This window comes from Dromiciops gliroides, chromosome 4, assembly GCF_019393635.1.
Source record: "Dromiciops gliroides isolate mDroGli1 chromosome 4, mDroGli1.pri, whole genome shotgun sequence".
NCBI lineage: Eukaryota > Metazoa > Chordata > Mammalia > Microbiotheria > Microbiotheriidae > Dromiciops > Dromiciops gliroides.
The window spans coordinates 102735536-102984621 of NC_057864.1; the positions used below are offsets into that span (position 1 = coordinate 102735536).

Sequence of the window (249086 nt, forward strand, 5' to 3'; positions counted from 1 at the left end):
AAGAAGAAACTGAGGCTAAGAGACAGGAAATCGCTTAATCAAAGGCATCCAACTCATAGTCAGGCTCCCAATCAGACACCTGGTGATCCTTCTATTGCCACACCACATTACCTTCCCCACTGGTATAGGAAGAGTTGCAGAATTAGGGGGTGAGATGGTGTCTGAGTGTCCTTGTGTTTTCCGCTTTGGGTTCTTTGTCAATTTTGCACATGTAAGTATATTTCCACTCCTTTCTCTGAGTCTCGTTGGGGAGAGGGGCAAATTCAATGAAGACTGGGGAGTGTGTGACAGGGTTGGGGGGAATACTCAATAAACAGTTGTTGAATTTGAATCCTATGGGAAACCACCCAGATAACCTAGGAACTTCAGTATCTGGCATACTCATCCTCTCCACCACCATTTCCCCAGTCATTAGTTCCCCTTACAAGCATATAAGCTCACAAGGTTCAAATACAAATAGGTACACATAGAAATCAAGGGGGAAAAAGATGGGGGGGGGTAGAGGGAAAAAAGTAAAGTAAAAAGTGCACAGCAGACAACAAAAGAAAATCTAGAAGGAAGCAAAGAAAAGCTGGGCAGCTTTGAAAACAATGTATAGTGTTTATTATAGAGGTTTTCTTGACATGGAAATTTATTGTTTTATATTAAATCCTCTCTCATGTTCTACTGTGTACATGGAAATGTATTTTTTCTTTTCTCATTTTGTGCTTAAGCTTAAAATAAAATTTAAAATTTATCAAAAAATTTCTTAAAATGTTTTACCAAAAAAAAAAAAGATAATAGGACCATCACTTTAGAGATGGAAGGCTATCTAATCCAAATCTCTCATTCTGAAAATGAGAAAATTGAGGCCCAGGGACTCAACATTACCCAACAGTGAGCAACCTTCCCATCAAGGGTCTGAACAGCCTTGACCCCTTAGAATTCTGCTGGGTTTTCTCCACTGAGATGTGCCTGGAATTGCTCCTCCACTTTGGAATTGTTCCTCCCCATTGTCCCTTCATCTGTGAGTTTAACATAGCTTCTCTTGAAGTTCGTGGATGCATTAGCTCTCACGTGTGCCACTTTTTGCTGTTCTGTGTTCCAAACCCTTCTTCAGCTTTGTGATTGATACTGTGCCCTTATGTCCTGCAATGCTCCTTAGTTCCCAGAAGATGGCACCAGTGGTTGTTCCCATTTCTCTTCCTTTCACCATTTTCACTGTTACGTCTCAGTTTTCCTTTGCTCCCAGCAGATGGTAGTTATCCCTCTTCTCGGGGTACTGGTTCTCCACTTCCAAAATTCTTGGCTCATGAGTAATATAGCTCAGAGACATAATTCCATAGGCCTCTGTTTCTAAAGCCTTCTTTCATGGTTCTAGGCATCACACACACACACACACACACACACACACACACACACACACGATCTCACACTGATTAGTGGAAACCTCTCCCCTTGTACCCTATGAACAGGTCTTGTTATCTAGTTCCATGTTGGTTCATGATGACATCATAGTTTATGTCCTCATTCTCCTAGCTCCTGGGTTGAATGTCTGCCAAAAACACCAGCAGAAAGATAATAAAATACTTCATAGTTGTACTGATTAAATCAAAGGGTTAGATCATAGATCTTATTTATTAATAAATGCTTTTATTTTATTCTGAACTATGGACTCATTTGCAGATTTTCCCTGAAGACTTTTTTTTTTTTTTTTAGTGAGGCAATTGGGGTTAAGCGACTTGCCCAGGGTCACACAGCTAGTAAGTGTTAAGTGTCTGAGGCCGGATTTGAACTCAGGTCCTCCTGACTCCAGGGCCGGTGCTCTATCCACTGCGCCACCTAGCTGCCCCCCATCCCTGAAGACTTTAAGAGGAACCTATTTAAGCGGCTGAGAACATCTGCAAAGCATGCCAATTTACTTAATGATCAAAGGGCAGCTGACAAATGTGTGAAATGAAAATTGGATTGACACAGAAAAGTCCTTAACTCACCTCTAACTTGAAAAGGCAACTGAGGACTTTTCCACAAGAGCCAATGGAGCTGATGAATGTTCTTGAATTAAAAGTGTTGACCCTAATGAAATTAAGTTTTTCACAGCTTTTTCTAGAGCAGGCAGAGACTGACAGATCTAGAGCTCAGCAGTCTTTTCCTTTGTTGCCAATGATTTCCCACTGATGCTGCAGCCCACAAATGCTGTACATTTTGTATCTGGTGACAGAACTTTCACATAAGCCCCAATGCCAAAGTGTGGGCTTGTCATGCTCTATTGATACCAATTCTTTTATTTTTTTTAAATTTTTTCTTTTTTGTCAGGGCAATGAGGGCCAAGTAACTTGCCCAGGGTCACACAGCTAGTAAGTGTCAAGTGTCTGAGGCTGGATTTGAACTCAGGTCCTCCTGAATCCAGGGCCAGTGTTTTATCCACGGTGCCACCCAGCTGCCCTCTATTGATACCAATTCTGACTCATTTTGACCAGTCAGTATTGTTCTTCATGAAATCATACTCTAAAGACAGCATCTGAACTTGCTTCTCTATACAACCATTTGGAAACTGTGCACATCACATTCTTATTTCATGAATATCACAAGGCAGTATAGGTTTTTAAACCAATTAAACCAATCAATCGATAAGCATTTATTTAGTGCTTTCTATGTATCGGTCACTGTGCTAAGCACTGCAGATACAAAAAGAAGCAAAAGACAGTCCTTGCTCTCAAGGAGCTTACAATTTAATGAAGGTTACAACACATAAATAAATATATACAAAGCAAGCTATAGATAGGAAATAATTCACTAAGGGAAGGCACTAGAAATAAGAGGGATTGGGGAAGGCTTTGTTAAAGGTGGGATTTTAGTTAGAACTTAAAGGAAGCTGGGAGGTCAGGAGTCAGAGCAAAAGAGGGACAGCCAGAGGAAAATGCACTCTTGCCTTCAGGAAGAAAAAAGCCTTTCCCAATCCTCCTTAATGCTAGTGTTTTCTCTGTTCTAACTTATCCTGTCTCCATCTTGTCTGTACATAGTGTTTTGTATGTTGTCTTTCCCATTAGACTGTGTGCTCCTGGAGAGCAAGGACCATCTCTTTTACTTTTCTTTATATCCTTAGTGCTTAGCACAGTGCTTGGCACATAGTGGTGCTAAATAAATTCTTGTTGATTAACTTACTGATTTGGCAATCCAAACAGTATTTATTAAGTGCCTACTATATGCAAGGCATTTGTGCTAAGGATGTAAGATCACACACACACACACACACACACACACACACACACGCCCAGTTCCTTCTCTCAAGGTGCTTACATTCCACTGGGAAGGTACAACCTACAAATTAATATACATAGAATAGGAATGAGCAGAGTGTGGAAAGAACAAGATCAAGAAAGATTTCCCCTAAGTGGAAGAGCATGAGCTGAACCTTGAAGGAACCTGGGGATTTTAAGAGGCAGGAGCAGCAATGTGTTGATGAATGTTTAATAACTGTCTCTCTAAGAGAGGGGAAATGTACTCACAATACACTTTTTATTTTAATCTGCATTATTAACATGTTCTCCATCACTTTCTGAAGTCCAGACAATCATCAAAACAATGAATCAAGTCTCAATTTGTAGCATTTGCCAATTTGCAAGGTTCAAATGATCACACTGAAAATCAGCTCTCAGGAGTAGCTAGGTAGTGCAGTGGATAGAGCACTGGCCCTGGATTCAGGAGGACCTGAGTTCAAATCCTGACTCGGACACTTAACAATTACTAGCTGTGTGACCCTAAGCAAGTCACTTAACCCCAATTTCATCATCGAAAGAAAGAAAGAAAGAAAGAAAGAAAGAAAGAAAGAAAGAAAGAAAGAAAGAAAGAAAGAAAGAAAGAAAGAAAGAAAGAAAGTCAGCTCTCAAGAGCTGGTTAGAGCTGGCTCCAGCACACTCTGGTTAGAAGTTTCAGGCACTAGAAATAGAACAATCTCGTTGGATTCAAGGTGCACAATGTAGAAGTGGCTCTTGCATATTCTTATCATCAGCTATGTTCTTAACATTCGAAGTAATTTCTCCTATTCTGTGCAAGATAGCATTTGATTCCTTGCGAGAATTCTCTCCAAAATGGCTTCACCATTTATTTCATTGCTGGCAATACTATCTGTTTTTCAATCATTTGAAGTTTCTCTGTCTTGGCTATTAGAATATTCCAGCCTTATTCTACATTATTCCCCTTTGCATTCTCTCTGGTCCAGCCAAAATGGCCTTTTTGCTTTACCTTGCACATGACACACCCTATAGGCTTAGTTAGGTCTTGTTCAGCACTTATTATCTGCTAGGCATTGTGCTAAGTGCTAGGAATATAAGTGGATATAAGAAAGACATCCCCTGCTCACCACCACCACCACCACCCCACCACCCCCACCCCCCGCCCTCCTTCAAGGACTGGGTTGTTCAATATTTACCAGCACATCCCTGGGTATAGATTAGATTAGATGACCCAAAGGGCTGAGGTCCTTTCAAACTCTTAAAAATTCTGCAATTCTATCATTATCTCATGCAATCCACCTCCATCCTACCCACTATGAGCTCCTTACCCAGTTTTATAATTTCTATCTCTTATACACTCTGAAATCCTTGTTCTACCTTTAACAAATTTCTCTTATGGATATTTCTCTTATGCTACTTCCATCTTCTGGTACTCATAAAAACGTGATTCCTCCTCATATCCTCTTTCCACCCCCTCCACCACTACTAGATATAATGTGGCTCAGTGGAAAGGGCCCCAGGCCCAGAGCCAGGAAGATCTGAGTTCAAATTTGGTCTTATTTACCACCCATGTGACCCTGAGCAAGTTACTTATCTTCCATTTGCCTCAGTTTCCTCATCTGTAAATTAGGTGTAATAATAACACATACCTCCCAGAGTTGTTGTGAGGATCAAATAAAATAATATCATAATGGCCTTTTCATTGGTCTTCCTTTTTGTTTCCAGTCTTTCCCTTCTTCAATCTATCATCCTCACATAGCTGCCAAATTGATATTTCTAAAGAAGAGGTGTTAGCCATGTCACCCTCTCCTGCTCAAGAAATGACCCCCTATTGCCTCCAGGATGAAGTACAAACTCATGTTTAGCTTTTAAAGCCCTTTGTAATGTCTCTAATCTATTTTTCTGAAATGATTAATTTCCCCAACACACTCAACATTTCAGACAATCTGTCCTATTTGCTGTTCCCCAGACACAACGTTCCATCTTCCATCTTCATGTCTTTGCACAGGCTGTGGCCTCTGCCTGGAATGTACTCCCCCATCCCCCTTACCTCCATCACTTAGAATTCTGAGCTTCAAGGCTCAGCTTAAATTGTATGTTATACACAACTCCTGATCTCTCCAGTTGGTAGTGCTTTTCTTGTCCCCAAGTTACTTTGTATTTACTTTCTAGATATCTTTTTTTCTTTTTTGGCGGGGCAAGGAAGGTTAAGTGACTTGCCCAGGGTCACACAGCTAGCAAGTGTCAAGTGTCTGAGGCTGGATTTGAACTCAGTTCCTCCTGAATCCAGGGCCGGTTCTTTATCCACTGCACCACCTAGCTGCCCCCACTTTCTATATATCTTGTATTTACTTATTTGTTTATGTATTGTACCAGTCAACTATCATTATTAAGCACCTACCGTTTATTAAGTCTAACATTTATTAAGCACCTGCTAGGTGCTGCTAGGTGCTGTGCTAAGCACTGGGGATACAAAGAAAGGTAAAAGATAGTCCCCCTGCTCTCAAGGATCTTACAGCCTAAAGGGCTGTAAAACATAAATTCCTTAAGGAAAGGGTGGAGTTTCACTTTTGCCTTTCCATCTCCAGTGCCTAGCACAGTGTCTTGCACATAGTAGGCACATGCATGTTTGATGAAAGAATGGATAACTCCTAAATCTCTATTTCTAGCTCGAATATCTCTGTTGAACTCTAGTTCTACATTGAGAACTGCCTGCTTGAGGGGCTAATTATGAAATTAGGAAGATCTTCCCTGTTCATGATATAATGGATTCAGGCTTAAAGTTTTGATGGCCTATTCTATAAACAAGCCAGATCTTAAGGCCAAATGAAGGATTAATTACGCAATCAGGAAGATCTTCCCTTTTCATGAGAATATAGACTTGCCCTTTTGTTTTTTCGAATCAATCAGTATGATTGAGAGGTTTGTTTTCTTCCTTGAAAGCCTGGCCGGATTCCTTGAAACAAAACAGAACCTTTGCAGAAGTTCGGAAACAGATAAATGTATTCTGGTCAAAGCAGGATGTTCTTCCTATCTCACGGGCTTGGCCGGCCTTTGAGAAAGGAAGATAACGTCTCTGCCGGTCAAGCAAGCAGTTGACTTAATGTCTTCTTTGTTTAGAACTGTATATAAGGGGCAGCTAGATGGCGCAGTGGATAGAGCACCGGCCCTGGAGTCAGGAGGACCTGAGTTCAAATCCGGCCTCAGACACTTAACACTTAACTAGCTGTGTGACCCTGGGCAAGTCACTTAACCCCAATTGCCTCACTAAAAAAAAAAAAAATTAAAAAAAAAACTGTATATAAGTCTTCACTGGGAAAGTGGTCTTTGGAATCTCACCTGTGGAGGGAGAGGATGCTCTGCCTGGGACCTTTCCCAGTCGGGACTCTGGAAGCTGTGAACTGAGATTCCCCAGCTAGAAATCCAGATGTTGGTGCTTCCCTGATTTGGTGATGTATGTCCTTTATTACTGTAGTTGTGATTGGAATTGTTATTGTGTCTTTGTTTCTCTATTTCTATGCTTCTGAAACTTATTGTCCTTGTCTAACTCGCTATTCTATAATTAATAAAGTTCTCGTAACTTGCTTATCATACCTTGCAAATCTCAAAACTTTTACAATACACTGCTGGACATCTCCACTTATATATCCTAGAGGTATCTCAAATTCAACATACTGTATCTAAAGCCAGAATTCATCATTTCCCCTGCCCCCAAACTGACTCTTCCTCCAAATTTCCCTATTTCAGTTGAGGGCATCAGCACTTTTCCAGGCACCCAAGTTTGCCTCATAGGAGTCATCCTTGACTCTTCCCTCTCCTTCAACCCCCGAATTCACTCAGTTGCCTCCAAATTTTCTCTTGCATCTGTCCCCTTCTCTCCAATCACACAACCATTAGCTGGACTATTTCTATAGCCTTCTAATCAGTTTCCTTGATTTCTATCTCTCCCCTCTCCACACAACTTTCAACTCAGCATTCCTAAAACAGATCAGACCATGTCACTCTTCCTAGTCAAAAATCAGTAGACACAAAACATACTACCCATGTTACTTAATCTCCCTCAGTTTCTGGGGTTCAGAAACCCTCGGTTTCCTCATCTATAAAATGAGGGTGTTGGACAAGAGCATCTCTGTTCCGTTCCAGAGCACATCCTTTCCAGTTCTGTGATTTAACGAGCATATGAAATAACACTGGCTCAGAAGTCAGAGAACCTGGGTTCAAATCACACCCTGACACATCTTGTGTAACTTTGAGCAACTCACTCAACCTCCCTAGGTCTTAGGTTCCTCATCTGTGAAATGAGGGGTCCTAAATCATGTTTTATGGGGAAGATACAAAGCCTCCCAAGAACAAGTAGGGGGTAGAATCTTCAGATGTTCTCTGGGGTTCAAGAATGTCTTATGCTGGGGCAGCTAGGTGGTGTAGTGGATAAAGCACCGGCCCTTGATTCAGAAGGACCTGAATTCTAAGACTCTTGACACTTACTAGCTGTGTGACCCTGGGCAAGTCACTTAACCCTCATTGTCCTGTCCCCCCCAAAGAATGTCTTATGCTGGCTCTAAACCCATCATTGCTCCCACAGTCAGGAAAATTACACCCCCAAAGGTCTTCCTCTTCTCTATCATCCCACTACTTCTGATCCCCAGGTCTCACAAGCCTTTGTTCCCCTACTAGACTGTAAGTTCTATGAAGGCAGATGTCCTGTTTTATCTAAACTTTTATCTATCTTCCCCAATGCCTAAGCACTGTGCTCTGATGACCACAGATGCTTAACAAATCCTTGAATGAATGAATTGCCCTTGCCCTTTCCCCCGCACAGAATTGGAGACACACCATATGTACAAACCATCCATTTTATTTCCTGTTTTGGTTTTATACAAACTTATATTTATACAAATGCAGCTCCCCTTGAGAGCTGGGACTGTTCTAGTAGTTGCTACATCTAAAAAGAATGACTGCTGAAAGGAGGAAGCAAATGATCATCGATTCCAGGGAGACAGGATCTTCCCCTTCCTGGGCAAGAAAGATGCTATGGGGATGCTACAGCTTCTTGGAGGACACTCAACTTCAAATCATCTCCTAAGGTCACTTTGATATCAAATAAAGACACCAACATCATGGGTTTCCTCATTAGGTTTATTGTCTAAATCTAGCAAGATTAAATTGTCCCCAGAATGTGCATAAGTAGATATAGTTCTCTCCTGTGGAGTTTTCTTGGTTACAAGAGTGACCAGGTAGAAGGTGTTACAGAAGGACAAGGGAATCAATCCCATCTCAACCAACAGTCTTTCCTTGCTCCCTCCCCTTTCCCCCAACAAGACGAGGGCTCTGCATAAGCCCTGGACTAGGAGAGAGAGTCCATACAACTGGAATATAGTTAAAGTGACCTTTGCAATAGTACAGTCCCAGACACAAGTCATGGATGGAGGGAATTATTAACTTGGGGCAACCCTAGACTATTAATCATGTATTTCATCTGCATGGATAACACCACTGGGACTTCTTCCGGACCATAGCTATTTGAGATGGGAATGGGTGGGGGGCACTAAGTCCCCCAATCTCACTTGCTAGGAGATGAAGTTCATGCTGGGCTGGTTAAGTGGAGAAGCAAGCACCAAGGCGTCTCTTGAGATGCAAAGGTAAGCTCTAAACTTCTGCTGAGAATCATGTGCCATTCCACCCTATGGGTATAGGGCCTTGACACAAGACTATGGAGACCTCCTGATTGTCTATACCCTCTCCACAAAATTACTCCTTGCCTGCTTATCTCATCTCATGGCAAAAGAGCAGTTAGGATTGTTGCTTTGCTTTATTTGAGTACAGAGAATACATTTCAGTGGATGGGTTGGGTCTGAGTCCTCTTGGCAATGCTGAATGGGCTACATCATCCCTTGGAATCTTCCTTGGCACATGACCTTGTTTGGCAGCCTGGATGCCAGGCTGAGGGTACAATCCCAAGGGTGGTTTAAGAGATAGTCCCCCAAGAGAGGGAGGGAACACAGATGGAGATGCCTTATAGACACATGGGGCAGGGGGGATTTGATCAAACAAAAAACGGCAAGAAGATCCAAACAGCTCTCAGTTCTCTAAGAGGGGACCAGTTAGCATCAGTAATCACCAAGTCATTTTTGTTTGGTTTTGGAAGACGTTATATCATGGTCCTGCAGTAGATTTCCTTTCCTGGTTCTGTTTAGACCTGAATCTACATTTCCAGGCTGGGTGAGGAGAATTGGCTGAGACTTACAAATAAATTCATCTGCACTCAGATAATAGAAAATTGACCAGAATATCAAATTCTCTGAAGATCTTCAAGAGAAAATCCCATATCAAACAAAGATTTCTTTAATATCTTTTTGAATGGAGCTCTTGCCTCTTCTGGATTGGGAAATAGTTGGCAATCCATGAGCAGGGAGAGCTTTTCTTTTCCTTTTGTGAAGGGGGTGGTGGTGGTACTGAGCCTTTTACTCCCAATCACCCCATGAACTGGCAACTACATCAACTTGGACATTCTTCAATTTGAAAATAGATTTGCCTTTAACAAAAACAGAAAATAGATCTATCTTAAAAGTCCTTTTTTCACTTTTGAATAAAAAGGGGACTAGAAGATGGGGGTAGAGAGGTCCAGTTGTGGGCCATGACCTGAAACAGTATAGAGGGTTAGGGAAAGAGAACAATAGTTAAGGTCAGGGGCTCCAGAAACGGATAAGACATCCAAACAAATATATATTATATATAATATGTATAATTTCCATAAAACATATATTAAGGCATGTAGAGTAACATAAAGAGCCAGCTTTATGAAATAATAGGTGAGAAAGAGGTGGGAGAGGTGCAGATGTTATTTCCTGTTTTTTTACATGATTTTTTTTTTTGAAAATTACTCTTTTATAAAAAGGAGGGTAGGGGAGAGGAGAGACAGATAAAATCCAGGATGGGTTGACAGTCCCTGGAAATCAGTTCAAAGTGGGAGGAGACTGGCTTCTTCACAGGGAGTGAAATGGGGCAAGAGGAGCAAGATGCTAAAGAGAAAGCTCATTGGGTACCCTTCTTTCTCCTCACCCACCCTCTCCCCCAAACAGGAAGGACAGACTAGGGATGCTTCAACTGGGCATAGAACAGTATGCAGGGGTGAGATCAAAATACATGATGAAAATTGATATGAGTTGTCATTTTCTTTGAGCAATGAGGTGTGTAAGGAGGGCAGTGACTTGTTATTCTGGGAATTATATTTCTATAAGCATAGTAACTATCCTAGCCAGTAAGAAGGGGAAGGGACTGGGGCAAGGGTGAGAGAGTGCTAAACAGTTTCTATTTGCAGCTCTCCTTAGGTTTGAACTGCCAGGGTATTGGGGTGGGTGGGAGTGATCTACTATATTAGAGTGACCCGTAGGCTAGTAATTATGGCAAAAAGAAAACAGCATCCAGACACCACTCTTCTCCTTCTCTAGCTGCATCTCTCTTATGTTATTGAGTAGGAAAGAGTAAGGTGACTTGATGCTCATCTCTACACATCCTCCCCCTCTGCATTGGGAGGTGCCAGAAAGATGTCTCTAAAACCTAGTCCTGACTGGGAAGCTTCTGGAAGAATGGGGTATGGAGTAGGTGATGGACTGGGCCTTTGGGTTCTGTATTCTGTCTTCCAGAAACTAAAGGATGGGGACCAGGGAAATGTCACCAGGCTAGCTAAGGGATGTTTCCCCCATTTCAGCTTTACCAGCTGCCACTCCTAGGGGGCACACGCAGAGCCCAGGACATCCATCTATGCAGAACGACTTCCCAGGTTCTCATCAAAGAGCTCCCAATTAGAATAAAAAATCTGAGACTGAAGCAGCACCTGCCCTGGTGTGTCTTCCTCAGGCTAGTTCAGAGGGGTGGGAGTAATGAGATTCTCAGAAATGTCAATCTGGTATTGCTGTCATTACTGAGTGGTGGCTTCACTCTGAGAAAAATTTTGAGCTTCTTTTTCAGCTCCATCTTTATCCTTTTCCCCTTTTGTCCTCCTCCTAAACTTGCGAATGAATGTTGTTGGGGAAGCCTCCCCAACCCCTTTCTTCTGCCTCCCCAACCCTTCAACCTCCTCGACTTGTTCTTAGACACTACACAGACCTGCTGGTTCCCTTAACCACTGCACCCCACCCCTCGTACCACCACCATTGATTGAGAGCTGTGACTAACATTCAAATCCTTGCATCTTTCTCTTGAACCATTACACTTGTCTTTGGCACAGTCAAGATGACCAATCCCTCTTCTGTCCCCAGAGGGCGTCCACAAGCCAAGAGTTGTTAAAGCTGAGGGTTTAAATCGAGAGAGCTAATTGAGGAGAATAGCAGAGGGCGGCTGGAGATTCTTCCCTTGGTGGCAGGGTTATAGGTTAAGCAAGACTTCTCCAGGGCTGGGGGAGGAGATATGTCCATGGCTTCTACCTCCTGGCCCACATTCGCCCCTGCACAGCAGGTTCCGATGTATCCACTGTCACCAGCTGTGGGTGCTCCTATTCGTTCAGTGCCAGGTGGGGTGCATGTTGCACCTCATGCCGGTCCCTAGGGCCAGTCCAATGACCCTCACGGAGTGGAGCAACTAGACCATCTCTCCAGAATGGGGCCATGGTCCAAGAGGCCGTGGGGGTGCATGTGTCTTGAGGTATCTGTGCTCCTCTCAGCAGCCAAAGCCACCCCAGGCCTGGCTCCCCACAGCAGTCCTGTGGGGAGCATGATGGAGGTGAGACAGGGAGCCTGGACCCCAGGTGTGGCAGAAGAGGACTTCAGAAGGTGGCTCTGTGGAACTTCATAGCATTGACCTCAGCCAGGGCTTGCACTAGAGAGAGAGAGAGGACAGAGTGAGGCAGGCACGGGTACTTCTGGATCCACTGTGGGCCAGGGTCAAGTCAGAATAGCTTTCTCTAAAGAACATAAAAATTTTGCCTCTAGGGAGTGAATTTGCTGGGAGGTGGGAAAGGGGTCCCTAAGATGTCTGGGCAATAAGGACCCCTCCACACAGAAGGCAAGACATCAGATGAATAAAGGGCAGTGACAAGTTTTTCCCCTCACCTCACATTAAGGGCTAATAGTTCAGTAAGTAGACTTATGCCCTCAGCTAGAGGTGCGTGGTACCAGACTTATCCGTAACAGGGCTTGTGGCCTGGGAGTGTGACTTTTGAGAGCGCTGCCCAGGCTGATAATGCATCCCCTAAGCTAAGTTCACCTCCTCCATCTGACCTGAGATCCAGGCCCAGGGCCAGCCATTGCATTGAGATGCTTTTGGGAGGCTCGAGCAGATGGATGGACCAGAGCAGAGCAGCAAGGGAAGAGAGTCTGGGGGAGGGAAGCAATGTCTCAATGGAGGAAAGGAGGCTCTGCAGATGGGGCAGGGACTCTGTCTGGGGCAGATCAAACACAGTAGAAAAGATGCTTACGTCACAGCTCAGACCCGCATAGAATGGCTGTTGTCGGCGCCCCGCGGGGGATCAGACGAGAGGGGGTTGGCTGGTGGAGTCGGGGAAGCAGGGGAGGTGGGAGGGCTTGGGGTGGCACATTGAGCTGGAAACAGAAATGAACAAGCTTGTGAATGGGAGGGAGACTGGGGAAGGGTAGGGTAACTGAGGGCACCAGGAACAAGGCCTCTTCCGGAAAGGGAAGAGAAGGAGGGCATTGAGGCAAGCATGTAAAGCACAACTTTCAGCTGGTGAGCCAACCCAAGCACAGGCAAAGCGCCCCCCTCACTCCCAGGGGAGTGTGGCTGGTGTTGCTTGGTGCTTTGGTAGAGCCAATGAGGGCCTGGGAGTCAGGAGACCTAAGGTCCAGTTTGAGCTGCGGCAGCAGCTTGCTGTGTGACCTTGGGGAGGTCATTTGCTCTCTCCGTGCCATCATTCACTCATCTGTGAAATGAGGATGGGCGGACAAGGATAAGTCGTGATCCAGATGAATGGAGGGAATACTCCTCCCCCCATTAATAGGATCACAGATCCATTGGACTAATGGAGCAAAGGCTCTGCACCCCTGCCCCATAGAACTATTCTGAGGATACAGTGAGGCAGGGAATCTATGTGAGGGCTTTTCAATGGCACACTTTACAAATGAAAAGTCCAAATAATGATGATATTTTCAATTATTGCTATGTAATATTTGCAATTGCTATTATATTATTTTATAATATATAATATAGTGAAATTTCACTAGTTAGAACCTTTCTTTCTCCCCCACCACCGGGAATAGGACCTAGAGTGAGTCAACCTAAATTAATGGAAAAGTTGAACCAGACTATGTAATTTAAAAAATAATTTTCAAGTATATACTAATTTTCACTAGGTTAAAAAAATGTTTCCTAGCAGAGGTGCAATGGGTAACCTGCTTTAAGAGCTTATAGACTATAAACAGTTTTATCTAAATTCTGTATCTCACCAAGCTTATTAATAATAAATATTCATAGAATGCGATTTGTGCTTATATGCTATTAGTTTGCATATAAAAGACAAGGCAGCCTTTAAAGAGTTGGACTCATGAGCGATAAGGGTCTTTCCAACTTTTCCTGACTTTGTAATGTCATATAGCAAATTCTTTGTAAATATTTCTCTTACAGTCTTGTACGGTCAATTAATGAATCTGTTTCTGCCTCCTTTTCAGAAACTGTGTACACCCACACACAGAGAGTGAAACCTTCTTACTGAATGAATGAAGTCCAAATTAGTGAGGTTTCACAGCAGTGTTATTTGGCTAGAGCAGTAAACAGGAGAAGGCAGGCTGGGGTGGAATTTGGAGCCCCTATTCACCCTCATCGGACCAGGGTGATTCAGTAGGAAGTGAGAGACAGGTCTTCCCGTTTCACAGAGGTACAGAGAGAGTTAAGGTCTTTGCCAGGGTCACACAGGATATTAGCATCCAGAAGTGGAATTCCAGGTGTCTTGTTTCCTCCTTCCCCATTAGCCCTCACTGCCCCTTCCTGCTCTCTGTTCAGCAGTCAGGAAAGGCAGGTTTAAGGAAGGGTGAGCTCCAATCTTGTTTTTTGTGGCTGTTTATAGGTGTAACTATCACAGGAACGTGCTGTCAACATTTAGCACAGGTGCTGTGAGTACTGGGAAACCCACCCATCTTGTACAAACATGACGCTGAATCCCCAAGCAACAAAGCAAGCACCCTTCAAATGTACTCATGCATTCACTCCCTCTTGCCACTCACACTGCACACTGCACACATCCCCTGCACCTACACAGCACCTTCACCTAAGTGCATCCACAGCCACAGTAGTCATGCCTTTTAATGTTTTCTTCCCTTCCCTTCCGTACCCTCAACCTCCCTTCTCCTTGAAATTAATTTAGCTTGCTTTTTATTAACATAGTTGTAGGTATACCACAGCCTCCAGGTAAAAATATAAGCCCCTTGAGGGCAGGGATTGGTTACCTTTTGTTCTTATATCCAGAGAACCTTTCAAACAGTAAATGATGACTAGAAGTTTGCTTAATTGATTTGTATGATTTGGAGGTCATTTATCCAGTAACTTTGACTAACTGGGGTACGACTGAGAATAGAAGTAAACTAGAAAGATCTACGTCCAGCCAAGACTGATGCTAGGAAGGAAATCCGTGTTCTCAAGTTAATGCCCCCTATTCAGGGACCGATACAGGACCTTCCATAGAGTAGTCCTGGGATAAATGCTTGTTGAACTGGATTGACTTTACTGACAGAGCCTCATCTATGCTCACTTCTCACCCATACACAACTCCAACAAGTTTGCTGCAGTCTGAAAAAAATAGGTGACTAAATTAAATGCTGAAAATTTAGGGGGAAGATAGGCAAGCAAAGATGGGCTTCTTGCTAAAGCAGAAATGCTGAACCTCAAGAAGTCACAGCTAGAGGGGCAGCTAGGTGGTGCAGTAGACAAAGCACCAGCCCTGGATTCAGGAGGACCTGAGTTCAAATCTGACCTCAGATACTTGACACTAGCTGTGTGACCCTGGGCAAGTCACTTAATCTTCATTGCCCCGCAAAAAAAGGAGAGAAAAAAAAAGTCACAGCTGACAAGAGAATGGGGAAAAAACAATTAAAGGCAGGAAAGGGAATTAAAAATATGGTAGTAAAACATGTGTGTCCCAAGGGGCCTTTGGGGCAAACCTATGAAATCTCAAGGACTCATCAGGTCATCATTATGACCTAGTGAGTCTGAGTTAAGCAAAGCTTGTTGGTGTCCTCTGTTTAAGGAGACAGGGGAGTTTATATACAAATAAGTTGTGTCTCCCTGTTATGACTGCTGGCCCCTAAGAGTGTGTCCATCCCATCCGCACTCAGACATCTGAGGACTCCTTTGTGTCACCCGGGGGCACCTAGGTGACTCAGTGGATCAGTGAAGACTCAAGTTCAAATTCAGCCTCAAACACTACCAACCCTGAGAAGGTCTGCTACCCTTGGACCTTAAAATGGGGATCGTTACCTCACCTACCCTCCCGGGGTTATTGTAAGGATCAGAGGAGACATTTGTAAAAGTGCTCCGCACAGTGCCTGGAGCTTAGGGGGTGCTTAATAAATGCTTATTTCCTTCCCTTCTTCCCACAGTCAGGTGAAGATATTTGTCATCTCCATTGCCTAGCACTGTGCTAGGAGTAGGCTGGCAATAAGTAACTGTTGATGGATTGCTTTGAAGGATACGCTTCTGCCGTCTGGAAAACAGGCTTAAGTGGAACCAATGCTTCTCTGGTGACGCCAGGTAAATGAGGCCTCACTGGACAATGTCTTCACAGTCACCCACCCACTCTCACCCACACAGCACTCAACATTCTAGGGTCACGGGGTCACAGGATTTTGAGTAGCCCCCTCATTTTGGCATATAAAGATAATGAGATCTAGAGAGGGAAAGTCATTGGGCCTGAGGCTACAGTTAGTGGCGGGATTCAAATCCACATCTTCTGAGTTCACTTCTAGTGTTCTTTCTTCACACACATCCTGTATCATCACAAACTGCACACAGCAAACTCGTCCATGCACAGACTCCACCTCAGACACATGTGTCGCGTGTTTCCCATGGAATAGCTCCTGCCATCCCTTTGGGGCAGCCGAGGGGGTTTCTGGGCCCTTGAGCCCAGGAGCCAGAGCAGCAGGGCCAGTGAGCTGTGCCTGAGGTTTGGCAATGCCACAGCCATTCTTTAAATATTTGGGGTTTGGGTAGAGCCCAGGTGGCCGTTTGCTCCGAGTGCACGGGCTGAAACCTAAGCCTGTGTGTGTAGAGGAGGAATCCGATAGGCCGGTTCAGGTTCTGTTTTCCTGGAACCCCTGGCTGGAGGCCTGTGGCAGAGTAAGCAGGGGCCCTGAGGCCGGGCTGGGGAAGGGTTTTTCAGTAAAGGGTTTTGTTTTTATTCCTTTTGAAACAGGAAGTTGCCTTTTGCCCAGAGCATGGAATTTGACCTTTAGAGGTTCAAATTCAATTTTGTGAAGGAAATGTTGGCAAGTCCTTGGGGGCAGGGGTGGGGGTCGGTATTCGTGCCCAAGCCAGTTCAACAGTTCCATGCCCTGTAGTCCTGATGCTGGAAGCTGTCTTCTCCGCACCACTCCCCTACATGCCCCAGGTCTTTATCCCATCCATCCTCCTGCCTCCCAAATTCGTCCAGAGCCAATGGACAACTCTCCTCAGGGAAAATGATTCATTCTGTGGCATGAAAAGCATTCTATTGAGAGTCAGAAGACCTGGATTCAAATTTTAGCTCTAACACGTAGTGTGTGACCTTGGCCATGGAGCTGAAGCTCTCGGGCCCTTATTTCTCTCATCTACAAAATGGGGAGAATACTATTTGTGCTGCCTCCCAACTGCATCTTATAGTTGGGAAGTGTTACTTGGTATTATCGAGCTAATATTATTATTCCATAGCTGGAGCCTATTGTATTCATCACCTTCCATGCCACAAAGTTCTTCCCCAGGGCTGACTAAAATTTCTCTTACTGCAGCCTAAGAGTGAACCTTTGAGAAGAACCATGTTTATGATGATGAAGAAGGTTGAAAAGTACTTATTTCTAACCATATGTAATAATGGTGCTTATTTCCTATGGCCTGCTGAGGCTTTCCCTGACCCTATTCTGGGGCCAAATACCCAAAATCCCATGGGATGTGGCACAGTCGAAATATTTGTGCCACCAAACATGCTCCACAAGATGGCCGGTGGGTGTCATATATGTAAAACCATTATCAAATCCCACTGTCACAGGTGGTGTGTGTGTGTGTGTGTGTTTGCGCGCTCGCGCGCAGCCCTGTTTTCCTTAAGGGGAATTGGCTTCTTTCTTGTCTCTCTCAGAAAAGTCCCCAGGGCCAAGAACAATCTAGGTGTCACCAGTCTCTAGTCTAGTTGAGCCTCCCCTATTTCTAGGCTCAGACTGCCACAATCATCTGCTCAGATCATGTCTAACCCCCCTCCCCCCTTCCCTTCTTTCATTGGAGAACACAAAAACTGCCCATGCCCACATACATCATTGATCTCACCCCGAGTTAAATGAGTCTTTCAAGTGTTCCCTGTGTCCCTCCAGTGAACCTCCTTCCTCCCTTTTAATGACTTTCTTGCTTGCTTCTGATACATCTTGTCCCTTCCATCCATTAAAGTTTTACCTACCCTCAGCTCTCCCCACTCCCTAGACCTTCCTAGATAGAACTGTGCCCATTCACTGCGGAATTCAATCACAAACTAGTCTTCTGCCTCTACCTCCTTGCGTCTGTGTCCAATCAGCTCCCAATTATCCATATTCTTCCTGGAAAACAAGACATTTTTAAGCTCTCTCCGGTAAGGCTGTGGTGGCTTGGCTCTCCTTCCTTAGATAACATTGCCATGCTCTCTGCTTGCCCTTGCTGTGCTGGCCTGCTGCCTGTTGCCCAGCAGAAGCTGGAAGGGAAAGACTTTTGACATTCCCTCCCCACGTTCGGGGATCAGCTATCAGGAGCTGCCTTTTAAACTCAGCCAGTGAATTACTTCCCTTGACCCCAGACTGTGGGTTTAAAGAAGGATGAGAGGCATTGCCAAGAGATGCTGGTGTTCATGTCCAATGTGCAGGAAGGAATCGGGAGAGCAGCTCTGAAGTCCGAGGAATTCACAGATCAGACACTCCCATAGGAAAATGCACAAAGTAAACTATATCCCCCCAACAAATCAAAATACTTTCTGATGATCCTATTTTTGGATTTGGGGGTTGGACGATTATCTGTGCTGGGGTTCTCCCGCCTGATGAACATGAATAATGAGGAGCTGACAGGATCCACACACCTTCTATTAATGCATTTATGTGTAAGGAGGTCTATACTGGCATACCCACTGATAATACTGTTGCTGTTCTAGTCATTTCACTTGTATCCGACTGACCCTTTTGGGGGGTTTTCTTGGCAGAGATACTGCAGTGGTTGCCATTTCCTTCTCCAACTCATTTTACATATGAGGAAACTGAGGCAGAGTTAAGTGACTTGCCCAGGCTCACACAGCTAGTGAGTGTCTAAGGCTGGATTTAAACTCAGGTCTCCCTGACTCCAGGTGCAGTACTCTATCCACCGTGTTCTATCTACTAGCTGCCTACAGAGTTGTAACTACGAATGTGTGCACCTGAGTCAAGTTCCAAAAACCATCCATGTTTGGGCCACAAATTGTTTCTTTGGTTGTTTTTTTTTTTTTTGGCAGGGAGGGAGGTGAGTATTCAGATATCACTTCTTGGGGAAAAGGTTGGAGAGATTGCTGCCATAAGATAGGGCAAAGGAGGGTGAGGAAGGAGCTCACTCCATCCCACCATTGAGTAGCTTCCTATTTTAAAAACTTACTCTTATTAACTACCTGCTAAGCCCCTGAAGTACTATCCCTTCTAAACCTGGCTCTTTGGGCAAAGTGACCCCACCGTAGTGGGGGGCTCTCACTGCAGCACTCATGTGTGAATGAGCTCCCTGAGGGTAAAGACTGTGCATCTCCCATGAAGCTTAGGAGTTAGTTGCTCAAGGGCAGAGAGTACATTCCCTCCTTCTCCTGAATACATCCCATACCACGGATGCTCCACACCTCCTGTCAGGGGAGGATGGTGCTTGCCACCAAATGTACAAACTGTGTGGCCGTGGCAGGGCTGGTGGATGACTGGAGGCGATGATGGGAGATACAGAAACAGGAAGAGAACGTGGGAGCAGTCTCTAGCTCTCCTTGCTCCAACTTGTCTGCCACTGTCACTGCAGGCAGAGCCTGCTGGTCTGACTGTCCCTCATTTAGAGTCCAAGGGACCCACGTGTGTCACAAGCACGTGGGGAGGGGACCTATGTGCCTGGTCACCCACGTGGAAATTGGTGAGCATAAGGAGGAAGAGCTTCTTCCTTACATGCTCCGTGGATGAGTCCTACCCTGGAGTGTTGGCAGAGGTGGACAAATCGTTCACATTCACTCTAAGTTAGGGGCCACACCTCTCTGCCCAGGCCCAGCCCCAAGCCCCAGGGCCAGTCTGGGCAGCCAAGCTCGCTGGCAGAGCAGGGCCCACCCCCTCTCACCAGACAGCATGCGACCCCTTCGGGAGGCCTCAGTCGCCAGGGTGCAGGAGATTTCAATCCTCTTCTCCTGCTCCTGAAGCTGGCTCTCGGGGTCCTGTGGCGCATCCACCGAGTCGCCCTCGCCCATGGGCACCACGTTCTGCATGCTGGGGAAGCACAGACACATACCCACGGAGGGCCAGGGTGATGCAGGGGCCCTTCGGGTAGCTGTGTCGAGGCTTCTTTAGGCTACACTCTATGCGGTTTTAGCCTAGGATTCATACAATGATTACAGATGTTGTTTTGATCATTGTATCCTGATATATAATCAGTCTCCTTTGTCATCCTAAGAATTTCATGTTATGCATTTCAGAACGTTATCCTGAGCAGGGGTCCATGGGCTTCAGTGACTGCTAAAAGGGTCGGAGACACCAGAAAGGTTCCGCCCACCTGGGGCAGAGGGAGTTGGTGAATGTGCTTTCCACGGTAACAATCAAACAGCAAACCTTTCCCCAGCACCTGCTGGGCACCAGGGTAGAAGTACTAGATGGGAGCAGACCTTGTCTTCATTTCTACTGGAGGCAAGCTAGGCCTAGAGGCATATGCTGAGGGGGAAAACTAGCTGATGGGTTTCCCCAGCACTGTTATGAGTGAAACCAGGTTGCAACGAGCAAGGACCGTCTTAAGGAGAGAAGGGGCTCCCGGCAGGACAGTGGGAGGGAAGGGTGTGAGAGAAGGGGCCGGAGGCCTAGTCCGATGCTTTGTCCCTGACGGACACAGTGTGGGATGACTGCAGGCAGACAGCCCACATGTGAGCACCAGCTGACAGCAGCCACAGGCTCTTCTCCCAGCTCCCCAGCCCCAGAGCTGGGCAGCCATGGAGCCTATGGCACTTGCTGAGACCAGAGGCACTAGGTACAAGTGGGCCTGGACGGCGCGACCCCCCCTCCCCAGAGCCCCCTGGGGACGGAGGGGGAGGACGAGGAGAGAACAGGGGAGGCCGAGCTTAGTCACCTGGATTTGGCGATGAGAGTTTTGATCCTTTCCACCTTTTTCTGCTTCTCCTTCATCTCTTCTGGGCTCAGGGGCGTTTCTGGCTCCAGCTCAATGTACCGTTCAGGGATGAAGACTTTGTCGGGTGTGGAGAGCTACCGGAGTGAGGATGCGGTGATTACAGGGTGCTCCCTGCCCCTGGCCCCCAAGTGGGGAGGCAGGAGTTTCCTCTTACCTCCTTGGTGATATCCACATCATAGTGCTGGGGTTCTAGTTCCATCTTTCGAAGTCGGGCAATCTCTTCCTGGGGAGTCTCGTAAGCCTGCCCACCGGGCTCCTCTGCCCGAAGTGCTGCCTCCAAGTTGGAGATGTCCACCTCGTGGATACTGCGGTGACGGCGCACCTGGGAGCCAGCAAAGCCATGGCTGCTTGGGGCCTGTGTCCCCCTGGCCCCTCCGCCTCCCCTGTCATCCAGTCACCCTGGTAAGGACTTTCCCTCCTGGTTATTAAACTCTAAGCTCCACTTCTCTGCCCTCTTCCAAAGCCTTCCATGATTTGGCCCCATCCTACCCAATCTTCTCTCCCTTTTTTCCCCACTCCCTTTGGAATAGGCAGCTTGGCTTCTCATGGTCTCAAAAAGAGACCCTGCCTGAGACCTTGGGCACTTCATTTTACCACCACGGGCCCTGGTTTCCTCATCTGAAAAATGATGGGGCTGGACTAGATGCCCTTTGAGGTCTCTTCCAGCTCTGGAATTAGGTTCCTATGAGCCCCTCCTGTCTCTGAAAGCTCATTCGTGCCCCTTCCCCTAGCTAGAATGCGGTCTTCTCTTCTCCTGCCTATCTGAACCATAGACATCCGTTAAGGCCCCGCCCAAGTCCCATTTCCTCCAAGAAGCCTTCCCGAACAACTCTGGCCAACACTGACCTCCCTTCTTCCTCACTGTCCTCAGGACTCACCATATAATGTTGTTCCTTGGTGCTATCAAACTCTAAAGGTCTCATATGAGTGTCCTGTCTTCCCAAACAGATAGCAAGTTCCTGGAGTTAGGAACCATATCTCCTATTTCCTTCTCTAGTCTTTCTCCATAATGCCCTGCGTGGTGGTACCTCACATCTAGCAGGCCCCCTCACAAAGCCTTGTCGAATGGAACAAGTGGCCTCTCCCAGGCATCCCAGAGAGGAGCTTCCCACCCTTTCCCCAACAATGCCCACTGGCCGGGGCTGGCCGAGCCCCATGGCCCCCTATGCCCATGGGGTGGCTGGGGGAGTTTTACCACTTTGTAGGAGGGTCGGGCAGTGGGGTCAGGGGATGGGCCAGCTGGGAGTTGTAGGCTCCGCCTCTTCTCCTTCATGGAGCTGGTCTGATGCCGCCTCATGCGGTCGATCTGCTCCTCCACACTCATCTTGGCCTTCACCTCGTTGGGAAACACTGCACTCTTAGGACGCTCCTGCTGGGAGGGGGGTGGGGGCTGTGTGTGTGTGTGTGCAGGGGAGGGGGAGGTGCTGGATGTTTCCCTTAGTGCCCTCGCCCTCCCTCTCGGGCCATTCCCGGCTCCTGCCTCAGCTCAAAAGTCACTTCCTTCAGAGAGCCTACCTGGACGGATCCCACCAATCTCAACTTCCACCCTAGTGGTTTTATTTTGCATCTCTGAATATGTCTGCATTATGTTTACCTACACTTTGGAAAAATTCTCCATGAACTTTCCTACCTCTTTTTAGAATGTCAGAGTTGGTTATTAGCTGTGTGACCCTGGACAAGTCACTTAACCCTCACTGCCCCACACAAAAAAAATAATAATAATTATAATAATGGCAGAGTTGGAAGAGACCCCAGAGGCCACCAAGCCTTGCTGCAGGTGGATTCTCCTCAATATCCTCCCAGACAAGAAGCCCAGCCAGCCTCTGTTTAGACAACTCCGTTTCGTCACATGTATCTTTCCTGTCTCCCTCATCAGACTGGCAGCCTCCTCCCCTTTCCTAACAGGCTGTGAGCTCCCCAAGGAGGGAGACTAGAGCAATAGGTGGAAATGACAGAGGGGCAGACTCAGGCTTGCTATAAGGAGGAACTTGCTAACCATTAAATCTGTCCAAAAGTAGAAAGGGCTACCTCAGGAGGTAACAGGTTTTCCCTCCCTCTCCTGTCCTCCTCAAGAACAGATTTGGGGCAGGGGGCGGGGGAGGCAGCTAGGTGGCGCAGTGGATAGAGCACCGGCCCTGGAGTCAGGAGAACCTGAGTTCAAATCCCTCCTCAGACACTTACTAGTTGTGTGACCCTGGGCAAGTCACTTAACCCCATTGCCTCACTGAAATACACACAAGAACAGATTGGAAGATCATTTGCTGGGTGTGTGGCAGAGTGGAGCCGGTGTCAGTCAGACACGGGTTGTGCTACATGAGCTCTGAAGTCCCCTGCAACTCTGAGATTCTGGGACCATCTCCCCAGTCAGACTGGAAGCTCTGTGAAGGAAGTGACTCTGTTTCCCTTCTCTCATTCTCCTCCCCTTCCAGCACCTAGCATGCTGCAGGGAGGGAGTTCAATAGGTGTTGCTGTCACACAGCTCTTTGGTGTTAATTGGGCACTATGTAGTGTGGGACGGTGGAAAGGGTGCTGGTCAGAGGAACTGGGTTCGAATCCTAGCTCTGCCACTTAGGCTTGTCTGACCTCTGGCCTCTTTTAAACGAGGTAGTCGGACTCAACGACCTCCAAGATCCCTTCCAGCTCCGTATTCGTGATCTTATGGCTCCCCTTCCTCCACCCCTCTGTGTCTGCCAGGTTAGGCACTTACCCGGGAGAGGGGCCCATTGGGAATCCCACTGCCACTCCTCCTCACCACCGTTGATAGCACTACCTCCTCATCAGTGGGTGACTTTGTCCGAGGGGGCACAATGCCAACTGAAAGTAATTAAAAGGGGAGAGTGTTTGAAAAAGAAGGGTAGGGGCAGCTGGGTGGTGCGGTGGATAAAGCATGGGCCCTGGAGTCAGGAGGACCTGAGTTCAAATCCGTACTAGCTGTGTGACCCTGGGCAAGTCACTTAACCCCAACTGCCTCACTAAAAAAAAAGAAAGAAAGAAAAAGAAGGGTAGGGGCAGCGGGGTGGTGCAGTTGGATAAAGCACTGGCCCTGGATTCAGGAGGACCTCAGTTTAAATCCAACCTTAGACACCTGACACTTAGCTGTGTGACTCTGGGCAAATCACTTAATCCTCATTGCCCTGCCAAAAAACAACAAAAAGAAAAAGAAGGGTAGCTTGATGAGGAGTTGGGGGAGAACAGGATAGACTGAAGACAAAGAGAAGAAGGACTCATGGACATCTAGAGATCTTTTCACAGCCCCAGGAGCCAGACAAGAGGCAGGATAGGCCGGTGGTATCAAATTCAAATAGAAAGAGCTGCATGTTGACTAAGAAAACCACAAATTAACATTATTTATGTCGTATTTTTATTTATTTTGTTTAGTGTTTCCTGATTCCATTTGAATCTGCTTCCTCTACAAATGGCTATGGTTTGACACCTATGTAGCATATATCGTATTGGCTGGACCATACTATTTATTACAGCACACCAAACAATACCACAACAGAGGAGGAAAGTGAGTCCTTAAAAGATTAAAATCTGCCTAAAGTAAAGATTAAAATCCAGGAATCTCAACTTCCAAACCACCCTTCTAAACAAAATGTTTCCTAGTCTCAGTAAAGGGGCAGAGGTCCCAGGGAATGACGTAGATGGGACGTACCTTTATTGAGAGCTGCCTGCTTGTCAACCTCCAGTTCTTGTCTGGTGGGCATGAGGCTGATGTCTCTGGGGGTATCCAAGGGAGACGTCTGGTGGGGGTCCTTCTTGGCCTGTTCATAGCTTCCCTTTGGCTGTGGAGAGATGGCAGAAAGAGCTTAGGGGAGAGCAGGCTATTATTGCTAAGGTGAAGGTCCTGCATTTCATATCCAGTACCATTCTTCTCAGTGTCTCCTTTAGAGCCCATTGGGCATCCCACCTGTATCCAGGGAGAGGAATATGGGCCACTAGGATATCTTGGGATATAACGGGGGAACTCTGGCTTCTGAGGGGGGCTTCTCAGACAGGTACCTCAACCTGTCCAGTCGCCCTGAATAGTTGTGTAGAAAGATGGAGCTGACTCTCTTATTTATGGTATTACAGGGAGAGGCTGTCTGAGGAGGGGTCTGGTACCCAAAGATGGAAGGAAAGAACTTTCAGGATTCTATCTAGGACTTGAGTCAACAGGGGCCAATAGGGCATCCTTAACATGATCCTAGGAGGGCAGGATACCCTCAGCTTATGGGCACAGAACACAGGCTCACAGAGTTCCTTAAGGGGTCATAAGATTGCAGATTTAGATCTGGGCAAAGACCTCTGAGGTTACCTAGTCCCATTCCCTTATTTGACGATGAGGAAACTGAGGGCCCAGAGAAATGTAGTAATTTGCCCAAGGCCACACAGGGTAGTATTTTGTGAGGCTGAAACTACATTTTAGGTGTCCAGACCTCAAGTCCATTATACCATGCAGTATTATCTCTTCAAAGCCTTTTCAGATCCCTGGGAGGGGGGGTGGTTGGGGGTTCCAGGCAAGAAGTAAAAACTAGAAGGAGTGGTGGAAAAGATTACTTAAGTACTTATTGCCTGGAGAGAGAGTTTACATCTGGGAAGAGGCCAGGCAAGTCCTCATGAGGAATAATGAAAAGGAGACTGAGAGAGAGAGAGAGAGAGAGAGAGAGAGAGAGAGAGAGAGAGAGAGAGAGAGAGAGAGAGAGAGAGAGAGAGAGAGAAAGGCAAGAAATGGGAACCAAGGCTATTTAGGAATGAGCTAGGGCTAGGATGGTACCACAGAGAGGAGCTGGTATCCTTTCTCCACCGGCCATCTACCAGCCAGTAGTACAATACCACCATCCTTGGCTGTCCTTCAGCTTGGGGGGTGGGTGGGTTGGGGAGCCCATGTGCCATCTCGTCCAGAGAGAACAAAAGGGAAAGGGACCTGGGTAGTTATCTGTGCCATCTCTCTCCTTCCCCCAGAGAGGGCTACACACAGCTTCAGCTGGGCAGGGAGCCCAAGAGAAATGGAGCCGTTGGAAAGTTAGAACTGGAATAAAAAGAGGGGGAAAGGCGACTCCGTTCCCCATTGCCTTGTCCACCCTCACCCTGCTTCCTTTCCCCATTTGCACCCCTTTCCCTTTCCCCTACCCACCAGGGAGTGCAGAGAGTGGGTACCTGGCCCCTGACTGTCTCTCCACTTCGGTGCCAGGAGGGAGAGTTGGGGTGCGGCCAGAAGCGGCTCTCGCTAGGGAGCGGAGGGACTGTTGGAGGAGACTCCAGGGGGACATACGCTTTGGGGAGGGGAGGCCGAGGAGGGCCAGGTTCCTGAGGCAGAGAGGAAGCCAGAGTGTTATGAGCAAGAGCAGCAGCTGAGAAGAGGACAGAAGAGAGTGTTAGTGGAATCATGGAGCCATAGAATGTTAGATCTAAAAGGAACCTTGCCCCGATTGTGGTTCAACCATTGCTGACGACTCGTGGCAGAGATACTGGAGAGGCTTGCCATTTCCTTCTCCAACTCATTTGACAGATGAGGAAACTGAGGCAAACAGGGTCAGGTGACTTGCCCAGGGTCACACAGCTAGTAAGTGTCTGAGGCTGGATTTGAACTCAGAGAGATGAGTTTTCCTGACTAGCACTATATCCACTGAGCCACCTGGCTGTCCCCAAAGGAACCTTAGACACCATCAGTTCAACCTTCTTGTTTACTGATAAGGAAACTGAGGCCCAGAGAGGTTAAAGTCACAAAGTAACTTCGTGGCAGAGAGGCAACTAAGACTTGAGTGTCCTGACTCTCAGGCTTCTATTCACTTTCCACTGCCTCTCACTAGAGGACAGGGATGACGTCCTAGCAGAAGACCAGACCATCATCCCCTTGACAAGTCAACTTCACCTTTATCCTAGTATACTAACAAAGTATCCAGTCTAAAATCCCTTTTCTGGCCTTCAAAGCCTTCTCCTATCTGCCCCCACCCTCCCCATCAAGCCTTCTCTCTCACGAGTCCTCAACAAAATCTTAATAATGGCCAATGTTTATATAGCACTTTATGGTCTACAGAGACTTTCCCATAAGAGAGATCATTGCGGCCCCTAGAGTGACTCAGTGAGACACAGGGGTCCACCATTTTACTCAGAGTGTAAGTGGCCTGGCCCCAATCACACAGCTGCTAAGCAGCAGAGGTGAACAGAACTGAGCCGCCAAGCCCAACACCTGTTCCCTGAGTGCCATGTCATGCCATCTCAGACCTGTGCTGCCCATGTGAAAGGCCCTTCCTTTGCCCCTCTGCCTTTCCAAGTCCTTCCTGGCTCCCATCTCCTCTGACACCTCCTATCCAGACACATTTTTCTCCTCTTCTCCTCCCCAGCATGCACAAGCAGTGTCGCATGTAATTACAACCAGCTTTGTACTGTTCTCTGATTGCTTCTTGTGTTTTCATTTCTTTGTAACCCTCCAGTGACTTAGCAGAGCATCAAGGAAGGCAATGGGTGCTGACTGACCACATCGCAGTCTTCTAGACCTTCTCACCCATAGAGACTCTGCCCCTCAATTCTGCTCAAGGTACCAGCATGCTTTGCTTTTCAGTTTGGTGCTCAGGAGTATCACAGAGCTCAGAGACATCAGGAAAGGGCTCTCCTTAGGAAAGGATCTGAGTGACAGGTGAGGGATGAAGAAAGGAAAGGTGAAATACAGAGGAACAAACACTGGAGGGCTGGGCGAGGGGAGTGTGGAAAGGAGAAACGGCTTCAAAGATTGAAAAGAATGAGTCTTAAAAAAAAAAAAGAAAAAGGAATAAGTCTAAATGCTTAAGAGGAGTAAGACTAGATGGGAATGTATACCACTAGAAGATTTCCTCCTCTATACCCCTCCCCAGATGTTGGGATTCCATTTTTTTTTTCTTACCTCGTGGGGCCCCGGCTTAGTGGGAGACCCCTGGGAGCCAGACACCATGGAGAACGGGCTCAGGGGGCTGGTGAGGCTGGCTGAGCTGAGGGGGCTTGCAGGACTGTTGGAACTGAAGGTGGCTGAAGGGCCAAGCCCTCCTTGGGAGAAGAGAGGAGAGAGGTGAGAGTCAGAGCAGGTGGGACTGGGTGCTCTTGCCAAAAGGCTGGACATTTGGGCCCAAAGCTGGTGCTTGGAATATTTAACAGGAGAGGTTTGCCCATCTTTCCTAAAGAATAATTTGAGAAAACTGGGAAGGGGCAATACAGTGAGCTAGGGTTACAGAGAGTACACTGCTGTGCCAGGGATGACTTAAAAGAGTAAGTGGCCCAGGGTTCCACTGGGATAGGGTAAGGAATGAACCAGAGGGGGAGTCTTGCACTTTTTGCATTTTTTCAGGCTTGAGTCCTTAGATATCCTGCTTAGGGCGTCTGGCCATCTGGGAGTATCCCTCGCCTGTTTGGGGGAGGTGGTTCAACTTGAGGGAATAGGACTCCAGGGCCCTTTGAAAGCACTGGTCCCAAATGCATCACGAATGGCCAAAGAACCAGGAGGACCCAGGCCAGGGCAGGAAGTTGAGGGCACCGTGAAGACAATGCTCGAGCTGGGGGATGCCAAGGGACAGGATCAGGGTCAGGCCCATCATCCATGGGGCATCAGAGGTTTAAGAAACCAGAGGGGCAAGGCCTGGCAGCAGAGGGGATGAGCTCCCACCTCGGTGCTTGGCGGTGTCTGTGCCCCGGGATGGGTTGTTCTTCCGCAGACCCTCCATCACATCCTGGATCCTCCAGATCTCCTTTTGGATTTGCCGGTTAAGGACCTCATTCTGAAACAGGCCCCGGCGGGAGTAAGCTGTGAGTCTCCATCCTCCAACTTCCTCTCTCCCTCCTGAGCCCTTGAACCCCATCCTCCCTAGCCTATGATCCCTTTATCATCCCAGCAGGTAGCAGGCAGGAACCTTCTGGCTCTCCAGGATCAAATACAAAATCTGTGATTTGACATTTCTTCATAATTTCCAGTTTTCTTCTCCTTTGCTCCTCTCCACACACTTGCAGTCCAACTTCACTTGACACACAGCGTTCTGTCCTTTGACTTCACATCTTTGCACTGACTATCCCCCATGCCTGGCTATTCCCACAATGTCTCCTCACCTTTAAGACCCAGCTCAAACCCCTCTTCTGCAGGAAAACTTTCCTAGTATACCAACCTGCCCAATAGCTAGCAGAGATTTCCTTCTATTTGTTGTTGTTGTTTGGTCATGTCTGACTCTTTGTGACCCTATTTGGGGTTTTCTTGGAAGAGTTTGCCATTTCCTTCTCCAGCTCATTTTGCAGATGAGGAAATTGAGGCAAACAGGGTTAAGTGACTTGCCCACGGTCACACAGATAGTACGTGTCTGAGGCTGGATTGAAGTCAGGTCCTCCTGACTCCAGGCCCAGCACTCTATCCACTGGGCCACCCAGCTACCTTGCATATATTGTGCCTACATAGTTATTTACATGTCATCTCTCCTGTATTAGCATGAAAGCACCTTAAGGGTGGAGTCTATTTATGACTTTGTTTCTACAGCTCTTAGCACAATGCCTAAAGTTGCTTTGGACAAAGCAATGGAAGAATAGCAGCTCAGATCAAGGACATTCCTCTGAGCAGACTTAGGGCTGTGCTATTTAGCCCTGGAATCTAACTTGAGGATTCCATAGTCTGACTCTACCATAACTAAGATTAGGAAATTGAGATAGGAAGAAATGAAATGACTTACTCAAGGTCACCTAGCTTAATAAGTGACAGATCCTAGATTCGAACCCAGGTTTTCTGATGCCAAAATCCAGTGCCATTTCCCTAATACCACCCTGTCTCTAAGCTAGTGAGTTCCACAGGGACAATGGTCAGAACTCTGCCTCCAGTTTAATGCATTTGCCCACATTCTCCTCTTGTAATAATAGCAGATCACATTTCCCTAGTCCTACCTTTACAATAATCCTGGGAAATTACATATATTCTATTTTTTAGTATTCATAAGAATAGCTAAAATTTACATTGTGCTTAAGGGTTTGTCAAATGCTTTACAAATATCTCATTTTGATCCTCACAGCCCTGGGAGGTGGCTATGTTTAGCAACCTTATTTTACAGATGGGGAAACCGAGGTAGTGAGAAGTTAAGTGACTTACCCAAGGTCACACAACTAGAAAGCATCTGAAGCCAGATTTGAACTTGGGTCTTCCTGATGAGGTTCAACACTCTCTCCACTAGTTGCCTCTAATCTAGTTTAATGGTTTACAAAGGACTTTTCTCACAACAACCCTATGAGGCAGGTAGCGCCAGTGTGATTATGGCCAGTTGAAGAAACTGGGATGAAACATCTCATTCTCAGGGTGACATAGATCCTCAGCCTCGAAAGCAGGGGTTAATCACAGGCCCTCCTCACTCCAAGTTGAGGGCCCTTCCCCCTCTATCACATTGCCTTCCTACAGAAGAGTTACACGCAGACTACAGGGCTCGTGGCCAAGGCAATGGCCACTGCGTGTTTAAATATCTCATGGATTAGATGCAGTGGTGGTTTGTGGGATGGTGTTTTTTTTTCTTTTCAGTATTTACAGCGTACCACACTACAGCACTCTAGGCCTGCTCTTCTGGGGAGGTCATGACTCACTGCTTCTATAATGAATCAGCTCCATAGTCAGGTTGGAGATTAAGAGCAGGGGAACCACAGGTAAGCAGAGAGAGGGAGGGACAGGGGGCAGAGTTTGTTAGAGGGTGAGAGATGTGGTTTGCCAAGCTAGCTAAGGAAAAGGTAGGCCTTCGTGCAAGACAGACAGAACTATAAAGTAACCAGATGCCAGAGATCACCATATTCACCTTCCTGCCTCCAGGTCATCCAACAAAGAACCGAACACCCAAATGTCTCTCCTGTTCTTAAAGTCTTTAAGAAAGGAGGTTACACAGTTCCTTCTATTACCTTCCTGTGTTTTAAAACCCTTGTAGTCAGGAAGTTTTCCCTACAACATGAACTCCCTGCCTTTCATCCTCTACTCTCTCCATTGAGATGGAGATCTGGTCATCTTTAAGGGCCAAGCAGGCTTGAAGCCTTTCTTTGCCTCAAAAAGCTTCCTCTTCCTTTAACCTCCTGGGCTTTCAGGCACAGGAGAAAGCTGACAAAGCCCCTTTTGCCCTAGGTCTAAGGGGCTCTGGCCAGACCTCCCTCCCTCCTCCCCCCCTCCTCCCCCTATCTATCCTGGGCCCTGCTCACCTGGATGTCCAAGTTGAGCTGCTCCCACAGGTCATCATGCAGGGCAGAGACCTCCCCCTCTAGAGTTTCATACTCTATCGTGCTGTTAGTCAAAGCCTGTAGCAAGTGGGGAGGGGAGGAGAGCTGAGAAAGCCTTGTCACCAAGAAGTGCCCCCCCAGCCCCAGTCCTGGGACACAGGAGCCAAGTGATCCAGAAGTGGAGGCCAAGATGAGGAGCTGGGGGATAGGGGGTGGGGTTCCCGGTTTGGTGCTGGGGTGCCCGTGTTGGGGCACAAGGAGAGCATAAAGGAAAAGGGCCCAGCAAGCAAAAACCCCAGTGTTGGTTAAATCATGGTGGGAGGTAAGAAGGTCCCTTCTCCTTTCCCTGCCCCCCCCCATATATACATCCTCCAGCACAGAACCAACCCAGAAACCACCCCTCCCTCACTGGAGGGTGTTAGTTGAAAACAAGAGCTTAAAAAATAAAAAGAAATTAAAACTCTCTTTCAGCCTAAGCATGTGGGTGGATAGGAAGAGGTTAATTCTGTGCCCTCTCCCAGCCCAAGCTGGATCATTCCAGTTGGCTAGAAAGCAAAGAAACCCAGGCAGGGAGAGGGGTACAAAGAGGAAGGCCTGTTAGTAAATTGTGCCCCAGCCAGGAGGAGGCTTCATTCCCTGGAGTCATGGGATCATCCAGTGTAGGGGAGGGGGGGAGTAACCTCAACACTCATCTAGCCCAACCCCCTTGGGGGGAATTGAGGCTGAGAGAGGTTAGGTCATTTATCCAAGATTCCACTAGCAGTAAGTGACAGAGCCAGGAGTACATGACTCCTTACGACAGGGGATGCTGGGCTCTTAGAGAATTTTCCCTCTGTTTCTCACTGGAGATGGGCCACCTTGCCCACTCAGCAAGACCAACAGAGTTTCAGTTTCTCTCCTGTCTATACTCTGGTTTCCACGGGACAGGGATGGGTATTGGCGATAGAGACGTTAAGACAGCCGGGGAAATAATGTCCTCTTAGTCCCCTTACTCCCCACCCCACCTCAGGATGGGTCCTAATGTCTCCCTGGTTAGTGGGAAAGGGGATGATTTCTTCTACTTTACTGACCATAAGCTCATATGTCTGTTATTTATTTACAGTTTACACAGGCCAGACTTGGATACCCTCTTCATCACTCCCCTGCAGGGACAGGTGGATTTCCTAAAAGGTCAAATTTCAGGGAGCTGATAGGGAGAAACATCCCCCCATCCCCCAGTTACCGTGGTGGCCTGGGACAACTCAACACGAATGTTGATGAGCTGGTTCTGCAAGGATTCCTTTTTATGCAGCAACTTCTCAGGATAGGTGGGCTGGCTCCCAAACATCTCCATCTCCTGGTGGGTACCCATCAAAGCGCTCTCCAGGCTCTCCTAAGGATGGGGGGAGGAAGGGGGATGAGAAGTGCGTCCCAGGGGCCTTCAACATCTGGTTCTGTGGGGATTTGACCAGCTTACTCAAGGAAACCTGCCCTGATTTCCCCAGACCATTGAGTAGATGAGAGCTCAGTTAAAGGAGTAATAGAAATATTCATTCCTCTGTTACATATGGATAGAGATGGCAGCCCAGATCCCCTCTGAGTTAGCCTTTGTCCAACCACCTCTCTGGCCCATCCACCCACTGATCTTGGGATACCTTCAGGACCCTCACCTTTTCTGCCCGGAGCTGCTGCACAAGCCGGTCCTGTTCTCGCACCACCTTGTTCTGCTCACAGAGTTTGCCCAGAAGCTTCTGAGGTCCAGAGGAAAAGGGAGAAAGAAGAAAAGAGGAATATGAACAACTTAAATCATGGGTCCGAGGAGCTCAGTTGACTGGGCTCATTCGCCAGATACTTCCACCCTGCTGAGATCCACCATGTCCCACAATGGCCTGGGTTTTCTATAACTCTATGAACTCTATAATCACCCAGGCCACAGAGAGAAGGATGGGTCCTTCATTTTGGAAGGGACACTGGCCAAAATCCCATTGGGAAGTGGGGCATCTACATGTTTCTTGAGTGGGTCAACTAATAACCAAGGGACCAAGAATTTATTGTGCCCAGCAATCCCTTCTACTTTTCCTTGGTGCTCAATTCAGTGACTAGCATAGTAGAAAGAGTACTGGAACTGGAATAAGAAGACTTGGTTTTGAGGCCCTGTTCTGTCTTGTATAGGCTATGGGATCCTGAGTAACTTACATAACTTCTCTGATCCTCAGTTTCTTCACATGTAAAATGGGAATAATATTTGCAGTAGAGGGGTAGCATAGTGGAAAAGATAAAGGGCTAGCCTGGGAATCAAGAAGGCCCTGAGTTCAGGTCCTGTCTCAGCCATACATTACCTGTGTGACCAAGAACACATCCCCTACATTCTCAATGCCTCCACACAGTAACTCTTGTTACTGATAAATTGCAAATTTCTATTGGCAGAAAGGGGTTTCCACTCCAAGAATTACCCTCTAATTAATAAATGGATAGGTCCAGATTTCACCACCTCCCTCATATGATTGCAATCAAATGATTACATTTGGTAAGCCGAAGATAATACAATTCCTGAGACTTGTCCAGGATCACACAGCTAGTAAGTGCCTGAAGCTGGATTAGAACTCAAATCTTCCTGACTCCAGGTCTGACACTCTATCCATCACATCACTAGCTGCCTCATATTAGAGGCTAATTTATCTTTCTCGGTATGCAGTATTGTCTTCTCAGCTAGGATCAGAGGATATGGTTCTAGAGCTACACAGAACTTTGGAGGCCATACAGGCCAAACCTCTTATTTCTCTCTAGTCTACTACTCTCAGTTTATAAATGAGGAAACTGAGGTCCTGCAAAGCTAACTGACTCATCATCTAAGGTCACACAGGGAGTGAGCATCAAAGGTTTAAAATCAGGTCCTCTGGCTCCAGAGTCAGCACTCTTGCCACTGAATCATACTGCCTTCCTTGAAGACTAGAAGCTCTTTGAAAGAAGGAACTTTCAGAGTAAGTGGCCAATAAATCCTGGCTGGTTGATTGCTCCTCTCTCCCTCCCCTCAATAAATCCCATGTCCCACAATGAGGGAAGAGCCATAGAGCTGAGGACAACCCACTTTTCCACCTGTGTAAGACTCAGTGATGGGATCCAAGTCAGAGAGAGATGTACACACAAAGAAGAATAGGAAGCCGGTAAGAACAAGGGAGCAGTTGGGCTGGAGGAGATGAGAGAAGTTGGGCAGGCTGTCTCTGTGGGAAAGGATGTGAGTCAAATGGATGGAAAACCAATGGGAAGAGAGATGGATGGGGCGAGAACCTCCGTGGAGGAGAGGGCAGATGAGGGATGGCAGCAGCAAGAGCCAGGACTTGGACAGAGGAAGCAGGGAGGGCTGCTCTTACATCGGTATCTTGCTCGTTTAACTTGTAGGTGTGGAGACCATCCCGGAACACCTCTGGGTAAGAAGGAACCTGTTGGAGAGAAAGCTGGTTACCATGGCAGAGATAAGAACTCTGGAGGTGGTGGGAATTCTGACCTCCCAGCTTTCATCCGGCTGTTGTTCAAGGCCAACTTTCAGCAGTATCTTCAGCTATGAAATCTGGGCTAGAGCCTTGCTCTGTTCTACTGGTTTAAGGACTTGGGATATCTCAGTCTGTGCCTCAGTCCCCATCACTGAGATGGAGAAACCCCTACCTCTTGTCCTCTGAAGGCAGGTGGATTTTAGGGATGACTTGGAGGTGCTAGTCACACTCGCCTCCTGGCTCATCCCACTGTAATCCCTGCCCCCTACCTTTTGAGGTCTGCCATGGTGCTGAGATGGAGGGAAATCAAAGTGGTGTGACTTTGACTCCCTTGGGTGGCAGCAAAGACTATAAACTGACTGTTTGGGAAGGGGGTGCTTCTGTTGCAGTGAATAATGGTAGCAATGTAGGATGAAAATGTTCGAGAGCCAACTCTACCAGACAGAGAATCAGACAGAGCTCAGCCTATACCCCAAAATGACAAGAACTCAAAGAGATACTATGGCTAGGATAGCCCATCTGGTGAGAAGGCCATATCATTCCCCTAGGTTCCTGTCATTGGGATGGCTCAGAATAGTCCAATCCAAACCCTTAAGCCCAACCTACTCCTGTCAAAAAGGGAGCAGATTTTTCAAAGCAGGAGTTCTGGGCCATGGAAGACAAGGCCTACCCACCCCCAGTGGAGTGATGATCCCAGGGCAGCATGAGATGTTGGCATTAGCCACGTGCTGCATGGATGGTGTTGATGGATGGTAAATGGGCTTTGATGTTCCCCATGGAAGTGAAAAGCGCCAGAGCCATGATGATGTTGAGAAAGGGTAGCCAGGCCAAGCGCATTTCAATGGAGATGACTCTTGGTAGATGGGAGCACAGGGCAGATGAAGCCCTTGCTCCTGGATGGGTTGGTTCTACCATGCACAAGCAGCTGAAATGACATTAGCAGTGGATGCTGCTAGGCAGGGGTCTTACTTGCATGAATAGCTGGGCCCTGGGGGAAGAATTTTCCACCATTCGGTTCACCATACTGATGAGAGTCTCACTCTCATTCATCTGCAGCAAAGGGAGGAAGGGACAGTTCAGACAGACAAGCATACGAGCACACACACACACACACACACACACACACACACACAACTTCCTTCTTGTTGCCAGGTTTCCCAACCTGTGCCACTTGATGTGACCTTAGGATTAGTTAAGCAAGAGGGGAAAGTGGCAAGCTGTCAGCTTTCTCTCTGGGCATCTAGACACCCCCTGATGGGGTTCATCTATGTTTCTCATCTCTTTGTGTTTCCTCTTCCTGAAATTTGCCTTAGAAGATTCAGTAGAGCGACTCTACATCAGGGGTTATGAGAAGGGGCAGTAGGCTACCGTGCCTCTGTAGACAAGGTTCAAACAAACAGATAACAACAACAAAAATAACAAAAAGCCCGGCCCACAAACCTCTTTGCCAGTCTGCCACTCTTCAGGGGTCCCAAGGAGATTAAGTAAAGCCACGCTCCCTTCCCTGTTCCTGTCTCCCTAGCTGGCCGAGCTTGGGTCAAAGAATACAAGTAGGCACATTGTGCCAGGTAACAGAGCAGAGAGGCCTGATCTGGCTAAATCCCTTCAGGTTCGCTGCCTCAGTGGCTGCTCTTCCTGAGACTTTGAGGTACACTGAAGAGGGGAAAGCCAGAAGCCCCACAAACCCCTGTTGGACAGGTGGAGCTTCCACAAACAGGTGTTGTGGCCTTCTTTCCCGATCCTCCCACCCCACCCCCTCTGGCTCGACAGTAAAATGAGATTGCTAAACGCAGTTTCCAGAGCTGGGCTGTTACTGTTGCATCCGGGGAGAGCTTGGATGAAGCTGCAGCGCAAACAAGGAGGCTGAACCAAGCAAGCTATGTTAAAGGGACAACAGAGGCTGATGGGAAGACAGCTCTGGGCCGTGCAGGGTCATTCAATGCGGCCTGCCACGTCACGGCCAAGCGTGAGGAGACATAACCCGGGACACCAGGGGGAAAAGAGTCTGCGATTAAATGGCATTCTTGTGGTTAGGCAGAAACCAGAGGCAGGACTCCTCTGATTTCTTACCTGCTGGGTCTCTAAATTTCGAAGGCTATTAGGGACACAAAAGGGAAAAACTTGCCAAATTCTTTTTTTGATGGTAAGGAAAAGCACATGGATGTCCTCTGCATGTTTTCAGAGTAGGACCATCAGAGGGCAAATGGATTGGGAAATGTCCTTGACTGTGTCCCTTTAACTCAATCATTCCAAAGGATAAGAGAGCAAAAGACAGAGGAGTTTGATAGGGAGGTTCAAGGGGCTGGTGGGGAAGAGGAGATCAGGTCTGGGAGACAGCTAGGAGGTAGACAGGTTAGGAGAAGCAGATGAAGAGATTTTCCCAAGGTCACACAACTCATTTGTGGCCAAGCCGGGCTCCGAGCCCAGGTCCTGACTCCAAATACAGTGTTCTTTCCATGGAATCACACAGCCGAGGCTGCTGGTGGGGCTGTAGTCATGGAGAATCCTAGAGATTTATGCCTCCCCTTCACACACCCTTCATCTCTACCAAACACACATGTGGTCCTTAGTCCCCATTCCAGAGTCTGGAGGAGTCCTATCTGTCTTGCCGTTGAACAGGCAGAAATGTGGAGACAAATGTTTGCACTAGTCTTAAAAACCACTGGCCCTGGAGCTTCCTTCTCTTCTCTAAGACTACAAATGGCCACACTAACTTACCTCCTACAAGGCCTTTCATTCAACCCTGCCCCCCTAACCTCATGGAAATCTGGGGGAAGTGAGGGTGACAGTGTTGTTCAACATTTTTCAGTTGTATCTGACGATTCGTAATCCCATTTGGAGTTTTCTTGGCAAAGATCATACAGCGGTTTGCCATTTCCTTCTGCAACTCATTTTACAGATGAGGAAACTGAGGCAAACTGGCTTAAATGATTTGCCCAGGGTCGCCCAACTGGTAAGTGTCTGAGGCCAGAGTTGAACTTAGGAAGATGAGTCTTCCTATCTCAAGGCCTGGCACTCTATCCACTGTGCCACCTAGCTGCCCCTCCTGTCAATTCCTCAATCCAATTGAGATAAAGATTTTCTTATCCTTTTCTCCCAGCTAGATCAAGTAATAAACCAACAGACTTTTATCAGGCACCTACAACGTGCCAGATACTGTGTGTACGCATATGGATAGGTATACAAAGGAAAAATGGAGAGGGGAAGGAAGAGAGGAAGCTGCCATCTCCTCTCAGTGGCACTAAGTGCCTTCAGAGACACCCAGTGTGTTTGCTTCCAGGCAGCTGGCATCTCACTTCTACTTCCGACTGACCTGGGGTGGGGGTAGGGGGGAGTTGGAGCTAAAGGAAAGATACTGATATTGAACTGGGTGTTAAGAGACTGAGGAGTTCTGGCCCAGACTCGCTGTGCATGATATTAGACAACTCCCAGACTCCTTGGATCTGTTTCCCCCTCCTAAGGGGGATCCTCTTTGGCTCTCCCTGTCTCCTAGGGATGATGTAAGGGGCAAATGAGGCAAGAGAAGAGATCATGAGATATAGAGCTGGAAGAAACATTAGACATCATCTGGTTCCAAACTCCTTATTTTACAAATGAGGAAACTGAGGCCCATAAAGGTTAAGTGACTTTCCCAGTGACAGAGCTGGGATTGGAGTACAAGTTTTCTAATCCGATTCAGTACCTCCACCATTACATCTCTGCTAAAAGATCCTAGCTAACACAGCACCTTGTAAATATAGTAGGTATTACATACTTGTTGACTGATGGCATTTGGGAAATAGAAGTGAAGGCAAGGCATTATTCTAAGTGATTATCTCATCTGCAGGGCAGCCATGTGAAGTCAGCTTCTGAGAAGCATCCATGTTGATGGAGCAGCTTTTGTCCTAGGGCAAGAAGTGCTACAGGAAGGGGCATAACTCTCCTCTCATTGGGTTCTGAAAGGACAGGGCCAGAGTAGAGAGAAGCCCAGGTGTCCATGTTAGAAAGACCTGGGGTCAGGAGTGGGGCTAATGCTCCCTCCTCCCTTCTTGCAGAATCCCATGCAGGTTTGGCATCCTGGGGCTGGGATCAAAGATTGCAAACTGGGGGACTCAAAGATTTAGAACTGGGAAAGTACTTAGAGAAATCGCCTATCTAGTCTAGTTGCAATCAACATCAGTGCCTTCTCTCTGAGATGATCTCTAAATTCATCCTGTCTATATCTTGTTTGTACATAGTTGTTTTCAAGTTGTCCACCCCATTAGAATGTAAGCTCTTTGAGGGAAGGCACTGTTTTCATCTTTCTTTCCATTTCTAGTGCTTAGCCAAGCAATGCTAGGCTCATTGTAGGCAAATAAATACTTATTGACTTGACAAGCCCTTTTTCAACTTTGTAAGAGCTACTAGGTGGTGCAGTAGATGGAGTGCTGTGACTATAGTCAAGAAGACTCCTCTTCCTGAGTTCAAATCCAGCTTCAAATACTTACTAGGTGTGTGTCCCTGGGCACGTCAATTAACCCTGTTTGCCTCAGTTTCCCCATCTGTCAAAAGCTCTGGAGAAGGAAATGGTCAACCACTCCAGTACCTTTGCTGAGAAAACTCCAAATGGGGTCATGAAGAGTTGAACATGACTGAAACGACTGAACGGCAGAATCAGTTTCAAGTCTATAGGAAGTTTTCTTGAGTTGCCGCCCCTTCCAGGGATGCTCTGAACTTAAGCCTGTCTTTGGAGCACAGATAGGCAATGCTGATCCAGTACTGAGGTCCAGAGAGGTTAAACAAATTCAACTATCTCCGGAAGGACCTATCAGGGCTTGCCTGCCTCTGCCATAGGCTTCCAGAAAAGAAGTCTATCTCCAAACCGGGAAGGACATCAGAGGAGTCCTTGGCTGGATAAGATGTTCCATCGACACTTGTTAAATTGAGCTGAAGACAAGAAGAGTGGGTCTTATGACCTTCTCAGCCACAAGAGGCAGGGAGGCACCTTGGGAGTCAGAATCCTTGAGTCCCAAACCTACTTCTCTCAAACTTGGCCTAAAACAAGATTCTTAATTTTGCTGGGCCTCAGTTGACATATTATAGAGTTCACCCTTCCTGGGATATTTTAAAGACCCCAGATTTAAGTCAGGGTGGTCACACCCTCCGCCAATACAGACCAAAATTCCACAAACATTAGGAGATGGCCTTTGAGAGTTGTGACAGTCAAAGGCATTCATTGTCTAGTGGCCAGTATTGTGCAATGAACTTAGCCAGGCTGGTCTCCTTACTCTAGACCTTTCTAGTTTGGTAAGACCAGCTAGTGTTTATGCTTTTTGAAAACTAGCTGAGGCATCACAGGAGGGACATAGCAGAACTGACCCTCTCTGGACAACAGGGAGGGGAAATCTGCTATCACTGCTATTCTGCCTTGCCCATAGTGCTAGACAGGGAGGGACGTGCATCCCTAGGGCAGGCTGGGCACATGCCTTGCTCTAAGGCTGTCTCTGTAAAGGCTTAGGCCACAGCTGCTCCCTCCTCTACTCCTGGAAAAATACAAATTCCCATCTGCCTTCTGGGTCTAGTCTTGGGCTGGATGTTGTAAAACAGGAGGTGGCATTCATTATTCATGTTATCCTTTATGGTTCTTTCTCTTCCTCACCACCCCCTGCCCTAAAGGGCTGTGAAGAGGAAGGGCGTAGGAGCAAACCAAAAAAAAAAAAAAAAAGACAAGCCACTTTGTGGTATCCTGGGCATGCCAACAAAGATTATAAAATGGAGGGTGGGGGATGGGGTTGTGGGTGGGTGGGGAAGAGGACAGCGCTAGGGTGAGGAGGGGCCAGGAGAGGAAACAGGAGGGAGCAGAATGGAGAGGGACGCACCAGCTCTGGCCTACCTGCTGATCCAAATACTCTAGGTTTCTTTGCAAGTGAAGATCTAAAAGTTCGTCCTACCAAGAGGCCAAGAGGCCCCCCAACAGCAACACAAACAAACAGGAACAGGACAAAAGAAAACAACAGAAAAGAAGAAGCAAAGCAGTTAGGTGTTAGCTGGGCAAGGACAATGAGCAGCCTCTCTGGGTGACCTGAGCAAGTCCAGAAAGGAGACTGACTGCCGGGGCGAGGAAAAGATGACAATGTTTAGAGGCAGTTTGGGTCTTTTTTTTTTCCATCAGGTCTCCATAGGACACTCCCCTCTAGAAGGCTGGCTGTCTCTCGAACAATGGCCTCCTGCTCATCTTCCCCAAATCAGGACCACCCACACTGCCCTTCACCTGGGGGATGCCCAGGCTGCTCATACTCTGAGGAAACATCCCCTCCCGACTACTCCTGTGGTCTTCTGGGTCTCAGTTGGGAGTGGAGGGGAGCTGAGATGGGGAGCAGGGACAGGAGGAGGATCCTGGAATAATGAAGGCAGTCCGGGGTAGGATGGGATAGGAGTAGGAAGCAGCAGGACAAAGAACCAACTGGCCCCTGTGCTGTGGGTTCTGCTGCCATCTATGATCTTCCTGGGCTCTTCTTGTAAGGAGCAGGCTCCAAGCTGGGCTCCTGTGAGATCTGGGGAAAGGATTCTTTCTGACCTCCCAAGGGATGCTGGAGCTTAAAGCTAAGGGAGAAACCCAAAGACTGCAACCTTGTCATTTCCCAGATGAGGACACAGAAGTCCACAGGGGTGAAGAGACTCGATAAAGGTCACACAGCTGTCACACGGTGGCAAAGCTGTTTCCTGGGGTAAAACATCTGTTCTAATGGATGGGCAACTGGAAGTGTCAGGAGAAAAAAATCCAGGGACAGACAGAAGTGGGATGAGGAGAGGAGAACAAAGAGATGGGGCGGGGGGGGGGGGGGAGATGTACATGGGGGAGGGCCCCCATCAGCTACGCCCCTGGAGCTCCTCCCTTGGTTAACGTCCCCTAGAAAGGCACTAGAGCACAGCAGACCTTTCTGGAGCAGATAAATCCTAGGGATGCACTTCAGAGAGGAGCTGAGGGGAGAGCTGCAATCTTGACAGGGCATCCCTTTGCCCAGGGCCAGCCTAGCCTTGGTCCTGGGAATGATCTCCTCATCATCAGTGTCCCCAGTCTATGTTCCCCTCTTCCGTATTCCTATCAGTCAGGGTAAGATGTGTAGAGTTCAAAATCCCTTTGGACTTTTCCCTTGCTCATTCATCCCAGGGTCCAGAGAAGGGCAGGTTGTAGAGGGGCAGAGTGGGACCTCGGTGCCAACTGATGCCAGGCTCAGAGGAGGCCATGAGCAAAGACGATGTCTCATGCTTGCTTCCTAAGAGCCAAGTGAGTCCAGCATCAGGCCCAAGGCAGGTCTGACCACTGTCCCAACTCATCCTTCGAGGCTGGGGGCAGGTAGGAGGGAAGAAGGGAGATGGATCCTGAGAAGGGTGTGGTGGGAGGGAGGAACGTACCATTTTATCGTGGACGGTGGGGGATGGTGGATAGTTGTAAGGGAATATTCCTGCAGGGACAGGCCTCCGGTCACCCAGGTAATCATACTGGAAGGCAAAGGAGATGAGGCGGTAAGGTGGTGGCCACAGGGACTCCCTCGGCATCCCTCCAAGAGCAGAGCCCAGGCAGAAGTGGCCACCAGCTGCTCCCTCCCTGACAAGTGGGGATCAAGTCCCGAAAGAATAAGCAGCTCCTTCTCTCTCTTCCCATATGTGCAGACAGAAGAGAATGTGGCTTCTAGCACAGTAAATGGGCAGCCACAAAGAGCAAAGTCCCTGCCAATGAACAATCAATCAGTAAACACTTATTAAACACCTACTATGTACCAGGCACTGGACTAAGGGTTGGGGATACAAAAAGAGGCAAAGGACAGTCCCTGCCCTCCAGGAGCTGCTGATTTAACTAGAAGGACTGAGGTAGAGGGGATGGCAAAACACCATTTTCCCAGTTATCCTGGTTTAGTGTCCCATAGAAAAACTGGACAAGATCATGGAGAGGATCTGGTCCGATCCCCTTATTTGGTGACTGAGAAGGGTAAGGCCTAGAGAAATGAAGTGACAGGCCCAGAGCCAGAAGGTTAATGAAAACAAGAGCTGGTATGAAAACTCAAGCCTTCTGACTCCTTCACCATGCAGTCCTATCTTCACAGATGGGTCAAAGGTCAGGACTGGAGTTGAAGAGGCTCACCTTGGGGGAGCTGACAGATCTCCTCATCACATAGGCAGCAGGGTCAGCGTAGATATCCTCACTTCGGGGTGGCAGTCGCTCAAAGCGGGCACTCGGTGACCGAGCAGGGGAGTAGACTCGAGCCCGGCTGTAAGATCCTTGACTGGGTGACCGGGGGACGGAGTGGGAACGGGGCTGCAGGGAGAGGCGGCGAAGCGAGCCTGAGGTGGCGTCCAGTTCATCATAGTAGACAGGCTGCCGAGCCGGGCTGGGGATCCAGACAGTGCCATCCTGCCGCCCATAGCCAGGGGGTTCCTTCCACTCCCGGAGCTGGTAGGTGGTGCTGCCCCCATTTCGGAAGGAGTGGCGCTTCTCCTCCAAGGCCCAGGATGGGCTGATGCGGTCATAGGCTGGCATTGAGCAGATACTGTCTGGGCGCACCCCTGGCGGGTAGTACTGGTAATCGTCTGGGTACTGGGGGGAGTAGGGGCCATAGTACTCAGGGACTCGTCGGGACACAGGGTAGAACCTGGAGGGGCTGAGGAAAAAAAGAGAAGGGAGAGAATCACCAATCCATAGATTAGGGAACATCCAATCCAGGGACTTCCAACCAGTGAGCCAGTGAGTCCAAGAGTCCACCTAGTTACTCTGAGTCAGGGGTCTGCAAAGCCACAAATAAGCAAAGATCTCCTTTATGGAATGGATTCATGTCCCCACGTATGCCTATGGTTACATACTTGTAGATTAAGAGTGATAGGGTGGGGGCAGCTAGGTGGTGCAGTGGATAGAGCACCAGCCCTGGATTCAGGAGGACCTGAGTTCAAATCCAGCCTCAGACACTTAACACTTACTAGCTGTGTGACCCTGGGCGAGTCACTTAACCCTAATTGCCCCACCAAAAAAAAAAAAAAGAGTGATAGGGTAGAAAGTTGGCTGGGCTTAGAGTAAAGAGAGACCTGGGTTCAAGTCCCGGATCTGGCATGAGTTGTATAACCCAGGGGGTCTCAATTTCCTCAGTTGGAAAATGAGGATAATACCACTTGTACTACCTCTCAGCCATGCAGAAGTACTGTAAGAAAAGGACTATGCTAACAGGGAAGCACCATTTACATTTTCTTTTGTACTGAACCTAGGATTTCATCTGTTTAGGGAATTCCTCTCCCAATGAGGACCCTCTCTCCCTCAATGTAATAAGCACCTGCTCTGCAACCTCCAGTCAGAGGTGCCTGGGTCACTGAAACAGTAACTAATTTGCCCAGTATCTCATAGCTAATGTGTATCAAAAGTGGGGTAAGGAATATCTACACCTTGTTGTTTTTCCTTTGTTCCTGAAGAGGACCATGACATTGGGGGGATGTCATGACTTGCACTGAATTGGATTTAAGTGAGGGAGGGCTGTGCAGTCACCAGCCTCAATTTCTTCTCCAGAGCCATCTGGGTCCAGTGGCAAGATATACATCAGGACAACTGAAGATGGCCCTGGATGTTTAAGGCAATTGGGGTTAAGTGACTTCCCCAGGGTTACACAGCTAGTAAGTATCTGAGGTGAGATTTGAACTCAGATCCTCCCAACTTCAGGGCCAGTGTTCTATCGACTACACCACCTAGCTGCCCCAGATATTCCTGACTCCAAGGCCAACTTTCTATCCCCTACACAACACCTGTTATAGCTGAGTCATTTTCAGTCGTGTCTAACTCTTTGTGACCCCATTTGGGATTTTCTTGGCAAAGATACTAGAGCAGTTTGCCATTTCTTTCTCCAGCTCATTTTACGGATCAGGAAACTGAGGCAAACAGGGTTAAGTGACTTGCCCAGAGTCACACAGTTAAGTGTCTGAAGCCAGATTTTAACTCAAAGAGATGAGCACTTTATCCACTGTACCACCTGGCCACTATAGCTACCTTCTTACAAAACTAGTACAGGGGAACAGCTAGGTGGCGCAGTGGATAAAGCGCCGGCCCTGGATTCAGGAGGTCCTAAGTTCAAAGCCAGCCTCAGACATTTGATACTTACTAGATGTGTGACCCTGGGCAAGTCACTTAACCCTCATTGCCCCGTCCCCCCCAAAAAAAACCCTAGTATAAATGAGCTATTCTTCTACTGCTTTCCCAGGGACTTAACTCTAGTGTTTATTCATCAGCTTCTTAGCCAGAAGTTTCTCTCCTCCGGCTAACTAAAACTTCTGCTTTGGCAGAAGCCAGTGGTTTTTGAGAAAATGGACATGCTTTAGAAAGGTGACTTTGACAACTTGGTGGAAAGTGGATTGCAGAGGGGATACTGGGAGGCAGGAGACCAATTTATAGGAAGCTACTGTAATAGTCCAGGTGAGGGGCAGCTAGGTGGCACAATGGATAGAGCACCGGTCCTGGAGTCAGGAGGACTTGAGTTCAAATCCGGAATCAGACACTTAACACTTACTAGGCAAGTCACTTAACCCCAACTGCCTCACCAAAAAAAAAAAAAAAAAAGTCCAGGTGAGAGGTGACAAGGCCCAAGCTAAGCTGCTAGTCCTGAGTCTTGAGAAGAGGCCAAGAGATGCTACGGCTATAAGGCTGACAAGATGTTGATTAGATGTGGGAGTGGTGGTGAGGAGACTCGAGGTTAGCTCTTGATTTACAAACCTAGGTGACTGGAAGAACAGTGATGCTCTCAAGTGAAACAGGAAAAGTTTGGAAGATGGATGGGTTGGGGGCAGAGGGAGATTATAAGTTCAGTTAAACTTGATATATTTATGGGACATCGGGGTGATGATGGGTGAGTGGACTTCAGGAGACAGATTAAGGTTAAATATATAATTTGGGGAATCATCAGTATTCATCCAAAACCTGTAATCACCAGGCCCCAGAGTGCAGCGCCTACCAACTCCATCCATGTATCCACAAATCAGCAGGGATGGTGGGGAACTCCTTTCCCAATGCTCCATCCCTGCCTCCAGCTTAGATCCCACCAGTATCTCCTCTTTCCAATGGTTGTGGCCCTAGGTCCCACCAGGCTTCTGACTGGGGGAAGACATGGCTACTCACACGGCTTCAATAGCAGGGAGTGACACACTACCATTCTTCTGCTAAGATGGGGGTCCCCTGGTACCCTCTACCTAGCTACTATGCCCTCCAACCCCTTGTGCCATTGTCATCTGCCCTCCTGCTGCTCCCAACAGAAGCCAGAGCCTTTCCATCTGCTCTGCAGCGGCCCCCTCCTACAGAAGCAGTCTCCTCCAATTAGAATGTGAGCTCTGTCAGCAGAGAGACAATCTCAATTTTCTGTTTACATCCCCAGCACACAGCGCTTGATGCTTAGCAAGCATGTAATGCTTTTGCCTCCTATAGTCGTTGAAGAGATGATAATTGAGCCAGGGAGATCAGTAAGAAGGAGGGTAACTAACTAACTGGTCTCTGAGGCATTCTTCAACTCGAAAGCCGTAATCTCACGAACTCTCTGATCTGGCCTAACCTCCTCACTTTACAGATGAGGTAACTGAGGCTGGAAGAGTTCAAATGATTCCTTCAGGGTCACAGAGATACTAAGTGATGGTTCTGGGTCTGGAAATCCAAGTCCTCTAGCCCTGGGCCAGCTGTCTTTCCATGACATCACACTGCCGGGCATCTCTCCACCTCTACCACTGCTCCTCTTTCCATTCCATAGCCTCTAAGAACAGGAAACAGGAATGACACCAACAATAATAACAATAGCTAGCATTTATATAGCCCTTTGAAATTTGTGAGCCATTTTTAAGACAATTTCTCATTTGATCCACACCACAACCCTGATGGGGTAGGGTGAGGTAGGGTGGTGCTGGGACGTGCTAGTATTATCCCCATTTTACAGATGGGGGAACCGGGGCAGACAGAAGTTCAGTGACTTGCCCAGGGTCTCACAGCTAGTAAGTGTCTTAGTCTGGATTTGAACTCAGTTCTTTGTGACTCCAAGTCTGGCACTCTGTCTACTACACTACCTAGTTGCCCTTATATCAGAACACTCAACAGCAGGGAATGAATGGCTACCTGGTGCTAGCTTTACGCACGGGTGGATTAGTGGCATGTAGTATATGGCAAAGAACATGGGATCTGGAGTCAAGCTCTGAGTTTAAACTACAGCTCTGCTATTTACTATCAATGTAGGCCTCAGTCTCCTTATCTGTAAAATGAGGGGATACAAGTGGAAAGCCACTAAGGTTCCTTTTAGCTTCAAATCTATGATCCTATTTCAGAAGCCAGGAAAGGGCCTTCTCCCACACAGAATACCAAAACATCCCTCAGTCTCAACCAGCTCGTTGCTGCCTCAATTCCTGCTCAAGTTACATCTTTTTAGCTTCTTTTTATTTTTTTATTTTTATCTATTCATTTGTCTGTGTATGTGTTTGTTTATTTTATTTTATTTTATTTTGTTGCAGGGCAATGAGGGTTAAGTGACTTACCCAGGGTCACACAGCTAATAAATGTCAAGCGTCTGAGGCTGGATTTGAACTCAGGTCCTCCTGAATCCAGGGTCGGTGCTTTATCCACTGTGCCACCTAGCTGCCCCCTTAGCTTCGAGCCCAGGACTCATACTAGAGTGGAAGTGTCTCTAGGCAGGGTCTTGGGTCTCCTCTGAGATGGCCATCCAGACCGTCAGGAGTCCAGACCAAGGGCCAAACAGCCAGCTGCTCAGTTTGCTTGCTTTCTCTTAGAACTGCCCAGGGCAATGGTCCCAAGTAGGGTCAGAGGAGCAAAGACTTGGAGCTAGAAGAATTTCAGAGATCTCTCATTTTACAGATGAGGAAACTGAGGCCAGGAGGAATGACTTGGCTTGCTCAGGGTCATAACAAGTTGTAGTATAGAATCAGAGAATCCCAGATTTAGAGTCGGAAGGGGAACTCGTATAACTTAGAAGTTACATGTGCAGAATAATCCCCCCCCCCCGCCCCCGCTTTTTGGAAACAAAGAAACTGAGTTTCAGAGAAAGTCACATAGGTAATAAGTTTGGCAGAGCCAGATCACTCCCAGAGAAATGACCTAGAATTCAGTGCCCCTTCAGAAGACAGGGAAGTAAGGAAGAGACCACTAGGGAAAGGATTGAAAACTTCAAAGATAGGGAGTTGAGAGGATGGAATAGGTCTGGGCTAAGCTGGTGGGATCCTTGAACCTATTTTAGTCAATGACATGGCTCCATTCCCAATAAGACACTAGTGGGCACCCTGCCAACCCTCCTCCCAAGCCTCCCCACTCCAGCCAGGCCTCACCTCCTAAGATCATCGGGCGGAGGTGCTCCCCGGCGGAGGTTCACCCACTGCTGCAGCTGGTTCATGGAACTCTTGCGCTGAGCAATCTTGTCTGGGTTGGTTCGGGGTGGGAAGCTCCGACGGTGCCCGATGCCCTCCCCATCCTGGGGTGGAAAAGCGGTGCTGCCTGGCCTGCTAGGCGAACTATACTGCCAGCCATTGGGTTGGTTCCCTCGCTCCCCACCGGCCGGCACTCGTGGGACTTCTGGGTAGGGGCTGCCCGGCTCTCCTGCTGGTTCTGGGCCAGCTGGGACACCGTTGGCCTTCACCAGTGGTTCATTCTTGACTTCTGGTTGTTCCAACTTCCGTTCTGTCTTTTCACAACCTCGGCCATCGCCTTCTCCCCGTGTCTTGGACTCTGGCTCTGGTTTGGGGATGCTGTTTCGGGGCTGATGGTGATGATGGTGGTGTTTGCTGGGTGGGATATTCTCCGAGTCAGGCTTCTCAAGGCTGCGGGAGGCCGAAGGAGTCCCTGTCAGTAGATCCAGCCCCTTCCCGGCGCTGAAGCGGGGTTAGGAAAGGAAAGAAGGGTGGGGAAGGAAAGACAGGGAAGAAACAGAGAGGGCCAAAGTAGTAGCATTTAGGCTTCCTGGAGTCCATCCCACTCATTCTTTGCTCCAGCCACCCCGGCTGATATAAACAGGAGTCCTTGCCAAGCTCTCTCTATTCTGGGGTTCTTAACCTCTTTAATGTATATCACAGACCCCTTTGGCAGTCTAAAGAAGCCTAGGGGCCCTTCTCAGATGAATGTTCTTAAACAATTGAAGGAAATGCTAAATATCAGCTAGAGGTCTGTGAAAGTAAAGATAATTTTTTTCCCCTTCATCTGAGGATCCTTTGAAATCTGTCTATGGATCTCAGGTTAAGGACTCCCGCTCTAGCATAGAGCACAGTCATCCACATAGATCTCCTCCTCTCCTCTCTTTTCCTCTCCTCTTCTCTCTTTTCCTTTCCTCTTCTCTCCTTTCTTCTCTTCTCCTTTCCTTTTTTTCTCTTCTCTCCTCCCCTGTCCTCTGCTTTCATCTCTCCTTTCTTCTCTTCTCCTCCTCTCCTCTCTGCCAACCCACATTCCTCCTGCCCTTTAAAATATAGCTAAAAAAAATCCCTCTGCCTCCACATTATACAAAATTGCATAACACTGCTTGTCATATTGGACAAGGCTCTAGGCTATGGGCATTTTTCTTTGGAAGTATACTCCTTCAGAAGTCACCCCAAGTCTCTTAGTCTTTCAGACAGGAAACTCCCTGAGGGTGATGGCTAGATCTCCCCCACTGATACCAGAAGAAACTAACTTTTCCCATCAGGCTGGGAGTTCTCCAAACCACAGGGTTTCCTCTATCCGACTAGGAACTCCCTGAGGCCAATAATGTTCATCTGCCTGTCAGGGAAGTCTGTGTAGCTCCTATCAGATCAGGGGAGACATTATCTCCTCTAGTCCACCCTAATTTTATTTTTTAATTTTTAATTTTTTTTTGCAGGTCAATGAGCATTAAGTGACTTGTCCAGGGTCACACAGGTAGTAAGTGTCCGATGCTGGATTTGAACTCAGGTCCTCCTGAATCCAGGGCCGGTGCTTTATCCATTTTGCCACCTAGCTGGCCCCCCTAATTTTATGAGTATGGAAGCACTTTGAAGACATGAACTGACTTTTTCAATTGCATCCCCAGCACTTAGCAGGAGGCCTGGAACACAGTAAGCACTTAAATATTCATTCATTCATTCACTCATTCACTCATTCACTCATTCATTCCTTCCCCAGCTCCCAGAGTACAGTGGCTGTCTCTTCCATCAGACCAGGAGCTACCTCCAGATCAAGACCTTACTCTCTTCCTCAAGATCCATATCCAGGGACCAGTCCAGGCAGGGCTCTGCCCAGAGGCTGGGTTCAACAGAGAGGATCGACGCCACCTTTCCACAGACCACTGGCCAGGCCCTGTTAGGCCTGTGGTTCAGTCCCAGATTCCACCAACTTTGGAGAGATGAGAAGTTGGAAAAGACAGCAAAGGTCCTAAATGTTGGGATTAGTGGATATGGAAGGGGGAGGGAATGTGACAGTAGGCGCTCACTTTGTGAAATGGAGAGGGATGAACATCTCTATTGAATCAGAGGGTATATGGCTGCATGGTAGTAACAAAAGAAATAAATACATAAATGAAAATAACACAAATAAAATGACCAGATGAACTTCCTGAATGTCAGGTTTGTAGGACTTTAGACAATGTTTAAGAAACTCATTCCTCACATCTGTAATATTTAAATCCCTCCTCTTTCTCTCTGCTTATACAAAGGCTGCTCTTGTAAAGGTCCTCAACACCTCTTGCTAGGACTATCAATCAATCAATATTTATTAAGTGCCTACTATGTGCCAGGCACTGTGCCAAGTTCCAGAGAAACAAAAAGAAGCAAAAGACTGTCCCTGCCCTCAAAGAGCTCATAACTAATAAAAGAGACAACAAATGAACAAATATACATACATGCATATATACATCATATACACACATACACATTTATGCATGCACACATACATGCAAACACAAAACACACACACACACACACATATATATATATAAAATGATGCAGGATAAATAGAAAATAACAAAGAGAAGGTACTAGAATTAAGAAGTAGTAAGGAAGGTTTCCTGTATAAGATGGAATTTTATTTGGGAATTAAAGGAAACCAGGGAGGTCAGTTGGTCTCCCTGCCTCACGTCTCTCCCCATTTCAATCCATCCCACCATTTACTGCTGAAGAGATACTCCTAAAGTGTAGGTCTGACCACGTCACTCCTCTGCTCAGTAAGTTCAAGTGGCTCCCTCTTACCTCTAAGATCAGACATAAATTCTTCTGTTTGGCTTTTAAAGCTCTTTAGGATGCGGTCTCTTCTTACTTTTCCAGTAAGCACATCTTAAATCTAACTCTTTTCCACAAGCTGTATGATCTAGCTTTACTAGCCTCTTACAGAAACCTGAACGTGACACCATTTCCAGTTTAATTCATATCTATCTTGTATGCACATAAATGTGTGTGTGTGTGTGTGTGTGTGTGTGTGTGTGTGTGTGTGTGTGTGGTGTCCCCCATCAGGATATAAGCTTCCTTAAGGCAGAAACTGTTCCTGATTTTTCTTGGCATCTCCAACACTTAGCACAGTGCCTAGGACATTCATTGTAAGTCCCTAATAGATGCTTGTTGACTGAGCATCTCTTGAGAAGTAGGTTCTCCCCTGTCAATACTAGCTCAAAAGTAGTGAAGGTAAACAGGTAAAATGACCTTTAGAGACCTCACTGGCAGTAGTATTGGGGAGTCCAGGGGGATGAGAATGAGGAAGATCCTGACTGTCTTTCTTCCTTAACACCTTCCCACCATCCCTCTCTCCTTCCCCGCCCAGGGTTTAGTTCAATAGTGCTTACCTGTGGCGAACAGCTTGAGGGGCTGACCTCTGAGCAGGGGGAATCTGTACCCGGGCTGCTTCACCCATAGCCTGGATCCAGGACTCCTGTTCCTCAGGGCTCTCAGCACTGAAGAAATAGGTGCGGACCCCGGCATGCTCAGCCTGCAGGGAGAGGCAGTTCGCATCATCAGCCCTGGCCTCTCCTGCCCAGCACACCGTCACCTGCAAAGAGAAGAAATCAAAGCCCACCATGCAGGCAGGCAAGGGGATCATTCCCTGGCCACTCTCTTCCTATTTGGTGCTCAGAGCCAAGATCGGGGCTGGGGGGTGGGGGAGAAACACCCAGAACTATCCCAGATACTCCAACTAAGGTCCAGGTGCTCACATCACAGGCAGGACAATTAAGCATACCCATTTCTCCCATTTTCCATTTGATTTTGGATTTTACTCTGAGGACAATCATCCTGGGTTTGAGGGAGATTCTATTGCCTGGCACCTGCCCGGCTTTCCCTTGGCTTTCCCCCTAAAAAGCTGGCATAATTTCTCCAGTTGGGGTGGGGAAGATAACCAAGCCTCTATCTGCACAGGCATGCAAGGGGGCGTGCACTGTTATGTGGACGAGACATACTACCTAGTCGGTGGCCACGGGCGGGCACAGCGGGCGGGAACCCGGAGGAGAGCTCCTGTCCAGAGGAGAGGGATCCTCACGCGATGAGAAGGAGGAGAGATAGACAACAGGTCAACCAACCACCAGAGGGGAGGGGAAGAGAACGAATAAAAAGGTGGATATAGAGGAGCAAGGAGCAGGGAAGGGGAAGGGGGCAGAAGGGTGGTCAACCAACCATCAGAGGGGAGAAGAAGAGAAACCATAAAGAGGAGGAGATAGAAAAGGAGCAAGGAGTAGGGCAGGGAAGGGGGCAGAAGGGCAGAGGGGGTAGTCAGCCACTACCTTATTTTCTTTTAGGGTTGCACAAATCTCTTAGAGGCTTTACTCATTAGCGCCTATCAGCAGGTTTGCTGGATGGAGGAGCTGGCATTAAGGGTGTTGAGACGGTAATTACAGCATAGAACAGGCAGGCAGAACTCTTGGGCTAGCTCTGCCTACACTAGCCCTTCATTAATGGGCAGACTTTAGCTTACAGGACTTAGCACAGTGCCGGGCGCCTAGTAGGCACTAAATAAATGCTTCTTGAGTTGAATTATTGAATCAGACAAGGAACTCTCTGAGGGCTGAGACTGCATCCCTCCCATCAGACTATGGGAGTTCCCCAAGGGCTAGGACAGGGTCTTTCCCCATCTTTTTGAGACTGACTCTCAAAAATAAAGAGTTGCTGTGAGACAATCAGTCCAGCCAAGAAGATAACCCTACATGGGTACCATAGAGGCCCCTGGGGTAGAAGATACTGAAAGGGAGTGTGGTTAGGGAAGGAGCAAAAATGGGAAAATGTTTGGAGTTTGGGGGGAGGAAAGACAAAAGGAGTTATTCAACAAACTTTTATGAAGCACCTCTTAGGTGTGGAGCTCTCTTGGGAGACACAAAAGGAGGAAAAGAGGGGTCTGCACCACTGTGGGACTAGGCCAGTCGAGCTAGAGTTAGAATGTGTCTATGTGAAACAAGTAGAGGATGCCTTCAAAGTAAAAAGAGGAAAGGAGTGGGTACTGTGGAAAAACACTGGTCTTGGAGTGTAAAGACTCATGGTTGAACCCCAGTTCTACCACTTTGCCCACTCATAAAATCTCTAAGCTAGGAGGAACATCAGAAAGCATCTCATCAAATCCATTTTCTACCTTTGTGATTTTGGGTGGTAAGTCACTTCTATATCATTCAAATCAAATATTTATTAGGCACCTGCCAAGGGTGGGTACTTTTCCTCTCTGAGCCCCAGTTTCTTTATCTGCAAAATGAGGTGATTAGACTGGATAATCTCCAATATACTTTCTTTCTTTTTTCTTTTTTTTTAGTGAGGCAATTGGGGTTAAGTGACTTGCCCAGGGTCACACAGCTAGTAAGTGTTAAGTGTCTGAGGCTGGATTTGAACTCAGGTACTCCCGACTCCAGGGCCGGTACTCTATCCACTAAGCCACCTAGTTGCCCCTCCAATATACTTTCTAAGCTTTAATATTTTATGCTTCATATTGCTTGCCTTCTCAGCAGATGGGGGAAGGATGGGAGAAGAGGGAATTTATGTGTTAAATCATTATTAAATTATTTGTTAAAAATAAATAATAGTTTTTTAAAAATAATTTTATGACCCAGAGTAGAGTCTGGGAAGAAAAAGGACAGGAGATCAGGGTTTGGGATAGGGGTTCTTTACTTGGGGTCTGTGAACTTGTTAAAAAAAAACCTTTCAATAACTAGATATTAATATGATTGGTTTCCTTTGTAATACTCTATATTTTATTTTCTACATTTAAAAACATTTTTCAGAGAAGGGGTCCATAAGTTTCATTAGACCATCAAAGGGGTCCATACCCCACCCCCAAAAAAACCCCAGAAAAGATACCTTATCTAGAGAGATGCTGAAGACTGGAGGGGTCTGGGGGAAAAGGTTAGGGAATATGTTTGAAAAAAACTCCCCAAATGGAGAGTGATTCCATAAAAGTCCAAAGACCATCTCAACTCCCTCGAGTTTGCTCCATTGGCCAAGAAGAGGTTAACACACTTGGCACTGGACTGGGCAAGAGTAGACCCTGGCTCTGCATTATTAAGGCTCCAAGAGTTCCCTTGGTGGCCACTGCTGGACAAGCCTCCCCTCTGTCTCTGTTCCCCTCGCCTCTCTGGGGGACGGTCACTGAATAGGCAGGCACAAACAGGACCCTTTGTGGGCCAATGAGCAGAGCTCTTCTGAGTTGGGTTTTCAAGAGGCACGGTGCCAGTCGGGGGGAAGGGAAGAAAAGAGATGAAAGAATCTGGGACTTATGTCATCAGCCTGTCAGTCAATCAATATTTCTCAAATGCCTGCTGTCTCCCACCAACTCCACTAGTCCTATATGTGGGTGTGCATACCCGAACAGGTCTGTGAGGGAGGGTAAGACAGTCTGCTCGAGTGTGTATACAAGTGTGCATGTGTGTATGGGGGGGGGGTGTCTGTGTATATCAGGACTGTTTGTTTTTAGTTAAACAGCACGTTCCCATTTCCCCAGCCAGATCCAGGGCTCCCTGGAGGCAGGGTCCTATTAATTGTTGCCTCTGTTCACACCCCCGACACACACACACACACACACACACACACACAACCCCAGGAGACTAGAAACTAATTATGTGCTATTAAATAATCCCCCCCCCCCCCCGCCGAGAGTACATGCCCACCCAGCCCCCATTCCTTTCTACAACAAAGTGGTCACTAATTCAAGGGCAGAATGGGTCAAGAATTTTAACATTTTGGAGAGTCCAGGCACTAGGTATCTCTTCCTGGGGCCTGCTACCATCTCCATGGAAGGTCCTGGTTGTCCAAAGGTTAGCGTTATAGCTTTGGCTATTTTGTAGCTTTCTATGGAAAGCCAATGATCAGGGAGGTCGAATAGCTCAATCAGGGATACCTGGGAGGCAAGGGAAGAAGGTGCAGAGTACCTCGGGTGAACAATCCTTGTTCAACTAAAATCTGTCATAATGAAATTCGCCTCCCACTTTTACCCCAAAATGGACACTGAGGCCCTTGGGATTGAGGGACCCAGGGACTACCTTGTGACCTCAGGCAAGTGTCTTTACCGCTCTGGGCCTCAGTTTCCTCAAATGTAAAATATGGCATTTAGACTAGAATCCGCTCTAAGGTCCCTTCCAGTGCCAGCCTTCTGTGAATATCTGAAACAAGGGATTGTTCCCTTTCTGCTTGGCCCCGGAGGGTAGAGCTAGGAGCCGTAGATGGAAGTTACAAAGGAACAGATTACAATTCATCAAACTTCCTCTTGGAGTTCCCTATCAATGGAATAGGCTGCCTCAGGAGGGTAGTGGGCTCCTTATCATTGGAGTCTTCAAGTGAAGGCTGCATGACTAATAGGCAGAGAGGAGAAACCTTTCTAGATATGGGCTGGACTGGGGGCCCCTAATGTTCATTCCAGCTCTGTGATTCTGGAGACTGAGGTGGGGGATTTTTAAAGGGGAACTCAAGGCACCATCTCCTAGTAACGCACAGCACAAATGCTGGAAGAGAAGCCTTAGGCACTAGGGGTTGGAAAGTGAGATGTTGACCATGCCAGGTTGGGTCCCATCACTATTCTGGCACCAAAGTGTACTTCTCTTGGGTTGTTCATCCCAATGCCTGGTACACAGCTGGGGTCTGAGAGCCTAGTCTTAGAATCCCACATAAACATCACCAAGAAAACTGGGAAGTACGTAATTAATTACATGCCAGGAAGAAAGGGGCACAGGGTGGGGTGACTTCACATAGCAGGGTTGGAAAATCTCCATGGAAGACCTGTCCCTGGGGTCACTCGATGGGGCTGGGGGAATAGAGGGCGGGCTGATAGCACTCCCTCCTCTCATTTACCACCTCTGGGAAATCTGAAGGTTTGCTGATGTATCTGTACCTCAAAGGATGCTGGGAAGAGTGCTGCCAAGAGGACAGCCTTTCTGGAGAAGGGGGAGCCTCTGCCACAATATCATCCCAAACCTGAAATGCCTTTCACAGTGCTCTGGGTCAGTGCTTTGAAGATGACCAGGAAAGTAAAGCCATCTTGCTCCTTCTCAGATCCAACAATGTATAAATACCAAAAGCACTGGTTTTGGAGTCAGAGGACCTGGGCTGAAATCCCAGCTCTGCTGTTCACTAACTGCATGATAAGTTTCCTTGTCTAAGAAATGAGGGGGTGGGGCTAGCAGGTGTCCAGGTGACTTTTCAGCTCTAAATTCAATGATCCCATACGTAAATGGAGAGTTGATTTCGCCTGAGTGTGACCCTCACCACTCCCCACCATCTCTGAGAAGACCTGAGAGCTGAGGAAGAAAAAGGGCAGGAGGTAGGTAGGGTGGCCTCTGTCCAGCTAGGGTGGCCCACTGACCTTAAAGGTATGTTTTCTGCTGATGTTGTCCGAGGGCTGCACGGCCCCTACCCGGAAGCTCAGGAGTGGGATACTTCCCAGGATGCTCTCCTCCTTCTCATCTGTAGGAGAAAGAATGATTGGGAAAGAGAGGTGAGGCAGGGTTAGGGAGAAGGGACCCCTGGCAGGGGCCTCATCTACTTTGTATGCCCTCAGGCCCCTGGCTAATAGTCCGGAGTCTCGCTCCAATTAGCTCCCCTGCATTGCCTCCCACCTCCCAGCTTTCAGCCCCGCCTCTTGGCTCTTTCTCTCATCCTATTGGGGATCCAGTTCACAATGCCCACTGTTGAATTATTCATCCTGGCTCACAGAGGAGCTCTTTGGATTAGCCAGTCCAGACCCCAGCTGCCAGCCAGAGGTAAGGCTGGATAAGCCAAAAGGGGGCAGGGTAAGGGAAAGGCAGGGCTAGGCCCACTGTGGTAAAGACAATCAGCTTAACTCTTCCCCAGCGCTGAGACGAAGCATGTGTATGTAGCACCTGCTTAGTTTTTTAAAATTGGGTCCTTTTTTATGCTATTAGCGACTAGTCAAAAGGCTCTGAGCCTATACTATATAAAAATAGATCTATCACAAAATAAACATCATTAGGCTGTTTGGAACGAGGAATTTTCTTAGATTAAAAATGCATACAATGATAAAAGGCCATATTAAAACAAAAGCTACCCCCTGTGTAAGCCTCTGCCTACCGTGCCCTACTCTGTAGCTCAGTTGGCCTCTCCTAAATCAGCTAGGCCCTTTCTCATCCTACCACTTTCCCTTTTTATCCTCTGGGTTGGAAACACTTCCTGCCAATTTTAATTTCAGGCTCCAGGGGGAGAAAACAAAACACCTTTTAAGGGTTTGTGCTGCCTCCAGCCCAGGGGCTCATCCTTTTTTCATTCCTATCCTTTACCTCACAAAGCAATTGGTCTTAACTCTCCCTCCCCCCCCCCCTCTCTGCACCTCCCTTTTCTCATCAGTGAGAAGAACAGGTCTCTAAGTACCTTCTAGCTCTAGCACCCTAGGTTCTGTTTTGGCTGTGGCCATACTAGCTATAACCTCAGGCACTAGTTATCAGGAGCGAGGTTAGCTGCGCCTTTTACAGAATGCTCTCTGGAGTCTCCAATTTTAGTCTCCTCTGGAAGTGTGGATTGGGGTGTTCTCAGAGCATTCCCTAAGAGAAGGATTCTACCAAGTAGCTCAGTTTCCCTTCCCTTTTAGAGACTTTCTTGGGTTCCCCATTGCCTGCCAGCTGCACACTGTTCCCATCCTAAACCCTGTACCTCCCCAGGACAAATCCCATCTACCACCCCCACCCCCACCCTCACCCCCACTGAGCTGAAGCCATAGTAGCCTGGGGTGTCAGGATAGCTGGAAGGGGGTGGGGGGAGGCACCGGGTACAGAGTTTGTTTGCCAAGGTTAATGATTCACTGGGCAGCTCCCAGGAGAACCCAGGAAAAACAGAAAGACAGATGTCTGGCATCCCCTGAGGCCAGGGGACGGGAGGAATAATGGCTTTACTCTGAGTCTATCTCATGTCTATGCCTTATTCCCCTGAATGTCAGCATCCAGAGGCTGCTAGGCTTTCATTTTGCTCCCTTCTTTGGGGGGAGTACATAATGAAAGTAAAAAACCAGCCAGTCACTGCTGGTGAGACATCCCAAAGAACGAGAGCAATCCGGGCAAAGGTGACTCTGGTCACTTGGGAAAGGGGGCAGGTCTCAAGCCCAGCTCTCTAACAGACCTCCTGCCCAAGGTCGCTGGACACAGATCCCAGGTAAAGCTGGGCTCCTCAAGGCTCTGCACTCTTACTGAGCATTAAATTACGCATTGAAAAAGAAAGTGTGCTTGGTATTATTTTATACAAAAGTATATTTATTAATATATAATATATATTCATAATATATTTGTAACACAAAATAAAACAATATGCATTTTGCATATTCATTTTGTTCTGAATGACCACTTCCTAAACAAAATATCCATAGAGTCTATTGAAATGGCACTAATCATAATTAATATAAGATCTGATTGAAGGCAAGACTTGAGTCTTTAGATTTTCATTTTCCCTGCCCAGTTAACTTAACATGTGTTTATTCTAGTTTAGGAAAGGGGTCAGAATTCCATGGATCCCAGGAAAGAAAAATTACTTTCTATATTTAAGGCACATTTGTTCTTCCACTCCTCCTTCCCTTCCCTTCCCTTCCCTTCCCTTCCCTTCCCTTCCCTTCCCTTCCCTTCCCTTCCCTTCCCTTCCCTTCCCTTCCCTTCTCCCTGCCATTTCCCACTTGTAAATTTAAAATTTGAAAATTTGCCATGATTGCATTATATTTCTCTAAATACCTTCCCATTTGGGGACAGAATATCCCTCCTTGAGAGGAACTAAAAATTAAAGCAAATTCTAATAAGAGTAACTTCCCTCCATGGATCTGTACATAGTGATTTACAGGGAGTCTCCCCTATTAATTAGACTGTGAGCTACTCAGGGGCAGAGATTGGTTGGGGGCTTTCTTCTGCCTTTCTTTATAGCCCAAGTGCTTAGCATAGCGCCTGGCACAAAGCAGATGCTTAATAAACACTTGATGGCCGACTCCAGTTGTTAGTGATTCTCACCCACATTCCAATTTGTATATATTACTAGCTATAACCTTAGGTTGGTAAGGCAATTGAGGTTAAGTGACTTGCCCAGAGTCACACAGCTAGTAAGTGTTAAGTGTCTAAGGCTGGATTTGAACTCAGGTCCTCCTGAATCTAGGGCCGGTGCTCTATCCACTGTACCACCTAGCTGCCCCAAATTTGTATAATTTTTTGCAAAATATTTTGTCAACCTGTATGCGAGTTGCCTACCCCACCTCAAATGTAAGCTTCCTGGAGACAAGAACTGCCTCATCTTGGGTTTGATGTCCACAGCCCCCTGGCACAGAGCCTTGCCCCATAATAGGCTCTTAAATAAATGTTGGTGGAATTAAATTGAATGGTGTTGCTGGGGGCGGGGTAGGGGGGGGGTTGATAACTAACTGCCTAGTCCCTGGAACTGGCAAGATGCTGTACTTTGTCTGGAAGGAAGTGAAAAGGAGGGTAATGCCTCCTGTAAATCTTCACCTGGGGTCTCTTCAGCTCTGCTCAGAAGGCTTTGGCAATGGAACCTCCCATCTTTCTTCCTCTGCACCCCACCTAGAGTCTTCTTCCAATGTGGTCCTCACCTCCCAGGGCTGCCCTACGTCTCCCCTGAACCAGTCAACAAGCATTTGTTAAGTGCCTACTATGTGCAAGGCGCAGTATTTCTATTGTTTGTCCTTCACTTTGGAAGAGAGTCAGTGACATCATGGGGTGATGTCTTCCCTTGTGAGTGAATGGCGTTAAGTAAGGCAGAATCATACACAGTCTTGGGCCTCACTCTTTCTTCCTTAATCATCAAAGTCCAATGGCAGCCCTCAGACACTTGACACTTACTAGCTGTGTGACCCTGGGCAAGTCACTTATCCCTCATTGCCCTACCAAAAAAAAAAAAAAGTTCAATGGCAGAACAAAAGTCAAGATGACTGGCAATGGCCTGGGATGCAGTAGATGACCTTGGTGTCTTTAAGGACTGAACCAGACTGTGCATGTGTGTGTGTGTGTGTGTGTGTGTGTGTGTGTGTGCACGTGTGCGCGTTCAGAAGGTGAGGCTGGGCAGAGAAAGTGTGGGAGATCAACTGGGGCTGTCCCTGCTCTGGAGCTGCAGGAGGTGGGGGGAGGAGACAAGCTCACCTTTGTAGTAGAAGAGGCATCGATCCACCAGGACAAACCAGCGTTTATTCCACTGTTTTACCCCAGAGCTGGCCTGAAGGATACATGGAGAAAGAGATGGCTGTCAGAAAGGGACATTGAGGAAGGAGACACAAGGCCTAGGTTCTCGTCTCTATTTTGATGCCACCATGCTCTGGGACCTTTGTGGGAAATCACAACCTCTCAGATCACTCAGAGGATAAATGAGAAATCAGATAGCTAGCCAGTCAGTCAATGAACTGCCTACTTTGCGGACACAAATAAAGGCTCTCAAACAGCTCATAGTCTAATGGAGGAGACAACAAGCAAACATCTGTGTCCGAACAAATTGTACACAGGATCAATTCTCAACAGAGGGAAAGCACTCAAGTGAAAGGGGATCTTCCTGTAGAAGGTTTGACTTCTACTTTAGCTGGGACTGAAATGAAGCTAGGAAAGCCAGGAGGCCCAGGTGAGGAGGGAGAGAACTCCAGGCATGGGGCAAATTCCTGGAGGCCAGAGATGAAAAGCCTTGTTAGAGGAACATCAAGGAGGTTGGTGTCCCTGTCTGTGGAAGGTAATAAGAACACTGAGTGAAGCAGTATAGACGGAGAAGCAGATAGGGCCCCAAACAGAGCCCTGGGGGACACCCACAGTCTCTTCAGAGGAACAAGGAGGACAGAATGGAGCCCCAGGGAGCATTAAGGAAAGGTACCTGTTTGAAGAGCCAGCCACTCTTTGTGACGGCAGCGTTGGGGTTTCGCTTCATGGAGTTGGAACGTTTGCCAAAGGCTATGGCTTTGCGGGAAGTTCGGGGTGCCTGGGGAAGAAGAAACGGAGAAGGCTTCACCTTTGCTCACCACATCCCTTACCTCCTTGTCACGTCTTCCAGGATGGCTGTCTCTGGTTAGAAGTGCTAATCCTTTACTTTTGGTCTCTCTCTCTCTCTCTCTCTCTCTCTCTCTCTCTCTCTCTCTCTCTCTCTCTCTCTCTCCCTCCCTCCTTCCCCATCCTCTACCCTGGGAACCCTCACAGCATTCAGAGCCTAAGACCCTAGTTTTAGTCAGGAGATCTGGGTTCCGGTTTCAGCTCTACCACTAAACAGCTGTGAGATTTTAGACAACTCCCTTAGCCCATTTCCTTAAAAGCCCAGGAAAGTTCTCTCTTGTACTCTTTAGGGGTGATCTGTATTTCAGCTTTACTTATTTTGGTTGTTGAAGTCATAGGAACTGTCTGTACCTGTTTCATAGTTCCTTCTTAGTGGGAGGAAAACACCTTAGATAGCAAATGATTTGCATAGTAATATGGGCAGAACACTAACCTCCACCACACACACACACACACACACACACACACACACCATGCCATCAGAAGAGTTTCCAATTGGTTGAATAAGCCTGGAGAATGAGCTCAATCCAGGGGGCCCTGGTGGATGAATCCGTCCCTCTACACCCCCTCCCCACCCCCATCCCCCTCCTGTCATCCCCCACCCCCAAATAAGCCTGGGGGCATTCGGTAAGGAAAGATACCATTCTTGTCTCTGGGCCAGGAAGGAGCAGATGCTCAAGGCAGAGAGAATCCTAATGAGCCATGCTCCGCCAGGAACTGAATATGTAGCTAGACAGAATCGCTAAAGAATGGAGGATCCACCTGGGCTACGACCAGAGAGACTTTTCAAATCCGCATTTCCAATGACCTTATCCTAGAATACTATTTCTGAATTTGTAAATGTTCTTCTTGGTAAAGAGGCCATAGAAAATGTCCTCTGGTGAGTGTGTGGAGAATGTAGCAGTTGGTGTAAAGAGGAGAGGGAGTACCCGCCTGAGGCAGGCATTAAGAGATGGGGGCAATGGCAAAAGGGCATGGGTTACAGTAGGTAGGACCCAAGAATCTGCAAAGGATCAAGATCAAGAAGGGTCCAGGAAGTCTGGTATCTAAGGTTGGCATTAGAGATCAAGACAGATTTTTGAAATCACAAAAGGGAGGCTCCCAGGGAGTGAACTCAAAGGTTCCGTGCACTGAGTGAAAAGGGCACTAAACTTGGGGATACCAAACTTGAAGTCGCAGGACCTGAATTTGAATCCGAGTTTTGCCACGGTGGCTTCAATAAGTCACTTAACCTCCCGGGCCTCAGTTTCCTCATCTGTAAAGTGAGAGAGTTGTACTAGATGCCCTCCAAAGTCTCATTCAGTTCTGGATTGCTCTGATCCTTTAAGATACCAGGATCCTGAGAAGCTCTGGATTGAAAACTTTATCAGACCTAAGTTTTCTCACCTTTTAAACGGGGATACAAATAAATACTTGCAAATACTTACCTCACAGGGTTATTATGAGAATGAAAAGAAGTAATAGAAAGAAGTGCTTTTAAAAATTGTTTTTCTTCTTAAATAACACAAAATTCCAAACTTTTAGAGATTTTGGAACACTGGAAGGAGCTCTCAGGTGAAGGAGGTGGAAGAGAGGGCTATTTGGATTCTTCTGATAGCTCAGGACTGGCATTAACTGTCTGGTTACGTTGACTGGTTTCCTAGGTTTAACTCTGGTCTCCCCAGACTCTGACTGGGCCTCTCAGGGGGAAGACTTACCCGGACATTGGGCCGCTCTGGGGGAACCTCGGACACCATGTTGTTGTTGGCTGTGTCACTGGGGGTGGTCGTGGAGCGCTTGCCACCAGTTTTACTGGACATGTCCGAGGCAGATCTGAACCCCAAGTTAGACAGGAAGAGGGAAACATGTTATGGTTAAGAAGCAATCACTGTCCTTCCTTCCTCCTTTTCCCATATCCTTGTCTTCTCCTAATTCCTGACCCTTTGCCAGCATCAGTAGAAAATTGGTACTTTGAACCCCCCCCCCTCCACCACCACACACACATTTCTTTGCAGAGGTAGGGAATTATGGGTATAGAACATTGTCTGTAATGTCCCATAAAATTGTATGTGTTGCTTAGCTTTGCTGAACTATTCCCCCCTCCTTTTTTTTTTTACACTAGACTCACTTATAAGGTAATGAATGTACTCAGGGAGGGAGAGAGAATGTTGGGAAATAAGGTTGAATAAAAACAAAAGATATCAACAAAATGTTATCTTTTTACAAATGAAACTAAAACCAGTGCTTCCTAGGGATCAAGAAATCATCTAATTCTGGAGAATACTACATTCCAACTATACCCAGAATTCTGTTCTCTCCCCCTTTTCTGAAAAATTAGCAGCAGCCCCTATTGGCTGAGCCCCTACAAGGTGCTTCAGGGTATGTAAAGAGATCACAAAAGCTCCCCCTCCTTTCTCCCCTCTAGTCTAAAAGTTAGAGTGGATGATGAGAACTGGTTGTTTTAATTGTCTGTGATTTCTACCTGATTTTCCTGTTCGGGTTCTTAGTTTGGGGAGTCAAAGTCAAAGGTGGAAGGAAATAATGAGGACTGGGTCCTCAATACCAGGATGATGGCATTCCAGAATAGCTCCCCGTCCACTCCATGCCTGATCTTAGCCTTGATCACTTAGTCAAGAAGTGATCCCTCTCTGATAACACATTGAACCCCTTTCCGGTTACCCAAGACCCACATCGTACCTCCCTCTCAGCCCACACCATCAGAACTAAATGCAGTAGAGACATTCAACAACATTCTACTGAACAGACATTAAATGCCTAGCATCTGTGGATCTCTGTGTTGGGCACTGAGGGGGATGCCATGATAAGTAAGGCATGGCTCCTGCCCCTGTGGGGCTTACACTCTAGTAAACTGCCTGGTCTTTGGAAGTTCTGGGAAAAGTGGTTGAAGGTGTCACGCTAGAGACATTCCCCCAACACTTCTGTATTTAGGAACACTCCAGACGCCTCTCTTCCCTTCCCCCTCTGATGGACATTAACAGAAGTAGGCACAGATGTGGCCAAAAGCCTGGCAGGCAGCAGAAGAGAGGGCAAGCTTACTTTCTCAAGTCAAATCTTTTGTTTTCTTCAGGGATCTGGCCGGTCACTGGGTGCAGGAACGTGTTCCGTCTTTCATTGTGGCTGTAGGAGTAAGAGAGATAGGCATACGGAGGTGAGAGGAATAGGAAGAAAGGGCAAGCAAATAGAGATGATGGAACCCAAGTCTGGGGACCAATTGGCAGGCCAAGAGCTTCCTCCTTTCCTCAATTGAGAGGCAGTATGGTGCAATGGAGAGATCCCTGGATCTGCAGTCAGGAAGACTTAGGCTCGAATCCTCAAATACAGAACTTGCTTTGTGAACCTGGGCAAGTCATTTAAACTATGCCTCAATTTCCTCATCCAAAATAAAAAGGTTGGACTCCGTGGCTTCTAAGGCCTTTTTCCAACTCTAAAACTGATCCTATAAACTCCTGATGGAGTGAGCAGGTGAATCAGGGTCTGAATGAGAGCCTAAATCCCTCCAGGGCTAGCAACTCTTCCTGAATCCCCAGAACTCAAGGAAGTTTCCCTATGTCACTGTCAGCCTTTGAAAACCACCCCTAATGGGACTGAAACAGCCATCTTTGACCCCTTCACCATTATGCAGAAAATGTAGTGGGGAAGAGAACAGAATTGTTTCCAAAGCCAACCCAATACAAAGTTGGGCTACAGATGGACCTGCATTTCAGGATACCAGACTTCTGTTTTCAGGGACAATTCCTGGCAATATGGTGCCTTGAATTCAGGGGACACTCAAAAGGCATTTGATGAATGAATAAACAAACTCCCCAACTTGTGCTCTCAGCCCCCCCACCATGCCTCAGTCTCCCCTCTTTAAATGGGGTATGGGATTATCTAATTCGCTTTTTGGTACTGAGCAAGGACTCACTCATACTCCAAATCTAAAGCTCATTACAACAAAAAAAAAAAAAAAGGAAAAAAAAATCTCCCTGACCAAGGACTGCTCAATGAGGCCTGAAAGCCTGGGAATTGTCAAGCCCTGGGGTAGAGTGATGGCATAACAGACAGATCTAATTAAGGGATGCTGTGGATGGGGAGGCAATAGGGGTGTTGGGGGGAGAGGCTGCCAGGAAGGAGACAGGAGAGGTGATTAACTCAGCGCTGGGTCTTTGCAGAGACAGATGGGATGGCAACATCACAGTTGCTATTCTGGGAGGCCCCTGTCTGGGCTCCCCTGACCAAGTGAATGTCACAAACAGATCTGCCGGTAACTTCTGGAGGGACTGCTGGGTAGCAGGTAAAGGTAGAGGGTAGAAGGGTAAGGACATTCATTCAGAGAGGAGAGCTTGGGCCATCCTGGGTAATATATGACTCTGAGCAGCCCAGACAGGCAGGGCAGGATCCACTGTACTTTGGCACAGGGAGATGGTCTGACTTTGCTGCTCAGTGCATTCTTGGTCCCAACTCCCCTCCTATTATTCCTTTCAACCTATACCCACAGAAAGGTACCCACTGCTTTATTTAACAAGCTCTGATGGGGCAGCTGGGTGGCACAGTGGATAAAGCACTGGCCCTGGATTCAGGAGGACCTGAGTTCAAATCTGGCCTCAGACACTTGACACTTACTAGCAGTGTGACCCTGGGCAAGTCACTTAACCCTCATTGCCCCCCAGAAAAACAAAAACAAAAAAACAAGAAGCTCTGGAGTATAGCTAAGCAAAATGTGGTATATAAACCTGATGTGGTACTACTGTGCTATAAGAAATAATGAATATTATAATATAGAGGATGATGGGAAGAGATATGAGCTCATGTAAAGTGAAGTCAGCAGAACCAGGAAAACCATGTACACAAAGGCCATTCTGCTATTCAGTCATGTCCCACTCTCCATGACCCAACTTGAGTTTTCTTGGTAAAAATATTGAAGTGGTTTGCCATTTCTTTCTCCAGCTCATTTGACAGATGAGGAAACTGAGGCAAACAGGGTGAAGTGACTTGCCCAGAGTCACATAGCTAGCTATTAAGTGTCTGAGGCCGGATTTGAACTCAGGAAGATGAGTATTCCTGACTCCAGGCCCAGCACTCTATCCACTGTGCCACCTGGCTGCCCATATACAAAGGCTACAACATGTAAATGGAAGAACAGTAACAAAACCAAACTGAACACTGTGAAATTATAAAGATCAGGCTTTGGTGCCAAAGAAAACAGATGCAAAGGCACCTGCAGTGGGATTCTTTGAAGAGGTGGAGGACAATGGGCATGGAACACTGCATTTTTATTGCTAAGGGTTGACTCTGAGAGGAGGAAGGGATACATTTGGAAATGTAGGTAAAAACAAAAACTATTAATAAAAGTTATTATTTTCAAACAAGCGATGTGCTCATTAGCTCCAGAAAAGAGCATGGGTTTAGGAACACAGATCTGTAGTTCAAAGGGACCTCAAAGGCCAAGTACCAAGTAGTCCAAGCCCCTTTTCACAGATGAGAAAACTGAGCCCTAGGGAGGTTAAGACTCAAGGTCACCCAGGTAGTATGCATTAGAGACATTAAACTTGAGTCCTCTGACTAAAGTACTTTCAACTTTCGTGTGTGTCTCTCCCCAGGGAAAGTGACATACCCAAAGGTGTCCAAGAATGGTACACTAACTCCACCAAGATCCCACCCATCCCATCCCAACCTCACAGACCTCAGTTTAGCTGGCAAACTAAACTGATGGGTGGGGTAATATAAATTAGCTGAGTTCTGGAGGCCCTCAATGGGTTCTGGATCATCTGTTATCCTTACTTCAATTTACCTCTCTTTAAGGAGCCAAAGCTAGGTCCAACTTCAAAAACAAAAAGATGAGTAAGGTGGAAGGGGGGGTGGTGTTGATAAAAATCAAAGAATTTAGAAAAAAATATAGCAACTCACTGAGGTGATAACCATAGCCAGCCTGGCCTCATTGGTCTAGAGACCTGATCAATAAGGAAACCTAATTGACTTCCCAGTCCAAACTGGGAAACTTGCCAATCAAGAGGCCAGACCTGGCCAACACCTACTGCAATGGATACAGGGTGTGGTCTGGTGGTCCATAATCCATTTTGGGAGTCCCCTGTTCCTCAATAGGACCCCCCTGTAACCAGCAATTGGTCTGTCCCAAACTCTATCAACATGGGGTACCCTATAGTCTAAGCAATCTAAGCATCTTCAGGTATTCTCCATACCAAGAACCCCCCCTCATGAAGGACTTCTTTTTGTTCCCCCTCCCCAAAAAAGGGAAGTCCATGATAGTAGCAGCTCTCAGGAAGCCAAGCTCTATATCATTTGCAGCACAAAGGAGCAACTCAGTGTCCTCTGTCCCCAAACTATCCCCCAGCCCCTCCTGCTCTGCATATTCCCTATGGGAATGCAAACACACACACACACACACACACACACACACACACACACACTCTCTCTCTCTCTCTCTCTCTCTCTCTCTCTCTCTCTCTCTCTCTCTCTCTCTCTCTCTCTCTCTCTCTCTCTCCTCCACTCTTGCTGAGCAGTTCAAGGAAGGACAATTCTCTTCCTACCCTCACTTTCCCACCCACCAACTTTCCCAAGTAATGTCCTCTCCCTTGTCCCAGCTACACTGATTCTAGATGAAGTTTCTCCTTCACAAACACTGCAATGCAGCAACCATTGACCTAACTGTTCTTCCCTTCCCTGCTTCGTCCCATACAGGCCCCCCACCCCCCTTTCCTAGTACCCAAATGAGCTGGGTTGCCACCTGGGTCAGCCCAGCCCCCTTCAGTTCTCCTGAGCTCTGGCTCTTCCTCACACAAAGTGCAGGGAGGGGGAGAGGGCAAGCCCTACCTGACTCTTCGATCAGCCCGAAACTTCAACATCTTCCTGGGCAGCTCTGTACCCAAGCCGGCAATCTTAATTTCACTGGCCCCCTGAGTCTAACATCCCTCCGGGAGGTAAGTGCTCTGGCCACACTCCCTGGTCCACGATCGCATCCCAGAGCCACGGCAGGGCCACATGGATCCTGCTGATTGTACCCCACCTTCCCAGCTCCCACCTCTTGTTGGGGAGCAGGGTGGGGTGCTTTTGCTGGGTGGAGAAGAAGGGTGCCCAGGGATGTTTTATTGGGCCTGCTGCTCTTTCAGCATTCTGCTCAGATGCCTGAAGGTTGGAGGCATGCAGGAGGCACACCAAGAGAAAAGAGGAAATAACCATCCCAGTTCAGGTCCCCAAGGAAAAAACGCTGAAGTAGACACACACACACACACACACACACACACACACACACACACACACAGCAGGTGTACAACTTCCAGGCGGCTGGACCTCGATGAGCTAATGACACTGAGAGAGGCAGAAGGGCGGTGGGGATGGAGGCTGCATTCCCGTCTGCATGGCAGAAACTCATGCCAGCTCCTTAACTGCAAGAAAGAGACGTCCTCTCCACCTCTTCCACCTTGGCTGGGACCGTGGTGCCCCATTAGGCAGGAAAACCAAGTACGCTGCTCTGATGCCTGGGAGGATCCTGGAGCCACAGGGGTTAAAAGAACTCTGGGTTCATTTGCCGACGCTGCTCTTGTTGCTGCACCCGCCCAGGGAGATGGGATTGATTGAATAAGTCTCCCCCCTCTCCCCCTTAGCCTGCCTGGCCCCTCTATGGCAACAGGGGTTTAATTAATGAAGACGCAGCTGTAATCATCTCCTCGATGACAAGCTCCCTTTGGAAACTATACCAGGTTGCTCTTCCCAAGACTTGATGATTAGAGAACTAATGAGAGGCGATACCACCAGGCTTCCGGTCCAGGAATAGAGATGGTGGAGGTTAGGAGTTGGTGGAGGGGACCCTGGCCCTGGCTTCAGGGAAAATGGAACAGAAGATTCCTCCGGGAGCTTCTGGGGGAAGAGGGTAGCAAAAGGGAGATGGGAGGGAGATGGGCCTAGTATTTGTTCATTCCTGAAAATCTTCCCAGATGCAAGATGATAAATTCCAGCCGATGACTGAAATCTACACAGAAGCAGGCAAGTTCATCCAAAGTCCTTTATTCCCCTGAATTCTCAATAGTCTGAGAATGGTTCTATGTCCACCTCGTTTGTTTGGTGTCTCCCACGTCCCCTGCCTCCAGATAGGACTAAGGCTCCCTACCCCACTGCCAAGTATCTCCCTGGTCCTTCATGATCACAGATGGGGCTCATAATGTCAGCAAGTTCTTGCCAATACCCAATTTAAATCCAGCTTGATTCAATGTCAGCCCATCCTGCTTCTCAGGGGTGATGGACAATAGCGACTCCCTCTAGTTCTTTTTTTTTTCCTCCTTTCTTTTCAACAGCACCAGCATTCTTTTGACATCACAAGCAGTTGGCAAGGTAAAATTTGTGATGTCATAGCAAGGGGGAGTCGCTAATATTATTCTTTGAAGATAGAAGCTGGCTCAGAGAACTTCATGATCAAGGCAGCAAACACAAAGCAAAAGCCTGATTTCTCCCTTACCCAGGGATGAGGTCGCCTGGTCTGATTTCAACTGAGCTCAGCCTTCAGTAGCATTTAAATAATAGCCAGTTAAATAACTCCAACAAGCTAGTCAACTCATTGAACTGTTGGGAGGGTGGGGCAGGAGTTTTGCATTTTATAACTGGTTTTTATAAACATTTTATAATGGCTTTCCATGGTATAACTCTCTCATCTTGAGAAGAAACAGTATCATCTATGTGTTTTATGTGAGAGGCTGAGCTGAACCTAATTTCTGCCCTACTTCTTCCCAGTTGTCCTAGCAGTTTTTGTAAAATAGAGAGTCCTTAACCCAGTGGTTTCTGGTTTGGGTTTACTGGACACTATGTTAATGTGTTTGATTGCTTCTGCATATGGGAATTCATAATTAATAACAATAATATCGATCATTTGTATAGAAGCAATCATGTGCCAGGCACAGTGCTAAGTGCTTTACAAATTGACAACAAGGGCTTAATGAAATGAAGAGGTGATCTTTATAACAAACATGTGAAGAGAGGCTGGATTAAAACTCAGGTCTTTCTGGCTCTAGTCCCAACACCCTAACCACTACACCACCTAGTCTGAAAGAGTATTGTTCTTCTTAAAAAGGAACAAAGAACCAGGTTGGAGTTCAGACAGGAAGAACGGGTAGAAAAAGGAAGAGGCAGTTCCAATGCTGCCTTGGTTTACTTTTTTTTTTAATTATAAAAATATTCTATTATTTTCTTGGTTTACCATTTTTAAATGGTCACAAACTACCTATTGACCTGGAGCATCTAGTGGCTCAACAAGGCTCTGCCACATTCTATCTGTGTGACATTGAGTAAGTCCTTCAATTTCCTGGGCCTTAGTTTCCACATATGTAAAATGAGGGATTTGGGCTTCTGAGGATCCTATCCAAATCTTTGATCCAAAGATAATCCTTTGATTTTTCCCTGTAATGTTCTTCATTCAGCTAATGCTTGGGGGAGAGAAGGGAGGAAATGACACTGGCTGATAGAAGGGCCAGTGTCTCCCTTAAAACCCCCCCCCCTGGAGCAGCTAGGTGGCGCAGTGGATAGAGCACTGGCCCTGGAGTCAGGAGGACCTGAGTTCAAATGTGGCCTCAGACACTGAACACTTACTGGGTGTGTGACCCCGGGCAAGTCACTTAACCCCAACTGCCTCACTAAAAAAAAAAATCCCCCCCTTCACTTTCCACAAATACCTTATTAATGTGGGGTTGCAGAGGGTGCCCTTGAGGCCTGGGTCTCCCAACATTGACTCCTTGACCTCTGTACTCAGAACCAGGCATCATCTAACAGGAGACGTGCCTTTTCTTTGCTTTCCTTACTTACTCAAAAAAGTAATTGCTTCCTCTCTATAAGAGCAACTCTGTTTCTGCCATGTCACCCCCACACAAAGCATCCTTGCCTGGTTCCCCCCTGAATATACAACTTGGCTTTGCTCCATTTTCATTAGGAAGGGAAGAAAATTAAACTCATCTTCACAGAAGGAGGAGGAGCTGGGGGTGACACATGAGGAAAATGATTTCTCTTCCCCTGAAAGGAAAAAATATCCTCTTTTCAAGGCCATGGGGCCTCCCACAGCCGTTGGTTAAGGTATAAAAGTTAAATTACCTCTTCAATGGCCCAGAATAGGTACAGTGAGGAAAAAGGAAAAGAATCTCAGGGGTCTCCCTTCCTAGTTATCTTCTCTCATTTGGGCCCAGGAGCCCCACAATTAAATCATCAGTCATGATGGCTTATCCAGAACTATCTGCAATTTAATTCAACAGAAATCTGTTAAATAATAGCTAGTGTTTATATAATGATACCTGGCATTTATAGAGAGAGCTTTAAGATTTGCAATGAATTTTACAAATATTACCTCATTTTTATCCTCACAACAACCTTGGGAAGTAGAAGCTATTATTAGCCCCATTTTATAGATGAGAAAATTGAGGATGGCAGAAGTTAACAGACTTGCCCAGATCTAGTGCTCTATCTACGTGCCAACTAGCTGCAGCTAGATGCATACTGTATACGGGCCCTGTGCTGGGCAGGAACCTATTACTGTCCTTCTGGTCACATGGGAAAACCATGGAGAGGAGTAGGTTGGAGGTGGGGGTGGGGAGGTGTTGGTGTAGTGCGAAATAGGTTCTGGTGATGTTTGTACCATTACTCTCAGACAAGGTTCTAGCTTCTCTTTCTCTGGCTGTTATAGAAATGGGCAGGGGTACTTGACTACAGAGAACTATGGGAGTTTAATATATCTTGAGGACTATTCTTCCCCTCCCTCCCCCCACCCCACGGGGCAATGAGGGTTAAGTGATTTGCCCAGGGTCACACAGCTAGTGTCAAGTGTCTGAGGTCAGATTTGAACTCAGGTCCTCCTGAATCCAGGGCTGGTGCTTTATCCATTGCTCCACCTAGCTGCCAGAGTTTAATATATCTTAAGGTGGCAACATTGTCCTTTCCAAATCTTCCATCTCTCCTAAAGAGTCAAGTGCAAGGATAAGGCACTGGGCCTAGAGTTAGGAAGACCTGAGTTCAAATCCAGTCTCAGATACTTACTAACTGTGTGACCCTGGGCAAATCAATTAACCTCTTTTTGCCTTAGAGGAAACTCAAGTGTACAATGAAGATGCTCATAGTACCTACCTCACAGAATTGTTGTGAAGATCAGATGAAATAATATTTGTAAAGCAAATGGCACAATACCTGGCATATAGTAGGTCTATGTAATTATTATTGAAATTGTTATTATTATTATTATTATGAAGAATTTACATACATAGAAGCAATCAAATATAGTAGCATAGTGTTCAATAAACCCAACCCAGAAACTACCGCATTAAAGATTCCTTATTTGGCAAAAACTGCTGGGACAACTAGAGAGAAGTCTGGCAGAAATTAGATTTAGCACAACGTCTCACGTATAATACATGTACCACCAGAAGCTCCAGATAGAGCAGTTAAGTCAACAAGTATTAAGTAACCACAGTGTGCCAGGCACTGTGCTAAGCATTGAAGATACAAAGAAAGACAAAAAAACTCAGGCCCTGCCCTTAAGGAGCTCACATTCCAGTGGGGTAGACATTCCCCCACTGAAAAGGGGGAAACTATGTACAAACAAGGGTAAATTCTGTAAAAAAGAAAATTATAGAATTTTCTAACTACAGGGTAAATTTGGCATAATCTCAGGGTGTGCACTAGCATTGGGAGATATGGCATTTTTTCAAAAGGCAGGATTTGAGCTGACCTTTGAAGGATACCAGGGTAAAATAGGAGTAAAGATGAAGAGAGAGGACATTCCAAGGGCTAGAGATAATAAAAGAAGATAAAATGGTCAATTTTTGTTACAAGAGTGCCTGGGGAAATGGAGAATTAGACATGGGGAACTGCCCAGTGAGGTGATACTAAAACAGGCAAACAAGGGTGGGGGTGGGATCAGCTCAGTTACCGCTCCTTCCACCTCTCCTCTCTACAGGGCTCCAAAGGGTCTTCATGCCATGGCATGCATAAATGCATCCTTCCACATCTAAAGATGGCATTAGGGTGAACTTTAGGTCAAATGGTAAAAACAAGTGGGAATCTCTCTTTGGGGCCTCCCACCTGGCTTTTAAGAAGCCTCATCATCTCTTCTCCTGCTTTCTTAAATCCCAGCCTTCCAACTCTTATCTGTGTCCCATTTCCTCTATTCCAATGAGCCTTACTAGTAGTAAGTATTATCCCTCGCAGGGATATTTGCATTTCCATAGACTCTCTGCTAGCATAAATGGACAGGAGAGACCACCTAGCCCAGAAAGTATACAAAAAGGAATCCCCTTTATGATATCCCTAACAAGTAATCATCTTTCTCTTATCTGGGGCAGCTAGGCTGCACAGTAGAGAGTGCTGGGAATGGACAGAATCAGGAAGATCTGAATTCAAATCTGGCCTTAGACAATTATTTAGCTGTATAACCCTAGCCACAGGATTTAATCTCTGCCTCAATTTCTTCATTTGTAAAGTGGGGATAATAATAGTACCTATCTTCCAGGGTTGTTGTGAGAATCAAACAAGATAATAATTGTAAAGCATTTAGCAGAGGACCTGGCACATAGTAAGTTTTCTCTCCCAGGAGAGAGACAGACAGACAGACAGAGACAGAGACAGAAAGATATGTTAGCTATTCCTCCTCCTCCTCCTACCATCAGAAATTTCCAGTACTGAGAAAGGCAGTACTGCCTCCCAAGGCAGCCCATCCCACTTTTGTGCACATCTAATTGTTTAGGAAGTTTTTCTTTATATCAAAACAAAATCTTGCTCCCATCAATATCTACCCATAATACTTAGTTCTGCCTTGTTGGGTCAAGTAGAACAAACCTAATTCCACTTCTACCAGTACTGAAGATGGTAGTCACATGGCATGGCCTCCAATGCTCATTGACCATTTCTGAATGTGATCCCGTTCTTCAACTCACTTCTTAAAACATGTCATTCCACTTACAACTTGACAGAGATGTGGTCCTGATAGGGCAGAGTACAGTGAGAGAATCCATTTATTTTCATTGTGGATGCAGTAATTCTCTTCATGGTTACATTTTCACATGGGGGCTCTTGAATAAGGAAAAGCCTTATTTAAGCCCTAAGAAAATAACTCTCTCATTTCAGGAGCTGTGACAAGAAGTAGAGATTTATCCTTCCCTTCGGCCTGACTTCTAACTTATAAGATTGGCTCTAGACGGCAGCCCACTCCACTTAAAGATACCTGTAATTCTTAGCAAGGTTTTCCTTACACTAAAATCAACCTCTCTGAAACATCTACCTGGTTCTGCCTTCTTGGGTCAAGCAGAGTAAATCTGTCCTCTTACAAATGACCAAACACAGCAATCTTGTCCTTCCCACCCCCTCCCCCTGCTAATTCTTTTTCCTGTGCTAAATACCCTCGATTTCTTCCAATCATCCTCAGTTGGCATGGTTTCCATCCCAGTCACCCTCCCTCTGGAGGAGATCCAGAGTATCAATATTTTTCCTAATATATGGGACCCAGAACTCAGTACAGTTCGAATTCATCCTCTATCATCTGCCAAAGCAATATTCCTACAGCACACGCTTGGCTGCGTCAACCCACCTGTGAATCCCTATTTATCTCAGGTCAAATACAGACTTCTCTGGTTGGCATTTAAAGCCCTTCAGCACTTGGCTCCAACCCACCTTTCCAGATGTATGATATAGTGCTGCCCTTCACATGTTCTACAGTCTGGCCAAGCCAGCCCCCTTGCTGTTCCTCCCACACAGTAGCATTCTCTCTTCCATTGACTTGCTTTTGCAAGGGCTAGCTGCAATGCCCACAATGGATTCTTGACTCACCTCTGCCTCTTAAAATCACTGGTTTCCTTCAAGGTTCAACTGCAACACCACCTTCTATGTGAGGCCTTTGCTGATAGCCCTCCCCCCAGCTGTTAGTGTAACCAGTGTAGTTATTTTGTATAACCAGGCAGCTAGGAGGCCGAGAGGGGCCTGATGTTAGGAAGATCTCAGTTCAAATCCAACATCAGACCCTTATTAGCTATGTGACTGTGGGCAAGTCACTAAGCTTCTGCCTGCCTTGGGTTCCTTACTGTAAAACAGTACTTACCACCCAGAACTGTTGTGAGGGTAAAATGATAGAATTTTTGCAAAGCACTTGGCACTAGGCCTAAAACAGGGTAGGCACTAAATAAATGTTTCCTTTTCTCCCTTCCTTCTTTCATTCCTTCCTTCCTTCCTCTCTTCCTCCTTTCCTCTCTCCCTCCTTCCCTTCTTTCTTTCTCCCTCTCTCCTCTCTCTCCCTCTCTTCCTCATTCTTTTACTTCCTTCCTCTCTTCCTCCTTTTTCTTCCTTCCCTTCTCCCCCTTTCCTTATTTATTTCCTTCCTCCTTCTCTTCCTCCTTTTTTCTTCCCTCCTTCCTTCTTTCCTTCCTCCCTCTCTTTCTTCTTTTTTCCTTCCTTCTTTCCTTCCTTTCTATATTTTTACATATTTTTACACATGCATATCTTATTTCCCCTGGTAAAATGAAAGCTCTTTATGGTCAGGAACTGTTATATTTTGGTTTTTGAAAACCCAGTTCCTAGCACAATGCCTGTCACATAGGAGGTGCTTAATAAAGGCCTGTTGATTGACTGATGGAAGTTCTGGGTGGGAGGAAGTTTGGACAGGAGCAATCTCCCAAGTCCTTAAAATAGCTAACTCAGAACAGGTCTTTCCCTTTTCTTTTAACTTCCCAAGTTCAGACAAATGTCTCCTTTTCTGGTTTCAACCTCTACAGTTTAAGATCACAGATGCTGGAAGTCCCTTGGTCAGTGACAGTACTCATTACTGAAATAAAAACTACTGAGATAAGAAACACACACACACACACACACACACACACACACACACACACACACACACACGATTGGCTCCAGTCTTTCCAGGAACTTGTCTCTACCTAGGATTTCTGGTACCAGACACAAGGTCAAAAGTGTCAAAGAATGATAGAATTTCAGAGGAAAAAGGCACCTCAGTAATCATCTAGTTTAATTGATACTTGGAAAAGAATCCTCTCTCAATATACCCAACAATTGGTCACGTAGCCTTTGCTAGAAAACTTCAAGTGATGAAGAGCTCACTCTCTACCACCTGAGGCCATTCTGGTTTGCTTCCAATTATTGGAAATTTTTTCCTCAAATAAAGCCTCAATTTGTCTCTTTGCAAGTGCCTCCAATCGCTCATAGTTCTGCCCTCTGGAGCCAGTTAACCTCTCTTCCACAGGAGAGCCCTTTCAGTACTTTCAGCCAGCTAATATTCCCTATTTCCAACTTCACTACAATTCTTCTACTCTCCTGGTTAAATATCCCCAATTTCTTAAACCAATATGACAAGAATAAGAAGCTGTTCGCCATCCTGCTTGCCCTCCTGGAGATGCTTTCCAACTTAGCTATGCCTTTCTCAAAATGTGATGCCCAGAATTGAACACAATATTCCCACTGTAGACTGACCAAGGCAGAGGACAATGGGACTATCACTCCTTTGAGAGGTAGTATGGTGTAGTGGTGTACTAGGAAACAGCTAAGTGGTGCAGTGGATAGAACTCTGTGCTTGGAATCAGTAAGATTCATCTTCCTGAGTTCAAATCCAATCTCAGACACTTACTAGCTGTGACCCTGGGTAAGTCACTTAACTGTTTGCCTCATTTTTCTCATCTGTAAAATGAACTAGAGAAGGAAATGGCAAACCACTCCAGTATCTCTACCAAGAGAACCATACATAGGATCATGAAGAGTCAGACATGACTGAAGCAATCTTACAACAAATGACATGGTGGAAAAAGAGCCAGTCTAAAAGTCTAGAAGAGCCACATTCAAGTCCCATCTCTGACTATGAATTGAAAATCTACATTGGTAACAGAGAAAGAAGAAGGGAGAAGGAGGAAGAGGAGAATTAGAATGAAGTATTAGGAAGGAGGAGGAGGAGAAGGCTTCTCTTTTGTGGCCAAAGACCCCATTTGCTTTCTTGGCTGCTTTAACACATTGTTGGCTTTGTTTAAGATTTCAGTTCACTAAAACCCCTAACTCTTTTTCAAGCAACTATTTAGCCATGCTTCTATCATCTTGTACTTGTGAAGTTAAGTTTTTTAACTTAAGTGCAAGCCTTTACATCTTGGGTCCAGAGCTGTGATTTCATGGTTATAGTGAACTCCCAGTAGTGGAACTCCTTCTAATAATACAGCTACAAAGTTCTGTCCCTTTAAGATTTGTTGCTTAATTAAGTCTGCTCAGAGTTCTAAGTTACAATCACTCTGAAATGTAGTTACTTTCTGACTGAGTTCTGAGACAGTTGTTAAGCACACTTTTGATTTCAACAAGAGAGATACAGACACCAGAACTGTTGTATGATTGTGGAACAAATAGAATTTATCTGATTACAAACAAAATATGAGGACATGATTACTAATCATAAACTAAGGTGGGGTTATTTGCAGAGAGGATCTAGAATCTAAACCAAGGAAGATAAGAGAATAGAGGTGAAAGGTCAAATTTCAGAACTGCATCCTCTAAGTTTGAAACTAAAAGTGATAGACACTACAGTTATTGCTAAGTCTCACTGAGTAGAGTAAAAGATTGGAAGCAGAAAACCAGAGTAGTCACTCATTTCTAAGGTTTTGGGGTTTGTTTTTTCAGGCATCAGTAGTTTATTGTATGTTTAGTCAAAACACATTAAAACTGGAACACATTCATTCCCAGTGACATGTTGAGCAACTACAGTGTGGATCAACTTATGTTAGCAGTAAAAGTATCTATTCAACAAATATATCTACTTTATTAAGGTAATTTTATGGTCAGTTCTAGAAAGCGGACAACAAAGATCAGAGTTTCAGTCATGAATTGCTCTGAGCACATAGGTTTTTGTCACTCATATTTCCTTGGAAAGTTTCTGTAGGTATGTGCCCCCTTCCTCCCACAGAGACAGAAATTGTGTTATAATTTATAATTTATTCATTTGCTGTAGTATATATATATATATATATATATATATATATATATATATACTTGTGATAGTATCACACCTTATTACTTTAGCCTAGTTGTTAAATAGTTATATTTAAGATCTAAAAGTGTATTATTGTCATTCTTTGATCGTGTAAACAAATGCATCAATGGGTGCTCAAAAACTAGAGTAAGGAGAAGTATTATTTCCTCCTAACAGGTTTATTCCTAGGACTCTGAGAGAATTTAAGTATAACTACATAGTTATAAATACATGGTGATGATCCTTCTTCAGGAACCCAGACTTGCCAATGTGAGAGGAGTTTGGAGTGACCGAACCAAGTTAAAGAATAAGAAGGTGTCCACATCCTCCTGTGAGAGATGTGAGGGACTATACAGCATGAGCAAAAAACATAGTGGTCTAGGGCAGCTAGATGGAGCAGTGGATAAAGCACTGGCCTTAGATTCAAGAGGACCTGAGTTCAAATCCAGCCTCAGACACTTGACACTTAACTAGCTATGTGACCCTGAGCAAGTCACTTAACCTTCATCACCCTGCCCCCCCCTACAAAAAGACACACTAATCTTTATGGGGCACACATAGGGCATGTATGCACTTATTAGACAGGTCCAGAAATTTATCTGTAACATAGTCAGAGTTGCCATGGGGTACTAAGAAGTTAAGAGATCAGGGTCACAAAGCGAGTGTGACTCACAGACAAGTCATAAGGCCAAATATTCTGCTGAAAATAAGATATCTATGCCATGGGTTCCTATTAATGATGCCTTCCCGAGCACAAACCAGTCCAGGAGGAATCATGCCCAACTGGAATACTTGAGTTTGCACTTCTTTATCACTAACTCCATTATTATGAGCTGATTTAAAAATATTTCAATTTGTAAGACTGCCATGAGGGGTGGGCCAAATATTCTGGACTCCAAGGCTGGATCTCTACCCTCTATGCCATGCTACCTCTCACTTTGCATTCATGCATTTTATATTTCATATTGTTTCACCTTAGGCTCAGTGTTCTAACTAATCAAGATCTTTCTGAGGTCTAATTTTGTCATGGAGGATGTTAGATATTTCTGCCTTCTTTGTGTCATCTGTAAATTTAATAAGTATAACATCTCCACTTTTATCCAAGGCATTGATAAAACTTAGCAAAGTACCAAGCAGAGCTTTCTAAGGCACTCCACTAGAGACCCCCTTCCAAACTGGCATTGAACCATTTAAAAACTACTCTTTGGATCCAGACATTTAACTGTGCTGTGGTCAATGGACTTGATCTCTAAGGTCCCTTCCAGTTCTAATTCTATGATCCTATGATTATCTATTTTGACCCTGTATACATGTAATCATACATGTATACACACACACACACACATACACAAACATAAATGCTCTGGACCAAACATCTACCAACAGTTAGTTTTGTGCTTTGCTTTGTCTAGATCCCATGAATAGATGGTGAATAATCCTTTGGAGATAAGTACAAAAAAAAAATCATAATTCAGTTGGAGAAGAAAAACTTTCACTCCCCTAACAGCCTGACCCTCTATCCCCATTCTTAACCTTGGGGGCCTGATTTATCCCCAGCTGTTTCCTCTCTATAGTTACTGAGAAATTTGCTGATGAAGAATTTAACTCTCTTCTGGCCTCTTGGATCTAAGGATAGCTTTGGCTTACTGAGATCACAGTTCATTATGTCTGGACAGGAGTCAGAAGTGGGTGGGGACAAGGGCGACATGGTCTACCCCCACTTCCTCTTATTTGTCACTGGCAAATTCCAACCATGAACCCTATCTATTCCCCCAAAAGGATTAATGTTGGTGAGGGAGTGGAACTGTTAGAGGGAAAAGGGGGAGATACAGATCCCTGCTCCTCTCCTGTTTGCGCACATCATTATGTTCCATGTTTCAGCAATCTTATCTGCCCCTACATTCCCTCCCAATTAAAAACCAATTCCGTTTATATTTCTCCATCCAACATCCTGAGCAGACTGACTCCTGAAGCTCCTCCGGTCACTCCAAGCAGAAAACCCACTTCCCTAGCCAACCTCCCACTCTCCAAAAGTCCTTCTGTTCTTCCAGCTGCTATTTCCACACCCCACAAGTTGTTGCATGAGGGGCAATCACTACATGTGTTGTCCCAAACACTCTGGGTGCCTGGATGCTTGAGAGAGGGAGCAGAAAGGAGTCCCTTGGGATGGGATGATCTTCTCTTCCCTATGTGCCACCTAAAAGCCTAAATAAGGGGCTAGAAGAGGAGGCCCCAGCCCACATCCTGCCCAAGGACATTTGTGTGGCTTCCACCCGGTCTTGTTCTTGGCTCCCTCCTCTTCTCTCTGCTTCCTTTCCTTTCCTCCTTCACTCCACCCCGCTCTATCTCCACCTCCTAAGCCAAGAGTTATTTCTAGCACAGTTAGTGTGGAACAACTTCTACCAAAGAGGCTGGACATACATCCCCAAGACCAAGCTGAATGGCTGGCTAAGTTTCCAAAGGTATTAGGCCGCCACTATCTCCTTGTCATCCCTCAATGGTGGGAAGAGGGGTAGAACAAAAAAGTCTGGCTTTCCCCACTGACTCCTAGCCATGTCTGGGGGGCCGTTAGGCAACAGTCCCACCCTGAGCTCATTCGCTCCCCTCTTCCTTTTACAGTAGAAAAAGCCCTTGCTGACCATGGCTCAGGTCAAGGAGAGGTGAGATTCAAGTGATTTGTTCCATTCTCTCTCCAACCTCCTTCCCCATCTCCTCCCTGGAGTTCACAGACAGGGAACACGGCTGGTGCTTCAGAGGGCACAGAGGAGAACGGGACTGCCCAGGGAGCTCTAAGGAGAGTGGAGGCCTGGATTAGCTCTCAGCATCATCTAACTTCCCTCCCCATTGTTCTCTGCATCTTCTAGGTCCTTGAACTATGACTCACATCTGCTTGACTCCCCATGATCTAACGTCCCCAGGAATAGAAGTTGTAGGCTAGCCTTATAAGGCCTTTTATAGCTCGAAATCTATAAATCTATAATCACAGGGAAGCAAGCTGATCTGGGAGAGGACTCTCTCACCACATCATGGACTGACACACCTGGATCCTGATAGGTTGGTTTGTCCTATCCATTAGAAGGGGGATAATTAAATTTCACTGGCCTCCAGTCAAAGGACCCAAACCAGATATATGACATCTTGAGGTCCCTTGCAGCTCTAAGCTCCAAGTTTCTATGAACTGAGAGGAAGCAACAGGACAGGCAGAGTTTACATTCTTGACCTTCACTCTGGCCCAAGAGATAGACCTCCTTACGCTAGTTTCTCTTACTCTGTTCCTTACTCTGGGGACAGGAGAGGAAACAGTCTTAGCCTCTAGCTATAACTTCCTGCTGACATCTTCCAAGCCATCTCCTGCCGGAGAGTTAGTTCCAGCTTCTTGCCATCCTCTATCATTCCAGTTTTCTTCTCCTGATGATCATAGACATGAACAGGGTCCCTCAGCTAAAAGGAGGCAATGGTAGCATGACCCACCTTGATTATCCAGTTCTGGTCTGGAGGCTAAATCTTGCCTCTTCAGAGAATGAGGCAACCCAGCTCTCAACTTCCAGACTTTGTGAAAGACCATTAAAACAAACTCTTTCCACTCCTTTAGTCAACAGATTTGATACTTGTGTCCTAGAGACAGAAGCAACCCCACCCTATCCAGGGAAAAGGAATTCTGCAGAATAAGTGTTTGGAACATAACAAAGCCAGAGTTGGCTGACCTTCCTTCTTTCTCTTCTCCAAGAAACTAGCAAAGCTCCTGGTTCCCAATCCTCCTCCTCCCCAGGTACAAGCTGTTCTCTACCTCAATTTCCCCACATGAATAGATTTCGAATAACATTCTCTTTTGCACCTCTTGACTATAATATATAATATGGCACAAGAAGTGAGTGCTTTATCTGGGTTGGGGCCTTATTCCGCCTGCTACACTAGAATCTCCTTGAGCCAAGGACTATGTCTTAGCTAAATTCTGTATCTCACCCTAAACCTAGGACAGTACTCTGCACGGTGTAGACACTTAATACATTTTTGTTGTTTGCATGTAAATGAAGGGACCAACAATAACCACTGTGGTACCAGTGGTAACAATGGTGCTAAATAAACGGCACCTTGCTTAAGCAGAGGACACAATGCCCTTGCCCATCTGTTCAAACAGCCATGTGGAGAAGGGAAAGGAGAGGGTATGTTCTCAAGAAGCCTAGAGCAAAGGGAAGAAAGGGAGGGAGGGAGGGAGGGGAAAGTAACACAGTAGAGACACACAGCCCTAGTAGAGGAGAAAGAATGCAAGATTTAAAATCAGAGCACTAGGTTCAAATCCAGCTTCTGCCTCTTACTATTGTACAATGCCTCTCTGAAGTTTCCCCAAACGTAAAATGAGGGGGCTGGGCTGAGATTCCCTGTTAGGTCCCTTCTCATTCTAGATCTATGATCCTATCATTTTTGGCCCCTGCACTAGAAAAGGCAACCAATGCCCATTTCACAGATAAGGAAGCTGAAATCTTAAACCACTAGGGTCGGAGACAGTCAGTCAGTCAGTCAACAAGAATGTACTTTATTTGGCACACAAGGGAATCAGTAAGAAGTGCAAGCTCTCACTGCTTCCTTCAGACCTCTGATGCTTGTCTAACCTGAGCTCCCTATCTCCTTGAAGGAAAAGAGTTAATGATTGGGGATCTTTTAAGTCCCTCTCCAGATAGAACATCTAGGGGCAGCTAGATGGCGCAGTGGATAGAGAACCAGCCCTGGAGTCAGGAGTACCTGAGTTCAAATCCGGCCTCAGACACTTAACACTTACTAGCTGTGTGACCCTGGGCAAGTCACTTAACCCCAGTTGCCTCACTAAAAAAAAAAACAACAGATAGAACATCTAGAAAACCCCCTCCTGCAGGAGTATCTGGAGTGGTGGAATGTTCACAGTGATCGAGAAGATGATCCCAGGGCAGTGTGATGGGACAAAGTGTATGGGGTCCCCGCTCCATGCACTGGACAGGTACCTGCTGTGTCATTTGGGCAGCCCCTCCGCTTTTAGACTTCCTTGTAGCACTCGAAGCCCACAGCCTTGTAGCATTCGGTAGATGCTTAATACATATTTGTGGATTGATGGCTTGTGAGAGATAGAAGGGGTGGAGAGGCTCTTGCCTTATATGGCCCATGCGCTTGCATTCAAGGGAGGGCTGTGTGCTCCCCTAGCTTCCCAGGCATCTCACTGAGAGATTGGACGGGCAGTTTCCATGGCCTCTGAGCCCCTCCTCTCCCCATCCCCCGCCCAGCCAGGCAGCCACGACCCTGATAAGACACTACAAAGGGGAGGCTTTGTCTGGGGAAGAGAAGGCCTCTGCTTCTCTGCAGTAGCCCAGCAGGGGGGTGGGGGGAGGGGGAAAGTAAGGTGTCAGACAAAGCTCTTATTCTAGAGATCCCACCCTCCCAGGCCTCTGCAAAAGGTCTGAGGGAAGGGAGAAGCAGACAGGGAGGCCTGGATACCTGTGGCCACCCCCCCATCTCTGTCCCAGGACAAACATTTTTAACTCTTTCACCTACTGCCCATATGACCTTGGGCAAGTCATTTGGCTTAGTCTCCGGGCCTCCATTTCTTCCTTTATAAAATGAGGGGTTTGGATTAGACAACCTCTAAGTTTCCTTCCCACTCTATAAATGTGATCCTACGGTACTTTCCCTATCCCACCTGGAAAAGGGCCTGCCTTACGGGCTGGGAACAGGGGAGATGGGTTGATCACAGATTCAACAGCGGGAAATTTTAAATCTTTCCTAACAAGAAAGAAGTTCCTGGAGCTTCCCATGTAGTCAAGGGGGGCTTGTCTGCCAAGGGCTTAAAACGGCAGGAAACCCCCCCCCATTTCAGTGACAAGGAGGCCCCTTTGGGGCCAGAGAAAGGATGGGGCCAGAAACACCCTGCCTGTGGGTGGGATCCAGGCTGAGGAGCCTGACAGAAAGAGCCCCAGTGTGCCCTGTTTTAGCTCTTCATTCTTCCATTGGTAAAGTGGGAACACACTTCTTCTGGTCCCACTGCAACTGCCAGGGATAGAAAATGAGGTCCAAAAAGAAAGGGGAGATTTTGGAAAGGGAGCTGCAATAGGATTATAGGCAACTCTCCGGAAACAGGCCGTTCTGGGCGGCTTCCTTGTCCGCTGTAACTGATCAGGAATGATGGAATTTAGAGTCCAGAGGGCCCTGGGAGAGTTTGTCCAATCCCCTGAAAGTCCAAGGAAAGGTAACTTGGCTTAGTCACTCTCGTAGTAAATGACAGAGACAGGACTCCAATCCAGAAGCTCTTTCCTCCTCACCATCCTGGACTTCAAACTACTTTTTATTGTCAGCCCAATAAGAAAAACAACAAAAGGAGGGAAATCTTTTGCCATGGAAGGCCTAATTGAAATTATTTTGCATAACCCACAGTCTGGGACTATTATTCCACTATCTGGTTGTCATTATCAATTGCTCAAAAGAAAGCAGGTCCAGGGCAGGCCTGGAGGAAAGTAATACAGAGGCAAATAAATGGGAGGAAGCTCAGGATGGATGGTGAGTAGAAGAGAGGAGGAAGTGAGCAGAAGCCGTTCAGAGACATGGGAGACAAGTTCTTCCCTCCTCTCACTGGGTTACTATTGAATTCGAGGTCAAGTGGGGAGGGCAGCTAGAGGCTCACTTGATAAGAGTGCTAGACCTGAAGTCAGGAAGACTCATCACCTGAGTTCAAATCCAGCCTCAGATACTTCCTAGCTGTGTGGCTCTGGACAAGTCACGTCACCTCTATTTGCCTCAGTTTCCATAATTGTAAAATGGGGATAGTAATAGCACCTACCTCCAAGGGTTGTTTTGAGGATCAAAGGAGATAATCATTGTAAAGCATTTAGTACAATGCCCACCTGGCACATGTTAAATGTCATATAAATGTTTGTTGTTATTTTATTCTTATTGTTATTATGAAGTGGCTTTTGAACTGAGCCTTGAAGGATTTTAAGTGGAGCTTATGCATTCCAAGCATGGGGAACTACCTGAGAAGACAGTGCAAGAAGTATCAATGCTGCCCCCACCTCCAGGGACAACAGGGGTCACTGCTCCCTTCTTCACCAGCCCCTCCTCCCCTCAGTTGATCACGAGAAACCAGCCTGGCCCCAAACAAACAGCATGTGACCCAAGAGGGCACAAGGCTGCCCAGAATGCCCATGGGTGATTCTGGCCAATGGGAGCAAGAGAAGAAAAAAGAAGAAAAAGAGGAAATCACCCATGTTGGAGGTTTAGGCAAGAAGACGATGTTTGTGGAACAAAAGCAACACATCCCCAGGCACCCAGGGCCAGAAAGAGAGCAGTCTAATGGACCTTGCCCCAGCCCCAAGAGACCCAGATGGAGCAGGGGATGTGGTGCTCCTAGTGTGGCTGGCCCAGGTGGGCCTGTTCCCACAGATCCTGCTATGCAGTAGCCAGGGATGACCAGACTATATGCCCCAACCAGCAACAGCCTAGCTGACAGGTGAGTCAGCTTCCAGCTGCTGCAGTCGCTGCCCATCTCAGAGTGGCTGTGGTCTGACTGCCCCTATCATCCCAGCGTGGGGAAGAACAGTCCTGTTGGCAAGGTTTGAGGGAGGTGCCAACTATCACAGTGGGGTTCAGGCCAGACGCTCCCCCAAAATGTTTGAGAGCCTGTTCCCACCTCAGAGCCAGCCTCCTCATGGCATAAGCTCCCAACCAAGATCATCCCTGACACAATGACCTCTTAAGAGAGTAGGAGAGAAGGGTGCTTAGGCAAGGAGACAGGACAATCATCGAGGAGATGGGATGGGTGATAGCAATATTCTCTCCTTCTCGCAAAGTTCAGAGAAAGGCTCTCATCTTCACATTATCCCATCATTCATTCTACTTCCTTCCCCAAGGAGGGACAGAGGGGCAAACAGGATTGAAGCCAAGAGAGGAACAAGTCAATGGTTCTGTCCTCCACACTGTTCAGTATTGTTTCACACATGCGACCTTCTGCTGAGTGAAGCAGCTCATAAAACTCCTAACAAAGAATGAAGCTGCTCCCATCCTCCCCTGGGCTGCTTAGGCCAGTATATATGTCTTAGTAGAAAGATCCTGGGGTATAGGCAGGGATCTCTTTCTCTGTCTCTGTCTGTCTGTCTGTCTGTCTGTCTGTCTCTGTCTCTCTGTTTCTCTCTGTCTCTCTTCTTGATCTCACTCTCTCACTAACACTCATTCATTTTCTCTCTCTCTCTCTCTCTCTCTCTCTCTCTCTCTCTCTCTCTCTCTCTCTCTCTCTCTCTCTCTCTCTCCATGTTCAGTCAGGTCTCTCCATGGTAAGTTATCGGGCTCTCTTTCTTTTGGCTGGGCTCACCCTACTAATTCACACCTGTCCCACAAAGGGAAAAGGGAGCAGAGGAGACAGTAGCTTTCCTAACTTCCCTTGTACTGCCCCCCATCAAAAACCTTTTAGCCACATGAGAGGCTTAATTCCTGCTAATTCCCTCCCATCTGGGGGCCAATGCCCCCATCACCCAGCAAGGTGCCCCTCTATCTAACCCTATCCCAAGCCTACCCTCTCCCTCTCTGTAGACAATGGCTGAGAAGGGGGTAAGGAAGGTGGCTCCAGCTTCGTATGCAGTGTAGCCACTCAGACCATTGTCTCTGTTTTAGGACAGATATGTGGGGCTCCATCCACCCCTCTGCCTAAAATACATGTGGGCAATGACATCTCTTAACTTTATCTTAAAATTAAAAAACAGAAAGGGCTGAGGATTTGCGCCCTGTCACAATAAAAGAAAAGGCTCATCAAGCATTGTCACATCCCGCATCCCCTCCCTGTACTCCTGTAGAGCACACACAAGCGAACGGCAGCAGACACAGAGACATTCACTCACCCACCGGCTCTCGAGAGTCCCCTCTCTGCATCTTCTAGTCCTGACTTCTTCCACTCCGGGAACAGAGAAAAGGCTTTCCTTTTAATACTGGCCAGGTCCCTGATGGGTAGCAATCATTAACAGCCACACATGCTGGCAGACAGGCCTTAATGCTTTAACCCCTTGAATGCTGCTGGGATGGCTTGGTTTCTGCCACTGAGCAGCCCTTTGCTCTCAGGAGCTCCAGAGATAGGTAGCTCCCACCTTGATGCCGTCTACCTGAGTAATTCTGCAACCTCCCATGTGGAGAGGGAGAGTCTCCTAGTCCCACCCAGGTCTCCCCACAGGATTGGGTGAAGAGATACAACCTGAGGCAGCCGGCCCTGGCGTTGTGCCCAATTGGGTGAGCCCACATTATGAAATATTTGCCCAGAGGGCCAATGAAAGAGAAGAGATCTGGGGAGTGGATATTTTTATTTATGGCAGGGGGAGGCAGATATGGTCACAGCATCACTGAGTCTGGTTAGATCAGGGAGCAGAGGGGAAGAATGGCCAGGGAGATGAGCATACACCTTCTTTTTCACCTTCACCTTTACCCCTCTCCCTACCCTCTTTCCTGGGCTGGCATAGTAATCCCTTCCTTCTAGACTTCCCCACTGACTAGCTCAGATTACTTCTGCCAGCCACAGCATCAAAAAGCCTGGCTGAATCTCCTCATCTGGGATCTCCCTGTCCCAGCCAGGAGTCTGAAGAACACAACCTGCCGCGATGGAAATCAGAAAAGGGGTGGCCACTCATGCACACGTTATGTGCTTCTGCATAAGGAATCAGACCCCAGGTATGCTTTATTATGTGTCAAAGGAGACATCACTTTGAAATCTTTTAGAAAGAGACAGATGGAGGGTGGGCAAGCACTGGACAGAGTCAAACACCCCCTCTATTTCTTTAAAAATAGGCAATGGATTTTTGGGAAGTCTAAATGAAGACAAGGACTATCTACAGGCATGATGAATGCAAATATATTTAGATTTATTCAAATGAACTGAGCAAGGTTTTCCCGGAGCCTGTCATTTCCATTAAGATTTAAGGGACAACCAAAGCTCCAGTGTTGAATCAGAACATCTTCCCATGAGTTAAAGATAGCAATCCTTCCTCTCCCCATCTCTGGGACTATAGTCTATATCACCCTTCATTATCAGTTCTCCTTCTACAGCCAAACCTGTTTCAACACAATACTGCCTGATGAAGTACAGAGCCCACAGAGTAAGTCCCCTCATGGCCCCTGGGTCCTATTCATCCACCAACAGTTTTAACCAGAGGGACCAGAGCTGAACTCTCCTCAGGTGAGGTGGCTTTATCTTATCTCTGCCTGGGTCCTTTCCCAAACCTCAAACTAACTCTGGTCTCTTAAAAGGACTGCACCCAATTCCCCCCTGCTCATTCAGCCCCCCAGGCATCTTAGAGAACTGGGGGGTGGGAGGAGAGATGACTCTTTTTTTATAAAGTAGAGAAGGGTGGAAGGATCTGGATGATGATCCTCCTCTGTTCCTCCTTACTAATAACTCACAACTAGGGCCTGGTATCACTCTATTACAAAAAGAAAAAGAGAAAAGAGATTCTACATGCTCCTTTTCAATGAGTCCCATTCATTATGTGAAAATGCATAGCGATTCTTTTCCTTGACTCATCTCTGCCACCAAAGTCTTGGTTCCTTTCTTCAAAATGCTTCTAGCGGGGTAGCTAGGTGGCAAGGTGGATAAACACCAGCCCTGGATTCAGGAGGACCTGAGTTCAAATCTGGCTTCAGACACTTGACACTTACTAGCTGTGTGACCCTGGGCAAGTCACTTAACCCCCATTGCCCTAAAATAAAAATAAAAAAGTATACTCTTAAAAAAAAAGAAAGAAAAGAAACAAAATGCTTCTAGCACCCATACTGTATTGATTTGGGTTAAAGAAAATGACTAGTTGGGCTCCACCTAGAGGCCTGGCTTAGACAGCAGCCATGTCTCACCCATGATAGGAGAGTGGAAAAAGGACCTGTTGGATTCACTGGACTGGAGCACAAGCCTTTCCCAGGGGGCAAACATGTTGTTATTTAGTCATTTTCAGTGGTGTTTGACTCTTTGTGACCCCATTTTTCTTTTTTTTTTTTTTTGGTGAGGCAATTGGGGTTAAGTGACTTGCCCGGGGTCACACAGCTAGTAAGTGTGTAAAGTGTCTGAGGCCGGATTTGAACTCAGGTCCTCCTGAATCCAGGGCCGGTGCTCTATCCACTGCGCCACCTAGCTGCCCCTCGTGACCCCATTTTTCTTGGCAAAGATACTGGAGTGGTTTGCCATTTCCTTTTACAGCTCATTTTACACATGAGGAAACTGAGGCCAACAGGATTAATTGATTTGCCCAGGTTTCCACAGCTAGTTAAGTGTCAGATTGAATCTGAACTCAGGTCTTCCTGACTCCAGGCCCAGTGCCCTATCCACTGAGCACCTAACTGGCCCTGGCAAACTTGAGGATAACCAAAGTGATGATGACCAATGTGAGGTTTCAGATGCTCTACTGCCTTTTATTTCAGAGGCCATGGAAATAATGCTTATAGAGTCCAAGGACCTAGATTCAAATCCCATTTATGATGCTTACAAACTGTGTGACTTTAGACAGATCCCTTGACCTCTCTGGGTCTCAGAGCTCCCTTCTAGCTCTAACCTCTGATCCTAATATCTGCATGGGCTATAAATAAGTTTATGCTTAACTTGTGAGTTTAGATCAGATAACATAACTCTTTCAGTATGATCCCTGCTTGGTGCTATTTCCTTCTGTTGCTCAAGCCCTTCCCCATAACTGTATTCTGGCTCCTCTTCTAAGGCCAGTGGATGCTGTGCTGGTGACTAGCACACTAGGCTGAGACTTCTGGACTAGAACCATCAGCAGAGCCAAGAAAGAGTAGGGGGTGGGAGGAAGGGAAATAGAGGAAAAGATTGATGAACAAAGGGGAGGATCTAAGGTTGGAGAAATATCAACCAAAAGAATGACAGTGGAAAGATAGTGGCAGAGCTATTGAGGAAAAGGGCTTCCAAAAACCTAATTAGGTCCTTCACTTTGAAGGAAGCACACATTCAGAAGAAAAAATCCCCAAACCCCAATCCCAAGGCAGGAAGTCTGGTGGGTGCGGTAGCAGCTGGATGCTGTTAGTGAGCTCCTGAATGTGGACCCAACTCAGTCTGACCCGCCTTACCCTACCCCCTTCTTCTCTCCCCCATCCCCACTGCAAGAGTAGCATATGGCTGGGAGCCCAGCCACATTCACCCGGGTCTGCAGGACAAGGAAGGGGCAGAAAGGGAACCCGCCCTAGAGGGTGGGGAAAACTTTGGAGATGATCAAAGAAGAGGCAGAGGGAGACAGAGAGACACAGAGAGATAGAAAGAGAAAGAAAGAAAGAGAAGAAAGGAGAGAAAAGGGGAGAAAGAAGGAGAGAGAAAGGGAGAAAAAGAGAGACATTAAGCCTGATCTGTCTCCCTCCAGTCTAGCACCATGCCACTCCCCGATACCCCCACCCCCTCCCTGGCAGCCCAAAAAGGCAGGCTTCTAAAGTATTACCCCGGGGGTAAAGTGTTAGCCTGCTAAGTGGGGTTTCCCCCACAAAAGCAAGAACATACCCAAAACTCTCCAAGTTTTTCCTCACGCTCCTTCAGGAAACCTTCTCTGACTCCATGGAAGATGCATGACCATTTCTCTACATAGACAATCCACGTGATTTGTCTCTGTCTCTTCCCTCCCCACCCCCCCTTCAAAGTGCTCTATAATCAGTTCCTAGGATCACAGATATAGGCCTCAGAGGGTTCTCAGAGGCCACCTAGCCCAACCCTTTCATTTTACTGGGGCTCCAGGGAAGTTAAGCATTATGGTTACCAGAATTCATTTACAGGGTATTTGTTTGCATTCAACTTTGGGTGCAAACCCCAAAGAAGCAGAGGTCAAGTCTACTGCCTTGGCACAGCCACCGGCAGAATGGAGAACCACATAAAGATAAGTCCTCATATATAAGGGTGATGTTGAGGAATTCAGATCTCCAAAACGTAGAATGTGGCCTCTAACCACCTGCCTAAGGTCAGTCTCCATTTTAAGGAAATGCCTTGGAGCTGTCTCCTGTGTAAGTAGCATAATGCACTCTCTGGGAAGTTAAGCCAGGGTGAGGGTTGCAGGTAAGAGAGAATCCTTCCATGGACTGAGTAGAGAAGAGTCTTTTCTGTCTCTTCTCACCTCACATTTAAAGTCAAAGCCCAAGTAAGGCACCCAAGCCCTTATCAAGCCCTGGGCCTAGGGGAACTGAGTTCTCCAGACACGGTTCCTGTCATGTAGCAAGAGATGGTGTGGCTCAGTTACATGAGGACTGGACTTGTCATCAAGAGACGTGGGTTAAAATCCAGACTCTGCAACTCTGCAGACTCTGCATTTACTAAGCAACCTTGGGTAAGTCTACTGTGATCTGGATCCAAGTTTCCTCATCTGTACTATGCGGGCAACCATCTTTGCATTGGAGGAAAGCACTTTAAAGCTCTACGGAAATGTGAGTTACCGTCATCATTAACCAACGGCTAAAACGAATGAAGTATGGGGCATGTCTAATTACAAATCTGGAGAGGTCAGGAAAGGCTTTGTAGAAGAGCTCACACTTCAGTTGGGCTTTAAAGGGTGAATGGAAAGAAGGTGAGGATAGGGAAGGCAGAAGGTAGAGAGGGGGTTTAGCCTACTGCATAGAAAATGCTGTGACCAAAGGCTTAGAGAAATGGTCTATGTCTGTCTTAGAACCATGCTTCTTAAAGTGCGGGTCAGTGGGTAACTGAATGCAGGGGTTGAGAAAAATCTGGCAACAGTAAAAGATTATGCATACCTATTTTATATAACTATGTACCCAGGATAGAGTAAAAATTTCTCAGGCTAAAAGGGGTTGAGTAGAAAAAGTTTAAGACGACCTGACTCAGAAGAAGGCAAAAACAAAATAATCCCTGCCCTTAGGAAGCTTGCATTCCAAAGAATCAGAAAGTGAGTTGGGCTCTGGGTTTAATACCATGGGGAAAAGTCCAGTTTGGAGCATAGCACATGGACAGGGGAGAGATAGGAGATCAGGGAGAAAAAGGAAGGTTGGTGCTAGACTGTGAAAGACCATGAATGCTAGACTAAGGAGTCTCAACTTACTCCCAAGTATGTAGAATATTGGGTTTGGAACAGAGAAGGGAGTAACATGATTAAATCTATGCATAAGAAGGCAGTTAAGTAGTACAGTAGAGAGGTGCCAAACACCCAACAGCCCCAAAATTCCTGGTGCTGGAATCAAATTAAAATATAATGGGGGCAGCTAGGTGGCACAGTGGATAGAGCATTGGCCCTGGAGTCAGGAGGACCTGAATTCAAATCCAGCATCAGATACTTGACACTTACTAGCTGTGTGACCCTGGGCAAGTCACTTAACCTCAACTGCCTCATTAAAAAAAAAAAAATATATATATATATATATATATATATATATAATGGGGGTAGGCAGCTAGGTAGCGAAATGGATAAAGCACCAGCCCTGGATTCAGGAGGACCTGAGTTCAAATCTGACCTCAGACACTTGACCGTTACAAGCTATGTGACCCCGGGCAAGTCACTTAACCCTCATTGCCCCGCAAAAAAAACCCAAAAACACCCCAAAAACAACAAAAACAACAAAAACCAAAACAATCTCTCTCTCTCTCTCTCTCTCTCTCTCTATATATATATATATATATATATATATATATAAATTGGGAAATATTTAAAAATACAATAGAATGTAGATAATGCTAATATGTGGTTTTCTAATTCAATATGAAGCCCATAGGGATCCTTATGTAGGGTTTAATGACCCCCATTTCTATTTAATTTTGATAGCACCAGTGTAGTAAAGAAGACCATGGACTTGAAAGTAGGAAGACTTGAATTCAAATCCTGTCTCCGACACTTATTAGCTCTGTGACCCTGGACAAGTCACTTAATGTGAATTTCCCTCAGTTTCCTCATCTATAAAATGGAAATAATAACACCTACCCTCCCAAGGTGGTAGACTAAGAATCAAATATATGCAACATGAAATGTTAGCTTTTATTAGTTATTAGAAACTCTGGCTTAGAGAGAAAAGAGTAGGAGCAGCAAGTCCTCTTAGGAGGCAATTGCAATAAATCTACAAGAATTGGTAACAGAAAGTCACTATATATAAAATCAGATCTGTCATCTAGATGTCTCCACCCTATGTTCTAAGGCTCAGGGAAGGCCCACACCCATGAAAAAGAAAACAAACCAACGAAGGGAATCCAGAGGGGCGAAGAAAGATCAGGGTGGGTGCCAGGATAAATAGAAATTGGGAGTAAGGATGATTTCCCACTCCTCAGGCAACCAGCCACTGGACAGACCACCCTGCCTAGACTTCAGTCCTTCTTGGTCAAAGGCAGAAAGGCAAATCTACAGGTCCGGTCAAGGCAATTTTATGCCTATAAGTAGAAAGTCTAAAAGCTGACAATTTCGCGCGCGCGTGTGCATGCACGCGCATGTGTGTGTGTGTGTGTGTGTATGAATGAGGATGTACATAGTATAGAGTGAGTGTATCTGAATGTGTGTGCGTGTGAGTGTATGTAAATAATGGAGGAATAGAATGTGGTCACACAGTGTGGGTTTGGAGGGGCAGGGAGGGAAGGAAGCAGAGAGATTGTACTGAAATGCAGTGGGAAGGGACAATTAGGTGGCACAGTGGATGGAGCACAGGCCCTGGAGTCAGGAGGACCTGAATTCAAATTCGCCCTCAGACACTTAACACTTACTAGCTGTGTGACCCTGGGCAAGCCAATTGCCTCACCAAAAAGAGAAAAAAGGGGGAAAAAAAAGAAATTCCGTGGGAAAGTATATATGATGGTAGACAAGTGTATGGTTATACGCCTCTGCTTGTTGGTAAACTCATGGATGTACATGTGTGCACTGTCATATGTGTGAGCACCCGCATGCTGACCTCAGCACCATTTCTCCTTCTCTGATCCCTGCACTCTTGGCTAAGAGAGTTATTTTCTAGAGGGAGGAAGAGTTCAGATCTCTTCTCCTCTCAGGGCAGTGGCTCCACTGCCTGTTCCCTTGGAAGGAACTGCTGAGTTTCAGCCCCACCTTGTCCCATCAAACAGCCAGAAAGGGGTACGAAAATTCACTCACTCACTCCACACACACACACACACACACACACACACACACACACACACACACACCCCTGGCTCCCTGGTTCCTTGCATTCCAGCCCTACAACCAGAATTTGACCTTCTCCAGAGTATAGCTACAGATGTGTGTGCTGTTACAGGAATAGACAAAATTCAAGGTCTGTCTGAGATTTCTCTTCCTGACACTCTCCACCCCCACCCCCACCATACACACACACACACACACACACACACACACACACACAGAGGCTATGAGATTGGAAGGAAGCTCTCTCTGGAGGCTTGATCTTGCACCCATCTCCCCAGGTACACCTCTACAAACCTTCCCCTCCCCTACCTCCCACCCCACCCAGAGTCAGACTGTACCTACTTCCTGTTTTCCTCCCACCCCCAGTGGCATAACTAGCCCTATTCTTCCTAGGAATATGCTTATGGCTCTATTGAGGGGGAGGACTGAATGGAGGGAAAGGCTTGGAGGGAAGAGAGTAGAGAGAAAGATTTGGTAGATGAGGGAGAGACAAAGATAAATAATAGAAAGTCAGAAAGATGTTCCAAGCTCCCTAAAATATTCAACAGGCCCAGCAGGGGCGCATGCTATCTAAGGACCCTTCACCTCCTGATTGGCTCGATGTAAGAACATATCTTGCCTATGTGAATGCTGAATATATATCTTGCCCATCAAATATTCTCAGTGCTGTGACAGGAGGAAATTTCAATTATTCAACAAACATTTATAGGATGCCTCCCACAAGCTGAACACTGTGCTAGGTACCATGGGGGATGCAGAAAAGATAGTTGCTCACTTCCACCTACTGACTTCCCCTACTTCCTTTAAGACTCAGTTCAAATCCCATGTTTTGTAAGAGGCCTTTCCAGATCAAGCCTGTCCTTCTCCCACCCCACCCCAGTGTCCTCCCTCTGAGAAAAGCTTCCATCCACTCTGAATATAGCTTGAATAGACCTAGTTGTTCTCTCGTGTTTTCTCCGCCATTAGAATGAGCTCCTTGTGAGCAGGGACCAACCATGCTGTTGCCTTTTTTGTATCACCAGCACTTAGAATAATGCCTGGCACATAGTAAGCATTTAATTAATGCATGTTGACTGACTGACTGTCCCCAAGGAGCTAATAATGGGAGGTGGCAATGGGAAAGGAAGGTGTTTTTTGCCCATTTCTCTAGATTCACCTGGGATACAACTGTTCTGTTCTGAAACCAGGGGGGATAAGGGAAGCAAGACAATCTAAGCTCTCCCTTTTGGTGCTTAGTTATCCAGCAGTTTGTAGACTATGTGGGCCCTTTAGCTCCTCCCCAATGCTGCCCATGGGTGGGCCAAGATAATAAGAAGCCCTGAACCCCAAGCCCCTCTGTTTGACCAAGCACAAACCACCCTGGCCAAAGGTTTGGTGCCAAAGATGATTAAGTGAGGCTAAGGGATTGATTCTTTCCGGTCTTCTTTTGTCCAGGCTTTCCCAGGGTCCATCCGCTGGGGCAATAAAGAGATGGCCCTAGATTTGACTAGCACAATTGTTACTGGTACACTTCAGCCCCGCCCAGTGGAGATGGATAGAGGGCATGGAGGGCCAGGTCCTCCTTTAACCCAACCCCATCCCCCAGTCTCCAAGTTTTCTTGAGCCATCTACCTTTGCTCACAGGCAGGTCAGGGATAACCCTAGTCAGGCAAAGTTTGCTATGAAGAAAGACCAGTCTGAAGGGCTGGTCTAGTTAGCATCACTTCAGGCAGGCAAGGGCACTGCTCCTCTTTGAAGTTTACTTGGGTGGAAGTGAAGTTGAGGACAGCAATTGATCCCAGTGGCTCCCAGTCAAAGATTTTTGATGCTGGTTGAAAATGAAGGAATAAGAAAAATTTCTTAGCTATCAGGCATTGGACACTAGAATGAGAGAAGGATGGAGGGAGGGAGGGGAGGGGGGAGGGGGAGAGGGAGAAGGAGAGGGAGGGAGGGAGGGGAGAGAGAGAGAGAGAGAGAGAGAGAGAGAGAGAGAGAGAGAGAGAGAGAGAGAGAGAGAGAGAGAGAGAAATTGAGAGATTAAAGTATACCTTCTTCTAGAGAGCATTGAATGCAAGAGGAACTCCTGACATGAATTAGGGGCATTATTTCCTTGAAGCAGAGGGAAAAATGAGATGACCTCCAGAGTTCTCAATCCTATATCTAAACTTAGAAGGGATGTGGGATCTGGAGTTATGGGATGTCAGTTCAAATCTTGGCTTCTATATAACTGTATGATCTAGGACAAATTACTTGACCTCTCTTAAGCATCAGTTCCTTCACTGTACAGTTCAGGGATTCTTCCCCTGGAGTCCGTGAACTTTTAAAAAAGTGTTTTGATCATTCTATTTCAATAACACTGGTTTCCTTTGTAATTCTATGTATTTTATGCATTTGAAAACATTATTGTGAAGCAGGGTCCACAGGCTTCACCAGACCCCCAAAGGGGACCACAATATAAAAATGTTTTAAAATAGTTTAAAGTCTTTTCTGGCCCTAAGATTCTATTTACCAGCTAAACCAGAGATAAGGAGGAAGTCTGCCAAAGGAAGGTAGTGAAAGATACTGAATAGAGTTGTTCTAGTTTGGACACAGCTAAGTGGTACTCCTGAATCAGGAGTCAGGAAGACCCAAGTTCAAATTTGACTAGTTGTATGACCCTGGGTAAGTCACTTCACTTCTGTCTGCCTTAATTTCCTCATCTGTAAAGTGGGCTTAATGACCTCACCAACTTCCCAGGCTTGTTGTGATGATAAAATCAGATATTTGTAAGTCATTCTGCAAACTCTAAAGCACAATAGAAATATTGGCTGGTATTATTATGATCAGTTTAGAAGCCAGACCCTCAAAGAGGATATGTTTGAATGAATAGAATCCTTACAGAAAGTCAGGAACAAGAGCAAAATTAAGCCACCGACCACTTTAGGGGAAAGTGTGGCATGTCTGAGGGAGGTGGAGAGGAAGACAAGGGAGAGAACAGACAGGGGAAAGCCAGGAATCTGGAAGAGAGTGCTGGTGAGGGGATGAATTTGCAAATCCTCAAGGGAAAGCTGGATGAGAGAGGCTAATAGCTGAAGGAGCTCTAGGAAATGCACCCAGGAATGGAGATGGGGCAGAAAAGCTTCCTTTCTCTGAATTATTCAAAGTAAACGCTATCCCTCACTATCTGAGTACCTCCCTGGGGCCGAGGAGTCCCATCCCCATCTCTAGTCCCATTTAGGAAAGTACACCCTCCCCAGCCCAGTCCCTTTCAGAGGATGCCTGTTAGCCCCATCTGTTCTCTCTCATTGGCTAAAGCAGATGCTTTTTGTTTCTATGACAACAGCCCTTCAGCCCAGATCCCTTTTTTGATGGGTAATCTCCTCAGTGAAGGATAAAGCCTTGTCTTGGCCTTTCTTCCTCAATGTGGTTGGCACTGGCCTTAGACAGCACTGCCTGGAGCTTTCCTCTCACCCTCAAGGGACCTTCAGGGAAAACAGCGATTCTTTTCAGCCCATTGCCTGGAGGTTAGGGTTCAAATCCTGTTTGACCTCAAGATGACCCTGAATTGACATCATGTGAAATCGCTGCAAACTAGAGGAAAGCAAGGTCCCTCCATCACTGCCCAAACAATGGACCAGCATCCATCTCCCCTGTGCACCATTAACAGCGTATCACGTGTCTCTGGAAGATTGAATTAACACCTCATTTCCAGGCCATCCGGTGAAGAGCAGCAGAGACCCCTAATAGGATTTCCTTATATCAGACCATAAATTTTCATCCTTACATGGGGCCGTAATCCTGCCAGACGGCACTTGTTTCCTCTGACGTGGCTCGTGCCCACCCTGGCCACTAGTGCATCCCGACAGCACAGAAGAGAAGGTCCAAACCCAAACCCCAGAAGATGCAAAAGGAACTACCTATGTCCCAGCCATACTAAACAGTCGCTATTCCGACAGCAGCTAGAGATGATGCTTCATCAATAAGCCCAACTTGACCCACATTATTTCTCAGGCCTCCTGGTCCCACATCGAAGCAGCTGGAGGGTTTCTCTTAAACCATGCGCTTCAACAGTCCTCCTGAGTCGAGCTGGTTGGGATTGCAGAAGCGATTTAAAAAACACTCCCAAGTGGAATGAAAACTCTCTTTCCAGTTTCTTGGGCAGGGGAAAGGCCAAGAAATCATTCTCATGGGGCAGCTCAAATCCATCTTTCCTAAAAGATTCTTCCACCTCCTCCCCACTAACACTTTTTTTTTTAAGTACAGAGCAAAAAAGGCTGAAGCTAGGAAAATCAGATGCCTACTCTCCTTTGTTTCTTTCTCAGTTTGCATCGACTCCAATGCCCCCCATCCCAGGAGGCAAAGTTAATGATGTCATCAGATCTTTCAAGAAGCTTACCTCATCCCTGGGCTGGAGGGAAAGTCCCTGGGGGAAATATAACCCTGAACTGCCTTCCCCAGAGGAAGGCCCGTTTGACGAGGATGAAAATGGTCCGAGTGCCAGTCATCATCATCATAAATGTTGCCTGCTTTTCTGTGCTTGGCTGTGTGGCCTGAGCCAGCAACTGGGCTGTAGTGGTTAGTTGGTGGGAAGGGTTCTGGTATAGACATGCCCTCTGGATTCCACACATGCCTCCCTCCCCTTTCTCTTTTCCCACTTTTCCTTACTGGGCCACTGCCTAGCCCTCCCCTCACTACTCCACATCTTCCTCCAGCCCAAAACTTTAGTGGGTACCGCCCAGATTCCTGTGAGTGACTGCCACTGCTGGTCTAAGTCGCCACAGGGCTAGTAGCAGACCCCTGGGGAGGAGGAAAGGAGACTTAAGGAGACGATGTGGAACAGCTGGTGTGCCCAAGAATGTATGAAGATAGAATATTCTGAGGCAAGACCTAAGCATGTCTAAGCTGCATGTCAAGGTTTGGTATGTTTCTTGTGGTACCATTTCATGGCCCCAGGAGACTTAAAATATGTAAACTCAGCCCTGGTCACAAGCACTGAGGTCAAATGTTTGTACCTTGCAGTCTATCTTTAGATGTACCTGGGACTCTTCCATGGTGCCTCTGACACCTGAGGCCTTTCTTCACTGACCCTGAGGAATCTTCACCCTGTCACCTTAACCCAAGGACAGTCTTCGAGCCCTTGCATCTGTGGATCTGCCCTCTTCCTGAAAGCTCCATCCAGATTCCAGGCATTTAACTGAAATTATCCAATAAAGTATTTTTCTCTGGAAGTCTGTAGGTGTGGTCCCTTCCAGATGTCAGAGTGGCAGATACAGAGAACTCTGGGGGGTTGCTTTAACTAATAGAATCATAGCTCAAACTTTGTTTTCCAGGGGCAGCTAGGTGGTGCAGTGCATAAAGCACCGGCCCTGGATTCAGGAGGACCTGAGTTCAAATCCAGTCTCAGACACTTGACACTTACTAGCTCTGTGACCCTCATTACCTCCCCACCCCAAAAAAGTCATTCCATCTCCATGGACCTCAGTTACCTCATCCGTAAGGTCAGGGGAATCCGACTAGATGATCTCTAAGGCCCCTTCCCAATCTGAATCCCATGTCCTATGGAATCCTATATCACCTATGGACCTAGTGACCTAAAAACTCTTTGCAAACTTTAAAACAGTTATACATAAATATGTGAATGAATTGCTTTGGGTTTGTTTGTTTTTGTTTTTTTGGCAGGAGGCTGGACCTCCAATTTCATTTGTGTGGAAAAATCTCAGTAAAGAAAACTCTATCAAAGCAAATGGGAAACTGCTCTATGATTTACCATCTTAGATATAATGATATCGACTGCATAGCTAACTTCCTGCAACATTGAAAGGTTAAGTAACCTGCCAAGGGGTCACCCAAGCATTAGGTGTCAGGAGCAGGAGCAAAACTTACTGTCTTGGGGACAGCTAGGTGGCACAGTGGATAAAGCACCGGCCCTGGATTCAGGAGGACCTGAGTTCAAATCCAGCCTCAGACACTTGACATTTACTGGCTGTGTGACCCTCATTGCCCCCCCCCAAAAAAAAACAACTTACTGTCTTAACTTCTGGCTTCTGATTCCTTATAGCCTGCTGCCCCTTTTTATTCTTCCCTAGTTCCCCAAGATGATAATAATCTCTCCCATTTCAGATTTCTCATAAAACTTCACCCAAACGTTTCAATTTCTCTCTCTCTTTTTTTTTTATCAGAGTTATTTGGATCCTTGTCTCTCCCCTTTAGACTATATGTTCCTTGAGAACAGAGACAGTGTTGTATCTCTCTTTGTCTGCTAAGGGCCAAGCACAGTGTCACACACAGGGAATAGGGACTGGACCCTGTGATACCACTGATATAGGGGACTCCCAGAAGAAGAAACCCCTTCTACCAATGTAGTTTGGCACCTTGTCTGTAGGCATTTTGCTGAATGAATGACTTAAATGCCTCAGCAGAAATCTACCAAACAAGACCACTTCTTGGCACACCAAGTTTCCACCAAGCTCCCATCACTTTTTGTATTCAGGCCCTTCATCATCTTCACATCAGGGAAGCAGGCTTCGTGTTTGACACCTCTTCCCTAGACCACATCTCTCCATCTTACCCACAACAATAACATGTGATACTTTACTAGGTCACATGAAGTTGGGGAAAAGAAAGGAATATCAATGAGATAGAAGCAAACACAAATTAAATCAATTATGAATTATTGCCAGGAATGCACTCATATCTTGATACTAAACCAAACCTAGGTTGAGACAATGAGAGGAGGACTGGAAGCAACAGAACATGCTCTGAGCATGAGCAGAAATATCGAGAGAGGACTTAGTCTGGCTTTGTCCTGTTCTTGCCTATAGAGAGGAAAGGAGTTTGAGCAGTTCCAGCTCAAATTAAGTACTGTCTGGAGTTTTATGCAAAGATTGTATCGTGAATAACAATTCCAGCCCCACCTCTGCCTCTTAGTGCCAATATAAAGCAGGTCTTTTACATGTGCTACAATCAATCCAAACTGGACTCATTTCTATCCTGTATTCTTGTTCTGCCTGCCTCCCATATTCAAGCCTTTGGTCCATCATACTTGAAATGTGGTGCTAAAACCCAGATTTCCAGCCAATCCTTGAGCATTTCTCATGAGATTCTTGTAACTGGTGGAAAGAATGCTGACTGACAAAACTCTGCATGACTGAAGTGAGGGGAGAGGAGGGAGGAGTGGAGTTGATGTTCTAGCTTTGAGGAGGCATTCTTCCTGCTTCTTAACAAGAGAAACATACGTGGTTCCAGATTCTTTTTTAAATTGTTCTCTTGGGAAATGACTCAAGATAGGAGAAAGACTGCAACAGTTATTTAGGAGAAGCTGGTTCTTCCAACCAATCCCTGATTCCCAGCTTACCTCCTTAAAGACTTAAATGAGATCAGGGCCACTCTCTTGGTTGAGCAAAATCTCATCTTACTTGAAACTAAAGAGCTCATTTACTTTGTATAGTTTCTGTTACATTTTCATCTTTATAACTTGATCCTTTTTTGATTGCTATTTGTTTGGATAAATTCACTATTTGTAAATAAATTCACTACTCATAATTCAGTATTTGTGATAGTCTTTTGTGTAACTAGCATTTGATGGAAAGGAGTTAAGCTTGTGGATTTAAACTTGGGGCAATCATCTTCCCCTTAAGAGAGAGTGACCAGGAAAATATTCCCTAGACCAGCAATATTTAGGGGAACAGGATAATTCTAATGTGATGCCTGTCTTTCAAAGAAGAAAAGAGCAGCTAGCCTTGTGGTACTTTCTCTAGCTATCCTCAAGGCAAGAATAACAGGTGCCCTTGGAGAGAAATGGGCAAGATTCCAGGAATACCTATCACTATAAATTCAGACAACTCACATGGACAAACAAATCCGACATGGACAGTGAATACCTTACAAATTGAAAAGAACACTGGTTCTGGAGTCAAAGGAGATTCAAATTCTGTTTCTGGCATCTACTCTCTGAGTAACCTTGGGTAGGTCATTTAATTTTCCCAGGTGGTTTCCTCATCTATAAACCTCCTCATTATTCCTGTTTCCCTCCACCTGCTGATAAAGTGATCTTTCCCTCCTGAAATTCCTCATAGCTCTTCTCCTTTATGTCACTTGTGAACATGTTTGTAAGACTGGAAGGTCCTGAGGATGGGGCTTGTGTCGTGTCCTTTGTATCCCCAGAACTGGTCATAGGGTTGAACACTCTTTCTTTACTTTGGATCCATGATATCATTGGTGCAGGGACTTAGATTGTCGTCTGTTCTGCAATTTACAAACTTAGAAAGTTGACTGGGTCACACAGCTAGTAGATGTCAGATGGCAGGAAGAACAACAATACAGGTCTTTCTGATTCTGAGACCAGCTTTCTATTCTCTACACCAATCTGCTTCTTGCCTTACACAAAGCAGGCACTTGATGTTTGTTGAATCAGAGAATGAATGGATAGGAACATATTGATCAATATCATATAAGCCAGGGGCAGCTAGGTGGTGCAGTGGGTAAAGCACCAGCCCTGGATTCAGGAGGATCTGTGTTCAAATCCAGCCTCAGACACTTGACACTTACTAGCTGTGTGACCCTGGGCAAGTCACTTAACCCTCATTACCCCACAAAAAATTTTTTAAATATCATATAAGACAAAGAGGCCCTTTACCTGGAGTTAGAAAATCCTGAGTTCAAATCTAGCCTCTTGCTAGCTTGTGTGACTTTGAGCAAGTCACTTAATCTATCTGCCTCTGTTTCCTCATCTGTAAAAAGTGGATAACTATATCACCTACACTCCCCCAGGTTTGCTGTGAGGACAATATAATAAATCTTAAAGCAATTTATAAATGATAGCTTATAAATTATATCCTTATCACCAAGAGGGTGCATTCTCACTTACAGATGGGAAAACCAAGAACCAGAGTGGTTTGCTGACCTGCCCCAAAGTCACACAGGAAATGACTGGTAGAGTAAGTACTAGAATCCAGGTATCCTAATGCCCATCACAGAATTCTCTAACAGTCTCAACCCCTAGTGACTTGTTTTTAAAATGCCAGCTTTATACAGAGAATTCATTCCACCCAGCTACCCACATCTCCTTTCTTACGAGTTCCTAAAACATTGATCAATTAAATCATATTGAAGACACAAGCTGTGTCCTCTCTTCCTAGGTTCATCCTACCTCCTCTCTCCTCTGGGAGACGGTATCTACAGACTCAACAAAACGCCATCAGGTTCAGTTTCCACCAGGAGAATTGTGTGTATGTCAGTTTCCTCCTCCCTTTCAAATCTAATTTGCCTACTAAGATTGCCTGGAAACCAGATGGTGTTATAATGAGCTAGTAGAGGTCACCTCCCCCGGAGCAGAGGAGGAAGAGCAAACCCTGAAGAGACAGCAACCATGAATCCAATATGGTTCAGTTGGTCAGTCCTCCCACAGCTCCTGGCAAAGTCAATGTGGAATGACCCATTCATATCATTGGGCCACTCTTTCAGCCGGTCCAGCATCCTTCCCCTAGAGAAGAAGAGAGGTCCCAGGTTCTAAGAAGTGACAGGCTCTTAAAGTGGAAAAGAGAAACTGTATATAGACCACAGAGTCAGGAAGGAAGGTTTAAGCATAAAAAACATCATGCTAAAGTTCATGACTGACTATTCTTCATGTTCACCCTTGTTGCTATGTGGTCATTTTTCAGTCATGCCTGACTCTTCATGACCCCATTTGGGGTTTTCTTGGCAGAGATCCTGGAGTAGTTTGCCATTTCCTTCTCCAGTTCATTTTACAGATTAGGAGCTGAGACAAAGAGGGTTAAGTGACTTGCCCAAGATCACACAGCCAGTAAGTATCTGAGGCCAGATTTGAACTTAGGTCTTCTTGATTCCAGACCCAGCACCCTATCCACTGTACCACCTAGATGCCCATGTTCTCCCTCAGAACTAAATAAAATGGTATGGAGCAGGAAGGACTGAAATTAGACATGAGGATGATATTTGTAGCAGAGTGACTGGTACATAGTAAGTGCTAACTAATAATGCTAGTTATTATTAGTGTAAAGAATAAAGGATTTGACCTTAGAGAACCTGTATTCAAAGTCTGGCTTTGCTACTTCTTAGCTACATAACTTTGGGCAAATTAACTGCCCTTTCTGAGCCTCAGTTTCCTCATCTGTAAAATGAGAGGGTTGAACTAGATAAACTCTAAGGTCACCTCCCCCTCAAACAGCCTATGAGTCTAGTCTGTAATCAATTCAACAAACATTTATTAGGTACTTGCTATATACAAGGCCCTGTGGTTACAGTACCCTGAAAGAAGGAAAAAAAAAAAGAAAGAAGGAGGGAAGGAAGGAGGGAGGGAGGGAGGGAGGGAAGGAGGAAGAAAGGAAAGGAAAGGAAAGGAAAGAAGGAAGGAAGGAAGGAAGGAAGGAAGGAAGGAAGGAAGGAAGGAAGGAAGGAAGGAAGGAAGGAAGGAAGGAAGGAAGGAAGGAAGGAGGAAGGAAGAAAGAAAACCTGTCCTCACAGAGCTTACAATCTAACAAGGGTGGGTAGGAATTCAATACTTTAATATTTTAATGGATCTCTAATGTCATCAATGTGATTATCCCCTCTCCCCCCCACCGAAATAGGTACATATTACAATTCATTCCTGCTTTCTCATCCTTGTCCATGGCATCTCATAGACCCTCCACAAAGTATCTATCTCAGATTTTCTTATAGGTTTTCACCCCATTTTGTGAGCACTGGTGCAACACTGATTTGATACATGATGCCAGACAAAGGAGAGTGCCCAAGTACCCTAGCACAATTTGATGAGAGATTACTTTTGATTGGAGAATAAGAGAAGGCAGAAGCTGAGCTGGGCCTTGAAAGAAGAGAAGGATTGAAAAGATCAGAAAGGCATCTGTTTAACTGTATTATCTATCAAAGGTCTGTGTAATTGTCTCATTAGTATGAATCATTCACATGGTATGCTTCCAGAAGGCAGGGCCCAGGCACCTAGGTGCCCAGGTAGCACAGTGGAGAGAGCACTGGGTCTGGAATCAGAAAGACCTGGGTTTAAATCTGGCCTTGGATACTTACTGGTTCTGTGACTCTGGGTAAATTGCTTAGCTTCAGTTTGCCTCAGTTTCCTCAACTGTAAAATGGGGGTCACAATAGCACCTACCTCACTAGATGATTATGAGGATCAAATGAGATCCTATCTCTAAAGCACTTAGCACAGTACCTGACACACAGTAGATGATTAATGAATGTTTATTCCCTTATTCCTCTCCCTTCTCTTTCCTGCTTTGAATGCTCTATCAGGTATTAGACCACAGCAAGATAAGGTTTTAACAGTGAGCTCTAAGAAAATAAAAGCTGGGCACATTTTTAAAGTTTAATCTGGGGCCAGACAATTAACAAAACAATAAATCAAGGCCCAACCTGTAGCATTTGCCAATTTCTGAGATGTAAATGTTCACCCTGAAAATTTAACAATCAGCCCTCAGTTTGCACTGGCCCTAGCACACCTTCCCCAGCCCTTATGGCCTGAGGATACTTACTGAGCTGAATTCCTAGTCAGAATACAGCCATGGGATCATGGTATTTACAACTGGAAGGTGCCCTAAGAAATCACCTCATCCAACCCTGTCATTTTAAAAGAAGTTAACTGTTTAAATGGCATGCCCAATGATAGCAGGGAAATCCAAACCCATATCTTCTGACTTCAGATCCAATGTTCTTCACACTCCACCAAGGTACCCCTTTTTACTTCCTACCAGATCATAATGGGGGCAGGTAGATGGTGCAGTGGATAAAGCATGAGGAGTCATGAGGATATGAGTTCAAATCTCACCTCAGACATTTATTAGCTGTGTGACCCTGTGCAAGTCACTTAACCCCAATTGCCTTAAAATTTGGGGCCATCTCCAGTTGTCCTGATGTATATCTTGCCACTGGACCCAGATGGCTCTGGAGGAGAGAGTGAGGTTGGTGACCTTGCACAGCCCTCCCTCACTTAAATCCAATTTACTCCAAGTCATGACATCTGTCACAGCCCTCTTTGGGAATGAAGGACAAACAACAACAACTGGATCATGATTGCAACTAAGTGCTTTGAGATCATTGGCTGCCAGGAGTTTGGACAAGTGGGTAACCTGTGTCAGGTTTTAAGAATTACACTCTGCCCCACTCTCTCCCCTTTCCTCCTTGATCCTCACAAGAGATCATGACCACCCCCTCCCCCGCAAAAAAATATGCTTTCTGAAAGCCATCTCCAGCCTCTTGCTGAACCCAATCCAAGCCAGTCAATGTACCATTCCTGGTCTGATCCAGCCCCACAGCACATGCAGTCCACAAAGCCTGTGCTTTCCCAATGAGATCTCTGCAGTTGGGCTGGGACATCCACCCACCCACACTGGCATCGGATCTGGCATGATCGATGTACAATATGGCTCACCTGCAGGGCCTCAGACCCTTGCTCCCTGACACGGGGTACCACCCCCACACAATCCCTGACAGGAACACACCAAACACAGCCAGCCCTCCCCACCCACTCTCTCTGCCCAAATCAATCTCTTTGGGGCCTTAGAAAAGGCTGACTTTTTTGCCTCCATCCCATTCAACTTAAAGCAGAGGAGCCCCTCAGACTTTGTCTCTCAGAATTTCGGTTCTTTCAGGTAGTTTAAGACCAGTACTATATCCAAACATTTACACAAGGAATGTTTATTGACTGACAAATGGAACCCCCCTTCCAAAAAAACCTCTACATATCACAACAGCAAAGCAAACACCCAAGACTTCCCCCCCATAAAAAAAAAATCTTAAAGGCATTCCTAAGCTTCTCCCCAGAACAGACGATGCTCTAGGGCACTTAACCTCTGGATGCCTATCTCCAGCACAGGTCACCTATCTTCAAAGCTTCCTGCTTCATTCTCGCCCCCCTCCCCCCCAGCATTTTGGGTTAGCTGGAGTCAAGACTGCATTATAAAGGTCAGACACTTACCCCTTCATGAGTTGGGAAGGATGAGGAGAAGGGGAGGGAGTAAAGTACTGAGAAGAGTAGAGAATGGGCATAGGGAGGGGTATTGATATCTACTAGGAGGGAAGGAGATGAAAATGTCCTGGAAGAAGATTGCTTTCCCTTCTCCTCCCCTGGAAAGAAAGGATGTAAGAGTGCATTGACCCCTACCCACAAATCAATGGGGTACCCCCACTGTCCCTTCCTTCTCTTTGCATAACACAAGACACACGCTTTCATGTGTTTCTCCGTCCCCCTAAGAAACCTCCTCCCCCCAATCATGGACCAACGTAAGTCCCATGGGAACCAAGCACCTGGATTTTACCTTTACATCAGCAGAGCACCCAGGAGACAGCAGGAAGAGATGCTAGTGAGGAAAGGAGCAGAGGAGGAGGCAGTGATCCAAATCTGAATAAACTGCTGCTGTTGGGGGAGAGAGCCCAGCAGCGTCCATGGAAGGAGGGAAGGAAGGGAAGAACCCAGGAATCCACAGCTTCACTGCCTCCCAGGGAAGTGCCTGGGAAGCCTCTCTCCCTTCCCCCAGCGCCAACTGACAGAGCAGGGAAAAGACTGCCTGATAAGCTGGGTCTGAAATCTGAAACTGCAGGTTGGCTGAGCCCTATATAAACACACTCACACCCCCAGCTCCGCATGGCTCCCCAGCCTAGCCCAGCCCAGCCCAGCCCCAGCACATTCGCCTCCTCTCTCCACCCCACCCTGCTCCCTTGGTAACATCAGACAGCCCTCTAGCTGCTGCTCTTGCAGGAACTCAATGGATTGAAGAGCTTTGAGAGACCAGCCAGGAGCCCACCCACCCACCTCCCCTAGCCCCTGACAGCTCCTTTTTAGTGATGAGGACTAAAAGAATGGGGGAGGGGTGGAGGGGGGGGATCAAAATTCAGCTTTTCCAGAAACCCTCCTCTGGCTGGTCCCAGCATCCAGCAGCAAGTATTTTTTAAGGGCCTGCTACATCTGAATGAATATAACAATCTCAACTGGAAAGAAGTTCCCATTCTAAGGGGGATCATTAGATTTCCACATGGAAGGGAACTTAGAGGCTAGTTGGCACAACCCTCTCATTTTATACATGAAGAAGGTGTGGCCCAGACAAGTTAATTAAGCCATTTTCCCAAAGTCACACATAGTAAGTGGTGGAGATGGGATTTGAAGCCAGGTCCTTTGATTCACAAGCCAGTATGCTTTCCTTGATAACATACTTTCCTACCCCACCCTCCACCTCTAGTCCAAGGAATGGGACTCGTATTGGTCCTGATCCCAGGAAGACAGTGCTAAGGAGTAACACACTTCCGTGAGGAACTGCCCCTCTCCATTGGCAAATGCATTTGACTATTTGGGATGGGACTGAAGGAACAATCTACAAATCACTTCTTAGTGGGATGGATTGCCTCTCCTCTTTCTGCATCTAGCTATGGGATAACAATGGGAATCATCCAGAAGTGGCTGCAGTGGAGTGCCAAGAGCCACTGGCCTGGAAGTCAGCAGACTTGAATTCGGGTCCTGGCTTGACCAATTTACTAATTGTGTGACCGTAGGTAAGTGACTGTGGGTTGTAAAGCCCATAGAAACTGACCACTTGCATTATCCATCCTCACAGGGTTGTTATAAGGAGTGGATATGTGTATATGCGTATGAGTATATGTAAACATATATACACACATGAACGTGTATATATAATATGTGTATGTGTATTTGTTGTTGTACAGACATTTCATTTGTGTCTGATTCTTGGTTGACCCCATTTAGGATTTTCTTGGCAAAAATGCTAGAGTAGTTTCACATTTCCTCCTCTAGCTCATTTGCAAATGAGGAAAGCAAGGCAAACAGGGTTAAGTGACTTGCCCAACATCACATAGCCAGTAAGTGTCTGAGGCAGGATTTGACTCCAGGCCCAGTGTTCTATCTACTGTATTATCTATCTATCTATCTATCTATCTATCTATCTATCTATCTATCTATCTATCTATCTCTGTGTATATGGATGCATATACATATATATTATATGTCTATCTATAAACACTGTATGAATGTAAACTATTATTATCTTGTCCAACCCTATCATTTGACAGATAAGAAAATTGAGGGCCAGAGGATGAAATAATTTGCTCAAGGAACAGCTGGTTAGTGGAAAAGCCCAGGCTCGATCCCAGGTCAGTCTGCTCTCAGAGCATTGTTTTTCCCATTATAGCTCATACATTTACTCCTGATCTGAATACAGTATCAGTATGCTATTATGCATCAGAATGTTACACTGTGAGACAGTATAAATCAATGTTTCTGTTCTGTTACTGTGTTTACATGTCTTAGGCTGTAGACACTAAGAAAGTAGACATCATTCTGTCGCTCACCTTTCACATACTTGCTACATTCACTTCTAGGATGAAAAGCATTTTATGTCATAGGTTAAGGTCAATAATTAACAATGCATACTCATGGCTTCAACTATTATGGTTACGAAGACTGGACCCCAAATCTATATGCCCACACTGGTCTTCTTGCCCAAGTCCCAGTCCTAAATGTCTAGTTATTTGGTTTATTTGCTCTTCCTAATACACAACAATCCATATCCCACCTCCACACCTCTGCATTGATTGTCCCCTGTGCCAAAAAATGCTATCCCTGGCTTCTTTCCAGCCTCAGATCAAACATCACCTTCTACAGGAGCCCTTTCCCAGCCCTCACTCTCATGAGGCTAGTGTCTCCCTGTCTAAGGTTACCTTGTATATACTGTACCTATTTATGTATATGTTGTGTCCCATTAGAATGCAAACTCCCTGAAGAAAGGGGCTGTCTTTTCCTTTCTTTGAATCCCCAGTGATTAATTGGACACACACTTGGATGCCAAACTATCACCTTAAACTCAACATAACTAAATCCCAAATCCTCATCTTCCCTTCTCTACCCCAATCCTACCAAGGTAACTGACTCCCCCTTTGACTTCCCTCTTTCTGTGAAAGTCACCTTCATTCTTCCAGTTACCCAAGTTTGAGCCCTGAATCAGTTTTGACATTTTCCTCTCTTTCTTTTACCCCTCTTCAAGGACTGTGTCCCTTCTGGTCTTTTACAAAGGAATATCTGTTCATTTCTACTGCCACTCCCTTAGTTTATGCTTTATCACCTCACATCTAGATTGTTAGCCACTAACTAGTCTATACCTGCCCCAATCAGTATCCCACCTCTGAATTAATATTTCTAAAATACTATTATTATGTCACATACACACAAGCTAAAAAACCTTCAGTGGATCACTACTGGCAACTGGAGCAAAGTTCAATCTTGTACTGAAAAGGTAGGTTGCTGCTATACTGTAGAAGACCTGTAATATCAGGCAAATCTTCAATGCAATGATCCAATATGACTCTGAAGGACTTATGAAAATTTCAATTCATCTACAGAGAAAGAGCTGATGGATTCTGAAAACAGATTGAAGCATAATTTTTTTTTATAGTTCCTTAATCTGAAGTTTTGTTTTTGTCTATTTTCTTTTACAACCTGGCTAATGTGGAGATGTTTGCATGACTTCTCGTGTATAACTTATATTGAATTGCTTGAGTTCTTGGGGGGTGGGATGGGGGTGGGAAGGAGGGACGAAGAGAAGTTGGAACACAAGGGTTTAAAAAATTGATGTCAAAATTTGTTTTTTACATGTAATTTGGTAAATAAAATTCTAAACAGAAAAAAAAAATATATATATCAGGCAAATCTTCTACTACCCTTCCTCACTTTCCACTCCCAACTCCCAACCACAAGGAAACCAGGCTCATCTTATTGTTCCTTACCTACCCTATTTTCTTTCCCAGCCTCTGCAGCTTTGCTCACATCATATCCTGGGCCTGGAATACTCTCCCTGATCTCCTCTATCTAAATTCCTTTAAAAAGGAATTCTTTAAAAGAATTTAAGGGGCAGCTAGGTGGTGCAGTGGATAGAGCACCGGCCCCTGGAGTACCTGAGTTCAAATCCGGCCTCAGACACTTAACACTTATTAGCTGTGTGACCCTGGGCAAGTCACTTAACCCCAATTGCCTTACTAAAAAAAAAAAAAAAGAATTTAAATCAGGGAGAGCTAGGTGGCACAGTGGATAAAGCACTGGCCCTGGATTCAGGAGGACCTGAGTTCAAATCCAGCCTCAGACACTTGACACCTACTAGCTGTGTGACCCTGGGCAAGTCACTTAACTCTAATTGCCCTACAAAAAAAATTTAAAAGCAGCTTCTCAATGAAATCTTTCCTGATCAGACCAGCCCACAATGAGTTGTAAAAAAAAAAAAAAAAGCAAATTTCAGCTTCACATGAGGGAAAGAATAATAAATAGTAATAATAATATCATTTATAAACAAGGTTAAGGTTTGCAAAAGTATTTTACAAATATAGGGTGTCTCAAAGTCTCAGTGCAATTTTAAGTTATTAAAGCCTATCTCAGACTTAGCTCTTCTCAGCAATACAATGATACAAAATGATTCCAGAAGATTTATGATAGAAAATGTTCTCCGCATCCAGAAAAAAGAACTGTGGAATCTGAAGGCAGATTGAACCATACAGTTTCTACTTGGTTTTTTGTTTGTTTGTTTTTTGAGGTTTTTCCCTTTTGTTCTGATTCTTCTTTCACAACATGACTAATGCAGAAATATGTTAATGTGATTGTACATATAAAAAATATCAGATTGCTTTCTGTCTTGGGGAGGGGAGAGGGAAGGGAAGGAGGGAGAAAAATTTGGAACTAGGAATCTTATGAAAATAAATGTTGAAAACTATCTCTACATGTAACTGAAAAATAATAAAATACTTTTATGATTTTTAAAAAATTAAAAGCTGGGGCACCTAGGTGGCACAAGTAGATAAAGCACTGGCCCTGGATTCAGGAGGACCTGAGTTCAAATCTGGCCTCAGACACTTGGCACTTACTAGCTGTGTGACCCTGGGCAAGCCACTTAATCCTCATTGCCCTGGGATGGGGGGAAAGGAAAAAAATTAAAGCCTATCCCATTCTATCCTTATAATCCTGGGAAGTAGTTGCTATTATTATTCCTATTTACAGATGAAGAAACTGAGGCAGGCAGAGGTAAGTGACTTGCCTAGGATCACATAGATAGTTGTGGCTGCATTTGAACTCAATTCTTCCTAACTCCAGGTTCAGTTCTCTACCCACTGAACCACCTAGATGTCTAGGGAAAAGTTCCTAACAATTAAAGTTGGCCAAAAGTAGAATGGGCGGGGCAGCTAGGTGGCACAGTGGACAGAGCACTCGCCCTGGAGTCAGGAGTACCTGAGTTCAAATCCGGCCTCAGACACTTAACACTTACTAGCTGTGTGACCCTGGGCAAGTCACTTAACCCCAATTGCCCTCACTAAAAAAAAAAAAAACAACACAAAAACAAAAGTAGAATGGGCTGCCCCAGAAGGCAGTAGATAATAGGGGAGTAAGGTTGACCCTCCTCACCTGAAGTCTTTAAACAAAAGCTGGATGCCATTGAGAGTATATTATAAGGAAATTCATGTTTAAAAATGGGTTGAAGTGGCCACTGAGGTCTCTTCCAATTCTGATATTCGGTAATCAATTCATAACTCCTTTAGAGTGATTCTAGAATGTGGGAAAGTAGAAAAATCACTGATTCTGGAGTCAGAGGCCTGGGTTCAAATCCCACTTCAAATCTAACACTTTCTACCTATATGCCCTTGGCAAGTCATTTTACTTTCCTGGACCTCAGTTTCCTCATGGGTAAAATGAGGAGGTTGTACCACATGACCTCGAGTTCCTTACAGGCTTAGGTCTATGGCCCTGTGGTGTTTTGGCTATACCAGTGATTCATCCACATAGTTAACTGTGTGTTTAAGTTTGTCTTCCTGGGAAGAATGGAAGCTCTTTACATGGATAAGGCCTGGACCTCTGATTTAATTGACATAGCTCCCTCCCAAGTGAGGAAACTCTCTCTACAAGCACAGGTCAGCGCCTTTTCTGAATCTTACAGTTTTAGAGATTTGCCTAGAGCCCTAGGAGGTTAAGTGATTTGGCTGGAGCCAGTCTGGGTCAGACAAGGGATTTAGGGCTTCCTGACTCCAAGTCTACCTCAACATCCATGATGCCATATTGTCTTCTTGATGGTAGGTAATGTATGTTGCATTTTAAGTAGTGCCCTCAATAACAACAACTCACATTTATATAGTGATTTAAAGCTTGTAAAGTGCTTTCTCACAACATGGGAAAAAGGTAGTACAAGTATTATTATGCCCATTCTACAGATGAGGTAACTTGGCTCTGAAAGACTAAGTGTTTGACCAAGGTCAACAGCTAGTAAGTGTCAAGGCTAGCATCTAAATCCAGATATCCTTCCATAAAGCCCAGAATTCTTTCCACCACATCTTGCTGCCTTTTGTACCTAGCATAGAGTTTTTTACACATAGGATCAATAGCTGCTAACTACACACCAGTATCTTGCCAAGAAAACCCCCAATGGGATCATGAAGAGTCAGATGTGACTGAAACGACTAAACAATTTGCTAAACATCTACCTGTGCTGGGTACTAGATAGAGCAAGTGAAACAGACACAGGAGGCAGCTAAGTGGCAAAGTGGATAGAGTGTCGGCTCTGGAGGTCAGGAGGATCTGAATTTAAATATGGCTTCACAAACTTACTAGCCATGTGATCCTGGGCAAGTCTCTTAATCCTGATGGAAGAAAGGAAGGAAGGGAGGGAGGGAGGGAGGGAAGAAGGAAGGAAGGAAGGAGGGAGGGAGGGAGGGATAGATATACATCCTCCTCATGGGGATCTTACAACTTACAACAAAGATTCTCTATACAAACAAGCAACTAGCTTGCTTTCAGTAATATTTCATTATATTCATGGACTAAGATTTGTTTAGCTATTCCCTGTCATCCATAGGTGTCTATTTGTTTACAACTCTTAGCAATCACCACAAGTCTTTTTTATAAAGATTTGGAGAATATAGGAAATAGGAAGCTAGAGAACTCCAAGAAATTCTTGACCCAGTTCCAACTTCACATTTACTCCCTCTATCCATCAAATACCCCATCCTTAGCTATGGGGTGTCAGTGGTCACAGACTCATAGAGTTGGAAGGGATCTTAGAAGTCAGTGAGTTGGGGGACAGCTAGGTGGTGCAATGGATAAAGCACCGGCCCTGGATTCAGGACAACCTGAGTTCAAATCTGGCCTCAGACACTTGACACATACTAGTTTGTGACCTTGGGCAAGTCACTTAACCCTCACTGCTGGGGCAGCTAGGTGACTTACTAGCTGTGTGACCCTGGGCAAGCCACTTAACCCCAATTGCCTCACCAAACCCCCACCCCCCAAAAAAAACCAACCCTCACTGCCCCACAAAAAGAAGAAGAAGAAGAAGTAGTCATGAATCTAACTGTACAAAGCAGAAGTCCTTCACTAATCCATCCCTGCCAGGGTGGTCCTCCAGTCTTTGCTTGAACACATCCAGTGATGGTGAATTTGCTGCTTCCTAAGACTTTCCATTTCATCATCTGCCAGCCCTGACCTCTATCGGGCCAAAATCTGATTCTCTGTGGCTTCAACCTGTCAAGCCTGGTTCTGCCTTTGGAGCAATGTAAATGTTGTTTGAATAAGCAAGAGAGGTAAAAACAATTGTCGAACATAATAAAGAAAATGCTGCTAAGTCCTCCTCTGATGCCTGGTCATGAGGTAGAGATGACCCTAGATTCTCCAAAGCTATGCAAGAGGGCTACACAATCTGCCAAGATATCAAGCTGAGAAGGCTTCAAGTAGGAGGCCCATGACAGACTACACTTCTGTCACACACACAGACCAGCCTCACTAAATGTAGAGACACATCTCTAAAAGTCTGGCCACCGAGCAATGATTTTTTTCTTTTTTAGCCATAGCAGCTCATGCTAAAAGACAGAGAGAATAATAGAAGTATTTATAGTCAATTCAATTCAAAAAAACATTTACTCAATCAATAATAATAACAATAGCTAACAATTATATAGCACTTACTATATGCCAGGTACTACAGTAAGTGCTTATAATTATTATCTCATTTGATCCGTACAATAACTCTGGAAGGTAGGTACTATTATTATCCTAGTTTTACAGATGAGGAAACTGAGGCAAACAGACATTGTGACTTGACCAGGGTCACATAGATAAGAAGTGTCTGAAGCTGGATTTGAACTCTGGTCTTCCTGACTCCAGGCTAAGCATTCTATCCATTTTGACACCTAGCTTCCTCACACTGTCACTGAGCACTTATTAGGTGCCAAAGCTCGTGATAAGCAATAGGAATGCAAAGAAGAGTCCCTGCCCTCAAGAGCTCCTACTCTAATAGGGCGGATGACATATCTAAATCAGAACTTACAAACACATAAAAAGTAGAAGGAAGGAACCTTAGACAGGCAGCCATAACAGCTGTGGACACCTAGGAAGGCCTCCTGGAAGAGGCAGAGCTTGAGCTGAGAAAGCCAGGACTTGAGAAAGCCAAGGATTCTAAAAGTTGGTGGGAGGTTAGGAGGGAAAGAAATGCAGGCAGGAGGAACACAGTTCAAAGACAGGGGATGGAGGTCCTCTGAGGCTAGATCATTGGATACAAGTACAATGAATGAAATAATCCCTCCTCACATCAGAGTGCAGAAGGGAGTAGAATATAAAAAGAACGGAAACGGGGGTGTGTGGGGGCGGGGGGTGGGGGAGAGAAGGATTTTCTATTTGACTCTGGAGGTAACAGGGAACTGGAGCCTACTGAGCAGGAGGCTAGCGTGTTTATCTCAAGTACAGAGGTATGTATGTATATTTTTCCACCAGTCACCACTGATTTCCCACAGAGTTCCCAGCCCCAGTTAGTTTCTCAACATGGGGGTGGGGTTGTGGGAGCTAGGGGAGGGGGAGTTAGTTCAGAGACCTGGAAAACAAACAATTGATTGGACTCCACCTAGGGAGCTTAAATACTGCCCTAGAAATTATTTGCATTCCTGATCTCATTCGCTTCCACTGACCCCTCTCAGCAGTAGAAATGATTCCCATATAGCCACATTTCACAAGTGAGGAAACTGAGGACTAAGAAAGTTAAATGACTTCCCTAAGTAGTTCACAGAAAGTTGGTAGTGGAGATGGGAACAGAACCCAGGCTTTAGTGTCTCACTACTGAGTCCCTTGGGAGGAAATAATGCTGGTCCTTTTTAAAACTCTGATCTGGGGAAACATGCATGGCTTAATCTTCGTGACAAGCACATGCAATTGACATAATCAATGAGGCAAAATCCCTGGTAGCCCTAGAGGGAAGAATCTGCCATATACCATTGGCTCAGGCCTGGAGAGGCCTGAGCCCCAAGGCAGCTTGACTTACTGGCTAGAAAGTCAGCCTCAAAGCCAAGATCTGGGTTCAAATACTGCCTCTGCTACACACTTAATGTCCTGCCAGTCACTTAAACCTCTTGGTGCTCTAAGGAACTCTACGACCATAAATTGTGGAAAAGCTACTGACCTGTAGTGGTAGGAGTTTCCTCACCTGGAAGTTCCCTATACCAAGAAAAAAACAAAACCAAAACCACAGGTCCAGTCCCTCTCCTTATCCCTGGAGAAACAGGACAAGAGAAGCCACCTGTCCCCCTCAATCTCATATATCTGATTCAAACACATTCTCTTCTCCCTCAGCAAATGAGATATCATTTGTTTCTTACTGGATTCTGGGTTTAAGTAAGCCACTGCCCAAGCAGTTGTCCTCCAGGCTTTCATCAATGAGTGATCTGAATCTATTCCCCCCCACCCCTCACCCCTTTATTCTGCCATCTGCCCAGTTGATGTGGTCATTAGCAGAGAGCACCATGTAGGTGCCTAATTAATCGGACACTAGCGACATAGAAACCTGTCAAGCAACCGACACATCTCATCCACCCAGGGATCCTCTTACAGGCAATTCCCTCCCCCGCCAGCTCCTGGAAAGGTCCCTATGTTTGCTGAGGAACAGAGAGAAGTGCCCGCTTCGGCCTCCTCCTTACTCCTGGCGCTCACTCTCCTAGGCCTGCCAGTGGGGATCAGGAAGTTGGGATGAGAGTGTTGGGGTTCCAGAAGGAAAAGGGCTCTAAAGGGGCAGGGGTCCTCTTACCTGGACTCCCTAGGGAAGCAAGGATTATGTTCTGGTGCCGTGGCATTCTGGGTCAGTGCAGTGGGAGAAAAGCACCCACCATTCGGCTAACAAGAAGACCAGCAAAGTGGGGGCACAGGCAACGAAGTGGGCTCATCAATGTTCTCCCTGACTCTATGGTCTCTCATTCCTCTTTCCTAGCACTGTTCACCTCACCTGTTTTGTTTCACCCTTTAAATAGAATGGTCCACTCCAGTCTCAGAAGTCGGGGGTGGGAAGAATTCGCAGCTCTGCATAACCAGGCTTTGGGAATGTTGGAATCTCTGGGATCTTTCCAGGCACTCTTGTCTATGTCAGATAGAAGGTAATGGACCAAATAGGGTGCAGGGGACAGTCTCTTGAGGGACAAGAAAAGTGCTTATTGATGATCGCTCCCCCCTCTTACCTGAAGAAGAGCCTGCTTAGAATGGAGGGAGGGGAGGAACAACCATAGTCTGTGTAGCTCACCTGTCATGCCATGCTCTCTGGTATCAGAGGCAGAGGCCAGACCCAGCCTAGGGATGAGAAACAGCTGAAGCCCCCTCCAACTACTCCTCCTAATTATATATTATTCTTTCTCAGTCCAGTACCTCTGCTCTCACAAGCTCTGAATGGTTGGTTTTGTTTGTTTGTTTGTTCGTTTGTTTTACCTACTGGGCAACTGATAGATGGGAATGGGAAGAGATTGAAGAGATGCTGCCTATTTTGCAAAGGGATAAACCCCAGTGGGGAGGGGAGACAACATTTTAGGGACAAAGACAAGAGTCTTGACTGTGCGCCTGTCATTGGCACTTCTCACCAATGTGACCCAAACCTTTCCTAAAACACACACCCATGGGACTGGACAGGTGATATCAGGCAGGCAGCTGATACCAGTGCTGGACTTTTCCCCATCATGTGCCTGGAGGTCCTGCCAGCCTGGCATCGTACATTGGCACATACTCTTTCTTTCCACCAACATCAACACAGATCTCTGGGTGCTTATGGGCAGGAATGAGAGACTGATTTCTCCCTCCAGATGTTAAGCACCGTCCAGTCCTGTACCCACTGGGACTAAGATCGGATGGAAACAGATTGCGATTACAGCAGTACACCATTAGATTATATACCAGGAAGTACTTAGAATGGATGATAAAAAGAGATTCTGGAATCGCCTTTGGGTTTAAAAAAAAAAAAATTCTATTCCATCAGAAACAGTAGAGGACAGGGTTTCCAATCTGTGGTCCACTGAGCCCCAGTATTCCCTGCAGCATGAAGAAGGGTTCCCTGAGAAAATGTCAATGTTAATGATCTTTTCCCCTCTAAAATACTGAATATGAAGTTATGTATGTATCCACAATGCATTTTACATGGGGTTTTTTGGTTTGTTTGTTAGTTTTTTTATAAAAGGAGGCTTGATTTTGTACCAGTATTTCCTTGACTTCCCTCATCCCTTGCTTTATTCCTAGGGGTTCCATAGATCAAATTTAGAGCTAGAAGGGACCTGAAAGGGCTATCAAGTTTAATGTTCTTATTTTTTAAATGAGGAACTGAGGCACAGATAAATTAAAGAAACTTGCTGAGGATTATTACAACTAGGAGTATCTGAAGCAGAATCTGAACCAAGTTCTTCTTGTTTCCAGGTCTAGTGTCATATCCACTACACCACAGTGCCTCTCCATATCCATGCTTCCTTGAACCAATATTTTATGGATTCCATCAATATATTTCAAGCTTGAAGTGTCCCATGGCTAAAGTGATTTGAGAAACACCTGACTTCAATGTAGTCCTACTGGATCCTGTTTGATTACATCACTCTCTAGCTCAAAAATCTTCCCACTGCCTAAGGATAGTTTCAACGTCTTAGCCCAGCATTAAAGGACCTCTAATTTGACCCCAACTCACCTTCCCAATTTTACCTCCCATTATTTGGACCCTCTGCTTCAAGCAGATTGATCTATAGAAACAGCATGGCATAAGGAAAAGTGTGCAGAGCGGCCCCAGGGTCACATAGGTAGAGTCTGAACTCTTATTAGAACTGGGGCCTTCTGACTCTAAGGCATCACCTGCCTCCCCTTCCCAGTCTCCTTCAGAACTTGTCCCTCTGATCATTCAATCTCCCTCTTGTCTTCCATCTCCTTCTCTGCAGGTTCTTATAGGCTGCCACAAATATGCCCCCCCATTCTTAAATAATTCCTCCTCCTTTCAAAGTCAGACTCCAAGAAACAAAGCCATCTGCATTAGTGGCCTCTACTTCCTTAACTTCCCACTCACTTCTCTACCCCTTGCCATCTGGCCTCTCAGTTTACAATTCAAATGAAACTCTTTTCTGCAAGGGTACCTTCTAAATCTGATGGCCTAATCTTGGTCTGCAAATAAGGAGGAAATGCACCACCCTCCTTTAGTTAGGGGAATGGGGGATGATGGGTGTGGAATATTGCATAAACCATGAAATGTGGCCAACGTGTAGGTTGGTTTTGCTGAACTGTTTTATTTTGGTTTTTTTCCTTATCATAAGGAAAGGCTCCCTGTGGGGGAGGAAAAAGAGGAGGAGTATATTCGGAAATGCCAGATATAAAAACAAAACAGCAATAATGTCTATGGTCTCTTCTCAGTCTTCATTCACTCTGACTTCTTCAGCTTGACACATATAGAAGATCCCTCCCTTGGCTTCCTTGACATTGCTCTTTCCTGGTTCTCTTCCTACCTATCTGGTTATACTCTTCTTCAGTGTCCTTTGCTCCATTATCATCCATCACCTGCTCTCTAACCTTGAGTGATTGGAAGGGCTTTTTCCTGGGCCTTCTCTCTTTGTATTTTCTTGGTGACCTCATCAGTTCTCATGGGTTCAATAACCTCAAAGATGGCTCCCAAACCTATATACCCAGCTCTAATCACTCCTAAGCCACCATCCTGCACCACCAACTATGATGGTGGACATTTCCACCTGAGTGTCCTATAGGTATCTTAATTCAACATATGCAATGGAACTCGTTTATCTTTCCCTTAAATCCAAGGATCCTTCAAATGTTCCTGTTTCTCCTGAACAAGCATGATCCTTCTTCCTGTCACCTGGATTATTAGCCTGGAAATTCATCCTTGGCTCTTCTTTCTCCCCTCACCTCCAATATCCAATAATTGCCAAGTCATGGCCACTATACCCTCCAAAATGTCTCAAGCTTAGCTCTATCTCTCCACCCACAACAAACACTACCTTATATCAGGCCCTCAGAGCTAACTCTACTGTTCTGTTTATTGTGAATAGCCTCCTAAACTGATGCCCCTGCCCTCTCATCTCCTTTTCTCCAATACATCTTCCATACAGCACCAAAATAATCTTCCATATCCATTCCTCTTCAAAGATCTTCACAGCTCTCTGTTTGCCTGGAGGATAAAAAGTGAAGTCTTTTGCCTAGTACTTAAAAAGTCTCCAAATCTGTTTGCCAGCCAACTTTTACAGACTAATTTATACTCTTCTCTGTTCCCACCAAACTGGCCTATTTGCTATTGCCTACTTTGTCATGCCACAATCCTTCTTAATGTCTTTGGACAAGCTGTTCCCCCAGGTCTAGAACGTATGCCCTCATTCGCTTCACCTCATAGAAGACTCAGAGTCCCAGGTGCCACCTCCTATGGGAAACCTGCGGGATCCCCTTCCTTGTTAGTGATTTCTCCCTTCCTCAAATTATCCTGTACTTGCTTTATCCATTTACATGTTGTATCTCTCAGGAGAACGGAAGCCCCTTTAGAACAGGGCCTGTTTTCATTTGGTTTTTGTTATCCCCAGTGACTTGCCCAATACTTGGCCCATGGCAGATGCTCAATAAAAGTTAGATTCAAAGAATTTAGAATTGTTAGAGCTGAATGGGCCCTTAGAAATCATTTAGTCCAACTCCATTTTACAGAATAGGAAAATGAGTTCCAAAGAGGTCTCTTCCCTCAAGAAGATTACCAGCTAATAGGGAAGATAAGATAGGTATGCAATTTACCTACCATGGAAGCACCTTGTAAAAGTGGAAAGAACAGAAAACATGGATTCATATCCCACCTCTGACATCTACTACCTATGTGACCTTGATGAAAACACTTATCATTCCTGAGCCTCAATTTCCTCCTCTGTAAAACGGGAACAACCCACAGGGTTGTTGTGAGGATCAAGTGAGTTACATAAAGAACTTTGAAAGTCTTAAAAGGTTAGGGGTAGCTAAGTTGGCGCAGTGAATAAAGCACTAGCCTGGACTCAGGAGGACCTGAGTTCAAATCTGGCCTCAGACATTGACACTTACTAGCTGTGTTACCTTGGGCAAGTCACTTAATCGTCATTGCCCTGCTCCCCCCCCCAAATTTTTTTAAAGGTTCTATAAATGTAAGCCATTTTATAAGAGAGAAACTAACCATAGATGGGCCCTCTTCTCGTTCTCACTCTGTGTTATTCTCCTAGTGATCTCATCAGCTCCCATGGATTCAATTATTATCTCTGTGCAGATGATTCTCAGGTCTATTTGACTAGCCCAAACCTCTTTGTCTCACATTTCCAAGTGCCGAAAGAACATTGCAAACTGTATTTCCTTAGACGTCTTACACTGAACATATCCAGAGCTGAACTTACTATCTTTTCCTCCAGACCTTCCCATCTTCCTAACTTCCCTCTCACCATCTCCATCATCCTTCCAGAAACCCAGGTTTGAAACCTAAGTGTCACCCTTAACTCCTCACTCTCTCAAACTCCATATCCAATCAGTTACTGAGTCGTGTTAATTCTACCTTCAACACATCTGTCCTGGGGCAGCTCAGCCAGGGATTGCAATAGCTCAGTCATGAGGTTAGGAGTGCCTGAATCACGGCAGTGTCAAAGGAGAGAGGACAGATGGGTTTTTTGTTTTTGTTTTCGTTTTTGGTGGGGGGTTTTTTTGGTGGGGCAATGAGGGTTAATTGACTTGCCCAGGGTCACACAGCTAGAAAGTGCCAAGTATCCTGAGGCTGATTTGAACTCAGGTCCTCCTGAATCCAGGGCTGGTGCTTTACTATCCACTGTGCCATCTAGCTGCCCCCGAGATTCACTTATTCTAAAAGGATTTGGTTTGTCCCATCATAGATCTGCCCTTCCTAAGAGGAATTGGGGACTGTAAAAAGGATTTCACTGAGGATAGAGAATGTAAAATGAACACTGGTTCAGATTCTGAAAACTTGGAGTACTGAGTTCCTACTTACTGGCTGCATAATAGTGGGAAAGTCATTTTACCTCTGGATTCAATTTCCTCATCTACAAAATAAGATAATACTTCCACAAGCTGCTCGTGCCTCCTCCCACTCTGAGATTACTTCCATTTAGTCTATATACATCTCATATGCACCTTAATATGTTTTACATGTTGTCTCCTCTGTGTTTATATTTGTCTTGTTCCATTAGAATGTAAGCTCCGAGAAAGTAGGAACCATGCTTTTGCCTTCCTTTGTATTCCCACAGTGCCAGGCACATCATAAGAAATTATTGGTTCACTTGAGTTAATTTGATATAAAGAAATATGAGGGGACAGCTAGATGGTGCAGTGGATAAAGCACCAGCCCTGGATTCAGGAGGACCTGAGTTCAAATCCAGCCTCAGAACACTTGACACTTATTTAGCTGTGTGACCTTGAGCAAGTCACTTAACCCTCACTGCCCTGCTAAAAAAAGAGAAAGAAATATGAGTTATCATTATTCCTTATGACCTACAGCATAGTGACTTACACACAATAGGTGTTCAATAAATATTTTTTGATTGACTGATTGATGGCAAAAATGAAATTTCAAGGCCTTCCTTCCAGCTCAGTCTATGATCCTTTGGGAGTTTGCATCTTTCTTACTTTCTAGAATAGTAAAGGAAGTTTTTGCAAGGACTCCAAAGGGCAGGCCTTGCCTGGCTCACTAAAAGATTGGTTTTCCTGATACAGGATGTGAAGAGCAACAGTTGTTATGTTCAGAGGCAAGGCAATAATTGTTCCGTCCCTGAAAGAAACCTGAGCCAGGTTTGAGGGGATAGCTGTCCCCCACCCCTGTCTCTGGGGCAACACTCACACAGGACCGGGATCTGGGAACTATGTTGTTGATGAAGAGGAGCTAGTTGTACCCAGCCAGCCCCATGCTTCCAAATGCCAGGATAGGACAGCCGGGACTCAGGAGAAAGTGGATTCCATTTCTGAAGTCGCCCCAGCCAAGCCCCTGCCCTCCAGGCAGAACTGTACCGTACCTAACCCAAGTCAGACAGATGGGGGAGTTTCTCCTATTCAGAGAGATTCCCTAACCTCCCTTAGTCCACACTTTCCCATTCCAGTGTCTCCCAGTGAGTCCAGTTGCAAACGCTATCAGCTGTGTGAACTCAATCCCTCCCATTGTGATCCTTAACCACTTCCTCTAGTTCTGTCCTTGACAGAGAACCGGGCATGAAAAAGCAAATCCAGAGGAAAAAGAATGAGACATGAGGTAAGTGCAAAAGATACTGTCTCTGTTTCCCCCTCCTTCCCTCCCCGTGCCCCTCCCACACCCTTTCAATTCAACTCAACAGACATTTAGTAAGTCCTTGACTATTTGTAGGGCACTGAGCTAGGTGCTGGAGGAGGTTTGGCAAACACAGCAAGGTCCAGTGACAGGTCTTAGCTTGCAAGGCAGCCTTAGCACCCCAGCTGCCTCCATGAGCTCTGTTGCTGAGATGGAATCACAAAAGGCACCAAATGATACAGGATGGGGAGGCTGGGTTCTAGCTGTGGCATGAGGCAGGGCTGGAGTCTGGACCTCTGTTTTCCCATCTATGAAATGGGCAAAGTAATACTTGAATTGAATAGAAACAGAAGGGAGCAGCTAGGTGATACAATGGATAAGGTACTGACCCTGGAGTCAGGAGGACTTGAGTTCAAATCCAGCCTCAGACACTTGACACTAGCTGTTGTGACCCTGGGCAAGTCACTTAAGCCTCATTGCCCCCCACCCCCCACTCCAAAAAAAAGAAACAGAAGATTTTTTTTTATTGTTGTGTGTTTGTTGTGAATGCCCCCTTCACCTTGAGGTGCCTACATCCCTGGGTCTGCTCTTTAATTCTGTGAGTCCTTAGTCCAGATGCCACTTCATGAGTCATCCCAGCCAAGATTACCTCACTCCCAATTCAACTCCTTCTCCTGACTTTTTCCATTCTCTCACATCAGCCCGGTTTTCCCCCTTCAACCCTTTGTGTATTCCCTTCCTCCATTAGAATGTAAGTTCCCTGAGGGCAGAACTTTCTTTCTGCTAAATTTATATCCCTAGTATTTGGAACAGTGCCAGGTATATAGTAGGTGCTTAATCACTGCTTTATTTAACATTATTTAAAAGTAGGGAAAGAGTTTAGAAAAATAAGAGGCATGATATAAACATTAGTAACTATACACATAACACCCAATGGACAGTAATATAAAAAAAAAAATTAGGGCTTACCTCACCTCTAGACCAAGTGCCTTATTGGAATATCCTTCCTGTGGTTGAGTTTGGGAAGGGCTAAAATAAGGACTGGCAGGGACAGCTAGGTGTCGCAGTAGATAAAGCACCAGCCCTGGATTCAGGAGGACCTGAGTTCAAATTCGGTCTCAGACACTTAACACTTACCAGCTGTGTGACCCTGGGCAAGTCACTTAACCCTCATTGCCCCACCAAAAAAAAACAAAAACAAACAAATAAAAAAAGAACTGGCAGGGTCCCACATCAAGCCTCCTCCCTCCTGGAGGTTATCAGCAGAAACTACCCCAAGATCAGAAGCTACTAGTCCAGGTCCTAACCCTTGAACCCATGGGGTAGCCTTTGTCCCCCTCCATTGAGCCAAAGAACTCTAGCACTGGGAGCGACTATGAGAATACAGTATATCAGTGGACTGTCCTATGGACAGGAATGTGCTGGTAAATTATCAATTATCAGCTCTCTGAAAAAAAAAATGTACATAAGGATATATTTTTCAGCTTATTTTGCATTGTCCACATTTTCTCCGTTGCTTTTGTAAGTCTAGAAGATCAACAAAATAAGTCAAGCCCTGATTTAGTTTGCTGAATTCTGGGGTGTAAATGCTTAACTGTGAGTCTGCCAGTACCTGCCTACCTGCCTATCAATCAACTCAACATCCCCATGACTCCCCAGACTCAGGAAAAATTCTTTTCATGACTCCCATTCTCCTTTATTCATCATCTCCACTTTTGTGAATGTATGCTCCTTGAGGGTAAAGACTGTCTCCCTTTAGTGTTTGTATTCCCAGCTCTTAGCAGTGCCCAGCACAGAGGAAGCACTTAATAAATGTTTTTTAAATTAATTAATTAATTCATTCATTCATTCATCTTAGCTCTGAGTCAATAGGGAATGCTGAGAATGGTCTTCCTTTGCAAAGATCACTTGAGGTGGGTTTCAAGTAAACCCATGTGCAGACTGTTTGCACATATAGCTGTAGAAAAAAATGCATCAGCGTGGGTGAGAGACTATAAAAGGGTGGAAGGTAAGGCAAAGGATCAGCTGCTGCTCCAGTTTCCCTTCAAAACTACCCTTCTTCTGCAGAGGAGAGCTGGAGTTATGGGTGCGGGGCGGGCCTCGCCACTAATAACAATTCAGTCTCAAGCTGGAGTAAGTTTCATTGCACCAGCAGGGTGTTGTAAGAAATGATAGTAGATTTCCATCCCGGAATTGATTGTTATAATCTCTTTTCACAATGCTTTAGTGACAAGATTAATCAGAACAATTAAAACAGTAATAATGAATAGAGGACATTGAGTTTATTTATACCTTTCCTCCTAAAAGCTCCAAGTCCTTCCATGTTTATTACCAAAATTAATCTTTACGCTAGATCAGAAGGCTTCAGCAGGAACATGGGGAATTCTTCCCAGTATCCCAGGTGGGGATGCTGAAGCTCAAAAAGGTTTTATGATATGCCTTAAGTCCACAAAGTGCTGTGGGATCACCAAGCTAAGCGGAAGGGGAAGAAGATCTTCAGAGGAGTGGGGAAAAAAGGAGGTAAAGTCTGAGCCCTGCATCCTTATGTATGCAAGAGAATCCCCACTCCCAATTTTTCCCTGACTTTGAGCACTCCTTCTATTCCTAAACCCAACAGCTGACTGTTTCCGCATAAGAGTAGGCTTTTAATTCACACTCAGAGCAAACCAAACCCAGCTGGTGACTGTCTTGACAGGAAGAGAGGGAGGAAAAAAAAGTAAACAATGGAATAGACAGATGCAACTGTTCATTCTTGCAGCCACCCACAGTCCCCATCAAGCTACAGAAGATTTCACAACAGAAAGCAAGAATAGGATCTGATCAAATGGGTGAATGCTGTCACATACACGCATGGCTAATATTGGACAAAGTTTTTGTGTCCCTTGCCCTGTGACAGGTCTTGAATGAACCCATTTTACACATTGGAAATTGGCATCCAGAAGTACTAATTCCTTACAGTCACAAAGCATATCAGAATGAGAATTTTTAGTCCTGCTTCCCTAATCTACCCCATTGGGTCCTAGCCCCCTCCTGAGTCTAGTGAGATATTTTCCCACATGCAGTTGCCTCAAAGAGCATAAAATAGAGGAGAGGATGAGGAAGACGGCAACCAGAAGAACTCCTCAAAAGGGGTGGAAACTAGGGAATGGTTGGAGTCATCCCTGTAGGACAAATAAATGCTTACTGACTATGGACGAGTTCACAGTAATGTACTCAATCTTTATGGTTGAGCTAGCCAAGGCAAATGAACCTCCCTCCACGTTTGGCCCTAAATGGGACAGGTGGAACCTGGCAAGCCCTGGAGGGCCTCTTCTGGGACATAAATAGACTTGTGGCAGAGTGGAGTTACCTCCATCAAACCAGCTGGACAGATCCATAAAAAGTCCTGGTCTCTGTCTGATTTGGAAGGATTCAGGCCCCTGCTCCCATACTTTCCTCTTCTTGCCTCAAAAGTATACACAGAGCAAGTTCTTCCCCAAATCTCTTGAGAATATGTTCTATTTTCCCTATGGGTATCCAGACCCAGAATGTGGAGTTACCCTTAGAATAATGACAATCCTGAACCACTGCTTCTATCATGAACTGAAATAGCCAGGCAGATTCCTCCCTTCTACCTTTTACCACCAGAGTTATAAAAGGCAAGCTCAAGACAGAATAAGTAAGGCATGGTAGGGTGAGTCAATATATAAAAAATTACAATGCTACCTAAATTAATTTACTCATTCATTGCCATACCCATCAAACTACCTAAGAATTACCTTACAGAACTAGAAAATATAATAAGAAAATTCATCCGGAGGAACAAAATATCAAGAACATCAAGGGGGTCAGTAAAAATAAATGGGAAGGGGGGACAGCTAGGTGGCTTAGTGGATAGAGTACCAGCCCTGGAGTCAGGAGTACCTGTGTTCAAATCCGGCCTCAGACACTTAACACTTACTAGCTGTGTGACCCTCGGCAAGTCACTTAACCCCAATTGCCTCACTAAAAAAAAAATAATAAAAATAAATGGGAAGGAGGGGCAACTAGGTGGCACAATAGGTAAAGTACCAGCCCGGAGTCCAGGAGGACCTGAGTTCAAATGTGACCTCAGACACTTGACACTTACTACCTGTGTGACCCTGGGCAAGTCACTTAACCCCAATTGCCTCACCCTCCAAAAAATTAATTAAATAAATGAACAAAATAAATAAATAAACAACAAACAAATAAATGAATGAATGAATGAATGAATGAATAAATGAATAAATAAATAAATAAATGAATAGATGAATAGACAAATAGATAAATGGATAAATAAACAAACAAACAAACAAATAAATGAATAAATAAATAAATAAATAAATAAATGAATGAATAAATAAATAAATGAATGAATAAATAAATAAATGGGAAGGGAGGGGACCTAGCAGTCCCAGATCTCAAACTATACTACAAAGCTGTAATTGTCAAAACCATTTGTTACTGGATAAGAAATAGGTGGATTTGTAGAACAGATCAGGTACACAATCTACAGAAGCAAATGAACACAGTAACCTAGTGTTTGATAAACCCAAAGATTCCAGCTACTCGGGCAAGACCTCACTATTCAACATAAAATGTTTGCAGTACTGGAAAGAAGCCCTGATAAAACTAGGTATAGACAAATATTTCACTCTGTATACCAAGATAAGCTCAAAATGGGTACATGATTTAGACATAAAGCATGACATCATGAGCAAATTAGTGGAGCATGAAGGAAATTTCATATCAGATCTACAGATAAAGGAAGATTTATAACCCCAAAAAAAGATATAGAAAGATCCGCCGGAGGTAAAATGAATAATTTTGATTACAAGAATTAATTTTGCATAAAGAAAACCAATGCAGCTAAAAGTAGAAGAAAAGTAGGAAAATGGGAGGGGGAGATTCCTTTGCAACAAGTTTCTTTGATTAAGGGTCTCATTTCTGATATATAGGGAACTGAGTCAAATTTACAAGAATGAGAGCCATTTGCCAATTGATAAATGTTCAGAGGATATGATTAAGCAATTTTCAGGAGAAAATTAAGCTATATATTTAAAAGGTTTCTAAATAGCTAATAAAATAGAAATGCAAATTAAAACAATTCTAAGATACCACCTCACACCCATCAGATTGGCTAAGATGACAAAACAAGAAAATTACAAATGTTAAAGGGGCATATGGGAAAACATGTACCCTAATACACTGTTAGCGGAGCTGTGAACTAGTCCAACCATTTTTGGAAAGCAATTGGAAACAAAGCCCCCAAAAGCTATTAAATTATGCATATCCTTTGACCCAGCAATACCACTACTAGGTCTATGCCTCCGAAGAGATCAAAGAAAGAAAGAAAAGGACCCATATGTACAAAAATATTTATAGCAGCTCTTTTGTGATGGCAAAGAACTGGAAACCGAGAGGGTTCCCATCAATGGAGAATGGCTGAACATGGTTATGGTATATATGAATGTGATGGAATACTAGTGCATTTTAAGAAATTATGAAGGAGGGGCAGCTAAGTGGCACAGTGGATAGAGCATAGGCCCTGGATTCAGGAGGACCTGAGTTCAAATCCAGCCTCAGACACTTAACAATTACTAGCTGTGTGACCCTGGGCAAGTCACTTAAGCCCAACTGCCTCACCAAAAATTAAAAAAAAAAAAAAAGAAAAGAAATGATGAGGGAGATGATTTTTATTTATTTTTATTTTATTTTATTTTATTTTTGCAGAGCAATGGGGGAAACCTAGGAAGAATTATATGAATGAATTATGAGTGAGGCAAGAACTGGGTAAGAACTAGAACTAGGATAATGGTTTATACAATATTACAAAAACAATCAACTCTGAAAGACTTAGTAACTGACTGACACAATGACCAACCACAGTTCCAAGAGACTCTTGATGAAACATGCTATCCACCTCCAGATAGAGAGCTGGTGGACTCAGATTGCAGATTTTTTTTCGGAGGTGGGGGGGGAATGGGGGTCAAGCAACTTACCCAGGGTCATACAGCTAGTGTCAAGTGTCTGAGGCTGGATTTGAACTCAGGTCCTCCTGAATCCAGGGCTGGTGCTTTATCCACTGCACCACCTAGCTGCCCCAGATTGCAGATTTAAGTATATTCTTTTCTCTTTCTCTTTCTCTTTCTCCTCCTCCTCCTTTTTCTTCATCTTCTTCACATAGCTAATATAGGAATTTGCTCTGTATGACTATGCATATTTGTAACAGGTTTTATTTTTCTTGCCTTCTCAATGAATCAATAACAGAAAATAAAATAAAATGTATACTTTTTTAATGATAAAATGAGCAGTTGTGTGACCTTGGGCAAGTCACTTAACCCTCTTGCCCCCCCCAAAAAACAAAATAAAATAAGTGAAACACAAAACAAAAAAAAATGTAATCTAAATAATAAAATAAGCAAAGGAAGAAATGATTACTTCCCCACCCAGGCCCCTGTTGTTTGCTCCTCTGTTGGGATCAGACCAGAGGGTTCCCTCCTGTCTGTGTGGGAGGAGCACATAACCTTTAAGGCTTCATTGTCTATAGGAAGGAAAGGAGAAATATAGAATCATATAAAGAAAGGAAGCTGCTTTATGAATTTTATGGGGTTTCTTTCTAGTCCTAGTTTCTCTTTGAGCTCCAGTCCAAATGCCTGTTGAACATCTCAGATTGGCTGTCTCTTAATGCCTTCCTTCTGTGATTATGTCCAATTTATCTCGGTCTACATTTTGTTTATACATAGTTGTTTGCTTGGTGTCTCCTCCATGACATGGTGAGATCCTTCTGGGCAGGGAATATTTTTGTGATTTTTGCCTTTCTTGGTATCTCTGGTGTTTAGCCCAGTTCCTGGTACACAGCAGTCACTTAATAAATGCTTTTTGACTTGATTTGTTGGATTTGTAGGCATCTCAAACTCAACATGCCACAAATGGGATTCATTATTATCCCCTCAACTCTCACCAAGTGACCCCAGCCCTATTAGTGTCCAGGGCATGACAATCTTCCAAAGTCACCCAAGTTCACAGCCTCAGTATCATCCTCAGCTCCACTCTCTCCCTTACCCCACATAGCCAACCACTTGCCAGATCTTGTAACCTCCCTTCAACATCTCTCACGTGCCTTTCCTTCTCTTCCCCACACAGCCACCCCTCTAGTTCAGGCTCTCACCACTTTCTGCACTGCTGCAATAGCCCTGGGTCCCCCTGCCTCAACTTTCTCCCTACCCCAACTCATCCTGCACACAGCTGCCAGTTATTGTCCCCAAAGCCCAGATCTGGCCATTCCACCAACTCAATATATTTCAGTAACTCCCTCTTGCCTCTAGGAATGGAGGGGGTCCTACTTAGTCATGATTATATAGGAAGGTGCAGACAGAAAACAAAAAGATCTGCCATCAGCCAAGAAGCTTTCAAAGTGAGCCTGGGCTTTGTAGAAGAAATGAATGAGCTCTGTCCGAAGTGATTCTGTCTGGGTCTGGTTTAGGGGTGAGTGGGCGTTCTCAATTTGGGCCCAGGCAGGAGCAACATCCTGGAGTGTCCAGTTCTAGCCCTAAGGAATATGGCAGATGGCGCTTTATCTGGAGAATAAAATAGTTTAGCAAGTTTAGGGGACACCCTGCCAGGGCTGGCAGTTTAATTTTACATGCATGCTTTTAATTACCTGCAATCCTATTCTTACTATTTGAGTAACTATTCTTCTCCCTTATAAAGAAGACAGTTAGAAAAAGATATCCTGAGCCTTGGTGGTGCACATAGAGGAAAAACACTGAGCTTGAAGTCAGGAGAAACCTAGATTCATGCATGGTCCTGGCTCTGACACTTAGTAGTTCTGTGACCTTCAACAAGTCACTTTAGTTATCTGGGCTTTAATTTCCTCATCTGTAAAACGGGAATGGTAACAATTACACTGCCTATCATATGAGGTTGTTGTGAATAAAATACTTTGTGCCCCTTAAGGCTCAATAGAAATGTGAATTATGAGTTGGCAGAGAAAGAGATGGGGAAGAAGGGATGACTGATAGAATGAGGACAGCCGCATTGGTGACAGAGCAGAAGAAAAAGGCCGTAATCAGTAATTATAGATGTACAAAGGATTTTAGAACAAAATGACCTTGTCTAATGCTGTCATTTTACAGGAAAAGAAACTGAGGCCCTTAGAGGTGATGCCATTTGCCTAAACCTATATAAGTTTCAAATGTGTTGGAGAGGCAGAGGGGCTCAGAGACCAAAAAGGTTAAGCCTGGGGTCAGAGGTCACCAAGGCATTTTTATTGTTGTGTTCAGTCATTTTTCAGTCATATCTGATTCTTTGTGAATCTATTTTTTCTTGGTAAAGATACTGGAGAGGTTTGTCATTTCCTTCACCAGCTCATTTTAAGATGAGGAAACAAGGGGGCAGCTAGGTGGTGCAGTGGATAAAGCACCAGCCCTGGATTCAGGAGGACCTGAGTTCAAATCTGACCTCAGACACTTGACACTTACTAGCTATGTCACCCTGGACAAGTCACTTAACCCTCGTTGCCCCTCAAAAAGAAAAAGAAAAATTTGGGGGGCAGGTAGGTGGCACAGTAGATAAAGCACCAGCCCTGAATTCAGAAGGACCTGAGTTCAAATCTGGCCTCAGACATTTGACACTTAACTAACTGTGTGACCCTGGGCAAGGCACTTAACCCTCATTGCCCCATGGGGGTGAGGGGGGGAAGATGAGGAAACAAGGCAAATGGAGTTAAGTGACTTGCCCAAGGTCACACAGTCAGTAAGTGTCTGAGGTCATATTTGAACTCAAGTCTTCCTGATTTCAGGCCTGGCACTCTAATTATTGTGCCAAATTAAGGCATAGAAATTTTTAAAGGAAGGGGTCTGAGACCAAAGAGAAGGGGTCTCCTCACTCCCCCCTCCCTTATCTCCTTGGGAATGGAAGTGGAGAAAGAACTTGATGAAGTTTAAAGCTTATAAATGTTATTATCACATTGTTCACCATTTCTAAAACAGAGTTGAGGCCTGAACACAGTCAGTGGGGCCCACAGCCCAGCCCAGATGCTTTACAGTACTACTGGACAGGCCTGACTTGGAGTGGCCTTGCTGTTCACAAAGAAAATGAGATGTCTGAAATACTGGCTATGAGCCCTTGGAGAAGTTGGAAGGCTCCTTGCCGGCATTCATCCAGGAAGCCAATCAGCAATCCCTCAACTTGGCCTTTCCTCTGGAATTTTCCCAAGGCAGGGGCTTTTGGTGTTTATACCAAGGATGGGATGACCTCCCCAGAGCAATCTGGGAACATCCCCAAAAGTCCAGGCCACTCCCTCCCTGGAGAGGGGCAATCAGGGCAGGCCCCCTCCCCCCTCTACATATCCATGGATCACTTCCCATGGAATGAGTCGATTAGTATTCATTAAGCAAGGCCCTGCCTATAGTGATTGTCCCTTAGAACCTGGGATAAGAGAGAAAAACATGTTCCATTAAAACTTTGGGACTATGCAGTTTGCCCAGAGCACCCAGAATGATGACTTTACACTCTGTAAATCCTGTCTGATCTCCTCTGAAAAGAAACACCAGGCTTGGCACATGCCAGGCAGCTGGAGGGGAGGCACTCAGCAATGGGCAGGAAGCAATTTTAATAGCTCCTAAGGCTTGGAGGAGGGAAGCCCAGAGCCCAGTCACTTCGGGTCCTGAGTGGGCAAGAATATGGTGACAAAGCAGAGAAAGGACAGTGTTGGTCAGGGGCTAAGGTTATACCTCTGGTCACTGGAAACACCCACAATGGAAGGAGCCAGGTAGTGAATGAGAGGATAGCCCCATGGCTAGAGCACCAGATCAGCAAGGCACCTAATTACCCTGCGCCTCAGCTTTCTCAACTGTACTGACATTTATAAAGTGAACTGAGGCTTGCAAAGCACTGTACAGACAGAGGCTCCTATCTGGTCCCCTGTTCTGGCTCTCCAAACTTCTTTCTCCACCATACTCCAGCAGCTTTCTTATCCTGCAAAGTCCCTCCACCCCTGCAGCTTCCTCACTCTAGCATATCCCTCCACCCCTGCGGCCCCTCCATTTTACAGAAGGACCCCTAGGCGATCCATGTTCATTCCTTCATTCCTCTCTGGGTCCCCATCCCTGACTCCCCCCGCCTTTTCAGCTTCCTTTCTGTGCTGTCTTCTCCCATTAAAGTGTAAGCTCCTTGAGGGAAGTAACTGTCGCTCTTTTTTCTTCTATGTGTGTCCATAATAAATAAGTGCTTCACTCCTCCAGATTTCTCCACCATTACCCCAACCAGGACCTTCTTCCTTTGTGCCCCTTGAGAGCAGGGGCTCCCTTTCTTTTTGCTTATATCTTTATCTGCAGGACCACCACCAGTCATCTTGACTTACGTCGTGCCACTGGACTCCAAGGACTCTGGAGGAGAGAGTGAGATTGATGGCTTTGCACAGCCCTGCCTCACTAGCAGATCGTGGTTCCACAGGCTAGACCTGGTTCCTGCTCCCTCCCAAGAGCACAGCTGGGGTTAGGAGGGGGAGAGGAAGGAAGCAAAACCTTCAGAGAGCAAATGATGTAAGCTAGCTAGCCAGACGCGCTGAGCCTCAGTGCCTCAACCAGCCATCTCTTTTTGGTGGCAGCAAAGGGGGATAGGATGGGAAGTGTCCTTGACTCAGAATCAGGAGACCTCAATTCGTATCATGGTTCAGGTGCCACTGGGCAGGGCACTTTGCCTCAGAACTCTGTTTCATCCTTCACACGCACGGAGGAAAGCGCTTTAGATGGTCTGATGCTGTTCAGAAATCGTCAGGGGGAGGAAGCACAGCGATGGGTGGCAGACCGGAGGCAATGCTGATTTTAGGATCCACCCCACCTCAGCCTCTCCCCTCACTCGCCCTCGCTGCTCACCATTGCCAAAATAACCTTTAGCATCTGCCATGAGGTTTTGCCCAGTAGATCTTTGTTCAACTGAATTAAGCAATATGGAAAGACTTCTATAAAGTGATGGAAAAAAGGAAGGAAACAAGCATTTATTAAGTGCCAGGCACTGGGCTAAGCACTTTACAAATATTAACTCATTTGATCCTCACCACAGCCCTGGGAGATAGCTTCTGTGATTATCCCCATTGGACAGTTGAGAAAACTAAGGCAAACAGTTAAGTGACTTGCCAGGGGTCACACAGCCAGTAAGTATCCAAGCTCAGATTTGAACTCAGGTCTTCCTGTCTCCAGGTCCAGCTCTCTATCCACTGTGCTCTCTAGCTGCCTCTAAGCAGAACTGTTATTATATACTTTTACCACAATTATATACATATATGTATATATAAATATATGTATATGCATATATACATGCATGCATGTGTGTGGACATATGTGTATATCGTATATATAGCATTATGTATATACACATATACATGCATATGTATATATTATATAATCTTGTGTGTGTGTGTCTGAAGAGAGAGAGAGAGAGAGAGAGAGAGAGAGAGATTATATAATCTCTGGGGATTGGGAGTAGGCTCACTTTGTAAGCTTGGTTCTAGAGGTACAAGATGACATGGAATGGAGGGGCCCAGTTCTCCACTTCAGACGTGCCCATTCAGGCAGGCTAACGAGCGTCCCTGCTGCCAACCTGCCAGTGAGGCTTGTGAGCTAGCCTCTTAGAACTGATGACGATCATTTGATGATTCTTAATTGCTTAGCGTTCCCTTTCTGTGTGGGATAAAAACTGCCTATTCCATACATGAATCATTGATGTTCTTGGGTTACCTTTTTTTGTTTGCTCAAATGGCAACCCCTCCCTCAACCCTCCCTGCTGGGGAGGACCCTTAGAATAGAGCCCCAAACAGAACTTGGCCTCAGGACTCTAAGTGTGGGGAGAACTGGAGCCTGGAGCCTGGAGCTCTCCTGTTGAGGAGAAAGGCAATCTCAGAACAATGAATCCTGGTTAAACCAAGAAGGCAGGTAAGGGAAGGGGACTGGCAAGGTCACCAGTCCCTGTGACTTCAGTCTAGTGGTGCCTGGCCAACGCTGTTGGAATGCCCAATGTACACTTGCCTAAAAGACTGTTTTATGGAAAACTCATGCAAGGCAAGTGCTGACATGGAGGTCAGAAGAAGCGGGGCAAGGACAAGACCTTGGTCTCTCTGAAGAACTCTGAAATAGATTGTGAGACATGGGAGACACCGGGACAGGACCGCCCAACATGGCGTGCCGCATCAAAGAAGGCGCTGTGCTCTATGAGTGAAGCAGAATTGCAGCAGCTCAAAAGAAACATTAGATGCACAAATTTTGAGACATCGCCACTCCAAATGCTCATATGGACCATTTGTGCCTGACCCGTGGGAGAGAGCCATCTGAGTCTGTATTGGTCTGATCAGACACAACCGGACACACTCTATGGTCACCCCAACATAGTGAAGGACAACAACCGCATATAGAGGGCTCTGAATCCCAGCCATCTCTTAATTTGTGACCTGGCACTCTGCTTGGTTTTGACTCCACCATCCTCATCATCACCATTCCCCCTTCCTGCCTGGGTAGTACCCTCTGGCAACCCCTCCTTTCAGTTTCCTTTTTTATCCTGTCTTCCCTCATTAGACTGTAAGCCCCTTGAGGGCAGGGGCTGTCTTTCTTTTGTTTATGTGTATCCCCAGTTCTTAATATAGTGCTTGGCCCATAATAAGCATTTGTGAGAAAATTATTAATAATAGGGTGTTTTGGGGATACACACACACACACACACACACACACACACACACACACACACACAAACACACACACACAGGAACTCTGGCTAGTTTTACAGAGCCAGCCCAGAGTCAGGAGAATTTCAAAGGAAATGTTGATGGACCTTCCTGATTAACTAAAGGAAGTTAACAAACCTAAGACCACCCTCAAGTCACCCTCAAGTCACATCAATCAATGGACTTGAATGTTAAGGGCCAATTGGCTTGGATTAAGGTGGAGTGACAGGTAGAGGTCTCTCACTCTCTTGGCATGCTCTTCCCTCTCCTATGCTGCTCTCTCTCTCCTCTATCCTACGTATGTAGGGCTTCTGATATTTCGGAGTCATGTGCTCTCTCTTTACTAATATTTAATATGCTTTAATAAATGCTTAATGCCTAAAACTGGTGCAGTAGCCTCTAATTTCTAAGTAACAAATATATTATAAACCCCAGCTAAGTTCCCTAAAACTTGGGACATAGATAGGGCACCCCATAAATTTTTAATCACCACACATTGAAGAAATGTTTGTTTTATCACATCCCCTTCTCTCTGCTATTGCATGTCTATTTCTTTCTTCAAAATCCACATCTGAATATCTCACCTCTGGGAAGCTTCCTTGATGAACCCTACCCAATCAACTCTGATCTTTACTTCCCTTCACATCCCCATTGCTTCTGCTACAATTAAATTTAATTCATTTAAATGTTATCTTTTTTTTTTCCCTCAGGGCTATGGGGGTTAAATGACTTGCCTAGGGTCACACAGCTAGTCAAGTGTCTGAGGCCAGATTTGAACTCAGGTACTCCTGAATCCAGGGCCAGTGCTTTATTCACTGTGCTACCTAGCTGCCCCCATTTAAATGTTATCTTATAAAATGACTTAAGTTGTTTTCACGTGTTTGTTCTGATTCATCCATTAGATGGGGAACTTCTCCATGGACTCTCTCTTCCTTCTTCAGCCCTAACATCCTCATTAATCATCAAAGCACCTGACACTTGGATGGATTTTTAACCTTTAAAAGCATCCATTATTTCTTTCAATGCCTACAACATCCCTTTGAGATAAGCAAGACTAGTATTGTTATTCCATGTGGCAGATCAGTACCCTGGTGCCCAGAAAGGTTATTTATCTTGTCCAGAATAGTAGATGCCTATTATCAAATGACCCTTGTAACTCAGAATGGCAAAGAAACATCATACTGAATTAGAACTCTGAACCACAACATCAAACACCACACCAAATAAACAAGACTCATAGTGTGTTAGAGTTGGAAGAGATATAAGAGATCATCTAAGTCCAAGTCTTTTGTTTTACAAAGGAGGAAACTGAGGCACACAGAAGTTAAATCACTTGCCCAAAAAAAATCATAACTGGAACCAATGCCCCACAGCTCTTGGTCCAGGATTATCTATACTGTAATTATCAAACTAATCAGTATCATAGAATTTTAAAGATGAAGGAATCTTAGAAAGAATCTAGTGACAAGAGGTGATATGGTATAGTAGAAAGGGCATAGAATTTTTGAGTCACAAGACCTGGGTTCCAGTCCCAGATTCAAACTATTCAAGAACTAGTGTTCAACCAACATTACTGACCTCAATTTTCCTCACCTATAAAATGGGCATAATGACAGTATGCCTACCTCACAAGATTTTTGTGAAGATCAACTGTATTTAAAGAACTTTGTGAACCTTAAAGTGCTATATAAACATTAGCTATTATTATTATTGTTATATCACTGAACTGGAGTTCTCTCATAAGTAAAATGGGAATAACAATACTTATACTACTGGCCTGGTGATGTTAATATAAAGAAAACATTTTGTGAGCTGTCACACTATGATTTCATTACCTTAGAGAACTCCCAGCACAGGAACTCATTCCACCAGTGCAGATCACAACCCATCTATAGTCAGTAAGTCCTAGAAAGTAGTTGGAAGCATTCAGAGGTTAAATCACTTGCCCAGGGTCACACAGCTGTTTGAGGCTAGATTTAAACGCAGGTCTTTCTGAATCCCAGTCCAACGCACTGCGAATTATAAAGTACTGCATAAATAAATATGAATTACCACTGTGCAACTTGAAATTTTAATAGCTTTCCATAGAAGGGCAGAATTAGCCAAGTCCAGTTCAAATGTCTAAGTACCGTGATCTATCCAAGTGCTCTGAGGACTATTGGGTGAGTTATTAAGTCACTGGCATGGCCCAGTCTTGAAGTTCCCCCAAGGACTGAGGTTTGGATGAGTCAACAGCAGTCATACCGGGCTCAATGAGCCAGTCAGTGGGCATGTATCCCAGTAATGAAAAGGTTTTAGCCTCTTACTTCCCCTCCCCCCATCCTACTATCTACTCTATGGGGGTGTTCCCCAAAAGTGTCCTCGTTGGTTCTGATGTCAGGGTAGGGTTCTTTGGAGCAGGAAATGGGAGATATCTCCCCACTACCCCTGACCAAGGCCATGGCTTGGGAATTGGTAGCAGGGTAACAAAGAAAATGTTTATTATTAGGGATAAAGACAAGATGGAAAGGAACTCAGATTGAGGGAGTACAGCCTTTATGGAGTTAGGGTGGGGTGGGGAGAGGCCAGTAGAGAGTTTCTTAATCTCTAACTATTTGTTTTAGCCTTTATCACAGGAAGAGAAATCCAGTGGGAAGGGGGGAAAAGAGGAAGAGAGAGGCAAAAGGAGAATAGGAACGTTTCTCCCTGGGGCTCAACAAGGGCTATAGGGAGGGACACACCCATGTTACTGTGGAAATAATATTGCCTCTGAAGTCATAAGGCCTAGGTTCAAATCCTGTCTCTGATATTTATATCCTGTGTGACCTTGGCTAAGTCACTTATATTCCATGGGTCTGTTTTCTCAACTGGAAAATGAGGTTAGAATAAATGTCCTATGAGATTCCATCTAGGTTTAGAGCAACAACACTGTGATCTATTCCCTGGGCTTGAAAGGGAGCTAGAAAAAAGCAATGAGGGAGCGCAGTGGATAAAGCACTGGCCCTGGATTCAGGAGAACCTGAGTTCAAATCCAGCTTCAGACACTTGACACTTACTATCTGTGTGACCTTGGACAAGTCACTTAACCTTCATTGCCAAACACACACACACACACACACACTAGGGGGGGGGGGGTTAAGGGAAAAAAAAATGAGGGCTAGTGGATGGTGTCAGAATTACAGAGACTGGGTGTTATGTGGCTAGTTATTCGTCAAATGGGAATCTATCTCGTCAAATGGGAATCTATCAAATCTGTCAAATGGGAATAATAGCTTTTCCAATATCTCTCCCGCCTGGGATCTGTGTGGAGTCAAAAAATGAAAAGCTGCTTTAAGTTAAGTGGAAGAAGGTTACCAAATTCAAAGTCTAATTAGTGCTCTCCTCAACAAGCAGGCATCTCCCGCACACTATTCCTCAGTTGCCCCATCCTCTGGTCAGAAGCCCCAGCCCTTCTAATGGGAAGAGAAAGGGAGACTCAACTACTTAGACAGTCTCTGATCTCCTCTTGGGTGGGTGGAGAGGTGCCCTGGGGGGATTTGACCAGATTGTATTCTCTGCCTCCTGGCTGTTCAGCTCCTCAGCTGGCAGCGGATCTCTGAGGGCTTCCCACCCACCCCCACCCCCACCCCCAGAGAAAGTGAATGGCAGAGAGAAACCTTCACTTGATTTTATGTAACAGAAAAGCAAACTGGGTTTGAAGGGCAGGCAGAGAGAAAGTTGCCCCCAGGGACTCACAAATCACAGGGGCTCTGCTTTGCCAAAGAACCTGACTAGTACAGAATGAGATCGGTCTGGAATGGGGAAAACCTCAGGGAGCAGGGTCAGAAACGTAACAAAGGAGAGCCAAGCCTCTGGGCCGCTCCTGACATGGTGGGTGGGGGACCTTAAGTGTGGCCCTTAGATGCTCTAGGCCTTGGTTTGGATCTCTGTACAATGAGGATTCGTTTCCTTTCTCTCCCTAATCAAGCCCTTTTGAACACCAGGATGAAATGACAAATCCTTAACTCAGTATCTGACTCGGCTTAAGACCCCGCTCTTGGGCAGGGACGTTGGCTTCCTCGGCCTCCAGGTGAAGGGATCTTTTATTTAAACAGTCTCATTCGCCTGCTCCAAGTGCACAAGGAAGAAACCAAACAGTCCCTCGGGTTCCTGGCTCTCCCCAGAGGTCAATTCATTCTGAACATAGTTCTCTTTAAAGCAGGGCAATAATATTGGTCTTTTCCCCAAGTCACCAAAGCCAACTGGGGCCCTGAACAGCTTTCAAACAGGGCTGAGCATAAAAGAAGGCAGAGCCCCCATTCCCATTGAAAAGAGTAAATCACCTGACCCAGCACGCCTCCCCATCCGGGAACCCTGCACAGCCCCCTCCCTAGTGATCCAGCGCAGCCAGCTATGCTTCCCCTGGCTTGAATCCACTTAATTTTCTCCTAAGCTGCTTTGCCCAATAAGCTGCTGAGTTCCCAACGTGTCCAGTCCTGCTGTGGCCGACTTTTTCCAGGGCCCTGAGGAGCATAAGTCTATGGCTCTCTGCTCTCCCAGAATCCAATCTTGACCCATGTCCTTGAGCCTGGAAGACTGGAGTATAGAGACTCTCCACATCTCAGAGCCAGAGGGAAAGAATGGAGCCCAAGAAAAAGCTCAAGATTGGGGAAATCACCCCCTCTTGGTCTGCCAAGGGAAATGCTTACATTCATTCATTTATACATTCATTTAACAAATATTGATTAAGGACTACTGGGCAAAGGCCTAACCTAGGCCCTGTGGAAGATACAAAGAGAAGGAGGTCTTGATCTCTGATCTCATGGATTCTATTCTGGTGGCTTATAGTCTAGTACTTAACTATAATATTGAATGGTCAAAGGCCGAAAGACAGGCACGAACCATGTATGTTAGGCTTCCAAGTGTGAGAATCAGAGTGCCCCCAGCCCCTCGCTGAGAAAGACACTTTAAAAAAGCAAATATGTACTGAGTGACCACTAAGTACAAGGTTCTAGGAAGGATCCATAGGTAATAATAACCGTTTGCATTTCTAGTCTTGCTATTTTCAAAGCACTTTCAAGGATCACAGTAGGTCCTCACAATAACTCTGTAAGGGGAGCTGAGCAGGTACTAAGATTTACAAGAGATGGTCAACACCCCCTAAGGACTGAAAGTCAGGAAACATGCAGAAGAAACAAAATGCACAGATAAGTCCCAAATCTAATTTTAACCCAAAATGGCCTCCTCTCCTCTCTCCTTTAACTGCCCAGGGGAAAACACAAATGAGTTGTGAGAAGAGGAGTTGGACAAGATGCCACAGGCCTAGATAATCCAGCAGAGCAGAGGCTCTTCCCCGACAATGGATAATTGAGAGTTGGTTCTACTTCTACCCAAAGTCACAGCAAACCATCTTGGTGGTCTCTGTCCAGAGTCCTGCCCTCAGGGTCCAAAGACTCTGAGTCTCACAAGGCTTCACCCCCCAGCAAAAGAGGAAGTTTGGGGCAGCTAGGTGGTGCAGTAGATAAAGTACTGGCCTTGGATTGAGGAGGACCTGAGTTCAAATCCAGCCTCAGACACTTGACACTAGCTATGGGACCCTGGGCAAGTCACTTAACCCTCACTGCCCTGGGGCGGGGGGGGGGGGAGAGGCAGTTCAAGGGCAGGCAGGACCAGTAGCGGATGAATGAATACAAGAGTAATACTCCATCACACCTCTCCCTCTCTGATGACTCCTCAACAGGTAAGGCAGACCAAATCTCCCTGGCTCCCTATGTCTTTAACAACAAACCCTGTTATCCTCTGTGTTTCTAATTCTGGATTTCCCTTTATCAGTCAGCCAACAAGGTCCCTGGCCCTTGCAAAGCTCAGATTCTAATGGGGGGACAGCAATGCAAATAACCATTCATACAAGATGAGGCCTCAGGTTATGTCTGGTTGGGCAACAATACTCCCCATGTGGGAAATTATAGCTAGAAGGGAGGGTTAGAGATTCATACAGGGCCCTTGCCAACCTCTCTCCTTTCTCCATGGGCTTCTCTCCTCCACTGCAGGGGTTCCTAACCTGTCACCTGGGAATCTGAATGGGGGAAAAAAATCGCCTTTATTTTCCACTAACCTCTAACTGAAATTTAGCATTTCCTCCAATGGTTTAATAACAGTATTGTGAGAAGGGTTATTATTCTGAATAGGCTTTGCCAGGCTGCCAAATGAATCTGTAGCACCCACCCCCCAAAAAAAGAAGGTAAAGAATCTCTGTTCTTAGCTTTCATTCTGCCCTTGAAATCCCAGACTCCATTTAGCAGACCTGAGATGAAGCATTTCCTGAATAGAATGCTTTAATGTCCCATGCTTTACAGGCAGGTCCTGAGCAGGCCCCCCATCTCCGAGGCAGCAGGTTGTTAGGCCTAATTGCCTAACTGCAGATTCCCATCTCTGATCTTCAGGGACAGATGGGGCCAGCAGCTGGGACAGGCCCCAAGACACCTTAGGCTCCCCAGGACCAGAGTCCACCTGGCTCTCTGGACCTGAGACTTCATAGGGCTTCCTCATGGGCGCAGGCTGTCTAGAGCATCCAGGATGGAAAAATACAAGAAAAATAACTCAAAGCCAATTTGAGCCCGATTCTTAAGAAAACCAACACTGGTTTAGGGGAAAGACAAGATGTCAAAAAATCAGGACAACCCAGTGCCTTGTCCTATTTTCCTCTTCTTTGATAGGCCTGAAACCCCCACTATAACCTTAAACAAGTCCTTTCTGGACAAAACGTCACCATCTATAAAAGGTCCCAGGGCAGGGGTGAGAAGGAAGGAGATCAGGAATGAGGTCTGCTGCAGGGACCCCTTTATTGACTAAGGCTCACAGAAACAATGCCATTATCTTCGGCCACAAGCAGACTTTTGCCCTTGTAGCACCCACCTGGGTGTGGGTGGGTCCCCAACGGCAGCAGAGTAAACCTTGAGTAGGCGAGGGCTGGCTTGTTGGGAGCTAGTCTGGCTAACTGCAGATGCACTCTGAAGGACACTACTAGTCTCTGCCATATATATTTTACAACCCAACCAAACTGGCCTGGTCTTTGCCTCCCCAATAAATAGTATAATTTCTTACCCCTAAATCTTTGCAAAGACTTATATTCTTTCTGCCTAGAATGTTCTGCCTCCCTTACTCCCCTCTGCCTGTTGAATTATTGTTGATTGCTGTTGTTTAGTCGTTTCGGTTGTGTCTGATTCTTGGTGACCCCATTTGGGGTTTTCTTAGCAAAGATATAGGATCAGTTTCCCATTTCCTTCTCCAGACTGTGAAAACTCAACTCAAATGCCACCTCCTCCATGAAGTCTTCCCTGATCATATTCTAGCTTCTGTCCCCCAGGTCTCATAGCCTTGTTGATTTCCTTCAAGGCCCAGCCTGGGTGTCACCTCCTTAAAAGGGTCTATCTTGAATCCCCAGCCCAGTTGCCAGTAGCCTATTTAATTTCTATTTAAATTTCTATTTCTATTTAATTTCTATTTAATTTTCCATGTATATATTATTTTCCTCCAATAAAATGGAAGGTCCTCAAGCAGATATTATTTAATTTTTTGGTGCACCTAGAACAGGACACAGAACACACCCTTGTTGAATGAATGAATGAATAACCCCAACTAGGTATTGTTTTGTCCCACTAACTTCATATGGTACATCATGTGTACTTATCTTGAAATAGCTACTTGAGCACATTTTAAAAAATATTAGTCATCTGTATGTGTCCTAATCCTTGGTCATGCTAGAAGGTCCATGAGGTCAGGGACTCTCCTATCTAAACTTTTATTTTAATTTCCTCTAGGGCTCAACACAGTGCTCTGTACACTTAAAACAAATATGAATTGGATTGACTCTCTAAAAGTAAGTATAAAGAGATTATCTGTGTATTGGGAGGAGGAGGAGGAAAAAGGAGACAGAACAGCTGCATCTGTGATTTCACCAGGGCAGGGAACTCCCATTGTGGAGACGGCCTCCATCAGTGCAGATAAGGCAGTCATGTAGTTAGATTTCACCTAGTTGATTGTAGGTTGTCTTTCCCATTAGACTTTGAGCTCCCTTGGAGCAGGGCCTAGCTTTTTATCCTTCTTTATCTCCCCCCCCCCCCCCCCCCCCCCCGTGCTTAGCACAATGTCTGGTACATAGTAGGCTCTTAATGTTTATTGACCCACTGACTGTCAGTTCATCTCGGAATGTTTGCCCACCATTAACACAGATAATTAAGAATGGACCAGACAGATATTCGGTAAATTCCTTCCAACAGGCTACACAAAGCTATTGTAACCGGCTCAAGGAGCAGGTCCAGAAAGGAAAGTGACTGGAATAAAAATGTGTGAACTCTATTACTTGGTGGGCACAGAAACACCAACAATGGGGGTGGGGTGGGGGGTGGCAGTGAGAACCCACCCAGAGCAAACAGCTCTTCCACAGTCATAAGGCTCATTGACTCCAGGATGAAAGGAACAGGGTCCCAATTATATCGAGTTGTAATTGGACAATTAGAGCCTGGTAATTATAAGATATGAGGAGGAGGGGAAGAGGGAAATGACTTCACCAGGGCAGGCCAGGCAAATAGTCAGGAACACGAATATTAAACTGTAGTGTAGTGGAAAGAACATTGGATTTAAATTTTCAGTAAAAGTAAAAATGGAACCTGAGGCCAGTCACTTCTCTTGTCTAGGTCTCAGTTTCTATAAAACTGAGTATCTATAGAATGGGTGGGTGGGTGGAGGTTAATATTCTAAATTAGGGGGTTTTAACTTTTCTTTGTATCAAGGTCCCTTTGCCAACTGGGTCAAGCCTATAGACTCCTCATTTTTCGCTGCGTAAAATACAATACATGGGCCTAGAAAGGAAACCAAAATATTAGTGAAAATAAAGATAGGATTTTTTTTAATGTCCTATCCAAGTTCACAGACCTCCAGAAATCTATCCCAGGTTAAAACCCCCTACACTAGATCCTCTAAATCCTCTGTTCCTACACTATGGCAATTACCCATTGGGCCTGTGCTTATCTAAGAGTAAGTGAGCAGGGGCAGCTAGGTGGCACAGTGGATAGAGCACCGGCCCTGGATTCAGAACCTGAGTTCAAATCTGGCCTCAGACACTTAACACTTACTAGCTGTGTGACCCTAGGCAAGTCACTTAACCCCAATTGCCTAACCAAAAAAACAAACAAACAAAAAAAGAAGTTGGAAGAGTAAGTGAGCAGCTATTTAGATGGTGATTCAGTTGGAGGGCATGGTAAGAACAGCCCACATTGACCAGGAGGCCTCCTGGTTGGCTGAGGTCGAGCCTTTAATTTTTCCGATGCCTGATGGATGGTGAGTATCCTGGGAAGAAAATTGCCATTCTCAATCAAACAGGGAAAGATGTCCTGGAGCCCTGATATAAAGCTTTTCCCTTGTTTTAAAAAATCCCCAGGAGAATCCCATTTGTGGTCTAGAGTGTACAGTGAAGGATAAAGGAGGAAAAGAGGAATTGAATATCAGTGCCCTAGTATCCAGACAGGACGGCTATGAAAAAAATGCAATTCATCTACAGAGAAAGAACTGATGGTATCTGAATACAGATGGAAGTATATTTTGTTGTTGTTGTTGTTGTTAGTTCCTATTTCTAAAGTTTTTTTTTTTAGTCTGATATGTTTTGCACAACTGCACATGTATAGCTTATATTAAATTGCTTGAGTTCTTAAAGTGGGGTAGGGAGAAAGGAAGGGAATTTGGAGCACAAAGTTATAAAAATTGATGTTACAATTTGTTTTTACACGTAAGGTGGGGAAAATTTCGAATGAATGAATGAATGAATGAACAAATGAATAAATGAATAAGTAAATAGAGATAAATAGATGGATAAATGAATGAAGAGATAAATAAATAGATGGATGGATGAATGAATAGACAGATGATAAATGATGGATGGATGGATAAATGAAAGAAAGAAAGAAAGAAAGAAAGAAAGAAAGAAAGAAAGAAAGAAAGAAAGAAAGAAAGGGAGGGAGAGAGGGAGGGAGGGAGGAAGGAAGGAAGGAAGGAAGGAAGGAAGGAAGGAAGGAAGGAAGGAAGGAAGGAAGGAAGGAAGGAAGGAAGGAAGGAAGGAAGGAAGGAAGGAAGGAAGGAAGGAATAGGCAGGAGGGCACCATCATCATGATAGTTGAATGTGCAGTTTAGGTGCATCAGGCCAGAGAAAGCAGTTTTCATGGGCCTGATTTAAAGATTTCAGGGTAGAGGAATCTCCAAGCCCAAGGCAAGGTTCCCCTGGGTCAGTTCAGAGAAGGAGCTGGTTCCCTCCCCTTCCAGGCCTCAGGCTAAGGCAGTCCCTTACAGAACCACACAGAGTTTCTAGTATCTGACTATCCACCAGATGAAAAGGAACAGGGATGAAATGTATTAAATTTACCCGGAATAAAAATGAAAATATATAGTGCTTTAAGATTTGCAAATATAATCCTGGGCAAGTCACTTAACCCCAATTGCCGCCCCACCTCAAAAAAGATTTTCATATATACACATACACATCTAATGTGTGTATAAATATATACACACTATGTGTGAATACATGTATATACATATATATTACACATCAAAATAAAATTTATATATATATATATATAAAATCTCATTTAATTCTCACAATGAACCCCCATCTTACAGATGAGAAACTGAGGCAAAGAGTGGTCAAATGACTTGCCCAAGGTCACATCGGTAGTAAGTGTCTGAAGCAGGAACCAAACTCTGGTTTTCTTGACTCCAAATCCAGCACTCTTTCTATCTACTACAAAGTACCCATATTGATGAGGGAGTTGGAGTTTGTGGGGCTGAGATGATTTGCTTCTTCATTTGATTATACCCAAGGCTGCCTAACCCTGGAACAATAAACTGACATAACATTCACTCCAGTGCAATCTGTCTCTCATACGTTCATCTCTATATTATCTGTGTGAGGTAGGCTGAGCAAATATTAAAGTATTCTCATTTGACAGATAAGAAAACTCAAGTAAAAAGAGGTCAAATAGTTTGGCACAGGGGCAAGAGCACTGAGCATAAAGTCAGGAGGACCTGAGTTCAAATGTGACTTCAGATACTTACCAGCTGTGTGACCTTAGACAGGTCACTTCACCTCTTCACTTCCTCACCTGTAAAATCAGGATACTAATAGCACCTTCCCTCCCAGGGCTGTTATGAGGATCAAATTAGATAATAATTGCAAAGCACTTAGTGCAAAAATGTTAGCTATCATTACTGTTATCAGGCAGATAATTATTTGCAAATCCAGTTTAGAACCCAGGTCTCAAGCCTCAGTCCCTTGTTCTTTCCATGACAACATCCTCCTTCCCAGTAAAAGCTGCCCACCAGTCAGACAGATATTGGACCTGATGTTTGACACATCAGGGATGTGGGAAAGAGCAGCTAATTCCGAAGAAGCAATCTCTGGGACCCTAGAAAACCCTTGGCTTTCCTGACCCATTAGGCAAAGAGACGATGAAGCAAGGCCACTACTACAGCAGCATGGAGGTCTCTTACAAACGCCTCGGTCCCTGCCCAGGGACTCACACAGAATCCAGCTCCACCTTGGGCAAACATCGCAGTCCCTCTGGCACCCTCCCTGAACAGTCTTCGCCCTAGTGGCTTCCTGGTGCTCCCCCAAGCCTCATGGGGAGAGGAGGGGAGGCCAGGCAAAGTGCCAGGGGAAAGAGAGGGGCTCTGAAGGAGGAGATGAGGTTCAGTGGGCTAAGGAAAAAAGAAACAAAGAATCTGAGAAGGGTTGATGGGGAGACAATTGTCGAGGGAGGAGCCAGAAGAAAAGGAGCAAAGAGAGGGGGAGAGACTGTGGGGAAGGAAGAGAAAGGGGGGGGGAGAGGAGAGAGAGAGAGAAGAAGAAAAAACTGGGAGGAGAACTCAAAGGGAGAGAAGTGGAAAGGGAGAAGAGACAGAACTCAAGGAGGGAAAGAAAAATCAAAGAGGAAGAGGATAAGAATCAAGGAAAGTCAGAAATTAAAGAGGAAGCGACAGAAATCAAAGCGGAGAAGACAGAAATCAAGGGAGGGAAAGAAGTTGAGGGAGTTGGGAAAGGAAGTGTGCCCACAAGGCTTGGGGCATGGAAAGACCAGTAAACACACAAGTGGCATCAATTCATCAATCAACAAGTTCTCCTCTCCTCCCTCCCCCCCTCCACCCCCCACAAACCCAGAAACTGTCCCCCAGCCTCCAGGGACCCCCCAGACAGTTCAGAACCCAGCCAGTTTCCAGAGCGCTGTCCTTACCTGCAGTGTTGGAGTACACCACAGGTAGTTTGGCAGACACACCTGACATTCGACTTAATCCCCTCCCCTCAGCCCTGCAGCCTGCTCCAGGAAAAGAGACAAGTGTAATAATCCACCTGGCTGCTGAGGGACGGCGTGCCCGGGAGCAGGCAGGGCGGGGCTCAACTTTGGCACCAAACAACCAATCAGAGAAGCCAAGAGTATTCCCGGCCCCGGGCCCTCTTGAGCGTATGAGGTAGGAGAAAGGGTTAATGCTCTGTTAAAAAGTCCTAAGAGCTTGTTCCATATTCATGTCCATGCTGGGCAGTCACAAGGACAGTAGAAGCTCGAGCCCTAGCCTGCTTCTGCTCCCTAGGACCAATGGCACTCAAGTGACGCTCAGGTCATCCGTTCCTACAATTGGGACAATACTCATATCACCTATCTCGCAGGACCGGTGCAGAGGAAACGCCTTATAAACTTTAAAGTGTTACATAAATGTCGGTACAGCAGACGGGCTGTTGGGTCTGGAGACCCAGGAGCTGGGTTCAAACCCCGACTCTGCTACTTTCTATGTGTATGACTTCGACAAACAACTTCCTCTCCCTGGGCCTCAGGTCCCTAATCTGTAAATGAAGGGGTCAACTCGATGACCTCTGAGATCCCTTCAGGGTGCTCCTCTAATCCTAAATTGTTATCTGTCAAGAGTGGGATTGGATCCAGATCATGTGACATCCCATCAAGCTCTAGAGTCTATAAGAAAATTAGGAGCTGAGTTGAATGTGAAATGGGGGCTCCCTGAGAGCAAGGTAGGGAGTGCTGTGGTCATAGGGTTACCCTCAGCAGTCCGTAAATCTGGGGTATCCTCAGTTTAAAAGTGTGCCACATAGAGAACCCTTCCTCTGAAGTCAAGGCACCTGGGTTCAAATCCTCCCACCCCCAAAGCTTACTTCCTTTCTGATTTGGGGCTAGTTTTTTAACTTCTCTGGGCCTCAGTTTCTCATCTATAAAATGAAAGGATGATGAGAATCTACTGATCAGAATGGCTTCTGGGATCTCTGCAAGCTTACCACAATAAAATAAATAGAAACGATCCAACTATCCCTCTCTACCTCCCCAAGATGATGGCCCTTCTATGGAAGTATAAGGCTTTGGAGTTCTCTGGGGAAAAAAAAAAAGCACCACCCCCCCATAAAACCAGAGATGTCATTTATAGTAAATAGGGCTACAGGCCACACCTAGGAGAGGTTTCTGTTAAGCTCTGAAGTGCAGGGGATATGTGAGCCCACACCAACTCAAAGATGAACCACATGAAGCCCCCAGGACCTGGGCACCACGCCCAGGACAGCCAGAGGTCTCCCGCTATTTCCTCCCCCTCAATCATCTAATCGCTGGGAAAAATTCAAAACCGGCTGCATAAACAAAGCAGGCTCAGGGTCAAAGAGGGGCCTGTGGGAAGGGAGGTCTGCTCTGGGACCAGGAATGTGTGTCTCTACTCTAGTTTACACCAACCCCTCAGGCTCAACAAGGCTCGGGAGATACAAGGGCTGCAGTGCCTACATTCCCCACCTCCCACCTCGGCCTTGCAGCCCTCAACTCCGCTGCTGCTGCTGCTGCTGCTGCTGCTCCTGCTCTTCCTCTTCTTTCCTTTTCTTTCCTTTCCTTTATCCCATGAAGAAAATGCATAGAAGGGGGGTCCTAGGATTTCAAGTGGGAAGTCAGCTTGGAGACACCGGACCCAATTATGTTAAAGAAGGGGAAGCCAAGGCCCCCAGAGACATGGAGTGATTTGCTCAAGGTCACAAAGGTAGGAAGGAGCAGAGATTGTGTTGTTGAACCCAGGGCTTCTCAATTATCCATTCCACTATACCATGGCCACTCTTTTATGGTTTCTCCACGGAATGAGGGACTAGAACTGAGGGAACCATCCTGGAGCCTCTGCCTCCGACCAGGTGGCCCTTAATCTATTACTAATAATACCCTTACCATTTGCTAAAGCCCTTTATAGTTTTACGGTCTCATTTGGGCCTAAAGGCAGTCAGGTTGGTACATCGGATAGGACGATGTGCTTGAGTCAAGAACACAAGTCCAAATCTGAGCCTCAGAACACCGGACTAGCTGAGTGGCCTGCTTACTTAACGTCTGCCTCAGTTTTCTCGAATGTGAAGTGAGGATAATAATAGCACCAACTCCCAGGGCAGTTGTGAGGATTGTCAACAGCCATCACAATGCTGTGAGACTTTTCCTTAACAGGATCAAAGGAGAGAATATTTGTAAAATGCTTAGCACAGTGCCTGACACAAAGGAGTATCTCAATAAATGCCTGCTTCCTTCCTTCTTTCGCTTCCTCCCTCTTTCCTCCCTTCTTCCTTCCCTCCCTTCCTTCTTTCTTTCCTCTCTCCCCTTCCTCTCTTCCTCTCTCCCTCCCTCTCCCTTCCTTCCTTCCTTCCTTCCTTCCTTTCCTTCCTTCCTTCCTTCCTTCCTTCCTTCCTTCCTTCTTCCTTCCTTCCTTCCTTTCCTCCCTCTGTTCTTCCTCCCTATCTCCTTCCTTTCTTCTTCCCTGCTTCCTTCCAAAAACAAAAACAAAACAAAAAAACCTTGAGTAAAAAACAACCCCCTGGGGCAGCTAGGTGGCACAGTGGATAGAACACCGGCCCTGGATTCCGGAGTACCTGAGTTCAAATCTGGCCTCAGACACTTAATACTTACTAGCTGTGTGACCCTGGGCAAGTCACTTAACCCCAATTGCCTCACTAAAAAAAAAAATAATAAAAAACAACCCCCTGGGCTAGAGTAGTATATATTGCTGCTCCATCCAGTCCCAAGACCATGCCCTGGTGACTTCATCACCTCTCATCTTGGAACCACTGTTCCCAAGGCTTGGATGTGCCTTCCAGATCTGTGGAATCAGTCAGCTCAAATGCACAGCACTCACTATATGATAGCTGTCCCAGGCCCCAGGACCATGCTTCACATTTTACCCCCATTGGCCACTCTCTTGGTCATCCACCCCACTACCACACCAGTACCTTCTATCCGTGGTTTCTACCTCATGCTCTGGGAAATGGTCACCACAGCCGAGTTTAGAAATGAGTATATCCCAAGGCAACTGCCTGACCTCCCTAAACCCAAACATCCTTCCTTGGCTTTTCTATTTGTGTCTCTAGTGCTTAGTGCATAAAGATGGAAACTGGACTGTGAAGAGAATTCCCAGGTGTAGGAAACTCCTCTAACAAAGCAGGTTGGCACCTCCTCTTCAACTTATCATCTAGAAGGTGCCTTGGGCCCTGAGAGGCTAGTGAGCCATAGAGCCAGGTTGGGTCAAAAGTAAGACTGGAACCAAGACCAGCCCCCCATCCACTACACCACTGCTGCCTCTCTTGGTATGTGATTGGTACCTAATAAGTGTTTTTTCCTTAGTCGCTCTCCATTTTACAGATCAGGAAACTGAGACTCAGTGAATGCAAAGATTAGATAAGACTTCCGTATTAATTACATATTGGGATATGAGAGGAGAGTAAGATTAAAGAGAAAGAAAACTCAAGATGGCACTGAGATTTCTAACCCTGGAGACCTGGTAGAATTGGGCGTCACCAATAGAAACAGAGAAATTGGGAACGATATAGCAAATGGTGCGAAGGAATTTCAGTTTGAAATGGTTTGATTGTTAGTGAGACATCCTGGAGAAGATGACCAGCAAGCAGGTAGGAAATCTGGACTTTAAACTTCAATGGAGAAATTGGACTAGATATATGGATTGGGAGCAGCTAGGTGATAGAGGTGGACTAGATACTGGGCTTAGGAGTCAGGAAGACTCAATTTCCTGAGTTCAAATCTGGCCTAGCCGTGTGCCCCTAGGCAAGTCACTTAACCCTGTGTTGCCTCATTTTCCTCCTCTGTAAAATTCGCTGGAGAAGGAAATGGCAAACCACTCCAGTGTCGTTTAACCAGAAAACCCCAAATGCGGTCATAGAGAGTCAGCATGGACTGGAAAAATGACTCAACAACAATAGCAACAAAAGTATTGGATTAGTAGTATAAGGACCCCATTAAGAGCCAGCAGGATGTTTATATACATACAAACATCATACATACAACATATACACGCATGCATGGTGTTATATACAATTTATTTTACCCCATTATGTGTAAAAACATTTTAACGTTCCTTTTCCTTAAAAAAAATTTGAGTTCCAAATCTGCTCTTCTCTTCCTCTCCCCTGCCTGAGATGGTATGCAATGTGATATAGGTTATACATGTGTAATCATGGAAAACATATTTCCATATTAGTCAGGGTTGTGAAAGATAGACACAGACCACAAAAAAAAAAACATGACAAAATAAAGTGATAAATAGTATGCTTCAATCTGCCATCAGATTCCATCAGTTATTTCTTTGGATATGGATAGCATTTTTTCACGATGAGTCCTTTGGAACTGTCTTGAATCACTGTATGCTGAGTATAGCTAAGTCATTCACAATTGATCATCATACAATATTGCAGTTACTGTGTACAATGTTCTCCTGATTCTGCTCATTTCACTTTTCTTTCTTTCTTTCTTTCTTTCTTTCTTTCTTTCTTTCTTTCTTTCTTTCTTTCTTTCTTTCTTTCTTTCTTTCTTTCTTTTTTTTTTGGTGAGGCAACCCAGAAATTCCACTATTAGGGCTCTATCCCAAGGAACTTATTAACAGCAAAAAGACCCATATGGACAAAAATGTTCATAGCAACATCATTTATGATAACAAAACACTGGAAACAAACCCTACACCCAATGACTAGGGAATTGGTTAAAGAAATTATGGCACATTCATGCAATGGAATATTACTGCTCCTTAAAGAATAACAAATATGAAGAATTCAGAGAAACGTGGAAAGACTTGGGTGAAACGCTACTGAGTGAATAAAACAGAGCCAAAAGGACAATATGCACAGTGACAGTACAATGTAAACAGAAACCACCCAACTCTTCATATGCCAAGGTCGATGTTAGAAGCATCTGTCTGTCTAGGTTAAAGTAGACATCCATCCTTTCTGTGTACAATGGACTAGACAGTTGTTTTTCTCCCCTTCAGGGAATGCTTAGAATGTTGAAAAAGATTGCCTTCCCTTATGGCTATGTTTGGAGCTTTTAAGGGGGGGTTGTCTGAAAGTGTCTGTTACGCCCTAACAAAATCCAATATATATGTATAGTATTTTTAAATCATTAGTCCTATGGTATTTTGATCCTCTGAACCAGTGAAGGCAGCTGAGAGAAGACCATCAAAAGGGCAAGAGGCAAGAGTTGTGGCCCTCCAGGCAAAGAATGGGAATATCAAGAGCTTCAAGGGGATGGCCACGAGGTGGTTTAATAATATTACCTATTTATTTGCAAATTAAGCTTTAGAAGAAAGAGAGAGTGGTGCATAGGGGAAAGAGTCATGAAGCCCTCTGTTCACGTCTTGCCGTACCCACATACTGGTATGTGACAGGGCAAGTCACTTAACCTCTCTTGGCTTCAGTATCCCCTCCTGTAAAATGAGGGGGGTTAGACTAGATCCCTCTCATTCCTAGATCTTTGCTTCTATGGTCCTGAGACAATTCTCGAAGACTGTAAGCTGCAGAGCAAATGCCAACTTGATATATTAGCAAAAGGGAATTTCTTTTACCTTATGCCAACAAATTGGGCAGTGAGGAGGCTACAGTAGCCTGAGCATGGGGACTCAAGTCAGGAAGATCTAAAATTCAAATGCAGCATCAGACCTTACCAGCTGTGTGACCCCGGACAGGACACTTCACCCTATTTGCCTCAGTTTCCTCATCTGTAAAAATGATGAGTTGGAGAAGAAATGGCAAACCCTCCAGTATCCAGGGTCATGGAGAGTCAGACATGATTGAAAGACTCCACAGTAACAAGAAGATTCTCTTTTCTAACCCTACTCATCACTCTATCCCCACTCCCACCAACTCCCTCCAGAAACCACCTGAAAAATAAGTGCAATCAAAACTATCGATTAATCAGTGATTCGTTTATTAAGGTCCTACGTACTAGGCACTGATGTTGTCAAGACAAAGGCCCCCAACAAATTTACGTTCTTTTTTTAAAACCGTTTCACACTTTAAAAAATTAATTTCTTTTCAATTAACAAAACTTGATCTCTCTCCCACCCGCCCCACCATTGAAAAACAAAAACAAAACCTTTACCACAAATGCAGTCAAGCAAAACGTATTTCTGCATTGGCAATGTCCAAAAAAATTGAAAAGATTGCCTCCCTTATGGCTATGGTTTGGAGCTTTTTGAGTACAAAGATTACATTCTCTACAAGGTAAACAATTCCACACATCTCTAAGTATGTAACATATATAAAAAGTAATTGGGGTGAGGGTGCCAGCCGTTTAGGAGATCAGGAAAGGCTTCCTGGAGAAGTTGGTTCTTGAATTGAGTTTCAGAGGAGAGAACGGATTCTAAGAAATGGAGGTGAGCAGGGAGGGCATTCCAAACATGGAGAACATCCCATGTAAAGGTGCAGAGGCAGGTGAAGTATCATATTGTGGAGGAGAGATAGAGGATGATAGCTTGAGGGGGTGATAGAGTATAGGGAAGGGTGTTTTGGTGTTTTTTAAGGAATAAGAGGAGACTTGGGGGTGAAAGAGGCTGTAAATTATAGAGGGATGCTTTAGAAAGAAAGAACAGGGCACGTGGTTACCGCTGACCCCTGGCATCCCCAAACCACAGACAGCCTGGGGAAGGAGCAATGCAAGCCAGGAGCCGGACTTCCCGCTGATTTGTCACCACTGAGAATGGACCCATAAGAGGACAGCCTTGACAAGATTGGTCTCTCTGGAAACAGACCACTTTACTCTGTTCTATTTCTCATTTCTCAGCTTCCCTGAGGTTAATCATCCTGTCTCTGTAATATTCAATTCCAAGCCAGGCTGAGAAGGAATAGGAGACAGGGAGGCCCAGGAAGAGAATGTTTAGTTTGGGACTTGGCCCATCTGGATGGTCAAACTCCCTAAATCTTCAGCTGCTCAGGACAGGTCCCCTGAACTGAGTGTCCTGCTCTCTTCCCCAGAAGTGGGTGGATCTGGAGAAAGCCCCTCTTAAAAGGGCTCGGGCATAGGGGATGGATATTCTAGAGAACCTGAAGAACTTCCCCCCTCCCCACTTCAACCAAGCTCAGATGGGCGAGGTCACGCCAGGCAGCTGGTTCCCTGCCTTGGACTTCCTGCTATTTTCCAAGGCAACTGGATGGAGTGAATTGGAGATGCCTGGGGAAAGCCAGGCAGCTCCCTGCTCCGGGGCTCCAGGTGCCAGAGCCAGGACGCCAGCCTTTCCCAGCAGAGACAAAGGTGACCCTGGGAGAAGGCGGATACACAAAGAGACATGTCATTGCCATCTACCCTTCTCATTGCACGATGACAGACTGAGTTCCCTGGAATGCAGACTGGACGCCAGATGATCAAGGACGGGACAAAGAGTGGGGCAGGAACAGGAGAGGGACATAAATAAATCAATTTCTCTGGCTTTAAAATTGTAGAAAATCAGAACTTGAAGGAGCTTTAGAGATCACTTAGTCCCACCCCCTCATTTTAGAGATGAAGAAGCCAAGGCCCAGGGAAGTAAATCAACTACAGCAAAGTCTACTCAGCTAACTTAGTGGCCATGCCAGGAGTAGAACTCTGGCTCCTGACTCCCCAGAGTTCAGGCTCCTTCCACGACACCACATGGCCTTTTTCTTCCTCCGATATATCCTAGATTTGTTGTTGTTGTTCAGTCATTTCAGTTGTGTCCCGACTCTTCGTGATGACGTTTGGGGTTTTCTCGCAAAGATACTGAATGGTTTGCCATTTGCTTCTCCAGCTCATTTTACAGATGGGGAAACTGAGGCAGAATGAAGTGACTTGCCCAGGGTCACACAGCTAGTAAGTGTCTCAGGCCAGATCTGAATCACGTCCTCCTGGCGCTCTAAACTGTGCCACCTAGCTTGCCCTGGTGCAGTGGATAGAATCTGGCACTGAAGTCAGGAAGACCTGAGTTCAATTGTGGCCTCAGACGTTTACTAGTTGTGTGACTCTGGGCAAGTCACTTAACCTCCATCTGCCTTTTTTTTTTTCTTTCTTTCTTTCTTTTTGCTGGGCAATGAGGGTTAAGTGACTTGCCCAGGGTCACACAGCTAGTAAGTGTCAAGTGTCTGAGGCGGGATTTGAACTCAGGTCCTCCTGATTCCAGGACCAGTGCTTTATCCACTGCGCCACCTAGCGGCCCCTTTCTGCCTTTTTTTTTTCCTTTGTGGAAGTCATTTAATTTTCGGGGCTCTAAACCAGTAGACTCAAACTCAATAGAAAAAGGGTCCACTGATCTGTACATAAGGATACCTTATAGTTTACATATTGGCTTAGTTTTAAAATGTTATCTTTGTTTTATTAATTTTGTTTACTATTTCCCAATTTCATTTTTGTGGGGTTTTTTTTGTTTGGTTGGTTGGTTTTTTTGGTGAGGTAATTGGGGTTAAGTGACTTGCCCAAGGTCATACAGCTAGTAAGTATTAAGTGTCTGAGGCCAGATTTTAACTCAGGTCCTCCTGAATCCAGGGCCAGTGCTCTATGCACTGCGCCACCTAGCTGCCCCTCCAAATTTCATTTTAATCTGGTTCTGGTACATGCCCGGTATGTTTGACATCTCTACTCTAGACAAGTCGCTAAGACTAGGTAAGTTGCACAGAAGGTGCTAATCTCTATTTGTAGAGAGAATTTCGTCACCCTGGAGTTCCCTAGATCAATAAAACCATATGTCCAGTCCCCTATCATATTGTTAAAAGCCCAGGAAACAACACAGTAATTGGCAGGACTAGAACCCGAGTGTCTTTCTTTAGTATGTATCCCCTATCACTGGGTTTGTATGCTGGGGTGCATACATATCTGTGCCATGGATATGTGTGTGTCGTTCATGGGGGGGGGGGAATGACATGCCTTTCTCCCCATCCTAGAGAACTTGACAAAAAGCAGGCATCTCAGTCCATGCCCAGGAACAAGATGACAAACACTAGCCATCGTCTGAGATGAAAAAACAAAACAAAACAAAACCTAAAAACAAAAAAAACCCTTGTCGCAGCAGGCACCGTACTGGGGCGACAGATGAGAGCTGGGCTATACTGAGCTCCCTTTAAGACCCTTTGACAAAGCCGGCCTGGTGGGAGGCTCCTGTTTTACATGCCGGTGACCCCCAGTCCTCTTCTGCAGTATAGGAAAAGTGAGGAGAAGGAGGGGAGGAGAAAGGCGGGGAGGAGACCAGTGGGTCCAAAGGATTTAGAAGCGGCTCATCTCTCTTTGGCCTCTCAAGCTTTTCATTCTGGAGAAAGGGAAGCATTAATGAGCATTCCTAAGTCCTTTGAAGTTGGCAGCTCAGCCCCACAGATCGGTAGCCAGGCAAGGACGTAAGCTTCCCATGGGTGGGGGGAAGGGAGGGGACTTCATGCAAAACCAGCACTGGGAAGATGCTAGAAATAAGGGAACCAGAGATCTAGACCCAACTTTGGGACTCTGGGCTTCCCCAAGCAGGTCAAGAAAGCTACAATGTGTTGGGGCAGAAAGGAAGGGTTCAGGGAGGAGGAAGGGAAGGCATAAGGAAGAAAGCTAATCAGCTATCAGAATTACTTTACAAAGAAATACACAAGAGTGTTTAACGTGGGAAGCTGGAATCTCCTGGCCCATTCGCTAGGAAGAGACCTGTGTGTCTGGAGAGCCACCTGGCTGAAATCAGACTGGAGAGGAAGATGAGAGGGTCTCTCTGCTGGTGCCCAGGATAAGACCGACTGGCTTAGCACACAGTAGCCGGCCCATAGTAAATGCTTAATAAATGCTATTGACTAAGTAAGTAATGACTTTTTGTTGTTGTTGAGTCTTTCAGTCCTGTCCAACTCTCTGTGACTCCATTTGGGGTTTCTGTGGTAGAGCGATTTGCCATTTCCTTCTCCAGCTTATTTGACAGATGAGGAAAGAGGCCAACAGGGTTAAGTGACTTGCCCAGGGTCACACAGCTAGTAAGTGTCTGAGGCTGGATTTGAACTCAGGAAGATGGGTCTTCCTGACACCAAGCCCGGCGCTCCATCCACTGTATCACCTAGCTCTCTTAGGCTCTTGGTGTTGTTGTTGTTGTTGTTATTATTATTATTTCAAACATTTATTAAGTACATTGAATATACTAGAAATCCTGCTAAGCCTTGGAGAGATACAGAATGATAGAATCTCAGTTGGAAAGGATTACAAAGGTATTTTCTGGTGGGCAGCTAGGTGGTGCTGTGGATAAAGCACCGGCCCTAGATTCAGGATGGACCTGAGTTCAAATCCAGCCTCTGACCCTTGATACTTACTAGCTGTGTGACCTTGGGCAAATCACTTAACCCTCATTGTCCCTGCCTTTAAAAAATGTTTTTTAAACCCCAAAGGTATTTTCTAATCCCTTATAGAAAGCTTCTCTCACCTACAGTAAACCCAAAAAGTAGGGATCTAAACTCTCTTTATGGGGCAGCTAGGTGGCTCGGTGAATATAATTCTGGACCTGGAGTTAGGAGGAACTGAGTTCAAATATGAACTTTGTTGTTTCCTCATCGGTAAAATGAGCTGGAGAGGGGCAGCTAGGTGGCGCAGTGGATAAAGCACCAGCCCTGGAGTCAGGAGGACCTGAGTTCAAATCCAACCTCAGACACTTGACACTTACTAGCTATGTGACCCTGGGCAAGTCACTTAACTCCAATTGCCTTACAAAAAGAAAGAAAGAAAGAAAGAAAGAAAGAAAGAAAGAAAGAAAGAAAGAAAGAAAGAAAGAAAGAAAGAAAGAAAGAAAGAAAGAAAGGAAAATGAGCTGGAGAAGGAAATGACAAACCATTCCAGTATCTGCCAAGAAAACCCCCAATGGGGTCAAGAAGAGTGGGACATGACTGAACAACACCAAAAGGCTCTATGTAAACCGCCCCGCCTCTGCAGGATCAGGGAACTGACTATCTTCAGAGGCAGGGGCAGCCCATCCCACTCTGGGATCACATCGATTGGTAGAAAATTCTTCCTGACATCAAGCTAACATGCGATTCTTTGTGGTTTCCATCCATGGGTCTTAATTTTGCCCTCTGAGAGTCAAATAGATTAAGTATAATCCCTCTTTTGTCTAATAGCTCTTCAAATACTTGAATACAATTCGCATCTTCCTCCCCCCTCCCCAACATATACCCCAACTTTTCATCCAAGTCTGCTCTTCTTAGAACATAGCATCACCAGCTCCTTTCATTATTCATCCCGTGACAGGATTTCAGGTTCCTTCCCCATCCTCGTTGCCTGGCTCTGGCTGGTCAATATCCCTCCTAAAATGCTATTCCCAGAACTGGCCACAACAGTCCCAAAGTGTTCACACCAAGACAAAGAGAAGCAGGACCTCCTTTGTTCTGAACACTATGCTCCTGTAAAGGCAGCTTAAGGTTGAATTCATGTTCAATACGAAGATTAAGAGTGGAACACTAGGGGCAGCTAGGTGGCGCAGTGGATAAAGCACTAGCCTTGGATTCAGGAGGACCTGAGTTCAAATCCGACCCCAGACACTTGACACTTACTAGCTGTGTAACTCTGGGTAAGTCACTTAACCCCCATTGCCCGGCCCAAAAAAAAAAAAAAAGAGAGTGGAACACTGCCTATTGACTTAGGAGGGGAAATACGATAAATACACAGAAAATTTTAAGACAAAGAGGAATATATTTGGTATTACCAGAAAGTGATGCCAAAGAATTGCATGCTTCTATGCGAATTTAGAGAGCAGAGAACCAAGGAAGACTTCAAGGAGGAGGTGGTACCTGAGCTGGGCTTTGAGGCATGGGCAGACAGAAATGGGTATAGTAGGAACTAGGGTCCCTGCCACGTAGGCTGGGTTAGCTTTTCCCTAAAAAGACAGGGAAGCTGTCCTTGAGCCTCAACTGGTACCAAGGACTAGGATTCACACTGTAGAAACAGCTGCCCAGGGATTCAGCCTATAAGAAGCCAGCCTACAAGGGGTGAGTGCCCCCTCGGACTTTCCAGCTATCCCATTACTGAGTGGGTCAACATACCCTGCTCTCCATCCGCAGCCAAGGAAGATTGCGGCTACCTGAAACCAGCTGCATCCTTTCCATGCTATTATTGAGTAAACTTCATTTATGGTCTGGAATGGTCTATGCATGTCTCATTTTGTTCCAGTCCCTAGCCTGACCCTCCACATAGGTCTAAAACATTGGGTAATAGGCTTTTGCCAATCTCCTCCCCAACCTGGAGAGTGCCAAAGGTATGTGCCTGAGCTGGGGGTGGGAGGTGGGGAGGGGACAAGAAAGCAAGATTATCAGTTAAAGTCGCCCAGTCTTCCAACCTCCATCCGCTCTCTCCCCACCCAACAGGACACGGGGTCAAAGTAGCCTAGACTGGATTGTTAGCACAAGGAAATGACCGACCAAAGTAAAAAAGCCAATTTACACAGCTATGCCTGTAGCAAGCCGGGTGACTCACAAGACTGAAAAGCTGGAAATCATCCAAATGTCCAACGGTAGAGAAATAGCTAAACAATACATAGCACATCAACAATTTTCCATACCAAATATCTGTGGAAAATGACAACTACATGGACTAGTCTTAGTAAATGTTTCTCTTATTGCACTGCTAGGCAGAATGGGATTGGGCACCAGAAACAACCCAGTTTAAGAAAAAAAAAGAAAGGAAAGGAAAGGAAAAAAAAAAACCCAGATCAGACAGCATGGACACACTCGCTGCAACTGTGTAAAAACGTTTCTGCGACGTCTGGAGCAAAAAAAAAAAAAGATGGCGAGAAATATGGAGTCAGAAAAAGAACTGGTCTCCTTTTAATTGACTTCTCTGTAGGCAAAGATGATTAGGCATGAAATTAAAACAATAATGACCCAGACACCCCCTTGAACCCACAATAGTCCTGAACTCGAGGGGACTGGAGGGAGGCAGCATCCCCCAGGATTCTAACATAATCTATTGTCCCCTAGGGAATGCAGGCAAGATCCCAAGCGAGGGCAGGAAGGATGAAAGAGTTCCCTGCTGGGGGGGGAAAGGGACTGGGCTAAAGGATGGGGGGAAAGGAGGGAGGGGGGAGCAGCATCTACCCAGCAGGGAGAAGGATGTTAGGAAACAAACCCACAGTGTTTGCTGACATGGTGGGGGGAGATAGACTAACACAAAAGCCGCCCATTATCCTGTAATTATTGTCTCTCTTCTGCCTGCAATTAACGCCTGTCTGAGAGGCGGCTGTTGGGGTAAATAATGTTCGCAGGCATTAGAGTCAATCACCCAGCTGAAGCGCCAATAAATGTGCCCACTGCAGAGAGGCTCTTTGGGGCTCAGCTGGCAACTTGGAAGGAGGGCCTGGGCAGACGCAGCTCCAGAACAGAGGCCGGTGGTGTCCCAAAGACCGACCAAGCTCCCTCCTTTATCAGACCAACAGTCATGTCCAGAATAAGAGGAACTGGGAAGAGAGCAGGGGGACAAGGGATATGGGAACTAGCTGTTTCTCTTTCCAGTGCCAAAGCAGAGTTGGGTGTTTAATATATGTATATGTATGTATGTATGGTGTGTATGTATGGTATGTATGTATGTATGGTATGTATGTATATACAGACACATCCTATATATCTCTATATCCTATATATATACCCTATATTTGTTCTATATAATATGTATATATCTATGTGTGTGTCTATATAGAGACAATCCTATATAATCTATATGTCCTGTATCTAGATGTATACCCTCTATATAGCTATATATCCTATATTTGTTCTATATAATTATATGTCATATCTATCTCAAAGCTATATATGTGCTTGTGTTTATATGTAGACACACTATCTATCTATCTATCTATATCCTATTTGTAGATATATACCCTATATCTGTTCTATATCATATCTTCATCCTATCTAGAGAGAGTGGGAAGGGGAAAATTCCTTGGGATCATGGGTGAGGGCAGCCCTGTGCCTCTATGGGGGATTAAGAGATGGGAAGTGAGTGGGAGGAGGGATGTCTTCAGAACCCTGCCACCTTTAGAGATGTGGGAAGAGAGAAACAGCAGGATGCAGAAGGGTGGGAAGTGAACATGAGCAAGAGGAACATCAAGGAGGAATAGAAACAGCAACAGCAAGGGCTGGTCAGGCTGCGGGATTGACTGTTTTTTCTCCAGCAGCAGATCACAGCTCTGGGAGAGGAGCCAGCACCAGAGATAACAAAAATAACTGTCCCCCCACAAAAGGAAGAAAGGCTGGCAAACAGCCAATAGGAGCCACCCAAGCCCTGGTGACTGGCATGGAAGTCAAGCAGGCTCTGTACCTCCTGGCCCAAGACTGCAGAAAGGGAAACCTAGATTGCATAGCAAGTAATTCAGGAAAAGTCTGTGATGGAAGGGAGCCATGGATGGGAGAGAGAATTTCACATCAGGAACATCAAATCATAATTTTTATTTTTTTTTTTTAGTGAGGCAATTGGGATTAAGTGACTTGCCCATGGTCACACAGCTAGTAAGTGTTAAGTATCTGAGGCCAGATTTGAACTCAGGTACTCCTGACTCCAGGGCTGGTGCTCTATTCACCAAATCATAATATTTTAAAGCTAGAAAACATATCTGAGAGTTTGGGGTTATTGTATTTAAAAACAAAAAGAAAAAGAAAACATTTTACAGATGAGAAAAATGGGGCCCAAAGAGATAAAGTGACTTGCCCCCAAGATCACCCTTGGCCGATATTCATCACAGAACCTAGACTAGACCCTAGATCTCCTGTCTCTACAACTTTCCACTTTACCGTGTTATTGTTATTTCTAATTTTATTGGTGTACTTTGGTTTTACGTCGTCCACCTTTATTTCTGAATATAGCCCTCCCCCTTCTCACACCTGGCAAGTCATCCCATCTACCCAAAAAAAAAAAACAAAAACCCAACCCAAAGAGAAAAGAAAGCAATCCTACTGACTTCCCTGGCCTGCTTCGGGTCTCCGCTAAAATCCCAATTTCTACAGGAAGCATTTCCCCAAACCCTCTTAACTCTATTGCCTTCCCTCTGTTTATTATTTCCCATTTATCCTGCATATACCTTACTTTGTATATACTTGTTTGCTGTTGTCTCCTCCATTAGATCGTAAGTTCCTTGAGGGCAGGAACTGTCTTTTGCCTTTCTTTAAAATTCTCAGCACTGAGCACAGTGCCTGGAACATAGGAGTTGCTTAATTAATGTTTATTGATTGAATGATATATATTATATATGGTAAGTATGTATGTATGCCTGTGTGTGTGTGTGTGTGTGTGTGTGTGTGTGTGTGTGTGTGTACATAATGAAGCCAAGAAAACAACTTTAAAAAAGAAAAAAACCAATTCCACAAAACTCACCAACACATTAACTGACTTTGGCAGTATATGCAGTGCTCTGTAGCCACAGTCCCCCACCTCTGCACAGAAGTAGGAAAGGTTTCTGGGTATATTTCCTCATCCCTTCTCAAGGGCAAGCCTCAGTCAGTGCAATTTAACAACGTTTGGTTTCATTTTTTTGTTCTTTCTATCCAAATCATAGTGGTCATTTTTAGATCACACTCTTCTTATTAGGTCGCCCTACTATGGAACAACTGACCAAGATAAGATTGAACCCCAACATAAAAGGAACCCTGGGAACAGAGCTAAGTAATGATCAAAAGCTGGTGTTCTCTTCCTCAGATCAATATGGCTTATCTTTAAAGGTCCTCAGGGGCAGTCTTCCTTTTATCTTTGTGTCCCAAGCACTTGGCACCCAGTAGGTATCTAATAAATGTTTGAGGCAGCTAGGTGGTGCAGTAGATAGAGCACTGAGCTTGGAATCAAGAAGACTTATCTTCCTGAGTTCAAATCTAGCTGTGTGACCCTGGACAAGTCACTTAACCCTGTTGCCTCAGTTTCCTCATCTGTAAAATGAGGTGGAGAAGAAAAGGGCAAACCACTCCAGAATCTTTGCCAAGAAAACCCCAAATGGGGCCACATAAGAGTCAGATACTACCTAAAAATGACTAAACACCAACAACAAATATGAGCTAAGAAGGTGAAGTGGTGGCTAAAAAAAAAGCGCAAATTAAATTTAGGATTATAATGTCCAGACTAAAGGAGGTGGTAGCCCCACTGTCATGTATACTAATACTAATAGATCATATCTGGAATGTAGTGTTCAATTTTGAGCATTATATTTTAACATTTTATCATTAACAAACTGACGTGTACCCAGAGAAAGGAGACCAAGCTGAGGGATCTGAAAACCCAGCATGTAAGGAAAACCTGAAGAAATTGAAGACATTTGTTCAGCCTGAGAAAGAGAAGAGTTAAGTGGAGGTGCGGAAAGTGCCTTTAAATATCTGAAGGACTGAGACATGAAAATGCGATCCCACTCATTCTGTGGAGCTCCAGAGAGCAGTGAAACAGAGTTTAGCTCAGTAGAGGAAAGAACCAATAGATACATCTAGTTATAAATAGGCTGGGCTATTACAAATTAATGAGCTCTTTCTACATTACTGGAAGTGTTGGAGTAGAAGCCAAATGACCAAGTAGAGGTGGGCAAGTCAACAATGCACCAGGCACTGTACTCAATGCTGGGGGTACAAAGAAAGGCAAAACCAGCTCCTGCCCTCAATGAGCTCACAGTTTGATGATTATACGTAGAGAGGAGATTTTGCTTTTGGGGTAATGGGGGAGGCCCTAATCACTGAAGGGGAGATTGACTTGATATTTTCTAAAGTTTCACCCAAGTCTGAGTCTATGAGTCTAAGTCCCTTCTGTCTCGTTCTCTCTGGAAAACACATGGAGCAGAATGTTTACAATGAGCCAAGTTTGGCCTAGACTTGCCTGCTGATCCTGGGCGTGGGTGGTGGGGAGAAAGTGACATCGATGCCCAGACAAAAACTTGGCTGTCACTGCTCTGAACTGAGCCAAAAAAGGAATTGTGGGGAATATGCAAATTAATTCTATCACCACCTTCCCCCTCCCCTCCCCTCCCCATCTTCATTGACCTAGTACTTTCCCAAGACCTTATACTTAATGAGTTTCTGATAGTCAGAGTAGAACCTCCTCTGCTTGCTTCAGATGGATATTTCCGCCCATTAAATAAATATTAAAAATGTATAGGCGAGAACCACAGAAAGACGACAGAGCAAAGGAGAGGATCTGATCCATTCTCCTGCTTCAGGGGAGAATGGCAAATGAGCCATCTCAATCTTCATTCAAAGGGAGAAGACTGAGCCCTGGAAGGGCAGCTCTCCCTAACAACAGAGCCCCTGCCTAGTGGGTTACCCCGACTTCAGCATGGTGTCCTTGGGAACCAGACACAGATAGCTCACCAAGCAAGGAGGAACAAGCCTCTATCTAGTCCCTGTGCCAGACACTAGGAATGACAGAGCCACAAAAGGTGTGGTCCCTGCTCTTAAAAGGCCGATCCATCGTCCAGGTGGAAAGACAAGGCAGACATATGTGAAAATTTGGGAGGGCGATTTCTCTTTCTAGCTCCTTACCTGGGGGATATGCAGGAAACAGCAGGAAGGAGCATATACCCTATAATGGGTCCCTACAATATCAGGTGAGATCTAGTCTAACCTGGTGTCAGTTCTCCTGAGATCCTATCTGGTGACCCTCAGAGGATAAAAGCCCTAGGATTAAATGAGGTACTCCACATGGAATTTCAACAGGATCACATATTTAGAGCTGGAAGGAATCTTGGTTTGGGGTCTCATGCTCTATGAAAACAACATAAAATTACATTAACTTTTTTGGTAGCCACATCATCTTGTCGGGCCAATTCCATCTTCTTCCAAGGTTCTTTTTTTTAAATGTTTGATAGATGACTTTTATCTTTATAACATAGTCATATCTTTGGGGGTAGATACAAAAATCTGCTCCCAACCTACAGATTGAACATGAAACTAAGAAAAAAATTAAGCCAAAAGATCCCTGATATCATGGCTGTATATCTTCTGCTGTAAGAAAAGTATGCTTTATTATCTGTACTCCAGGAATATCACTGGCTTTTCAGTCACTCTCATTTTAGTAATCATTTCATTTATATTCTTATAGGCATTGTACTACATGTATATTAGTCTTTTTTATCCCATGTCAGTTCATATGAATCTTCCCATGTTTTTCTGAATTCTTTGTATCCATTATCTCATACTTCCATTACATCCATGAGCAACCGTTTCTTCATTCATTCCCCAATCTGGGGGCACCCGCTTTATTTCTGGTTCTTTGCTATCTCAGAATACTTCGTTCTCCCCACCCACCCACAGGAATTATTGGGTTTTGTTTTTTTTTTGGTTTTTGCAGGGCAATGAGGGTTAAGTGACTTGCCCAGGGTCACACAGCTAGTAAGTATCAAGTGTCTGAGGCTGGATTTGAACTCAGGTACTCCTGAATCCAGGGCTGGTGCTTTACCACTGCGCCATCTAGCTGCCCAGGAATTATTGTTAAACCAGATTTTCCCCATCCTGTGTCATAGGTCTACACTCTGGCTCCTTCAGTTGGTCTTCCTAAATCATGTGACAAAAGACCCCTAACTGGTGTTAGGACTTTCAGGAAAGTTGTAAACACCTGATCTCTACATCTTAGCTCAGGCCTCTCTTCTTGGCTTCAATCCTCCTCCACACCACTGAGGACCATCCCTCCCTGCCCCCTCAAGCCAAGGAGGGGCAAGTCCAATAGAATCCTGCATAGATTATGGAGATCTGATCTGGGGTCAATGGCTCCTCCCTTTCCTCTCTTCTGCCCTCCATATGCCCACTGGCCACAGATCCCCCACCAAGCCTAAAGCCCTATCCCAGCAAGTCACAGTATACAGAGGGACCATGGTCATCAATCAATAGGTATTTATTAAGTGCTTATGAAGAGCCAGACAATGAGCTAGGCCAGAACAATACAAGTCCTGAGAAAGAGACATCAGAAAAGGTGGTCTCACTGACATCCTCTCCCCTTCTGACTTTCCACAAACCACAGGCACAAGGAAGTGCCTACAATTTCTTGGTAAGAAATAGATGACCACTGAAGGGTATTTCTCTTGAGGACCAGAGTGTTCAGATGGCCTCTGAGATCTCTTCCAGCTCTGAAATTCTGAGACTGTGGGTAGAAGAATGGAGAAGAGATAGGATAGGGTTAATCTCACCCTCCTGACTACATCCAGAGGTTAGCCAATGAATGAATGAATGAATGAATGAATGAAAGAAAACATTTATTATGCATTCACTCTGCCCAAGCACTGTGCTAAATTCTGCAGATACAAATCCAAAAGCAAGAAAGTGCCTCTGTCCCCTAGGAACTTTTTTTTTTGGGGGGGGGCGGGCAATGAGGGTTAAGTGACTTGCCCAAGGTCACACAGCTAGTAAATGTCAAGTGTCTGAGTCTGGATTTGAACTCAGATCTTCCTGAATCCAGGGCCAGCGCTTTATCCACACTGCCACCTAGCTTCCCCCAAACGAATTGATTTTCTAGACTAACAGGATTTATGCTGCAAAGTTAGATCCCAACTCCTGCGGAGGCTTCTTCTTTTTTTTTTTTTTTGGCGGGGCAATGGGGGTTAAGTGACTTGCCCAGGGGTCACACAGCTAGTAAGTATCAGTGTCTGAGGCCGGATTTGAACTCAGGTACTCCTGAATCCAGGGCCGGTGCTTTATCCACTGTGCCACCTAGCTGCCCTCCTGCAGAGGCTTCTTGACCCCCTCCCCATCCCTACATGCCCTTCTATACTACCGTAGGTCATTAGTGGGCATGTGGATACAAACTTAGGTGCAAGCATAGGCATGCTATTCACACTCCTATTTTCTCTCCCCCACGCCCACCCCCTTCTCTCAGCTCCTCAGAGAAGGGGCCTGTCTTTCTGCACCATCTGGAGGCTTCTCCAGGTTGGCCCTGGAAGCAGTGGGCAGTATCTCTTCTATCCCCACTCCCCAACAGATCCTGCAGGGGAAGGAGGCATCTACCACCTGCCTGGAACCCAAGATCTAGTGACTCAGGAATAGGGGACCAGCTGGGCAACACTTGGCCCCTTTGAATGAGCCATAACTACGTGGAGTCCCTTTCATAAAGGAAGTCAAATGAATAATGTCTTCCCTTCCCCCTTCTCTCCCTTTCTCCCTCTCTTCTTCTTCTTTCTCCATTCTGCCCCCTCCTCATATACACACATCCCAACAAGGTGGTGCTGGGGGGGGGGGATTGAGAGGAGGGGGATAAGAGGATTATGGTCAGAAATAAGGCAACTTAATTTGTATGTGAGATCACAACCTACTGTGTGACCTTATGCAAACAGATCAGCCTCTCTGGGTCAGTTGTTTACAAAAAGAAAAGCACCCTAAAAAAAAAGTCATGTAGAGTTGAGACCTGGATCCCAGTCCCAACTCTGAATCCCTTAACTAGCTGTGTGTCCAAGGACAAATCACTTGAGCTTCTGAACCACCATTTCTTTACTGTAAAATGGAGATAATAAAGTTGTCTTTCATTGGGTTGTTGCCAGGAAAGATATTTGTAAATCTTAGGGTGCTGGTTGAATGGGATGGGCCTAAATGCAGAAGAGTCAATGATCTACAATTTATAGTCTGGAAGAGTCACCTGGAGGAACTAAGAAGTTAGGTGACTCAGTCACACAACCAGCATGTGTCAAAGGTTTGACTTGAACCCAGGTCTTCCTAACTCTAAAGCCAGCTCTCTCTTTTCCTTATGCCATAATATTATTATTAGGGAGATAATTTTATGGGCCCAATCTTACCTCCTTTCCTCACCTCCTTTTCTCACTTCTTAAATTGGCCTCATCTGCCCTCAGTTCTCACTCATTACTTCCCTTCTTTCCAACACCAACCTTCCCTAAAGGAAATATACTCTGCTCTCATGGAAAGGCTTGGTGATGCCATGGAGCACTGAACTAATAGCTAGAGGTCCTTAATTCAAATCCTGGATCTGCCACTTAATACCTATGTAGCCTTAGGCAAGTCATTTAACTCCCTATACCTCATCCATTAAAATGAAGGGTCGGGGTGATGGTCTCCCTTCCAGCCCTAAATCTATGACATTATCATAAAAATGTACGCAATAATACTTGGATCAGACCACTGTCTCAGTACATCCAGGTATACTACGCAATGAAATGATCTTTTCCTTGTCATTGGTGGGGGGGTTATTCCTTCATACATACATATGTCTATATGTCTATACATACACACATGTGTTCTATATGGAGGGATATGCACATGTAATATATACATTATACACATGTGTATGTATCATATACATACATCTATTTTATATGTATATATCATGTGCTTACATAATACATACATGGGTATTATATAATATGCCTATATGATATTACATAAACATTTGTGTGTAGTGTACATAATATACAAATGCTTCTATAGATATAGAAATAATATATATTATTATGTAGTGAGATAGATTTTTTTTTAAGCCGTTCAGGTGGGCTTTGTGTAAATCACTTCCCTGAGGGAAGCTGACTCATTTCCTCACAGCTAGGACAGGTGTGAAATATTTAATTGGACCCCAAGGGTTTTGATTCACCCAGGCCTGCCAATGGGCAGAGAGCCAGAGGCACGCTGAAGCTAGAAGCTCGGGACAAGCGGGTGAGGCTGTCAGTCCTGAAGCAGAGCAGAGAGGGAGTGGGCTTGGGGGCACAAGGGAGGGCAGTTATGGATCCTCTCAAGTTAACAGGTCACCTCCACAAGCAGAGTCGAGTGGGATCCTGGATCAAGAACCAGCCTCGGAGTCAGGAAGACTTGGGTTTACCTCTACTACATCCTGCCTGTGTAAGCCTGGGCAAGTGATTTAACCTCTCAGTGCCCCCCCTAAAGGAAGGAAGAAAACAAGCATTTATTAAGCACTTAATGTATGCCAGATGGGGTGCTCAGGAGTGGGGAGGGGAGGACAAATACAAGAAAAAGAAAGCCAGTTCCTGCTCTCAAGGAGCTCACATTTCAATGGGGGAAGACAACATGCAACAAAGAACTGAAAATGGGTAGAGGGGAGAATGGGTCAAGGGCATAGTTTTGAATGCCATTAGATCAGGGGTCATCTGGCCTGGGGACCCTTCACAAAATGGAGCCTCCAAGAGGAATTCACCAATGGGAGAAAGAGGGGCAGGCCTTACATAAGGCTGCACCAGGGTGAGTAGGCCACAGAGGTGGCTGCCCATTCCAGCAAGGAGGCCCCATGCACTGAGGGGAAGTTCCAGGAGAAGCCCCAGTAAAGGCGGCCTGGTTGTGAAGTCCAGAAAGTAAGGAATGAATTCAGGAAAAAGAATGCCCACATACATAAGACTATACATTACAAAATGGCGGCAATCTGCATTGGGAGAGGGAATTTGTCCATTGGAGAGCTTCCCGTGCCAATAGAATCTCAGGTCTGGTCCAAACAAATGCGCAAAGCTTTATGTTCCCATGATATAGGTTTGCTGCAGCTTAGATGGGAATATGAGTCACCTTGGCCCCATCTGATTTTCATTAATGCTTTCCGCTAGATCATAAGTTCCTTGAGGGTAGGGACTGTCTTTTGCTTCTTTTTGTATCCCCTGCACTTAGCACAGGGCCTGACAGATAGTACGAGCTTGACAGGTGCTTACTGATTTGCTGACTGACGGATTACCGTTCTGTGAGGTAGGCAAGGCAGGTATTATGGTCCCATTTTACAGATAAAGAAATTGAGGTGTAGGTTTTCATAAGGTCATAGATTTAGAGCTGGGAGGGTATTAGAATCCAACCCTCCTCATTGGATAGAAAAAGACACCGACACCAAGAAAGATTAAGTGATTTGGTCAGGATCACAGTACTTACTGTAGAATAAGTACCAGAAGTTAGTGACTTGCCCATATTCACACTCCTAAAATGTGCCAAGGCTCAGATTCAGATTCAGATTTTCCAGAATTTAAGTCTGGCACCCTTTCCAGTTTACTGTCTACTTTTCTAATAAAGTCCACTTGCAAATAAAAGTCGACCTTGATCTTGAAATTGAGAAAAGGGGTCATGGTGGGAGAAAAGCACTGAACTTTGGCATGGGGGAGGAGGGAGTTAAAGTCCCAGCTGCCCCCACTCAATAGCTGGTTGCCACTGGGAAAGTCACTTGATGCCCCTGTACCTCAGTTTCCCCACCTATATAACAGAAATAATATTTCTTGCCCTACTTTATTATTCTTCCTTCTCTAAGAGGACCAATAACATCACAAGGGTGATGTCTCCTCATCTCTATAATGGGGATTTATTTCAAATTCAGAACTTAGTACTATCTACCTCATTATTTTGTTTTGAGGAAATTGATTTGCAAACCTTCCAGTACTATCTGAATATCAGTTTCTATTATTAATTTAACTCATCCTTCCAACTCACTGTCCCAAGAAAGATACGGTAAGAGCCTGTGATGTGCTGGAGTGGAAGATAACAATAGGGTATCTCCTTTATCTGACCATAAGCTTTTATCATTTATCTTTCCCTAAACCTTATGACCCTTAACCCCTTTCTTTTTTTTTTTAATGTATGAGGTATTTTATTTTTTCCGTTACATGTGAAGATAGTTCTCAACTTTTGTTTATACATGCTTTACAATTTCAGATTTTTCTCCCTCCCTCCCCTCCCTCCCCCCTCCCCTAGACAGCAAGTAATCTGATATAGGTTATATCTATATATCTCTATACATATACATATAGATATATATATATACACACACACACATATATATACACATAATAACATTAATCCTATTTCTGCATTAATCCTGTTACAAGAGAAAGAATCAGAGCAGTGATGCAAAACCTCAAAATAGAAAAAAAAAACAACAGCACCCAAAACAAAAGAAATAATATGGTTCAATCAGCATCTATACTCCACAGTTCTTTCTTTCTTTTTTTTTTTTTTCTTGGATTTGGAGATCCTCTTCTATCATGAGTTCCCTGGAACTCTTCTGTACCATTGAATTGGTGAGAAGAATATAGTCCATCACAGTAGGTCAACACTCAATGTTGATGATACTGTGTACAATGTTCTTCTGGTTCTGCTCATCTCACTCATCATCAGCTCACGTAAGACCCTCCAGGTTTCTCTGAACCCTTAACCCCTTTCTTGACCTCTAATCCTATCCTTCATCCTCACCATAAGTACCATTTCCACATCACCACCTCTATACTGGCTAAGCTCTCCTCCCTTCTCTATCTCAGTCCCTTGGTGAATCAACTCTACACTCTCCTCTCTCCTCCGGTCCTTTGCCCCACTGTGCTATTATCACTAAAGCCAACTTGGCAAAGCTACCACTCTGCCTCCTTCACTCATATTCAGGTGCTGCTCAATGGATCTGAAGTCACCTCATTGGCTGGGTCTACTACAAATTTGCCATTCGTAGCAGATTCGTCTCTAATCTCAATTGGGCTGTTGACTGCATCAGGAAATCATTCTACCCCTCTCCAGTCAATTCACTATCCCAGTCTCCAGTTGTCTTTCCAAAGCTTTCCATGCTCTTTAAGTCTCCCTCAACACACCACACACACTCCCACCCAGCTGAGGACCTCATTTCAAACTTCAAAAACACCTAAGCCCATTTACCAAGAGCTCCCTCTTCTTCCATTCTCCTAATCTCACATCACCTGGAAATCTTCCTCCACAGTCTCTTCCTTCACCCTTGTCTCACACCTAGATTTAATCACTGAATGGGTATTTCCTCAGGCAAACTGAGACTGGGGAAAGGTTTTAGATTAAAAATACCAGTCTAGGGGGCAGCTAGGTGGTGCAGTGGATAAAGCACTGGCCCTGGATTCAGGAAGAACTGAGTTCAAATCCAGCCACAGACACTTGACACTTCCTAGCTGTGTAACCCTGGGCAAGGCCCTGCAAAAAAAATAAATAAATACCAGTCTCCTACTGCAACCTGATGTATATCATGCCACTGGACCCAGATAGCTCTGGAGGACAGAGGGTGGTTAGCGACCTTGCACAGCCCTCCCTCACTTAAATCCAATTCCCTGCAAGTCATGACATCACCTCCTGAAGTCATGAACAAAGGACAAACAACAACAACATGAACAGGTAACCGTCGTTTTAGTCAAAGCCAATCTCCCTCTATGCACACTTGATTCAATTCCAGAAGATTCCTCACTCTGTTATCTTCATTCTCTAATCTTCAATCTCACTCTGTGCTACTGGATCCTAACACATCCATGTCTCCCCCATCCTCAAAACAAAACAAGAACAACGACCCCTTACTTGTTCCAACTATTCCTGCTCCTACTATTTTATATCTCTCCTCTTCTTCTTCTTCTTTTTTGGGGGGGGGGGCGGGGTGGGGCAATGAGGGTTAAATGTCTTGCCCAGGGTCACACAGCTAGTAAGTGTCAAGTGTGTGAGGCTGGATTTGAACTCAGGTCCTCCTGAATCCAGGGCTGGTGCTTTATCCACTGCGCCACCTAGCTGCCCCCTCTCCTCCTCCTCTGGGCTAAACTCTTTGAGAAGGTTGTCTAAATGAGGTACCTTCCCTTCTGCTCTCACTCAATCCGGCTTTTAACTCCATCTTTAAACAGAAACTGCCCTCTCCAGTGTCACTAACCATCTCTTAACTGCCTGATCTAATGGCCCTTTCCCATTGCCCATCCTTCATGACTTCTCTGCAGCCTTTGATACTGTCAATCACCATCTTTAAGTGGAGACTCTCTTCTCTCAAGGCTTTCATGACCCTGCTCTCTCCTAGTTCTCCTCTTACCTGTCTGACTGACCCTTCTCAGTGTCCTTTGCTGGAACTGCATCCTGGTCACACCTATTAACCAAGTGTGTCCTCCCAGGTTCCGGGGGGGACCTAGGCCCTCTTTTTTACTCCCTCTATAGTATTTCTCTTGGTAATCTCATCAGCTCCCAATAATCATTTCTTTACAAATCATTCCCAGATCATGATATCCAACCAATTGCCCTTTTGATCTAAAATCCACATCAATAACCACCTTTTGGATATCTTGAACTGGGTGTCCCATGGCCATCTCAAACCCTACATGTCCAAAACAGAACTTATTATCTTACCCCCAAATTATCTCCTCTTCCCAAATTTTCCCCTTCCCATCCTCCAAGTGTCCCAGACCCACAAGCTCAGTGTCATCCCTGACTCTGCACTCAAACTCATCTCACCTATCTAATTTACCATCAAGTTTAGCCCTCTCCTTCTTCTCTCCACATTATTTTGCCTCCACCATAATACAGGCCCTCATCACCTCATACCTCAGCTATTGCAATTTTTCCCTTAGTCTCCCTTCCTCAAATCTCTCTCCACTCCAATCTATCTTCCACTCAACTGTCAAAGAGATTTTTCCTAAAGAGTAAATTCTTAGTGGCTCCCTATGACCTCCAAGATCAAATATAGAATCTTATTTGGCATGATTTTATTTTATTTTTTATGGCTGAGCTCATCTCATTCACATTCACAGTTATCATCACTGTGTATTTCACTCTATTCTATTTTCTTCTGTTTATCCTTCTCCCTCTCTTTTTATCCCATTCCTCCTCAAAAGTCTGTTTTGCAGGGCAGCTAGGTGGCGAAGTGGATAGAGCACTGGCCCTGGAATCAGGAGGACCTGAGTTCAAATCTTACCTCAGACACTTAACACTAGCTGTGTGACCCTGGGCAAGTCACAACCGCAATTGCTTCACCAAAAAAAAAAAAGTCTGTTTTGCCCCTGACCACTGCCTCCCTTTGATCATTTGCCTTTCTCTTATCCCCTCAGTTGGGTAAGATTTCTTTCTATACCCATTTCGAGTGTGAACATATATTTTTCCCTCTTTGAACCAACTTAGATGAGAACGAGGTTCAAGCAACTGCCCAGCCCGCCATCATTTTCTCCTCCACTGTTAAAGTTCTTCCTTCCATGTGTTTGGCATTATTTTAAAGATTTGGCCCCAGACTGGCTCCTCCCTATGCTTCTAGCCTTCCTCTACCTTATTCCCTTCTGTGAACTCTAGTACACTGAGCCAATCTGCTGCTCTCCAAACATGCCACTTGCATGCCCATGTCCTGTGTCCACGCCTTTTCACCAATTTTCCCCCATGCCTGGAATGTTCTTCAGAAGACCCAGCTCAAATGGCATCTTCTGCAAAAGGCCTTTCCCAGCCCCCACCCACCCACTCCTAGTGCCTTCCCTCTGGGATTAGCTAGATATTCCTTAGCCTACAGAAGGAAAAAGGTATGTTCATTATCTGGCTCCCACCATCAGTAGGGCATCCATCTTCTCTGTCTCAAGTGTTCAGCAGTAACGAGCACTTTTAGATTAGTCACCGTTCTACTCCCGCAAAGGGAATGACCAGGCATGGTCCTGATTGTCACCCCCATGACAATATTCATATAGTCAAGTATTGCCTGCACTGGGGACTAGGATTTAAGGTTTCTAAAATTGGAGCTTCTCCCATTTTGCGTGATGCCCTCAGGCAAGGCCTGAGGGTCTCTAGATGTAATCTACAGTGAGTGCCAACTCCTGCTTTCCTTTCTCCATCCCCCACCCCCAAACAACCAGAAAAACCTGTTCTGATGGGTGAGCCAAGACAGCCAACCTCATACACACACACACACACACACACACACACACACACACACATACTCTCTCCCTCCTCTCCCTTAGTCTCTCTCACACACACCTCACACACACATGATAAATACACATACTCTCACACATACACACTCTCTCCCTTCTTTCTCTCTCCCCCTCTGCCTTTCTCACACACACACATATGATGAATACACACACTCTCACAGACATTCACTCATATACTCTCACACACTCTCTCCCTTCTTTCTCTCTCCCCCCTCTCCCTTTCTCTCTCTCACACACTCACACATATATTCCACATACATACACTCACACACACTCACAACATGCTCTCACACACATATACTCACACACATACACTCTCTCACACACACACACACTGAATACACTTAATACTTAAGTTCCCATTCTAGCAACTACCCTTCTCCCCCAAGCCTGCTAATCAACTCTTAGGGCTGTCAGGAGAGCTGGGTTGGGCATTCAAGTCTGTCCCCAACCATGTGGCTTTATGTGGCTTTGGACAAATCACTCAGCATCTGGGACTTCAAACCTTCCCCTCTTAATATAAGGACAATCTGATCCGCCTTTCCCTCTGATGAAGATAAGCCTCATGAATACATTAATTCATCTTTCACTCAGCATGTAATTATTCAGAGCTTACCGTTTGCGTAACATCTATTGGATGCCGTTTGGACACAAAACAGCAGAGCAAAGTATAAAGAAGGCAGTGTGGTAGCATAAAAAAAAAAATGGTGGGTTTGGTAGGAAAGGACCTGAGTTCAAATCTCAGTTCACCTGCTAGCTGGCTGTGTGGCCTTAGCTGAGATACTTCTCTGCCCCTTCTACTGCCTTCCAGGCCTCGGTTGCCTTGTCTGTAAAATTGAAGTGGTTAGACCACATGATGGCTAAGATCCCTTTCAGCACTAAATCAATAAGCATTAATTAAACACCTGCTGTATGCCAGCCACTATGCAAGGTGCTGAGCATGCAAAGACAAAAGGGAAACAGTCCCTGCCCTTGAGGAGTTTTCATTCTATCAGGGACAATCTTATGTTTATTTCTACGATTGTCATCCTTGACTTTAAGGAGCTTAAAGTCTAGTAGGGGAAAGATGGGAGATAGACATGGGAGCTGCTTATGAGCTCAACTGTCCCCTATTCCTGGCTAATAGGATCAGAGCTTTAGAACCGGAAGGGCCCTTAGGGACCATCGACTTCAACTCTTCCTTTTACAGATGAAGAGACTGAGGCACAGTGAGGTTAAGTGACTTGCCCAGAGTCACACAGCTAGCAAGTGTCTGATGTGGGTGGGATTTGAACCCAGGTCTTCCCAAACTTCAGGTCTGTTGCCCTATCCACTACACCATGCTGGCTATTGCTTTGTAAACCCCCTTAGCAACTGGATTAAAATGGCAAACTCCCTGCAGGCAGTGGGCAGCTCTCTCCTCTTGAATGTGTCTTCTTTCTGTTCCACTTGCCTTCTACCACCTAAGACTGTGCACAATGTGGGCCAGGGTTGCAGTTGCCTGAAAAGAAACCACCTAAAGAATGGACAATAAGTGTTGTTGTTCTTATTGTGTCTGAGATGCTCCATCCTGGACTGTGTTCCCAGCCCCCAGCCAGCCCCCTTTGACCAGAAATGCTCTTACCAGGAGGAACCCCAAAGTGAACTCTTCCCCACCTGTCTCCCTGGGGGCTCTCCTCATCCCTGAAGAGGAAGGGGAAGGCAGGGGAGACAGGGGGTGCTCAGAACATCAGGGGCTTCTCTGTCTTCCCCTTCCCCACCAACCATCTCTTCCCCCTCCTTAATCTCTCGTGGGTTCTTTTAATTCTAAGGCTGATTCCCCCAGCTGACCCCCCCTCCAGATCTTCTCTTTGGTTACCATGGCAACCCAGCTGGGTGGCTGCCAGTTACTATGGCAACCCAGCATGGCCGCCAGGCTGCCTTGCTTAAGGAAGGTCAGGGGACCAGCCGGGCTACTGAGCAGCTGGGAAGTTGCCGGCAGGATTGACCCAGGCTGGGGGTCTTACATGAATGAGAGAACTAAATTCCCTGCTGTCAGCAGACCACCTCTTAAGATGCTAGTCTCCTGTGAGACAGACCTTCCAAGCCTGGCCTAGAGAAAAGAGGAGAAAGAGCCGACTCTTCCCACTTCTCTCTGCCCATCCTGGTCTCTCAATATTTTCCAATACTGCTCCAAACATCTGTCCTCTAGGAAGCCTTTCTGGACAAAGTAACATCCAAACTCTACAATCACGAATCCTTCTGTACCTCTTCACTCTCCTCCTACTTCCCTCCTAAGAGTCTGTGTTTTGTTTTACTTAAAGAAAAAAAAAGTGCATCTTATACTGGACTTGTTTCAAAGAACTGAGTCCAAATCCCTTCTCTGGCACTTAACTACCTGGGTGATCACTAGAAGCCTCAGTTTCCTCATCTGGAAAATGGGGATAATAGTACCTCTAGCATCTTACCTCAAAGACCTGTTAGGAGGATCACAGGATACTACATATAGTCTTAGAGGTCACCCATCCCAAACCCCTCATTTTATAGATGATCAAAGATATTTGTCCATTGTCACACAGGTAGTCTGTGTCAGAGGCTGGATTTGAACCCTGATCTTTTCAAATAAAATCATATATACAAATTACATAAATAATTACATATATTGCTTTGTAAACTTCAAAGCAAAATTTAAATAGCTATTATTACATTCATGCATGCCTAATCCATGTATCTGAATAAGGATAAATACACTTAACAGAATCGCAGAATGTTAGAACTGGAAAGGACTTTAAGGCTGTCTAGTCAATCAATCAGTAAACATTTATTAAGTACCTACTATGTGCCAGGCACAGTGCTAAGCACTAGGGATACCAAAATGCCAAAAGACAGTCCCTGCCCTCAAGGAGCTTACAATCTAATGGGGGAGAAAACATACAAGATAACCAACCAAGGAACTAATAAATATTTATTAAGCATCTACTATGTGCTAAGCACAGGGAATACAAAGAAGGCAAGAGACAATATTTGCCCTCAGAGAGCTAACAGTCTAATGAAGGAGCTTACAATCAAATAGTATGGAAACTTCACTTTTTTTTTTTTTTTTTGCAGGGCAATGAGGGTTAAGTGACTTGCCCAGGGTCACACAGCTAGTAAGTGTCAAGTGTCTGAGGCCCGATTTGAACTCGTGTCCTCCTGAATCCAGGGCTGGTGCTCTATCCACTACACCACCTAGCTGTCCCTGAAAACTTCATTTTACAAAGGAAGACACTGAGATCCAAAGAAACTGAGGAACTCATCCATGTAACTCAGCCTGCTCAGGCATATGCAGACCCATTCCTCCTGAACCCTTTCCCTACTTTGCAACTTATCTCTGGTCATGTTTTCACCTGGGCCACCTTCCCTAGGTCATAGGACCACAGAATTTTAGAGGTAGGGGAGAACTTAGAGATCAAATCCAGCCTTCTCATTGTGCCAAAGAGGAAATTGAGACCTAGGCCGCACCAGAATTCTGACTCCACAACCAATTTGCTTCCCATTAGCCAATCACCACACTCTGACAGAGGACTCATGGACATGTCATCTTAATAGTCACTTAATCAAAACATGATATTAAAGATCTCCATTCTGTAATGTGTCCCAATGCCAAACAGAGGTGACTTTTGAAATATTTGCTGCTTTGTGGAGCCTGGATGCTAGAGGTTTAACTATGTGTATTCCAGACGGCCTTTAAGTAATGTGAATCTCATCTTTCCATTCAGACTATGACCTCCTGAGGATCAAAACTAGATCTTTATGCTCTATGCCAGGGAGATAGTCTGTCCTAGTCTCCGCAAATCCTTCTTAGGGTTGGAAGGAAGCAGTAGGGAAACAGATTTTGACCCAATGCAGAGAAAATTAAACTTTTAATCATTAGGGTTGTCCACAAAGAGGCAGTCAGAGAGAAAAACATCACTTGCATGGGATATTAGAGAGGAAATTCTTAGGGCAATTAGTGGCACAGTGGATAGAGCACCTGGCCTGGGCTCAGGAAGCCCTGAGTTCAAATCCAGCCTCAGACACTTACTAGCTGTGTGATCCTGGTCAAGTCACTTAACCCTGTTGGCCTTAGTTTCCCCACCTGTCAAATGAGCTGGAGAAGGAAATGGCAAACCACTCCAGTATCTTTGCTAAGAAAACCCCAAATGCCGTCACAAAGAGTCAGACAGGACTGAACGACAACGGTTTGGATAAGATGACCTTTGAGATCCCTGCCAACTCTCAGAGGTTATGATTCTGTGATCCTTGAACTGTCCTATCGGCCTCTCCCCTTAGCCAGCTTCCCCAAACCAAATTCCCCATCTCTATCTCTATAATTCATATCAGGTCACCTCTGGCTATCCCCTATGCCTAGAATACGCACCCTTCTAATTTCCAACTCTTAGAATCCCTGGTTTCTGTCAAAGCTCAGCTCCAGAAACATCTAAATAAGGCTTTTCCTGATCCCCCAGGGGTTGCTGCCTTCCTCCAAAAAAATTAATAACCTTAATTATTTTGCAAATATCTCACAATTATGTACATGTGTGTATATATGCATATACATATACACACATCTATATGTGTATATCCATAAATACATATGTTGGAATATGTTTGCATATATAGAGGAGAGAGTCTTCCCTATAAAATGTTAGCCCCATGGGGGCAGAGACCCCTTGGTTTGGGTCTTTGTTCCCCCTAGCACCCAGCAGAGTGCCCAGCACACTCCAGTTACTTAATAAATATTTGCTGATGGCTTGGTTGTTTGATGGATTCCTCCTGCTTAGAGCCTCATGAGCTGAGAGTGAGACTGAAGCAGAGGAAGACAGTTCCCCTGAGGTTTTATCTCAGCTTTATCACATTGGCAGAGTTGGCTGATCCCCCCAGGGCTGGTGTCTCCCCTTCCTGAGTTTGCCTAGTCCCTGCCTACGTTACTCTCTACCTCTCTCCTCTGCCTCTTGTACCCCTCTTCCCCTCTTCCCTCCCATTTAGCCCTCATTATAAACAAGGGCTCAGGAGAAGTTCTCAGGAGGCTGAGGTGAGGAAGGAGAACATTCTAAGCAAGGATGGGGAGTCAGTTAAAGGGTGGCATCCAGAGATGGTACCTTGGGTGGGAGAAGCAATTCAATGGCCAGTGTTGCTGGATAGTAGGGTACATAGAGAAAAGTAAAGTATAAAAAGCCTGGAAAAATAGGAAAGGGTCAGGATGCCAAACAAGATTTTATATTTGGGGGGCAGCTAAGTGGTGCAGTGGATAGAGCACTGACCCTGGATTCAGGAGGACCTGAGTTCAAATCCAGCCTCAGACACTTGACACTTACTAGCTGTGTGACCCTGGGCAAGTCACTTAACCCCCTTGCCCTGCAAAAAAAAAAAAAGAAAAGAAAAAGAAAAAAAAAAGATTTTATATTTGATCTTGGAGGTAAAAGGGAGCTACTGAGGTTTACTGCATTGGCCTGACACTCCACTTTCCAAAGAGTTTTCACTTACAGGATAAAAATCAATTAACTAATCAACAAGCATTTATTAGGCACCAAGGCAACCAGGTGGCAAAGTGAAGAGAGTATTAGACATGGAGTCAGAGAAACCTTAGTTTAAATTCAGCCTCAGATACTTAATAGTTGGGTGACTAGCTGGGCAAGTCACTTAATCTTTGCCTGGCTCTGTTTCATCTGTAAAATGGGAATGATCATAATAGCACAAGGCGGTTGTGAGGATAAAATGAAATATTTGTTTTGTGAAGCCTTAAAGCTTTTATAAATTATAGTTATTGTCAGTATTGCTGTGTGTAGGCACTGGGCATACAAATACAGAGAATGAAATAATTTCTTGTCATAAGGAGGATACATTTTGTTTTTGTTTTTTTTTAGTGAGGCAGTTGGGGTTAAGTGACTTGCCCAGGGTCACACAGCTAGTAAGTGTTAAGTGTCTGAGGCCGGATTTGAACTCAGGTACTCCTGACTCCAGGGCCGGTGCTCTAGCCACTGCGCCATCTAGCTGCCCCAGGAGGATACATTTTAATGGGAGAGAAAACAAGTCCATCGGGGCAGCTAGGTGGCATAGTGGAGAGAGCACTGGCCCTGGATTCAGGAGGACCTGAGTTCAAATCCGGCCTCATACACTTAAAACTTACTAGCTGTGTGACCCTGGGCAAATCACGTAACCTCAATTTCCTAACTAAAAAAAAAAAAAAGAAATAAAGAAAAAGAAAAGAAAAGAAAACAAGTCCATCAATAAACATATACAGAATAAATACAAAGAAAATAAATGCAAAACAGTTCAGTCTAAGGTAGTCTGTGAGAGAGCCCAGTGACTGATGGGGATCAGGGAAGGCTGCATGTGATTCAAACTGTGTCCTGAAGGAGAATGAGGCAGAGGTGAAGAGGAGGTATATATCAGGCCTGGGGCACAACCGGTACAAAGGTGAAGAGATGGGAGATGGGGTGTCACATCTGAGAGACAGACAGGGGCTGGTTTAGTTGGATCACACAAGGCAGCAGTCACATTAACAAATGCCATGAAAATGAAAATATATTTTAGGACCAGGTTGTATTTGTCTGTAAAAGCTAAACATGAGAGTTTATATTTGATTCTAGAGACAAAGAGGAGTCATTATAGTTTATTGAGTATGGGAAGGAGTAGCTACATGGCACAGTGGATAGAATTCAAATTTGGCCCCAGACACTTGACACTTACTAGCTGTGTGACTCTGGGCAAGTCACTTAACACCCATTGCCCCGCCAAAACAACAACAAAAAAGAATGAAGGGCAAACAACACTGAGTATGGGAATAGTACATCCACACTTCAGGAAAATCCCTTCAACAGCAGTATGCAGCATGGACTGGAGTGAGCTGAGGAAGAGATCAGTGAGGAGGCTACTGCAATAATCACATGAAAGAGGGCAGCTAGGTGTCGCAGTGGATAAAGCACTGGCTTTGGATTCAGGAGGACCTGAATTAAAATCCGGCCTCAGACACTTGACACTTACTAGCTGTGTGACCCTAGGTAAGTTACTTAACCCTCATTGCCCCGCAAAAATAATAATAATAATCACGTGAAAGGTGATAAGGGCCTGCACTAAGCTGGGGGCTATATGAAAAAGGAGGAATCAGATGGGATGGATATGATGAAAGTAGAAACAAGGTCTGGAAAGGAATTGGATACATGCCTGCCCTAGGACTCGAATCCAGGGCTCCTGAGTCAGAGACCAGTGCAGTCCCTTCCAAGCCCTGTCACTTCTCATTGGGGCTAATCCACAGTACAAGCTGCTGGACAATCCCACCAACACTAACAAAGAGGCTGGTACCAAGTAAAATCAGAAAAGCATCCCCACTGCCAAGAAGCTGGGAAATGCTAAATTGACTAATTGCCAGGGCCAAGCTGAATAATAATAATAATAACAATAATAATAATAAATGGCTAGCATTTATTGAAGATGTACAGATTGTTGTTGTTTAGTCATTTTCATTTGTTTTTGACTCTGTGAGCCCATTTATGATTTTCTTAGCAAAGATACTGGAGTGGCTTGCCATTTCCTTTTCCAGTTCATTTTACAGATGAAGAAACTGAAGCAAGCAGGGTTAAGTGACTTGCCCAGGGTCACACAGCTAGTAAGTGTCTGAGGCTGGATTTGAACTCAGGTCTTCCTGACTCCAGGCCCGGTGCCCTACCCACAGATGCCCTTTAAGATGTGCATAAAGCTTTACAAGTATTATTTCACAATGACTAAATATTAATCCTCACCACAACCCCACAAGATAGACTCTATTATGAACCCCATTTTACAGAGGAAGAAACTGAGGCGGAGAGAGAGACGTTAAGTGGCTTATTTGCTCAGGGTCACACACAGCTAGGAAGTATCTGACACAAGATTTGAACTCGTCTTCCCAACTCCACTGTGCCCCCTAGGTGCCTCTAAAATAAAGGGCCTCTGAGGTCCTATCCAGCTCTAAAACTGCTATGATCAATGCTATTCTGGCACAGAAAGAGGACTTAGCCAGGGTCAGAAGAAGTGGATTCGAGCCCCAGTCCAGCCAATTGCTAGTCATGTAACTGCAGGCACATTCCCCTCTCTGAATCCTGGTCTCTCTGCCTGTAAAATGGAGACTTGCATTTCCTCCCCCACAGGTTATGAGAAAATCACTTTGTCACCCATTAAGTCCTCCAGCTGTGCAACTGAGGGCATCCCCAAAGTCTTGGTGCAGGTGGAAGGCTTCACCATGAAAGTCCTAAGACTTCGGGAACATCCTCTATTATCATCGCAATTAGAGCTGCCTCGGTTCATAGACAGAGTGGGAAGCTGCCTGTCCAAAAATATCCCTGCTAATCAACTGCCATATCTGAAATTCCCATCATTACTCAGCCCTTTAAAAATAGACCCTCATGTTCAGAGATTGCTTTACAATTTCCAAATCATTTTCAAATACATTATTTCAGGTGCTCTTCTAACCTACCCTGTGAGGCAGACAGGACAGGTATTATTACTACCCATTTTATAGATGAGGAAACAGACTCTGAGAGGTTTTGTGTGTGAGAGACTTGCCCAAGGTCACACAGATTGTCCTTGAAGGAGGGATGGCTAGAATGGGAGCTGCCAGGACTGTGTGGAATTTAAGACAAGGCCCTCCCTTCAATTAAAGCACCAATTCCCCAAAAATACTACTAAAATGATACATGCTTCTTGACCAATATTGGTTTCTGAGAATAGAGGCTAAAATCTACATCCCTATTTTTTGGTAGAGGTGGGGGGCCACAGGTTTGTCATATTTAATACAATGTCAAAAGTGGTCATGAGGGATATTAGAAGATCAAACTGTTAACATTCGGACATGGGAAGATAATACTTCGAACTCAAAAGAACTTTCTCCATAAGGAATTCACAGAAGACACAGGTCTGAACTGAATATGAAGGGATGATATCTGTAAAGCATTTATGTTTTGTTCTTTGTGAGGCAAACAGGGTGGGGTGTCTTGTGTCTGGGACCGGATTTGGGCTTGGGGCCCTCTGGGTCCAGGGTTGGTGCTTTGTCCACTGTGCCACCTAGCTAATCCATGATGACATCTTTAAAATAGGATTAAGGTGAAGGAGGAATAGACTGGGAGAAGAGGAAGGAGAGAGATAGTGTCCAACAACAGCAGGCACCCATCTTTTCTTTTTTTTTTTCTTTTTGGCGGGGGATGAGAGTTAAATGACTTGCCCAGGGTCACACAGCTAGTGTCAAGGGTCTGAGGCCGGATTTGAACTCAGGTCCTCCTGAATCCAGGGCCGGTGCTCCATCCACTGTGCTACCTAGCTGCCCCTGTGTGTGTGTTTTAAACAAGGAAGGATTCTGTGGAGAAGTAGGATATATTAGGAAAGCACTAGCATAAAACAAAAACTAAATAAGTACATTTTAAAGTGCATCTATTCCCAGAGATGGGTTTACCTCTATGTTCTAGCCTTTTCCTATAGGATTTTTTTTTTTAACCAGACCTGTAATTTCAGTGGTACAGAGAATCCTCAGTGAGGAAACACTCTCTACCAGTGCTGACTCCTGTTCAGCAACTTCCTGTCTTAGAGAGTGGCCTAACAGGCCACTGGACAGTATGTTGGGACAGTATTATGCTGGACCTAGTTCAAACTGGTAGCTCCCTAGGGCCAACTGTTAAATTTTCAGTGTGAGCATTTACATCCCAGAAATCAGCAAACACTAAAAATCAAACCGATTTATTGTTTTGTTGATTATCTAGATTTAAGAAAAGATGGGGAAAATTCAAATTAGGAAGATTAAACTCTAAAGTGTGCACTGTATCCTTTTCTCACCCGCCTCCAAAGAAACGTGTTGTTATACTTTTATGAGTACACTGCTAGGTGTTGAGATTACTGAGAAGGTAATTGACTTGCCCAGGGTCACACAGCCAGTATGTATTAGAGTTGGGACTTGAACTTCAATCTTTCTGGCCCTATCCACATCACCACATGAGCCCAGATTAATTAGTAAAATTGAGTGTCACCTTGGAATAAAGACCAGACAAAAATAGGACATAAGACTATGAAGTATTGATTTTGTTGTTCAGTCATTTTTCAGTCATCTCTGCTGCTTCTGGATCCCATTTTGGGTTTTCTTGGCAAAAATACTGGAGTGGTAGGGGCAGCTAGGTGGCACAGTGGATAGGGCACCAACCCTGGATTCAGGAGAACCTGAGTTCAAATCTGGCCTTGGACACTTAACAATTACTAACTGTGTGACCCTAGGCAAGTCACTTAACCCCAACTGCCTCACACACAAAAAAAAATACTGGAGTGGTTTGCCATTTCCTTTTCCAGATGAGGAAACTGAGGCAAACAGGGTGAAGTGATTTGCCCAGGGTCGCACAGCTAGGAAGTATAAGAGGCTGGCTTTGAATTCTGGTCTTCCTGACTCCAGGCCTAGTACTCTGTCCACTGTGCCACATACTGCCCCAAAGTTCCAAATAGAGAGAAGAAAAGCTCTAGAGAATGGATGAGCAGACCAGGATGTAGCAATCATAGTGGGGAGCTTTGAATAGTGAAAGGGCAATGTGGCAGACTGGGTTCCAGGATAGTAACAACAACAACAAATGCATATAGTACTATATGTCCAGCACTGTGCTAAGTACTTCATAATCACAACCTTGGGAGAGAAAGGTGCTATTATTATCCCCATTTTACAGATGAGGAAACTGAGACCAAGAGAGGCTAAGTGACTTGGCCAGGGTCACAAAGCTAACAAGTTTCTAAGGCTGGATTTGAACTCAGGTCTTCCTGACTCCAGGCCCAGGGCTCTCTATCCACTTTCCAACCTAGCTGCCCCTAAGTAGTCAGGTAAATAATTCAGAAATGGGAGGAGCTAAGTGGTATAGTGGATAAAGCACAGACCTAGAGGTCTCGAGTTAAAATCTGATCTCAGACACATATTAGCTATGTGGCCCTGGCCAAGTCACTTAACCACAATTGTAGAAGAAGAAGGAGGAGGAGGAAAAAGAGAAGGAGAATGAGGAGGAGAAGGAGAAGGAGGAGGAGAAGAAGAAAAAGAATAAAGAGGAGAAGAAGAAGAAGAAGAAGAAGAAGAAGAAGAAAGAGGAGAGAGGAGGAGAAAGAGGAGAAGGAGAAGAAAAAGAAGAAAGAGGTGGAGGAGAAGGAGAAGAAGAAGAAGAAGAAGATAAAGAATAAAGAGGAGGAGGAGAAGAAAAGGAGGAGGGAGGAGGAGAAGAAAAAGAAGAAAGAGGAGGAAGAGGAGGAGGAGGAGAAGAAGAAAAAGAAGAAAGAGGTGGAGGAGAAGGAGAAGAAGAAGAAGAAGAAGAAGAAGAAGAAGAGAAGGAGGAGGAGAAGAAGAGAAGGAGGAGGAGAAGAAGAGAAGGAGGAGAAGAGAAAAAGAATTTAAAAATGGTGACTGGAACAAGAACTGTTTAGTAGTCTCGTGGTATTCTAGGGCCATCCCCATCCCCAAACTTTCCCCTCTACTCTTCATTCCCTAGCTTTCCATCTCCCAAACTCAAGACAGAATCACCTCTTACCCAATACAGAGAACACCCTAGAGAGAAAATTTCTACAAGCTCCTTTCATCACTAGTTCCAGAGGTTCACAGCCCTGAAAGCTGGAAAGTGCCTCTTGTGGTGTAACCACAGACTCTCCTGTTGCAGCCTCAGCCTGTTCCCTGGTTTGTTTTTGATTTGTTTCCCCAAAGACAAGGGCCAGGATACAGCTGCCCAGTCCTGTGTAGGCCCAGCACCGGCTCTGCACCGATTCCCACCTCCTCCCCTTTCTGGATACCCTCCTTGGGGCTCCAAAGCGGAATGGTTCACCTGGGATAGTCAGTCAGAGGGATGGGCTCTCTCCCTCCAAGGAAATGGAGCATACTATGGGGAGCAGAGAGGAGAGGCTGGCTTCTCAGCTGGCAGGCCTGCTCTCACACATGAGCATCTTTTGTAATTATTTCATTCACACTGAGAGGGATGGATCCGATTCAATAAGCCAGACAGACACGCAGAGAAAATCAGAGCTTCGCTCCACCGTCTTACAATTGAAGCAAGGCAGAAGCATAACCTGGCAGCAAAGCCCCTATTGTCTTGCACTCGAGTAATAACCGGCCAGGATTAATTACACCTCAGTAATAACTCACTTATCACATCTCTGCTGACTGGAAAGCCCGGGACTTTCAGTAATTTGTGTTCCCAGTTCAGCATGACGTGCTGTTGGGATGAGACACAGGTTTCCTTCAGAGATACCGGCTGGGGTGAGTGCATTGCGCTTCCCCTCCCCCCACCCACATTGGCTCTGGTCGACCCTGGCTTCCGCCAAAGAGCCGCCGCTGGATTTCAGTCCTCTCCAATGGCACCGGAGCCTGTGTGGTTACTGAAATGCAGTTGCCTCTGGGGTGGAACATAGCAGCTCTAATGATTATGTAACACAAAGTAGAAATTCTTCTCTCCTTTCCCTCCTCCCCTTACCTAGCAGAGATGTCTCAAAGCCTCTAGGAAACAAGCTCTGCCACCAAATCCTGCAGCCTAGGGATTTCTAGAACAGGTGCAAATCCCAGAATTTCTAGGGCAGGTCATACATGGCAGCCCACGAGGAAAAGAGTCTCATTAAAGCTGCTAATGACCCTCAGAGTCTTGCCTGCCAACCACATGTCAACCACATCTCCCATCCCCCACACCAAGCAAGCCATTCCCTTCCAATCATCTCCCCTTCCATCGACAATGAGGGTAAAGAGAGTCACTGGGGATGTGGGAAGCCCAATGACCAAGGCTCTCTGTGGAGTTGGGCCCTTCTCTCCCTTCCCTTCTCCCTACCTTCTGTTCTACCAAAGCTCACCTCGTTATCCTGGCATTCTGGGGTTTTCCTGCCCCCTGCTCCCATAAGCCTTTTTCTTTCTTCCTCCCCTTCCCCAGGCCTCCTGATCTCTGGATAAAAAGGTCCCGGCAGAATCTCCTCCCCGCACTCCCGCACTCCCCCCACTCTCCCTTTTCTCTTTCCTATCTTGGCTCCTCTCCCCTCCCCTAGATTCCTTCTCCTTTTACCTTATAACCCTCCTTCATTTCCAGCCTCCCCACCCAATGAACCCCAAGGCTCCGGCAGCACCCCCATGACTTTATCATGGTAAACTCTATCCCTTTCCTTAAATCCGCAGTCCTGAGGTGTCAGTTGTTCAGATCCTTGAAGGGCTACCCCCAGACCCCCAAGGATCGGGGCAGATTGAGGGAATTAATGAGACCTGGGTCCTGGCATTAAGAATTCACAGGAGGGACATCCCTCCCTCCGATGCTGGAAGGGGTCACCTGGGGCTATTCCTGAGATGGTCTCTGGGCATTGGGCCCAGCCCAAATAAAATAGGCACCTGAACCAGTCTAGAGGGCCCAGGAACCTCACCGCCTGAAAGCCGCCTCCACCTCAGAGCCTTCTATGTTTATCGTGTCTTTCCCCAGGGGGCTATAATTAGCATCTCCAGCCTCCATGATCCCCAAGAAAAGCTGCCAGGGATGAGCGCCCGGCAAAGTGGCATGTACCGCAGTGCAAACAGTCCAGCTCCCTCTATGCAGGGAGCTGCCAACCCAACTCAGAGCTCAATGCTCGACACCCCCCACCCTTTCTCCTCACACACACCCCCCCCCACACACACACACACCACCTCTTCTCTGAAGCACTAAAACAGACTCAGACTCACCGGTTCGGAGGTGGGAGCCCGCGCTGAATGAATCTTCAGAGCTCTCCAAGCATCCCAGCACCCCCTCCCCCAAGCTCAGTCCAGCTTCAGCTCAGCTCCAGCCAGGGTCCTCCTCCCCCCACCCCCCGCCCCCCGGAGTCCCCGCTGAAGAGCAGAGCTCGGGCTCAGAGGGCTGGCTAATCAGTCATCTCTGTCTCCTGGCGGGTCCCTGGCGCGGCGAGAGGATGCTGTTGTGGCTGCTGCAGGATCCAGCATCTTTCCCAGGCGGAGGCAGCTGGGCATGCTCATGGGCCCCCAGCGGGGATTTTAGAGCCACGTGATTCTCCCTCCCTGAGCTGTCACTTAGGATCAGGAGTAAATAGTCCCCCGAAAATGTTTAACTCTGTCCAGCCCAGCCACAAGCTGCTTACCACCCGTGTTGGCTAGGGAGAAAATGGGGCGGGTCAGCTCAGTTTCAACAGCGACGAGGTCGGAGGGGCCCGGATGGCAAGGGAATTGTGCCCTCTGACCGAAATGAGACTGTCTGGCCCACAGAGGGCTAATAATAGATATTAACAATAATAACACCTAACATTTCTATAGTGCCTACTATGTGCCAGGAATTGCGCTAAGCTCTATACGGATATGTTTCCTTTGATCCTCACAACAGCCATGGGAGACAGGTGCCATTATTCCCATTTTAGAGATGAGGAAACTGAAGCAAACTGAGATTAAATAACTTGCCTAGTTGCATACAGTTAGTACATTTAGATATTTTCTGAGTGGCCAGTGGAACCAGCTGCATTTTTTTTTTGTGCATTTTTCTGGGGAGAGAGGGCAGGAATCTAAAAACTGCCCAGTTGTTTGGCATCGTAGGAATGCGCCCAGTCTGATGTAGCAGCCATATAACCCTGCTACTGCCCTCCTCAGATGAGGGTACCTCATCAGATGCCAGCAAAGCTTGGTACCAAGCATCTGAATCCCCACTGAATTCCCCCAAGAGCCCTGCTGCCCCCATATTAGGGAGGTTTCAAAGTACAATGGAGGGGCATCTAGGTGGAGCAGTGGGTAAAGCACCAGCCCTGGATTCAGGAGGACCTGAGTTCAAATCCGTCCTCAGATGCTTGACACTTACTAGCTGTGTAACCCTGGGCAAGACACTTAACCATCATTTTTCCCCCACCTCCCCAAAAAAAGTACAATGGAAAGATTGCTGGATTTGTTAAAAATCTTGGTTCTGCCATTTGCTCTATGTGGGAGGTTAAGAGAGTTAGCTCTTTAGGCCTCAGTTTCCTTGTGTGTAAAAAGAGGGGGGCCGGATGAGATGACCTCTAAGGTCCTTTCACCTCTAAATATGTCAGCCTATGACTTCATCATCCATAGGAAAGATGTTGGCCTAGCTTCGTGACTCAGTTTACCAGAAATATAAAAGAAGGTTCCAAACAAAACTTCTAGATCAGCTGGTTAAGCTCTTGTCCCAATCTGTGCTTTAGCCTGGAGGTGACAAACATGCAACCCACAACATTCCTGAGCACAGATAAACTAGAATAAGATGTAATTGGGAAATGTTTAACAAAATAAATAAAAATACAATAGATAAAATTACATTTAACACTAAGTCAATAGTAGCCAGAGGAGATCTTTAGGTATTGATTAGTGGCCCATATTTCTATTTGAGTTTAATACTACCTCTTTAGACAGACTCAACTAGAGACAGGAGGATGGACCAGAGCACCTCTTGAGGTCATTTCTGGCTCTGGGAGTCGCAAATTATGAAAGCACCTTCAAAATAATAATTTTAACATAATAATAACTAACATTTATATAGTATTTTATATATACCCATTTTCTCATTTGATCTGCTGGACAGCCCTATGAGAGAGGCAAGGTAGGTATTATTAACTCCATTTTACAGATGAGGAAATTGAGATTCAGGGAGGTAAGATTATTTTCCAAAGGTCATACAGAAAGCCCCAGGTTTCAACCCACATCTCCTGACTAATTCCAGAGCTCTTCCCACCAAGAGAAAGCTAAATGAAGGGCACTCACAACCTAAAGGCACCTAACAATTTTTTATCTTTTAAAAGTTGTAAGTGGATAGAGCACCGACCCTGGAGTCAGGAGGACCTGAGTTCAAATTCGGCCTCAGACACTTGACACTTACTAGCTGTGTGACCCTGGGCAAGTCACTTAACCCCAATTGCATCACCAAAAAAAAAAAAAAGAGTTGTAACCAGTAGAAGCCTCCTAGGCTTCACTACCAAGACCTGGGAAAGGTTCTGGTTAGCCTTGGTGCAGGACATGGGGCCAGGGAAGGGCCAGAATCTAGAGCCTAAGGAGTTGGTTAAAATCCCTGCTGCAGGGGCAACTAGATGGTGCCGTGGATAAAGCACCAACCCTGGATTCAGGAGGACCTGAGTTCAAATCCACCCTCAGACACTTGACACTTACTAGCTAGGCAAGTCACTTAACCCTCATTGCCCTAGAAAAAAAAAATCCCTGCCATTCTGCTCTGTTCTTCCTATATGACTTTGGATGAGTTACTTCACCATTCAGGGCCTATTTCCTTTTCTGCAAAATGAGGAGACTGGATTCAATGATTTCTCAGGTCCCTTTCCCCTCAAAGTCCCAAGATTCATTTTCCTCCAAAGAACAATCCCAGGAGTGAGTAAGAAACTATCGAAGGGGCAGCTAGGTGGTGCAGTGGATAGAGCACTGGCCCTGGATTCAGGAGGACCTGAGTTCAAATCCAGCCACAGACACTTTACACACTTACTAGCTGTGTGACCCTGGGCAAGTCACTCAACCCCAATTGCCTTACAAAAACAAAACAAAGAAACTATGGAGAGGATCCTTAGAAAGGAAAATGCCCTCCCAGTTCTAAAACTAGAGAAGGCTTGATGCGGGTGGGTCTCAGGGCAAGGACAGTGTGGACACCACCCTGTAAGGGAGGGGAGCAGTGAAATGTCCCTCATTCACACCTCCCACCCAAGTCCAGCCCTGAGCCCCGGCCCATTGGAGATTCCAGCCTGGCTCCTCAGCAGCCATATGAAGAGCATTCCCCAGAAGGGAAAGAAGATGGGCCAGAGGCAGCCAATTAAGCCTGACCTGCCTGGCCTGTCTCCTCTGGGAGCTTTCAGGTGCTTCTTAGTCCAGGTCTCCGGAGATTAACCACGGAGGCATCCACAGGTTGACGTCCACAAAGTTGGCTCTGGCATCTTCGAGGAGAAGAAAGGAGGCAGAACATCAGAGGATAAGGGAGAAGCTCAATCACTCTATAGGGACAGTGGTGGGGCCAGAGGAGAGAATCCAATGCCCCTGAATCTCCTGGGCTCGAACGTACATTCTCAGGCAGCTTGAGAAGATCTGACAGACGGCCCTGCTGAGAGGGTTTCCTCTCTGGCAGACAAGGAAGGGGTAAGGATTCTGAACAAGTGTCTGAGCTCCAAGGGAGAAAGCAAAGACACGCTTGTTAATACTTCTGGGGAATTTGGTTTGTATCGAGAAGCATGAGAAGCCAAAGGGAAAAGCAAGGATGGGAGTGGAGTTGCCAGGAGATAGAAGGCCTTCATTCGATGATGAAGGGGTGAAGAGAGAAGCTAGAGAACATAAAAACATCACATCTAGAGATCTAGACAGGAAGGAGCCTCGTAGCCTAGTAGTCTAAAGAAGGAAGATATGGGATACAGAGGACGTGGGTACAAATCCTGAGTTTGCTTCTTACTTCCTGTGTGACCTTAGATAAGTCATTTCCCCTCACTTTTGTCAGCTATAAAAAAAATGCAGAGGCGAGACCGGATAAACCTTAAGGTTCTTGTAACCTTAGCAAAATGAACTGACCACATTCTTTTTCTATTACTGACTCGTGCATCACTTAAGAGGAAAAGTTACACAGGATGATCTAAACAACCAGTCCAGGCAGGGAATTCTTGAAGGAGAAAGGGGCCAATAAATGAAATTGGTGACCCAATACCGCTTTGATCATGTCACACCCACTTCAAACATTTCTCTGGCTCCCCATTGCCCAAGGCACAGAGGTCATGCTCCTAAACCTGATATACAAGTCTGTCAGGTTCATCTAGACTCCAGTCTACCTTTCCAGACTTAATTTCCACTCCACTCCCTGTCAACAATTGCTCTCTGTGCCATCCTCCAAGCTGAATTCCAGATTCAACACCGTTAGCCAGAGTCTTCCTGCTCCTGCCATCTTCACACCTGAAATGCCCTCTACTTTGCTCTCCATCCATCCAAACCCTACCCATCCTTGAAGCCTTAGTTCAAGTCCTGTATCCTCTATCAAGGACTCCTTGATCACCCCAAATGATTCTCTTCTCAGAATGAAAAAATAAAATAAAATAAAATTGAGGTGGGGTCTCCCTATGTTACCGTAGGCTTCAAGCACACATCACAAGGCTGATCCCATTGCGGATTGGCACAGAATCTTTTGTCTTGATCCATTTTTGATCTGGGCAAGTTCACCCATTCTTAAGCAGCTTGGTCACCCCATCTATCCCTGGGGTTACCATATTGGTGGTGTACTTAGTGTGGATAATGGATTGGCTTCCCTTACTACACATCAACTTGAAAGCTCAAGAGAAATCCACCTGTGACAGTCGACCCAATAGCAGAGATTACAAGGGTATGCTACCACCCCAGACTTCAAACTCAGATTTTCAGAAGGCATGAAGCTGGAAAGGATAAGTAATTCCCTGGATGATAGGATCAAGTTACAAAAGAATACCTGAAAGGACAAGCCAAATCTATTATCTTGACACTTCATTCATTCATTCATTCATTCATTCATTCATCATCATCATTGCCACCATCGCTAATATTTATATAGTGCCTACTATGTGGCAGGCATTGTGCTAAGTGCTCTACAATTATTTGATCTTCATAACAACCCTGAGAGGTAGGTACTATTATTATCTCAATTTTACAGATGAGGAAACTGAGGCAAACAGGGTGATGTGACTTGCCCAGGGTCACACAGCTAGTAAGTATCTCAGACCAGATTTGAACTCAGGAGGAGAAGTCTTCCTGATTCTAGGCCCAGTGTTCTAGCCACTGTACCACCCAACCGTTCTTACCCATCACTGGAAGTCTTCAATGGAAGGCTGGATTAACATTTGTCAGGAACATTGTAGAGGGAAAAGTGCTTAGTAAAACTTAAAGTACCCCATGAATATATTATTGTCTTTATTATTCTCTCTCATTCGTATCTTTTCAGTAGAATTCAGATAGCAATGGCACTAGGAAGAGTTAATGTAACTAATGATTTTAGGTAGCATTTATATAGCACTTCCTGTATGCCAGGTACTATGCTAAGGGCTTTACAAATATGATCTCATTTGATCCTCCCAACAACTCTGGGAGGCAGGCGTAATTATTATTATCCCCATTTTACAAGTGGAGGAAACTGAGGGTTGAATTACTTGCCACAGATAAAAGTGTCTGAAGCTGGATTTGAACTCAGGTTTCCCTGACTCCTGGCTCATCCTGCTCTTATTCATTTATGTTTAATATTCAGCACAGGTAAATAAAATAATTTATTTTTTCATTAAAATATTGGGGTGCCAACTCATATTCTGGAGGCTCCCTAGAAGTCTCCTCAGGACGGCTCTGGTGGCAAAGAGAATGACAGCCATGGACAGTGTACCTCATCCTGTTTCCAGATGGCTTTAATTTCTTCTGCTAAGTTTTTATATTTTGAAACCATTTTATTCCACATAACTTGGAAATTATGAGAATCTGGTGTGGCGACATCTGTTAAAAGTGTTGTCCTTAAATGTTTACAGATCAGTGTCAGAGCTGAGCAACTGTAGACAAAAGTTATGTCTGTGATAATGTTCCCAGTCCCAAACAGTTTATCTGTTGAATAGGCAAGAGCATTTTGAAGTCTAAATTTATCATGCATGGATTTATCCTCCATTAGTTTATGAAAGAGGGCAAGCTTTTGACAGATAATCCTGGCCACCAGGTTGTGCCTCAGAAGGGATTTGGAAGGCCCTTAATTTGTGTAGTTTGAAGTGACCAGTTGTTCAGTGGCCATTGTTTCTTTGCATAATCTGCATCGATCAATAAGTCAGGGCTCCTTCAAGATCAGCTGTCTGGAATGTCTAGAGGCAATGACCTGGTGATTATTAGTATTTCAGCTATGGGTTGAACTACATGGCCTCTGAGGTCTAGTTTCATTCTGAGTTTCTGTGAGCTAGAGATGTTTATCCTGAATAAAAGAAGATTTCACTCCAGAACTGATCACTGTGTCAGACACAGTGTGGAAGAAGAATTAGGCTGGTTTCACTTGGCCCCAAAGGGCAGAACTAGAATCTGTAGGAGGACATTTCAGAGAAATAAGGAAAACTTCCTGACAAATACAGCTATCCAAAAAAAAGTAAAATGTGCTCCCAGGGAGGGAGTGTGTTTCCCTTCACTAGAATGGAAAGGTTGGGTGTTCGCTGGTCAGGTATGTTAGAGAGGGGACTGTTGTTCAGGCCTCATTCAAATTAGACCAGAAGCCCCCTGAGATCTCTTTCAACTCTGAAAGCCTGTGAACTTCTGGTGCATATATTGTCTCTACCCCTAACTTCATAATATTTGGAATTATTGGTCATCTTTTCATGTATGTACCTCTACAGGACTATGGAGTTTTCAAGTGGGGAGAAAGGATCTTAGAGGTCATTTATTCTGATCCCCCCGTTTTACAGTTATCTGCCCAAAATTTGTTGTAAGCTATGTGAGAGAAGGGATAGTATCCTGTTTATCTTTATATTTTCCTTAGGGCCTAGAACTATACTCTGCAATTAGTCTATGCTCAATAAATATTTACTGATTGACTTAGAGTGGGAGAGCAGAAGCCATAATGATGGATCCTTAAAAAAAACACAATCTGGTTTCCTTAATTCTAGCTTCCCTAGCAGATGTGAGGGCATAAGGAAAGCTGCCGAGGTATTGAGCAAGTCTGATCCTCAGGATAAGTATCACAAAAGATATTCTCAGATCAACTTTTTTGTTTTGTTTTGTTTTGTTTTGTTTTGTTTTGGTAGGGCTATGAGGGTTAAGTGACTTGACCAAGGTGACACAGCTATTCAGTGTCAAGTGTCTGAGGTGGGCTTTGAACTCAGGTCCCCCTGAATCCGGTGCTTTATCCACTGCGCCATGTAGTTGCTCCTCAGATCAACTTTTTAAGATAAATGTAATTGAAGGAAAAGAGTCAAGTAGAGGCTTTGGACCTTAGGACACAAGGCAAAGTGGGAGGAGAGACTCTGGGACACTGGAGTCAGGGAGACAGAAATCCAAATACAGGGATACAGGAGGATACTACTAATGAGGCAGCCACTAAGGAAAGGGAGCAGGGCAGGACCCACAAAAGTCCTATAATGGGGCTATCAGGATGGATGAAGAGGAAACAGGACATTTGGTAGTGCTGCCAATATCATCTAAATTTTGGCACTCTGAGGCAAAGTCTTGACTTCCCACATCCTAGTTGTATCACTTAGAAAAGAAAACAAGTTAGAGGGCAGTTAGGTGGCACAGTGGATAAAGCATGGGCCTTGGATTCAGGAGGACCTGAGTTCAAATCCAGCCTCAGACACTTGACATTTACCAGCTTGTGAACCTGGGCAAGTCACTTAACCCTCATTGTCCTGTGCACAAAAAAAAAGAAAAAGAAAGAAGGAAGGAAGGAAGGAAGAGGAGAGGAGAGGAGAGGAGAGGAGAGGAGAGGAGAGGAGAGGAGAGGAGAGGAGAGGAGAGGAGAGGAGAGGAGAGGAGAGGAGAGGAGAGGAGAGGAGAGGAGAGGAGAGGAGAGGAGAGGAGAGGAGAGGAAAGGAAACAAGTCAAGGTAGTAAAATAATTCAGGTGACCTTTACTACAATACACAACCCTGTCACTGGTAGTCAGTCAGGTGATATTGGGGAGAAGTAGGAAAGAGCAAGAGAAAAAGGAAACATTATAGACACATTCCATTATCATAAAGATAAAGACAGAGGCAGCTAGATGGCACAGTGGTTAAAGCACCAGGACTGGATTCAGGAGTACCTGAGTTCAAATTTGAACTCAGACACTTGATACTAGCTGTGTGACACTGGGCAAGTCACTTAACCCTCATTGCCCTGCAAAACAAAACAAAACAAAACAAAACAAACAAACAAACAAACAAAAAAAGATAAAGACAAAGGAAGGAACCTGCTTCAGGTATCCCAATTGCCACTGAAGAGAGGGAAACTGCCTCAGGGCTCTATCCTCAGGATCTCTTAGGCCTGAGCTCTAAAGCCTGAGAGAGTTGCCTTCAAGCATCATTCAGGCCAAGCAGTGCCTTGGGAACTGTATCAATATAATACAATTCAACAGATATTTATTAAGTATTTACTGTATGTGGAATGAAAGATCCTTGAGGGCAGTTTGTCTGAGGCAATGCCCATTCAGTGATAAAGGTTAGGTAAGAAATGAGACAGAGGCCTCTTTTACCTAGTCAAAAAATAAATAAATAAATAAATAAATAAATAAAAATCAGTCAGGGAGGGGAAGACCCTCAGGGTTTCTAGCCAAAGCAGAAACAATTACTATTTACCCTCACTCTGAGCCATCAGAACCCAAAAGAAGACCAAGTGAGGCTTAGGCTGGGACCTACTGTTAGCCAATCAATGAGAGCCAGAGTGATTTGGGTTTAAGGCACAGTCCTTAAAACCGAAATCTAGTCCATAAATTCCAAGATCTCTTTCGAGGTTTCAGCGATCAAAATTTATATTCCTTTGGACAGAGTACCCAGCAGCTAGAAAGTCTGCTTGGTACAATACAAAGAACATTGACCTTGAAGTCATAGGATGAAGGTTCAAATGCTACCTTTGATAATATATGTGTGACCTTGGAAAAATCACTTAACCTCCCTGGGCCTCATCTTATAAAACGAGGAAGGTTGGACTACTACTTGGGCTCTGAGGTCTCCCTTGATGTATAAAGCCATGATCTTATGCACAGCTCCCACACAGTGGGGCAACCTGACGTCCAAGATATATAGGCAACTACCAGAAATACATAATTACCAAAGTCATTTATGAATAATTAAGTGGCCAAAAGATATGAATAATTTAAAAAAAAAGAATTAAAAACTAACAATCCAATGAGAGTACCTGCCAAATTACTACTAATAAGAGAAATGCACATCGAAACACAGAAGTTTCATCTCTCACCTAGTAATTTGATGAAGATGATCAAAGATGTGAAGAATCGATATTGGAAAGGTTGTAGAAAGAGAGCACATTAATGCACTGTTGGTAGAGCGGTGGATTGGTGCAACTATTCTGGAAACCATATAATTATGCAGAGAAAGTGACTAAAATGTCCATACCATTTGAAACAGAGATTCCACTGCTAGCTATATCTCTCAAGGAAGTAAGTGACCCAAAAAAGACCCCATTAAACCAAAACATTCATTGTTGTTGTTTAGTCATGTCTGATTTCTCATGACCCCATTTGGGGTTTTCTTGGCGAAGATACTGGAGTGGTTTGTCATTTCCTTCTCCAAGTTATTTTACAGATGAGGAAACTGAGGCAAACAGAGGTTAAATGGCTTGGTTAGGGTCACACAGCTAGCAAGTCTCTGAGGCCAAATTTGAATTCAGGTCTTCCTGACTCCAGGCTCTATGCCCTATCTAGGTGCCACCTAGCTGCACCGCCCCCCCCAAAAAGAGCAAAGTCTAAAAAAAGATATGGAATATCATATGCAAAATATTCATAGCAGTACATTTGTAGTAACAAAGAACTGGAAACAAAGCAGATGTACGTCAGTTGGGAAATGGCTAAACAAATTGGTGGTACATGAATGTAAAGGAATATTATGGTGCTGTAAGAAAATGACAAACATAATGAATCCAGAGAAGCATGGGAAAAATTATTCTTTTTCTTCATTTCTTTTGTGTTCTAGTCTTCTGTCTGGACCAATGTCTCCTAAGCATAATTATTTTTTTTAAAAAAGAAAACTTTGTGAATCTCTTTTGCTTTTTAAAATAACATTTATCGGGGGCTGCTAGGTGGCACAGTGGATAAAGCCAACTAGCAGCCCCCGATAAATGTTATTTTAAAAAGCAAAAAAAGAAAAAGAGAAAAATTCTGGATGTTTGGCATCTGATTTGGTTTGTTTCAAGAAAGTTCTAGAAAAATGTACTACTCAATCTGATAAGGCAGGAAAAAGCTAATGTCACAAAAATCAAACCTGTAAGATGTGAGACTAGTCTTTTTAGAGTCAAATCAGAGCTCTCTCCAACCGTCATTAATACTTGGACAATGAATAAAACCACTGAAATTTCAAATGAATTCCATCCATAACCACAAAATAATACAAAAATAACTGGAGCTGGAAAGGACTTTAAAGATTACCTAGTCCAACTTTCTCCTTTGAAAAAATGAGGAAATTGAGGCTCGGACCAGTTTGACCATTTGTGATCAAACTGTAAATAGCCTGTCCAATATAGCTTCTATGGACATAGTTGTTTTAAGATAATGCTACTAAGGTGATTCTTGTTTTTTTGTTTTGTTGTTGTTGTTGTTTTTGGTGGGCAATGGGGTTAAGTGACTTGCCCAGGGTCACACAGCTAGTAAGTGTCTGAGGCTGGATGTGACTGTAGGTCTTCTGGTTCCAAATCCAATCAGTCAATCAATCAATCAATCAATGCTTAAGTGCCTACTTTGTGCCAAGCACTGTGCTAGGCACTGGGGATACAAAAGGAGTCAAAAGACAGTCCCTGCCCCTAAGGAGTTTACAATTTTACACAGGGGAGACAACATGCAAACAAGTATATTCAAAGTAAGCTAAATACAGGATAAATAAGAAATCACTAAAAGAGGGAAGGCACCAGAATTAAGAGGGATTGGGGAAGACTTCCTGAAGAAGGAGGGATTTTACTTGGGATGTAAACTAGGGAGATCGGTAGTCAGAGAAGAGGAGGGAGAGTGTTCCAGGCATGGGGGACAGCCTGAGAAAATAAATGCCTAGAGTGTAAAGATCGAGTGTCTTGTTCATGGAAAAGCCAACAGGCCATTATCACTGAAACAATCTTTCCATGTGTTCAATGTCTCCAAAGAATGTAAGAATTGAGCAGGATTTGTCTTTGAATCCCTATCACTTAGCATAGGGACCTGTATACAGTTGGTGTTTAATAAATGCCTTTAAAATTGAATCCTGTCTCCCCCTACCTCAATTCTTCATACAATAATCCCTCCCTCTGAATTCCTATAACATTTAATATATGCTGCTTTGTATCATTAGTTACTTTTTCATGTGTACTAATATTTTTCCCCTAGTTTAATTGAAAGCTCACTTGGGCACGAACTATAGCTAGCATTTCTTTATAGAATCAGTACCAGTGCTTGCCACAGAGTACATGATTTGATTGCACATTTGGGCCAAAAGGTAGAGTTCTCCTTAGGTGTGGCTGAAACCAATTCAACAATTTTTTATTTTGTTTTGGTTTTTGCAGGGCAATGAGGGTTAAGTGACTTGCCCAAGGTCACACAGCTAGTAAGTATCAAGTGTCTGAGGCTGAATTTGAATTCAGGTCCTCCTGAATCCAGGCCCAGTGCTTCATCCACTGTGCCACCTAGCTGCCCCCCAATTCGACAATTTTAAAGAAATTATCCTGAACTTCACAAATACAAAAAAAATAATATTTCCATAAAAAGAGAAAAAGAGAATTGCATGTGAAACCACAAATCCCTACTATATACAACTTGCTTAATATGTATATACATATATACACAGATATAGATAATATATAATATATATAATAAATTCAACTGCGTCTCCTTCTGAACTTCCTTCTGTGCATTTTAAAAAGGCTTCAATGAGCCTCTTTTGTTTCTTCCCTTCTTTTTTCTGTTATCACTATCCTTGACTCCCTTCTTCCCTCCAAATGAAAAAGAAAAAGAAAAACAGTGCAAAAAAGATAAGCAAAGCCTAGCAAAACAAACCCACACATCTGTCATATCCAAAAATGGCCATCTCATTCTACACCATCTGTAAGGAGGTATGCAGCATTCTGCATCAGTGATTCTCAGTAATCCTCAGGTTGGTCATTGCATGAATGGGAATTCTTATATCTTATAAAACTGTTTTTCTTTACATTGCTGTTGTTATTGTAAAAATTGTCTCCTGGACCTGTTTACTTCACTCTGCATCAGGCCATAAAAGTTTTCCCAGGTTTCTCTGTTACTGGGTCCTTTGTCATTTCTTATAGCCCAATAATATTCATTACTTTTATGTACCATAATTTATTCAGTCATTCGCTAATTGATGAGCACTCCCTTTATTTCCAGTTCTTTGCTACAACAAAAAGTCCTTTTCCTTTCTTTGATCTTTTTGGGGTGCTGGACTAAAAGTGGCATTGACTGGTAAAAAAAAAAAGGTATGCATAGTTTAGTAATATTTTGGGCATAGTTCCAAATTGCTTTACAGAATGGCTGGACCAATTCTCAGCTCCATCAACAATTCACGAGTGTACCTGCTTTCCTGAAGCCCATCCAATATTTGTCTTTTTGTTTTGCCATCTTTGCAATGTGACAGGTGTGAGGTAAACATTCAAAGTTGCTTTAATTTGTAATTCTCTAATAGTGAGGGACGTGGAGCATTTTTTCACATGGCTATTCATAACTTAAATATCTTCCTTTGAAAACTATCTAAAAACAGGGCAGTTAGGTGGCACAGTGGATAAAGCACCGGCCCTGGATTCAGGAGGACCTGAGTTCAGATCCGACCTCAGACACTTGACACTTACTAGCTGTGTGACCCTGGGCAAGTCACTTAACCCTCATTGCCCAGCTCAAGAAAGAAAGAAAGAAAGAAAGAAAGAAAGAAAGAAAGAAAGAAAGAAAGAAAGAAAGAAAGAAAGAAAGAAAGAAAGAAAGAAAGAAAGAAAGAAAGAAAAGAAAAGAAAACTATTTGAAAACATTTGTTTATCAGAGAATGGCTGTCACTTAGATATTTGAACTGGTTCCTTACAAATCTTAGATATGAGACTTTTATCAGAGAAACTTGTTACAAAGATTTTGTCCCAGCTAATTGTTTCCCTCCTAATTTTAACTACCTGCATTTTATTTGGGAAAAACTTTTCACTTTTACATAATCAAAATCACCCATTTTCTTTTCTGAGATCCTCACTATCCTTTATGTGGTCCTAAATTGTACCCCTTATCCATAGTGCCAAAAGGCATTTTATTTCTTGTTCCTCTAATTTGTTTATGACCTTTTATATCTAGGAGATGTATCCATTTGAAGTGGCATATGGTATAAATTCTCATTTTTGCCAAACAAACTGCTTTCAGTTTTCCCAGAAGTTTTTGTCAACTGGGGATATATTTACCATTAAAGCAGCTGCTGATGCAAATGGATAGAGTATTGCAACCAGAATCAGGAAGACTTAAGTTCAAATCTGGCCTCAGGGGGGCAGCTAGGTGGCACAGTGGATAAAGCACCGGCCCTGGATTCAAGAGGACCTGAGTTCAAATCCAGCCTCAGACACTTGACACTTACTAGCTTTGTGATCCTGGGCAAGTCACTTAACCCTCATTACCCCACCCCACCCCGAAAAAATCTGGCCTTAGACACTCACTTGCTATGTGACCCTAGGCAAGTCAATTAATCTCTGTCTGCCTCTGTTTCCTCAAACTGTAAAGTAGGAATAATAAATACACCTGAATCCCAGGATTATTGTGAAGATTAATTGAAAATAATATCATAAAAAGTACTTAGCATATAGTAGGCACTATGGTATTTGCACATAGCCTGGCACATAGTAGGCACTATATAAAAACTTATTCCCTTTTCTTCCTCTTCCCTTTACCCAAACAGTTGGGATTTGGGGTTCTCAACCAATGTTTATTAAAGACACTGCAGGGGCAGCTAGGTGGTGCAGTGGATAGAGCACCGGCTCTGGAGTCAGGAGTACCTGAGTTCAAATCCGGCCTCAGACACTTAACACTTACTGGCTGTGTGACCCTGGGCAAGTCACTTAACCCCAATTACCTCACCAAAAAACAAAAACAAAAAACCACACACAAAGACACTGCATCATTTAGGGGGAGGTACAAAGATAAAAGGAGACCTGCCCTTAATGAGCTCATGGTCTAAAGGAGAATGCACAAATGCTATAATATAAATCACACTATGATCCGGGCATGGGAGAGAACAGAGAGTGGCAGGAGAGGGCAGAGACAGGAGAGATCACTTCTAAATCAGAGGGCTCTGAGAAGGCTTAAGGAAGAAGTAGCACCTAAGTTGGGTCTTGAGGGAAAGAATAGGCACCCTGCCCTTCCCAGAGGAGTGGCTATGTCACACCCATCCTGGTTCACACCCTACAGATATTGGGGATAGGGGTCAAAGGGAAGGTAATGGGGATGGGAAACACTAACAGAAAGAATTCAAGAGATGCCTAGAGGAAAGAACACCCAAATGAGAAGATGAGGAGGAGAGACTTGTAGATGTTCTTGAGAGAGAGAAAGAATACTGAGTCGGGTTATTTTTTCTGCTTTGGAAGCAGGCCAGGGATCCGGAAGCTGGGCGAGACTCACTGGGGGTGGAGTAGGTACCCAGGGCCAAGTTGGCATGACAAATGACACCTAGCAAAAGAACCTCTCCTTCCAGCTTTGGGAGGGGCAGCAATGGCCCCAAACTTGGACCTCTAATAATCAGGGGAGTGGATCTATGGGGAGTGGCCCTGCCACCCACCTCCTCTATGTCTGTTCTGTATAAGGACCTAGGGGAGGGCAAGGCACTCCCTGGCTTCAGAACGCATGAAGCTCCCCAGGTAAAGACCTTGCTTTGGAAAAAGGAAGGATGAAGGTTAGACCAAAGAAAGAACTATGTGCCTTTCAGGAGTGATAGATATTAGATCTAGTGAGGGATAGTGATCTGGTGAGATCTCCTTCCCTGGAGATCTTTAGGCACAGGAAGGAATAGCATTATGTGTCATGGTTCATGTTAAGAAAGGCTCTGTCCTAGGTACCTAGGCTTAGAGAGAGTCATCCATCCACCCAATCAAGTCAACTGAAAATGAACAAGGACCCTACAAGGTTTATCATGTGTGCTTTGGCTACCCTCTTGTGGCGTAAGTTTGTAAATACAACCAAGATGCAAAGGATTTAAAGCCAGAAGGAAAACATCAGAGCCCAAAGAGGCTGAGTGGACCAGCACTACACGGGTAGCAAATAGTAAAGCTGGGATTCCAGTCCAAGTCCTTTGCTTCTTACCACATAGACATAGAATAGTGGGGCTCAAAGGGACCTTAGAGTTCATTTTGCAGATAATGAAGTTGAGGAGACAGGAGAAATGACTTGTCCAAGATCTCACAAGTAGTGAGTAGTAGAGCTGGGATTCAGGTCTCCAGTATTCTAGAGAGACTGCATTCCAGGCATGGGGGCAGCCTGTGGAAAGGCAGAAGGGTGGGAATGTCAAGTACAGGCAGAGGCGGGCTGGAGAGAACTCAAAGCAGTTCTCCAGACCATTATTAAATTTTCATCATGAGCAATTACACCTTGGAAATCGGTAAATTGACAAATCAGGGCTTGATTGTTCGGTTGATGGTCTAGACTTAAAAGTAATGGAGGAGCAGCTAGGTGGTGCAGTGGATAGAGCACTGGCCCTGGAGTCAGGAGGACCTGAGTTCAAATCTGGCCTCAGACACTTAACACTTACTAGCTGTGTGACCTTGGGCAAGTCACTTAACCCCAATTGTCTCACCAAAAAAAAAAAGTAATGGAGAAAAATTTAATAATGCAGATTAAATTTAAAAGATTGTCCTACATACTTTTTTTTCTTTTTGGAGAGTCCATCGTTAAACATTTACCAGCACCCCTCTGTGTACAGGAACAAGCTAGAAGGTCAGTTTGGTTGGAACATGAAGTGCATAGAAAGCAATATGTGATAATCCTGGAAAGGTAAACTAGAGTCAGATTGTGAAATGCCAGACTGAGTTTATATCCTCGAGGCAATAGGGAGCCACTGTAACTTCTTGAACAAGGAAGGAATAGTTTGTCCTGTGTTTTTTGGAATATCAACGCAGCAGCTGTGTGGAAGTTAGAGTGGGGGGGGGGGTGGAGAATAGAGGCAGGGAGACCAAAGTTAACACAGTATCCTGTAGGTGCTCAACAAATGTTTTATTGATTGTAGGTTTTGTCCATGCAAAAAGTGGTAACACTCCACTTTGTTTCATCATGTTTGATGATGTTTCATCATCAAAACTATCTTTGGTTCATCATTGCCTACAGGTGATATTCAAATTCCGTGGATTAACAGTCAAAGCCCTCCACTATTTAGCCTTAACCTCTCTTCCCTTTCTTACTTCTCAAGGCTCCCCAGATGTGCACCTGCTCTATCAACTAAACTGGTCTGCATCACTGTTGCCCAAATGTAGCATGGAGTTTCCCAACTCCGCATCTTGGCTCACACCTGTCTTATTGACCGTAATGCTCCTCCTCTCTTGAATTCAAGGAACATCATTATTGAGGACCTACTGTGTGCCAGGCACTGTGGGAGGTCTTGGAGAATAGACAGAATCAGAACAGCCCTGCCCTTAAGGAGTTCATACTCCAGAAGGAAATACAACATAACAGTGACATGAATCAGCCAAGTCAACACCTGAGCAAAGTAAGACAAAGGAACTTGCAGATGGGGAAGAACACCAATGACTATGGGGATCAGGGATGAGAGATCTCACCCTCCTTCCTTGTTCTGCCTTCTCCCACTTGCAGGTGTTTGCACAAGCTGCCACCAGGTCCCAAAACGCCTCCCTATGTATCTCCCCTTGTCCAAATCACTGCCATTATCGTTCTAGACCCAGCAGAGGTGGAACCTCCCTCTAGAATGTCTTCATGTCTTCCTCTCTCCTTCCCACCTCCCTGCCCCTCCTTGTTCCTCCTGTTCTCTCTCTCTCTCTCTCTCTCTCTCTCTCTCTCTCTCTCTCTCTCTCTCTCTCTCTCCCTCTTTCTCCTCTCTCTCTCCCCACCCTCTCTCTCTCCCTCTTTCTCCTCTCTCTCTCTCCTCTCTCTCCTCTCTCTCCCCATCTCTCTCTCTTTCTCTCTCTCCCCTCCCCCCCTCTCCCTCTCTCTCACTTGTTCTCTCTCTCTCCCCTCTTTCTTTTGTTCTCTCTCCCCCCTCTTTCTCTCTCCCCCCCTCTTGTTCTCTCTCCCACCCCCTCTCTCTTGTTCTCTCCCCCCCCCTCTCTCCCCTATCTTCCTAGAGCATTTTGGTCTTGACTTTCAAAATGTCCTACTTTGTATTATGCTTATCTGTGTACATGTCATATTCCCCCAGTAGAATGTAAACTTCTCAAGGGCAGGGAGTATGTAATTGGGTTTATCTATGTAGAAAATCATCCCTGGGCTGTACTTTCAAAGAAACCAGGCTTTTAAGAGACAAAGGGGGGGGGGCAGCTATGTGGCACAGTGAATAAAGCACCTGCCCTGGATTCAGGAGGACCTGAGTTCAAATCCAGCCTCAGACACTTGACACTTGCTGTGTGACCCTGGGCAAGTCACTTAACCCTCATTGCCCTGAAAAAAAGAGAGAGAGAGAGAGAGAGAGAGAGAGAGAGAGAGAGAGAGAGAGAGAGAGAGAGAGAGAGACAAAGGGGAAAAGGAAGTGCATGCCAGGCAAGGGGACCACTTATGCAAAAGCATGGAGGTGAGAAATAGGAACGTACAGGGAAAGCTAAAAGCCTAACTTCTCGCCAAACCTTATTCATCTTTGTGGTCCAGCTCTGATCCTTTCCCTGACCTCCAATAGCACTGATTGTCCAAACCCTTCAGAATCACAGAATGGCGGAGCTAGAATATCCTTTAGAGATTATCTAGCACAACCTTCCCATTTTAGAGAGAAGCTGAGGTCTGGGAAATCCAGTTCTCTGCCCTACCTTCCCATTCATTCAGCACTTATGTATCATTACTTATCTTTCCATAGGCTATGTTTTTGAGTTCAAAGATACATTGTAACTCCATGAAGGCACAGATAATATCAAGCTCCCTCTGGATGAGCAGATGCCCCCTCCCTGATCGGGGCAGAAATAATGCCAGCCTCTCTAAGCATCATCACCCCAACAGTCATCCCAACAGTGTTCCCTACAGACTAAGCCGTACCCTTGGAATTGGAGCCAGGAGACTGCCCGGATCAGAGTAGGAAAACAGGGAAAGATGATTTGATTCTAGAACTAGAGGAGGGTTTGAAGGAGGAAATGGAATGGAAAAGGTACATGATAAAGAAGTTGAAAAAGCTGAGGAAGAGATGGCCGGAGAGTAGAGAGTGAAGTCAAGCATGGTGAATGGGACTTTCTTGAATTACTAGTCTGGGAGAGGCAGTCATCAACCAGGACAGTGAGGGCCCAGGGGAAAAGTTTCTCCTGGACAACAAGATAGCTGTTATTAGAAAGTCATTGGAGGGGCAACTAGGTGGTGCAGTGGATAGAGCACCAGCCCTGGAGTCAGGATTACCTGAGTTCAAATCTGGCCTCAGACACTTAACACTTACTAGCTGTGTGACCCTGGGCAAGTCACTTAACCCCAATTGCCTCACCAAAAAAAAAAAAAACAACCAAAAAACAAAAAAACCAAAAAAAAGTCATTGGAGGGGCAGCTAGGTGGCACAGTGGATAGAGCACGGCCCTGGATTCGGGAGGACCTGAGTTCAAATCCGGCCTCAGACACTTGATACTTACTAGCTGTGTGATCCTGGGCAAGTCACTTAACACCAATTGTCTCACCCCCCCCAAAAAAAAAAAGAATGAAAGTCATTGGAGTGGTGACTGTTCCAACGGCACTTTAGAAAAATTCCTGGCATGGATGAATTTAAATGAGAGAAACCTGAGGTAGCAAAATAGATAGCTAGTGTCATAGTCCCGGTGAGAGGAGATAAGGGCCTGAAGCAGGCTGCTGGTTGTATGAGTAGAGAGAAGAGGATGTGGGCAAGAGATGGAAAGAGATTACAAACGATTACAAGTCTTGGCAACTGATTGAATATGTGGGGGATAGGGGGGAGAAAAGAGAGGAGAGAAGAGGGAGGGGAAGAAGAGGGAGAGGAGGAGAAGGGGAAAGAAGGGGGGGTAGAAAGAGAGAGAGAGATTTAGAAGAGTGAAGGGTTTGAGGGGAAAGATAGTTTTGGATATGTTGAGTTTGAGGGACCTATGGGACATCTTTTACCATAGATACTTAGTTACATGGAAGAGAAACTCTAGCTGGATAAATGTATGTTGGAATCATCTGCATAATAATGCACAGGGGTGGAGAGAGGTTCATCCCCAGTGCAGTTCAGGCCTCCATCAGTCTCGGACGACCATGGATCAGCGCCTTGAAGAGCCACAGGCCACAGTGTGGCTGTGCAGTCAGATACGGGAGCCTCAGCTCCTGAGTGACTTATAACCAGTAACTGCCGCATCCTGTGTTGTATCTACCCCATGAGGAGTAGCTGGATTGTCCTCTCCAGGGTGCTGGCCTCGGCGGATCAATTGGAAAACAAGCTGTTGCCCATGCAGCAAGTTTTCCCTCTCAGCGACATTGGTGGATCCAAAGGAGAGGCAGAGCCAATACAGTTTGGCACCAGTGCTGCCGCAGGAGTTGCCAGAGGGATGTGATGTCCAACATCCAACTGCCTAAGGGACTCCAACTCCTGATTTTTCCTCGGGGTTAACTCCCGAAGCCTTTCCCATATATGGGTATAGCCGCAAGGCAGCAGAGGTTTAAAATCAGGGTTTCCTTCCCCTAGGTGGGTTGCCTACCAAGGCTAATGAGCCCCACCTGCCACCCACCCAAAATAATGTAATCAAGAAGGTTCTGATATGGAGATTGAATCAATCAATCGAAAGTAAACTAGGTGTGCTGTGTGAATAAGTCCTTAGTCCATTTGAAAGGATCCTGAGGTTTGGGGGGTTTGGATTAAAACAGGTGACACCCACAGGAAATATCTTGTGACTGACAGAAAGAATCAAACCCATCCTTGGATCTGTGTATAACATGGTAAGTCAGTGTGGAAGCAGATATTCCAGACCACAAGCCGTCTCCAGGTGAAGGCATCCTAAGGGAATTGCCAAGGGGTAGAAGAGAGAACATTCTCTCTCTCTCTCCCTTGCCCTCCCCATTGACCAGATAATAACATGTCAGAAGCTCCGTGGTTCCCATCCGCATCTGTCACCTTATTCCCCCAATGTTGCTAATAGTTAGCCTTTGGAACAGCAGTGACTAGCAGCAACATTAATGCACTGGGAGCTGAGGGACAGACCTCAGACAGAGCAGACACACTGAAGAGAGTCAACTTTATAACACAGATATAGATATCGATGGTGTGTATGTATATACACACTTTTTAAATATTTAATTTTTTTGCACTGTTCGCTAATCCCAAGGAGCTGGGCCCTTGCTTCCAGGGCCTCACTCTGGGGCCATTCTACAAATCCCATCCTCAGGTCCTAGAGAGGAAACAAGGCCTGGCCCAGCCTCCAGATTGTTGTTTGTCCTTCATTCTCAAAGAGGACCATGACAGATGTCATAATTTACAGTGAATTGGATTTAAGTGAGAGAGGGCTGTGCAAAGTCACCAGCCTCATTCTCTCCTCCAGAGTCATCTGGGTCCAGTGGAAAGATATACATCAAAATGACTAGAGATGACCCTGGATAGTTGAGGTAATTGTGGTTGACTTGCCCAAGGTCACACAGCTGGTAAGTGTCTTAGGTAAGGTCCTCCCAACTTCTGAGCTAATGCTCTACCCACTGCACCACTTAGCTGTCCCAGAATAGCCTGCCTGAAGCAGCTAGTAGAACCAAAGCCTTTTGCCCACACCCAGAGCCTTTAACTCAGAGCCTAATTCTGGAAAGGAGCCAATTGCCCACAGTAAACAGGCAGAGCATTTGGCCCTTCTCCAGTCAGCCCCACCCAAGCTACCAGTTCTTTGGCCTTGCTCTCCCACAGCAAACCTTTCAAGTCAGTGCTATTCCTCCCCCTCCTCTGCACTGAGCTCCAGTCCAGTCACCTGTTTCCTTCCTCTGGACCTTTGGCCAGGTCATGTACCTGGGGCACCTTTCCTCTTCCCACTTTTCAAACCTGCCTGCCTCTTCCGCAGATATGATCTGATTAGTACTAATCATTTTCCTACCCACCCTTCCAAACACTCCTGCCTTGGTCACCAACACTTTGGAAGCCTGACTGCGGGCATCCTGGCTCATTCCTATCCCCCAGCTCCTTTGTGCTTGGAGATCTTGGCCCCTGGATGATTTCCACACTTCAGGAAACATGAGTCATGGAATCATAAATTAAGAAAGGAAACCACTTTACTTACTTGATGAAGTACACAACTCCTTCTGGGGTGAAGTCCATCTCCCAGCCCTTGGGCAAATCTGAAAAGAGAGTCACACAGTCAGAATCACTCTTCATCCTCCTCTTCACCACCATCATTAACATTGACCTAACCTGGGGCAGCTAGGTGGTGCAGTGGATAGAGTACCGGCCCTGCAATCAGGAGGACCTGAGTTCAAATCCAACCTCAGACACTTAATACATACTAGCTGTGTGACCCTGGGCAAGTCACTTAACCCCAATTGCCTCACTAAAAAAAAAAAAAACATTGACTTAATCCTTTAAGGTTTGTAAACCACCTTATTGCAAAGTACTTTATAAATATTATCTCATTTGATCCTTTCAAAAACTCTGGGAGATAGGTACTTTTAAATTTCATAATTGAGGCAGAAATAAAATAATAAGAGATTTATACAGAACCTTCCTAGGTGCTTTACAATTATTATCTCATTTGATCCTCACAGCAACCCTGGGAAGTAAGTGTTGTTGCTACCTCTGTTCTACAGATGAAGAAACTGAAGCAAACAGGATTAAGTGACTTGCCTAGAGTCACACAGCTACGAGCCTAGATTTGAACTCAGGTCTTCCTGACTCTAGACCCAGGGTTCTTTTTTTCAAAATCATAAAAGTATTTTATTGTTTTCCAGTTACATGTAAAGATAGTTTTCAACATTTGTTTTCATAAGATTTTTAGTTCCAAATTTTTCTCCTTCCATCCCTTCCCTCCCCCCTCCCCAAGACAGAAAGCAATCTGATATAGGTTATATATGTACAATAGGCCCAGTGTTCTAACCACTAAGCCACCCAGCTGCCCCTAATAGAACATAAGTCCCTCAAAGGCAAGGACTGCTTTATTTTTCATTGTTGTTGTGTTCCCCAGCCCCTAGCATACCCCTGACCCATAAAAGACATTTAATAAATGCTTCCTGATTGACTAACTGATCCATGGATTATTCATGGATGCAGATCAAAACCCTTCCCTACTCTTCAAAGGTCCAGAGATCTGGAGCTGGAAGGGACCCCAGAGGCCATATGGCTGAGGAGACCAGGCCGGAGGAGGTTAATTGGTTTGCCAAAAGTGGGTGGCAGAGGCGGGCTTTGAACTCAGGTCCTCACACTCCTTAGGCCATTTCCCTTTCTTCATTGTTGTGGCTAAAAGAATCCATGGCCCACTGGAGAACCCTGCTGCTATTGGGCCTTCCTAAGCTTAGCTAGGCTGTTACCCAAACAAAAGACATGTTGGTGGAGCCATACTCCAAGCCTTTACGGTTTGGTAAGAGTTGCCAGAGCTTATGCACTGCTAGTCTCTGAAAACCCAGAGTCACCTCCACGGTAAAATGAAGCAACAGAGCCTGGGCAGTCTTGTGGAGGCCTTGCGCATAGTAGGTGTTTAACCAACGTTGGGAGAATTGCTTTTCCCACTGACACATCCTCCCAGTTGTGCATGTTTTTTCCCCTGTTCTCCAATGGACATTGATTCCAGAGGGCTTGGGTTGGCACCCTGACCTAATTAGAGGGAATCCCATGAGTCAGAAACACAGTTCTCTGTCCTTGGGACCTGTCAGAGTGATTTCTTTCTCTATCCATTTTCCATTCCCAGGGCTGACCTCTGCCCTTCCTTCCACAGAGCCCTCTCTGCCTCAGCACCGCCAACTATTCAACAGCAGGCATTCAATACAGGTGTCCTTTTGTTCTCCTATTTCCTAAGTATCCTGAGACAGCATTGAGGCAGCTCCTCTCCCATCCCGCTCCATGAAGGTAAAGGAATCCCCCATCTAACCTTGAGGGGGTAGAGGTGATTCACTTACTGGCTCCCTGGAGCCACAGAGTGGATTGGTGAAGCTGGTCTTGTTAACTCTAAAATCTGGTCTAAGATGAAGAATGGGTAATGCCTCTGACCCTTAAACAGCCAAACCAGTACATTTATACCCAGGATGCAAATGAGAATACACTTCAGACATGGGTTGGTCAAGCAGGCAGGAAGCAGGCATTAAGTGCTCACTATGTGCCAAGCACTAAGGATACAAAGAAAGGCAAAAGACAGTCCCTGCCCTCAAGGAGCTTACAGTCTAATGGGAGAGAGAACATGCAAACAATCCTTTAGAAAAATCACCGGAGCAGCTGAGTAGAGGATGGATTGAAGTGGGAAAAGACTTGAAGAGGGAAGGGAAGAAACAAGAATTTATTAAGCCCTTACTATGTGCCAAGCACTGTGCTAAACCTTTACAAATACCATCTCATTTGATCATCACAACATTCCTGGGAAGTATGTGCTATTATAATCCCCATTTAACAGTTGAGGAAACTGAAGCAGACAGGGGTTAAGTGACTTGCCCAGGATCACACAACTAGTAAGTATCTGAAGTTACATTTGGACTCAGGTCTTCCTGACTCCAGGCCCAACCTTCTATTCACTTCACCACCTAACTGCCTCTAGTTGGCATGGAAACCAATTAGATGGCTAATACAACTATCTAGGACAGTGATATCAAAATGAAATAAAAATGGGGCCACTAAACCATGCCTAAGAATTACTATGGACTGCATCATTACTCCAGGAATCACATATTAACATTATCTATGTTCTATTGTATTTTTGTTTATTTTGTTAAATATTTCTGACATTTTCTAAGTTTGCTAACTATTTTTATTTGGTTACATTTTAATCTTGTTCAGTTGCACTAGGAGTGTTTCTCCTGTGTGCCTGGTGTTTGACACCTCTGGTCTAGGTAAGAATTGATGAGGTCTTGAATTAAAGTTGAAACTATCTGAGTGGAAAAAAGAACATTTAGGAGAGATGTTATCAAATGACAAGGTTTAGCAATGGCTTTGGATATGTAGAATGAATAAAAATGAGCAGTGGGGGATCAACCTGGGTGACTGGGAAGATGGTGGTGTCCTGGATAGTAATAGGGAGTGGGAAGGGTTTCAGGAAAAAGACAATGAGCTCTATTTTGGACAAGTTGAGGTTGACATGTCTTAATGATCACCTCACAACTAATTCTTCAACTCCTATGGGTCTCTAATACTTGGTTTTACCAAGGTTCATCTCATCAAACACTTGTATGCTAGTCAGAAAGGAAAGGAAAGGAAAGGGAAGGGAATAGATCATCTTACTCCACCAGCAAAATTGCTTATCTTCAGAGAGATTTTTCTAAAATATCACAAACCCTTTTTCAATTTCACCTGCTTTCCTTATTGTTCCAAAAGAAATTATAAGCAGAGTTCCAGAAGGGGTCATTCTTCAGCTTCACATCCCTTAAGCTTTCTCTAATAGGTTTGTACATGTTTAATTTGCATTTGTTTGTGTGTTTGTCTCATATCTTTTTATCTTTATGCAAGGAGATGCCATGTTTATCAAATATTCTGATTATGCAAACCCAAACCAGGGAGGGACAGTTAACAATGTTTGATGAAAGAATAAGGATCTAAAATAATCTTAACAGACTAGAGCAATAGGCCAAACCTAATTCAATGAAATTTAGTTGGGATAAATATAAAGTCCTACCCTAAGATTTAAAAAGTCAACTTCAGAAATACAAGCTAGAGTAATAGAGCTAGACAGCAATTTTTCAAATTGCCCTCTATCTGGAGAGTTCAGTAGAACACCAGTTCAATAAGAGTAAACAGGGAAGCTAGGGCAACCAAAAGAGTTAATGCAACAAGAGATTATATTGAGATGCATAGTGTCTGGTCCTATTAAACTTTGTATTATATTCAGTCCTGGGCATTACAGGGAAGGACATTGACAAGCTAGAAAACATTAAAAGGAGGGTTCCCAGGATGAGGAAAGGACAGGAGAAAAATCAATTCATCACTAATATGTTCTAGGCATCGTATGATCATATGAAAGCTGGTGGAAGGAAATGGGGAGTGTTTGGTCTGAAAAAGAGAACTCTTTTGTTGTTCAGTCATTTCAGTCATGCTGGAGTCTCTGTGACCCCCTTTAAGGTTTACTTGGCAAAGATACAGGAGTGGTTTACCATTTCCTTCTCCAGCTCATTTTACAGATGAGGAAACTGAGGCAAACAGAGTTAAGTGACTTGCCCAAAGTTACACAGCTTGTGTCTGAGGCCAGGTCTGAACACAGGAAGATGCATCTTCCTGACTCCAGGCCCAATGCTCTAGCCACTGCACCACCTAGCTGGCCCCCGTACATCCCCATAAAGGGTAGAACTCGGTTAAATGGGCAGGGGTGGCAAAGACGCAGATTAGGTTGGATGTGACGTAAGACTTCCTAATGAATAGAATTGTCCTAAGTTGGAATTGAAAGGGAATAAATTCATAGGCTCATAGATGAGATCTTAAAGGCCAATGGTCCAATTCATTCATTTTACAGATGAAACTGAGGCCCAGAGAGGTTATCTAACTTCTCCAAGGTTACACAGGTAGTAAGAAAACAGAGCCAAAATGTGAACCTAGATCCTCTGACACTCTTCCGTCTGTTCAATGTGTATTGGGGACATTGCAGATTGGATCCTTGCTTGGTTTTAGGTTTAGTGGAATTAGATCAGCAGTTCTCAGAGTCTGGTCCTGGCACCCCAGAGGGCTCCACCCAAGGAGGGTCCATGAGGTCACAATTATTTTCATAATAGCACTTAGGTGTTTTCATTTCTATCTCTCAATAGATAGAATCCACAAAAACAAAAGCTCTTAGTGAGTAGGGGTTGGGGGAGGAACTGTCCTCAATCTTTTTTTTTTGGTGAGGCAATTGGGGTTAAGTGACTTGCCCAGGGTCACACAGCTAGTAAGTGTCAAGGGTCTGAGGCCGGATTTGAACTCAGGTCCTCCTGAATCCAGGGCCAATGCTCTATCCACTGTGCCACCTAGCTACTCCTGTCCTCAATCATTTTTAAGAAAATAAAGAGGTCCTGAGACCAAATAAATAATCCCTAAGGTCCCTCCCAATTCTAGGTTTCTATGATTCTTTGATTCTGCATCATAAATGACCCCATCCTCTTTTCAGAATGGGACCTCCCTGATGACAAAGACACTACCTGAGGGAGGACAGGGACTGTGTTTCCTTCTTTGTCTGGATTCTTCAATCCTCCAGTTCAAGACTGCACAAGTCATCCTTAGTATAAATGGCATTTATTCATTGGGGAGGGAAATGAGAATGGAATGAAATGGCAATGACTAGTATTTAATATAGGGGCAGCTAGGTGACACAGTGGAGAGAGAACTGGGCTTGGAACTAGGGAGACTCATCTTCCTGAGTTCAAATCCTGCCTCAGACACTTACTTACAAGCTATGTGACCCTGGACAAGTCACTTAACCCTGTTTGCCTCAGTTTCCTCATCTGTAAAATGAACTGGCGAAAGGAAATGACAAACCACTCTAGTATCTTTGCCAAGAAAATCCCAAATGGGGTCACAAAGGGTCGGAAATGACTGAAATGACTCAACAACAAAAGTATTTATATTGGGCTTCATAATTTTCACAGTATTTTATATACATTATCATATTTGAGTTTCATCAAATTCTATGAGATAAATTCTACAGGTAAGATGATCTCCATTTTATAGATGATCAAGCTAAGACTGAGAAAGGCTAAGTGATTTGTCCATAGTCACATAGTCAGTAAATGACAGAGACAGGATTTGAACCCAGGTCTTTCCTGACTCCAAAGTCCATCACTCTTCACTATAGCAGGCTGAAATCTCTGTGGCTAATGCATGTTGCTGTGTCCCAGAATGGATGACATGGAAGATCCTCCAGAGATAAGAGAAATCACAGGCAAAATTAAGGAGTTCCTGCAGTCTTCTTGTAGGCTATTGTCACTGCTGAAGTTAAGGAACAAATGGTGATGAGGTAGGGGCATACTTATTCCTTACCTGGGCTGGAGGCTTGCCCACTCTGGATAGGAGATCCTGTGCATGGATGCACCCAGCTAGTTGATTGTTTCTCATCACTGCAAAGAACCCCAAAAGAAACATCAGACTCCAAAGATGGCAGCCTTACCCTACTCCAACATTTCCTTGCATTCTGATCCCTTCGGCCCCCTAGCCCTCAGATCATGTCAATATTGATGTTCAGATCCAAATGCACGTGGAAATACAAACTCCTCTATCTGGCTTTTAAAACCCTACACAACCTGACTCTGATCTATCTGTCCTTGTCAAGCTTCATGAATCCTCACCAAGATGGACTGAGATTTTTCAGGTGATTGAAACCAGAATGATTGTCAAGGAAGTAAGCTTTAACAAGTCAAAGGGAAGCTGCTGCCCAGTCTTAATGTCACATCTCTAAGAAGAATAATTAAGATGGCTACCTCTTAATTCATTCAAAAGACTGAGGTTTGTTCCATGACCAACCAGTCATTTTTAAGCATTTGACATAGGCTGGGTGCTAAGGGTACAGTGATAAAAATGAAATAATAGTCCCTTACCTGCAGTAGCATTTTGTCTGGGGAGAAAACATTAGGTGGGGATTCCACCCACGTGAGTGGAAAATACCCAGATCTTCAGGTTTAAGGAAGAACCCTTCAAGAAGTAATCTAGTTCATCTTCTTGCCTCAAAACCAACTCTGACCCTGCCCCCCTTCCATGGAAAACTCGGCTGTGTTTAAATACCTACTACAAAAGGAAATTTCCCAGCAGATCTGAAGTTGTATCTGGAGGGGAGGATAGCAAATGGCTGACCCTCAACTTCCTGGGCTACTGAAAAGCCAGCTGGTTGGTCTCCCTGTCTCCAGTCTCTCCAAACTCCAATCCATCCTCCACTCAGCTGTCAAATTGATCTTCATAAACCTGACCATATCAAACTGCCTTCTCCCACCCAGGGTGGGGGGGGCGATTGGAGTTAAGTTACTTGTCCAGGGTCACACAACTAATGTCTGAAGTCACATTTGAAGTCAGGTCCTACTGATTCCTTCTCAATTGCTGAAGGACTGGTGCTCTATCTACTGCATCACCTAGTTGCTCCCCGCCTCCCCCCCACCCTGCCAATTTGGCTTATAAAGCACTTCATAACCTTTCCAGTCTTCCTACCACCTACTCCCTTCATATACTTTCCAATCCAGTGACTCTGGCCTCTTTGCTGTTCCTTGCACAAGATTCTGCATCAGCATCTTTTAGCAATTTCACTGACTTTCTCCCATGTTTGGGAACTTTCTCCCTCATCTCTGCCCCTAAGCTTCTCTGGCTTTCTTTAAGTCTCTGCTTAAAATCCCACCTTATGAAAGCAGCTTCTCCCAGTCCTCCTTAATCTCAGTGTCTTTCAGTGGTGAGCCTGAACCAGCTGCACCAGTAGCTCCCTAGAACTGATTGTTAAATTTTCAGTGTGAGCTTTAACACCCTGGAAATTGATAAACTACAAATTAGGGCTTGTTTTATTGGTTGTATAGACTTAAGAAAGTGATAGAGAAAATGTTAATAATGCAGATTAAACTTAAAAGTGTGTTGTGGGTATAGTTTTTTTTTTTCCAGAGGGCCAGTTGTTAAACAGTTTCCAACATACTACTAGTGCCTTCCATTGAAATTAATCCTAATTTATCTTGTATATTGGAGGTGTCAAACACTCTACTGCAACACTCCTGAGTGTTTCCAAACAAATTAAAATGTAATTGGGAAATATTTAACACAACAAATAAAAACACAATGGAACATCGATAATGTTAATACTTGATTTTTCTAAGCCTGCAGGGATATATATTTCTATCTCTATCTCTGTATCTATTTATCTATCTATCTCTGTATCTCTGTATCTATCTATCTATCTACATAACTCTGTGTGTGTGTTTGTGTGTGTGAGAGAGAGAGAGAGCACGCAGATATAGCACTAGACCTAAAGTCAGGAAGGCCTGAGTTCAAACGTAGCCTCAGACACTCACTAGCTGTGTGACCCTGGGCAAATCATTTAACCTCTGTTTGCTTTACTCCACTGGACAAAGAAATAGCAAAGCACTCCAGTTATCTTTGCCAAGAAAACCACATGCGGGGTCATGAAGAGTCAGACATGACTGAAATAACTGAACAAGAGTTTAATGACCTGTTTCAATTTGAGTTTGATGCCACTTCTATATAAATGTTGTTTGTATATAGTTGTCTGCAAGTTGTTTCCTCCATTACATTGTGAACTTCATGAGAGCAGGGATTGTTTTTTGCTTTTCTCTATATCCACAACACAGTAGGTGCTTAATAAATGTTATTGATTGCTTGGTTGATCCTAAAGTCTTTGTGAGTCAGAGGGGAGCAACCCTTCAGACTCCTAAGGGGAGGGAATGCCTGTGCCAGTGGCTAAGCCAAACAGTAGCTCTCAGGGCTTTGGGACTGCCCCATGGCCACTGTCAGGCAGAGCCCATGAGGAGTCTCAAGAAGAGGAGGGCCAGGCTAGGTGAGAAATGTGCTGATTGGATGCTCCTATTGCCTGAGAACACCTCTGAGTCAACCGAAAGACAACCCTGATCAGTGTGCTGGGAAGAAGCCTGGGTTCAAGATGTGGCTGAAGCTCTAGATCCCTGGTCTTGGCTGTGGTCCTGGGAAGATGGGAGGGGTCGAGGAGAGTCTCAAAAAGCTGAACTAGGGCTCTGAGCTGGGGTGATTCAAACAGACACCCATAATAACTGCTGGGGGTTGTGGGGAGAAGGTATGAAGGGGAAAAGATGATTAACTTTAAGTGTATCAGTGTTTGAAGAGTTATAACTCACATTTATAGAGTGCTTCGGGGCTTTCTTGCCAAGGAAGCTTTTAGCAAGTGACCTCAGAAGCTAGCCCAAGGCCAAGGACTTCAAAATAGTTCATTTCAAAGATGACATAATAATAGAGTTAATAGAGATGAGGGTGATAATAACGGCAATACAAGAGCTAAAGTTCAAGGCTCAGCCCAAGAAGGCACCACCCTAACCTACCCAGCCTTATCTCCTCTCACTCTATGCTTCAGCCTAACCCAGCTACTCCCTGCTCTTGAGAGTCACCAGGTGCTGACCGCCTTCATCTCTTCCTTTGTTGACCCTATTTTCCCTTGGCTTGGAACAGAATTCCTGCTTCCTTCAAAGGTTGTATTTTTATTTGCCTTCTCAAACGCCATTTTCTCCACAAGGTCTTCCCTCATCTCCCCAGTCTTTAATTGCCTTTCCCCTTTGAATATACACACAGTTTGGTTTGGTTTTTTCCAAATTCATTGACATACTTCATACAGTCACCTGCACTTGTATCTTAGCTCTCTGTGAGACTGTGTGTAATTATGTTTGGCGTCAAGGAAGAGAAGAGAAAATGAGTCCCCTTTTTTTGTAGAAGTTTCTTTTCTGTTCTTTCTATTCTTCTATGTTATGGAAATGCTTGCTTTATTTCTTAAGTTCAAAACAAATTAAATAAATTAAAAAAAAAAAAAGAAGTGGGGAGGAGGCAGCTAGGTGGTGCAGTAGATAAAGCACCAGTCCTGGATTCAGGAGGATCTGAGTTCAAATTTGGCCTCAGACACTTGACACTTACTAGCTGTGTGACCTTGGGCAAGTAACTTAACCCTCATTGCCCAGCAAAAACAAACAAACAAACAAACAAACAAAAAAAGAAGTGGGGAGCCATAGGTGTGGAACACTGAACATACTATAAACCTGTACTATTTTTACTGAATTCCAACCCGCCCCCCTCTTTCTATTTCTTTTTAACTCTTCTGTTCATGAAGCCAAGGACCATGTTTTCTCAGTATGGGACTTAACCCAGGACCCAGACCAATGCTGTGCACAGGGAGCTACTTAATGTTTGCTAAAGAAACAAAAGAACAAATGAATGAATGAAGTGTGGAAACTGATGAACATGGTAAAACCATTCATTACCACAGTAATTGTTGTGGCCATTCATTATTAGGGAAAGAGTGACAGCCTAGGAATTAAAAAACCAGGACTCTAGTACAGACTTCGAGAAATGATATGACCTTGGTTAAGTAATTTCATCTCCACAGAGTAGATCCCATAGAAGGTAGTGTGATGCAAGGGATAGAATACCAAACCTAGAGTCAGGAAGACATGGGTTCAAATCCATCCTTCAGATCCTTACTAGGTTTGGGACCCTGTGCTAGCCAACTAGCCATTCTGAGTCTTAGTTACCCTACTCTCTAAAATGAGAATAATAAAGCAAAAACTTTCAGGAGTTCTGTGAAGTTCAAATGAGATTATATAAATATGTATAGTTATATACATATATGTATATAGATATGTGTGTGTATATATATATATGTATTATGTCTATATGCATGTGTATCTATAGACACATTTGTGTCATATATGCAAATATATCTATATCTATATCTATCTATCTATCTATCTATATTTGTAATGTCAGGTATATCTCCCTGAGCCAGTGTCTTTACCTTCACAATAAGAAAATTGGACTAGATGATCCTTAAAAAATCACACCTGGCCCTTTAACATTTTCTGATTCACATACAACTAATGGGTATCCTGTGGAACCAGGTACCTGAAATATCCCCATATTCATATGAGTGAAGAAAGCAAAATCGTGTGTTATTGATAACAGCAATGCCTCTACTTATTTGAAAAAACTCCACACATACTGGGACCATCTTACCCTTCTCCCAAGCCCTTCAAGGACAGCAAGGGGTGAGGTGTGTTGATTAGCACCATTTTATGGGGAAAAAAAAGGAGCTTGTCCCTAAGAGGCTAAATGAGAAGCCAGATCTCCTGATATACTATCGAAGTCTAAGCATCCTGCCTTCCTTAAATGCTTCAGAGAAGTCTAAAAAAGCCCAGCAGTTACCTCTGCTCCTCTTAGGAGACAGAATTGGAAAGAAGGCATATTAGACTGGACCCCAGAGGCCTATGGGCTTTAGACCAAGGCCCTCTTCCTCCTCCTCTAGGCTTTCAGTTCTTTCTCTGTGACAGAGAGGAAAGGGCCCTCCTTGCTGCGCCCTTCTAAAGACCTTTTAGGTGGGTGAGTGAATGAGTGAGTCTTTATAGGACTTTGAACCGTTGGGGAAAAGGCGGGAGAGCCATTCAAACAAATATTGGGATAAACTTTGTCACACTTGTATCACCACCCTTTCCTGTCTCTGGGTCACTCTCCTATCCTTACCCTTATCCCCCAACCAACTAAAAGATACGGGGAGGCGGTGGGGAGAAGAAGGGGGAAGGATTTTTAAGAAGGGGAAAAAAAGAAACCAACAAACATACTTGATGAAGAAGATTCTACCACCATAGTCGACTCCATAGGTCCAGCAGCCTGGCAGATCCAGCCAATCGATCTCATCATCCATCTTAATGCTGATAATCCTTTACCACCTCCTCAAGCAGTAGGTTCACTTTGGGCTTCTCTCCTCCTGGGATTCTCTCTCTCCAGGAGCCCCCACTCTCCACCTCCTCCCAGGAAGATGAGGTAGTGAAGTCAGCCCAGCCTGGCCGTAAGTTCCAATTCACCTCCTGGGTCCCCAAGGCAGCCAGATGGGTGAGGGTGAGCAGATTGGGAGACAACAGGGTGATAGAGACCTCGACACATGGGAGGCCAGCTCAGCATCCAGGTTTGCAAGTCTCAGAAGCCACACCAGACACCAGCTGCCTTCTCCTGGAGTCTGAGTCCATTGCTTTCCTTCAGACTGCCTCCTTAACTTTAATTACTGACAATTAGTTTGGGGTGAGTAATTATGACGTTTATCTCTGCCTATACTGTTACCCAGAGCAGATATCCCTGGGCACCGGTGCTCTCCAGCTTCCCCAGTCTGGCTCACAAGATGAAGGGCAGAAGTCCTGCAAGGATTCCAAACAGAAAGGAACCGTCTGGTATGTATGGGAGATGGGTGTTGCCTTCTAAGCTCAAAGCTACCCAGTCAGCCAGCCAGCCAGCCAGCCCTTAAATTTACAGGTGCCTGGGAGAAAGGAAGGCGGAGTCAAGCCAACACCTAGGAGAGATAGTCACAAGCAGACTGAACACCCCAGAAGCCTGGCTGATCTCCCGTGTTGGGGTGCAGGGGGAACCAGTTTGACTGAAAGAGACTTGAATCACAGGGTGTGAAAAACATGTCCGGTCAATTACGGAAGTAGGGAATGTGGTCAAAGCCTGGGTCAGCTGGGTGGGAGGTTGGGTGAAGATCAAAGGTTTAAAAAGGGGTGAGGAGAAAGGGGTCCCTACATATCCAGCTCCTCTCCACAAGAGATCTCTTACCAAGATGCCCACCTGACCAGCCAAGTTAATTCTCCACTTTTTGTCCAAACATTCTCCTCTGGGGAGCCTGCCATGACTAAGCAGAATCGAGACACTCATAAATTATAACTCACCCTGATATCCCGCCTTCAAGTTTGCAAAGTACATTCCTCATAAAAACCCGGTAAGGCAGGAAGTACTAGTACTCTGATTACATTTTACAGATGAGGAAACTGAGGCTCAGATAGATTAAGTGATTTGCCTTTGCCACGTAAACAGCTAGCAAGGTTTGCTGGGGTTTGCCTACCCCCAAGTCCAGTATTCCATCAAAATACACTGTTTCCCTTCATGACATTTTACCTATATCAATCACCAACAGTAGTCCTTTCCCTGCCCCCCACCCCCCACCCAATACCCTCATTTGTCCCAAGGACAGGAAATGAAAGGGGAAGAGTGAGAGCCAGGAGACCTAGTTTGTGAGTGTTGTGATATGACTGTGTAAACATTGTTTCTCCTTTTAGCATCTCTTTCAGAAAATAGGGACTATTTCACTTGTCTCCTATGACATTGGTCACACTGGACAATCCCAGATGGATGTAGGCCTGTGTGTACATGGGGTATCATACAGAAATTGTGTTATCAGAAAAGGAGGTGAGCAGTCAGATGGCAAGAGGAAAGGCTAACAGGTTAGCCCCAGTGCTGCCCTGAATCCTGTGACACATAAAAGAGTATAGAGCCTGAGGAAGGCCTTTAGTAGCCAGGGTAGATCCTCTGTGGCTACCTATGGGAGAACATGAGCAAGAATTACATCAGAGGAGAAGGCATGGCTGATACCAATAGAGACAGGACAATGAAAACAGATGCATAAAGGCATGTTCTGAAATATGATGATGCTCATGGAAGCCAGACAGAGCTTTGCTGGGTCTGGGTCTGGGTCAGAGCTAAGGTACTACCATCTACTTGGAGCCTGTACCTGAAAGTGAAGAACTTTCTCCTCTTGTTTCCATTTGTTGTCCCTAAAAGTAAAATAAACAGAATTATAGATGATGGGATAAGAATCCACTGGTCACAGATCTGATTTCAATATAATAAAAAGTCAATGAGCTAGGGGTTGTTAGAGTCAGGAGTCCATCATTAGGTGATACAGTGACATTCCACTTGGGTCAACATGCTTTCGATATTATAATCCAAAAATTAAAAAAAAAAAATTGGTGACTCTTATACTGTCATGACTTAAAACACTGCGGGGAAATAATCTCAATTCTGACCATAATCCATTTCTGAATTCCATTTAGGGGTGAGACTTTACAAGCTGATGATAAATATAACCCAAAGGAAATCTGGGGGAGCCTAGGGAATAGGAATGGCAAGCATCCTCCTTGCCGTCCCTTAGAGAAGAGTTTGACTTCTGTCTGCCTCTTTCAGTTTTCTCTGCCACAAAACTTTCTGCTCTCCCAAGATCCTCCCCAAGAAGAAGATGTGGACCTAATTGGTCTCCCTGCCTCCAGTCTCCACCTCTCCCACCCATCCTCTGTACTGATATCACTAATGCCCAGGTCTAACCAAATCACCCTCTTGATAGAGAAGCTTAGGTGGTTCCATATTGCTCCTAAGATAAAATGTAAACTTTCCTGTTTGGGGGCAGCTAGGTGGCACAGTGGATAGAGCACCGGCCCTGGATTCAGGAGGACTTGAGTTCAAATCTGGCCTCAGACACTTAACACTTACTAGCTGTGTGACCCTGGGCAAGTCACTTAACCCCAATTGCCTCACTAAAAAAAATAAAATAAAATAAATTTCTGTTTGGCATTTAAAGCCCTCCACAAGCTGGCTCCAACTTATCTTTTCAGATTGATTACATGTCCACTTGCTGTTGCTTGAACCTGACACTCCATCTCCTATCATCATGCCCTGATCAACCAGAATCTCTCTCCCAGGCAGCTAGGCGGCACAGTGAATAAAGCACCAGCCCTGGATTCAGGAGGACCTGAGTTCAAATCTGGCCTCAGATACTTGACACTTACTAGCTGTGTGACCCTGTGCAAGTCACTTAACCCTCATTGCCCTACAAAAAACAAAAGAAAACAAAACAGAATCTCCGTCTCCCTCTAAGGATTAGTTCAGACATTACCTTCTACAGGAGGCATTTTCTGATTTGATGGTCATAACTGTTCTGAACCACCATCCCAACAATTACTTTGAACTTATTTTGTCCCTAAATTTCATTTGTATGACAGGTATCATAGTGTAATGGATGGGGAGACCACCTCCAAATCACAGAGTCCTTCCACTGACACATAGTGTCTGTGTGATCCTGAGGAAGTCACTCGACCTCTTAGGGTTATGGCAACTCCCTAAGACTTGAACTTACAAATCTAAAGTTATACTATTTGGTACTGGCTAAAAAATAGAATAGTGGATCAGTTAGGCATAGGAGACACAGGGGCAGCTAGGTGGCACAGTGGATAAAACATCAGCCCTGGATTCAGGAGGACCTGAGTTCAAATCTGGCCTCAGCCACTTGACACGTACTAGCTTGTGTGACCCTGGGCAAGTCACTTAACCTCACTGTCCCACAAAAAAGAAAGAAAGAAAAGGCATATGGAACACAGTAGTAAATCACTATAATACTGAAGCATGCTATTTTTTACTTTTTAAATTATTTTTCTTTTATTTGAGTTTTCTTATACAAAATGACTAATGGTAATGTTTTACATTATCAGACATGTATAACCTATATCTGATCTCTTACCACCTTAGGAATGGGGAGGGGAGGGAAGGAGGGATAAAAATTGGAACCCCAAACTATAAATAAAAATGTTTATTATTTTAAAAAATAAATAAAAGTATTGAACAATTTTCAAAAAAAAAAGTAAATGACTATAGTAATCTACCATTTGATAAACCCAAAGACCCCAGCTTCTGGGATAAGAAGTATTTGTCACTATTTGACAAAAACTTTTGGGAAAACTGGAAGATAGTATGGCAGAAACTAGACATAGACCAACATCTTATACCATATACCAAAATAAGGTCAAATTGGGTTCATGATTTAGACATAAAAGGTGATACCATAGGCAAATTAGGAGAGGAAGGAATAGTTTACCTCTTAGATCTATGGAGAGGAGAAGAATTATGACTAAACAAGAAATAGAGAATATTATGAAATGCAAAATGAATCATTTTGATTACATTAAATTTTTTTTAAGTTTTGTACAAACAGAAGCAATGCAGCCAAGATTAGAAGGAAAGCAGAAAGCTGGGAAACAATTTTTACAGCCAGTGTTTCTGAGAAAGGACTCATTTCTAAAATATAGAGAGAAATAAATAAAATTTGTAAGAATACAAGTCATTCCCCAATTGAGAAATGGTCAAAGTATATGAACAGGCAATTTTCAGGTGAAGAAATCAAAGTTATGTATTGTCATATGAAAAAATGCTCTAAATCACTATTGATTAGAAAAATGCAAATTAAAACAACTCCGAGGTTACCACCTCACACTTATCAAATTAGCTAATATGACAAAAAAGGAAAATAATAAATGTTGGAGAAAATGTGAAAAAACTGGAACACCAATGCATTGTTGGTGGAGTTGTGAACTGATCCAACCATTCTGGAAAGCAATTTGGAACTATGCCCAAGGGCTATAAAACTCTTTGACCCAGCAATACCACTGTTAGGTTTGTATCCCAAAGAGATCATAAAAAAGGGAAAAGGACCAACATGTACAAAAATATTTATAGCAGTTCTCTTTGTGGTGGTAAAGAATTGGAAATTGAAGGGATGCCCATCAGTTGGGGAATGGCTGAACAAGGTGTGGTATATAGATGTAATGGAATACTATTGTGCTATAAGAAATGATGAGCAGACAGATTTCAGAAAAACCTGGAAAGACTTAAGTGGACTGATGCTGAGTGAAGTGAGCAGAACCAGGAAAACATTGTACACAGGAACAGCAACATTGTGTGATCAACTATGATAGACTTAGTTAGCTCTTCTCAGCAATATGATGACCCAAAGGACTCATGATGGAAAATGCTCTCCACACCCAGAAAAAAGAACTGTGGAATCTGAATGCAGTTTGAACCATACTATTTCTACTTTTTTTTCTTTTTTGATGTTTTCCCCTTTTGTTCTGATTCTTCTTTGACAACATGACTAATGTGGAAATATGTTAAATGCAATTATATACATATAATCTATATCAGATTGCTTTCTGTCTTGGGAAGGAGGGAAGGAAGGGAGGGAGGGAGAAAAATGTGGAACTCCAAATCTTATAAAAATGAATATTGAAAACTATCTTTACATCTACCTGGAAAAAAATACAATGAAGACTGAAAAATAAATACTTTTTTTAAAAAAGACTTGAACTTGCAGAGAATATACCAGCCTGCATTAGTAGAAGGACTTTCCTTCCTTATCTGGGGATAAACTCCCAGATCCAATCCCTGTTCCTATATTTGTATTTACTCAGTAGTGTGTTTGCTGTTCATCCCAGGAGAATAGAAGCTCCCTGGAAGCTGGCTGGTGCCCTCCAATTTTCCTTTTTGTCTTTGCATTCCTAAGACCTAGCATAATTCCTAGTAGCTCCTTTAATAAATGTTTGCTGAAAAATGGATGATTTTGATTACATTAAATTAAAAAATTTTTGTACAAACAGAAGCAATGCATCCAAAATTAGAAGGGAGGCAGAAAGCTGGGAAATAATTTTTGAGGTCAGTACTTCTGATAAAGGCCTCATTTCTAAAATATATAGGGAACTAAATCAAATTTATAAGAATCCAAGTCATTCCCCAATTGAGAAATGGTCAAAGGATATGAACAGGCAGTTTTCTGATGAAGAAACCAAAGCTATCTAGTCTCATATGAAAAAATGCTCTAAATCTCTAATGATTAGAGAGATGCAAATTAAAACAACTCTGAGATACCACCTGACACCTATCAGATTGGCTAAAATTACAAAAAAAGGAAAATAATAAATGTTGAAGAAGCTGTGGAAAAATTGGAACACTAATGCATTGTTGGTGGAGCTGTGAACTGATCCAACCATTCTGGAGAGCAATTTGGAATTATGCCCAAAGGGCTATAAAGCTGTGCATACCCTTTGACCCAGCAATACCACTTTTGGGTCTTTTTCCCAAAGAGATCATGGAAAGGGGAGAGGGACCCACATGTACAAAAATATTTATAGCTGCTCTGTACATGGTAGCAAGGAATTGGAAATCGAGGGGATGCCTATCAATTGGGGAATGGCTGGACAAGTTGTAGTATATGAATGTAATGGAATACTATTGTGCTGTAAGAAACAATGAGCAGGAGGAGTTCAGAGAAACCTGGAGGGTCTTGTGTGGGCTGATGATGAGTGAGATGAGCAGAACCAGAAGAACATTGTACACAGTATCATCAACATTGAGTGTTGATCTACTGTGATGGACTATATTCTTCTCACCAATGCAATGGTACAGAAGAGTTCCAGGGAACTCATGATAAAAGAGGATCTCCAAATCCAGGAAAAAAAAAATAGAACTGTGGAGTATAGATGCTGAATGAACCATATTATTTCTTTTGGTTTTGGTGCTGTTGTTTTTCTATTTTGAGGTTTTTTGTCATTGCTCTGATTTTTCTCTTATAACATGACTAATGCAGAAATATATTTGATGTTATTTTATACATACATATATATATATCCATCCTATATCAGATTACCTGCTGTCTAGGGGAGGGGGGGAGGGGGGAGAGAGGGGAGGCAGAAAAATCTGAAATTGGAAAGCTTGTATAAACAAAAGTTGAGAACTATCTTTACATGTAACATGAAAAAAATTAAATTAAATTAAAATTTAAAAAACAAGAAAAAAAATAAATGTTTGCTGAGGGGCAGCTAGGTGGTACAGTGGTATAAAGCACAGGTCCTAGATTCAGGAGGACCTGAGTTCAAATCCAGCCTCAGACACTTGACACTTCCTAGCTGCGTGACCCTGGACAAGTCACTTAACCCTCATTACCCCAAAAACAAACAAAATGTTTGCTGAATTGAGGGAGGGCAGCTATGTGGTGCAGTGGATCTCAGAGCACTGGCCCTGAAGTTAGGAGGACCTAAGTTCAAATCTCACCTTGGACGGTACTAGCTGTGTGACCCTAGGCAAGTCACTTAACCCCAATTGCCTTAAAAACATCCAGGGCCATCTCCAGCACTCCTCATGTATATCTTGCCACAGGACCCAGATGGTTCTTTTTTTTTTTTTTGAGCAGTTTGACTTTATTAGCCAAAGTCAGGTCTGACGGGGCAGCTAAGTGATGCAGTGGATAGAGCACCGGCCCTGGATTCAGGAGGACCTGAGTTCTGGCCTCAGTCACTTTACACACTTACTAGCTGTGTGACCCTGGGCGAGTCACTTAACCCCAATTGCCTTACCAAAAAAAAAAAAAAAAAAAGGCAGGTCTGACACCCTAAGTGCTCTTGGGTGGGTTCACTTCTTCTTCACCACCACTGGCTTCTGGCTCCTCAGGATGACACTGGCCTGGTGCAGAGCGGCCATGTGGAGATCTTTCTGGTATTTGTTCTTGCGGATGATGTGCTGGATGCTGTTGAGCGTGGCCCAGGCATTTTGTTGATGGTGGTCCTCACATGGGAAGTGGCAGGCTTCCTCTAACCTGCCCACAACTTCAGCACCACCATGATGCCCTTGCCTTCCGCAGCTGGCTCAATGCCCACCGTCTTCCGGTGGATCAGCCCATTGTATCAGGAGTTTCGGGCCTTGAGGTTGTTGGGATCGGTGCTGTATGTCTCTTTGTTGCGCTTGATAAGGAAGCTGGAGCAGTTCCAGAGGACCAGCCGCAGGGGCTGTTCTCAAGGTGACTCCCAGAGACAGAAAGGCCCAGATGGTTCTGAAGGAAAGCATGAAGCTGGTGACTTTGCACAGCCCTACCTCACTTAAATCCAATTCACTGTAAGTCACGACATCACCCCAATGTCATGGACAAACAACAACAAAGACCTGATGAATTTTAAACTCCATGATCATAGGGAAACGTGTCAGTTTTCATCTTTGTACCCTTAGCACCCAGCAGAATGCCTTCACATAGCAGGCTTAATAAACACTTTGAATTAAATTGAACAAAAAAGGGGCCAAGTTTTTCCAACTCAGAACCTATGAGTCCTTTCTGCCTGAATATAACGAGAAGCAGTACTTGTGGGGCGAAATAAAAGCCCTTTGCTTCTCAATTGGGAAAACTTACAAAGTAAGGGGAACAGATTCCTCCCTGTCCCATCATGAGAGAGAGAACACACTTGTGAAACACCTGTGACGCTTGTCCTGCTGATAAGACATGGAACAAATGGGATAGGCCTTTCCACCACTGAGGACCTGAACCATCCAGTGTCCCTGCCAAGATGCCCCCAGGGAAAATACCAGCAGCCAGCAAGATCCCAGATTAACCTGAGCAACCAGTAAGGGCTGTCTCTTGGAGTGGAATTGGGAAATGAAATGACTTGTGTTTTTAAAAATGTATTTGCTTTCCTCTCTGAGGGGTTTTCTTCAAAAGCCCTGCATTTGGGGCAGCTAGGTGGCACAGTGGATAGAGCACTGGCCCTGGATTCAGGAGGACCTGAGTTCAAATCCGGCCTCAGACACTTAACACTTACTAGCTGTGTGACCCTGGGCAAGTCACTTAACCCCAATTGCCTCACCAAAAACAAAAACAAAAAAAACCCAAAAAACCTGCATTGCCTTTATTTTATATCAGTTCAATTTCAGCTCTCGATTTAGGAAGTGCTGTACTAGGTATCTATGGCTGCTGGCAAATCTCAAGATGAGAAAAGACCAATTGTTTTGGGACAGGGACAATGGGACAGAGAAAAGCTTGCTTGAAAATATATTCATAAGGGGCAGCTAGGTGGCGTAGTAGATAAAGCAGTGGCCCTGGATTCAGGAGGACCTGAGTTCAAATCCAGCCTCAGACACAACACTTACTAGCTGTGTGACCCTGGGCAAGTCACTTAACCCCAGTTGCCTTACAAAAAAAAAAAAAAGACTAGCAATGGTCAGGGCATTATCTGATGTCCTCTTTATATAATTCCACCTTGGGGCAGCTAGGCGGTGCAGTGGATAGAGCACTGGCCCTGGATTCAGGAGGACCTGAGTTCAAATCCGGCCTCAGACGCTTAACACTAGCTGTGTGACCCTGGGCAAGTCACTTAACCCTAATTGCCACCCCCCGCCAAAAAGAAAATATATTCATAACCATACTCTAGCATTTTTTAGGATACTTTCCATTATCAGCCATTATCAGCAACAATTATGCTAATAAATTTGGGGTGGTGCTGTTTCACCCCCAAAACCTAACTCTTCCTAACGCTTTAAGATTTTCAGTAGCTGTGATTAGATTTGGTGACGAGAAACCATAGATAGTTGAAGTACTGGGCTTGCTCTCAGCTAAAACCAATGTGATGGGCTATTTGCTATTAGGTTTCCTTATTTAGCAAAAAGTGCAGCAAAAAGAGCATTGAACTTTTATTAGCCCTGTGACTGATGGACAAGTCATTGAATCTCTCTGGAAAAAAAAATAGCACCATGGATAGATCTTGGGACTAAACATTCCATATTGTTATTGTTCAGTCATTTTCAGTTGTGTGTGACTCTTCGTGACCATATTTGGGGTTTTCTTGGCCCAGATACTGAAGTGGTTTGCCATTTTCTTCTCCAACTTCTTTTACAGATGAGGAAACTAAGGCAATCAGAAGGACTGTGGAGGGACTTGCCCAAGGTCACACAGCTAGTAACTAGTGTCTGAGGTTGGATTTGAATTCAGGAAGATAAGTCTTCCCGACTCCAAGCTAGCTGCCCAAGCAGAGGGGCTATTGTTTCCATCTCAAATTCAGTATGTCCAAAACAGGACTCATTATATTGTCCCTCAAGCTCAACCCTCTGCTTAGCTCTCCTGGCTTTCCATATCACAAAGGAAAATGATTTGTGAGATTCTCTAAGTGCAGAAGAAGATAAGGACGTAATTGGTCTCCCTGCCTGCAGTCTCTGCCTCTCAAACCATCCTCCACACAACTGCCAAGTCGATGCTTCTAAACACCATCTTCTGTTGCTGCTTTATAGAACACAAACACCTCAGCCCAACATTTAAAGCCCTCCATGGTCTGGGTCCCATTACACTTTTCTAGTTTTATTTCATCTCACATCCTTAATGTGCTGCCTTTGGTAGTCAAACTGGTCTGCATGACATTCCATCTCACATCTCCATGCCTTTGCAAAAGTGGTCCTCCACTTTCTAGCTCTCTCTACACTTTCTCTCATACTAACACCCCAGCAGTTCCCTGGTCCTGAGGAAACAGAATATTCCTTGTTCTCCATCCCCCCTTCCAGATCCTCCCTCTACCACCACTTGGTAACCTCTCCTCCTTTGAGGTTCACACATTTACCATTTAATCTAGAGGTTGTTATCTATTAACTCCCGGGCCATTCTACTTCATTCTTTTTTTTTTTTTTTTAGTGAGGCAATTGGGGTTAAGTGACTTGCCCAGGGTCACACAGCTAGTTAAGTGTTAAGTGTTTGAGGCCGGATTTGAACCCAGGTACTCCTGACTCCAGGGCCGGTGCTCTATCCACTGTGCCACCTAGCTGCCCCCATTCTGCTTCATTCTTCAGTGAAAGAAGTGCCTGATTCACAGTCTTTCCACCCCAACCCCAGTCTTCATACTGGTTAATTTCTATTGAAGCTCCCTCAAATACTCTAATTTCCAATTTCCTCAATCTACTCAATCCCCAGGAGCTACTCCCCTAGTCAACTACACCTAGAGATGGTCACACCCTTTTATCTTACCATCTCCTACAAGTGCTCGTTTATCTGACCATAATCTTTTGTCATTCATCTTTCCCTCTGTCTTGGGATCCCTCCCAATGTTCTTCATCCCCTCCATGGCCTTCAATCCCTCTACCCATTTCTTTCCCGGACTATCATCCCTGGGGCAGTTAGGTGGCTCAGTGGAGCCTCAGACACTTGACACTTACTAGCTGTGTGACCCTGGGCAAGTCACTTAACTCTAATTGCCTCACCAAAACAAAAACAAAACAAAACAGACTATCATCCCAATCATTGGCTACTCTCCTTGATTCCCTATCTTAATTCCTTAAGTGAATCAGTTCAACCCCAAATGGTCTCCTCCTGAACACCTTCCCTTCTCTTAAAAAAAAAAAAAATTTAAGGGGGCAGCTAGGTGGCACAGTGGATAGAGAACCGGTCCTGGATTCAGGAGTACCTGAGTTCAAATCCGGCCTCAGACACTTGACACTTACTAGCTGTGTGACCCTGGGCAAGTCACTTAACCCCCATTGCCCTGCAAAAAAAAAAAATTTATTTTATTTATCTTATTCTAAACTGAAGAAATAAAACAAGAATTTCCATAACATAGTAGAATAGGGGAAAAAAGATGATTGCACATAAAACTTCAAATTTATTAGGTACAACTTGCTATTCCTTTAAAATATATAATAAAGTTGTCATGTGACTTCCCCCCCCCTTTTTAAAAATTCCCTCCCTGACCCCTGCCCTAGGGATGGTTACCATTAGACACAAATAGATATGTGTGTACATATAATGTGGGCAGGAAATTTGGGGTCAAATTGATCATGAGTCGTCCCAAAAGAATGACAAGACTCAGTGACTCAGTTTCCCAAGTTTTATTGCTTGTTTGTTTGTTTTTTTGGTAAGGCAATTGGGTTTAAGTGACTTGCCCAGGGTCACACAGCTAGTAAGTGTCAAGGGTCTGAGGCTGGATTTGAACTCAGGTCCTCCTGAATCCAGGGCCGGTGCTCTATCCATTGTGCCATCTAGCTGCCCCCAAGTTTTATTGGGTGACCAAAGGGAGAGAACCAGAATATTGGAAAGGTATCTCTCAAATAAGGAAAGGAAAGACAGTTATATTTATAGTATAGATAAATTGATTATCAGTCTCATTATAATAATCTCCACTTTGGGGAGGTACAGGGGAGGGCCTGTCCTTCTTATTATAGTATTCTCCAACTAGGGGTGTTACAAAGGAGGGCTTATCCTAATTTGGAGTTCCTGGGGTCCTAAGCCAACCCCCGAGGTGGGTACCTTTTTCAGTGGAGATGTGTTTTGGGTGTTTACGCGTCATAAGGTGAATCCGGGGACAAATTTGGCCTTTTCTGCGCATGTCTCTTTCTAATTTCCATGGCTAGTTTCAAAATATAATGATTTTTCTTTAGAATTTCTATAGCCTTGTCTTTTCCTTTATTGTTATTTTGACCTGGTCTGTTTTGGTCCGTTACGGATGCTGATCACTGTGGGTATGAGAACCTAGCATTTTGACTTGTAAGTTATCCATTAACTGGGATCTAACTCCCTTTTGGAGTTAATATCTGAATTAAAGCTTGGATCTTAGGTTTTTCTATTAACCCCTTTTTGCCTCCTACATCACATATATATGCATGTATGTATGTAAAATCATTCCATACATACTTCTAGTTATCTGTTCTTTCTCTGGATACAGATAGCATCTTCCTTCATATGTCTTTTGAAGTTTATTTGTATATTTATAATAGTCAATATGACTTAGTTGCTCAAAGTTGTTCTTAAAACAACAATACTATTACTGTGCTCAATGTTTTCTTGGTTCTGCTCATTTCACTCTTCATTATTTTATGCAAGTCTATCCATGTTTTTCTAAGATCATCGAGCTCATCATTTCTTTTTAATAGTATTTTTTCCAATTACATACAAATATAATTTTCAACATTCATTTTTCTCCCTCCCTCCATCCCTCTCCCCTACCCAAGACAGAAAGCAATCTGATATCTTTTATATGTACAATTATGTTAAACACATTTTCATATTAGTTATGTTGTGAAAAGAGAATCAGAACAAAAAGGAAAAAACACAAGAAAGAAAAAACAAAAAACAACAAATAAAGTGAAAATAGTATGCTTCAATATGCATTCAGGCTCCATAGTTCTTTTTCTGGATGTGGAGAGCATTTTCCATCATGAGCCTTTTGGAATTGTCTTAGATCATTATATTGCTGAGAAGAGCTAAGTCTTTCACAGCTGATCATCACACAATGTTGCTGATCCTATGTACAATGTTCTCTTGGTTCTGCTCACTTCACTCAGCGTAAGTTCATGTAAGTCTTTCCAGGTTTTTCTGAAGTCAGCCTGCTCATCATTTCTTATAGCACAATAATATTCCATTGCATTTATATACCACAACGTGTTCAGCCATTCCCCAATTGGTGGGCATTCCCTCAATTTTCAATACTTTGCCACCACAAAAAAAAAAAAAACTGCTATATTTTTGTACATGTGGGTCCTTTTCCATTTTTTATGATCTCTTTGGGATATAGACCTAGGAGTGGTATTGCTGGGCCAAAGGGTATGCATAGTTTTATAGCTATTTGGGCATAGTTCCAAATTGCTCTCCAGAATGGTTAGATCAGTTCACAACTCCACCAACAATGCACTAATGTTCCAATTTTCCCACATCATCTCTAGCATTTATCATTTTCCTTTTTTGTCATATTAGCCAATCTGATAGATGTGAGGTGGTATCTCAGAGTTGTTTTAATTTGCATTTCTCTAATCAATAGTGATTGGAGCTCATCATTTCTTATAGATCAGTAGTATTCCATCACGATTATATACCACAAGTTGTTCAGCTATTCCCCAATTGACAGGCATCCCTTCTTCTATATCCTCTCTTCTCTGGGTTTTCACTGAGGAGGACCAGGAAAGAGCAGTGTCATGAAAACCTGGACAGGAATCTACCTTCACAGCACCTCTCATACACATTTCCTTCTCTCTGGGAACATAGCCACCACCCCACTTCAGACCCTCATGACCTCTCACCTACATTCTCATAGTGGTCTTCTAACCAATTCGGCTACCTTAAGTCTCTCCCTGTTCCTACCCATCTTCCACTCAGCCGCCATTGTGATTTTCCTAAAATATAGGTCTATATCACCCCACCACCACAACTCCACAAAATCTAGTAGATCCCTATTCCCCAAGAATCAAATATAAAATCCTCTGTTTGGCATTTAAAGTCCTTCCCGACCTGTCCCCTTCCTCCTTTTCCAGCCTTCTTACACTATATCACCCTCACATGCTCTGTGATCCAGCTATGCTGCCTTGATGTTTTCTCACCTACCACTGATTTCCCCCTCTCTGTGCCTAGAATGCACTGTCCCCTCACCTCTGCCCCTTTCCTGGCTTCCTTCAAGACTCAGCTCAAATCCTACCTTCTACTAGAGACTTTCTGAGATTGCCTTCTATTTGCATGGGCTCTTTCCTGGATGTACACAATCATTTGCATGTTCTCTTCCCCACTGGAATGTAAGCTCCTTGTGGGCAGAGACAGTGATTTTGTCTTTCTTTGTATCATCCTATACACAACACAGTTGCCTGGCATGTAATAGGTGCTTAATGAATGCTTGTGGGCTAAGTGACAGTCAGGGAGGTACTCCCTTCTCACCCCCAAAGCCTTCAAATCCCTAGCTTCTTCCATATCATAGCTCGGGTGCCTCATCTTCCAGTGAAGCCTTTCTTAATCTTCTTCTTTATTAGCACTCTCAATTGAAATTACTTTGTATTATCTGCTTGTGTAAATAATCTGTATTTACTTCCTTGGGTATATATTGCATCTCCTCAGTAGAACGGAGGAGCCTTGAGGTCAAGGTTTGTTACATTCTTATTCTGTTATCCCAACATCTAGACGTGTCTTTCACATAATGAGCCTTTAATAAATATTAGTGAAGTTGAAGTGAATTTGAAAGACCAACCTGGTCATCCAAACTTGAAAAAAAAACCCAAAGTAGATGAATAGAAATCCCAGAATTGAATAGGAAGAGGAGAAAGATGTGGATTCCATTTGACATGCTAGCAGCACTTTCCAACGATCCCAAGCTACTTGATGCTGAAAACCAGCCATCTTTTCAGCACCAATATTCTCCTGGTAAATACTACTGTACATGTGTGTGCACGTGCATGTGTATCTGTGAATCATAAAACATCAGGATCACCGAAGGATCAAAACCACATCTAACCCAAAGAGCAAAGGGAAGTTGCAAAGTGCCTTGTACATAGTAGACATCTAATCAGTGTTAGTAGCATTTAACTCAACTGAATCAAATAGTGGGTATAAATACGTTACAAATCCAAACTCTGCTGCTTACTACCTGAGAGAATTAATATTATACTATATTAATAGCTGATTATTAATTTGTGAGACACACTTTTCATTTTTGTTAAAACTCAACTCCTGAAAAGGTCTGTCAATCTCTGAAAAATATGGCTGAGTAACGATTTGCTCCTAGCCCTCAAGATACCTCCTTGAAGGGAGGAGAAGGATCTCACACCACCCAACTAGGAGACCTAATTTCTGTTAAGAGTATAAACAAAATTCAGTCTGGGTGAGCTTTTGCCTGGAGGGAAGGAACAAATTCAAACAAAAGGAAAGGCTGCTATCAAACAATGACTTTAATCCTGTTAGTTTGGTCATTTTTCAGTCCTGTCCAACTATTCTGTGACCCCCTTTTTGGGGTTTTCTTGATAAAGATACTGGAGCACTTTGCCATTTCCTTCTCCAGGTCATTTTACAGATGAGGAAATTGAGGCAAACAGGGTTAAGTGACTTGCCCAGGGTCACACAGCTAGTAAATGTCTGAGGCCAGTTTTGAACTCAGGAAGAAGAGTCTTCCTGAATCCAGGCACAGCATTCTATCCAGTGTGCCACCTAGCTGTACCCCTCCCTCCCCACTTCCTTCTTAGAAGGTGTGAACTGGATTGTCTGAAAAGAACTAATCAGAGCAGGGCACAGACATCTCTAAATCTTTTTTTTTTCCCCAGGGCAATGAGGGTTAAGTGACTTGCCTAGGGTCACACAGCTAGTAAGTGTCAAGTGTCTTAGGACAGATTTGAACTCAGGTCCTCCTGAATCCAGGTCCAGTGCTTTATCCACTGTGCCACCTAGATGCTCCCTAAATTTCATTTCTTTTACTGCCAGTGGCAAAAGACATAATAACAGGCAACTGGTGTCCCTGTTCAGGGATAGGAGAAAGGGAATAAAAGCATTTTTATAATATTTACTATGTGCCAGACATGGTGCTAAGTGCTTCGCAAATATTCTCTCATTTGATCCAAAATTATGCTTGTAATACAGATTATATTTCCATTTGGATAATGTATACTATAGCAAAGGAAAAGTAATATTTTGTTTTAGGTGTATATTGGCTAATAAAATATATAATTTTTAAAAAGTGAATGTTATGTGCCAGGCACTGTGCTAAGTTCACAGAATACAAAGATAAGCAGAAAGACAGTTTCTACATCCAACTTGGGGAAGACAACATATTTTAAAGAAGGAAATTGAAAAAGGGTTGGGGGAAGGGGACAGGGAAGTGGAGACAATGATATTGGGAAGAGAAAGTTCAAAGTGTATCCTGGAAAAGAATGAGATATGCTGGCCTTTGTGTCCTCCTTAAAGAATTCTAGAAAGAGCCATCCAATCAAAAGGAGGGGCTGCAGAGGGAGTCCGTACTCCCAATTTGTGGCAGAATTCCAGGACTAGCATAAACCTTCCAGATAAAGAACTCGGGGCTGGAAGAGGGGAAAAGAACAAGCATTTACTAAAACACCTACCAATGCCAAGTGCTTTGTAAATATTATCTCATTTGATCTCACAACAACCCTGGGATATAGGTTATCCTTCCCATTTTACACATGAAAAAACTGAGGCAGAGAGAGATTAAATGACTTGCTTAGGGTCACAATGTTAATAAGTATCCAAGGTCAAATTTGAATTCAGGTCTTCCTAACTCAAGGCCCGGTACCCTATGCTCCATACCACCTAGCTACCTTAAGGGAATACAGCCAAGTGAGGAATGAAGCACATAGTAGGTGCTTAATAACTTCCAGTTAATTGATTGATTGATATCATTGTGGTGCCAGCGATACCCCCTTAAACCAGATGGGACATCTGTCCAGAAAACTATTGAATCCAGTTTAGTCTATCTCCAAGGCCAGAATAAGAATGCGAGAGAGAAAGGTGTTAGTGCTAATAGGAGGGCTGAGGTTGGGGTGGGTTCTGTCTGAGCAGGAAACAGCCTGTATTTTTCTGTAAAAAAAAAAAAAGGGTGGAGACAAAGGTCTGCAAATGGACTTGGGGAGATTACCACCTCAGTTAACGATCCCTTATCATCTGGTGGAGGTTAGCCTTGAAAGAATTTCCTCCTCTCCCTGCTCTTACATATTGCCAAACTTGACAATTCCATCTGCCCTTAACTTCTCTTGGGGAAAACTCCAGGCCAGGTGGTTTAAGGAACTTTTCATACCAGAGGCTTTTCCTAACATTGGAATAAGAAGCCAGAATCAGCCACTTAGCCAGAAAGAAGATGGGTAGGAGCATCCTGATGACAGATAAAGCTCTGTCCTTCACACTCCATGGCTGGTTCTTTCCTGTCTTTTCTCCTGGCATCCTGTCTTCTGTAACATTCTGCTTATTGGCAGCAGTACTTTAGAAAGTCCTGGATAAGGGGCAGCTCAGTGGCACAGTGGATAAAGCACCAGCCCTGGATTCAGGAGGACCTGAGTTCAAATTTGGCTCAGACACGTGACACTGTGTGACCCTGAGCAAGTCACTTAACCCTCATCGCCCCACAAAAAACAACAACAAAAGAAAAGAAAGAAAGCCCTGGATAAAGCATGCATTACTACGAGGTTCGGGGAATAGTGAGGAGTGTCGGTCCCAAAACAACATCAGAGTTGAAATATTTTGTATTTATTCCTAGAACAGGAGCATAGTACTAGACTAGTCTTCATCCTACCCCCAGCTCTGATACCAACCTTCTAACCTTGATTTGAGTTCTGATTTAACCTTCAGTTTTACCCAACTCTGGGCCTCAGTGTCTTTGTCTAAATGTAAAGGGAGGTAGACATGTTCTCAAACACCTTACTTAAATTGGGAACTCTCGATTAGTCCCCAGTGAGTGAACCAGAATCAAGAAGGACAGACTTTCATCCCTTATGGTCTATAAAAAAATGAGCTGTAAAACAGCTTGTGAAAGGTGTGTTTTCTCTCCCTTGGGACTCCAGACTTGAATGCAATACGTGAGAAAGGAGACTAGAAGGGGATTTCTTTCCCTTTATTCCCAGGAGTAGAATATAGCAATTTATAAGAGAAGCACACGCTAGCAGTAGATGCTTGCCCCCCCTGACCTCAGGTTTCTGGATCCTAAGTTTTTGAACACCTTCTGCACTTGTTCCCTTTCCTGGACAAGAGTTAGAGAGAGCATTGTTCCTGAGAATGAATTTACCATTCCTGGAAACAGAGGAGTAGGCTGCCTAAGGCTGAAGTCATGCCATGAGTGGGCAAGAGATAGGGACCTTACCAGTTCCACTACAGGGGCAGAACAGGCCTGCATGTGAGAGGGAATGTTTATTCAATAGCCTCCTAAGGTGTGTTTACTTTGGAGTGAGAGGGAGGGTACCCAGTGGAAAGCTGAGTGTTTTGCTTTTTGATTTGTTCAAGGGCTTCTGTGAGTCCTTCGTGTTCATTTTCTGCAATGACTGAAATAAAGTCTGGAAGCCTTTCTGGAAACCCTGTTATCCACACTTCAGAAAACCTAGACACTAGCCATATATGAGCTTTATCTGGGAAGTTTCCCTGGAATAAGATCCTGGGCTGGGGGTAGGAGCCAGAGAGATGATGATCCCTTTGGCTGGGGACAACCGGATCAAATCGGTTCCATGTGAACCCATGTGTTGGTAGGCCAGGGCTGGGAGTGACAGAGTCCATACAGCTTCTGCCTTTGCCATGCAGCTCTTTGGCATCAGGGCCAGAAGCCCAAATCATGGAGCAGACACTCACAGGATGAGTGATAGCTGTTACTGTATCATTCTATCACTTATGTTGCTCAAGGGTGTTAAAGCTTTAGATAGGTACTCCCTCAAGACTGAATTAGTAAATGAGTGATACAAACCAATGGGAAGGAATAAGAGGGGGTGCTCTTAATCTCTACTGGACTACCTCTCACTCCTCTCCCCCGCAGCCCACATTGTGTATTTCTGTCTCCTCCCTCCCTCCTTCTCTCTCTCTCTCCCTCTTTCTCCATCTGTCTCCTTCACTCCCCCCTCTTTCCGTATCTGTTTCTGTCTGTTTCCCTCTCATCTCTGACTCCTTCTCCCTGTCTCTCTACTCTCTCTCCCCCCCCCCTCTCTCCCCCTGCCTTAGTTGGAGTGGGCTGTACTATGTAGAATGTCTACTCTGGCCAATTAAGCAAAGGTAAAGTTATAGAGTCAGAGTAAAACATATAAGAAATGTACAAGCCAACATATAACTTAAATAGATCAAGAAAAGTGAATTGAAAACTCATTGGTACTCATAGTAAAGAGGAAAGAGGAGATAGGTAGGCAATGGGTGTGGAATGAATGCATGAATGAATGAATGAATGAATGAATGGGTGTGGAATGAATGAATGAAAAGGCAGTTATTGAGAGGCAGCTGGTGGTGGAGTGCGCAGTCAAGAAGATTTGAGTTCAAATTTGACCTCAGACTCTTACTAGCTGTGTGACCCTGGATGAGTCACTTAGCCTTGGTTAGCCTCATCTATAAAATGAGGTAAACAATAACACCTCCTAGGTTTGTTGTGAGGATAAAATGAGATAATATTTGTAAAGTGCTTTGCAAACCTTAAAGTGCTACATATTTATATAAATGCTAGCTTACTATGTGCTAGTAAGCACATAGTGGAGATAGAGAGGAAAAAAATTGTGACTGTCTGCTCTCAAGGAACTTAAACTTTAATTAGAAGAAACAACTCCTATAAAAGTGTTCACCTTCAGCAGAATGAAAGGACCAAGAAATCCTGAGGATATAACAGCATAGGGCATAGGAAGGTCCAGGGGTTGTTAGGGTGTGATATAGCAAATCAGACAACAGTGCCTGGAGTCTAAAGGACATGTTTTCTGGGGGCAGGAGACTGTAAGCTTTAGGAAAGAATAAAACATTGTTCTCTTACAACAACTGTGCACCCTGATTCCTTACAAAATACACGATGGCAATGAGAGGCAGTGTATTGTGCAGGAAACAGGTCCGGGAATCAGGAGACCAGATTGCTACCACCAGCTGTTCACCCCTTGGGCAAGTCACTTAATATCTATTCAACAATTAGGAAGCTTCTACTACATGGAAGTTACATGTTAGATTCTAAAAGCGATACAAGCATAAGTAATATAAATAATACCCAGTCCTGGGGCAGCTAGGTGATGCAGTGGATAAAGCACCAGTCCTGGATTCAGGAGGACCTGAGTTCAAATCTGACCTCAGACACTTGACACTTACTAGCTGGGTGACCCTGGGCAAAGCACTTAACCCTCATTGTTCCACAAAACAAAAAATAATACCCAGTCCCTATCCTCAAAGATCTCACACGGGGGGAAGGATGAGACATGCTGGAAGCTCCTTGGGAAGAAAGATTTTCGTTTTTGTCTACATAATAAATGCTTACTGACTGATCCATGAGAAAGGTTACAATGTGGGTGCTAGAAGAATCATTTTTAACTTGGAGAGTTGGGATGGCAATTGGGAAGGACTTGGTGAAGGAGACAACGACATCTGAGCTGGACCTTGAAGGATCAGTAGGATTCTAAGAGGCAGATATGGGGGAGACAGCCTCATCCTTCTTGACATCCCCGTAGTATTACTGCTGACTCCTCTCTCCTCCTGAATACTCTCTCTGCTCTGGGTTTTTGTGCCCCACTCTCTTCTGGTTCCCCCCTTACATTAGTTTCCTTTGCTGATTACTGTCCCCATCACATCAATAATTCTGGGTTGTGGAAAAAATTAGAGAACTCTCCATAGGCAGCTTTTGAAGGACCTCCCCTTTTGGGGAAGGAAAGATTGAACACTCCCTGAAGGGAGGCGGAGGCTGCTTCCAGAACGCTAGGCATCTTCTGGGACTTGGCTTTTCATGCTTGGCCCCTGTGATGGTGGTGCATGTTTGCTCTGTCTCGGTGTGGCTTGAGCAACTGTAGACTGTCCAGGGTTGGTGAGTTAATTATAGAAAACTCTAAATTCCTTTGAACTAGCTTAATTGGAAATGGTCTGGGTATTGCATAGGTTAAGTTTAGAGCTAAGAGCATTTATCTGTATTTCTATTTTCCTATTTCCTTATCTTTGATTTTTATTAGTTTCACCTTTGTTGTTTAATTAATTCCCAAGTAATAAAATCTGATCCTTTTGTGAACTAAAGCTTGAGGCTCCTTTCTTATTGGCCTGGGAGAAATATGTAAAAAGGGCAGTTCAGAGTGAGGGTGAACCTAAAAGGGTCCCTCATATTTCCAGGACCCCAATATTAAGGTGAGTCACACCAAATAACGCTCAGTATATCAAATTTTGGCTCTCACAGGGTATTTACCAAGGCCGTGTGCTAGGCCCTCTTCTCTCCATAGGATATCATCAGTCCCCATGGGTTCCATTATCATCTTAATGCTGATGACTCCCAGATCTACATATCCAGCCCAAGTTTTTCTTGAGAGGTACATTCCAACATCACCACATACATAAAGGACATTTTGAACAGGATGTCCCATTTGTTGCTGTTCAGTGATGTCCAACTCTTCGTGACCCCATGGACCATGGCATGCCAGTGATAAGGTTTTCTTAGCAAAGACACTGGAAAGGTTTGCCATTTCCTTCTCTGGTAGATTAAGGCACACAGAGGTTAAATGACACACTGAGCTGTCTAGCCACCTCCAAAGCAGAGGTTAAGTGATTTTTCCCAGGATCACACAGCTAGTAAGTATCTGGGACTTCATTTGACTTCCTGACTCCAGACCCAGCACTCTATACAGGGAGCCATCTAACTGTCTGCCCAATAGGCTTATTTAATTCTATATCCAAGGCAGAAATCATTGTCTTTCTCCCAAAATCCAACTCTCTTCCAAACCTCTCTGTTGAGGACACTACTTTCCTTCCAATCACCTAGGATGAAAACCTGTCATTCTTAACTCCTCACCCTATATATCCAATGATATGGCAAGTTTTATCAGTTCTAGCATCTGCCCCCTTTCTCACACCTTACCTAGCTACCATCCTTTCTTTGGTAACTTTGAAGACAGTTTAGTGAAGAAGTCAGTCGCCAGATTGTAAAGGGTTAAGGAGTGAATAAGAGGGGTGGAAGTAGAAGCAGCAAGTGTAGAAGGGTTTTGTTTTTTTCAAAAAGACTTTCACTGAAAAAAGGAAGAGAGAAATAGAACAAAAACTTTAGAGGATAGTAGGGTCTAATGAGGTTTTTTTAAGCGATGGTCTTAAAGGCAATAGGAAAGAAGACACTAGCTAGTGTGAGAAAATAATTATTAATAATGGATTTGATATACTTGAAGGCAATAGGAAAGAAACCACTAGCTAATGCGAGGAAGTAATTATTAATAATGGATTTCTTGGGAGGACCCAGAGATCAGTTCCTCAGTCCTTCTCCCCCACCATCTACCCCCCAAAAAAGTCCTGTTCTCCTGGACCTGGGACAAACCCAAGGAAACAAAAGAAACCGAGACTGATTCTTTTGTGTAGCTCAGTGATGGGATCAAACAACACCCAGATAATGGACTTTGCTTTAGGCAACTTGAATGAGGGTCTTCACCCAGATGTTATCTGTAGTGTTCATTTTAATTTAGAGCAACCTCAAGTCACGTGAATCAATGGAATTGAATGATGCTAACCAATTAGTTTTGATCAATGTATAATGACCCATCTCTATCAAAAAAGGATAAAAATTGGATGAAGGCTCACTCTCTTGGCTCTTTCTTGGCTGGCATTTGGCTCTCTGAACCGTGTCGATTTGTAGGTCTTCTGAACTCCCCTTGAGACCACGTGCTGTCTCTGAGAGACAGCATGGGTCTTCTGTAACTTTTCTCTTGCTTATGCTAACTGCCACGTGGTCAATCCTTTACTGTTATATAATGTTGAATATTAAAATATAGTTTTTACATCTTCCTGTCTCCTACAACAGATCAGAGAAATAATATTTAATCTCTCCTACAAAATTAATAAACAGATAAGAGAAATTATATCTCCTATCCAAACCACATCAGAGGACTTATCTCCTACAAGACAAACCAGATCAGAGACAGACGGAAAAAACATAATATCAATTTAATATTTTGTCCCAAGAAGAAAGACACAACACATAATCATGTGGAAACTTCCCTCCTAAGAGAGAAGCTCAAAGCTCCCATCTTTCTGAGGGTTTTTAAGGTTTCTTGGCTCATAGGTTACAGAATAACTTCATTGGCATGATACAGATCAACCGATTACAAATGTAAATCAGTTAAACAATACAAATACTTAAAGCAGATGCTATGGATAGATAAGTGGAAACAGAAGGCATTTTCAGAGACCTGGAGGTCTCTCTTTACTTCCAGGGGAAAGAAGATAGTGAATGAGAATTTCAAAGGGACATTTGAGTTTGTTTATTCTCTTGGGGAAAGTAAATAGGGACTGACCCGTTCACTTTGAAGTCTTTGAGCAAAGGGCATTTTGCTCCTATTAATTAATCCAGGGTCCCATAAAAAATACTTTTGGATAATAAGGTACCTCCATCAAATTCAGGTGATCCATATATTCATATTAACAATAATATTAATAAATCACAATATGCTTACTGCCAAAATGGGTAGAATGGCAATTAAATTATGAAACACAGTATTAGCTTAAATTAAAAAACACTAGAGAGGGGGGGCAGCTAGGTGGCACAGTGGATAGAGCACCAGCCCTGGATTCAGGAGGACCTGAGTTCAAATCTGGCCTCAGACACTTAACACTTACTAGCTGTGTGACCCTGGGCAAGTCACTTAACCCCAATTGCCTCACAAAACAAAACAAAACACTAGAGGCTGAAGATTCAAGAGAGAATGGGGATGACTTGAGGATGCAATTTTCTGGTGAAAATTGAAGGTGATGAGATGGGTCACCTCATTGCTGGAAACTGGAACCAAAGAGACAGTAGAAGATGAGTTCAAAGAGTTTGGAGCTGAAAAGAATGGGGGAATAGGGAGCTCATGTCAAATATTCTCAATTTCCTCAGTACAATAAAAGGCCATGTCCTTAGCTGAGGGGAATAAAGAGGTAATGACCTGAGAACATATTGAGAGATGGAGAGGTTCAAGGTATGGATGAGGACAAAGAATAGATTTAGGGAGGGTGAAACACAGATTATGGGGAATGTCAGAGATTCCAATTAGGGAAATGGTGACATATGTGACCATCCGAATAGGTGGCTGAGGTGGAATGGACTTATCATAAGATTTAAGAAGGCTGAAGAAGTAGGAGGTTAGGGAGTTTAAAGGGGTTTAAAGGCAGGGGAAGATGGTAAACAAAGTCTCTCCCTTGAGAAAGTCTCTTTCTTTAAAAAGGAGGAGGGGGGCAGCTAGGTGGTACAGTAGATATTGCACCTGCCTTGGAGTCAGGAAGTCCTGAGTTCAAATCTAACGCTTACTACCTATCAGACACTTACTAGCTGTGTGACCATGGGCAAGTCACTTAACCCCCAAATGTCTTTAAAAAAAAAAAAAAAAGGAGGGAGCATGACCTAAGGGTCAATATGCTATAGTTGCCATAATTTGGATTGGGTGGAAAGTTTTAAGTCAACTCCAAAGAAGAAAAGGTTGAAGAGTGATGGAAGTAAGGATCAAGAGCAGTGCTGGCAGAAGAGAAAGTAGAGACAATGTTGAAGAGCTGAGATTTCTCATGTCACCAGAGGGGACTAGGGAAGTCCTAGTGAGGGCTAGTAGATGGAAGAAGTGTGAGAAAGAGATGTCAGGGACAAAAGGGAGTTTGTTCACCATGGACTTGGTGGAAAGGGAGGGCAGGGTTGAAACAGGACATGGACATGGGTAGGGAAGGGCTTAAGAAGATGAGAATTAGAGAACTTGGAGGTGAAAACCGGGAAGTTTGTATCTCCAAGGCTGGTAATAGATTAGTACAGGGATAGAGATATCATAGGAGTAAGTGGTGGGTGGTAGATAAGTGGTAGTTAAGAGCTCACAGTATACACAGGGCTTCACAGAAGGCCCTGAGCTGGGCCTGGGTCTAGGTCTGCCTGACCAGTGGTTGCAACTACTCCTCCAGTGTGGCTGGTGGAAGAGATGGGGGCCAGCCTGCAGAGGCAATTCACACCCAAGTCAAGTTATCACACTGGTGACGTCACTGGTCTTCAAGAACAAATGACCACAGCCACCACCACCACCAGCAGGAGCAGCAGCAGGCCACTGGTTGTTCAGGCCTGTCAGGAATAATTAAGCATTTACTACATGCAGAGCCCTGTTCTAAGGCTGGGGAGTTACAAGGATGGTGGCAAGAGAGAAGATTGTTATGGCCTTTATTTTTTATTTATTTATTTATTTGTTTATTTGTTTTTTTGTTTTGCAGGGCAATAAGGGTTAAGTGACTCGCCCAGGGTCACACAGCTAGTAAGTGTCAAGTGTCTGAGGCCAGATTTGAACTCAGGTACTCCTGAATCCAGGGCCGGTGCTTTACCACTGTGCCATCTAGCTGCCCCTGTTATGGCCTTTATAAAGTACACAGCCTAGAAGAAAATGAGAGGATTAGACTATAAGGTCCTTTTCCCATTGAACATGAAGAAGGGGCAGCTAGGTGGTGCAGTGGATAAAGCACCAGCCCTGGAGTCAGGAGGACCTGAATTCAAATCTGGCCTCAGACACTTGACACTAGCTGTGTGACCCTGGGCGAGTCACTTAACCCCTGTTGCCCCACCAAAAAAAAAAAAAAAGAACATGAAGAGCTGAAAAATCAATCCACTAAGAATGAGGCAGACAGGGAAATCTCATACACTACTTGTTCCTAAATGACTTGGAGAATAAGAGCAAAGGGAGGGAAATGAGGGAATCTGAGGCTATGTATGCTACCCCCTAAGGAAAATATACTTAAGGTAAAGGGATAAGACAGGCTAATTTATAGTATCACCTCATTTGGGTTATATTTGATGTTGTCAGTGGCAGCTTGGTCTAGTACAAAGAAGAGTGAATTGGGAGTCAGATGACCTGGGTTCAAATCTTAACTTCGTTCTTACTACCTGTATCTCCTTAGACATATCACTTAACATCTCAGGGACACAGTCTCATCTGTAAAATGAGAGGGTTAGCACGATGGTCTGTAAAGCCCCTCCCAGCTATCTAAATCCTATTGGAACCAAAAATGACAACTCTAAGTGTGTTTCAAAGGTTAGCCCCAGTAGGCCAATTCAACCTCACTACACTACAATCCTCTTAACCTGGGAAATTAACTTTATAATATGCACCTGCTTACACCCTGACAGTTTATAGAAGAGCCTTTCTTCGTGTAATTCAATCTTTCTTTAGGGATAAAACTTCCCTACTCGCAGGCAATTTAGGCTATTGACTTTGCCAGCTCAGCTCCAGGGCTATGAACCAGCTTGGGGACTGGGAGGGGTCCTGCTCTCACTTGGAGGTTCAGACAGCATAATCATAATTAATATAAAAGAACTACCCACTCCTGGAGGAACTAGAAAGGAAGGGTCATCACTTCCTACTCTGAGCATCAAAGGTGCAAATAGCATGTAAACACTAAGGCAATGTATGGCAGCCCTACTGCTTTGCTCACCAGACAATGACCCCTGGGAGAACCCTTACTCATAATTATTTATTTTAGTTCATTTCATTTGAAGCCAATCTTTCCATCCCTGAGGGCTTACCAAGAAATATAAACACCTACTCAGTGTGTCATTTCTGCTGATATCTATGTCTGCAGTGCAAGAAATAGGCAAACATCAGATTAAAACTGCCACATGGGGGCAACTAGGTTGCACAGTGGAAAAAGCACTGGGCCTGGATTCAGGAGGACCTGAGTTCAAATCTGACCTCAGACACTTGACATTTATTAGTTGTGTGACCCTGGGCAAGTCACTTAACCCTAACTGCCTCACAAAAACAACAATAATAACAACAACAACACACACACACACACACCTGCCATACACAGGAATGCAATAAAAAAAAGAAAGAAAAACCAACCAAGCAAGATAAGGGTCCAACTGGAAAGACCACAGAGCAAAAACAAAAACAAAAACATAACATTGCCATTAACCTTTAGATTTTACCCATGGACCCTTATATCAAAATGCTTGGGTCCTATTTCCTTCTCCTTTATCTCTAGAG

At 44.8% G+C, this 249086-nt stretch overlaps 1 protein-coding gene across 5 annotated transcripts; it reads right to left on the bottom strand.

The window, feature by feature from the left end:
- Positions 1-8054: 8054 nt before the first annotated feature.
- On the bottom strand, positions 8055-222471 carry PLEKHA6 (pleckstrin homology domain containing A6). Of its 5 annotated transcripts, XM_044004726.1 has the most exons (29): positions 221912-222471; positions 216618-216694; positions 210766-210823; positions 63793-63873; positions 62454-62568; positions 60584-60688; positions 59872-59944; positions 56103-56203; positions 51124-51326; positions 47678-48217; positions 42480-42996; positions 41753-41839; positions 40230-40283; positions 35348-35428; positions 34259-34327; positions 32558-32638; positions 32131-32280; positions 30891-30986; positions 28357-28468; positions 27604-27743; positions 25881-26030; positions 24397-24526; positions 23449-23555; positions 21937-22113; positions 20896-21063; positions 20682-20815; positions 19689-19834; positions 12628-12751; positions 8055-12029 (listed from the first exon to the last, which is right to left on the bottom strand). In XM_044004726.1, the coding sequence occupies exons 1-28, from the start codon at positions 221992-221994 to the stop codon at positions 12636-12638; spliced, it is 3951 nt and encodes a 1316-aa protein (XP_043860661.1). In that variant the 5' UTR covers positions 221995-222471; the 3' UTR covers positions 8055-12029; positions 12628-12635. The 5 variants fall into 5 exon arrangements, with proteins under 5 accessions (XP_043860661.1, XP_043860664.1, XP_043860665.1 ...); XM_044004729.1 differs by lacking the exons at positions 210766-210823; positions 216618-216694; positions 221912-222471 and adding an exon at positions 189479-189881; XM_044004730.1 differs by lacking the exons at positions 210766-210823; positions 216618-216694; positions 221912-222471 and adding an exon at positions 107040-107323.
- Between the last annotated feature and the right edge of the window lie 26615 nt (positions 222472-249086).

What these genes read in the sequence shown, in the direction of transcription:
- PLEKHA6 (XM_044004726.1), bottom strand. Translation starts at nt 221,994, where the DNA reads ATGGATGATGAGATCGATTGGCTGGATCTGCCAGGCTGCTGGACCTAT. An exon ending in AGCAGCTCCGGGCAGAAAAG is followed by an intron (nt 32,281 to 32,557) that starts GTGAGGGTCCTG and finishes CCCCATCCTTAG; the next exon opens with GAGAGCCTGGAGAGCGCTTT. An exon ending in AAGGGGTCGCATGCTGTCTG is followed by an intron (nt 12,752 to 19,688) that starts GTGAGAGGGGGT and finishes TTCTGTTTCCAG; the next exon opens with CTCAATGTGCCACCCCAAGC.